This window comes from Leuciscus leuciscus (assembly GCF_965113295.1).
Source record: "Leuciscus leuciscus genome assembly, chromosome: 7".
NCBI classification, from domain to species: Eukaryota; Metazoa; Chordata; class Actinopteri; order Cypriniformes; family Leuciscidae; genus Leuciscus; species Leuciscus leuciscus.
The window spans coordinates 11363212-11651569 of NC_138731.1; the positions used below are offsets into that span (position 1 = coordinate 11363212).

The 288358-nt window shown below is 38.4% G+C and overlaps 12 protein-coding genes, 8 long non-coding RNA genes and 2 pseudogenes across 23 annotated transcripts in view; 6 read left to right on the forward strand and 16 right to left on the reverse strand.

The window, feature by feature from the left end:
* Nucleotides 1–4172, forward strand: part of LOC309502607 (integrin alpha-6-like) — a gene marked incomplete at its 5' end in the record, with an annotated part of 36907 nt that extends 32735 nt beyond the window's left edge. Inside the window, one exon of the mRNA XM_082175015.1 lies at nucleotides 3541–4172. Coding sequence (XP_082031141.1) covers nucleotides 3541–3705 — 165 coding nt within the window. The remainder of the gene's footprint in view (nucleotides 1–3540) is intronic.
* A 6570-nt stretch (nucleotides 4173–10742) lies between these two features.
* Nucleotides 10743–12937, reverse strand: LOC309503567. Its single transcript, XR_014207737.1, has 3 exons — nucleotides 12887–12937; nucleotides 12589–12730; nucleotides 10743–10903 (listed from the first exon to the last, which is right to left on the reverse strand). It is a non-coding gene; the product is annotated as an uncharacterized lncRNA (long non-coding RNA).
* A 204-nt stretch (nucleotides 12938–13141) lies between these two features.
* On the reverse strand, nucleotides 13142–14460 carry LOC309502608 (serine/threonine-protein kinase pim-3-like; the record flags this gene model as incomplete). The annotated part of the gene is made up of 4 exons (XM_082175016.1): nucleotides 14197–14460; nucleotides 13947–14041; nucleotides 13792–13842; nucleotides 13142–13549 (listed from the first exon to the last, which is right to left on the reverse strand). The coding sequence occupies exons 1-4, from the start codon at nucleotides 14420–14422 to the stop codon at nucleotides 13142–13144; spliced, it is 780 nt and encodes a 259-aa protein (XP_082031142.1). The 5' UTR covers nucleotides 14423–14460.
* A 3555-nt stretch (nucleotides 14461–18015) lies between these two features.
* LOC309503487 (uncharacterized protein) lies at nucleotides 18016–86958 on the reverse strand. Its single transcript, XM_082176329.1, has 6 exons — nucleotides 86643–86958; nucleotides 85723–85867; nucleotides 75329–75368; nucleotides 75048–75115; nucleotides 73856–73901; nucleotides 18016–18181 (listed from the first exon to the last, which is right to left on the reverse strand). The coding sequence occupies exons 1-6, from the start codon at nucleotides 86643–86645 to the stop codon at nucleotides 18115–18117; spliced, it is 369 nt and encodes a 122-aa protein (XP_082032455.1). The 5' UTR covers nucleotides 86646–86958; the 3' UTR covers nucleotides 18016–18114.
* Nucleotides 42323–60325, forward strand: LOC309502554 (integrin alpha-6-like; annotated as a pseudogene). The gene is made up of 22 exons (XR_014211807.1): nucleotides 42323–42338; nucleotides 43358–43462; nucleotides 43641–43854; nucleotides 45820–46013; nucleotides 46094–46188; nucleotides 46845–46972; nucleotides 47054–47143; nucleotides 47246–47307; nucleotides 48138–48288; nucleotides 49857–49989; nucleotides 51341–51456; nucleotides 51712–51871; nucleotides 52155–52238; nucleotides 52314–52383; nucleotides 52488–52565; nucleotides 54004–54106; nucleotides 54222–54398; nucleotides 55228–55329; nucleotides 55421–55531; nucleotides 55622–55720; nucleotides 55804–55929; nucleotides 59694–60325. The product of XR_014211807.1 is annotated as an integrin alpha-6-like (transcript).
* On the reverse strand, nucleotides 66942–68837 carry LOC309503208 (serine/threonine-protein kinase pim-2-like). 2 transcript variants are annotated; one of them, XM_082175900.1, is made up of 6 exons: nucleotides 68764–68837; nucleotides 68609–68659; nucleotides 67988–68366; nucleotides 67704–67883; nucleotides 67388–67529; nucleotides 66942–67103 (listed from the first exon to the last, which is right to left on the reverse strand). In XM_082175900.1, exons 1-5 carry the CDS (start codon nucleotides 68824–68826, stop codon nucleotides 67426–67428), a joined length of 777 nt encoding a protein of 258 aa, XP_082032026.1. In that variant the 5' UTR covers nucleotides 68827–68837; the 3' UTR covers nucleotides 66942–67103; nucleotides 67388–67425. The 2 variants fall into 2 exon arrangements, with proteins under 2 accessions (XP_082032026.1, XP_082032025.1); XM_082175899.1 differs by having other exon boundaries at nucleotides 66942–67529.
* A 1894-nt stretch (nucleotides 86959–88852) lies between the features above and the next one.
* Nucleotides 88853–105823, forward strand: LOC309502609 (integrin alpha-6-like; annotated as a pseudogene). Its single transcript, XR_014211808.1, has 18 exons — nucleotides 88853–88858; nucleotides 89548–89707; nucleotides 89812–90025; nucleotides 94198–94391; nucleotides 94472–94566; nucleotides 94895–95022; nucleotides 95104–95193; nucleotides 95288–95343; nucleotides 97083–97252; nucleotides 98787–98930; nucleotides 100482–100584; nucleotides 100697–100873; nucleotides 101643–101744; nucleotides 101836–101946; nucleotides 102037–102135; nucleotides 102219–102344; nucleotides 105264–105379; nucleotides 105683–105823. The product of XR_014211808.1 is annotated as an integrin alpha-6-like (transcript).
* Nucleotides 105824–113692: 7869 nt separating this feature from the next.
* LOC309503531 lies at nucleotides 113693–114545 on the reverse strand. Its single transcript, XR_014207698.1, has 3 exons — nucleotides 114495–114545; nucleotides 114177–114318; nucleotides 113693–113892 (listed from the first exon to the last, which is right to left on the reverse strand). It is a non-coding gene; the product is annotated as an uncharacterized lncRNA (long non-coding RNA).
* Nucleotides 114546–114567: 22 nt separating this feature from the next.
* LOC309502610 (serine/threonine-protein kinase pim-2-like) lies at nucleotides 114568–118073 on the reverse strand (the record flags this gene model as incomplete). The annotated part of the gene is made up of 9 exons (XM_082175017.1): nucleotides 117849–118073; nucleotides 117500–117610; nucleotides 116680–116757; nucleotides 116337–116483; nucleotides 115805–116143; nucleotides 115555–115649; nucleotides 115400–115450; nucleotides 114779–115157; nucleotides 114568–114674 (listed from the first exon to the last, which is right to left on the reverse strand). Coding segments are annotated over exons 1-9 (1332 nt in total), but the record flags the coding sequence as incomplete, so codon positions are not given.
* Nucleotides 118074–119878: 1805 nt separating this feature from the next.
* LOC309503479 (uncharacterized protein) lies at nucleotides 119879–123766 on the reverse strand. Its single transcript, XM_082176320.1, has 5 exons — nucleotides 123544–123766; nucleotides 123326–123440; nucleotides 121720–121759; nucleotides 121434–121501; nucleotides 119879–119901 (listed from the first exon to the last, which is right to left on the reverse strand). Exons 1-4 carry the CDS (start codon nucleotides 123752–123754, stop codon nucleotides 121439–121441), a joined length of 429 nt encoding a protein of 142 aa, XP_082032446.1. The 5' UTR covers nucleotides 123755–123766; the 3' UTR covers nucleotides 119879–119901; nucleotides 121434–121438.
* A 19919-nt stretch (nucleotides 123767–143685) lies between these two features.
* On the forward strand, nucleotides 143686–174997 carry LOC309503499 (integrin alpha-6-like). The gene is made up of 24 exons (XM_082176338.1): nucleotides 143686–143754; nucleotides 143971–144050; nucleotides 144190–144451; nucleotides 157409–157540; nucleotides 157739–157952; nucleotides 160069–160262; nucleotides 160343–160437; nucleotides 160765–160892; nucleotides 160974–161063; nucleotides 161166–161227; nucleotides 162063–162232; nucleotides 163786–163929; nucleotides 166831–166946; nucleotides 167202–167361; nucleotides 167625–167708; nucleotides 167784–167863; nucleotides 167968–168045; nucleotides 169193–169295; nucleotides 169408–169584; nucleotides 170378–170479; nucleotides 170571–170681; nucleotides 170772–170870; nucleotides 170954–171079; nucleotides 174283–174997. Exons 2-24 carry the CDS (start codon nucleotides 144006–144008, stop codon nucleotides 174445–174447), a joined length of 2937 nt encoding a protein of 978 aa, XP_082032464.1. The 5' UTR covers nucleotides 143686–143754; nucleotides 143971–144005; the 3' UTR covers nucleotides 174448–174997.
* Nucleotides 146791–153240, reverse strand: LOC309503546. The gene is made up of 2 exons (XR_014207715.1): nucleotides 152259–153240; nucleotides 146791–148241 (listed from the first exon to the last, which is right to left on the reverse strand). It is a non-coding gene; the product is annotated as an uncharacterized lncRNA (long non-coding RNA).
* Nucleotides 174998–183600: 8603 nt separating the features above from the next.
* LOC309502611 (serine/threonine-protein kinase pim-2-like) lies at nucleotides 183601–185887 on the reverse strand (the record flags this gene model as incomplete). The annotated part of the gene is made up of 7 exons (XM_082175018.1): nucleotides 183601–183763; nucleotides 184048–184189; nucleotides 184352–184531; nucleotides 184636–185014; nucleotides 185257–185307; nucleotides 185412–185506; nucleotides 185662–185887. The coding sequence occupies 6 exons, from the start codon at nucleotides 185885–185887 to the stop codon at nucleotides 184086–184088; spliced, it is 1035 nt and encodes a 344-aa protein (XP_082031144.1). The 3' UTR covers nucleotides 183601–183763; nucleotides 184048–184085.
* Nucleotides 185888–185933: 46 nt separating this feature from the next.
* LOC309503812 lies at nucleotides 185934–186951 on the reverse strand. The gene is made up of 3 exons (XR_014207878.1): nucleotides 186537–186951; nucleotides 186194–186340; nucleotides 185934–186000 (listed from the first exon to the last, which is right to left on the reverse strand). It is a non-coding gene; the product is annotated as an uncharacterized lncRNA (long non-coding RNA).
* A 2673-nt stretch (nucleotides 186952–189624) lies between these two features.
* Nucleotides 189625–195466, reverse strand: LOC309503488 (uncharacterized protein). Its single transcript, XM_082176330.1, has 6 exons — nucleotides 195367–195466; nucleotides 195149–195263; nucleotides 193132–193171; nucleotides 192851–192918; nucleotides 191642–191687; nucleotides 189625–189664 (listed from the first exon to the last, which is right to left on the reverse strand). The coding sequence occupies exons 1-4, from the start codon at nucleotides 195452–195454 to the stop codon at nucleotides 192856–192858; spliced, it is 306 nt and encodes a 101-aa protein (XP_082032456.1). The 5' UTR covers nucleotides 195455–195466; the 3' UTR covers nucleotides 189625–189664; nucleotides 191642–191687; nucleotides 192851–192855.
* Nucleotides 195467–197617: 2151 nt separating this feature from the next.
* Nucleotides 197618–201641, reverse strand: LOC309503559. The gene is made up of 3 exons (XR_014207728.1): nucleotides 201524–201641; nucleotides 200611–200755; nucleotides 197618–197755 (listed from the first exon to the last, which is right to left on the reverse strand). It is a non-coding gene; the product is annotated as an uncharacterized lncRNA (long non-coding RNA).
* An 8441-nt stretch (nucleotides 201642–210082) lies between these two features.
* On the reverse strand, nucleotides 210083–213489 carry LOC309503872. Its single transcript, XR_014207912.1, has 3 exons — nucleotides 212544–213489; nucleotides 211178–211242; nucleotides 210083–211089 (listed from the first exon to the last, which is right to left on the reverse strand). It is a non-coding gene; the product is annotated as an uncharacterized lncRNA (long non-coding RNA).
* Nucleotides 213490–215395: 1906 nt separating this feature from the next.
* On the forward strand, nucleotides 215396–239481 carry LOC309503496 (integrin alpha-6-like). Its single transcript, XM_082176336.1, has 24 exons — nucleotides 215396–215529; nucleotides 215746–215825; nucleotides 215965–216226; nucleotides 218142–218273; nucleotides 218486–218699; nucleotides 226105–226298; nucleotides 226379–226473; nucleotides 227128–227255; nucleotides 227337–227426; nucleotides 227529–227590; nucleotides 228423–228573; nucleotides 230588–230750; nucleotides 232086–232201; nucleotides 232448–232607; nucleotides 232891–232974; nucleotides 233050–233129; nucleotides 233233–233310; nucleotides 234499–234601; nucleotides 234712–234888; nucleotides 235835–235936; nucleotides 236028–236138; nucleotides 236229–236327; nucleotides 236411–236536; nucleotides 238852–239481. The coding sequence occupies exons 2-24, from the start codon at nucleotides 215781–215783 to the stop codon at nucleotides 239014–239016; spliced, it is 2937 nt and encodes a 978-aa protein (XP_082032462.1). The 5' UTR covers nucleotides 215396–215529; nucleotides 215746–215780; the 3' UTR covers nucleotides 239017–239481.
* Nucleotides 239482–246995: 7514 nt separating this feature from the next.
* Nucleotides 246996–251593, reverse strand: LOC309503376 (serine/threonine-protein kinase pim-2-like). The gene is made up of 11 exons (XM_082176181.1): nucleotides 251281–251593; nucleotides 250931–251044; nucleotides 250111–250188; nucleotides 249768–249914; nucleotides 249016–249363; nucleotides 248766–248860; nucleotides 248611–248661; nucleotides 247990–248368; nucleotides 247706–247885; nucleotides 247390–247531; nucleotides 246996–247105 (listed from the first exon to the last, which is right to left on the reverse strand). Exons 1-10 carry the CDS (start codon nucleotides 251303–251305, stop codon nucleotides 247428–247430), a joined length of 1521 nt encoding a protein of 506 aa, XP_082032307.1. The 5' UTR covers nucleotides 251306–251593; the 3' UTR covers nucleotides 246996–247105; nucleotides 247390–247427.
* Nucleotides 251594–255972: 4379 nt separating this feature from the next.
* Nucleotides 255973–257676, reverse strand: LOC309503808. Its single transcript, XR_014207876.1, has 3 exons — nucleotides 257593–257676; nucleotides 256250–256289; nucleotides 255973–256036 (listed from the first exon to the last, which is right to left on the reverse strand). It is a non-coding gene; the product is annotated as an uncharacterized lncRNA (long non-coding RNA).
* Nucleotides 257677–258436: 760 nt separating this feature from the next.
* On the reverse strand, nucleotides 258437–264034 carry LOC309503571. Its single transcript, XR_014207742.1, has 3 exons — nucleotides 263939–264034; nucleotides 263108–263252; nucleotides 258437–259044 (listed from the first exon to the last, which is right to left on the reverse strand). It is a non-coding gene; the product is annotated as an uncharacterized lncRNA (long non-coding RNA).
* Nucleotides 264035–270179: 6145 nt separating this feature from the next.
* The window catches only part of LOC309503497 (integrin alpha-6-like), a 23058-nt gene continuing 4879 nt past the window's right edge, over nucleotides 270180–288358 (forward strand). Inside the window, exons 1-17 of the mRNA XM_082176337.1 lie at nucleotides 270180–270305; nucleotides 270522–270601; nucleotides 270742–271003; nucleotides 272443–272574; nucleotides 272741–272954; nucleotides 274909–275102; nucleotides 275183–275277; nucleotides 275613–275740; nucleotides 275822–275911; nucleotides 276014–276075; nucleotides 281667–281836; nucleotides 284393–284536; nucleotides 285942–286057; nucleotides 286309–286468; nucleotides 287120–287203; nucleotides 287279–287358; nucleotides 287463–287540. Of these exons, the coding sequence (XP_082032463.1) occupies nucleotides 270557–270601; nucleotides 270742–271003; nucleotides 272443–272574; nucleotides 272741–272954; nucleotides 274909–275102; nucleotides 275183–275277; nucleotides 275613–275740; nucleotides 275822–275911; nucleotides 276014–276075; nucleotides 281667–281836; nucleotides 284393–284536; nucleotides 285942–286057; nucleotides 286309–286468; nucleotides 287120–287203; nucleotides 287279–287358; nucleotides 287463–287540 (2054 nt within the window). The 5' untranslated portion in view covers nucleotides 270180–270305; nucleotides 270522–270556. The remainder of the gene's footprint in view (nucleotides 270306–270521; nucleotides 270602–270741; nucleotides 271004–272442; nucleotides 272575–272740; nucleotides 272955–274908; nucleotides 275103–275182; nucleotides 275278–275612; nucleotides 275741–275821; nucleotides 275912–276013; nucleotides 276076–281666; nucleotides 281837–284392; nucleotides 284537–285941; nucleotides 286058–286308; nucleotides 286469–287119; nucleotides 287204–287278; nucleotides 287359–287462; nucleotides 287541–288358) is intronic.

Below are 288358 nucleotides of genomic sequence, written 5' to 3' on the forward strand. Positions count from 1 at the left end.
CTTCTTCTTCTGCTTCTTCTGTGTATTCAATGATATGCCCGTGGTTTGCTTGCAATTGGCAAAGGTGCATTATCGCCACCAACTGGGCTGGAGTGTCTATTATTCAAGCTCTCAACGGAAGAATCACGGGTGTGACGCGTTTGGCAAAATAGGTCCACAAAAGCTAAATAAACCTAAAATTCTCGGGACAGGAGCATGTGTCCAAATTTTAATCTTAACCGTTCTATTTCATCAGATACGATCTGTAAACAGGGCTTTAAGTGTAAAATACCGAACTTGTCCTTTAAGGAGTATTTCTGGTAGAAAGCTCATATTGTATGTGGACTTCTCTGTTCTGAATTTGTTTTTGTTTTCTAATAAATGTTATTTATTCTGGTATTTACTATTTTCATGGCCCTAAAAAGAATTTGGAGACTTAAGACCCGTTCACACCAAGGACGATAACTATAAAGAGAACGATAAAGATATAGTTTTAAATATTAAAGAATAGCAGAGTTCACACCACAACTATAACAATAACGGCACAGAGAAACGATATCGTCAGAATCACTTTCAGAATGATGTTACCCAGCTCATGAATTATAAAAACATTGACAGCCAATCAGAATCCATCCTGATGTAATGAGCTCGAGGATTTAAAGTGACAGTCAAGCAAACACTAATGGTGCGTTCACACCGGACGCGAATAGCGCGTCAGGCGCGAGTGATTTCAATGTTAAGTCAATGCAAAGACGCGTTACGCGCGTAAAAAATTCCTGCGGCGCGAATGAGGCGTAGAGCGCGGCGCGGTAGACGCGAATACGCCTCATTCGCGCGTCAAGTTCGCGCGAATGGCGCGAATTGAGCGTCTGGCGCGTTAAGCGCGTTACGCGCGAATGTTTTATGTAGTGCTTTTTGTGCATTCTCGTGTTTGACGCGAATTCGCGTCTGCCGCCCGAGTTGAAAAATCTGAACTTCTGCGTCAATTCGCGCCGCGTTAACCAATCAGGAGCCTGCTTGCTGCTGTCACGTGGTGAAGTGACAGTTTACAATGTTATTTTATGTTTGGCCTCAATAAATTATTTTGTAATATGACTAAAATGCACAACAAAGCAAATCTTTCACATAAAAACTCGATTTCAATATATGAGAGATACTCATTTTGTATTGAATGCTATTTATTCCATATCTATTCTAGATTATATGAAACATTATTATTCTAATGTAAAGACAACAAACACAATTTAGTGTATAAAAACAAAAATCACAGGACAGGTTTCACTTTTGGAGGCTGACTCCATTTATTATCAAAACAAAAATAAATGACAGATTAGGTGGGTGCGGGCGAGGGTGAACCTCGCGCCGGGCTGTAGAGCGCGGGCTCGTCAAGCAGCGACCACTCGAGGCCGAGGCCTTACGGCCTACGCTGTCCTCGTCAGCGTCCTCACCGTTAGGTCCACCAAACCTAGCTCCTGGAGCAAATTGTGAAACTCCTGAAACCCTCTGGAGGGTCTGGTGGACCCGAGTACAGCGACGATGTCCCCTACGCAGCTGTTTCTGCTCTCCAGAGCAAATACAGGCGGTGACTCTCTCGATTAATGCTAATGCTAATGCTCGATAAACATCTAAAAAAGATGGCCGCCAACGGGTTTCGAAACTTTCGCCTCTGACGCACGTAAATTTTGCTTCAATCTTTTGTTTTTACGCGCGTCAATTTCGCTCTTGACACGCGAATTAACACAAAGTGGTCAAGCGTCAAACTAGACGCGGCAGGCGCGAATTTGACGCGCTATTCGCGTCCGGTGTGAACGCAGCATTAGAAAACTAACAGTATTTATATAGTTTTTACCTCTTGTACACAACCATGTCCAAGTGATCTGAGGGCGCGCGCGCATCCTGCTGTGTGACGTGTGCGCGCGTTCTGGCTTAGTCTGCGCAACGTTGTCTGTTGATATATCGAAATCGTCTTCCATTGCGATTTCCTGTACGTCTAAATATGTTTAGATCTTCACAGTGAAAGGTAACACTTCCGAAATCTCTGTGTAAATAATGAGTGACGTACACGCGCGAGAGATCACTTCCGGCGCTTTCCGGCGCTTGCGCAGACTAAGCCAGAACGTGGTTGTGTACAAGAGGTAAAAACGATATAAATACTGTTAGTTTTCTCGCACAAACCGCTCGTTTTGTGTCTTAGGCCATCAATGTGTACTTACGATGGGGAATTGTTTAATTTGGACTTCTCTGTGCATGCTCTTTGAGGTGGTGACCATAGACCTGCATTATATGACTGACAGACAAGAACGGTTTGACCTAAAAATATCAAAATTGAAACTACTGCGGAAACAAAGACACCTACATCTTGGATGCCCTTGAGGTAAGCTAAAACATACCAAAATTTAATTTCAAAGTGAACTATCCATTTAATTCATGGCCTCGATATCTATCTATCTATCTATCTATCTATCTATCTATCTATCTATCTATCTATCTATCTATCTATCTATAAATATATATATATATATATAGTCATGGTCATGTTCCAAGATAGATAGATAGGTAGGAGATAGATAAAGTTTTAAATGACAAAACAATGGATATGACATTGTGACATTGATTTATCAGGTGTCCTTTGTGAAAAAGAAGTTCTTTAAAACATGACAAAAAATTATTTTAAAGTAAAAGGTTTAATTTGACATTATTAAAATGTAAGTGACCTTTTATTTAACTATTTTTGTATTATCTGCAAGTTTTTTTTACTTTTAGGATTTGAAGTACGTCACAAGTGCACATTTAAACCAATTAAATGCACTTATTTTTCACAAGGGGTTAGTTGTGGATTATGTTGATAGTTAGTTTAATTCTCTACACCTGTGTAAACTTGAGAACGATCTTCTTACATCTACTAAAAATCACAAAACCCCGATTAAAGACATGAAGGAAAAATGATGAGTGAGACGCAGATGATACTGGCTTTAATATTTTCATTCAATGACATTCACACATTTTTATTCAGGTTTTACTGCCCAAATGCTTTTTGTGGCCACTGCATATTAAATCCATGAACATTTGTGTCAGTACAAATGTAGTACAAACCTTCTCATGACATGTTTGCAATGACCCGTGAATTTGCCCCCTCTGTAGTGCGGTTTCTTCAAGCGGGCCAAGAAGGACGAGTATGATGCCGCAATTCACAAAGCTGAGATTCACACTCAGCCCTCAGACAAACTGTCCACTGAGGCCTAGCTCTCCTTACCCGGGTAAAACACGATCGCTGCAGCAGATTGGTGTCTGCATGACGTGTGGCCTAACTCACTAACTCATCCTTTGCTCTGACCAAAGCAAGGGAAAGACTCATGTTGCTCAGCGTGCTTCGCTCTTTCCGTGTGAAGCTCAGTTTTGTTTCGTATTGTGTCGATGGATGTGCTTCTACGTGTCCTGTTTTGTCAAGCATGTCCCGTCTCTCAGTGTTCTCCAAAGCATACACACTCAGAGTGATTTTTTTTTTTAAATGTACCCATTTTTAAAATGATTCTTAATGAGGTTTTCTTCTTTCTCTGTCAGTGTGGATTTTTCAAACGTTCCAAATATGAGGACAGCGTTCCGAAATATCATGCGGTGAGGATTCGTAAGGAGACGCGTCTCTTGAAAGACGGAAAGGTCATGTTAGATCCCTTTGAGAAGAAGCAATGGATGACCACATGGGATGAGAACGAGAGCTACTCATGAGACTGTCTCTGCATCTGATGTGGACAATCTGCACCATCGGGCGTCTTCGGTTGTGAAAAGTTTCAGAGGAAGTCTAACTCTATACGGTCTGTGAGCCGTGAGGCGTTTGACATGAAGATGCCTTTACACATCCGTGTGTTTCTGGTAACTAAAGGGTAAAGACTGACTGTTAACGCCTGGATATCTCTGGGCTTTTTGTTTGCAATGACACCCCTTAAAAAAAGCGTTTGTATATTTTTGGAAGATGCATGAGATGCCAAGAATGGATTGTCTTGATTTTCTTTGTAAATATTTTACAATGCAGTTTATTTATTTTGTCTTGTAATTTTGTACTAAGATGCCTACTGTGCATGAACTGCCCAAAGATCATTTTTCATGTCTTTCGGTAACTGTAAATTAGATTGAATGTTTTGAGGTGTCAGATGAATCTCAGGCGGGAAAATAAACCATTACTACTGAAAAATGTTGATGACCGAATGTATCAGTTATGCCACTGGAGCAGTTATAGATATGAGCAGACACACAAAATAAAACCCATGACAACATATCAGCATGGGACTCAACTCTAGAATGCTCACAAAACCAACCATTTTCTTGCTAATCAGCATGTTTTAGCTTTGTTGCCCCCTGCTGGTTGGCGTTAAACGTGAAAGCAGTGATGCCAACTTAGTCTGAAAAGTTGCTAAATTTAACAAAATTGCTAGCAACTTTTCAGACTATCAACTGATTTTTTAAAAAGCACCTAGCAACAAATTGAGCTACTTTTTACAATTTGTTTGACGACTTTTACCAAAAGTCAGCTTAAATGCTAAAGTGCACACATTTTCCCACCTAATGACACACACACACACACACAGGATTTTCTGTCACATTCACAACACACTCTGTATGCCTTGCTGCAAGAGTGCATTGTGAGTGATGGCTCAGCTAGCTCAATGGACTATACTTGCATAATTCAATTCACATTTATTTGTATAGCGCTTTTTACAATACACATTGTTTCAAAGCAGCTTTACGGAACATACATGAGTCCACATTCAAATTTAGAGTGATCTGTTCTCAGAGGTAATTGTCCAAGTTATGCATTTCAGAAATGTACATATACAAAATCACAGTTAGACAAAAATGTATTTATTTATCTTTCCCTAGCAGAGTCCACTCTGCCATCTCTTGAATCCCCCTAATCTCCACATGTTACCTCCCTGCGGGCAGATGTAGTCTCTGTAGCGTTCCTTTCCGCTTGGAAGAGGCAGGCTTTCCCAGTGTTATCCAATAGTCTCAGAGGAGCAGCAGTGTTCGATCTTCTATGCGTAAAGCCCCGGCCCATCTTCCCCCCCAGTAGGTGCGGGGTATCAGGTGGCTTATGCAGAGCGCTGGAAGAGGCAGCAATAGTGGCGCTTTAGTAGGGATCCCAATTTGTCAGTCGTTCTGACATAACGTCAAACGTGACTGACTGAAAGGGAACATCTAGGTTACTATTGTTACCCTCGTTCCCTGAAGGAGGGAACGGAGACATTACGTCCCGTTGCCACAATTGCTGTACCACCGCTGAACGGCCGGGACACACCGTCTCGGCTCCTCAGCGGAAAACTTGAAGTGGGATCGCAGGGCAGAGTGGGTGATGCAAATCTCGCACACCAGTGTGCATTGGCTAGATCCCAATTCATCAGTCGCTCTGACATAACATCTCCGTTCCCTCTTTCAGAAATTAGACATTTCTTCAATTGCATGCAATGGTATCGCATTTCACAGTGGCAGTTTTCCAAGCAAAAATACAAAATTAAACTTCCAAGAAAGTAAACCTGAGATTGTGATTAATAAACCACATTTTTTGTTGTTGTTACAACTGCATCTCCGTGTGTGCTTTATGGAAATGTGTATAGGGAGAGACTTCTCCGCTAACCTCAAGGGCCTTCACAGGTGTAGTGGGTTAAACCTCTGAACTGGTAAGGAGAAGGTTGCTGGTTCGATCTCCGCAGTCGCCACCACCAGTGTGTTACGGATACAGACACAGGAGAGGAAGAATGATGGTGAATAGTGAATTTATTGACAATAAAGGTGCAGGGATGAGGTGAGCAGGTAGGGAAAGTCCAAAGTGTGATCGAGGTAGATCGCTGGAGACAGGGAGATGAGTCTACATAACACAAACAAACAAGGTCGGAAAAGGAGCTGTGGTGAGGAGTGTGCCTTTACAGTGGTAAGGGTAAGGTTGGATAAGGGTGATGATGAGGTGCAGGTGTGTGTGATTGTAGATGATGTGCAGGTGGGGATCAGGAGGGATGCTGGAAAGTGTAGTGAAGAGGATGGTGGCTAGGGTGATCTGTGACACAGTGTGTCCTTGAGCAAGGCACTTTTTCTCCAGGTTGCTCCAGGAGGGTCATCAATCTAATAAGTGCATTTTGGATAAAAGCGTCTGCCAAATCCGTAAATGTAAATGTAAATGTAAATGTAAAAGTGTCTGGGAGGGGGGGCGTCCTGGAGGCTGATGAGGCCGTGGCCCATATGGAGCATGTAGCCTCCAGGGCAGTGCTGGTTCAGGCGGCATGGCGGAGCAGGACCTTCAGGCGGCCATGGCCTGCAGCCTCCTCACTGTTCTGAGCTTTATGTGGACACGCCATCCTTTTATCGCCCACATCTCCACACTCAAAACACTTCATACTTCCAGAATTTGCATACACCATGTACGCCTTTCCTTCATGCCATACTCTGAAAGAAATATCCAATTCCGGCTCATTCAAAAACATGAACGCCTGCATCCTAAATGAAGTTTTATGTAACAAAGTTCCGGAGGAGCACGTTCAGGTAATCAACCAATCAGCTCAAGAGGAAGCCGGTATAAATAAAGCTTTTCCTCACCTTCTGTCTCACGACAAGTTTCTCAGCATCCCTCCACCACCCCATCACCTCACACTCGGCTGGGTCTACCCCAGTATAGGGGGGAGTACTCTGGGTTCGGGCAAAATTCCGAGCCCTCCCCTGGACAGCAAGCCAAATACGCATAAATTCTACATTAGATTTCATGTACGTGTGAACTCGTGAAACGACATTTTATATGTGATGATTTAACACTTCCCGGTGAAGTATGTCTCTCAATGTGTTGCACGTTGTCTCTGGGCCGAACTGATGGGGCAGTGCAGGCTGTGTGTGGTGGTGTTGTGCACGCCACCTGTGTGGTGGTAGCAACATTGGAGGTGGATATATGTCCGCCCAATGTTACTATTTCCGCACAAGTCGGTGCGCGTGTGACTTCAACCACCTGTGCTGTTGAAGTGCTCTGCATTTCTGCCATGATTAAGGCTTCTGCCTGCTCGATTGCCTCCGTACTAACTTGGCTCTGAAAATTTCTACCCGCTCAACCAGCAGCGATCTCAAAGGCCTTTGGCCATTCTGTGTGATTGTTTTGCAAAGCCTCTTCTATCAGGGTTTCATAGTGCTGTTCTAGAATCAGCTGAGTGGTGAATGACCAGTTTTTGGCATTGCCTTCGAGCATCAAGCCAACCTGCTCTCCGGGGAACGCTGGCCTAACCGTGTTTGTGAGCAGCGTGAGTCTCTGGAAAGTGATTGGTTGGTTGTTGGTCACTTTTGTGGTCACTTTACTCAAATGATGCACTAATCTGATGAAATCGTAAAATGATTTGATCGTGCTTTTGAGTGCTGGTTGTGCGGGTATGTAGCCTACTCATTACTCTGTGTGATCCTACGGGAGTTGAGCCTTCCCTCGAATCTGTCTTTTCCCGAGGCAATTAGTGAGGGGTCCTGTCCCTTTTCTTCTTTTGTATTGGTGTTTCCCTGTCTATAGAGATGTCTATGTCTCTAAATCTACCCCCATGGTTTATAAAGGAAACCTTTTTGTTTCCCTGGTTGGAAAAGGAACGTGAGGGGAAACTGTACAAGGAACTCCTTTCTTGAAAGTGCTGGTTGGGCACCGAGTGCTGGGCAGTGAAGTGGTTTTGTTGTTGAGGAGGAGGACCCAACAACGTCCTCAAAAAATTCACACTCTGCGTGGTTGTGGAGATTGTGGTCAAAATAAGGAGTTCTATTGTGTTGTTTTCCCCCTCGTTTCTTCTTATTTCGTTTCCCCCTATTTTTTGTGGGAGGCCTGTATGGGCCTGCGACCACTGCACGATGGTCAAAACCACTGGAGATCTGTTTGGACCTCTGACCAGTCTGAATTAATCCTTGTGGAAAGCAGTGAGTCTATGAGAGGAGCCAGGCCTGGGCCCTTTAGATCTGCTTGTGAACTCACGCATGTCATGACCATCTCTTCGGTCATCCATGTGTGTAGCCTTGACTCTATCTCTTCTCCTTTCTCTTGAGCTCTCTTCTGGCTCTCTAGCACGGAAGTGTGCGTTTGGGTTAAAAGGTAAATAAGTATTTCTGTTGAAAACTGGAGAACTACTGGAGAGTCTGAGTCTATTTAGTGGAGTGTTTATTTGTCTCACACAGCCTCTAAAGACATCCATCCTGTAAGTGCAATGAGAAAATAATAATGTGAATGAAAAATAAATTACAAATAAAATGATCAAACAAGCCTTTTGCGACGTTTCGGTATTTATAATAGCCTACCTTCTTCAGGCAGGCTTATAAAAAGATAAAGAAAATGTAATATATATTTATTAATAAGAAGATATATGTAATATATGTAATAGTTTTATGTTTATTATATTTTTATAGTGTTTCTTTGGTTTGTAATACAGCAGAGTGATTTCCGTGTGCCAGCACATTCTCCGAAGTTAAGTGTGAGTGAGCGCGCGATCTGTGCTGTGCTTAAGTAAACTGTGCTGCAAAAATTCTCAGAAACTTTCTGTCAATTTCCCATTCATTTCTTATATGGTCGGTCATTTTTGACTGAAGAGCACAAAAGGCACAATTTTTTTTTACGACCACTTAGCATGCTCGGATCATGACCTCTAATTTTTCTCACATATCTAATGCCATAAAAGTCACCAAGTTTCGTAACATTCTGATGAAGCTGTGATTTTTAAAAATTCAAAACAGAATATTTTCGGGTCAGAAATGACGAAGAGCACCTGGAGGGTTAACCCTCTGGGCTTCTTCGTTTAGGAGTCACACTTGGCTTCTTCCCGGTCTAAAGTGACGAAGCCTTAAAATTTTACTTTTTTCCTCCCAGGAAAACCAATGTAATATATTTTTGTTCAATAATATTTTTTTAAATTATATTATAATATAATCAATAATTATTTTGAATTTTTAAAGGTTTTTATGTTACTTTGCATTAATTACAAAAATTGTATGAGCTTTTTTTCCCTTTAGAATATATATATATATAATTTTTATTTATTTTATAAATGCAACATTTCACACTAAAATAGAGTGCAGGCCTTTAAAAAAATAAATTTTCAAGTGAGAAAAGCGCCATCCAGTGGCTTTAAAAAATATAAATGTGTGTAATGTCCTGTAAGCGCCTGTAGGCTATACTACAGCTCCCTATATAAATACATATAGAGGCTTTTTGATTCCCATTGTTTTTTTTAGACATGATTTCTCTATCTCGTTTTTTTATTTAGATATATATTTAGATATTCTAAAAGACTACTTTTTGATATTTTTTTTGATCGATGCGCACGGCTAATATTGCCCACAACCCATCGCGCGTTGGACGAGGATTCAGTTAGAACTACAAACACGAGTGAAAAGTGTTAAAAAACTACAGACATGGAGGACGCGCGAGTCCGGCGTTTATGTAGAGAGGTTTAGATAAAGGGGTTTGAGGGATTAAAGATCAGTATCTAACATGACGAAAATGTATTTTTTCAATGTTGTCCACATTATATTGCATCTGCAGCGGCATTGTGAACTTTTGTAAAGATATGTTTAGCCATAACTTTTAAATGCATCATTATATTCAAATTGCAAACACACGAGGAGAGTCTCCGCATGAAAGACCCACGACTGGCAGATCAACGTGCAACTACATTTCTCTCCGAAACGATAAGAAATTAAATTAGATTGAATGGAGGATTTTAACTGTGACAAGATGATTGACAGGGCAGTTTACGGTGACAGGACGCACGCGACACAGATCTGTCCGTTAAAGATGACGAAGTAGTATGTCCCAAAGCTTGCCTACTCTTTTGCTACACACTCAAAAGTATGCACTTTTTCTTCACAAAAAGAGTACATACTTTTAGGGCGGAGTATAAGTAGGCGAATTGGGACAGGGAGGTTGCCGCTTGGTTTTTGACTTTAACATGCTATATAAATATATCTGTGGGGTATTTTGAGCTAAAACGTCACATACACACTCTGGGGACATCAGAGACTTATTTTACATCTTGTGAAAAGGCCATTATACCACGCCTTTAAGCTGTTTTCCTCATGGGGACCAAAAAATGGTTCTAGAAGGAAAAGGATTTCCGAAACTGTCATCTTTGTAGGGATATTTTGTTGAAACTAAATATAAAAAAAGTGTATAAAATATAAAAGTGAAACTCCTCCAATGCCAATCTGTGTGTGGGCACGAGTAGCCAGTTGTGTAACGCTTATTTTTATTAATATGATTCTTATCATGAACTGCACTAATGACTTAAGATAATAGTTTATTATGTGATATAATAGTGTTGTCCAGTTATGTCCTCTTCAGTATCTGTTTAGCACCAAAAACACTCATATTTCAGAGTCCTTTCCTGATTCCTCTTCTCCTCTCTGTTCCATCATTACACCAGTAGATGGCGATGAGTGAGTGAGTGAGTCAATATATCACAAGGATGGACAAATAAACCATCATAAATGTTTAACAAATGTCACAATATACATAAATGTCAGACATGTAAACAGTGTGAAAGATGTGCCATTTTTCTGCCTGTTATATTGTTTTCATTTAATTTGTATCTATTTTGTCTATTATTGTTTGTTACTGTTTTGTATTTGTTATTGTTGCATAATAATAAATCCATATTAATAATAAAAAAAAACACATCCAAATTAATAAAGGATCCCAAAACAAGTCACAACGAAAAAGCCCATTTACGATTTTCTTTAACATTTATTACAAACATACATGCAACATTTCCAATTCAAGAGATACAAATGTGAAATAAAATATTTAACAAAATAAACAAAATAAACACATTCTTGCTCAGACGTGGACAGGCTCTGAGTTTCTGTCAGGTTGGTGTTGGACTTCTGGCTTCGGGTCAAGTCTCCAGCTCAGAGCTCTCAGCAAGTGTGTTATTTCCTATCCAAAACAAAGAGTATAAGAACAAGTCAACTCATGAATGTTTTTTTAGAACTAGAACAGAATTGAATTCTGTTTGGTTTACTGATTCTGTTATTTTCCTGTTTACTACAGGGATGCGGCTTTAAAACAATCTGTATAGTATCAAGCGCTATATACAGGGTTTCTGCAGGGTTTGGTCAGTCAAATTTAAGACTTTTTAAGACCTTTTTATGACCATTATGATTGAAATTTATGACCTACACGAATTACGAAAAATCATTAAAATTCCTTTCAAAAGTTTTTTTTTTTTAATTGACTTTCTTTGAAAGTAACAAGATGTATTATTTAAATGCCTAAAGACAGCTCCAACGCCTTCTTACCCAGTGTGCAATATGCTTGATACTGATTATTTGCAACAGGCTTGAGCCAACTACTAAACACACCATCTTTGAGCCATGGCTCGTTAAATGTACACTTTCCCATTGTGATAGACCGGGAGATTTCAGTTAGGGCTGGGCAATATGGCCAAAAACAATTATCACGATAATTGTTTTATATTAGTCAATATCGATAATTATCACGATAAATGTCAAATCTTTATTTCTTTCAAGTTTAAAGGCAGACTGTTGCTTCTAAGTGAAAGTTGTAGAAACCAGAGCTTTAATTGTGGTTTTAAACTAACTTTACTCTTTATTGTCAGAAAATATAATGACAAACACTTGCTAAAACAGGTGAACATTTCACAAATCTGAGGTAGGACATTCAAACATTTGTCATTTGTCCTTAACAAAATAAATATCTTTATTGGGAAAATAATTACTTAGTTTCTGCATGTGCTAATAGGGGCCAAGTCTTGAAACAGGTTTGTGTTGCCTAACTTTGATGGCACGTATCTTCAGGAAATGTATGAAAAACAGTAGCCTAAATACATTATTAAATACTGTAAATATTCCATTAGTCCTTTAATACATTATCAGCACTAATAATATAATAAAATTCAATATGTATATCCCACATGGTGCAGTTAATATTACTAGGCTAACGTTACAGTAAATCCATGATAAATGATGGGAGATTGTAGACGGAAAAGCCTTCAGACTGTATCGTTGTGCAGAGTTTCTCCTGTTGGTCAGCGCTGTTTAATCTGCCTTTAAACTGGTTTAAATCACTGAGACAGTGTGTTCTTCGCTGAATTCAAGCACTTCTCACTGGATCTTGTGACCGAGACCGATCAGAGTAAACGCATCAGTTCTATTGAGCTTGCGCTGTGCTGCCGTTTGGACTTGGAGCCGAGCGGGTAAATGGTTCGTGTGGCGCGCGTTTCAAATGAGCGTTCCGCTTTTGGCGCATTTAACCTGTGCATTTAACATTATGCCGCCAGCGCATTTTCAGGGGGAAAAAGCAATGGTAGAACCAACGAATGAACGAGCATATCAATTTAAGACGTGGCTAAATGAAATTTATGACCTTGTATGGAAAATCCGGACGTTTTTATGACTTTTTATGGCCTAAAATTCTGATTATTAAATTTAAGACGTTTTATGACTTTTTATGACTCCGCGGAAACCCTGTATATAAATGAAGGTGATTTGACTATAACAAGAACATTACAATGAACACAAATTTGAAAATCTCACTACAAATAATCCAGAATCTAAGACAAAAGATAATAATCCTACTCTGCCTGTTACACTTCCACACACCTGAAACTGATCGTGTGAATCTCCTCAGCTTCTCCAATCTAGTGTAGATCACGATCAAACCATTGATGTTGTAACATCTGCTCTAAGCTGGGGCGTTTTGTTGGATCCCGGGATAGACACTGTCCAATCAAATCCCTGCAGTCTGTTTTAATAAGGAGAGAGCTGGTTAGTCATGACCATGTGACCTGGCATTTTCGCTATATATAAAAATTCTGACACACTTCAACCGTTAAACTTTCTATACAAATTGTTTGCTTTATGTGTGTGTTTATCAATGTTCTCATCATTATTCACTCACATTTGGAAAAGTTGCGGTTCTCAAATGTTACTTTGGCTTGTATGATTTCCGTTCTATTAAGAAAAGGAAGACATGCGTTCGACACCTCGTACATCAACACTCCTAGAGACCAGACATTTGAAGGGACGGCGTGGAATCGAGGTTCTGTCAAGACTTCAGGTGGGCAGTAATCCGGAACTCCTGTAAGAAACACATTTGCACATCGTTGAGCTTTTTTTTTTTAAGCATCATCAAATAATTAGTAAGTCACTAGCTTCAGGTTTCCACACTCCCAAAATGCTCACCCTTGTATATGTTGCTCTCGTAGCCTTCACTACTAAATAGCTGACCGCAGCCGAAGTCTATCAGCTTGAGTTCTAGCGTGTCTTTCTTCAACAGGAAATTCTGTGAATGAATGTCATTATGGAAAACACCATGATGGATGCAGTGTTGCACTGCTTGCACAGCCTGTCTCATGACGACCTGTGAGAACCTGTCATTCCAAGGATCACGAGTGATTGAGTCCAGCAATCTCTCGCAGGGCTCCGGATACTCCATAACCAGAGTGAATCCTCTAGGCTCTTCAAACCACTGGTACAGTTGTATGACGAAGGGGCTTATGGATTCTCGCCTCATCATCATCAGCAGCGCCACTTCTGTAACGAGAGGTTCGGGATTCCCAGGCTAGAGAGAAGAAGCAGACAGAAGGTTAGCTGGGTAAAAATCTGAAGAAAACATCATTTTGAAATGTACTTTTCTTTGATCTTTTTAGATGCGTTCAAAAGAGCCTTTTCAGCTCAAAGTTATTTGGTGCCTCTAGGCTTATTTGTTGATCACATTTATACCTAATGCTTCCTACGGGTGTATTAACTACAGTAATCTGCACTTAAACAACTCCATACACATTCAGGTTTTGGCCAACTTACAATATTAAGATAAAGATCGTTGTCAATCTTGCGCATCCGCTTGATGGCAACCTGCACACACAAAAAAAACATCTTATTAAACCATCTGTAAATTGTTTTAAATGTGTTTTGATGCATGCAAGAGCAAAATGTTTGTACAATTCAGTAAGATTTACCTTTTTGCCATCAAATTTGCGTGTTCCCAGGAACACCTTGCCATATCCTCCGGATCCAATCATCTTTTCCACGTTATAGAAAGACTCAAAGGACTCTGAAAAACAAACAGAAAAATGTGAGACAATTATTAGCTTGCTAGATCCATTGTTTTATTGTTATTTGTATTGTTTTAACTTGACTCAGTTATGCATGAAATAGCAAAATCTCTATCTGTAGACTTTACACTGCCCGGCCTTATTTCAGTCTCACCTATTGAGCTCTTGTTCACTGGAGAAGCCTCCACGGCACCCTGAGCAGTTCGGCACCCTGTTGGCTCGACAGGAACTTGACCCGGCAGCGGAGGACACAGAAACCCTTCGAGGCTGTCGGACCTGGACAAACCCTGTTGCTTTGGGCTCTCCGATCCATCGCCACTCCACCTCCACTCGGAGCAGTACGAGCCTCGGCTGCTCAGACTCAGCGACTCTCTACACATCCTCTCGACATGGGTCTCAGGGCGGGGTGAGGACCAGGGTGAGGTCCAAGCTGAGGATGACGTGAAGCACGGAGAAGAATCTCTGGAAGCAGTTCTCCAGGATCTGGAGTGGCCTGAGGATGGAACATTTCAGACATCAAAAACTGTTGCTAGATCCATTGTTTTATTTAAAAATTGTCAGCGCAGGTCGAGAAAATAATATTATAATGGGGGAAATCATTTTAATATTCTGTAAAAACAAGCCTTATTTTGAGTGGAAAACAAGATAATACTGTTTAAAATAATGTTGGAGAAATAATGATTTACCATTATGATCTGGAGCGGGTGATGATGGTTCAGGAACAGGATCAGCTGGAGGAATAAAAGGCTCCACAACATTCCTGGAACAGCAGCAGAAAACAGCCTTAAAAGCCTTCCAGAACCTGAGGAAACAATCAGGCCTCTTCCAACGTCCTGGTGAAATGAAGAAAAAACAAATGAAAACAACTATTAGACCCGTCTGTAGTTGCAAAGTTACTTATAGTCGACAGAATGTTCAAAAGGGACCATCAAAATAAAGTGTTACCGTTACTTTAGTTGACAAATCAGACATTGAAAATAGAAATACAAACTAAGCCATTAAACTTCTTTATTAAAAGCCTATTCTGACCTCTGCGAGTGTGTTTAGATGAAGTGGACGGACGTCCATCATCTGGGTTCCCCTTCGCCTTCGTCCCGTGAGCCTGACCTGTGGACACAGAAACAGAAAACTCAGATATCCAGGAAGATCCTGACTCTGTGTCTGGGTCGGGTCTGGCAGAGGTGGACAGTAACAAAGCACATTTATTTGAGTACTGTACTTAAGTACACTTTTTGAGCATCTGTACTTTACTTGAGTATTATTTTTTCTGGAAACATTTTACTTTAACTTCACTACACTTGAAAGTCAAGTATCGTACTTTTTACTCCACTACATTTCTGTCAAGGTCCTTGAGTAGAAAGTAGTTGGATTCTGACATCAATCTGATTTTCATTTTCAACGTTGGGTTTGGTCTTCTAAATGTCATTGTTTTGGAGCACACTAGCTTATAACAGTGGCTGACATATTCATACTAAAAGCCAAAAAAATTTAAATAGGGCACTATTTGAGGGAACAGCCCGAAACTGGGTGTCCGAAACTATTGTGGACGTTATTGAGAGCACTTATTCAATCTCTCATTCAATCCCACTACAGGAACTGTGTTCTAGAAATACATTTCATATTGATATGAGGGCAGGCAGGCATAGATTCAGAGGCATAAGGTACTGTAAGTATTACAAACAACAATAATAAAACAATGCATTGACATTTACTTTTTACTTTTGATACTTAAGTACTTTTAAAAACAAGTACTTCTGTACTTTTACTTGAGTAAAAATCAGTCTTTTCAACTTTTACTTGTAACTGAGTAATATTACTTTCACTCAAGTAAGGAAATTGTGTAACTTACTTTGTCCATCTCGGGGCAGCGGATCCTGATCACGGTCATCAGAATCGGGTCTCCAAACCTCCTGACCACCAGCCGTCTGAGGGAAAGCAGCTCTCCTGGATCTGGAGTGATCTTAGGATGGATATTTCACATATCACATAGTTAGTTATATTTTAATAATAATAATCAGTAATCAATGTCTGTGGTCAATTACAAATTTTTACTTCAGTTAAGTTACTCAAATTCAAAACTTAATTTCGCATGCAAGGAATCAGATAAATGTGATCAAATGGGTTCTTCAAATTAATGTAGTCAGTCATTGTACAACATCATACCATAAACCATAAATGAACAATTAAAGCACTCACCTCCTTCGCCCATCATGTGAGCCATCTAAGTTAACGTATATCCTCCAAACTGCAATACAACAAAACACAACACAACACAACACAACACAACACAACACAACACAACACAATACAATAGAAATCTCCTCAGAAATAAAAATTTTCACCCCTGAAAAAAATATTAAACAAACAAATAAAAATATTCTCCGAAATTATATAACGCTTTCAAAAATGTAACTCTATATAAAGGATATATCCCCCGATGTCCTTCTACAATAAAAGTCTCCTCAGAAATCCAGAAAATAGCTTTGAAAGATCAAGTTTTGTGTCAGCAAAGTCTCAGCAAAAAGTCTGTTAATTCTCCTCGTCTCTCAATCAACAGACAGCGGTCGATCGTGAAGTGCGGATACATGCAGATTGCAGAATTCATAAAATGCGTTACTATTAGCAACTAAAATTCGAATCACGCACGCGCACATCGACTCTGATTTATTAAAATTTAATGTTGACGTTTTCTTTAATATGATATTCATTCTTTCAGACCAGTTTTATTATTAAAACCCGTGGAAAAAGCCACAAGGGAGAATAAATCGGACATCATATAAATTAATTAAATTGGCCCCTTTCCGCATATATAACCATCAAGGCCAATCAGCTTTCAGTATCACTAATGCGTCATCCAACCGGTTAGTAGTAGTGGTGAAGAAATCCAAATTAATTCTCTATTAAAATTGTTCACAATTGCTACCCTGTTAAATATAAACTTACTAAATTTGCCCCCATTAAATATCAAACTAAAACGACAGATTGCATTGTGGGTTTAACCTGATGCAGCAAAAGATTTGTTGATTACAGTGAAACTTTTTTTTTCTTTGCTTACAAAAAAAAGTCTGATAATTATTAAAGCGTTGCAGTATTTCTTGACCAAAGTGCTTCTGTAATATTTAGTGTATCTATAGTGTATTAAAGGTATACATTTAATCACTTCTGTGTTTCCTGGAAATGGACCCTTCAACCTTTCCATTATTATCTCACCAGCTGAACTATAATGAGCATATATGTAATGAGCATATATAAAAACTATAATAACATATATACAATGTTATAAGACTGCAAATAATATTTCCTCCCACAATTTCTCTCATCTTAAATATATATTATAACTTTTTCTCACCCAATTGAATTTGATCAGAAGGGATGTGTAAGCACTATTATTTGAAAAACGTCTCTGTTTTGTATTATTAAAAGCATTGTTTGACTATACAAGGGTAAATATTTGATCATTCTACTATGGTATTTACCAAATGTTCTTATGCATTAATGCAGTAGTGGTTCTTCACTTTCTCTAGACTCAACTCACTGGGCCCATTTGGAGCAATCTGTGTCTATGTGCTAATATAATATACATCTAGCCTCTAGTATAGAGAGAATATGGTTGTTCATATCCATACATTTACTGAATAGACAAGTATATACAGTATATATATATTATACTGTACACACACAATGGGCTTACATTCAAAAATGACTATGTAAGACTAAAAAATGACTTCATATTTCCTGATTGCTAGTTTCCCCAGTGTTGCTGTGGGTTTCACCAGTGTCCTCCGCACATGCAGGTATAGTTAATCAGGAACTAGAGGCTATATTGTGTGTGTCATCTCTGTGACAGACTGGTCACCTGTTCAGGGGGATTTTCTACCTTTGGCCTGTGCTAGCTGGGATTAGCTCCAGCTCCTGGATATTTCAGGCATACAAATGTGGTGTTTTTTTAAAGGTCAAAAGATGTAATTGGACATAGTGAAAACACAAACCTTTATTTGTCCACTATAACAGAAACTGTGGTTCAAAAACAAACAAACAAACAAAAGACTGTCTTCATGTACCGGTAATGTACTTAACATTGAGTGAGAGTAATTTGAACATGATCTTCAGGCTGCCGGGTGTGTGGCCATGTCCTCTTACTGGGAAAAAAGTAAAAACAACAATCAATAAATGAGAAATGTACAGAGGTGAATTAAGTTGCCATGTCGGTTTACTTATTCTTACCAGGATGGACAAGACAACCAATGCACCAACACCTCTTTATGTCCCTCTGAATTAGGTAAAAATAAAGAGCCAATTACTAAAAAAATCATCATTACATTTCAATTTTTACATATCACTACATATCATTACATATCATTACTAAATTTTTAAAGCATTTAACGTAACTCATCAAAAACTTTTAACAAAGCACCACGGAAAGCCTCCATCCTCATGTGTCATTACTGTGGTCCAGCAACACCCCCAGCACAGAGACAGAGACAGGGGAAGCTGCAGGTCGAGGGATGTACGTAACGAAAGGTGGCGTGCTGAAAGGTGAATGCTACTACAACAGAAACTAACCCCTAACCTTAACAGACAGCTTTCACCACCACTTAAAAAGACCTTTCTCCACAAGCAAAGCTCCAGCATATCCGCACTACAGCAGGTTTTGTCATCAAAGCATGAAATCTGAAATTTGAATTCCAATTCATCATTTAGGATTCTTATCATCTTAACCAAAACTGACCCATAAATGCCACTCAGACTGAAGAGCAACTTCAACAACTGCTGTTAACATATTCAGAAGCAATGGAAATATACACCTGAACTCTACATGTTATATAGTTAGATTATATGTTATATTCACTGTAGTAATGTACAGAATATTTTAAATTAATATATGAATTTACAATTCTTCACCTTATTAATCATTGTTTGTGTATTGGTGTGTGATCTTCTAACCGTATGCTCTTTTGCACTGCCTGTACTCATACTGTAATCAGTAAGCAAATATGAATTCCATTCCAGATGTTTATTTTTTGCAATAAAGTACCCTACACATTAGCATACACTGAATGTGGAGTTCTTAACATTACAACAGAGCTAAATATTTTTGGGATACTGATCCATTCATAGTTTGAGCAAAAACATAAATTAATGACTTTATAATTTTTTTTGGGTGATTTTCCTTTTATTGTGACAGGACAGTAGAGAGATGACAGGAAACGAGGTGGGAGAGAGACGAGGGATGGGATCGGGAAAGGTCCACGAGCCGGGACTCCGGGCCGCCCGAGCGCAAAGGCGCTACATGTCTGCACTGACCACGAGGCCATTGGCGCCGACATTTAATAAATTATTTAAATTAATGTTCTGTACATGAAAACTTCGCCGGTATTATTAACACACAACATTAACAGATTGAAATACAGATTAATGCCAACCTTTCTCAGACGCATCTTGGGTACAAATTCCACTGGAAATACGTCCAGAGACGCATGGAATGGACATTCTGTACAAATGTAAAATCTGATTAGAAATGAATTAATTACTTAACTTGAACAGAGAATGTCTAAAAGTTAAAATGCAAAACAATTTTTAAACATCTAAAAATCTAAACAGCACTGAAACAAATATAAACATCAATATTATGAGAACTTTCCAAATGGATGACAATGTGTAATAGACTAGCAAAGAGCTAACTGTATTGTATAACATTTTATACCTGTGTCTTTCTCATTGCTGCCATGTTGACAGCTGACTTGCTGTGAAGTAAAACAAAACTTTTTTTAGCCTTAGTTCAAGTTCACATTGTTCCTTGCTCATTGTACTGGCTTTAGCCAAAGTCATTTCACTCAGTGGCCATCTTTGAAATGCCTCTTGGTAGGGCTGTAGTCAAGACCACCTTTGTCGAGTCCAAGACCAGGACTAGTCGAGTCCAAGTCAAGACCGAGTCCAAAGAGGTTCGAGCCAAATCAAGACCGAGTCCAAAGAGGTTCGAGCCAAATCAAGACCGAGTCCAAAGAGGTTCGAGTCCGAGTCAAGACCGAGTCCAAAGAGGTTCGAGTCCAAGTCAAGGCCGAGTCCAGGACAGGAAAAAAAAGTCTTATGCATGACATTATCAAGACAATCATTTTGGGTTATTATTTGTTGATCTAAAAGCAAAAACAGTGTCACAACACCCAGGATTTTTAAGTATAGAAATTCCCCTTGATATCATATAATCTTCTTATCTAAAGAAAACAGAATGATGACATATGGTGATACCTCATAATAGCAGTGTTAGAACTGATATACAAACACCAACCCACTACTGTTACCACTGCTAGGTACTAGTACTGAGCATTTGAGCAACTAAATTACAATATAGCTTCACTGCAGATGTACACAGTAGTGTAGAAAAGAAGTGTCTTCATGTGCAGTGAAGCTATATTGTGGTTGGTATATATATATATGGTTGGTTTATGCCTTCCCTGAAAAAAATATTGTATTGTATTATATTGTTATTTGGACGTGGGTTAATAGGAAAGACATTGTATTTTCAGAAAACATTAAAGTTTGGTTAAACAACAATGAACACAGTGTAATTTAAAGGACAAGTTCGGTATTTTACACTTAAAGCCCTGTTTACAGATCGTATCTGATGAAATAGAACGGTTAAGATTAAAATTTGGACACATGCTCCTGTCCCGAGAATTTTAGGTTTATTTCGCTTCCCCCCCCCACAATGGTTGTCTATATGCACTGGAAGATTCCGTCCTAAAAACACATTAAACTTTCGTTTACAAAGACGTGAAACTCACCGAGTGGTCAGGGGGTGTTCACTGATATGTTCACTCAAAAATCGCTGAAAAAGATGCATTCCAACAGGTTTTATCGTAGTTTTTGTCCAACTCCATTGACTTGCTGTGAGACCGCAGCACCTTTACGGTATTACTCCGCCGCTTCTTCTTCTGCTTCTTCTGTGTATTCAATGAAATGCCCGTGGTTTGCTTGAAATTGGCAAAGGTGCATTATCGCCACCAACTGGGCTGGAGTGTCTATTATTCAAGCTCTCAACGGAAGAATCACGGGTGTGACGCGTTTGGCAAAATAGGTCCACAAAAGCGAAATAAACCTAAAATTCTCGGGACAGGAGCATGTGTCCAAATTTTAATCTTAACCGTTCTATTTCATCAGATACGATCTGTAAACAGGGCTTTAAGTGTAAAATACCGAACTTGTCCTTTAACATATGTTCTTTTTATTTGAGGACAAACTGCAGAATTTTATCAGGTGTTTAAGAAATTCATAAGAATAATTTTTCACAGTATACTTAACTGTACAAGCATTTGTACAACGGTGTATTCTTCAAAAGCTTTTTTAACATGAACTATAACAGGAAAAACAAATCTGAGTAAATTATCGACTTTTAGAGTGTAGCATTCTGTCTGCAGGTGAGGTAAGTACAACTATTCAGTTTTACAAAAGTGTTTTGTTACACTTGAGAAATATGAGGGAAGGAGAGCATATCCGCTCCTAAACTGGCTCTATGGGGCCTCATAATGAGCCCTCCAGCACTGAACACTCTTTCAACTGGTGCTGAAGAAGCAGGTACAGAAAGCACTTTGACAGCTAGGGCATGCAAATGACGGTATTTGTCCTTGTTTTTCAACCAAAATACAAGGGCATCCTGCTCTGCCGGACAGCTCTGAATATCCTCCAGGTATGTATGTACCTCACTTTTGCCAGGAGCCGTGGACTCTTGGCGTTTGGGGGAGAATCCTGTGTTGGTTCTGTGGGTTCCTCACAGATGTCCAGGTCCACTTTCTTAGCCTGAGCGATCAAGCTGTCTGGAAAAAAAGAAAACAGAAGTAAATTTGACTCACTTCTTCTTCCACTTCAATAACCTTGCAAATACACTGTACTTTAAAGGGGGGATTTTGAAATAAATACCTGTTAGTGACTTCTGCAGTTCCTTCTTAGTATTTTGTATGGTGGTAGCACTGCCACTGGTTCTGACATCCATCTCAGCCCAGTTCATCCCGAACTGGGGGTCCAGCATCGCTCCCAGCATGTATATGTTGGTCAGTGGCCTACAGAGTCTCTTTTCACTATCCATTTCTGTTAAATGAGAATGTAGCTCGAGGACAGTAGGGACAACCATGCTGATGTAACAATTTTGTCACCCTCGGTCAATTCAGTGGCCTCAGCAAACGGTCCAAGAATTTGTGTAAGTTCTCTACACTGGGCCCATTCACGTGAGCTGAGGACAACATTCTCAAAGTCCACTGAGCACATCTGAGTTAGAGCAGTATGATCTAATTCGATGACTGCTTGTATTTGTCTGAATTGCGAATTCCACCTCGTGACATTTGAGACTGGAATGCTTTTACCACTTCCAAAAACAGCCTCAAATCGTGCCACTGTGCAGCAGACTGGCAAGTTTGGCCATTTTTGAGATTGCCTGAGACATCACTTTTACTTCTTTCATCCCATCCCCGATAACCAGTTGAAGACTGTGGGCAAAGCAGGATAGCCGTTGACGGGAACCAAGAAGAAAATCTGTATCTAACTGTTCCCCAACCATGTCCTCCTCATCCTCACTGTCATCTGAGTGGTCTGCCATAATGACTTTAAAAGCCTTCTTGGTGTTAGCTGCATTATCAGTGATGATAAAATCTACCTTATCACTGATATTGTAGTCATCTAGTATTTCATCAAATGCAGCTGAAATGTTTTCAGAGCTGTGACGCCCTTTGAATCTCCTGCAGTCCAGCAGGTAGGCGTTCAGAGAGTACCCACTGGCTGAAGAGTTGAGAACATGAGCTGTGACTCCCAGGTAAGATCTGACCATATATCAGCAGTTACAGAGATTGATTTCTGATCTACCAGACTGGACTTGATGCACTCTTTCACTCTCATCACTAGTTGAGGTATCTGTTTGCTGGTTATTGTTGTTCTGGAGATTGGGGTGTATCTTTCATCCATGGTGTGTAAAAAATGTCTGAAATGTTCATTTTCCACGATTGATATAGGTAGACAGCAGCCAATGATAAGGTCATGGATGATCGAAGCATGAAGAAGCATTGTAAACTTGAACTTGCAATGGTCGCTGCTGAAATGCATCATCAATCATTGGCTGTGAATCCCCCTGTTGAAGTCCTTGGCGATACTCCTGCAGGCTGGAGATGGAAATACAAAAGCATCTATAAGTGTTGGAACTGAATAACAGGCAGATAATAAGCTTTATTTAAAGAGAAGTGAAATCTGTATTCCCAATCATTCATTAATGTCCACTCCATATACTGAGAAAAACTAAATAAAGTTGTGTCTGGATCGTCAAACTATTAGCCTAATAAATGTCTTTCAAATGGCATTCAAAGCTGTGTCCAGACACTGACATGAAGGGAGAGCCAGAGGGATTTTGGTCAGCTCCTATCTCTCTGAATGGGGAAACATCCAATTCTCCAAAACTGTTAAATTATTACATTTAAGATAAAATTTCAGATTTGAAATCACCAATAAAATTTGACAACTACAGTCTCATAAAATGTTTCCCCTACAGTATAAAGAAAAACAAAAAACTTTTCAGACTGGAGCAGCCAATGGGCATGAGCGTCATACACACGAATCTCAGAATACTGTCTATTTCTAGAGCCACCGGAGCTTCTAACGGCAGTTGGGATGACGTGTTAACTTTTCTAATCAACACTTTGCTCTTTTATTTAGAAGATTGGATTAATTTGCCATGTTGGGCATTATTAATGAGTAATAGAAGTGAGTCTTTGCTTCAGCCCATCTTCTTCTACTCACCATTCTGGTTTTAATACGACTCCCTCTATCTCTCTTCTCTCTTCCATTTCCTTCATCTTAAGTGCACTGATCATTCTTTTCTTTACCTGTTTCTTCATCTCCTTTGCCTGTTTAGTCTTTTTTTTCACTTTCATGTCTCCTTCCTCAACAGGTCTCTCTGGTTCTTCCTCCCCACTTTCTATCTGTTGTTCTTCGATCTGCTCTTCATCCTCCAGTCTTTCCATTTCTACATTGTTTTCCAGTATAATGTCCTCTTCATCTTCTACAGTCTCTTTCAAGTCCTGCCTTTCTGCTTCATTACCTTCTGTGACCTCTTGTTCTTCTTCTGGACTTAAACCTTTAAAAAAAGTACCATTAAAGTCATATATATATATATATTTTTTTTTTTTTTTTTTCAGTACCATTGGTTTGGCTCATTTCTTGAAACAGAAATTACATTCTCAAAACTCTAAGATCATTTGGCAAAACAGTCTTACAGTTCAGCACAACACTATAGCTCACTTGAAAAAGCTCATATCTCTCCCAAAACTGTTCACTCATGCTTCAAAACTAAATTTCCTTCTCATTTAAACAGTCAGTGCCCCCAAAATGCTTCGTCCCTTTGGCATTGTGTAAGCACTGCAAGTCAAAATGTTTAGATGTTTTGTCACTATGGCAGAGGACCATTGAAATATCCCTCAGGTCCACCTTTCAGTCTTAGCCCAGTCCTTCATTGACAATGGTTACTGTACTGTTTTTTGTCTAGCTAACAGAATACAATTGTGTATAAAACTGAAAAAAATAAATAGGATTTTAGGGTAAGAGTAGCCTCCAAGGTTTGACATCACACACTGCACTCATACTGCCAAGGAAATTGTAACCATTATCATTCACACACATAAAATAACTTCCATACATCAGAGTAAAAAGAAAATGTTTACAGCATAATATACTGTAATATAAACACACAAACAAAAAATGATCTGCAGCCTACAGTGCAGTAAATAAAGCTGGAGTTTCACAACTAACAGTTCTTCAGTGGTCGCTGTCCTCACCCTCCCTCTCCTGGCCACCGTCCTCCTCACCCTCCTGGCCATCCACACGCTGCTGTCTGTCTGGCCACAGATTCTCGTCCACATCACAGCGTATATTCTCCCTTGCGATGCAACGAGGGAAGAAACAGCGTGCATGTCGCAACCATCCCCTACACTGATCTCCTGTAAGATCCTCACACGCAGCGTCCATTGCATGGAGCAGGGACCTCTGATCTTGAGCCCGATGCTCATACACTCTCCACCTCCAAGCGGAGAAATACTCCTCAATAGGATTGAGGAAAGGAGAGTAAGGTGGTAGGAACACCTTGACCATCCTTGGATGAGTAGTGAATCAGGCCCTGATGAGCGGGCCACGGTGGAAATTCACATTGTCCCATACAATGACATATTGTGGTAGGTGAGGCCCTACGAGACCTCTCTCATTTTCAGGGATCAAATCAAAATGAAGGCAGTCCAAGAAGATGAGGAGGTTCTGTGTATTGTATGGGCCAAGACTGGGGATGTGAGTGGCCACACCATTCTCAGATATGGCAGCACACATAGTTATATTGCCCCCTCGCTGGCCTGGGACATCCACCGTGGCCCGGTGGCCAATAATATTATATGGTGTATACATACATATATGATATTCATGGTATTATGTTCTTGACTAATTTTGACAACTGAACAGACTATTGTGCATGTAATGACTTATACAATGAAATGACGCTGACACGTTTTGGAGCGAACAACCATTAGACTGAGAATCAAAAATCAGTTTAGATCAACAAGATCTATTCACTTGGGAATTGTGCTAAATGTAGGCTACCTGTACTTAATCATTTGCAAAGATGTACTGAGACATTGAGACATGTACTTAGACATTTGCAATTTGATGAAATGAATGAGAAATTCAATTGTGTTGTGAACAATTGCCAAGTGGTTTGGAGGTTTGTCCATGTTATTTTGAGAATGTCATTTCTGTTTCAAGAAATTAGCCAAACCAATGGAGAAAAACTGTAAATAAAGTGTAGTTTAACATAGAAACTTGTATAGCTACAGTATTTAGGTATCAGTGCTTGCAAATACAATTTACCCTGTAAAATATACTCACAGAGGATGAGCATTTTGTCCATCACCATATGTCCCTCAGGTGGGAACTCAAAGGGACACTGGACCTCCGTTGTCCACTTATGGGCCTTCGAACATTTCCCTAGTAGAAGAAGAGGAACATATCCCAGAGCTTTCAGCTTCTCCATCTAAAATATAAGAACGTCAAACAGTACAGCTTTTAAAAATGGTTCATAATAATTCTGAAAGAAACAGTTAAAAAATATGCTAAGCATCATGTGACTCCAAGCCAACATGTGTTTTTTCTTGCTTGAACACAAAAACAGATTATTATTTATATTATACCATAAGGAAGGCTATTCAGACTGTTTAATTTCAGAAAAACAAAACAAATCAAGGTTTCTGCTAAAGTTGAGTATGACAAGCTTTCTGCTTTCAATGAACATCAGTTCTCTTGGTAGCCATATTTGCAAAGCCTCCAAGCAACTTTTTTTAGGTTATGCAAGGCTAACTGCTATTTACTTGAATGGGGAACTCCTGAAATCTCCAAACATATTGTAAAATTAGCAATAAAATCTGACACGAACTGTGTCATAAGATCAAATAGAGTTAAAACTGTAAATTTTGATTAGATTTAGTCATTGTGCATGTGCAGTAGTTCTCCTTTTACCGGGAACCAGAGCTTCTAATGGCAGCTGCAGTGATGTGTGACTTTACCAACAGCCTATTAGCTCTTTCATTTACAAGAGTTCTGTCCATTAGTGGCACATCAGTGGAAATAATATGAATTTCTTTTCTTTTTTTAACTGTCAGTTTACAGGAATTACAATTTATTCATGATCATGTAATATATTATGTTTATGTACTTGTATGTAAAACATCTTTATATTGTATAGCCTCCTCTTATATAAATGTTTTAGTTTAGAACAAAGTGTGAGGTAATGAAATTTGAATGTTGAACTTTGCTTACCATGATGGCTAAATTGTGAAGGACTTTGGATTGATTGCGTGATGCAGCTGTGGGTTTAGCCACTGATGGGCTTTGTACGGTGGCTGAGAGAGCTCAACGCGCTGCAACTGAAGAAAACACATGCAAATAGAAAAACACCTACAAATTAAGAAAACATCTTCATCAGTTTCACAACACATGTGTGCTCCAAATACTCACAACACAAACAAATACAGAAACGCGCTGCAAATAGAACAGAACACAACGGAAATGTTTCCGGGGAACCCAATAAGTGACGGACCCGGCTGGGAAATAAATTTTGATTAGATTTAGTCATTGTGCATGTGCAGTAGTTCTCCTTTTACTGGGAACCAGAGCTTCTAATGGCAGCTGCAGTAATGTGTGTTTTACCAACAGCCTATTAGCTCTTTAATTTACAAGAGTTCTGTCCATTAGTGGCACATCAGTGGAAATAATATGAATTATTTTTTTTTTTTACTGTCAGTTTACAGGAATTACAATTTATTATGTATTGTTATGGACTTGTGTGTAAAACACCTTTTGTCTCAACAGAAAAAACTGAGACAAACTAAATCCAGAAGAACTGCGGGAACGTCTCCAAGATGCTTGAAGAAGAAACCTTCCTGCAAAGCTACAGTACTGTGAAAAGTAGCCCACTGGCACTTGGGTCCGTGTAATTTTTGATCATTTCATTTCCTGTTTGGAATGGAATAACGAGAAATGAAAACCAGCTTGTTTATTCGTTTTTTAGTTTAGTTTAAAAAACGAAAAATGAGATTTTGGCTCGATTTTTCATTTTTCGTTAGTGGTTTACAAATCGTTTTTTGGGTTCGATGTTTTATTTGCACACGTGGTCGCCGCTGAAACGCCCCTTTCATCTGATTGGTCAAACCGCTCCACCTTCAGTAAGCTACGAGCTTTTCTTTCTGTCAGGCAGAATAAGAGTCAGTACGAGTGCGGCACTGACAAATGCACTTTAATAAAATAATGTCTGAAACCACCACTCACTGTTAACTACACACAATATTTGAAGCAGAAATATGTTGCTGGTCACGTAATTCGTGCTGCTGCGACTTGCAAGCGACCCCAATAATGTGAACTACAGTATATGACAGATTATATTAGCATATTTCCCATTGATAAATACAGTGCAAATAGTTCCGTCTCTTTGGATAAAAGTGAAGTGGAAATAAAAATCAATAATAGGCTGAACTGTACCATGATAATATGTCTTTAACATTTACCACTCTAGTCTTTTATTTACACCAAAAGGCAGACGGGCGTGTGTGACACAGCCTATATGGGCTATAAATAATTTTGAAAATTGAATAGAAATAAAGTTTATATTTTTTAATATAAGCATGTGTAGCCTACTCAGTTCACATGAAAAGAAAGAGACAGAAAAGAGAGAAGCCAGAATCAGTGAACGTAAATTAAATACTGACAAAATTACCAGGTTTGGGATTAATTGTTATTATTATTATGAGAAATTGACTCCGGCTAGAACTTTGATGCTTCACCAAACTCAGCTCAGACCCTCAGACTGGTCTAACTTGCTTCTAACTGGTCAGACTTACTTTCCCAAAAAATCCATCGACTTGCGTTATCTGAGCAATGAAGGCCGTAATACTTAATGCTGTCCACTAGAGGGAGCGACAGGATAATAAGTCTTTTCTACTCTCTTTCCCTGTTTGCATCAGTTTAAATGACAAATAAATGCATGAATTTCATTCATAAATAGGCCATATCTGTGTATCCACTCTCTAGTTTATTTTAAGATATTGTTATTCACACTGGTTTTTGCATTTAATGTTTGTCCATCCAGAACTTTTATTTGTCATGAGCGCTGTAGCCTACTAGAAAAAATATATGATTCAACAACACAAACTCTGTTTTTACTCGGCAAATTTGTTTTTCTTTCAAGTAAGCTATAGCCTACAAGTTATCCTGCTTTTTGCCATGGCTTGCCATACTAACCAGAATAAACAATATTTTCTCCACACGAGATGTTTAAAAACCCTGCATTTAGTTTTTTGTGAAGACGAGCGCATATCTTAAAGGTTCCAGTTCTGTTTAGGCCATTGTAGTTTGTAATGCTTCACAAAGGAAGTCCATTTGTGCGGTCGTTGGCGTTAAACGAAAAGGACATTCTGAATATGAGCCGACTGTAACATTAGGAATTGTGTAATAATCACAGATTATGAACAGATGTTTTACACAACAAGGATATATTCCCATTGGGTTGTTGTTGGGTTTTCATGTTTAATGGGAACTTTATAGACATAATGATTTTTATACTGTAGCCTACAAACTGTATTATCCCCTAATTCTAATGTAACAGTTATGGGTACGGTAGGTCATCTACGGACATCTAATGTTACGGACATATTATCATGATACAGTTCATCCTATTATTGGTTTTTATTTCCACTTCACTTTTATCCAAAGAGACGGAACTATTTGCACTGTATTTATCAATGGGAAATACATCATGCTAAAATAATCTGTCATATAGGATACTATTTTCACTGTAGGAACATTTTAATGTAAAGCAATTTCAGACCCCTCAGCTGACCCCTCTCGATGTGGAGGAGCATCCGGACCCCCGGACCCCCCTAGAGGTACCAAGCTCCACCAACAGAAAAAATGGTGGAAAACACATTAGGCTATATGATGATCTATAAAAAAAATACACATTTAATTATCTTATTATTAAAATACATTATTATGATTTTACCATCTCCGCCTCCTTTTGAGCCTGGAAAAACCCTGAAATAGGCAATAGGCTTCTTGTAAAGGTATTACTATTTACTAGTAATTAGAATGGTATTTCAGTGCACTTAACTTCTAACTTTTGGGAGTTGATCAAAACAGTTCTCTTTTGGATATATAATAACAATGAGATATTCTGTAGCCTACTGATTATCAGTTTGTCGCATGTTTAGACCTTGTATGTGTGTTGCACAACACATGTTGCACTTGGCGATCACGGTGGGGATTGATATGGTAGTGGACCATGATGGTCATAGAAGAAGTGAAGGAGCAGCCAGTACCCCCCAATTATGGTGGGGTAATTCGCACTCTGCTTAAAACAGTCAAATCCAACAATATTAATCAGCGAATTGTAAGTATATGATCAGTAACAGATGTGTAAAAGATGTTTGAGTTACTGGAAGTTTTTGTGTAAGTAGGTCACTCTCTCCTCGTGCACTGATAAAACGACGACTGGAGAGACCATGAAACAACATTTCACGAGGGAAAATGCTAATATAAAATCGATTTCTGGTTACAATTGTGAAATAGTAACTTGAACATGTACCCAGGATCGTGTTTAACAATGTTAGTGTGAGAAAAAGTGTATTTAATTTTAAATACTGTTTTAAATTTGATATGTAGCCTAGTTAAAAAAAAAAAAAAGACGTAGGCCTACTTCCCTCGAGGCGACGACATCGGATGACATCACGGCCATCGATCGTCGTGTGGAATGTTGTTTTCCGATGGAAGTGCCTCAAGAGGGAAAATTATTCTGTAAAAATAAATTACTGAGTATAAATGTATATAATCAGCCTGAATATGAAACCAAGATCGTATGTGAGTGTTATAAATCAATTATATTTTACATTTTAAAAGAATGTGTTTCCCTGGTGGGGTACGATATCGATAACGTCACGTCCATCGATCGTCGTGTGGAATGTTGTTTGAAATAGAAATATCCTGATCCTTTTTAATGAGAAATTGAAGAAATATATCATTGTGAAAGTAAGGAGCACAAACAGTTCCTTTAATCCATTACTCTAGGGCTAGGCCGTGTATTGAATGATGTGAGGTTGACATGAATATAAAATAAAATACACAATTCACTAATATATTTATCTTTTGTGCCAAAGCTCTGGGTTATGAGATACTTCATCAATAAATCATGAGTGTTAACTTAATAAAGTTTTTATGAATATTTGTTGTTAAGACCACATGTATTGGATGGTATATATGAACATATTTATGTATAATATATCTACTTATTTATTTATTTTGTGTACCAAAGCTTTGGGTTAGGCTATGATATAATTTCTATGTTAGTCCATCTATTGCACATGTCAGAAATTAACCAAATTATGTTTTATCTTTATGTCAGTCTTTTTACATTTCCAGAGTGAAAATGTAATTATGGTAATGTAAAATGTAATGTAATTATGATTTTGTATTTGTATATATATACGTACATACATACATTTGAAGGTGAGAAGGGCGTGCGCCTAGCCTGGTTAAAACCAGACCATTCTCAGTAGTAACTGAGTTATGGTCTGGCAAAGCTCCATAGACAAATCATTTCCAAAGGGGCGTCACCAACGGACGTCGCTCAAATGCCTCTCGGCTCAATTGGATAAACCTAAAACTCCAAAAACCAATCAGAGCGATCGTCATGTGTAAAGCCATATGCTGCGTCCCAATTCGCCTTGTTACACTACGCCATAAAAGTATACTCTTTTTGTGAAGAAAATTTATTTACTTTTGAATGTGTAGCAAAAAAGTAGGCAACTTTTGGACATACTACTTCGTCATCTTTATCGTACGGATCTGTCACGTGCATCCCGTCATGTAAACTGCCCTGTCAATCATCTTGTCACAGATAAAATCCTCTATTAAATCGAATTTAATTTCCTACCGTTTCGGAGAGAAATGTAGTAGCATGTTCATCTGCCAGTGGGTCTTTCTTGGAGACTGTCCTCATGTGTTTGCAATTTGAATATAATAATGCTGCATTTAAAAGTTGGTGCGCTTCACCAACGGAGTGGACGTCGCTCAAATGCCTCTGGGCACAATTGGATAGGCTAGACCTAAAACCAATCAGAGCGATCGTCATCGTGTAAAGCCCGCCTCAACGTTTCTGATTGGTGCCGCGATTTCCACGGCATGGAAATGGCCTTGAATGAGCTCTTTGCCAGACTACTTGCAGAGCAAATCTAAATTTGCCGGAAGTTGTCTGGGTTTTCCCAGGCTAGCGTGCGCCGCAACCAAAGACCGAACCGAGCCAGCCCGAAGCTCTTAGTCGGACGCACGGGCTGGTAAGGGAATAAAAAAAATCGAAAGACCATCTGTCCACTGACCACTTCGAACAGGCAAGAACCAGACCAAGGTCATGGACGCACGCCTCCCACACTCCTGAACTGTTCCTTGACCCGACCTCCTGATAACCATTTCACAAGTTCACACTTACAAATAAGTCAGATAATAAATGGTATGCATATTTGGGTGCACTTTTGTCCATCATAAAAATAATTGGATTCGCATTCAAAATGCAAGCATTTTGAGAGGTGTTTTGACAATTCAGAGCCACCGAATGACGAATACGAAAAAACGCATACAAACATTTCGGACTCAGTGTGCAAGGATCTTAAGCTGCGTAGCTTAAGGTTGCACACTGAGTCCGAAATGTTTGTATTCGTTTTTCCTCCAATCATAAATCCTCTCCTGTGGCCTCATGGGAAAGTAACGTGTCCATCGTATGTGTAGCCAGTGGCGTCAGGTACTGAGGGAACTGTATGAAACTATTATATAACGTTCGACTACGCCACCCGGTATATACCGGGAACTATCAGCCCCAAATCAGGGAGCGCACAGGTTCGTTACCAAAAGAAATGGGTAAGCAGAGAGATAGGCCAGGGAATATCAATGATGAGGCAGTTTTATTCAAATACAAAATTTAAAACCATCAATACATTAATCTATCAAGGGCTCAATATTCACATGTCAAAAAGAAAAGGAAAACAAACACCACTTTACAAAACTTCAAAATAAAGAAATAAATACAAAAATACAAATACACAAGAAAGCTTAATTAGGAGGGAGATGGCCTGCTGTGACCCTCAATTCACACAACACACTTAATATCCACACACACCCGCTCTGGTGAAGTCAGGTCACTCAAACACAGCACTCAATGTAAACCCCGTTAAACAGCAGCTATAAACCCCTCCTCAATACACTTTCTTCGTCACGTTGTTTACGAGAAAAAAAGAAAGGACACCGTCAGTTCACAAACATTAAAAATAAAAATACACAAACAAAACATATAAACTAATTAAACTTAAACAAAGAAAAATAAATTACATACAAAATACGCAAAAATGAGCACAAGACAAAAATAAAGAAATCTAAATTAAAATTCGAAACAAACCAAAAAAGACACATCAAAATAAAACAAACATGCCACGGTCGGCCGCACACACACTCAAAGAGCAGAACAAGTCAGCGAGGAAACAGCCGCGCTTCCACGTTAATTCGCACACTGCGGCGAGGAATCGTCCCAGCTCGCTGTTATGCAAGTTCAAGTTCGCTCCAACGAAAAGACGATAAAACTAAGCCCAGGCAAGACAGCAGTGCGTTACGTCAACAGACGCGCATCTCTTCCCGCAATATAGAGGTGAAACCCTTGCTCTCGTCACTCAAATCGGAAACGTTCTCAGCGCAGCACTATGCGTGTTCGCTGGCCTCAACATACCGCCGGTTGCTCGTCAATGAACTCAAAGCCCGGGGCAGACTGTGCACGGCCGCACAGAGCCGAGACAGCACTTCATACTCTCCATTCATAAATGGCGGCCTCCGTAAAGGGGCGGTACGGGTGTCGACTGTAATGTTTCTTATTTCAATGAAGAAACTGTTTGTAATTAAACTTATCTTTTAATTCACTTTCAGGTCGCCAGCAGGAACAGCAACAACACATGTGATCGTCTAACTCACTGTCTGTATATTCTGCAGGTAAGTATAATAATACTGACACCTAGTGGTTAGTTTCTGCATATACAACTATACTATCACTACATCCCCTCTCCATTAGACATAAAGAACAAGTTATTACAACTAATAACTTCTGGATTATCTAACCACTAAGTAAGCACTGTACACATTATACAGGATGTAATGTATCAAATAACAATCTCCAGAATTATTTACTTTACAATCACAGTAACAACTAGATGCGAAAGTTCGTCGAGACAAACTTTAAGTTGGCTTGAGAAAGTTTGGACCAGAAAGTTTTTTGCTAGGCGGTTGCTAGGATGTTATGGGTGGTTGCTATGGTGTTGCTAGGGTATTTTGGGAGGTTGCTAGGGTGTTCTGGGTGGTTGCTAGGTGGTTGCTAGGGTCTTTTGGGTGGTTGCTAGGGTCTTTTGGGTGGTTGCTAGGTGGTTGCTAGGGTGTTCTGGGTGGTTGCTAGGGTGTTTTGGGTGGTTGCTAGGGTATTCTGGGTGGTTGCTAGGCGGTTGCTAGGATATTTTGGGTGGTTGCTAGGGTCTTTTGGGTGGTTGCTAGGGTGTTCTGGGTGGTTGCTAGGTGGTTGCTAGGGTTTTCTGGGTGGTTGCTAGGGTGTTTTGGGTGGTTGCTAGGGTATTCTGGGTGGTTGCTAGGCGGTTGCTAGGATATTTTGGGTGGTTGCTAGGGTCTTTTGGGTGGTTGCTAGGCGGTTGCTAGGGTGTTCTGGGTGGTTGCTAGGGTGTTTTGGGTGGTTGCTAGGGTATTCTGGGTGGTTGCTATGCGGTTGCTAGGATATTTAGGGTGGTTGCTAGGGTCTTTTGGGTGGTTGCTAGGCGGTTGCTAGGGTATTTTGGGTGGTTGCTAGGATATTTTGGGTGGTTGCTAGGGTATTTTGGGTGGTTGCTAGGCTATTTTGGGTGGTTGCTAGGGTGTTTTGGGTGGTTGCTAGGGTATTCTGGGTGGTTGCTAGGCGGTTGCTAGGATATTTTGGGTGGTTGCTATGGTGTTTTGGGTGGTTGCTATGGTGTTTTGGGTGGTTGCTAGGGTGTTCTGGGTGGTTGCTAGGCGGTTGCTAGGGTGTTATGGGTGGTTACTAGGATGTTTTGTGTGGTTGCTATGGTGTTGCTAGGGTATTTTGGGTGGTTGCTAGGGTGTTTTGGGTGGTTGCTAGGGTGTTCTGGGTGGTTGCTAGGTGGTTGCTAGGGTGTTATGGGTGGTTACCAGGATGTTTTGTGTGGTTGCTATGGTGTTGCTAGGGTATTTTGGGTGGTTGCTAGGGTCTTTTGGGTGGTTGCTAGGCGGTTGCTAGGGTGTTTTGGGTGGTTGCTAGGTGGTTGCTAGGGTGTTCTGGGTGGTTGCTAGGATATTTTGGGTGGTTGCTAGGGTCTTTTGGGTGGTTGCTAGGGTGTTCTGGGTGGTTGCTAGGTGGTTGCTAGGGTGTTCTGGGTGGTTGCTATGGTATTCAGAGCAGTTGATATGGTGTTACTAGGTTGGTTGGTAGTTGTCACAGATGGTTACTATGGAGTTTTTATAGAGTTCTTACTTAACTAATCGCTATTAGCATGTAGCTATTCACTGCTAGCATGTGTAGCATGTTGAACGTGCTGTTTGCTAGCATGAGTCAAAAGAGCCAAACCTCATCTCTATACGATGTTCTGATACAGAGATATAGGTCTTGCAAAACGGTTGCTAGGGTACTCAAGTTTGGTTGCTATGGCGTTACTTTGGAGCTGGTATATTTAAATTAAGAAGTTTAAAGTGGTTTGAAGTTTAAAGTAGTTTAAAGTAGTTTGAAGTTTATGATAGATAGATAGATAGATAAGTTAGATTGATAGACAGACAGACAGACACACACACACACACTAACTCGCTCACACACTCACTCAGACACACACGCACACTCAGAGTTTATGAGTTTAGAGTTTATAAGTATAAATTGATGAGTTTATAAGTGTACGAGTTTTTGAGTTTAGAGATTATAAGTTTAAATGAGTTTACAGTTTATAAGTTTGAGTTTAAGAGTTCAGAGTTTATACATTTATGAGTTTAAGAGTTCATAAGTCTATGAATTCATGAGTTTATAAGTTAATTAGTTTATAAGTGTATGAGTTTAGAGTTTATAAGTTTAAATGAAGTAAATTTAGTAGTTTGAAGTTTAATTTAGTTTGAAGTTTAATTTAGTTTGAAGTTTAATTTAGTTTGAAGTTTAATTTAGTTTGAAGTAGATAGATGAGTGTATTAGTTTAAATGAAGTAAATTTAGTAGTTTGAAGTTTAAATTAGTTTAAAGTTTAAATTAGTTTAAAGTTTAAATTAGTTTGAAGTTTAAAGTTTAAATTAGTTTGAAGTTTAAAGTTTAAATTAGTTTGAAATTTAATTTAGTTTGAAGTTTAATTTAGTTTGAAGTTTAATTTAGTTTGAAGTAGATAGATAGATGAGTTTATTAGTTTAAATGAAGTAAATTTAGTAGTTTGAAGTTTAAATTAGTTTAAAGTTTAAATTAGTTTGAAGTTTAAAGTTTAAATTAGTTTGAAGTTTAATTTAGTTTGAAGTTTAATTTAGTTTGAAGTTTAATTTAGTTTGAAGTTTAATTTAGTTTGAAGTAGATAGATAGATGAGTTTATTAGTTTAAATGAGTCTCAATGGCTCATATAGTATATAGAACGGCAGTTTGGTTTAGTCTTCAAGGGATTTAGATTTGAATTTTTGTCGGTTGGTCAGTTTGAAAAAGTCAATGGGAGTTTTTCCGAGTTTTGATCGTCATTTTTAGGAAAACCGTAAGTCCGATCAGTTAGAAAAGATATAGCATACCGAGTCAGAATAGTCTGAAGGTCTGAGCCGAGTTTGGAGTATGTAGAGTTAAAGCTCTAGGCTGTATTAAAGTTATATTTTTTTAGTCTCAGAAGAAGAATAATAATATTAAGTTTAAGTACAATATCAGTAAGTTGGCTCTCTCAGCCAACTTAATAATCAACAGATTACATTTTCTTTTATCTTTTCTTTTATGAACATTCTAATGCTTCTGATCTGTTTAAGCAATATTCAGAGGTTCAGTCTATCAGGAGGCTTTACTGTGCGGTTGGATCTTCTCAGCACGGGTGAATGCATTTCTTTAGCTTGCTCATTGTGATGCAGTACTGGAAGTGTTTCAGATGTTGACTCTGCACAGTCAGTGTCACCTGTATGTGTATTCTCTACTGTCTCTTTTGTTTTTAGCAGACTTCTCCGGTTTCTCCTCAGGATCTGACCATCTTCTGTCCTGACAGTGTAAGACCTTGGCTTCACCTCCTCCAGGACTGTGGCTCTTTTAGTCCAGGTACTGGAATCCTCAAGTCTTACTGTGTCGTTATTGGAGAGTGGTTCTAGGCTTTTTGATGCCTTGTCATAGTTCGCTTTTTGTCTCAGTTTCAGGTGCTTTTGTTTTCTTTTCAGGTACTTTCTCTTGTTTTGTGTTGCTAAGCACGGAAGTGTGGTTTGTAATCTGCGCCCCATCAGTATTTCAGCAGGAGACACACCGTGTTCTAGTGGAGAAGCACGGTAATTCAGCAGAGCTAAATAAGGATCTGATTGACTGTCCACTGCTTTCTTGAGTAGTAGTTTCACTATGTGAACTCCTTTCTCTGCCTTTCCATTCGACTGCGGATATAATGGGCTCGATGTCACGTGTTGAAACCCATATTCCTCAGCAAACTTCTGGAAGTCCTTTCCACTGTAGCATGGCCCATTATCACTGCAAACCACCTGCGGAATGCCGTGTCTCGCAAAGATGGATTTCATGTGTGTTATCACACAAGCAGAAGATGTATTGGAAAGCAACGCAATCTCTGGGTAGTTTGACAGATAGTCTATCACCAGCAAATAGTTTCGTCCGTCCAGGAAGAATAAGTCCGTCCCAACTTTCTGCCATGGTTCATCCGGTGGATCAGTGATGATCATTGGCTCTTTTTGTTGCTTAGCATGATGCTTCAAGCACGTATCACAGGTTGACACCATCCTGTCGATGTCTGCGTTTATTCCGGGCCAGTAGATTGCAGTTCTAGCCCTTCTTTTACATTTCTCGGCCCCAAGGTGTCCCTCGTGCAGTTTTTTTAACATCTCCTGTCTCAGTGACTGAGGGATAATGATCCTGTCTTGTCTCAGCAGAAGTCCCTTAACAACACTCAACTCTGTTCTGATGTTGTAGTACTGAGCACATTTTCCTCTAGGCCAACCTTCATTCAGATTTGTGATGACCAATTGCAGACATTTATCTTTTCCAGTCTCCACTGCAATCTGTTTGAGTTTTGTGTCTGTGACTGGAAGAGCTTCAGCTACCATGTTCACATGCTGAGTCACATCAGCCTCTGTGGAACTTTCACATTTTCCACTCTGTTCCACAGCTCTGGACAGAGCATCCGCCAGAACTAGATGCTTCCCTTGAGTGTACATTAGCTCCATATCATACCTCTGCAGTCGCATCATCAGTCGCTGGATTCTTGGAGACATTTGGTTCAAGTTCTTTTTAATGATGGCAATTAATGGTTTGTGATCTGTCTCTGCCACAAATGTCGGTAAGCCGTACACATAGCCGTGAAATTTCTCCAATCCATACACTAAGCCCAGGCACTCTTTTTCAATCTGTGCATAGCGACGTTCCGTCGGAGTCATCGTTCTCGAGGCATATGCGACTGGCCTCCAATTCTCTCCATCCGCCTGCAGTAGAACTGCACCCATTCCATCTTTGGAAGCATCCGTCGAGATCTTTGTCTTCTTTGTCGGGTCAAAGAACGTCAGAACAGGCTCTGTAGTGAGGAGAGTCTTCAGTCGTCCCCATTCTTGTTCATGATCAGCTGTCCATTTGAACTCGCCTTTATCGCACAACAGTTCTCTCAAATAAACAGTTTTTGAAGACAGGTTAGGTATGAACTTCCCAACGAAATTGATCATCCCCATCACTCTCAATACAGCTTTTCTGTCTGTGGGTCTGGGCATTTTGAGTATAGCCTGTATCTTACTCTTGTCTGGTTCCACACCCCTTTCTGACAGCGTATCTCCAAGGAACGTGATTTCCTTCGCTCCAAACTGACACTTGTTCCTATTTAACTTGAGCCCATACTTCCTTACACGCTGTAGGACGTCCATGAGCCTCTTGTTGTGCTGTTCTATTGTGGATCCCCACAATACAATGTCGTCCACATAAACACGCACGCCCTCGATGCCTTCGATTACGTGTTCCATAGCCCTGTGGAATACTTCAGGAGCTGAGGAAATTCCGAACGGCATCCTCAAGAAGGAGTAACGGCCAAAGGGCGTGTTGAATGTGCAATACCTTGTGCTGTCCTCATGTAGTTTCAGCTGCCAGAAGCCCTGAGATGCATCCAGCTTCGTGAAAAACTTAGCACCTGCCATCTCACTTATAATTTCCTCCCGTGTCGGAATCTGATAATGTTCTCTCTGTATGTTTGCATTTAAGTCCTTTGGATCCATACAAATACGTAGATCACCATTGGCTTTCTTCACACACACCATCGAATTAACCCACTCCGTTGGCTCTTCCACTTTTTCTATGACTCCCATTGTTGTCATTTTATCCAGCTCTTGCCTCAGCTTTTCACGAAGTGGCGTTGGAACCCGTCTTGGTGCGTGAACTACTGGCTGTGCATCTTGTTTCAACTGTATTTTGTAGGTGAATGGTAATACTCCAAACCCTTCAAAGATGTCTGGAAACTGTTTCACGATTTGTTCCACACTGTTCTGTGTTTCTCCATTCTTTATGGTGTATATTCTTCTTACCAGACCCAGATCTTCACATGCCTTGTCTCCCAACACAGAATCATGGCCATCTGGAACAACCACAAACATGAGGTAATGTTCTTTGTTTTTAACTTTTACTCTGAGAGTACATGTTCCTTTTGTTGGAATGTTCTGGCCATTATAGGCTTTGAGTTGCACAGTTTTCTGACTTATGCGCGGCTTGATTTTCATTGCTCCGACATCATACTCTGAAATCAGATTGACTTTTGCTCCTGTGTCTAGCTTGAGTGATACTGTTACTCCATTTATTTCCAGAGCAGTCATCCACTTGTCCCGTGCAACACTATTCACATCAGCCTGTTCTGTTCTTTCTTGACTGATATCTGCCTGCTGCACCAGTCCAACGAAGAATGTGTCACTGAGAGATGTTTCTTCTACTGCATGCACACGCTCTCTTTGACTTTGTCCACCTTTCGAAAAGCATTGTTTGGCAAAATGATTCTGCCCTTTACATTTAGCACAGACTTTGCCATAAGCTGGGCACTGCTTTGGCAGGTGTCTTTTGCCACATCTCTTACAGTTAAACAGTTCTTTCTGCTGTTTCAGTTTACTCATTCCGCTTTTCTGCATCTTCTCTGTTACTGCAGCTACGGCTGAATTGTCACTCCCGCTCATCTTTGTGTGTTCACCAAAGGTTTTAGCATGCTGAATAGCTATCTCACTGGCATGACATATCCGCACTGCTTCATTCAAGGTTAGCTCCGTCTCTCTCAAAAGCCTCTCTCTCACTTTTTTATCATTGATGCCGAACACAATTTGGTCACGGACCATTGAATCTTGCAACAGTCCGAAATTGCATGTTTTAGCTTTCAACTTTAAATCAATTAAGAAACTGTCAAACGTCTCTCCTTGTTGTTGCAGACGAGAGCGAAAAACATACCTCTCAAAAGTCTCGTTTTTTCTTGGTGTGCAGTGCAAATCAAACTTTTCCATCACCACGTCATATTTGCCTTTGTCCGCGGCTTGTGCAAACACGAGTGTGTTAAACACTTCTATTGACTGAGGTCCCGCGACGGTGAGAAGCAATGCAATCTTGCGTGCATCCGACGCTTCATCCAAGCCCACTGCTTGCAAATACAGCGTGAATCTCTGTTTGAACATACGCCATTCGTGATCAATGTTTCCAGTCCAGTTTACAGCGTCAGGCGGTTTAACACTTTCCATGACGACTGTCAATGTTGGTGATTATCACCACTCCTGGTACCATGTAATGTTTCTTATTTCAATGAAGAAACTGTTTGTAATTAAACTTATCTTTTAATTCACTTTCAGGTCGCCAGCAGGAACAGCAACAACACATGTGATCGTCTAACTCACTGTCTGTATATTCTGCAGGTAAGTATAATAATACTGACACCTAGTGGTTAGTTTCTGCATATACAACTATACTATCACTACATCGACGACGCATCCCAAGTGACAAACAACCTCCCCATTTTATACCATGACACCAGACTGTTGATAGGTTCAATGGTTTCACATGACACTGGCCAATAATCAACACAGATACACTTCACCCTGCTACATATGCACACTTCAGAATCTCACTCGAAATAGTGAGAGGGCATCAGTAGGGCTGAACGATTAATTGCATTTGCGATAATATCGCGATATGATGAAATGCGATTTTTTAACCGCAAAGCTGCGATTACAGTCTGGTCACGTGACACGCGTCTGTATTGCAGATGAAGCATCAACTTGGCACGCTACGCATATAGGCCTGGCTACAGGAAATAACAGTTTGTTCAATTTATGTGATATTGTGTTATAGATTCTCTCCAACGATTCTGTATCGATTAAGATCATTTCAGATTTATGTCTGAGCTTAATAGTTTTAAACACAGATACGTGATGACGCGTGTGCTTTATAAACAACAGTATTCGGCTTGCTTCTAATTCCTCTGTCTCACACACACATACACACACACACACACGACACCACTCGAACCTTACGAGAAATAATCTTTAATAAAGTTCGGAAAAGTTGAAGCGAATTACAAGGACATTCGCGGGCTTCATTGCACAAGATATGAGAGACGCGCGGTCTGCGTGATGTTACTTTTGTAATGTGCAGTCTCGCCCGCCGGTATTTTACTTACAAATGTTCTACGAAGGCATCATATATCTTGGAATGCAGTTGGCTTATATATAAAAAATATGAAAATCACAGACAGAAGCTGCTTTCAATTTCAAATACTCACGCGCGCTTTACGAAGAGCGTTAGATCATGCGGCTGTGAGCGACTCCGTCTACGTGGTTAAATGTACTTGCATCTCAAAATGCTTTTATGATGCGAAATTAATGTGACACAGTCAGTTATTAAACAGACAGGACAAACCACATCTTATAATTTCAAAAGAGATGAAAACGTTCCGACAGCCTACTCTTAAATACTGAAAGCACTCTTTGTTTATTGCTTGTAATATTTTTTTCCCCTCCTTGTTATTTGTTTTGAAGCTATATTTGTTAAAATTATTAACAATTGTATTAATTGAGTTTTTTAATGTGTAATTATTATAAGCAGGCCTACTTATAATTATGTACCGGTAATTAAATATTTTAAGTTTTATTAATAAGATCAGTTAAAGAAAAAAAAATTGGATGGGCTCATGAGGTGCCTAAAGATTCCCTTCCCTATTTTACAATGATTTATTGCTTGTTTTTGTTGATTAATAGAAAAGATAAAGAGCTTAAAAAATAATCACTTCTGGTATAGAAGACCAGAAGTAGCCTCATACAGCCAGACTTTGTAGGCATATAGTCTGGTCAACTGTGAAACTGAAAAATAACGTGCATTCTGTCCATCAAAACGTTAAAAGGTACAGGTTATCTAACAGAAATACTCATAGAACAAAGCAGAGTACACATCAGGCGTTATTGAACAGACTGTGTGTGGTCTGGGTGTGTCGAATGAGGCTGAGAGCAGGTCAGAAGTGACTCACTGGTCATTGTTTGCATGGTCTTACTTCATGACCATGATCATATTGCTACCATTTATTTATTATGATGGAGTGATCAATAAAAATAGTCAGTGTCTTTACTTACATTTTATATGCATTTATATGTATTATGTTCTAAATGCATAGGGACCCCCACTGGTGAGGAGGAGCACTGCAACATTTCTCTTTAACTATTTTCTTAATTCACACAATTTTATTCCAAAGTAACATACTTTTTTAAAAAAGAGTTCTTATTACAGAAATAATACACTTTTAAAGAATGTACTTTAGTGCAAGATGAATGTAATGCTTTTGGACACTTAATAGCATGTTAATTGCTATTAAATGAAAATGTGTTGTAGTTTCAATTTATATTAAATGCAATTAGCTGAACTTTTGAGTGCTTTTGATACGCACAGTATATATTATAAGGTTAACTGAAATATACTTTCATGTCATTTCTATAGAAATGTATATGCTATGTATTTAAAAAATATATGTAATTGCACATTTGTAATGATGAAGTTAAAACTTAGTACATTAAAAATATGTTTTAATAAAATAGCAAATAACACCGTACAGTTACAATCAAGTATTTAACATGTTCTGTAGTGTTAGTCAACACATTGAAATAAGTGTACTTCTTTAAAGCATGACAAAATTACTTTTCAAAAATAACTTTGAAATAAAACTTTTAATTTGACATTATTACAAAGTGCACTGTTTAAAAGTGTGATAGTCATGACACTATTCTCTTTTTCAGTACACTTAAATGGCCTTTTATTTAATACATATTACAATATCCACATTACAGTTTAAAAAAAAAATATTTACTTTCAAGATTTGTATTACAAGTGCACATTCAATACAATTAACCACTTTTTTTTTCCGCAGGAATTTGCACAATTAAATACATGTTTCTTATAACCAGAACTCAAATCATTTGTTTTCCTGTGTCACATTAATCTTGTTGTTTAGCACTCACCCCATCACATCTGTTCTCTAGGTATAGTGCGCGTCGAGCAGAAGAACAACACTCTGCTGGAAATGGGCTTGTTTGATGATGGTCCTTATGAGGTCGGGGTGCCAGTACCAGCCAACAGTTACTTAGGTGTGTGTGTGTGTGTGTGTGTGTGTGTGTGTGTGTGTGTGTGTGTGTGTGTGTGTGTGTGTGTGTGTGTGTGTGTGTGTGTGTGTGTGTGTGTGTGTGTGTGTGTGTCTGTGTCTGTGAACGTGAATGTGAATGTGTGTTCATGCTTTTTATGACACTGAATCTTGCATATGCACAGGATTCTCTCTGGATTCCGGCCACAGTATCACAGAAAAAGGGAAACTCATCATCGTGTCCGGAGCGCCGAGAGCCAATCACAGCGGTGCAGTGGTGTTTCTGGGCAAGCAAGAAGAAGCCTCCACCATGCTCATGTCTGAACACATTCTGGAAGGACCAGGACTCGCGTCCTCGTTTGGATATGATGTTGCTGTGGTGGACCTAAATGGAGATGGGTGAGGGACACAAGATCTGTAGAAAATAAATGTTGTTTATTATGAAAAGGAGTGGGTAGATTGTGAGTGCCCTTGTGAAAAAGAAGTCTGCTCAATCTCAATAATTGGGTTGCACTTTATTTTACAGTATGTGTACTTACAGTGTTCTTACCTAAGAAAGAATTGAGTAATATAAGGTAATTGCATGGGTTAAGTTAAGGTTTAGGTGTAGGTTCAGGGTTAGTACCTAGTTATTACCTGGTTAGTGTCATTACTACAATGAGTACATATGTTCATGCGAAACGGGACTGTAAAATAAAATCCTACCAATAATTGTATTGAATGTGCACTTGTAGTGCTCTTCAAATCTTAAAAGTATAGTTTTAAAAATATATATGTAGTTGCAGATAATATAATATAAATCAAATAAAAGGCCACTTAAGTGTACTTATAGAGAGTACACTTTCATGACTGGGTCTCCTAACACACTTATTAAGTGCCATGTCAAATTAAAAGTTTTACATTAAAGTACATTTTAAATCATTTATTTTAACCATCTTTTGTCATGTTTTAAAGAAGTATACACTTATTTTGATGTGTTGACTAACATACAAAAGCACATGTGAAGTACTTGGATATTTAACTAGTGTGTGTTTTAATATATTTTAAATGTGCTGAATTGTAAATTCATGATTATAAATGTTTCATCTAAAATATAATTAAATACTTGACCTACAGGTTTCAAAAGAAATTAGTATGTATTTTAAACTATATCTTAGTTTACCATAAATGCTTCTCAGTACATTTGGCAGTACACTTTAATCTTTTTTCAAAGACGGAAGTAATAACAAAATTACTAAAAGATGTACTTAAATCCTACTTAAGTGGCTCAAAAGAACTCTGAAGTTCAGCTAATTGAATTTAATATACATTTAAACTATAATACATTTTCATTTAATTGTACATAACATGTACTTAAGTGTCTAAAAACATTGCACTCAGTTTGCACTTCAGTATATTCTTTAAAAAAAAAGTAATTGGATTTAAATAGGCAAGTGCTTAACAGTCTATGATTGGATCATTATTACAGTGAATATTAAGTTTCTAGCATGTTATATGTTTGGCAACAGTTCTTCTAGCCCTAATTGATGGAGTGTGTAGCTTTTCATTTCTTTAACAGCCATGTAGGAAGACACATCATGGCCATATTCCAGGATGACCATGTCAGGATTCATCAGACTCAACGTGTGAAAGAATGGTTGGGAGGAGCATGAAGAATCATTTTCACACATGACTCATTTCCTCTGAGTCCAGACCTTCCATTCATTAAAAGTTTTTGGGATGTGCTGGAGGAGACTTTACAGAGTGCTGGACTCTTACATTGTCAATACAAGATCTGACCAAAGACTGATGCACCTCTTGATGGAAATAACATCACAACATTTATTTCCATCAAGAAAAACATAAATTTTCGATCTTGTATAGACAAAGACTTTCAATGATTTTAAGGTCTGGATTCAGAGGTGCTAATTCATGTGTGAAAATGATTCTTCATGCTCCTCCCAACCATTCTTTCACTCGCACACAAAAGTCTGTATATATTTATTTTTATTCTTGAAAAGGTCCATTTATTATTACTTATTTCAAGTAAGTAGTTGAGTGGCCAGAACACATTAAAAGTTTTCTGTTTTCAGTTAAAACGGTGTTGTGTAAGCGGCCCCTAAGTTAATAACTAATGATCTTTGCAATGGAAGTGAATCAATCAGAAACTAACTTTAGCTGGACAATAACTTTATTCTAGAGCTGCTGTAAAGCCAAAACAATCTCTGTTACTTTAATTTCCTATTATCACTGTAAAGCTGCTTTATAAAAACAATCTATATTGTTAAAAGCGCTATATAAATGAAGGTGACTTGACTTGACATTTAGGGGCTCTGTACTTTTTCACAAGGGTGGGCAGCTAAATCATGTGTATTGTCCCTCCAGTTGGCAGGATGTTGTGGTTGGTGCACCCCAGTTCTACCAGAGAGACGAGGAGGTGGGTGGAGCTGTGTACGTTTACATCAATAAAGCTGGAAGGTGGAAGGACGTCACTCCGACTCGCCTGAACGGAACCAAAGACTCCATGTTTGGACTGGCTGTGGAGAACATTGGAGACATCAATCTGGATTCTTTTGAAGGTTGGATGCAGGAGTTGATTTTTTAGTTTTGGTTTGTTCAGGTTCGAGGTTGTTTAATATTCTTCCTGCTTGCTTCTCAGATATTGCAGTAGGAGCTCCATATGCAGACTCAGGGTTTGGTAGCGTGTACATCTACCACGGGTCTGCTGACGGCATCAATACCAAACCAGCTCAGGTTAGACACTCTCCAATTTCTGTCTCTCTCCGTTTTCTCTTCTGTCTGCCATTTTAATGGAACACATCAGTGAGAAATTGATTCATTTTCCAGTGTTATTCAGTTTAAAAGGTTTTCCATTTTCAGGATAAAACATTGGTGAAAAAAAATTGATACTTACATATTTTAACATCTGATTGTACTTTAGTTTTGACATTCTTCTGATGTAACTTTGTACTAACTATGTCTTTTGTGACCTTTAAAACAAAATATGGTTTTAGTCTATACATGGTGTGTTCTTTGCTGTTAAACAAATTAAATGATGTTTTATAAACAAAGTTCAGATAATCAATCCAAATCTACTTGTCATCAAACAATTACGTCGACCCTAATCAGCATGACAAGAAGTATATATATATATATCCACTCTGTCAACTCACCTAACATTCCTTGACAGTTTTCCAGCATCCCTCCACCATCCCGACTCCTCACTCTTGGCTCTTTCTTCACAGCCAGGAATACGGGGGGAGTACTCTGGGATCGGGCCGAATACCGAGCCCGGAGCCCTCTCCTCGGACAGCACGCCAAATACGCATTTATTCTATCTGACTTATTTGTAAGTGTGAACTCGTGAATAAAGACATTAAGACACTAAGACATCCAACATTATCTTGCAGATACTGGAGGGCAAACAGCACAATATTAAGATGTTTGGCTATTCTCTGGCCGGAAATATGGACCTGGATCAGAACTCTTACCCTGATCTCGCCGTTGGGTCGCTCTCTGACACAGTTTTTATTTACAGGTGCTGATAGGTCACTTCTAATAGCAAAGTTGTTACCTGAAGATTTTTGAGATGCTATAACAACATCCGTCTTGTGTTCAGGTCCAAAGCGGTTATTAGCATCAAGCAAGACATCAAGGTGACACCGAAGGAAATTGACTTGATGAAGAAAACGTGTGGCAACAGTATTTGGTGAGATACTGACAAAACAAGAACTTAGAAAGCATCGCTCATAGATGTGCTTGACATTTTGAACTCTGTTCTGTGTGAAGATAATTTTGTGTTTCTTCACAGCTTGACTGTGGAAGCTTGTTTCACATATAGAGCAAACCCTCACACCTACAACCCTAAGATCAGTAAGTCTGTTTATGCTCTTATAATGAGAAACTTTCCTTATCTATTACAGTTTTTTATTGTTTAGTCTAAAGGGCCGTTCACACCAAGGACGATAACTATAAAGTTGGAATCAGTCTACAACTATGTTTTTTTTAGCTGATGAACCATAAAAACATTGACAGTCGATCAGAAATCAAAGGGACTTTAAAGAGCTCTAGCATTTAAAGCGGTAGAGCGTGCTTATACTGTAATATATTTTTATCGTCTATTGGTGTGGACACTGATATAGTTATCATTTTCTTTATAGTTTTTGTTCGTAGTGTGAGCATGCCTCAAAGTCCCCCTGTAGTCAATCCTTTTATCCCTTAAAACTCATCTACCAAAATTACATATTTAAATGTTTTTTCCTTGAAAAAAATGTGTGGCTCTATGAATATGCAAATGAGCCCCGCCTCCACTCACTCACAGCAGCTCAGAGATCCACTCGTTGACAATCACATGTTGATCTGATTGGTTACAAGGTAGTTTGTGATGTCAGAAACACCAGCGGTTTCAAACCGTGTTTTTGTCTTTGGTTCACTGCAGGAGAAAATACTCAGCAATGGTGTTGAATTATGAATTTACACATGGTTTGTCTTAAAGCATATTAAAAACACCACATAGACATATAAACAACATTAAAAGCTTGATTTTCACCACAGGGGGACTTTAAGATTTAATCCAATTGTATTCTGTGTTAATAATGCTGTTACGGAAGACTAGATATGCTCACTGGAGTAAATAAGTGCATTTCTTTGTTCTGAGGTCTAAAGGTTCACACATTCTAAACCAGTTTTTGTTTGTTTTCCAGCCATTTCCTGTACATTGGAGGCAGAGTGGCACCGCAGGAAGCTGGGTCTCCCATCTAGAGTTGTGTTTCTGGAGAAGAACGAGATGGATCAGGACTTCCAGTCGACCGGCACTCTGGAGCTAAGAGGACAAAACAAAAAAGCTTGTTACAAGTAAATAAAGCTTTGAAGTCCTAGTGATAGACGTTTTATTCCATATTGTAAATATATTTCCATATTTATTCCATTTTATTCCATATTTTATTCCATATTTTTTGTCCATAAACAAAGAATGTGGGTATAGGGCGTTTGGTTCATCGGTTGTTGATTGGATGCTTGCAGGGGCGAGTTTAAAGAGGCCATATTATGCCCTTTTTCTAAGGTTTACACGACACCGTTTTCAACTAAAAACGTAAAACTTTTAATGTGTTTTGGCCATTCATTTACACGACAACAGCGTTTTGGGTTCTTGAAAACGCAAACTTTTGAAAACGGGTTTCAAAGTGCAAGTTTTTGAAAACGGTCTCCATGTAAACAACAAAAACGCGAATCTCTGAAGCCGATGATGTCATGCACATGCGTATTAAGTGTTCAGTCTATAGTGTTTCATCGCCATCTAATGGCCTGGCAGCAGAATTACGCGTTTTTAGTTGTTTTCACGGATTCGTATGAATGGGGATCATTTTGACAATGGTGTCGTCTGTACGAAGGAAAACTCAAAGGAAAAACTTCTCAGTTTTAAGCACACTGTATGATTTTGGCCACGATTTAGCTGTCTGAGACTAATTTATTGAATCCTAAAAGATTCTTCTGATGATCCTAGGCTAAAAATCTGAAGTCTTTGATCGCTAGTTTGACATGTTCACCGACACCCGATTAGTAACTATTGCTATCAAATTTGACCTTAATTTGATGCACAGTTTAACTCACGGCTTAGCTCAACCAGGCCTCGCTCCCTTTTTTTTTAGTATGCCTTGGGTGGGAATTATTTAAATGGGGAATATAGTGATGTGTTTGTTCTCGGAAGAAAACTCATGACAACAATCAAGACGTTTCAGGGAGTTCAACAGTGTTCACTGATATAGAGAATAACTCCCTTTGGAGTGGCTTTGTGCTTTTTAACTTTGCAGACCTTTTTATGCTCACTAAAGAAAGCTGAACTTGTAAAAAAGCATGATAGGTCCTCTTTAAGCAGACTAAATGATTGGAGAAATTCTGCATACGTCACCTGAGAGAAGTCTGACAATTTGATTGAACATTACAAGGTCAAAACACTTTCAAAAAATGAAGCATATGCGCGGATTAATCGTTCACAATATGTTATAACATGCACTTAGAAAATAGATAGGATGAATTTTAATTTTCATGCCAAATTTAAAGTAACAATTTTTCCCTAAATGTTTTATTCTGTCACTCACCCTCATGTTGTTCCAAACCCATATGACTTTCTTTCTTCAGTGGAACACAAAATGAGAAATTATAATGGATTTTGTAATGGTTGTGCTTTTCTGTGCAACTACAATGAATGTGGGACTGGATCTTTGAAGCTTCAAAAGTTACACCATAAAAGTATTGTGAAAAGATTTTAATTTCTGGATGCACTATTCCTATAATTCTCATTTTGGATTTAGGGACTTTTATTATGACATTCAGCCTCTGTCTAAGCTCTCATGAATGAAATGTTATGTCGATACACTGACTGAGTGGGATCTTCTGTGCTCTGGTTTTCAGGAAGGCATCAGGGATAAGCTCAGAGCGATTCCTATCGAGGTGTCTGTGGCCATTCAGAGTGCTAAGAGAGGCAAACGGCAGAGCTCGCTGCCACAACTAGTGCCAATACTGGACTCCACTGTGCCCAACAAGACCATCACTGAGGTATACTCACAGTTTACTGCACAGAAATCTAATGAAGAGTCAATGCATCTTTAGATCCTTCACTGTAAACATAACGGAGTGTCTATTTACTTGCCTTGTTGGCAGAGGCTTTTACACTCACTCCGCCCAGCACTGTCTAGATGAGCCTGACAAGATTACAAAAGAAACCTGTCTGATAACAGATCACTGTCGTGAAGAGTAAGGCAAGTGGCCTTAGCTTTTGGCGCAACCAACCGCAGAACAAGTACAACATGTTCCTGGATCAACCTCTTTGTTGATCCTGGAACAACATTCCAATCATCCAGTCAGATTTGAGGGACAAGTTTACAGTTTATGTCAAGTTTAGGCTTACAACCAGGGTTAGGTGCTTCTACATCAGTGTTATTAACCTATAATTTCCCTCAGTTAGGGGTAGGGATAGGGTTAGGACTACATTTTTCGGACAATAATGTTCCAGGATCAACAAAATATGTCAATCCAGGAACATGTCTTACTTGGCAAAATCACGGTGATCTCCTTGGTCAACATCTTTGTTGATCCTGGAACAACAATCCAATCAACCAATCAGGTTTGAGGGACAAGTTTATAGTTTATGTCAAGTTTAGGCTTACAACCACAGTTAGGTGCTTCTACATCAGTATTATTCACCTATCATTTCCCTCTGATTTTAGGGATAAGTTATGGGTAGGGTTAGGTTAGGTTAGTGTAGGGATAGGGTTAGGACTAAAGTTTCGGACAGGAATGTTGTTCTAGGATCAACAAAATATGTTGACCCAGGAATATCAGGACGTGGTGACCGAACCGAGCTTGAATCCACCTTTTTCCAAACTCATTCTTCCTTTTTCCCATCATAAATCAGTTCAGAGAGGTGTTGATTTTAAATAAAAATAAAGAAAATGTTCGAAAAGTGGAAGGGAATATAGTGTTTATAGGGTTTGGCACAGGGACAAATAATGTCCCAATAAAAAAGCATCCATTTTTTTTATTTTAATGGACACTGAATATGTTATTATTGCATACTGTTTTATAATGTACTACAATACAATATATCTGCCGCTATTTGCATAAATAGCTATTAATATAAATAGCATCTAACTACTATTTACACTTAGTGCAAATAAAATACTGCTATTTTCAATTAGTGTAAATCGGATCTATCACTATATTTGCACTTAGTGGCAGATATTATTTGCACCTCAGTGTATTGCAGTACCTTATAAAACATTACTTTTTATAACTTATATAATATAATACAATATAGTAAATGTAATATTATATAATCAATGTCAACAATAATTTTTGCATAGGCAAAACATTTCAAATATAATAAACCTTGTTTCCTGGCCTGTAGGTGAACTTCCTGAAGGAGGGTTGTGGCACGGACAACATCTGTCAGAGTAACCTACATCTGCAGTACAGGTTCTGCTACAGGGAGTCCAAACAAGATGTGTTCCCTCCTCTACCTCTGTGTGTACCAGCAATACATGCAACATAAACCCAACACACACAAGCTCTCTTTACATCGATATAGAAATATGAGCTGATCACAAGTGGAAATTGAGAAATCTTAATGTATCAAATAACAATACATATAATTAGATTGTTTATTACATTAAATGACTACTGGACGACTAGATTGCTTGTCATTTAAGGAACATTTATCAGTATAAAAGGTTTCTTTGTTGGTGTGCAGTGTGTTAAATGCTCAAATCCGTCTCTCAGGGAGAATGGTGTGCCGGTGATTTCTCTGAGTGATCAGAAGGACATTGCTCTGGAGGTCACAGTGAGGAACAGAAATGGAGATGATGCTCATGAAGCCAAATTGGTGGGGCAGTTTGATGAATCTCTCTCATACTCTGGATTCAGATCTCTGAGAACTACTGTAAGTGTATCACACGTCTAAAGTCTATATCTGAGTCACGTGACCTGAACCTTTCCGTTGTGGCACTCGTCTGAATTTCATTTAACTATTTTTTAAGGCTTTATTCATTATTTCACCATTGATATAAAAATATTGTTGCTATATTTCTATGAACTCTTTATCTTTCTTTCTCTCTTATTGTTGTTCAGTTGGTTCTGTCAGTAGACTAAATGCATAAACTTTACATTTCAATAATAATGCAAATTCAATCAATTACCACCGATCCATACTTTATATCCTATAGGATAAACATGTGATCTGTGCTGCCAATCAGAATGGCTCTCTGGCAGACTGTGAGCTGGGAAACCCTTTTAAACGGGATTCAGAGGTCAGTAATACTTCAATGATGACTTATTAATCTATTTCATGAATTGTCATTTTAATAAAAATGGTTGTTTTGTAGGTAAAATTCTATATTATATTGAGCACTGGCAAGACACCAAAGAAGTTGAGATCAACCTTCAGCTGGAAACGTATGAAATATTAAAACTATCAAAAACACTCTTGATTTAAGCATGTTTATATGAACTAATTGTATGATGAAAGTATATATGATGTTTATGACATCCACATACAGAACGAGTTCACAGGAGGGCCTGACCAAAGTGAAAGCCAAAGCCAAAGTGGTGATTGAACTTCTTCTTTCTGTACAAGGGTGCGTATCATCACTTTATTTCTCATCTCATGTGGGATCGTTGCATATCTAAGCACAGTTTGAGACATTTTTGAGATCTCTTTTGAATCTCGAAAGGAGATACACAAGATTTGTAGGGTCTTTTTTCAGCAGTAACAGAAGCAGATCTTTTCTGACTTCCATTGCATTTTAAAGTAATATTAAACATCAGGTTTTGTGCAGAACATGCAGAGCCTCTGGGACTCTTATGTTTAAGGGTCAAGGCTTCTGATTCAAAGGCGAAGTCTCAAGCAGGGTTTACCATGAAGCTGTAGAAATACAGAAATCAATATGTCAGCACTGTACGCTTGAGAAAAGCACTTTAACCCCAGGTTAAAAGCAGCTGCTAATAACTACTAGTGTACTGTATCTCTGCCATCATAAACTTAGTAGAATGACTCCCCTTTGAAAAAGAACACATTAGGATACTGATAAAAAGCGCACTTATTACGGAAATAATACACTTTAAAAGAATATAAAAGAAAAGTGCAAAATTTATTATAATTATGTATTCTTGTTTATATTTGTATTACATATAATTAGCTGGATTTTAGAGTGCTTGGACTTAAATATATATTTATGCAATGTCATAATTACTTTTGTGAAATACAGTATTTAATATGGTTAAAGTGTATGGCTGACAGGCATTTATGGCAAAGTATGTCCTTTCTATTGAAAGTTGTCATATTTTTATATATTTGAAAACACATCTGTAATGATGAAGTTGCAATTTAGTACATTTAAAATATATGAAGAGTTCAGATGCAAAAGCCTCTAAATGCCATCTGAAATTTTCTCATAGAATGATCATTTTTATCAAGCTTGTATATTTAAGTTCAGTAATTTCACTTAAATGACAATTAATAGGTAATCTTCATTGCCATTTAAGTGAAATTATTGAATTTAAATATACGAGCTTGATAAAAATGATCATTCTATGAGAAAATTTCAGATGGCATTTAGAGGCTTTTGCATCTGAACTCTTCATATTGACTTTAAATGTAAAATCAAATAACACACTAAGGTTAAAATTATAATCAAGTGCCTTACATGTGCTTTAGTATGTTAGTCAACCCATCAAAATAAGTGCACTTTAAAGCTTAACAAAAGATCAGTAAAACAATGATTTAAAATGCACTTTAAAATAAAACATTGAATTTGACAATATTACAAAGCACACTTTTTAAAAGTGTACTTAATTGTTAAGAAACAATCATGAAAGTGTACTCTAAGTACACTTAAGTGTCCTTTTATTTCATGCAAGTGTTTTTTTTTTAAATATACTTAAAAAATGTAAGTACACAAGTGCACATTCAACACAATTAAGCACCCTTCTTTTTCAGTCTTAGTTGTGTAACGTCCTGTCACATGTCAGCGGATATGTTTATACAGTGTCTGATTGCTGATTGTTGTGTATCAGGGTTGCCAAGCCGTCTCAGGTCTATTTTGGAGGTCGAATCAGAGGCATGAGTGCCATGAAGACAGAGGAGGAAGTCGGCAGCTTGATCGAATATGAATTCAGAGTAAATGCCAAAATAACTTTAAAGAATTATACACCTTTATAGATATCACTTCAGCCATTTTTGCAAAGCACTACTTCTAGCCTAAGATTTTTTTTTCTTTTTCTTTTTTTTGCAGGTGATTAATTTGGGAAAGCCTCTGAAGTCTTTTGGCACTGCATCCCTAAACATCCAGTGGCCTAAAGAAAGTTCTGTGGGAAAATGGCTGCTGTATCTGATGAAGATCAACACCAAGGGCCTGCAGTTAGTCACCTGTTCACCTGAGAGAGAGATAAACCCTCTCAGACTGAGTGAGGTACCAGATATATTCCTGTCTTAGTTTACATCTGACCCAGACAGCAACATAACGCATCTGGTACACATAGATTCCACATATATATTTTTTCTATTTTTTATTTTATTTTTTTATTATTTTTTTTATCTTTAAATTACTAGATTTGATCAATACATAATAAATAAATGGTAATTTAAGCATATTCCCCACATTCTTTCAACTTAAATTCAAAATAACTCACAATTTCATGCATGACCTTTTTAATTCAGCTCAAAATATCTTACATTGGGTCTTTGTCTTTGCCGACCTCTTGTGGAAAAAAAAATATATATAACACAATATTTCATGATTCTTGCCACTTGATGGCCTTATAGCTCTACATGGAGCGAATGAGCTGTTCCGCTGGGTCCTAAAGTCAGTTCCTTTCAGTATGCATTCAGATACAGACATTATGAAAAAGATTTTGGTAAAGGTTTAGCATTTTTTGTTTGAATTTTGAGCTTTTTTTTCTATGTGTTCAGAAGAATTCCTCACATTCCATTAATTCCTAAGGGGGTCAAATTGACCCACGAGGGAAGGATTTGTTACTTTTTTAAATTTCAACCACAAAACTCCTCGAATCCTTTCAAAAAATGTTTGTGTGTGTATTCATGATTCAAGTGCGACAAAAGTCCAAGGGCCTCGGACCCCTCTGATGAACACTCAATAAAAAAATTTAAAAATGGGGTCAAAATGACCCCTGATATAAAATAATGCTAGATCAAGAAAACATTTTTAAGCGTTAACCTTTCTGGCTGAGATTGATGCTGAAAACATGGACAAAAAGTAGACACATCTGTGACTCTTTTAGGAGTCGACGTCAACCAGGAGAAAGCGTGAGCTGGAGGAGAGGAGACCATCTGACGGGAGTAAAGTATCCCTCTTCACTGACAAACGCAAGCACAAGATTCTGGTAATGAGATTTAGTTATTTATATTTGTAGTGAACTTTCATTTTTAGGAATGATTGGACCAAAACAACTTGAACTTTATTATTTCTCATAGTCATGCAGTGGCGATGCCAGATGTGTGGAGATGAAGTGCCCCCTTCAGGGCTTGGACAGCACTGCAGTCATCGTTTTAAAATCCCGGCTGTGGAATTCCACTTTCCTTGAAGTGAGGACAATGACGAGGGCTTATTTTGTTCCCTTGAAATAATGCCTGAGGTTGTTAAAGCAATCTGTTTTGTTTTCCTCTCAACAACAGGATTATGCGTCCTACAATTACCTTGATATAATAGTGAAAGCCTCCATAAGTCTGGATGTCTCCGCCAATAACATTGTCCTTAAAAATGCTGAGACCCAGGTAACACAGTTTCCTAAAGTGTAACACATTTAAGTCTGTGAAATTAGAGACATTTGTTGAACACCTGTACGTCTGATGCCCAGGTGAGGCTGACCGTGTTCCCAGAGACGACAGCGACTCCGTTCGGAGGAGTTCCCTGGTGGATCATTCTTGTGGCGGTTTTAGCTGGGATTCTGATGCTGGCTCTCCTAGTTCTGTTACTCTGGAAGGTAATAAAACACTCACACACCCAAACATAAAGCTAACAAAAACCCAAGGGCATCAGCCACATGGACAAGAGTTCCTTAAGGAGTATTTCTGGTAGAAAGCTCATATTGTATGTGGACTTCTCTGTTCTGAATTTGTTTTTGTTTTCTAATACTATACTGTTATTTATTCTGGTATTTACTATTTTAATGGCCCTAAAAAGAATTTGGAGACTTAAGACCCGTTCACACCAAGGATGATAACTATAAAGAGAACGATAAAGATATAGTTCTCAATATTAAAGAATAGCTGAGTTCACAGCACAACTATAACGATAACGGCACAGAGAAACAATATCGTTGGAATCACTTTCAGAATGATGTTACCCAGCTCATGAATTATAAAAACATCATTGACAGCCAATCAGAATCCATCCTGATGTAATGAGCTCGAGGATTTAAAGTGACAGTCAAGCACACACTTAGAAAAACACAATGATATCATCACAGGTGTGGACGCTAATATAGTTATCTCTATAGTTATCGTTCTTGGTGCGAACGGGCCTGTACTGTACACTTGAATGAATGTCATTTCATTAAATAAAACTAAAATCAAATAGAATATTTTTTTTATTTTTTTTTTATTCAAGAAAGATACCTAAAAAAACGTAGCACCGCACAAGACATGCGTGAAAAAACGATGTATAAAATCGAGGGAACAACATATTGTATCGTGTGCAATATTTACTTAAAACAAGATAAATAATTCTTAATTCATGGCCTCGATATCTATCTATCTTATCTATCTACTTATATATATTTATATCTACTTATATATATAGTCATGGTCATGTTCCAAGATAGATAGGAAGGCAGGAGATAGATAAAGTTTTAAAAGACAAAACAATGGATATAAATCATATTGTGACATTGATTTATCAGGTGTCCTTTGTGAAAAAGAAGTACCACATACTTTTAAAAGAGGAGGCTACTTATTACAGAAATAATATACTTTAAAATAATATACTTTAAAAAAATGTAATGTAATGTTTTCGGACACTTAATTGCACGTTAATTGCAATTATATCAAAATGCGTTATAGTTTAAATTTATATTAGATGCAGTTAGCTGAACTTTAGAGTGCTTTTGAGCCACTTAAGTAAGACATAAAGTACATCTTTATATATTTAATACTGTCTTTGAAATATGGTAAAGTGTACTGCCAAGCATCTAAACTAAAGTAGGGGAGCGCGGGGCACAACCTAACGCGGGGCTAGTTGTAACGCGCTTGTTTTAAATACTTCCGCACATGCTTGGATGACGAAACTTTGTGTATTTACTAGTTGCCATATCAACACTATATAAAAAAAAAATTCCGCCAAATTTTTTTTTTGGGGGGGAAAGATATCCATACACATTTATTAAACCATAGCAAAAGTAAATTTCTTACTTAAGTGAATTTTTCATCTCAATTTTTTGTGTTTATTTAAAATAAGACCAATCTGATATTATTTTAATCTCCAAGATGTTATTTAACAGTTGAGATAGTTATTTAATGCTTCCACTAACTAGCAGAAGACACTAGCTGGGTTTAAACCCCAGTTGTGCAGGCGGGGGCATGTTGTAACACTGCGTTACAATGTACCCCTATTAGAAATATGCTATTATATTCTATACTTTTATTAATTTTATTGAGAAAACGTGAGAAAAAGGTGAATAAAGACTGAGAGTCAATGTTCAGAAATTACTAATTATTTATTTGTTTTGAACTATGTTGTATAGCTGTGTTTTCATGTGTTCGTACTCAAAACTCAAAAATGAGTTTATATTTAATTATTAAAAATTACAGAACTATCACAGGCTCAGCTCCCTCCTACTTTCACTCACTCCTACGAGTCTACATCCCTACCAGACACCTACGATCGGTCAACGAGCGACGTCTCGTGGTTCCATCACAGAAAGCCACAAAATCACTTTCCAGAACATTCTCATTCACAGTTCCATGCTGGTGGAACGCTCTCCCCACCCTCATCCGGAATGCAGAATCCCTGACAACGTTCAAAAGGCAGCTGAAAACCAATCTCTTCCGTGAGCACTTAACCTTATAAAAAAAAAAAAAAAAAAAAAACGTTTTCCTTTCCCTTTGTAACATCACTTATCAGGCTTATGCTACTCTGAATAATACCTGAACTTCGTACTTTGAGCACTTCTTGCGTTGTTGTTGCTTTTGCCTCTTTATGATGACTCGCTGAATTTTGTCCTAATTTGTAAGTCGCTTTGGAGAAAGGCGTCTGCTAAATGACTAAATGTAAATGTAAATGTAAATGTAAATTGCCATTATTTTATATGAAAAAGTTTTTTAATTGTATTTTATTTAGAAAATATTTTAGTTTGTTTTGTATTTTTTTTTTATTAGATCAGATAACATTTTAAGCTGTCATATGTTATGTTACAATGTGCCCCACACATGTTACAATGTACCCCACCTATGGGGCATGTTGTCACATTTCACTTCCATTCTTTCGGGGTATGTCAAGAAAAAAGTATATACTGTATTAATAAAACAAAAACACATAATTGTACTAGACATGTGGGAAATTAATGTGGGAAAAAATAAATACGGTACTCTGAACCATAAGTAGATTTACACAAACTGAGAAAGTCAAAAAGCGTTACTTTGTGCCCCGCTCTCCCCTATACTTTATTGCCAGTTGTATGTTATTTGCATGTCATACTTTAATGCCCTTTCTATTGAAACTGGTCATATTTAAATATATTTACAATTAGACATTTGCAATGTAATGTAGTACATTTGTAATATATATATATTTAACTGTAGTGTTATTTGATAATCAAGTTCCTTACATGTGCTTTAGTCAACACATCAAAATATATACTTCTTTAAAACATGACAACAAATTATTTTAAAGTAAAAGGTTTAATTTGACATTATTAAAATTTAATTTACCTTTTATTTAACTAATTTTGTATTATCTGCAAGTTTTTGTACTTTTAGGATTTGAAGTACGTCACAAGTGCACATTTAAAACAATTAAATGCACTTCTTTTTCACAAGGGGTTAGTTGTGGATCATGCTGATAGTGTGTAAACTTGAGAACGATCTTCTTACATCTATAAAAAATCACACAATTAAAGACATGAAGGAAAAATTCTGAGTGAGACGCAGATGACACTGGCTTTAATATTTTCATTCAATGACATTCACACATTTTTTATTCAGGTTTTACTGCCCAAATGCTTTTTGTGGCCACTGCATATTAAATCCATGAACATTTGTGTCAGTACAAATGTAGTACAAACCTTCTCATGACATGTTTGCAATGACCCGTGAATTTGCCCCCTCTGTAGTGCGGTTTCTTCAAGCGGGCCAAGAAGGACGAGTATGATGCCGCAATTCACAAAGCTGAGATTCACACTCAGCCCTCAGACAAACTGTCCACTGAGGCCTAGCTCTCCTTACCCGGGTAAAACACGATCGCTGCAGCAGATTGGTGTCTGCATGACGTGTGGCCTAACTCACTAACTCATCCTTTGCTCTGACCAAAGCAAGGGAAAGACTCATGTTGCTCAGCGTGCTTCGCTCTTTCCGTGTGAAGCTCAGTTTTGTTTCGTATTGTGTCGATGGATGTGCTTCTACGTGTCCTGTTTTGTCAAGCATGTCCCGTCTCTCAGTGTTCTCCAAAGCATACACACTCAGAGTGATTTTTTTTTTAAATGTACCCATTTTTTTTATTATTCTTAATGAGGTTTTCTTCTTTCTCTGTCAGTGTGGATTTTTCAAACGTTCCAAATATGAGGACAGCGTTCCGAAATATCATGCGGTGAGGATTCGTAAGGAGACGCGTCTCTTGAAAGACGGAAAGGTCATGTTAGATCCCTTTGAGAAGAAGCAATGGATGACCACATGGGATGAGAACGAGAGCTACTCATGAGACTGTCTCTGCATCTGATGTGGACAATCTGCACCATCGGGCGTCTTCGGTTGTGAAAAGTTTCAGAGGAAGTCTAACTCTATACGGTCTGTGAGCCGTGAGGCGTTTGACATGAAGATGCCTTTACACATCCGTGTGTTTCTGGTAACTAAAGGGTAAAGACTGACTGTTAACGCCTGGATATCTCTGGGCTTTTTGTTTGCAATGACACCCCTTAAAAAAAGCGTTTGTATATTTTTGGAAGATGCATGAGATGCCAAGAATGGATTGTCTTGATTTTCTTTGTAAATATTTTACAATGCAGTTTATTTATTTTGTCTTGTAATTTTGTACTAAGATGCCTACTGTGCATGAACTGCCCAAAGATAATTTTTCATGTCTTTCGGTAACTGTAAATTAGATTGAATGTTTTGAGGTGTCAGATGAATCTCAGGCGGGAAAATAAACCATTACTACTGAAAAATGTTGATGACCGAATGTATCAGTTATGCCACTGGAGCAGTTATAGATATGAGCAGACACACAAAATAAAACCCATGACAACATATCAGCATGGGATGATGACTATTATCATGTCATTTCTCAACTCTAGAATGCTCACAAAACCAACCATTTTCTTGCTAATCAGCATGTTTTAGCTTTGTTGCCCCCTGCTGGTTGGCATTAAACGTGAAAGCAGTGATGCCGACTTAGTCTGAAAAGTTGCTAAATTTAACAAAATTGCTAGCAACCTTTCAGACTATCAACTGATTTTTTAAAAAGCACCTAGCAACAAATTGAGCTACTTTTTACAATTTGTTTGACGACTTTTACCAAAAGTCAGCTTAAATGCTAAAGTGCACACATTTTCCCACCTAATGACACACACACACATACAGGATTTTCTGTCACATTCACAACACACTCTGTATGCCTTGCTGCAAGAGTGCATTGTGAGTGATGGCTCAGCTAGCTCAATGGACTATACTTGCATAATTAAATTCAATTCACATTTATTTGTATAGCGCTTTTTACAATACACATTGTTTCAAAGCAGCTTTACGGAACATACATGTGTCCACATTCAAATTTAGAGTGATCTGTTCTCAGAGGTAATTGTCCAAGTTATGTATTTCAGAAATGTACATATACAAAATCACAGTTAGACAAAAATTTATTTATTTATCTTTCCCTAGCAGAGTCCACTCTGCCATCTCTTGAATCCCCCTAATCTCCACATGTTACCTCCCTGCGGGCAGATGTAGTCTCTGTAGCGTTCCTTTCCGCTTGGAAGAGGCAGGCTTTCCCAGTGTTATCCAATAGTCTCAGAGGAGCAGCAGTGTTCGATCTTCTATGCGTAAAGCCCCGGCCCATCTTCCCCCCCAGTAGGTGCAGGGTATCAGGTGGCTTATGCAGAGCGCTGGAAGAGGCAGCAATAGTGGCGCTTTAGTAGGGATCCCAATTCGTCAGTCGTTCTGACATAACGTCAAACGTGACTGACTGAAAGGGAACATCTAGGTTACTATTGTTACCCTCGTTCCCTGAAGGAGGGAACGGAGACATTACGTCCCGTTGCCACAATTGCTGTTCCACCGCTGAACGGCCGGGACACACCGTCTCGGCTCCTCAGCAGAAAACTTGAAGTGGGATCGCAGGGCAGAGTGGGTGATGCAAATCTCGCACACCAGTGTGCATTGGCTAGATCCCAATTCATCAGTCGCTCTGACATAACGTCTCCGTTCCCTCTTTCAGAAATTAGACATTTCTTCAATTGCATGCAATGGTATCGCATTTCACAGTGGCAGTTTTCCAAGCAAAAATACAAAATTAAACTTCCAAGAATGTAAACCTGAGATTGTGATTAATAAACCACGTTTTTTGTTGTTGTTACAACTGCATCTCCGTGTGTGCTTTATGGAAATGTGTATAGGGAGAGACTTCTCCGCTAACCTCAAGGGCCTTCACAGGTGTAGTGGGTTAAACCTCTGAACTGGTGAGGAGAAGGTTGCTGGTTCGATCTCCGCAGTCGCCACCACCAGTGTGTTACGGATACAGACACAGGAGAGGAAGAATGATGGTGAATAGTGAGTTTATTGACAATAAAGGTGCAGGGATGAGGTGAGCAGGTAGGGAAAGTCCAAAGTGTGATCGAGGTAGATCGCTGGAGACAGGGAGATGAGTCCACATAACACAAACAAACAAGGTCGGAAAAGGAGCTGTGGTGAGGAGTGTGCCTTTACAGTGGGAGTGATAAGGGTGATGATGAGGTGCAGGTGTCTGTGATTGTAGATGATGTGCAGGAGGGGATCAGGAGGGATGCTGGAAAGTGTAGTGAAGAGGATGGTGGCTAGGGTGATCTGTGACACAGTGTGTCCTTGAGCAAGGCACTTTTTCTCCAGGTTGCTCCAGGAGGGTCATCAATCTAATAAGTGCATTTTGGATAAAAGCGTCTGCCAAATCCGTAAATGTAAAAGTGTCTGGGAGGAGGGGCGTCCTGGAGGCTGATGAGGTCGTGGCCCATATGGAGCATGTAGCCTCCAGGGCAGTGCTGGTTCAGGCGGCATGGCGGAGCAGGACCTTCAGGCGGCCATGGCCTGCAGCCTCCTCACTGTTCTGAGCTTTATGTGGACACGCCATCCTTTTATCGCTCACATCTCCACACTCAAAACACTTCATACTTCCAGAGTTTGCATACACCATGTACGCCTTTCCTTCATGCCATACTCTGAAAGAAATATCCAATTCCGGCTCATTCAAAAACATGAACGCCTGCATCCTAAATGAAGTTTTATGTAACAAAGTTCCGGAGGAGCACGTTCAGGTAATCAACCAATCAGCTCAAGAGGAAGCCGGTATAAATAAAGCTTTTCCTCACCTTCTGTCTCACGACAAGTTTCTCAGCATCCCTCCACCACCCCATCACCTCACACTCGGCTGGGTCTACCCCAGTATAGGGGGGAGTACTCTGGGTTCGGGCAAAATTCCGAGCTCGGAGCCCTCCCCTGGACAGCAAGCCAAATACGCATAAATACTACATTAGATTTCATGTACGTGTGAACTCGTGAAACGACATTTTATATGTGATGATTTAACACTTCCCGGTGAAGTCTGTCCCTGGGCCGAACTGATGGGGCAGTGCAGGCTGTGTGTGGTGGTGTTGTGCACGCCACCTGTGTGGTGGTAGCAACATTGGAGGTGGATATATGTCCGCCCAATGTTACTATTTCCGCACAAGTCGGTGCGCGTGTGACTTCAACCACCTGTGCTGTTGAAGTGCTCTGCATTTCTGCCATGATTAAGGCTTCTGCCTGCTCGATTGCCTCCGTACTAACTTGGCTCTGAAAATTTCTACCCGCTCAACCAGCAGCGATCTCAAAGGCCTTTGGCCATTCTGTGTGATTGTTTTGTTTGCGGATGTTCTGCAAAGCCTCTTCTATCAGGGTTTCATAGTGCTGTTCTAGAATCAGCTGAGTGGTGAATGACCAGTTTTTGGCATTGCCTTCGAGCATCAAGCCAACCTGCTCTCCGGGGAACGCTGGCCTAACCGTGTTTGTGAGCAGCGTGAGTCTCTGGAAAGTGATTGGTTGGTTGTTGGTCACTTTTGTGGTCACTTTACTCAAATGATGCACTAATCTGATGATATCGTAAAATGATTTGATCGTGCTTTTGAGTGCTGGTTGTGCGGGTATGTAGCCTACTCATTACTCTGTGTGATCCTACGGGAGTTGAGCCTTCCCTCGAATCTGTCTTTTCCCGAGGGAATTAGCGAGGGGTCCTGTCCCTTTTCTTCTTTTGTATTGGTGTTTCCCTGTCTATAGAGATGTCTATGTCTCTAAATCTACCCCCATGGTTTATAAAGGAAACCTTTTTGTTTCCCTGGTTGGAAAAGGAACGTGAGGGGAAACTGTACAAGGAACTCCTTTCTTGAAAGTGTTGGTTGGGCACCGAGTGCTGGGCAGTGAAGTGGTTTTGTTGTTGAGGAGGAGGACCCAACAACGTCCTCAAAAAATGCACACTCTGCGTGGTTGTGGAGATTGTGGTCAAAATAAGGAGTTCTATTGTGTTGTTTTCCCCCTCGTTTCTTCTTATTTCGTTGCCCCCTATTTTTTGTGGGAGGCCTGTATGGGCCTGCGACCACTGCACGATGGTCAAAACCACTGGAGATCTGTTTGGACCTCTGACCAGTCTGAATTAATCCTTGTGGAAAGCAGTGAGTCTATGAGAGGAGCCAGGCCTGGGCCCTTTAGATCTGCTTGTGAACTCACGCATGTCATGACCATCTCTTCGGTCATACATGTGTGTAGCCTTGACTCTATCTCTTCTCCTTTCTCTTGAGCTCTCTTCTGGCTCTCTAGCACGGAAGTGTGCGTTTGGGTTAAAAGGTCAATAATTATTTCTGTTGAAAACTGGAGAACTACTGGAGAGTCTGAGTCTATTTAGTGGAGTGTTTATTTGTCTCACACAGCCTCTAAAGACATCCATCCTGTAAGTGCAATGAGAAAATAATAATGTGAATGAAAAATAAATTACAAATAAAATGATCAAACAAGCCTATTGCGACGTTTCGGTATTTATAATAGCCTACCTTCTTCAGGCAGGCTTATAAAAAGATAAAGAAAATGTAATATATATTTATTAATAAGAAGATATATGTAATATATGTAATAGTTTTATGTTTATTATATTTTTATAGTGTTTCTTTGGTTTGTAATACAGCAGAGTGATTTCCGTGTGCCAGCACATTCTCCGAAGTTAAGTGTGAGTGAGCGCGCGATCTGTGCTGTGCTTAAGTAAACTGTGCTGCAAAAATTCTCAGAAACTTTCTGTCAATTTCCCATTCATTTCTTATATGGTCGGTCATTTTTGACTGAAGAGCACAAAAGGCACAATTTTTTTTTTACGACCACTTAGCATGCTCGGATCATGACCTCAAATTTTTCTCACATATCTAATGCCATAAAAGTCACCAAGTTTCGTAACATTCCGGTGAAGCTGTGATTTTTAAAAATTCAAAACAGAATATTTTCCGGTCAGAAATGACGAAGAGCACCTGAAGGGTTAACCCTCTGGGCTTCTTCGTTTAGGGGTCACACTGGCTTCTTTCCGGTCTAAAGTGACCAAAGCCTTAAAATTTTACTTTTTTCCTCCCAGGAAAACCAATGTAATATATTTTTGTTCAATAATATTTTTTCAATTATATTATAATATAATCAATAATTATTTAGAATTTTTAAAGGTTTTTATGTTACTTTGCATTAATTACAAAAATTGTATGAGCTTTTTTTCCCTTTAGAATATATATTATATATATATATATATATATATATATATATATATATATATATATATATATATATATATATTGTATTTATTTTATAAATGCAACATTTCACACTAAAATAGAGTGCAGGCCTTTAAAAAATAAATTTTCAAGTGAGAAAAGCGCCATCCAGTGGCTTTAAAAAATATAAATGTGTGTAATGTCCTGTAAGCGCCTGTGGGCTATACTACAGCTCCCTATTTAAATACATAGAGAGGCTTTTTGATTCCCATTGTTTTTTTAGACATGATTTCTCTATCTCGTTTTTTTTATTTAGATATATATTTAGATATTCTAAAAGACTACTTTTTGATATTTTTTTTGATCGATGCGCACGGCTAATATTGCCCACAACCCATCGCGCGTCGGACGAGGATTCAGTTAGAACTACAAACACGAGTGAAAAGTGTTAAAAAACTACAGACATGGAGGACGCGCGAGTCCGGCGTTTATGTAGAGAGGTTTAGATAAAGGGGTTTGAGTGATTAAAGATCAGTATCTAACCTGACGAAAATGTATTTTTTCAATGTTGTCCACATTATATTGCATCTGCAGCGGCATTGTGAACTTTTGTAAAGATATGTTTAGCCATAACTTTTAAATGCATCATTATATTCAAATTGCAAACACACGAGGAGAGTCTCCGCATGAAAGACCCACGACCGGCAGATCAACGTGCAACTACATTTCTCTCCGAAACGATAAGAAATTAAATTAGATTGAATGGAGGATTTTAACTGTGACAAGATGATTGACAGGGCAGTTTACGGTGACAGGACGCACGCGACACAGGTCTGTCCGTTAAAGATGACGAAGTAGTATGTCCCAAAGCTTGCCTACTCTTTTGCTACACACTCAAAAGTATGCACTTTTTCTTCACAAAAAGAGTACATACTTATAGGGCGGAGTATAAGTAGGCGAATTGGGACAGGGAGGTTGCCGCTTGGTTTTTGACTTTAACATGCTATATAAATATATCTGTGGGGTATTTTGAGCTAAAACGTCACATACACACTCTGGGGACATCAGAGACTTATTTTACATCTTGTGAAAAGGCCATTATACCACGCCTTTAAGCTGTTTTCCTCATGGGGACCAAAAAATGGTTCTAGAAGGAAAAGGATTTCCGAAACTGTCATCTTTGTAGGGATATTTTGTTGAAACTAAATATAAAAAAAGTGTATAAAATATAAAAGTGAAACTCCTCCAATGCCAATCTGTGTGTGGGCACGAGTAGCCAGTTGTGTAACTCTTATTTTTATTAATATGATTCTTATCATGAACTGCACTAATGACTTAAGATAATAGTTTATTATGTGATATAATAGTGTTGTCCAGTTATGTCCTCTTCAGTGTCTGTTTAGCACCAAAAACACTCATATTTCAGAGTCCTTTCCTGATTCCTCTTCTCCTCTGTTCCATCATTACACCAGTAGATGGCGATGAGTGAGTGAGTGAGTCAATATATCACAAGGATGGACAAATAAACCATCATAAATGTTTAACAAATGTCACAATATACATAAATGTCAGACATGTAAACAGTGTGAAAGATGTGCCATTTTTCTGCCTGTGATATTGTTTTCATTTAATTTGTATCTATTTTGTCTATTATTGTTTGTTACTGTTTTGTATTTGTTATTGTTGCATAATAATAAATCCATATTAATAATAAAAAAAAAACACATCCAAATGAATAAAGGATCCCAAAACAAGTCACAATGAAAAAGCCCATTTACGATTTTCTTTAACATTTATTACAAACATACATGCAACATTTCCAATTCAAGAGATACAAATGTGAAATAAAATATTTAACAAAATAAACAAAATAAACACATTCTTGCTCAGACGTGGACAGGCTCTGAGTTTCTGTCAGGTTGGTGTTGGACTTCTGGCTTCGGGTCAAGTCTCCAGCTCAGAGCTCTCAGCAAGTGTGTTATTTCCTATCCAAAACAAAGAGTATAAGAACAAGTCAACTCATGAATGTTTTTTTAGAGCTAGAACAGAATTGAATTCTGTTTGGTTTACTGATTCTGTTATTTTCCTGTTTACTACAGGGATGCGGCTTTAAAACAATCTGTATAGTATCAAGCGCTATATAAATGAAGGTGATTTGACTATAACAAGAACATTACAATGAACACAAATTTGAAAATCTCACTACAAATAATCCAGAATCTAAGACAAAAGATAATAATCCTACTCTGCCTGTTACACTTCCACACACCTGAAACTGATCGAGTGAATCTCCTCAGCTTCTCCAATCTAGTGTAGATCACGATCAAACCACTGATGTTGTAACATCTGCTCTAAGCTGGGGCGTTTTGTTGGATCCCGGGATAGACACTGTCCAATCAAATCCCTGCAGTCTGTACACATTTTAATAAGGAGAGAGCTGGTTAGTCATGACCATGTGACCTGGCATTTTCGCTATACGTTGAGCTATATATAAAAATTCTGACACACTTCAACCGTTAAACTTTCTATACAAATTGTTTGCTTTATGTGTGTGTTTATCAATGTTCTCATCATTATTCACTCACATTTGGAAAAGTTGCGGTTCTCAAATGTTACTTTGGCTTGTGTGATTTCCGTTCTATTAAGAAAAGGAAGACATCCGTTCGACACCTCGTACATCAACACTCCTAGAGACCAGACATTTGCAGGGACGGCGTGGAATCGAGGTTCTGTCAAGACTTCAGGTGGGCAGTAATCCGGAACTCCTGTAAGAAACACATTTGCACATCGTTGAGCTTTTTTTTTTTAAGCATCATCAAATAATTAGTAAGTCACTAGCTTCAGGTTTCCACACTCCCAAAATGCTCACCCTTGTATATGTTGCTCTCGTAGCCTTCACTACTAAATAGCTGACCGCAGCCGAAGTCTATCAGCTTGAGTTCTAGCGTGTCTTTCTTCAACAGGAAATTCTGTGAATGAATGTCATTATGGAAAACACCATGATGGATGCAGTGTTGCACTGCTTGCACAGCCTGTCTCATGACGACCTGTGAGAACCTGTCATTCCAAGGATCACGAGTGATTGAGTCCAGCAATCTCTCGCAGGGCTCCGGATACTCCATAACCAGAGTGAATCCTCTAGGCTCTTCAAACCACTGGTACAGTTGTATGACGAAGGGGCTTATGGATTCTCGCCTCATCATCATCAGCAGCGCCACTTCTGTAACGAGAGGTTCGGGATTCCCAGGCTAGAGAGAAGAAGCAGACAGAAGGTTAGCTGGGTAAAAATCTGAAGAAAACATCATTTTGAAATGTACTTTTCTTTGATCTTTTTAGATGCGTTCAAAAGAGCCTTTTCAGCTCAAAGTTATTTGGTGCCTCTAGGCTTATTTGTTGATCACATTTACACCTAATGCTTCCTACGGGTGTATTAACTACAGTAATCTGCACTTAAACAACTCCATACACATTCAGGTTTTGGCCAACTTACAATATTAAGATAAAGATCGTTGTCAATCTTGCGCATCCGCTTGATGGCAACCTGCACACACAAAAAAAACATCTTATTAAACCATCTGTAAATTGTTTTAAATGTGTTTTGATGCATGCAAGAGCAAAATGTTTGTACAATTCAGTAAGATTTACCTTTTTGCCATCAAATTTGCGTGTTCCCAGGAACACCTTGCCATATCCTCCGGATCCAATCATCTTTTCCACGTTATAGAAAGACTTGAAGGACTCTGAAAAACAAACAGAAAAATGTGAGACAATTATTAGCTTGCTAGATCCATTGTTTTATTGTTATTTGTATTGTTTTAACTTGACTCAGTTATGCATGAAATAGCTAAATCTCTATCTGTAGACTTTACACTGCCCGGCCTTATTTCAGTCTCACCTATTGAGCTCTTGTTCACTGGAGAAGCCTCCACGGCACCCTGAGCAGTTCGGCACCCTGTTGGCTCGACAGGAACTTGACCCGGCAGCGGAGGACACAGAAACCCTTCGAGGCTGTCGGACCTGGACAAACCCTGTTGCTTTGGGCTCTCCGATCCATCGCCACTCCACCTCCACTCGGAGCAGTACGAGCCTCGGCTGCTCAGACTCAGCGACTCTCTACACATCCTCTCGACATGGGTCTCAGGGCGGGGTGAGGACCAGGGTGAGGTCCAAGCTGAGGATGACGTGAAGCACGGAGAAGAATCTCTGGAAGCAGTTCTCCAGGATCTGGAGAGGCCTGAGGATGGAACATTTCAGACATCAAAAACTGTTGCTAGATCCATTGTTTTATTTAAAAATTGTCAGCGCAGGTCGAGAAAATAATATTATAATGGGGGAAATCATTTTAATATTCTGTAAAAACAAGCCTTATTTTGAGTGGAAAACAAGATAATACTGTTTAAAATAATGTTGGAGAAATAATGATTTACCATTATGATCTGGAGAGGGTGATGATGGTTCAGGAACAGGATCAGCTGGAGGAATAAAAGGCTCCACAACATTCCTGGAACAGCAGCAGAAAACAGCCTTAAAAGCCTTCCAGAACCTGAGGAAACAATCAGGCCTCTTCCAACGTCCTGGTGAAATGAAGAAAAAACAAATGAAAACAACTATTAGACCCGTCTGTAGTTGCAAAGTTACTTATAGTCGACAGAATGTTCAAAAGGGACCATCAAAATAAAGTGTTACCGTTACTTTAGTTGACAAATCAGACATTGAAAATAGAAATACAAACTAAGCCATTAAACTTCTTTATTAAAAGCCTATTCTGACCTCTGCGAGTGTGTTTAGATGAAGTGGACGGACGTCCATCATCTGGGTTCCCCTTCGCCTTCGTCCCGTGAGCCTGACCTGTGGACACAGAAACAGAGAACTCAGATATCCAGGAAGATCCTGACTCTGTGTCTGGGTCGGGTCTGGCAGAGGTGGACAGTAACAAAGCACATTTATTTGAGTACTGTACTTAAGTACACTTTTTGAGCATCTGTACTTTACTTGAGTATTATTTTTTCTGGAAACATTTTACTTTAACTTCACTACACTTGAAAGTCAAGTATCGTACTTTTTACTCCACTACATTTCTGTCAAGGTCCTTGAGTAGAAAGTAGTTGGATTCTGACATCAATCTGATTTTCATTTTCAACGTTGGGTTTGGTCTTCTAAATGTCATTGTTTTGGAGCACACTAGCTTATAACAGTGGCTGACATATTCATACTAAAAGCCAAAAAACTTTAAATAGGGCACTATTTGAGGGAACAGCCCGAAACTGGGTGTCCGAAACTATTGTGGACGTTATTGAGAGCACTTATTCAATCTCTCATTCAATCCCACTACAGGAACTGTGTTCTAGAAATACATTTCATATTGATATGAGGGCAGGCAGGCATAGATTCAGAGGCATAAGGTACTGTAAGTATTACAAACAACAATAATAAAACAATGCATTGACATTTACTTTTTACTTTTGATACTTAAGTACTTTTAAAAACAAGTACTTCTGTACTTTTACTTGAGTAAAAATCAGTCTTTTCAACTTTTACTTGTAACTGACTAATATTACTTTCACTCAAGTAAGGAAATTGTATAACTTACTTTGTCCATCCCGGGGCAGCGGATCCTGATCATCACGGTCATCAGAATCGGGTCTCCAAACCTCCTGACCACCAGCCGTCTGAGGGAAAGCAGCTCTCCTGGATCTGGAGTGATCTTAGGATGGATATTTCACATATCACATAGTTAGTTATATTTTAATAATAATAATCAGTAATCAATGTCTGTGGTCAATTACAAATTTTTACTTCAGTTAAGTTACTCAAATTCAAAACTTAATTTCGCATGCAAGGAATCAGATAAATGTGATCAAATGGGTTCTTCAAATTAATGTAACGTCAGTCATTGTACAACATCATACCATAAACCATAAATGAACAATTAAAGCACTCACCTCCTTCGCCCATCATGTGAGCCATCTAACGTATATCCTCCTCCAAACTGCAATACAACACAACACAACACAACACAACACAACACAACACAATAGTAATCTCCTCAGAAATAAAAAATTTCACCCCTGAAAAAAATATTAAACAAACAAATAAAAATATTCTCCGAAATTATATAACGCTTTCAAAAATGTAACTCTATATAAAGGATATATCCCCCGATGTCCTTCTACAATAAAAGTCTCCTCAGAAATCCAGAAAATAGCTTTGAAAGATCAAGTTTTGTGTCAGAAAAGTCTCAGCAAAAAGTCTGTTAATTCTCCTCGTCTCTCAATCAACAGACAGCGGTCGATCGTGAAATCCGGATACATGCAGATTGCAGAATTCATAAAATGCGTTACTATTAGCAACTAAAATTCGAATCACGCACGCGCACATCGATCGACTCTGATTTATTAAAATTTAATGTTGACGTTTTCTTTAATATGATATTCATTCTTTCAGACCAGTTTTATTATTAAAACCCGTGGAAAAAGCCACAAGGGAGAATAAATCGGACATCATATAAATTAATTAAATTGGCCCTTTTCCGCATATATAACCATCAAGGCCAATCAGCTTTCAGTATCACTAATGCGTCATCCAACCGGTTAGTAGTAGTGGTGAAGAAATCCAAATTAATTCTCTATTAAAATTGTTCACAATTGCTACCCTGTTAACTATAAACTTACTAAATTTGCCCCCATTAAATATCAAACTAAAACGACAGATTGCATTGTGGGTTTAACCTGATGCAGCAAAAGATTTGTTGATTACACAGGGTTCTTGCAGGTTTCAGCAAGTCAAATTTAAGACCTTTTTAAGACATTTTACGACCATAAAGTTTGAAATTTAAGACCTACCAAAAAAAAAATTCAAATCAAAGAATTCATTTTATTTCAATGAATTAAGTAATTGAAAAAACATTAATTTAATTTACAGATAAAACGATTAGTAACCTTCCACACCCAACAACGTGTGTCAAATTGTACTATGCATATTATACTGTAAAAAACACATAATTAGTTGATTTTAGTTGATCATAGTTGATCATAACTAGAGATGAAATGGCATGAACATTTCATTTCAATGATTATAGTGACAAAAATGACCACGGTGATCACAGAATCCTGTTCAAAAAGTACTAATACTACACAATGTCGAAAACCAGCAAATAACAAATAAAATTAGCATCAATATGCACTTTTTGTTTACATAAACATTAAAATAATACCATTAAAAATGATAGCCAGATTTTAAAAGTGTCTTGCAACATGTTATATACTAACATGTACAAGTTCAAATAAAGTTTAGACAAAAAAGTTGTTTTTATAAAAAGATAAACCTCACATATTTCAGACTTTAAATAATTTTTTATAAAAAGATAAATTACTGACATTTACAATGCACTTTAGCTTATCTTTTATTATTAATAGTAAAATTCGGTCGGATTTTCCCGTGGCGTCTGTCGTTGCAATGCAACCATGCACTGCGCTCTCCACAATGCAGGCATGAAAACAGGTCAGGGGTAAAAAAAGGTGAGAAGGATGCGGCAGCAAAAAATCCAATCCAATCAACTTATAATAACAATATATATATGAAGAGTTCAGATGCAAAAGCCTCTAAGTGCCATCTGGAATTTTCTTCTAGAATGATCATTTTTATCAAGCTCGTAGATTTAAGTTCAGTAATTTCACTTAAATGACAATTAATAGGTCATTTTCATTGCCATTTAAGTGAAATTACTGAATTTAAATATACAAGCTTGATAAAAATGATCATTCTAGAAGAAAATTTAAGATGGCACTTAGAGGCTTTTGCATCTGAACTCTTCATATATATATATATATATATATATATATATATATATATATATATATATATATATAGTGCTTTTTAAATGTTAAATTCATCAATCTGGTGCAAATTAAACAAAGAAAAATTATTTTAGTTACAGTGTCTGTCTACATTACTACTACATAATAATAGTTATAATATTAATCCCATGATAGTAATAGCCATATATTGTAAAACAAATGCACTGAAATATAAAGGAAACTTTCATAATTAGTTTTGTACTAATTTCTATACTTGAAAGAGTATATTTCTATACTTCACATTAAAGGTGTGATTGGGCTAGCCCAGTGTCAATCAAGAAAAGAACCAAATGGGCCGCTGATCTACGTGTTTCATGGGGTGTCAGAAAAAAAAAACTAACGCTGACTTTTTATTGACCAATGCATTACACACTAATTACGCACTAACCCAGCGCCGCCAATTAAGTAAAACAAAACGAATGGGCCGCCGATTTACCAGTTTTATGGGCCGTTAAGACAAAAAACGAAACAAAAAAGTATGAGATGTATCGGCCCAAAAAGCACGTCGGCCCACCGGGAATCTCCCGGTAGTTCCGATGGCATGGCATTAGCCTACATGCCTGGACACAAAACAAAATCCTACCTGTAGCCTTTCACCATCCACTTATTTAGCTGCTGTTGCATCAATTGACATGCCATCTCCTTTTCTCTCTTTCTTTTTCTATGTTTAGCCCCCGACAGCTTTTTTGCATTATCCATCTTTTTCGACGACAACTCACTACTCGTTCCTGCTCGCTCAGCGCTCACGGCGCCCGCGCCCGCTCGCGATATTATCCCGCCCACTTCTATGTCAAAATTAAAAATAATGACATTGGCAACATCGCTGTCTGTATCTGACAAGACAGTTAACATTGTTGCCATGTCGGTTTACTTATTCTTACCAGGATGGACAAGGCAACCAATGCACCAACACCTCTTTACGTCCCTCTGAATTAGGTAAAAATAAAGAGCCAATTACTAAACAAATCATCATTACATTTAAATTTTTTTACATATCTTTACATATCATTACTACATTTTTTAAAGCATTTAACGTAACTCATCAAAAACTTTTAACAAAGCACCACGGAAAGCCTCCATCCTCATGTGTCATTACTGTGGTCCAGCAACACCCCCAGCACAGAGACAGAGACAGGGGAAGCTGCAGGTCGAGGGATGTACGTAACGAAAGGTGGCGTGCTGAAAGGTGAATGCTACTACAACAGAAACTAACCCCTAACCTTAACAGACAGCTTTCACCACCACTTAAAAAGACCTTTCTCCACAAGCAAAGCTCCAGCATATCCGCACTACAGCAGGTTTTGTCATCAAAGCATGAAATCTGAAATTTGAATTCCAATTCATCATTTAGGATTCTTATCATCTTAACCAAAACTGACCCATAAATGCCACTCAGACTGAAGAGCAACTTCAACAACTGCTGTTAACATATTCAGAAGCAATGGAAATATACACCTGAACTCTACATGTTATATAGTTAGATTATATGTTATATTCACTGTAGTAATGTACAGAATATTTTAAATTAATATATGAATTTACAATTCTTCACCTTATTAATCATTGTTTGTGTATTGGTGTGTGATCTTCTAACCGTATGCTCTTTTGCACTGCCTGTACTCATACTGTAATCAGTAAGCAAATATGAATTCCATTCCAGATGTTTATTTTTTGCAATAAAGTACCCTAGACATTAGCATACACTGAATGTGGAGTTCTTAACATTACAACAGAGCTAAATATTTTTGGGATACTGATCCATTCATAGTTTGAGCAAAAACATAAATTAATGACTTTATAATTTTTTTTGGGTGATTTTCCTTTTATTGTGACAGGACAGTAGAGAGATGACAGGAAACGAGGTGGGAGAGAGACGGGGGATGGGATCGGGAAAGGTCCACGAGCCGGGACTCCGGGCCGCCCGAGCGCAAAGGCGCTACATGTCTGCACTGACCACGAGGCCATTGGCGCCGACATTTAATAAATTATTTAAATTAATGTTCTGTTCATGAAAACTTCACCGGTATTATTAACACACAACATTAACAGATTGAAATACAGATTAATGCCAACCTTTCTCAGACGCATCTTGGGTACAAATTCCACTGGAAATACGTCCAGAGACGCATGGAATGGACATTCTGTACAAATGTAAAATCTGGTTAGAAATGAATTAATTACTTAACTTGGACAGAGAATGTCTAAAAGTTAAAATGCAAAACAATTTTTAAACATCTAAAAATCTAAACAGCACTGAAACAAATATAAACATCAGTATTATGAGAACTTTCCAAATGGATGACAATGTGTAATAGACTAGCAAAGAGCTAACTGTATTGTATAACATTTTATACCTGTGTCTTTCTCTTTGCTGCCATGTTGACAGCTGACTTGCTGTGAAGTAAAACAAAACTTTTTTTAGCCTTAGTTCAAGTTCACATTGTTCCTTGCTCATTGTACTGGCTTTAGCCAAAGTCATTTCACTCAGTGGCCATCTTTGAAATGCCTCTTGGTAGGGCTGTAGTCAAGACCACCTTTGTCGAGTCCAAGACCAGGACTAGTCGAGTCCAAGACAAGATCGAGTCCAAAGAGGTTTGAGTCCAAGACAAGATCGAGTCCAAAGAGGTTCGAGTCCAAGTCAAGACCGAGTCCAAAGAGGTTCGAGTCCAAGTCAAGATCGAGTCCAAAGAGGTTCGAGTCCAAGTCAAGACCGAGTCCAGGACAGGGAAAAAAAGTCTTATGCATGACATTATCAAGACAATCATTTTGGGTTATTATTTGTTGATCTAAAAGCAAAAACAGTGTCACAACACCCAGGATTTTTAAGTATAGAAATTCCCCTTGATATCATATAATCTTCTTATCTAAAGAAAACAGAATGATGACATATGGTGATACCTCATAATAGCAGTGTTAGAACTGATATACAAACACCAACCCACTACTGTTACCACTGCTAGGTACTAGTACTGAGCATTTGAGCAACTAAATTACAATATAGCTTCACTGCAGATGTACACAGTAGTGTAGAAAAGAAGTGTCTTCATGTGCAGTGAAGCTATATTGTGGTTGGTATATATAAATATATATATATGGTTGGTTTATGCCTTCCCTGAAAAAAATATTGTATTGTATTATATTGTTATTTGGACGTGGGTTAATAGGAAAGACATTGTATTTTTTTAAACAACAATGAACACAGTGTAATTTAACATATGTTCTTTTTATTTGAGGACAAACTGCAGAATTTTAAAATAAATTCATCAGGTGTTTAAGAAATTCATAAGAATAATTTTTCACAGTATAGACCTTATGCGCCAGAGAAACGAGGACGCCGCCATCTTTAGAATATTGTCTTTTAACTTCTGTTTTTGCGGTCGCTCTGTATATTTCTATGGCATTGCTGTCCAGGAGTAATTAGCTTTTGAAGTGGATTTACTTAATGTAAAGTTAATGAAAGTTATCATGAGGATTGTAATGTTTAAAGCAGATGTCTTAACAAATGTCAGTAGACCGGGAAGATTTTAAAACGAGCCGTTCATCCATAAATACGCAATATCACTGTGAAAATACAGACCGGAAGTCAAAAGACAATGAGCGCAGCGCTGAAAAGGGGCGGGGCTACATAAGGTCTATACTTAACTGTACAAGCATTTGTACAACGGTGTATTCTTCAAAAGCTTTTTTAACATGAACTATAACAGGAAAAACAAATCTGAGTAAATTATCGACTTTTAGAGTGTAGCATTCTGTCTGCAGGTGAGGTAAGTACAACTATTCAGTTTTACAAAAGTGTTTTGTTACACTTGAGAAATATGAGGGAAGGAGAGCATTTCCGCTCCTAAACTGGCTCTATGGGGCCTCATAATGAGCCCTCCAGCACTGAACACTCTTTCAACTGGTCCTGAAGAAGCAGGTACAGAAAGCACTTTGACAGCTAGGGCATGCAAATGACGGTATTTGTCCTTGTTTTTCAACCAAAATACAAGGGCATCCTGCTCTGCCGGACAGCTCTGAATATCCTCCAGGTGTGTATTTACCTCACTGTTGACACTTGGATGATATCCATGGGTGGAATTGTTCTTTTTGTGAGTTTTATATTTTGCCAGGAGCCGTGGACTCTTGGCGTTTGGGGGAGAATCCTGGGTTGGTTCTGTGGGTTCCTCACAGATGTCCAGGTCCACTTTCTTAGCCTGAGCGATCAAGCTGTCTGGAAAAAAAGAAAACCGAAGTAAATTTGACTCACTTCTTCTTCCACTTCAATAACCTTGCAAATACACTGTACTTTAAAGGGGGGATTTTGAAATAAATACCTGTTAGTGACTTCTGCAGTTCCTTCTTAGTATTTTGTATGGTGGTAGCACTGCCACTGGTTCTGACATCCATCTCAGCCCAGTTCATCCCGAACTGGGGGTCCAGCATCGCTCCCAGCATGTATATGTTGGTCAGTGGCCTACAGAGTCTCTTTTCACTATCCATTTCTGTTAAATGAGAATGTAGCTCGAGGACAGTAGGGACAACCATGCAGATGTAACAATTTCGGTCAATTCAGTGGCCTCAGCGAACGGTCCAAGAATTTGTGTAAGTTCTCTACACTGGGCCCATTCACGTGAGCTGAGGACAACATTCTCAAAGTCCACTGAGCACATCTGAGTTAGTGCAGTATGATCTAATTCGATGACTGCTTGTATTTGTCTGAATTGCGAATTTCACCTCGTGACATTTGAGACTGGAATGCTTTTACCACTTCCAAAAACAGCCTCAAATCGTGCCACTGTGCAGCAGACTGGCAAGTTTGGCCATTTTTGAGATTGCCCGAGACATCACTTTTACTTCTTTCATCCCATCCCCGATAACCAGTTGAAGACTGTGGGCAAAGCAGGATAGCCGTTGACGGGAACCAAGAAGAAAGTCTGTATCTAACTGTTCCCCAACCATGTCCTCCTCATCCTCACTGTCATCTGAGTGGTCTGCCATAATGACTTTAAAAGCCTTCTTGGTGTTAGCTGCATTATCAGTGATGATAAAATCTACCTTATCACTGATATTGTAGTCATCTAGTATTTCATCAAATGTAGCTGAAATGTTTTCAGAGCTGTGACGCCCTTTGAATCTCCTGCAGTCCAGCAGGTAGGCGTTCAGAGTGTACCCACTGGCTGAAGAGTTGAGAACATGAGCTGTGACTCCCAGGTAAGATCTGACCATATATCAGCAGTTACAGAGATTGATTTCTGATCTACCAGACTGGATTTGATGCACTCTTTCACTCTCATCACTAGTTGAGGTATCTGTTTGCTGGTTATTGTTGTTCTGGAGATTGGGGTGTATCTTTCATCCATGGTGTGTAAAAAATGTCTGAAATGTTCATTTTCCACGATTGATATAGGTAGACAGCAGCCAATGATAAGGTCATGGATGATCGAAGCATGAAGAAGCATTGTAAACTTGAACTTGCAATGGTCGCTGCTGAAATGCATCATCAATCATTGGCTGTGAATCCCCCTGTTGAAGTCCTTGGCGATACTCCTGCAGGCTGGAGATGGAAATACAAAAGCATCTATAAGTGTTGGAACTGAATAACAGGCAGATAATAAGCTTTATTTAAAGAGAAGTGAAATCTGTATTCCCAATCATTCATTAATGTCCACTCCATATACTGAGAAAAACTAAATAAAGTTGTGTCTGGATCGTCAAACTATTAGCCTAATAAATGTCTTTCAAATGGCATTCAAAGCTGTGTCCAGACACTGACATGAAGGGAGAGCCAGAGGGATTTTGGTCATCCAAGTGCAGCTCCTATCTCTCTGAATGGGGAAACATCCAATTCTCCAAAACTGTTAAATTATTACATTTAAGATAAAATTTCAGATTTGAAATCACCAATAAAATTTGACAACTACAGTCTCATAAAATGTTTTCCCTACAGTATAAAGAAAAACAAAAAACTTTTCAGACTGGAGCAGCCAATGGGCATGAGCGTCATACACACGAATCTCAGAATACTGTCTATTTCTAGAGCCACCGGAGCTTCTAACGGCAGCTGGGATGACGTGTTAACTTTTCTAATCAACACTTTGCTCTTTTATTTAGAAGATTGGATTAATTTGCCATGTTGGGCATTATTAATGAGTAATAGAAGTGAGTCTTTGCTTCAGCCCATCTTCTTCTACTCACCATTCTGGTTTTAATACGACTCCCTCTATCTCTCTTCTCTCTTCCATTTCATTCATCTTAAGTGCACTGATCATTCTTTTCTTTACCTGTTTCTTCATCTCCTTTGCCTGTTTAGTCTTTTCTTTCACTTTCATGTCTCCTTCCTCAACAGGTCTCTCTGGTTCTCCGCCTCCACTTTCTGTCTCTTGCTCTTCAATTTGCTCTTTATCCTCCGATCTTTCCTTCATCCTCACTTCTACATTTTTCTCTGATTAAATGTCTTCATCTTCTATCTACAGCCTCTCTTAAGTCCTGACTCTCTGTCCTATCACCCTCTGTGTCCTCTTGCTCTTTTTCTGGACTTTTGAATCTCTGTTCCTCAACAGGCCTCTCTGGTTCTTCCTCCCCACTTTCTATTTGTTGTTCTTCGATCTGCTCTTCATCCTCCAGTCTTTCCATTTCTACATTGTTTTCCAGTATAATGTCCTCTTCATCTTCTACAGTCTCTTTCAAGTCCTGCCTTTCTGCTTCATTACCTTCTGTGACCTCTTGTTCTTCTTCTGGACTTAAACCTTTAAAAAAAGTACCATTAAAGTCATATATATATATATATATTTTTTTTTTTTACAGTACCATTGGTTTGGCTCATTTCTTGAAACAGAAATTACATTCTCAAAACTCTAAGATCATTTTGCAAAACAGTCTTACAGTTCAGCACAACACTATAGCTCACTTGAAAAAGCTCATATCTCTCCCAAAACTGTTCATTCATGCTTCAAAACTAAATTTCCTTCTCATTTAAACAGTCAGTGCCCCCAAAATGCTTCGTCCCTTTGGCATTGTGTAAGCACTGCAAGTCAAAATGTTTAGATGTTTTGTCACTATGGCAGAGGACCATTGAAATATCCCTCAGGTCCACCTTTCAGTCTTAGCCCAGTCCTTCATTGACAATGGTTACTGTACTGTTTTTTGTCTAGCTAACAGAATACAATTGTGTATAAAACTGAAAAAAGAAATAGGATTTTAGGGTAAGAGTAGCCTCCAAGGTTTGACATCACACACTGCACTCATACTGCCAAGGAAATTGTAGCCATTATCATTCACACACATAAAATAACTTCCATACAATAATATACTGTAATATAAACACACAAACAAAAAATTATCTGCAGCCTACAGTGCAGTAAATAAAGCTGGAGTTTCACAACTAACAGTTCTTCAGTGGTCGCTGTCCTCACCCTCCCTCTCCTGGCCACCGTCCTCCTCACCCTCCTGGCCATCCACACGCTGCTGTCTGACTGGCCACAGATTCTCGTCCACATCACAGCGTATATTCTCCCTTGCGATGCAACGAGGGAAGAAACGGCGTGCATGTCGCAACCATCCCCTACACTGATCTCCTGTAAGATCCTCACACACAGCGTCCATTGCATGGAGCAGGGACCTCTGATCTTGAGCCCGATGCTCATACACTCTCCACCTCCAAGCGGAGAAATACTCCTCAATAGGATTGAGGAAAGGAGAGTAAGGTGGTAGGAACACCTTGACCATCCTTGGATGAGTAGTGAACCAGGCCCTGATGAGCGGGCCACGGTGGAAATTCACATTGTCCCATACAATGACATATTGTGGTAGGTGAGGCCCTACGAGACCTCTATCATTTTCAGGGATCAAATCAAAATGAAGGCAGTCCAAGAAGATGAGGAGGTTCTGTGTATTACAGTTTTTCTCGATTGGTTTGGCTCATTTCTTGAAACCGAGATGACATTCTCAAAACCATAAGGTCATTTGGCCAAACAGTCTTACAGTTCTGCTCAACATTATAGCTCACTAGCAAAATCAAATATCTTTCCCCAAACTCTTCTTCCATGCTTCAAAAGCAGATTCCTTTCCCATATAAAAGGTCAGTACAGTCAAAATAGCACAGATCCTTCTCAATTGCCTTGGCACATGTGCATTCATTTAGTGCTTTTGTCAAAATAACCTGGATGGTTTAGCACAACACCATGGATCCCCTGCAAAAGCTCATATCTCTCCCAAAACAGTTTATCCATGTGTCAAAACTAAATATCCTTCTCATATAAATAGTCAATGCCCCCAAAATGCATTATACCTTTGGCATTGTTTAAGCACTGCAAGTCAAAATGCTTAGACGTTTTGTCACTGAGGCACAGGTCTAGCAACAGAATACCACTATGAATAAAACTAAAAGATTTTACAGTAAAATCAGCCTCCAATAAACCACTCATACTCAAGGAAACTGTAAACATTTTTATTCGTACAAAGAAATGTTAACATTAGAGAACATACTCTAAAAGAAAACATATACAGGATTCTGTAAATGTGAACAGTTATAAACACAAAAAAAAAAAAAAAAAACTCTAGCCTACCATACTGTAAATAAAGTTTCAGAACTATAGTACAGTAATATTTTCAGTGGTCGCCATTGTCACCCTCTCTTTCCTGGCCACCATCCTCATCCTCCTGGCCATCGACGCGCTGCTCTCTGTTAGGCCATAAATTCTCATCCACATCGCAACGGATATTTTCTCTTGCGATGCAGCGAGGGAAGAAACGGCATGAATGTCTCAACCATCTCCTACACTGATCCCCTGTGATGTCCTCACATGCAGCATCCATTGCATGCAGCAGGGCCCTCTGGTCTCGAGCCTGATGCTCATACACTCTCCACCTCCAAGCGGAGAAATACTCCTCAATAGGATTGAGGAAAGGAGAGTAAGGTGGTAGGAACACCTTGACCATCCTTGGATGAGTAGTGAACCAGGCCCTGATGAGCGGGCCACGGTGGAAATTCACATTGTCCCATACAATGACATATTGTGGTAGGTGAGGCCCTACGAGACCTCTCTCATTTTCAGGGATCAAATCAAAATGAAGGCAGTCCAAGAAGATGAGGAGGTTCTGTGTATTACAGTTTTTCTCGATTGGTTTGGCTCATTTCTTGAAACCGAGATGACATTCTCAAAACCATAAGGTCATTTGGCCAAACAGTCTTACAGTTCTGCTCAACATTATAGCTCACTAGCAAAATCAAATATCTTTCCCCAAACTCTTCTTCCATGCTTCAAAAGCAGATTCCTTTCCCTTATAAAAGGTCAGTACAGTCAAAATAGCACAGATCCTTCTCAATTGCCTTGGCACATGTGCATTCATTTAGTGCTTTTGTCAAAATAACCTGGATGGTTTAGCACAACACCATGGATCCCCTGCAAAAGCTCATATCTCTCCCAAAACAGTTTATCCATGTGTCAAAACTAAATATCCTTCTCATATAAATAGTCAATGCCCCCAAAATGCATTATACCTTTGGCATTGTTTAAGCACTGCAAGTCAAAATGCTTAGACGTTTTGTCACTGAGGCACAGGTCTAGCAACAGAATACCACTATGAATAAAACTAAAAGATTTTACAGTAAAATCAGCCTCCAATAAACCACTCATACTCAAGGAAACTGTAAACATTTTTATTCGTACAAAGAAATGTTAACATTAGAGAACATACTGTGAAAAGAAAACATATACAGGATTCTGTAAATGTGAACAGTTATAAACACAAAAAAAAAAAAAAAAAAACTCTAGCCTACCATACTGTAAATAAAGTTTCAGAACTATAGTACAGTAATATTTTCAGTGGTCGCCATTGTCACCCTCTCTTTCCTGGCCACCATCCTCATCCTCCTGGCCATCGACGCGCTGCTCTCTGTTAGGCCATAAATTCTCATCCACATCGCAACGGATATTTTCTCTTGCGATGCAGCGAGGGAAGAAACGGCGTGAATGTCTCAACCATCTCCTACATTGATCCCCTGTGATGTCCTCACATGCAGCGTCCATTGCATGCAGCAGGGCCCTCTGGTCTTGAGCCTGATGCTCATACACCCTCCACCTCCAAGCTGAAAAAAACTCCTCAATTGGATTTAGGAAAGGAGAGTAAGGTGGAAGAAACTCCATTAGCATCCGGGGATGGGTGGTGAACCAGCTTCTGATGCGTGGGCCACGGTGGAAGTTCACATTATCCCACACAATGACATAATGTGGTAGCTGAGGTCCTTCTTCACCTCTCTCATTTTCCGGGATCAGATCAGTATAAAGGTGGTCCAAAAAATTGAGGCGCTTTTGTGTATTGTAGGGCCCTAAACTGGGAATGTGTGTGGCCACACCTCTTTCTGATATAGCGGCACACATTGTTATATTTGCTCCTCGCTGGCCTGGGACATCCACAGTGGCTCGGTGGCCAATGATGTTACGGCCACGCCTTCGACCTTTGGCCAGGTTGAAGCCAGCTTCATCAACGAACACTAGGATGTGAGAGGTTTCGTTGCCTTCTAATGCCATTATTGTCTACAATAGAATAAAAATAAATCTAATCAGTCAAGTAGAGACAGATACTGCAGGGAGGATCTAAAGTACTGTAAAAAGAGGGAGTGAAAAACTGAAGACAATTTCTAGGCAAAATGCTCTAGTCACACAAAGCTGGATTCTGAAGGTAAAAAGGATAAAGCAAAACAAAAAAAAGTGGTAACCATGTCTTACTGTAATAGTGTTACAATGATAGACAACCAGTAGTTGACTTACATGCACATACTGGTAACCGCAGCTCTTTCACTCTGTCAGAGTTTCTCTCAAATGGTACCCTGTAAATCTGTTTCATGGTCATCTGATGTTTCTTCAATACCCGGTCTATTGTGGAGATGCTGATAGAGTTTATATTTTGGAACATTACATTGTCTAGAAGGATTGCATTACGAATCTGTCTCAGTGTGATGGCATTGTTCTTGTTGTTCATTTAGAAGTTTTCTTCTGCCACCCACTTGAGGCTGTCGTCCAATCCTAGACATACAAGTCAAAGGTCAACACTGTAAATTTGTTACAAAATGAGTTACCAATGTAATTGTACTGCTGTTTTATGGTACTAAAAGTGTGATGCACTGCACAGTGACTGGAATACTATTCACAGTATTTTCTCCATTTTTTTTTCTTTGTCATTTTTATAGTATCATATAACATCACATGAAGATATTACAGTACTCTAGGCCTACACACACACCAACACTGAATAGTTCAATAGAATAGTTCTGTACCTGTTTTCCCTGCGAAAGGTTTGGATGATGGAGGAGACTGTAGACCGAGGCACATTAGGCTGCACTCGGCGACCTGCCTCTGCCATTGTGAGGCGATGGTTTATAACGTGGTCAATAAGGGTGGCCCGGATTTCATCTGGGACATCATGGTGCCTCCGTGCTCCTCGGCCTCTTCCCCCTATTCCTCCACGCATTCTCACTCCTCCTCTTCCTCTTCTTCTTCCTCCTCTTCCTCGAGCAGGAAGTTGCTGTTGTACTTGGCGAGGTGCTTCCATGTTCACACTGCAAATGAAACTGGCCCCGGGCCAAGCTCTGTCTATATACTTTTGGCAGCAGTCATAATCATAGACAACACCTGTCAGGTAACTAAACAAACTGTTTGATTGGTCATCTGAGATGTGGGAAACTGCTCCTTCGTTAGTTCTAATTTCACCTGATTGATTGTCAGGTACTGTCATAAATTGATCAAATGTTCCAAGAAATTCTTTCATGGTATTATATCTTTGACTAATTTTGACAGTTGAACAGACAATTGTGTATATGATGACTTACACAATGAAACCATGCTGATATGTTTTGGAGAGAGTAACCATTTCACTGAAAAATCAACTAATCAGTTTAGATCAGCAAGATCTATTTATTTGGAAAATGTGCTAAATGTGGGCTCATTGTGCTAACTGTAGCTACTTGTACATAATCATTTGAAAAAAAGCACAGAGTCACTTGAGACATGTACTAAAGCATTTGCAATTTGATAAAACCAATGAAAAATGACATTCTGTTGTGAACAATTGCAAGGTGGTTTGGAGATTTGTCCATGTTATTTTGAGAATGTCATCTCGGTTTCAAGAAATGAGCCAAACCAATCGAGAAAAACTGTATATGGGCCAAGACTGGGGATGTGAGTGGCCACACCATTCTCAGATATGGCAGCACACATAGTTATATTGCCCCCTCGCTGGCCTGGGACATCCACCATGGCCCGGTGGCCAATAATATTATATGGTGTATATATATACATATATGATATTCATGGTATTATGTTCTTGACTAATTTTGACAACTGAACAGACTATTGTGCATGTAATGACTTATACAATGAAATGACGCTGACACGTTTTGGAGCGAACAACCATTAGACTGAGAATCAACAATCAGTTTAGATCAACAAGATCTATTCACTTGGGAATTGTGCTAAATGTAGGCTACCTGTACTTAATCATTTGCAAAGATGTACTGAGACATTGAGACATGTACTTAGACATTTGCAATTTGATGAAATGAATGAGAAATTCAATTGTGTTGTGAACAATTGCCAAGTGGTTTGGAGGTTTGTCCATGTTATTTTGAGAATGTCATTTCTGTTTCAAGAAATGAGCCAAACCAATGGAGAAAAACTGTAAATAAAGTGTAGTTTAACATAGAAACTTGTATAGCTACAGTATTTAGGTATCAGTGCTTGCAAATACAATTTACCCTGTAAAATATACTCACAGAGGATGAGCATTTTGTCCATCACCATATGTCCCTCAGGTGGGAACTCAAAGGGACACTGGACCTCCGTTGTCCACTTATGGGCCTTCGAACATTTCCCTAGTAGAAGAAGAGGAACATATCCCAGAGCTTTCAGCTTCTCCATCTAAAATATAAGAACGTCAAACACTACAGCTTTTAAAAATGGTTCATAATAATTCTGAAAGAAACAGTTAAAAAATATGCTAAGCATCATGTGACTCCAAGCCAACATGTTTTTTTCTTGCTTGAACACAAAAACAGATTATTATTTATATTATACCATAAGGAAGGCTATTCAGACTGTTTAATTTCAGAAAAACTAAACAAATCAAGGTTTCTGCTAAAGTTGAGTATGACAAGCTTTCTGCTTTCAATGAACATCAGTTCAAGCCATATTTGCAAAGCCTCCAAGCAACTTTTTTTAGGTTATGCAAGGCTAACTGCTATTTACTTGAATGGGGAACTCCTGAAATCTCCAAACATATTGTAAAATTAGCAATAAAATCTGACACGAACTGTGTCATAAGATCAAATAGAGTTAAAACTGTAAATTTTGATTAGATTTAGTCATTGTGCATGTGCAGTAGTTCTCCTTTTACTGGGAACCAGAGCTTCTAATGGCAGCTGCAGTGATGTGTGACTTTACCAACAGCCTATTAGCTCTTTCATTTACAAGAGTTCTGTCCATTAGTGGCACATCAGTGGAAATAATATGAATTTCTTTTCTTTTTTTAACTGTCAGTTTACAGGAATTACAATTGATTCATGATCATGTAATGTATTATGTTTATGTACTTGTATGTAAAACATCTTTATATTGTATAGCCTCCTCCTATATAAATGTTTTAGTTTAGAACAAAGTGTGAGGTAATGAAATTTGAATGTTGAACTTTGCTTACCATGATGGCTAAATTGTGAAGGACTTTGGATTGATTGCGTGATGCAGCTGTGGGTTTAGCCACTGATGGGCTTTGTACGGTGGCCGAGAGAGCTCAACGCGCTGCAACTGAAGAAAACACATGCAAATAGAAAAACACCTACAAATTAAGAAAACATCTTCATCAGTTTCACAACACATGTGTGCTCCAAATACTCACAACACAACCAAATACAGAAACGCGCTGCAAAAGTTCACAACACAAACAAATACAGAAACGCGCTGCAAATAGAACAGAACACAACGGAAATGTTTCCGGGGAACCCAATAAGTGACGGACCCGGCTGGGAAAATAAATTTTGATTAGATTTAGTCAGAGCCATAGAGAGAGAAATAAGTCAGATAATAAATGGTATGCATATTTGGGTGCACTTTTGTCCATCATAAAAATAATTGGATTCGCATTCAAAATGCAAGCATTTTGAGAGGTGTTTTGACAATTCAGAGCCACCGAATGACGAATACGAAAAAACGCATACAAACATTTCGGACTCAGTGTGCAAGGATCTTAAGCTGCGTAGCTTAAGGTTGCACACTGAGTCCGAAATGTTTGTATTCGTTTTTCCTCCAATCATAAATCCTCTCCTGTGGCCTCATGGGAAAGTAACGTGTCCATCGTATGCACACTTCAGAATCTCACTCGAAATAGTGAGAGGGCATCATCAGGGTACTTTTTTGCTTCTCTTTTGTGAGTATTGTGAAATCTGACATTCTTATTTTGTCACATACTGTTTTTCGCCTACTATAAAGTAGGGAAATGCGATTTCGGATGCAGCCACTGCGTCGTCGACTTTTTTGTTATTTTATGATGAGTGACAACCAGCGACATGTGCAATACCGCCACCTACTGTGTTGGAGGATCAAGTAGATAGTTACTTGTCGCTGGTTTATTTATGATATTAGAATATGTGATGTATCAGTAATTAAGTTTTAAATATCACAGTTTTTGTCAGTACCAGTATATTGCAACACCCTTAATTCCAGTAGACATATACTGTATTAGCATGATGCAATATTCTAGCAAGTGCAAAAAATGCATATCATAAATAGTCTGTTTTAATTATATTTTTATCTTTATAGTCAATATTTTTCAATAAATATATATATATTCATATATTCTTGCTTTCTTTCTTTTGTACAGATTGTTGATTGGTGCTCCCACAGCCAGGGCTTTATCCAATCAGGGAGCAAACATCACAGGTGGGTTGTACAGCTGTGACATCACCACCCATCCTGATGACTGTACTCGAGTGGACTTTGACAATGATGGTGAGCAGAAAAATCATCTTATAGCTTCAAAAAATCTGTGTACCCGAGATTGAACAATATCACATGAGAATCCAGGCGCAGTAGATGACTGCTATCGTGAATATAATTTCTTGTTTTATTGGTTTAAATGCTCATCTAGTCAGCAGTGCCAGGATTTTCTGATAGATCTTGAAATTCTAATCGTGACTTGGTTTCTGTTCACGGTGACTCTCACAGTTGATGTTCTTGTGCAATACATAAAATTGTGTTTTTGTGTGCTTTAGGAGCGATGTTGAAACACACACACACACACACACACACACACACACACACACACACACACACACACACACACACACACACACACACACACACACACACACACGTTTGATAGGATTCTGTGGTAACTTTGAGGTACAGAAGACCAGAAGTAGCCTCATACAGCCAGACTTTGTAGGCATAAAGTCTGGTCAACTGTGAAACTGAAAAATAACGTGCATTCTGTCCATCAAAACGTTAAAAGGTACAGGTTATCTAACAGAAATACTCACAGAACAAAGCAGAGTACACATCAGGCGTTATTGAACAGACTGTGTGTGGTCTGGGTGTGTCGAATGAGGCTGAGAGCAGGTCAGAAGTGACTCACTGGTCATTGTTTGCATGGTCTTACCTCATGACCATGATCATATTGCTACCATTTATTTATTATGATGGAGTGATCAATAAAAATAGTCAGTGTCTTTACTTACATTTTATATGCATTTATATGCATTATGTTCTAAATGCATAGGGACCCCCACTGGTGAGGAGGAGCACTGCAACATTTCTCTTTAACTATTTTCTTAATTCACACAGTTTTATTCCAGTGTAACTTGTTCTTATTACAGAAATAATACACTTTTAAAGAATGTACTTTAGTGCCAGATGAATGTAATGCTTTTGGACACTTAATAGCATGTTAATTGCTATTAAATGAAAATGTGTTGTAGTTTAAATTTATATTAAATGCAATTAGCTGAACTTTTGAGTGCTTTTGATACCCACAGTATATATTATAAGGTTAACTGAAATATACTTTCATGTCATTTCGATGTAATGTATATGCTATGTATTTAAAAATATATGTAATTGCACATTTGTAATGATGAAGTTAAAACTTAGTACATTAAAAATATGTTTTAATAAAATAGCAAATAACACCGTACAGTTACAATCAAGTATTTAACATGTTCTGTAGTGTTAGTCAACACATTGAAATAAGTGTACTTCTTTAAAGCATGACAAAATTACTTTTCAAAAATGACTTTGAAATAAAACTTTTAATTTGACATTATTACAAAGTGCACTGTTTAAAAGTGTGATAAGAAAAAAAAGTGTGATCAGAAACAGTCATGACACTATTCTCTTTTTCAATACACTTAAATGGCCTTTAATTTCATACATATTACAATATCCACATTACAGTTTTTAAAAATATATACTTCAAGATTTGTATTACAAGTGCACATTCAATACAATTAACCACTTTTTTTTTCCGCAGGAATTTGCACAATTAAATACATGTTTCTTATAACCAGAACTCATTTGTTTTCCTGTGTCACATTAATCTTGTTGTTTAGCACTCACCCCATCACATCTGTTCTCTAGGTATAGTGCGCGTCGAGCAGAAGAACAACACTCTGCTGGAAATGGGCTTGTTTGATGATGGTCCTTATGAGGTCGGGGATGAAAACCGCCTTGATCCAAGTCTAGTGCCAGTACCAGCCAACAGTTACTTAGGTGTGTGTGTGTGTGTGTGTGTGTGTGTGTGTGTGTGTCTGTGAATGTGAATGTGTGTTTTGATGCTCATGCTTTTTGTGACACTGAATCTTGCATATGCACAGGATTCTCTCTGGATTCCGGCCACAGTATCACAGAAAAAGGGAAACTCATCATCGTGTCCGGAGCGGCGAGAGCCAATCACAGCGGTGCAGTGGTGTTTCTGCGCAAGCAAGAAGAAGCCTCCACCATGCTCATGTCTGAACACATTCTGGAAGGACCAGGACTCGCGTCCTCGTTTGGATATGATGTTGCTGTGGTGGACCTAAATGGAGATGGGTGAGGGATACAAGATCTGTAGAAAATAAATGTTGTTTATTATGAAAAGGAGTGGGTAGATTGTGAGTGTCCTTGTGAAAACGAAGTCTGCTCAATCTCAATAATTGGGTTGCACTTTATTTTACAGTATGTGTACTTACAGTGTTCTTACCTAAGAAAGAATTGAGTAATATAAGGTAATTGCATGGGTTAAGTTAAGGTTTAGGTGTAGGTTCCGGGTTAGTACCTAGTTATTACCTGGTTAGTGTCATTACTACAATGAGTACATATGTTCATGCGAAACGGGACTGTAAAATAAAATCCTACCAATAATTGTATTGAATGTGCACTTGTAGTGCTCTTCAAATCTTAAAAGTATAGTTTTAAAAATATATATAGTTGCAGATAATATAATATTAATCAAATAAAAGGCCACTTAAGTGTACTTAAAGAGAGTACACTTTCATGACTGTGTCTCCTAACACACTTATTAAGTGCCATGTCAAATGAAAATTTTTACATTAAAGTACATTTTAAATAATTTATTTTAACCATCTTTTGTCATGTTTTAAAGAAGTATACACTTATTTTGATGTGTTGACTAACATACAAAAGCACATGTGAAGTATTTGGTTATTTAACTAGTGTGTGTTTTATATCAAATTTAAAGTTCATATATTTTAAATGTGCTGAATTGTAAATTCATGATTATAAATGTTTCATCTAAAATATAATTAAATACTTGACCTACAGGTTTCAAAAGAAATTAGTATGTATTTTAAACTATATCTTAGTTTACCATAAATGCTTCTCAGTACATTTGGCAGTACACTTTAATCTTTTTTCAGAGACTTTATTAAATTGAAATTATTAAAAGATGTACTTAAATCCTACTTAAGTGGCTCAAAAGAACTCTGCAGTTCAGCTAATTGAATTTAATATACATTTAAACTATAATACATTTTCATTTAATTGTACATAACATGTACTTAAGTGTCTAAAAACATTGCACTCAGTTTGCACTTAAGTATATTCTTTAAAAAAAATGTAATTGTTTGGATTTAAATAGGCAAGTGCTTAACAGTCTATGATTGGATCATTATTACAGTGAATATGAAGTTTCTAGCATGTTATATGTTTGGCAACTGTTCTTCTAGCCCTAATTGATGGAGTGTGTAGATTTTCATTTCTTAAACAGCCATGTAGGAAGACGCATCATGGCCATATTCCAGGATGACCATGTCAGGATTCATCAGGCTCAACGTGTGAAAGAATGGTTGGGAGGAGCATGAAGAATCATTTTCACACATGACTCATTTCCTCTGAGTCCAGACCTTCCATTCATTAAAAGTTTTTGGGATGTGCTGGAGGACACTTTACAGAGTGCTGGATTCTTGCATAGTCAATACAAGATCTTGACCAAAGACTGATGCACCTCTTGATGGAAATAACATCACAACATTTATTTCCATCAAGACAAGCATCAATTTTTGATCTTTTATAGACAAAGACTTTCAATGATTTTAAGGTCTGGATTCAGAGGTGCTAATTCATGTGTGAAAATGATTCTTCATGCTCCTCCCAACCATTCTTTCACAATTCACGGATGTTTCTCATGCGCACACAAAAGTCTGTATATATTTATTTTTATTTTTGAAAAGGTCCATTTATTATTACTTATTTCAAAGTAAGTAGTTGAGTGGCCAGAACACATTAAAAGTTTTCTGTTTTCAGTTAAAACGGTGTTGTGTAAGCGGACCCTAAGTTAATAACTAATGATCTTTGCGACGGAAGTGAATCAATCAAAAACTAACTTTAGCTGGACAATAACTTTATTCTAGAGCTGCTGTAAAGCCAAAACAATCTCTGTTACTTTAATTTCCTATTATTTTTTTTGTTTTGTTTTTTGTTTAGATTATGTTTTTATGTAGAAATGTGTGTGTACATGTGAATGAGTGTATAAGCTCTCTTTTCTACCTTTTTACAGCTAGTCCTTGCTATTGCCATGTTTCGTCTGTCGGACTGTTTGTTTACTGTCATATTAAAACTGTACTATGAACATCAGTAAAGGTATGTATATCATTCATCTGAATATTAGAAGTTTACTACCCAAAATTGACCTTTTAAGAGCCTGGCTTACTTATAATAAACCTAAAGTAATCACACTTTCCGAGACCTGGCTCAATAGTACGAGATCAGATGATGATATAAAACTTGACAATTATGTCTTATACAGAGCTGATCGTAATTCTAGAGGAGGAGGAGTGGCTACATATATTTCCTCAACTCTAGTCTTAGAACTTGTTACACCAAAGGAGAATCCCCTGTATTTTGAATTTTTATTTGTTAAAATAATTCTTCATAAAAATAAACAATTAATAATAGGCAATATTTATAGACCCCCAAAAGCTCCGGTTGAATCCACTAAAGGTATTATATCAACTATTAATTCCCTTGATGATCACACTGAAATGATACTTTTGGGTGATTTTAATAATAACTGGTTAGCTGGCTCATGCAGGTACGATCGTAATTTATTTAGTAGTTCAAATTTAACACAACTTATAACAGAACCCACCAGAAAGGATTCTAACTCATCATCCTTGCTAGACTGGATCCTAGTCACACATCCAGATAGGATTATTTCATCTGGAGTTTTGCCAGACTCATTTAGCGATCATTCTATGATCTACTGTGTCTGGAAAATAAACATACCTAGACTACCTCCAAAATTAATTAGGGCCAGACAATCAAAAAATATTAATTCTGAACACTTTATCCAGGACATGACTAACATCAACTGGGATAGATTTCAGTTAATCCCTTTTGTTGAAGATGCATGGAACTATTTTTATTTAGAAGTCACCAAAATTATTGATAAACATGCACCTTGGAAAATAATCAAAGTTAAGGGAAGACACTTGCCTTGGATAAATGGCGATTTAATAAATCTTTTCAAAGATAGAGATAGAGCTTGGAGAAAATATCGTTCAACAGGGGATTCTACAGAATGGGATACTTATAAGAAGTTGAGGAATATATGTACAACAAAAACGCGAAATGCTAAAGCAAATTATTTTAAGGATTGTCTAGCAACAAATTATAACAATCCCAAAATATTCTGGGATAGAATTAATAATTTAACAAATTTTTCATCCAAAAAACAAACTAATTTCATACGAATAAATAACGAAATTGTTGATGATTCCATTGAAATTGCCAATGCATTTAATCAATACTTTACCAAAGGTAGTCCTATACCCTCTGATTCTTCTGATTTCAATTCAAATTTTAATACTCCTAATCATATTTGTGTAAACTCCTTCTCCTTTAGACTCATCAGTCCTGTAGAAGTTCAGCAGGTTATCAACAGTTTAGACTCAGATAGCAGCGCAGGCCCAGATGGGTTGGAAATCAAGTTTCTGAAAATGGCCTCACATGTCCTGGTTGTCTGATTTATTGAATTTATCACTGACAACATGCACTACTCCATTATCTTGGAAACGTACCAGAGTTACTCCATTGTATAAAAACGGTGATCAACATGACATTAATAATTATAGACCAATCTCAATAATTAATAGCGTGGTGAAAATATTTGAAAAAATCATTTTCAATCAATTATCAAAGTATTTTAATGACTCCAATATTATATCTCCTTTTCAGTCTGGCTTCCGACCAAATTTTTCTACAACAAGCGTTCTTCTAAAAATTACCAATGATATTACATCTTCTTTCGATTCTAATAAATTAACTGGTGCCATATTTATTGATTTAACCAAAGCTTTTGATTTAGTTGATCATTATCTTCTTTTAGATAAATTGTATGATATTGGCCTTTCAAGATCTTCTTTACTTTGGTTTAATTCATATTTACACCATAGACAACAATGTGTTTTGTATCGGGGAAGTTGCCCGGCCCCTAAGTTAATAACTAATGATCTTTGCAATGGAAGTGAATCAATCAAAAACTAACTTTATCTGGACAATAACTTTATTCTAGAGCTGCTGTAAAGCCAAAACAATCTCTGTTACTTTAATTTCCTATTATCACTGTAAAGCTGCTTTATAAAAACAATCTATATTGTTAAAAGCGCTATATAAATGAAGGTGACTTGACTTGACTTGACATTTAGGGGCTCTGTACTTTTTCACAAGGGTGGGCAGCTAAATCATGTGTATTGTCCCTCCAGTTGGCAGGATGTTGTGGTTGGTGCACCCCAGTTCTACCAGAGAGACGAGGAGGTGGGTGGAGCTGTGTACGTTTACATCAATAAAGCTGGAAGGTGGAAGGACGTCACTCCGACTCGCCTGAACGGAACCAAAGACTCCATGTTTGGACTGGCTGTGGAGAACATTGGAGACATCAATCTGGATTCTTTTGAAGGTTGGATGCAGGAGTTGATTTTTTAGTTTTGGTTTGTTCAGGTTCGAGGTTGTTTAATATTCTTCCTGCTTGCTTCTCAGATATTGCAGTAGGAGCTCCATATGCAGACTCAGGGTTTGGTAGCGTGTACATCTACCACGGGTCTGCTGACGGCATCAATACCAAACCAGCTCAGGTTAGACACTCTCCAATTTCTGTCTCTCTCCGTTTTCTCTTCTGTCTGCCATTTTAATGGAACACATCAGTGAGAAATTGATTCATTTTCCAGTGTTATTCAGTTTAAAAGGTTTTCCATTTTCAGGATAAAACATTGGTGAAAAAAAATTGATACTTACATATTTTAACATCTGATTGTACTTTGGTTTTGACATTCTTCTGATGTAACTTTGTACTAACTCTGTGACCTTTAAAACAAAATATGGTTTTAGTCTATACACAGTGTGTTCAACAAATGAATAAAGCCTTTATCAACAAACACTAAGACATCCAATGTTATCTTGCAGATACTGGAGGGCAAACAGCACAATATTAAGATGTTTGGCTATTCTCTGGCTGGAAATATGGACCTGGATCAGAACTCGTATCCTGATCTCGCCGTTGGGTCGCTCTCTGACACAGTTTTTATTTACAGGTGCTGATAGGTCACTTCTAATATCAAAGTTGTTACCTGGAGATTTTTGAGATGCTATAACAACATCCGTCTTGTGTTCAGGTCCAAAGCGGTTATTAGCATCAAGCAAGACATCAAGGTGACACCGAAGGAAATTGACTTGATGAAGAAAACGTGTGGCAATAGTATTTGGTGAGATACTGACAAAACAAGAACTTAGAAAGCATCGCTCATAGATGTGCTTGACATTTTGAACATTTTGAGATAATTTTGTGTTTCTTCACAGCTTGACTGTGGAAGCTTGTTTCACATATAGAGCAAACCCTCACAACCCTAAGATCAGTAAGTCTGTTTATGCTCTTATAATGAGAAACTTTCCTTATCTATTACAGTTTTTTATTGTTTAGTCTAAAGGGCCGTTCACACCAAGGACGATAACTATAAAGTTGGAATCAGTCTACAACTATGTTTTTTTTCTAGCTGATGAACCATAAAAACATTGACAGTCGATCAGAAATCAAAGGGACTTTAAAGAGCTCTAGGATTTAAAGCGGTAGAGCGCGCTTATACTGTAATATATTTTTATCGTCTATTGGTGTGGACACTTAGCCTGGTTAAAACCAGACCCTTCTCAGTTGAAACTGAGTATAGGGTCTGGGGAAGCTATGTAGACAAATCATTTCCAAAGGGGCGTCACCAACCGACGTAGCTCAAATTCCTCTGGGCGCAATTGGATAGTCATAAAACCAGTCAGATCGATGAAGGAGATGACGTATGCTTCGAGTGTTGTTCTTTGCTCCGGTTTTAAAGGGATAGTTCACTTTTAAATTAAATTTTGGTATGTTTTAGCTTACCTCAAGGGCATCCAAGATGTAGGTGTCTTTTTTTCCGCAGTAGTTTCAATTTTGATATTTTTAGGTCAAACCGTTCTTGTCTGTCAGTCATATAATGCAGGTCTGTGGTCACTGTCTCAAAGAGCATGCACAGAGTCCAAATTAAAACAATTCCCCATCGTCCAAATTAAACAATTCCCCATCGTAAGTACACATTGATGGCCTAAGACACGAAACGAGCGGTTTGTGTGAGAAAACGAACAGTATTTATATCGTTTTTAGCTCTTATACACAGCCGCGTCCAAGTGATCTGAGGGCGCGCGCAGTCTGCGTACAAGTCACACAGCAGGATGCGCGCGCGCCCTCTATCCCTTTAACGAAAACGGTAAGTTTAAATGGCTCAAAACAGACGCGATAACTGATTCGTTTATATACTGTCTATGATTCGAACGAGTGATGTTCCACGGCGGCATCCATCTTTGTAATGAAATCTCCTTCAGCGTCGCTGCGCTGTCGTCATCATGTAAATCCCTCCCCAAACGTTTCTGATTGGTGCCGCGATTTCGGCGGCACAGAAATGAGTTTGAATGGGCTCTTCTCCAGACTATCCTGGAGAGAGAATTAAAATTCGCCGGAAGTAGTCTGGGTTTTCCCAGGCTAGTGGACACTGATATAGTTATCATTTTCTTTATAGTTTTTGTTCGTAGTGTGAACGTGCCTCAAAGTCCCCCTGTAGTCAATCATTTTATCCCTTAAAACTCATCTACCAAAATGACATATTTAAATGTTTTTTCCTTGAAAAAAATGTGTGGCTCTATGAATATGCAAATGAGCCCCGCCTCCACTCACTCACAGCAGCTCAGAGATCCACTCGTTGACGATCACACGTTGATCTGATTGGTTACAAGGTAGTTTGTGAGAAAACTCAGAAACACCAGCGGTTTCAAACCGTGTTTTTGTCTTTGGTTCACTGTAGTTTTAAGGAGAAAATACTCAGCAATGGTGTTGAATTATGAATTTACACATGGTTTGTCTTAAAGCATATTAAAAATACCACATAGACATATAAACAACATTAAAAGCTTGATTTTCACCACAGGGGGACTTTAAGATTTAATCCAATTGTATTCTGTGTTAATAATGCTGTTACAGAAGACTAGATATGCTCACTGGAGTAAATAAGTGCATTTCTTTGTTCTGAGGTCTAAAGGTTCACACATTCTAAACCAGTTTTTGTTTGTTTTCCAGCCATTTCCTGTACATTGGAGGCAGAGTGGCACCGCAGGAAGCTGGGTCTCCCATCTAGAGTTGTGTTTCTGGAGAAGAACGAGATGGATCAGGACTTCCAGTCGACCGGCACTCTGGAGCTACGAGGACAAAACAAAAAAGCTTGTTACAAGACCAAACTCAGATTACAAGTAAATAAAGCTTTGAAGTCTTAGTGATAGACGTTTTATTCCATATTGTAAATATATTTCCATATTTATTCCATTTTATTCCATATTTTATTCCATATTTTTTGTCCATAAACAACAAATGTGGGTATAGGGCGCTTGGTTCATCGGTTGTTGATTGGATGCTTGCAGGGGCGAGTTTAAAGAGGCCATATTATGCCCTTTTTCTAAGGTTTACACGACACCGTTTTCAACTAAAAACGTAAAACTTTTAATTGTTTTGGCCCTTCATTTACACGACAACAGTGTTTTGGGTTCTTGAAAACGCAAACTTTTAAAAACGGGTTTCAAAGTGCAAGTTTTTGAAAACGGTCTCCATGTGAACAACAAAAACGTGAATCTCTGAAGCCGATGATGTCATGCACATGCGTATTAAGTGTTCAGTCTATAGTGTTTCATCGCCATCTAATGGCCTGGCAGCAGAATTACTCGTTTAGTTGTTTTCACGGATTCGTATGAATGGGGATCATTTTGAAAATGGTGTCGTCTGTACGAAGGAAAAACTTTAAGCACACTGTATGATTTTGGCCACGATTTAGCTGTCTGAGACTAATTTATTGAATCCTAAAAGATTCTTCTGATGATCCTAGGCTAAAAATCTGAAGTCTTTGATCGCTAGTTTGACATGTTCACCGACACCCGATTAGTAACTATTGCTATCAAATTTGACCTTGATTTGATGCACAGTTTAACTCACGGCTTAGCTCAACCAGGCCTCGCTCCCTTTTTTTTTGAGTATACCTTGGGCGGGAATGATTTAAACTGGGAATATTGTGATGTGTTTGTTCTCGGAAGAAAACTCATGACAACAATCAAGACGTTTCAGGGAGTTCAACAGTGTTCACTGATATAGAGAATAACTCCCTTTGGAGTGGCTTTGTGCTTTTTAACTTTGCAGACCTTTTTATGCTCACTAAAGAAAGTTGAACTTGTAAAAAAGCATGATAGGTCCTCTTTAAGCAGACTAAATGATTGGAGAAATTCTGCATACGTCACCTGAGAGAAGTCTGACAAATTGATTGAACATTACAAGGTCAAAACACTTTAAAAAAATGAAACATATGCACGGATTAATCATTCACAATATGTTATAACATGCACTTAGAAAATAGATAGGATGAATTTTAATTTTCATGGCAACTTTAAAGTAACAATTTGTCCTAAATGTTTTATTCTGTCACTCACCCTCATGTTGTTCCAAACCCATATGACTTTCTTTCTTCTGTGGAACACAAAATGAGAACTTATAACGGATTTTGTAATGGTTGTGCTTTTCTGTACAACTACAATGAATGTGAGACTGGATTTTTCAAGCTTCAAAAGTTACACCATAAAAGTATTGTTAAAAGATTACAATTTCTGGACACACTATTCCTATAATTCTCCTGTTGGATTTGGGGACTTTTATTATGACATTCAGCCTCTGTCTAAGCTCTCATTAATGAAATGTTATGTCGATACACTGACTGAGTGGGATCTTCTGTGCTCTGGTTTTCAGGAAGGCATCAGGGATAAGCTCAGAGCGATTCCTATCGAGGTGTTTGTGGCCATTCAGAGTGCTAAGAGAGGCAAACGGCAGAGCTCGCTGCCACAACTAGTGCCAATACTGGACTCCACTGTACCCAACAAGACCATCACTGAGGTATACTCACAGTTTACTGCACAGAAATCTAATGAAGAGTCAATGCATTTTTAGATCCTTCACTGTAAACATAACGGAGTGTCTATTTACTTGCCTTGTTGGCAGAGGCTTTTACACTCACTCTGCACAGCACTGTCTAGATGAGCCTGACAAGATTACAAAAGAAACCTGTCTGATAACAGATCACTGTCATGAAGAGTAAGGCAAGTGGCCTTAGCTTTTGGCGCAACCAACATTTTTTAGTTAACCAAACAAGTTTATAGTTTATGTCAAGTTTAGGCTTACAACCACAGTTAGGTGCTTCTACATCAGTGTTATTCACCTATCATTTCCCTCTGATTTTAGGGATAAGTTATGGGTAGGGTTAGGTTAGTGTTGGGATAGGGTTAGGACTAAAGTTTCGGACAGGAATGTTGTTCTAGGATCAACAAAATATGTTGACCCAGGAATATCAGGACGTGGTGACCGCACCGAGCTCGAATCCACCTTTTTCCAAACTCATTCTTTTTCCTTTTCCCCATCATAAATCAGTTCAGAGAGGTGTTGATTTTAAATAAAAATAAAGAAAATGTTCAAAAAGTGGAAGGGAATAAAGTGTTTAAGGGTCAAGGCTTCTGATTCAAAGGTGAAGTCTCAAGCAGGGTTTACCATGAAGCTGTAGAAATACAGAAATCAATATGTCAGCACTGTACGCTTGAGAAAAGCACTTAACCCCAAGTTAAAAGCATCTGCTAATAACTACTAGTGTACTGTATCTCTGCCATCATAAACTTAGTAGAATGACTCCCCTTTGAAAAAGAACACATTAGGATACTGATAAAAAGCGCACTTATTACAGAAATAATATACTTTAAAAGAATATAAAAGAAAAGTGCAAAATGAATTATAATTATGTATTATAGTTTATATTTGTATTACATATAATTAGCTGGATTTTAGAGTGCTTGGACTTAAATATATATTTATGCAATTTCATAATTACTTTTGTGAAATACAGTATTTAATATGGTTAAAGTGTATGGCTGACAGGCATTGATGGCAAAGTATGTCCTTTCTATTGAAAGTTGTCATATTTTTATATATTTGAAAACACATCTGTAATGAAGTTGCAATTTAGTACATTTAAAATATATTGACTTTTAAAATGTAAAATCAAAATAACACACTAAGGTTAAAATTATAATCAAGTACCTTACATATGCTTTGTTAGTCAACTCATCAAAATAAGTGCACTTTAAAGCTTAACAAAAGATCAGTAAAACAATGATTTAAAATAAAACATTGAATTTGACAATATTACAAAGCACACTTTTTAAAAGTGTACTTAATTGTTAAGAAACAATCATGAAAGTGTACTCTAAGTACACTTAAGTGTCCTTTTATTTCAGGCAAGTGTTTTTTTTTTTTTAAATATACTTAAAAAATGTAAGTACACAAGTGCACATTCAACACAATTAAGCACCCTTCTTTTCAGTCTTAGTTGTGTAACGTCCTGTCACATGTCAGCCGATATGTTTATACAGTGTCTGATTGCTGATTGTTGTGTATCAGGGTTGCCAAGCCGTCTCAGGTCTATTTTGGAGGTCGAATCAGAGGCATGAGTGCCATGAAGACAGAGGAGGAAGTCGGCAGCTTGATCGAATATGAATTCAGAGTAAATGCCAAGATAACTTTAAAGAATTATATACCTTTATAGATATCACTTCAGCCATTTTTGCAAAGCACTACTTCTAGCCTAAGATTTTTTCTTTTTCTTTTTTTTGCAGGTGATTAATTTGGGAAAGCCTCTGAAGTCTTTTGGCACTGCATCCCTAAACATCCAGTGGCCTAAAGAAAGTTCTGTGGGAAAATGGCTGCTGTATCTGATGAAGATCAACACCAAGGGCCTGCAGTTAGTCACCTGTTCACCTGAGAGAGAGATAAACCCTCTCAGACTGAGTGAGGTACCAGATATATTCCTGTCTTAGTTTACATCTGACCCAGACAGCAACATAACGCATCTGGTACACATAGATTCCACATATTGTTTTATTTTAAAAATTTTTTTATTTACCTTTAAATTACTAGATTTGATCAATACATAATAAATAAATGGTAATTTAAGCATATTCCCCACATTCTTTCAACTTAAATTCAAAATAACTCACAATTTCATGCTTGACCTTTTTAATTCAGCTCAAAATATCTTACATTGGGTCTTTGTCTTTGCCGACCTCTTGTGGAAAAAAACATATATATAACACAATATTTCATGATTCTTGCCACTTGACGGCCTTATAGCTCTACATGGAGCGAATGAGCTGTTCCGCTGGGTCCTAAAGTCAGTTCCTTTCAGTATGCATTCAGATACAGACATTATGAAAAAGATTTTGGTAAAGATTTTTTGTTTGAATTTTGAGCTTTTTTTTCTATGTGTTCAGAAGAATTCCTCACATTCCATTAATTCCTAAGGGGGTCAAATTGACCCACGAGGGAAGGATTTGTTACTTTTTTAAATTTCAACCACAAAACTCCTCGAATCCTTTCAAAAAATTTTTGTGTGTGTATTCATGATTCAAGTGCGACAAAAGTCCTAGGGCCTCGGACCCCTCTGGTGAACACTCAATAAAAAAAAATGCTAGATCAAGAATTTTTTTTTTAGAGTTAACCTTTCTGGCAGAGATTGATGCTGAAAACATGGACAAAAAGTAGACACATCTGTGACTCTTTTAGGAGTCGACGTCAACCAGGAGAAAGCGTGAGCTGGAGGAGAGGAGACCATCTGACGGGAGTGAAGTATCCCTCTTCACTGACAAACGCAAGCACAAGATTCTGGTAATGAGATTTAGTTATTTATATTTGTAGTGAACTTTCAATTTTAGGAATGATTGGACCAAAACAACTTGAACTTTATTATTTCTCATAGTCATGCAGTGGCGATGCCAGATGTGTGGAGATGAAGTGCCCCCTTCAGGGCTTGGACAGCACTGCAGTCATCGTTTTAAAATCCCGGCTGTGGAATTCCACTTTCCTTGAAGTGAGGACAATGACGAGGGCTTATTTTGTTCCCTTGAAATAATGCCTGAGGTTGTTAAAGCAATCTGTTTTGTTTTCCTCTCAACAACAGGATTATGCGTCCTACAATTACCTTGATATAATAGTGAAAGCCTCCATAAGTCTGGATGTCTCCGCCAATAACATTGTCCTTAAAAATGCTGAGACCCAGGTAACACAGTTTCCTAAAGTGTAACACATTTAAGTCTGTGACATTAAAGACATTTGTTGAACACCTGTACGTCTGATGCCCAGGTGAGGCTGACCGTGTTCCCAGAGACGACAGCGACTCCGTTCGGAGGAGTTCCCTGGTGGATCATTCTTGTGGCGGTTTTAGCTGGGATTCTGATGCTGGCTCTCCTAGTTCTGTTACTCTGGAAGGTAATAAAACACTCACACACCCAAACATAAAGCTAACAAAAACCCAAGGGCATCAGCCACATGGACAAGAGTTGCTTAAAGGACAAGTTCGGTATTTTACACTTAAAGCCCTGTTTACAGATCGTATCTGATGAAATAGAACGGTTAATATTAAAATTTGGACACATGCTCCTGTCCCGAGAATTTTAGGTTTATTTCGCTTCCCCCCCCCCACCCCCACAATGGTTGTCTATGTGCACTGGAAGATTCCTTCCTAAAAACACATTAAACTTTCGTTTACAAAGACGTGAAACTCACCGAGTGGTCAGGGGTGTTCACTGATATGTTCACTCAAAAATCGCTGAAAAAGATGCATTCCAACAGGTTTTATCGTAGTTTTTGTCCAACTCCATTGACTTGTAGGACGTGATGTGAAACCGCAGCACCTTTACGGTATTACTCCGCCGCTTCTTCTTCTGCTTCTTCTGTGTATTCAATGAAATGCCCGTGGTTTGCTTGCAATTGGCAAAGGTGCATTATCGCCACCAACTGGGCTGGAGTGTCTATTATTCAAGCTCTCAACGGAAGAATCACGGGTGTGACGCGTTTGGCAAAATAGGTCCACAAAAGCGAAATAAACCTAAAATTCTCGGGACAGGAGCATGTGTCCAAATTTTAATCTTAACCGTTCTATTTCATCAGATACGATCTGTAAACAGGGCTTTAAGTGTAAAATACCGAACTTGTCCTTTAAGGAGTATTTCTGGTAGAAAGCTCATATTGTATGTGGACTTCTCTGTTCTGAATTTGTTTTTGTTTTCTAATAAATGTTATTTATTCTGGTATTTACTATTTTCATGGCCCTAAAAAGAATTTGGAGACTTAAGACCCGTTCACACCAAGGACGATAACTATAAAGAGAACGATAAAGATATAGTTTTAAATATTAAAGAATAGCAGAGTTCACACCACAACTATAACAATAACGGCACAGAGAAACGATATCGTCAGAATCACTTTCAGAATGATGTTACCCAGCTCATGAATTATAAAAACATTGACAGCCAATCAGAATCCATCCTGATGTAATGAGCTCGAGGATTTAAAGTGACAGTCAAGCAAACACTTAGAAAAACAGAATTATGTCATCACAGGCGTGGACGCTAATATAGTTATCTCTATAGTTATCGTTCTTGGTGCGAACAAGCCTGTACTGTACACTTGAATGAATGTCATTTCATTAAATAAAACTAAAATAAAATTTTCAAGAAAGATTCCACAAAAATACGTAGCACCGCACAAGACATGTGGGTAAAACCGATGTATAAAATTGAGGGAACAAAATATTGTATCGTGTGCAATATTTACTTAAAACGAGAAATAATTCTTAAAGGGATAGTTCACTTTGAAATTAAATTTTGGTATGTTTTAGCTTACCTCAAGGGCATCCAAGATGTAGGTGTCTTTGTTTCCACAGTAGTTTCAATTTTGATATTTTTAGGTCAAACCGTTCTTGTCTGTCAGTCATATAATGCAGGTCTATGGTCACCACCTCAAAGAGCATGCACAGAGAAGTCCAAATTAAACAATTCCCCATCGTAAGTACACATTGATGGCCTAAGACACGAAACGAGCGGTTTGTGTGAGAAAACTAACAGTATTTATATAGTTTTTACCTCTTGTACACAACCATGTCCAAGTGATCTGAGGGCGCGTGCGCATCCTGCTGTGTGACGTGTGCGCGCGTTCTGGCTTAGTCTGCGCAAGTTGTCTGTTGATATATCGAAATCGTCTTCCATTGCGATTTCCTGTACGTCTAAATATGTTTAGATCTTCACAGTGAAAGGTAACACTTCCGAAATCTCTGTGTAAACAATGAGTGACGTACACGCGCGAGAGATCACTTCCGGCGCTTTCCGGCGCTTGCGCAGACTAAGCCAGAACGTGGTTGTGTACAAGAGGTAAAAACGATATAAATACTGTTAGTTTTCTCGCACAAACCGCTCGTTTTGTGTCTTAGGCCATCAATGTGTACTTACGATGGGGAATTGTTTAATTTGGACTTCTCTGTGCATGCTCTTTGAGGTGGTGACCATAGACCTGCATTATATGACTGACAGACAAGAACGGTTTGACCTAAAAATATCAAAATTGAAACTACTGTGGAAACAAAGACACCTGCATCTTGGATGCCCTTGAGGTAAGCTACAACATACCAAAATTTTATTTCAAAGTGAACTATCCATTTAATTCATGGCCTCGATATCTATCTATCTATCTATCTATCTATCTATCTATCTATCTATCTATCTATCTATCTATCTATAAATATATATATATATATATATAGTCATGGTCATGTTCCAAGATAGATAGATAGGTAGGAGATAGATAAAGTTTTAAATGACAAAACAATGGATATGACATTGTGACATTGATTTATCAGGTGTCCTTTGTGAAAAAGAAGTTCTTTAAAACATGACAAAAAATTATTTTAAAGTAAAAGGTTTAATTTGACATTATTAAAATGTAAGTGACCTTTTATTTAACTATTTTTGTATTATCTGCAAGTTTTTTTTACTTTTAGGATTTGAAGTACGTCACAAGTGCACATTTAAAACAATTAAATGCACTTCTTTTTCACAAGGGGTTAGTTGTGGATCATGCTGATAGTGTGTAAACTTGAGAACGATCTTCTTACATCTACAAAAAATCACACAATTAAAGACATGAAGGAAAAATGATGAGTGAGACACAGATGACACTGGCTTTAATATTTTAATTTCAATGACATTCACACATTTTTATTCAGGTTTTATTGCCCAAATGCTTTTTGTGGCCACTGCATATTAAATCCATGAACATTTGTGTTAGTACAAATGTAGTACAAACCTTCTCATGACATGTTTGCAATGACCCGTGAATTTGCCCCCTCTGTAGTGCGGTTTCTTCAAGCGGGCCAAGAAGGACGAGTATGATGCCGCAATTCACAAAGCTGAGATTCACACTCAGCCCTCAGACAAACTGTCCACTGAGGCCTAGCTCTCCTTACCCGGGTAAAACACGATCGCTGCAGCAGATTGGTGTCTGCATGACGTGTGGCCTAACTCACTAACTCATCCTTTGCTCTGACCAAAGCAAGGGAAAGACTCATGTTGCTCAGCGTGCTTCGCTCTTTCCGTGTGAAGCTCAGTTTTGTTTCGTATTGTGTCGATGGATGTGCTTCTACGTGTCCTGTTTTGTCAAGCATGTCCCGTCTCTCAGTGTTCTCCAAAGCATACACACTCAGAGTGATTTTTTTTTAAATGTACCCATTTTTTATTATTATTCTTAATGAGGTTTTCTTCTTTCTCTGTCAGTGTGGATTTTTCAAACGTTCCAAATATGAGGACAGCGTTCCGAAATATCATGCGGTGAGGATTCGTAAGGAGACGCGTCTCTTGAAAGACGGAAAGGTCATGTTAGATCCCTTTGAGAAGAAGCAATGGATGACCACATGGGATGAGAACGAGAGCTACTCATGAGACTGTCTCTGCATCTGATGTGGACAATCTGCACCATCGGGCGTCTTCGGTTGTGAAAAGTTTCAGAGGAAGTCTAACTCTATACGGTCTGTGAGCCGTGAGGCGTTTGACATGAAGATGCCTTTACACATCCGTGTGTTTCTGGTAACTAAAGGGTAAAGACTGACTGTTAACGCCTGGATATCTCTGGGCTTTTTGTTTGCAATGACACCCCTTAAAAAAAGCGTTTGTATATTTTTGGAAGATGCATGAGATGCCAAGAATGGATTGTCTTGATTTTCTTTGTAAATATTTTACAATGCAGTTTATTTATTTTGTCTTGTAATTTTGTACTAAGATGCCTACTGTGCATGAACTGCCCAAAGATCATTTTTCATGTCTTTCGGTAACTGTAAATTAGATTGAATGTTTTGAGGTCTGTCAGATGAATCTCAGGCGGGAAAATAAACAATTACTACTGAAAAATATTGATGACCGAATGTATCAGTTATGCCACTGGAGCAGTTATAGATATGAGCAGACACACAAAATAAAACCCATGACAACATATCAGCATTGGATGATGACTATTATCATGTCATTTCTCAACTCTAGAATGCTCACAAAACTAACCATTTTCTTGCTAATCAGCATGTTTTAGCTTTGTTGCCCCCTGCTGGTTGGCGTTAAACGTGAAAGCAGTGATTCCAACTTAGTTCACACTGCAGGCAAAAGTGGCCCAAATCTGATTTTTTTGGGGTCAAGTGACCAGGTCAGACTTCTTCAGAGGTAGTGTGAACACTCAAATCTAGCCCAGATCTGATTTTTTCAAATCAGATTTAGACCACATACATATGTGGTACTAAATCAGACCCAGATCTGATTTTTTTCAATGCGGCCGCAGTGTGAACAACCAAGGCGGATTTGATGCGACTTTTACGTCAATCTACGTCGACATTTGTCACAATTATGCGTCGGCGATGAAGCCCTAGACACAACAGACATAGATAGTAGCCTAACATTAAAAACTTGAGAGTGAGGTGTTAGACCTAATTAGTAGCCTATATAGGGAGATACTTCAATTCAAGCTAAACTAAAAGGATCCTACCGTAACCGCTCCGTTTTTGAAAAAAATTCACACGAAATGAAAGAACGGGGACACAGGATAACGTGGCTGCAGTGTCAAACTACGCATCCACACAGACCCCTGTAGTGAATTTGCAGCCATAAACCTGCAAAAGGCAAAAATAGCCAATTTTGCTCTCTTTCTCTTCGTTCTTCTCCTCCTCAGCATCTGCTCATTAATGTTACGGCTTCCATTACACAAACATGTTTAAATAAATGTGAATATGCTTACTTCCTCCATAACCTCCCGAACTTTAGTGCAACCGCGTGCTGCGTCTGATGTCATTGTTATTGTTCTTTTGCGCATGCGGGTTAGTTTGAAACCTCAAACAGTTCACACTGCAATCAGATATAGGTCACATTTTAAAAGGTAATGTGAACAGCCAATCAAAAAATCGGATCTGAGCAAAAAATCTGAATTGAGCATTAAGACTTGCAGTGTGAACAACTAAATTTAACAAAATTGCTAGCAACTTTTCAGACTATCAACTGATTTTTTAAAAAGCACCTAGCAACAAATTGAGCTACTTTTTACAATTTGTTTGACGACTTTTACCAAAAGTCAGCTTAAATGCTAAAGTGCACACATTTTCCCACCTAATGACACACACACACACACACACACACACACACAGGATTTTCTGTCACATTCACAACACACTCTGTATGCCTTGCTGCAAGAGTGCATTGTGAGTGATGGCTCAGCTAGCTCAATGGACTATACTTGCATAATTCAATTCACATTTATTTGTATAGCGCTTTTTACAATACACATTGTTTCAAAGCAGCTTTACGGAACATACATGAGTCCACATTCAAATTTAGAGTGATCTGTTCTCAGAGGTAATTGTCCAAGTTATGCATTTCAGAAATGTACATATACAAAATCACAGTTAGACAAAAATGTATTTATTTATCTTTCCCTAGCAGAGTCCACTCTGCCATCTCTTGAATCCCCCTAATCTCCACATGTTACCTCCCTGCGGGCAGATGTAGTCTCTGTAGCGTTCCTTTCCGCTTGGAAGAGGCAGGCTTTCCCAGTGTTATCCAATAGTCTCAGAGGAGCAGCAGTGTTCAATCTTCTATGCGTAAAGCCCCGGCCCATCTTCCCCCCCAGTAGGTGTGGGGTATCAGGTGGCTTATGCAGAGCGCTGGAAGAGGCAGCAATAGTGGCGCTTTAGTAGGGATCCCAATTTGTCAGTCGTTCTGACATAACGTCAAACGTGACTGACTGAAAGGGAACATCTAGGTTACTATTGTTACCCTCGTTCCCTGAAGGAGGGAACGGAGACATTACGTCCCGTTGCCACAATTGCTGTACCACCGCTGAACGGCCGGGACACACCGTCTCGGCTCCTCAGCGGAAAACTTGAAGTGGGATCGCAGGGCAGAGTGGGTGATGCAAATCTCGCACACCAGTGTGCATTGGCTAGATCCCAATTCATCAGTCGCTCTGACATAACGTCTCCGTTCCCTCTTTCAGAAATTAGACATTTCTTCAATTGCATGCAATGGTATCGCATTTCACAGTGGCAGTTTTCCAAGCAAAAATACAAAATTAAACTTCCAAGAATGTAAACCTGAGATTGTGATTAATAAACCACGTTTTTTGTTGTTGTTACAACTGCATCTCCGTGTGTGCTTTATGGAAATGTGTATAGGGAGAGACTTCTCCGCTAACCTCAAGGGCCTTCACAGGTGTAGTGGGTTAAACCTCTGAACTGGTGAGGAGAAGGTTGCTGGTTCGATCTCCGCAGTCGCCACCACCAGTGTGTTACGGATACAGACACAGGAGAGGAAGAATGATGGTGAATAGTGAATTTATTGACAATAAAGGTGCAGGGATGAGGTGAGCAGGTAGGGAAAATCCAAAGTGTGATCGAGGTAGATCGCTGGAGACAGGGAGATGAGTCTACATAACACAAACAAACAAGGTCGGAAAAGGAGCTGTGGTGAGGAGTGTGCCTTTACAGTGGGAGTGATAAGGGTGATGATGAGGTGCAGGTGTGTGTGATTGTAGATGATGTGCAGGTGGGGATCAGGAGGGATGCTGGAAAGTGTAGTGAAGAGGATGGTGGCTAGGGTGATCTGTGACACAGTGTGTCCTTGAGCAAGGCACTTTTTCTCCAGGTTGCTCCAGGAGGGTCATCAGCCTCCTCACTGTTCTGAGCTTTATGTGGACACGCCATCCTTTTATCGCCCACATCTCCACACTCAAAACACTTCATACTTCCAGAGTTTGCATACACCATGTACGCCTTTCCTTCATGCCATACTCTGAAAGAAATATCCAATTCCGGCTCATTCAAAAACATGAACGCCTGCATCCTAAATGAAGTTTTATGTAACAAAGTTCCGGAGGAGCACGTTCAGGTAATCAACCAATCAGCTCAAGAGGAAGCCGGTATAAATAAAGCTTTTCCTCACCTTCTGTCTCACGACAAGTTTCTCAGCATCCCTCCACCACCCCATCACCTCACACTCGGCTGGGTCTACCCCAGTATAGGGGGGAGTACTCTGGGTTCGGGCAAAATTCCGAGCCCTCCCCTGGACAGCAAGCCAAATACGCATAAATACTACATTAGATTTCATGTACGTGTGAACTCGTGAAACGACATTTTATATGTGATGATTTAACACTTCCCGGTGAAGTCTGTCCCTGGGCCGAACTGATGGGGCAGTGCAGGCTGTGTGTGGTGGTGTTGTGCACGCCACCTGTGTGGTGGTAGCAACATTGGAGGTGGATATATGTCCGCCCAATGTTACTATTTCCGCACAAGTCGGTGCGCGTGTGACTTCAACCACCTGTGCTGTTGAAGTGCTCTGCATTTCTGCCATGATTAAGGCTTCTGCCTGCTCGATTGCCTCCGTACTAACTTGGCTCTGAAAATTTCTACCCGCTCAACCAGCAGCGATCTCAAAGGCCTTTGGCCATTCTGTGTGATTGTTTTGTTTGCGGATGTTCTGCAAAGCCTCTTCTATCAGGGTTTCATAGTGCTGTTCTAGAATCAGCTGAGTGGTGAATGACCAGTTTTTGGCATTGCCTTCGAGCATCAAGCCAACCTGCTCTCCGGGGAACGCTGGCCTAACCGTGTTTGTGAGCAGCGTGAGTCTCTGGAAAGTGATTGGTTGGTTGTTGGTCACTTTTGTGGTCACTTTACTCAAATGATGCACTAATCCGATGATATCGTAAAATGATTTGATCGTGCTTTTGAGTGCTGGTTGTGCGGGTATGTAGCCTAAAGTAAAGATGAAAAACCGCACTCTCAGGTTCTATTTTCATACATTTATTATTACCATGCCCTCACAGACGCGTTTCGGCCTAAGCCATCATCAGTGTGTACCAGAAATCACCGAAAAGATTGTTTTTTAAGCGGGTATGTAGCCTACTCATTACTCTGTGTGATCCTACGGGAGTTGAGCCTTCCCTCGAATCTGTCTTTTCCCGAGGCAATTAGTGAGGGGTCCTGTCCCTTTTCTTCTTTTGTATTGGTGTTTCCCTGTCTATAGAGATGTCTATGTCTCTAAATCTACCCCCATGGTTTATAAAGGAAACCTTTTTGTTTCCCTGGTTGGAAAAGGAACGTGAGGGGAAACTGTACAAGGAACTCCTTTCTTGAAAGTGTTGGTTGGGCACCGAGTGCTGGGCAGTGAAGTGGTTTTGTTGTTGAGGAGGAGGACCCAACAACGTCCTCAAAAAATTCACACTCTGCGTGGTTGTGGAGATTGTGGTCAAAATAAGGAGTTCTATTGTGTTGTTTTCCCCCTCGTTTCTTCTTATTTCGTTGCCCCCTATTTTTTTTGTGGGAGGCCTGTATGGGCCTGCGACCACTGCACGATGGTCAAAACCACTGGAGATCTGTTTGGACCTCTGACCAGTCTGAATTAATCCTTGTGGAAAGCAGTGAGTCTATGAGAGGAGCCAGGCCTGGGCCCTTTAGATCTGCTTGTGAACTCACGCATGTCATGACCATCTCTTCGGTCATCCATGTGTGTAGCCTTGACTCTATCTCTTCTCCTTTCTCTTGAGCTCTCTTCTGGCTCTCTAGCACGGAAGTGTGCGTTTGGGTTAAAAGGTCAATAATTATTTCTGTTGAAAACTGGAGAACTACTGGAGAGTCTGAGTCTATTTAGTGGAGTGTTTATTTGTCTCACACAGCCTCTAAAGACATCCATCCTGTAAGTGCAATGAGAAAATAATAATGTGAATGAAAAATAAATTACAAATAAAATGATCAAACAAGCCTTTTGCGACGTTTCGGTATTTATAATAGCCTACCTTCTTCAGGCAGGCTTATAAAAAGATAAAGAAAATGTAACATATATTTATTAATAAGAAGATATATGTAATATATGTAATAGTTTTATGTTTATTATATTTTTATAGTGTTTCTTTGGTTTGTAATACAGCAGAGTGATTTCCGTGTGCCAGCACATTCTCCGAAGTTAAGTGTGAGTGAGCGCGATCTGTGCTGTGCTTAAGTAAACTGTGCTGCAAAAATTCTCAGAAACTTTCTGTCAATTTCCCATTCATTTCTTATATGGTCGGTCATTTTTGACTGAAGAGCACAAAAGGCACAATTTTTTTTTTACGACCACTTAGCATGCTCGGATCATGACCTCTAATTTTTCTCACATATCTAATGCCATAAAAGTCACCAAGTTTCGTAACATTCCGGTGAAGCTGTGATTTTTAAAAATTCAAAACAGAATATTTTCCGGTCAGAAATGACGAAGAGCACCTGAAGGGTTAACCCTCTGGGCTTCTTCGTTTAGGAGTCACACTGGCTTCTTTCCGGTCTAAAGTGACCAAAGCCTTAAAATTTTACTTTTTTCCTCCCAGGAAAACCAATGTAATATATTTTTGTTCAATAATATTTTTTCAATTATATTATAATATAATCAATAATTATTTAGAATTTTTAAAGGTTTTTATGTTACTTTGCATTAATTACAAAAATTGTATGAGCTTTTTTTCCCTTTAGAATATATATATATATATATATATATATATATATATATATATATATATATATTGTATTTATTTTATAAATGCAACATTTCACACTAAAATAGAGTGCAGGCCTTTAAAAAATAAATTTTCAAGTGAGAAAAGCGCCATCCAGTGGCTTTAAAAAATATAAATGTGTGTAATGTCCTGTAAGCGCCTGTGGGCTATACTACAGCTCCCTATTTAAATACATAGAGAGGCTTTTTGATTCCCATTGTTTTTTTAGACATGATTTCTCTATCTCGTTTTTTTTATTTAGATATATATTTAGATATTCTAAAAGACTACTTTTTGATATTTTTTTTGATCGATGCGCACGGCTAATATTGCCCACAACCCATCGCGCGTCGGACGAGGATTCAGTTAGAACTACAAACACGAGTGAAAAGTGTTAAAAAACTACAGACATGGAGGACGCGCGAGTCCGGCGTTTATGTAGAGAGGTTTAGATAAAGGGGTTTGAGTGATTAAAGATCAGTATCTAACCTGACGAAAATGTATTTTTTCAATGTTGTCCACATTATATTGCATCTGCAGCGGCATTGTGAACTTTTGTAAAGATATGTTTAGCCATAACTTTTAAATGCATCATTATATTCAAATTGCAAACACACGAGGAGAGTCTCCGCATGAAAGACCCACGACCGGCAGATCAACGTGCAACTACATTTCTCTCCGAAACGATAAGAAATTAAATTAGATTGAATGGAGGATTTTAACTGTGACAAGATGATTGACAGGGCAGTTTACGGTGACAGGACGCACGCGACACAGGTCTGTCCGTTAAAGATGACGAAGTAGTATGTCCCAAAGCTTGCCTACTCTTTTGCTACACACTCAAAAGTATGCACTTTTTCTTCACAAAAAGAGTACATACTTTTAGGGCGGAGTATAAGTAGGCGAATTGGGACAGGGAGGTTGCCGCTTGGTTTTTGACTTTAACATGCTATATAAATATATCTGTGGGGTATTTTGAGCTAAAACGTCACATACACACTCTGGGGACATCAGAGACTTATTTTACATCTTGTGAAAAGGCCATTATACCACGCCTTTAAGCTGTTTTCCTCATGGGGACCAAAAAATGGTTCTAGAAGGAAAAGGATTTCCGAAACTGTCATCTTTGTAGGGATATTTTGTTGAAACTAAATATAAAAAAAGTGTATAAAATATAAAAGTGAAACTCCTCCAATGCCAATCTGTGTGTGGGCACGAGTAGCCAGTTGTGTAACTCTTATTTTTATTAATATGATTCTTATCATGAACTGCACTAATGACTTAAGATAATAGTTTATTATGTGATATAATAGTGTTGTCCAGTTATGTCCTCTTCAGTGTCTGTTTAGCACCAAAAACACTCATATTTCAGAGTCCTTTCCTGATTCCTCTTCTCCTCTCTGTTCCATCATTACACCAGTAGATGGCGATGAGTGAGTGAGTGAGTCAATATATCACAAGGATGGACAAATAAACCATCATAAATGTTTAACAAATGTCACAATATACATAAATGTCAGACATGTAAACAGTGTGAAAGATGTGCCATTTTTCTGCCTGTGATATTGTTTTCATTTAATTTGTATCTATTTTGTCTATTATTGTTTGTTACTGTTTTGTATTTGTTTTTGTTGCATAATAATAAATCCATATTAATAATAAAAAAAAAACACATCCAAATTAATAAAGGATCCCAAAACAAGTCACAACGAAAAAGCCCATTTACGATTTTCTTTAACATTTATTACAAACATACATGCAACATTTCCAATTCAAGAGATACAAATGTGAAATAAAATATTTAACAAAATAAACAAAATAAACACATTCTTGCTCAGACGTGGACAGGCTCTGAGTTTCTGTCAGGTTGGTGTTGGACTTCTGGCTTCGGGTCAAGTCTCCAGCTCAGAGCTCTCAGCAAGTGTGTTATTTCCTATCCAAAACAAAGATTATAAGAACAAGTCAACTCATGAATGTTTTTTTAGAACTAGAACAGAATTGAATTCTGTTTGGTTTACTGATTCTGTTATTTTCCTGTTTACTACAGGGATGCGGCTTTAAAACAATCTGTATAGTATCAAGCGCTATATAAATGAAGGTGATTTGACTATAACAAGAACATTACAATGAACACAAATTTGAAAATCTCACTACAAATAATCCAGAATCTAAGACAAAAGATAATAATCCTACTCTGCCTGTTACACTTCCACACACCTGAAACTGATCGTGTGAATCTCCTCAGCTTCTCCAATCTAGTGTAGATCACGATCAAACCACTGATGTTGTAACATCTGCTCTAAGCTGGGGCGTTTTGTTGGATCCCGGGATAGACACTGTCCAATCAAATCCCTGCAGTCTGTACACATTTTAATAAGGAGAGAGCTGGTTAGTCATGACCATGTGACCTGGCATTTTCGCTATACGTTGAGCTATATATAAAAATTCTGACACACTTCAACCGTTAAACTTTCTATACAAAAATCGTTTGCTTTATGTGTGTGTTTATCAATGTTCTCATCATTATTCACTCACATTTGGAAAAGTTGCGGTTCTCAAATGTTACTTTGGCTTGTATGATTTCCGTTCTATTAAGAAAAGGAAGACATCCGTTCGACACCTCGTACATCAACACTCCTAGAGACCAGACATTTGAAGGGACGGCGTGGAATCGAGGTTCTGTCAAGACTTCAGGTGGGCAGTAATCCGGAACTCCTGTAAGAAACACATTTGCACATCGTTGAGCTTTTTTTTTTTAAGCATCATCAAATAATTAGTAAGTCACTAGCTTCAGGTTTCCACACTCCCAAAATGCTCACCCTTGTATATGTTGCTCTCGTAGCCTTCACTACTAAATAGCTGACCGCAGCCGAAGTCTATCAGCTTGAGTTCTAGCGTGTCTTTCTTCAACAGGAAATTCTGTGAATGAATGTCATTATGGAAAACACCATGATGGATGCAGTGTTGCACTGCTTGCACAGCCTGTCTCATGACGACCTGTGAGAACCTGTCATTCCAAGGATCACGAGTGATTGAGTCCAGCAATCTCTCGCAGGGCTCCGGATACTCCATAACCAGAGTGAATCCTCTAGGCTCTTCAAACCACTGGTACAGTTGTATGACGAAGGGGCTTATGGATTCTCGCCTCATCATCATCAGCAGCGCCACTTCTGTAACGAGAGGTTCGGGATTCCCAGGCTAGAGAGAAGAAGCAGACAGAAGGTTAGCTGGGTAAAAATCTGAAGAAAACATCATTTTGAAATGTACTTTTCTTTGATCTTTTTAGATGCGTTCAAAAGAGCCTTTTCAGCTCAAAGTTATTTGGTGCCTCTAGGCTTATTTGTTGATCACATTTATACCTAATGCTTCCTACGGGTGTATTAACTACAGTAATCTGCACTTAAACAACTCCATACACATTCAGGTTTTGGCCAACTTACAATATTAAGATAAAGATCGTTGTCAATCTTGCGCATCCGCTTGATGGCAACCTGCACACACAAAAAAAACATCTTATTAAACCATCTGTAAATTGTTTTAAATGTGTTTTGATGCATGCAAGAGCAAAATGTTTGTACAATTCAGTAAGATTTACCTTTTTGCCATCAAATTTGCGTGTTCCCAGGAACACCTTGCCATATCCTCCGGATCCAATCATCTTTTCCACGTTATAGAAAGACTCAAAGGACTCTGAAAAACAAACAGAAAAATGTGAGACAATTATTAGCTTGCTAGATCCATTGTTTTATTGTTATTTGTATTGTTTTAACTTGACTCAGTTATGCATGAAATAGCAAAATCTCTATCTGTAGACTTTACACTGCCCGGCCTTATTTCAGTCTCACCTATTGAGCTCTTGTTCACTGGAGAAGCCTCCACGGCACCCTGAGCAGTTCGGCACCCTGTTGGCTCGACAGGAACTTGACCCGGCAGCGGAGGACACAGAAACCCTTCGAGGCTGTCGGACCTGGACAAACCCTGTTGCTTTGGGCTCTCCGATCCATCGCCACTCCACCTCCACTCGGAGCAGTACGAGCCTCGGCTGCTCAGACTCAGCGACTCTCTACACATCCTCTCAACATGGGTCTCAGGGCGGGGTGAGGACCAGGGTGAGGTCCAAGCTGAGGATGACGTGAAGCACGGAGAAGAATCTCTGGAAGCAGTTCTCCAGGATCTGGACCAGCCTGAGGATGGAACATTTCAGACATCAAAAACTGTTGCTAGATCCATTGTTTTATTTAAAAATTGTCAGCGCAGGTCGAGAAAATAATATTATAATGGGGGAAATCATTTTAATATTCTGTAAAAACAAGCCTTATTTTGAGTGGAAAACAAGATAATACTGTTTAAAATAATGTTGGAGAAATAATGATTTACCATTATGATCTGGAGAGGGTGATGATGGTTCAGGAACAGGATCAGCTGGAGGAATAAAAGGCTCCACAACATTCCTGGAACAGCAGCAGAAAACAGCCTTAAAAGCCTTCCAGAACCTGAGGAAACAATCAGGCCTCTTCCAACGTCCTGGTGAAATGAAGAAAAAACTAATGAAAACAACTATTAGACCCGTCTGTAGTTGCAAAGTTACTTATAGTCGACAGAATGTTCAAAAGGGACCATCAAAATAAAGTGTTACCGTTACTTTAGTTGACAAATCAGACATTGAAAATAGAAATACAAACTAAGCCATTAAACTTCTTTATTAAAAGCCTATTCTGACCTCTGCGAGTGTGTTTAGATGAAGTGGACGGACGTCCATCATCTGGGTTCTCCTTCGCCTTCGTCCCGTGAGCCTGACCTGTGGACACAGAAACAGAAAACTCAGATATCCAGGAAGATCCTGACTCTGTGTCTGGGTCGGGTCTGGCAGAGGTGGACAGTAACAAAGCACATTTATTTGAGTACTGTACTTAAGTACACTTTTTGAGCATCTGTACTTTACTTGAGTATTATTTTTTCTGGAAACATTTTACTTTAACTTCACTACACTTGAAAGTCAAGTATCGTACTTTTTACTCCACTACATTTCTGTCAAGGTCCTTGAGTAGAAAGTAGTTGGATTCTGACATCAATCTGATTTTCATTTTCAACGTTGGGTTTGGTCTTCTAAATGTCATTGTTTTGGAGCACACTAGCTTATAACAGTGGCTGACATATTCATACTAAAAGCCAAAAAAATTTAAATAGGGCACTATTTGAGGGAACAGCCCGAAACTGGGTGTCCGAAACTATTGTGGACGTTATTGAGAGCACTTATTCAATCTCTCATTCAATCCCACTACAGGAACTGTGTTCTAGAAATACATTTCATATTGATATGAGGGCAGGCAGGCATAGATTCAGAGGCATAAGGTACTGTAAGTATTACAAACAACAATAATAAAACAATGCATTGACATTTACTTTTTACTTTTGATACTTAAGTACTTTTAAAAACAAGTACTTCTGTACTTTTACTTGAGTAAAAATCAGTCTTTTCAACTTTTACTTGTAACTGAGTAATATTACTTTCACTCAAGTAAGGAAATTGTGTAACTTACTTTGTCCATCCCGGGGCAGCGGATCCTGATCACGGTCATCAGAATCGGGTCTCCAAACCTCCTGACCACCAGCCGTCTGAGGGAAAGCAGCTCTCCTGGATCTGGAGTGATCTTAGGATGGATATTTCACATATCACATAGTTAGTTATATTTTAATAATAATAATCAGTAATCAATGTCTGTGGTCAATTACAAATTTTTACTTCAGTTAAGTTACTCAAATTCAAAACTTTATTTCGCATGCAAGGAATCAGATAAATGTGATCAAATGGGTTCATCAAATTAATGTAACGTCAGTCATTGTACAACATCATACCATAAACCATAAATGAACAATTAAAGCACTCACCTCCTTCGCCCATCATGTGAGCCATCTAAGTTAACGTATATCCTCCAAACTGCAATACAACAAAACACAACACAACACAACACAACACAACACAACACAATACAATAGAAATCTCCTCAGAAATAAAAATTTTCACCCCTGAAAAAAATATTAAACAAACAAATAAAAATATTCTCCGAAATTATATAACGCTTTCAAAAATGTAACTCTATATAAAGGATATATCCCCCGATGTCCTTCTACAATAAAAGTCTCCTCAGAAATCCAGAAAATAGCTTTGAAAGATCAAGTTTTGTGTCAGCAAAGTCTCAGCAAAAAGTCTGTTAATTCTCCTCGTCTCTCAATCAACAGACAGCGGTCGATCGTGAAGTGCGGATACATGCAGATTGCAGAATTCATAAAATGCGTTACTATTAGCAACTAAAATTCGAATCACGCACGCGCACATCGACTCTGATTTATTAAAATTTAATGTTGACGTTTTCTTTAATATGATATTCATTCTTTCAGACCAGTTTTATTATTAAAACCCGTGGAAAAAGCCACAAGGGAGAATAAATCGGACATCATATAAATTAATTAAATTGGCCCCTTTCCGCATATATAACCATCAAGGCCAATCAGCTTTCAGTATCACTAATGCGTCATCCAACCGGTTAGTAGTAGTGGTGAAGAAATCCAAATTAATTCTCTATTAAAATTGTTCACAATTGCTACCCTGTTAAATATAAACTTACTAAATTTGCCCCCATTAAATATCAAACTAAAACGACAGATTGCATTGTGGGTTTAACCTGATGCAGCAAAAGATTTGTTGATTACAGTGAAACTTTTTTTTTCTTTGCTTACAAAAAAAAGTCTGATAATTATTAAAGCGTTGCAGTATTTCTTGACCAAAGTGCTTCTGTAATATTTAGTGTATCTATAGTGTATTAAAGGTATACATTTAATCACTTCTGTGTTTCCTGGAAATGGACCCTTCAATCTTTCCATTATTATCTCACCAGCTGAACTATAATGAGCATATATGTAATGAGCATATATAAAAACTATAATAACATATATACAATGTTATAAGACTGCAAATAATATTTCCTCCCACAATTTCTCTCATCTTAAATATATATTATAACTTTTTCTCACCCAATTGAATTTGATCAGAAGGGATGTGTAAGCACTATTATTTGAAAAACGTCTCTGTTTTGTATTATTAAAAGCATTGTTTGACTATACTAGGGTAAATATTTGATCATTCTACTATGGTATTTACCAAATGTTCTTATGCATTAATGCAGTAGTGGTTCTTCACTTTCTCTAGACTCAACTCACTGGGCCCATTTGGAGCAATCTGTGTCTATGTGCTAATATAATATACATCTAGCCTCTAGTCTAGAGAGAATATGGTTGTTCATATCCATACATTTACTGAATAGACAAGTATATACAGTATATATATATTATACTGTACACACACAATGGGCTTACATTCAAAAATGACTATGTAAGACTACAAATGACTTCATATTTCCTGATTGCTAGTTTCCCCAGTGTTGCTGTGGGTTTCACCAGTGTCCTCCGCACATGCAGGTATAGTTAATCAGGAACTAGAGGCTATATTGTGTGTGTCATCTCTGTGACAGACTGGTCACCTGTTCAGGGGGATTTTCTACCTTTGGCCTGTGCTAGCTGGGATTAGCTCCAGCTCCTGGATATTTCAGGCATACAAATGTGGTGTTTTTTTAAAGGTCAAAAGATGTAATTGGACATAGTGAAAACACAAACCTTTATTTGTCCACTATAACAGAAACTGTGGTTCAGAAACAAACAAACAAAAGACTGTCTTCATGTACCGGTAATGTACTTAACATTGAGTGAGAGTAATTTGAACATGATCTTCAGGCTGCCGGGTGTGTGGTCATGTCCTCTTACTGGGAAAAAAGTAAAAACAACAATCAATAAATGAGAAATGTACAGAGGTGAATTAAGTTGCCATGTACTTATTCTTACCAGGATGGACAAGGCAACCAATGCACCAACACCTCTTTACGTCCCTCTGAATTAGGTAAAAATAAAGAGCCAATTACAAAACAAATCATCATTACATTTCAATTTTTACATGTCACTACATATCATTACTACATTTTTAAAGCATTTAACGTAACTCATCAAGAACTTTTAACAAAGCACCACGGAAAGCCTCCATCCTCATGTGTCATTACTGTGGTCCAGCAACACCCCCAGCACAGAGACAGAGACAGGGGAAGCTGCAGGTCGAGGGATGTACGTAACGAAAGGTGGCGTGCTGAAAGGTGAATGCTACTACAACAGAAACTAACCCCTAACCTTAACAGACAGCTTTCACCACCACTTAAAAAGACCTTTCTCCACAAGCAAAGCTCCAGCATATCCGCACTACAGCAGGTTTTGTCATCAAAGCATGAAATCTGAAATTTGAATTCCAATTCATCATTTAGGATTCTTATCATCTTAACCAAAACTGACCCATAAATGCCACTCAGACTGAAGAGCAACTTCAACAACTGCTGTTAACATATTCAGAAGTAATGGAAATATACACCTGAACTCTACATGTTATATAGTTAGATTATATGTTATATTCACTGTAGTAATGTACAGAATATTTTACATTAAAATATGAATTTACAATTCTTCACCTTATTAATCATTGTTTGTGTATTGGTGTGTGATCTTCTAACCGTATGCTCTTTTGCACTGCCTGTACTCATACTGTAATCAGTAAGCAAACATGAATTCCATTCCAGATGTTTATTTTTTGCAATAAAGTACCCTACACATTAGCATACACTGAATGTGGAGTTCTTAACATTACAACAGAGCTAAATATTTTGGGATACTGTAAGAATTGAGAAATTAGAAAATGCCGGACAGTCTGGTTGAAGACAGGACCTTGCTGGAAATTACCATTTGAACTCACCATTTGAGACAAAAGTCTCACTTCAGAATACATCTCTTTCCCTCTTCCCCCCACCCTCTCTCTCTTATGCTAAAATCACCTGAGATTTACACACAATCTATATGGTTTAAATGTTAACAATTATCATCCAGTTTTTTATATGTTTGGCATCATTTGAAATGTCTCAGTGCGACTGGTACGAAGGTCTCATTTCCAAACAAGTAAAACAAAAGGTAATAAGGTTTTTAAGAGTTTAGGGATAGCTGGCACACGAAGGAAGGTGGTCTCTAGACAAATGGTCTCACACCCCCAAAAGGTGTCAACTCCGAATGTAAATTCCCATTGTTAGCAGATGTTTCCATGTGAAAGAAGTTTCTGTCTATATAAGGAAATGCAACGAGAAGATCGGGGCCTTTCTGTACCTCAGATTAGCCCGCGAGGGCCCGCGATTAGCCCGCATTCAATGAAAGTCTTTGCTTTGTGTTTATGCTTTGTTAAATGGACTATGTTATTGCAGTAGGTTTCCTTTAGAAAAAAGTTGTATTACTGGTTTTGGGTTTAGTTAAATCTAGAACGGTTATAACATGAAAACCTCACCGGTTTTATGGAACACACAACATTAACAGATTGAAATACAGATTAATGCCAACCTTTCTCAGACACGTCTTGGGTACAAATTCCACTGGAAATACGTCCAGAGACGCATGGAATGGACATTCTGTACAAATGTAAAATTTGGTTAGAAATGAATTAATTACTTAACTTGAACAGAGAATGTCTAAAAGTTAAAATGCAAAACAATTTTTAAACATCTAAAAATCTAAACAGCACTGAAACAAATATAAACATCAGTATTATGAGAACTTTCCAAATGGATGACAATGTGTAATAGACTAGCAATGCAAAGAGCTAACTGTATTGTATAACATTTTATACCTGTGTCTTTCTCTTTGCTGCCATGTTGACAGCTGACTTGCTGTGAAGTAAAACAAAACTTTTTTTAGCCTTAGTTCAAGTTCACATTGTTCCTTGCTCATTGTACTGGCTTTAGCCAAAGTCATTTCACTCAGCGGCCATCTTTGAAATGCCTCTTGGTAGGGCTGTAGTCAAGACCACCTTTGTCGAGTCCAAGACCAGGACTAGTCGAGTCCAAGTCAAGACCGAGTCCAAAGAGGTTCGAGTCCAAGTCAAGGCCGAGTCCAGGACAGGAAAAAAAAGTCTTATGCATGACATTATCAAGACAATCATTTTGGGTTATTATTTGTTGATCTAAAAGCAAAAACAGTGTCACAACACCCAGGATTTTTAAGTATAGAAATTCCCCTTGATATCATATAATCTTCTTATCTAAAGAAAACAGAATGATGACATATGGTGATACCTCATAATAGCAGTGTTAGAACTGATATACAAACACCAACCCACTACTGTTACCACTGCTAGGTACTAGTACTGAGCATTTGAGCAACTAAATTACAATATAGCTTCACTGCAGATGTACACAGTAGTGTAGAAAAGAAGTGTCTTCATGTGCAGTGAAGCTATATTGTGGTTGGTATATATAAATATATATATATGGTTGGTTTATGCCTTCCCTGAAAAAAATATTGTATTGTATTATATTGTTATTTGGACGTGGGTTAATAGGAAAGACATTGTATTTTCAGAAAACATTAAAGTTTGGTTAAACAACAATGAACACAGTGTAATTTAACATATGTTCTTTTTATTTGAGGACAAACTGCAGAATTTTAAAATAAATTCATCAGGTGTTTAAGAAATTCATAAGAATAATTTTTCACAGTATAGACCTTATGCGCCAGAGAAACGAGGACGCCGCCATCTTTAGAATATTGTCTTTTAACTTCTGTTTTTGCGGTCGCTCTGTATATTTCTATGGCATTGCTGTCCAGGAGTAATTAGCTTTTGAAGTGGATTTACTTAATGTAAAGTTAATGAAAGTTATCATGAGGATTGTAATGTTTAAAGCAGATGTCTTAACAAATGTCAGTAGACCGGGAAGATTTTAAAACGAGCCGTTCATCCATAAATACGCAATATCACTGTGAAAATACAGACCGGAAGTCAAAAGACAATGAGCGCAGCGCTGAAAAGGGGCGGGGCTACATAAGGTCTATACTTAACTGTACAAGCATTTGTACAACGGTGTATTCTTCAAAAGCTTTTTTAACATGAACTATAACAGGAAAAACAAATCTGAGTAAATTATCGACTTTTAGAGTGTAGCATTCTGTCTGGAGGTGAGGTAAGTACAACTATTCAGTTTTACAAAAGTGTTTTGTTACACTTGAGAAATATGAGGGAAGGAGAGCATTTCCGCTCCTAAACTGGCTCTATGGGGCCTCATAATGAGCCCTCCAGCACTGAACACTCTTTCAACTGGTGCTGAAGAAGCAGGTACAGAAAGCACTTTGACAGCTAGGGCATGCAAATGACGGTATTTGTCCTTGTTTTTCAACCAAAATACAAGGGCATCCTGCTCTGCCGGACAGCTCTGAATATCCTCCAGGTATGTATGTACCTCACTTTTGCCAGGAGCCGTGGACTCTTGGCGTTTGGGGGAGAATCCTGGGTTGGTTCTGTGGGTTCCTCACAGATGTCCAGGTCCACTTTCTTAGCCTGAGCGATCAAGCTGTCTGGAAAAAAAGAAAACAGAAGTAAATTTGACTCACTTCTTCTTCCACTTCAATAACCTTGCAAATACACTGTACTTTAAAGGGGGGATTTTGAAATAAATACCTGTTAGTGACTTCTGCAGTTCCTTCTTAGTATTTTGTATGGTGGTAGCACTGCCACTGGTTCTGACATCCATCTCAGCCCAGTTCATCCCGAACTGGGGGTCCAGCATCGCTCCCAGCATGTATATGTTGGTCAGTGGCCTACAGAGTCTCTTTTCACTATCCATTTCTGTTAAATGAGAATGTAGCTCGAGGACAGTAGGGACAACCATGCTGATGTAACAATTTTGGCACCCTCGGTCAATTCAGTGGCCTCAGCAAACGGTCCAAGAATTTGTGTAAGTTCTCTACACTGGGCCCATTCACGTGAGCTGAGGACAACATTCTCAAAGTCCACTGAGCACATCTGAGTTAGTGCAGTATGATCTAATTCGATGACTGCTTGTATTTGTCTGAATTGCGAATTCCACCTCGTGACATTTGAGACTGGAATGCTTTTACCACTTCCAAAAACAGCCTCAAATCGTGCCACTGTGCAGCAGACTGGCAAGTTTGGCCATTTTTGAGATTGCCCGAGACATCACTTTTACTTCTTTCATCCCATCCCCGATAACCAGTTGAAGACTGTGGGCAAAGCAGGATAGCCGTTGACGGGAACCAAGAAGAAAGTCCGTATCTAACTGTTCCCCAACCATGTCCTCCTCATCCTCACTGTCATCTGAGTGGTCTGCCATAATGACTTTAAAAGCCTTCTTGGTGTTAGCTGCATTATCAGTGATGATAAAATCTACTTTATCACTGATATTGTAGTCATCTAGTATTTCATCAAATGCAGCTGAAATGTTTTCAGAGCTGTGACGCCCTTTGAATCTCCTGCAGTCCAGCAGGTAGGCGTTCAGAGTGTACCCACTGGCTGAAGAGTTGAGAACATGAGCTGTGACTCCCAGGTAAGATCTGACCATATATCAGCAGTTACAGAGATTGATTTCTGATCTACCAGACTGGACTTGATGCACTCTTTCACTCTCATCACTAGTTGAGGTATCTGTTTGCTGGTTATTGTTGTTCTGGAGATTGGGGTGTATCTTTCATCCATGGTGTGTAAAAAATGTCTGAAATGTTCATTTTCCACGATTGATATAGGTAGACAGCAGCCAATGATAAGGTCATGGATGATCGAAGCAAGAAGAAGCATTGTAAACTTGAACTTGCAATGGTCGCTGCTGAAATGCATCATCAATCATTGGCTGTGAATCCCCCTGTTGAAGTCCTTGGCGATACTCCTGCAGGCTGGAGATGGAAATACAAAAGCATCTATAAGTGTTGGAACTGAATAACAGGCAGATAATAAGCTTTATTTAAAGAGAAGTGAAATCTGTATTCCCAATCATTCATTAATGTCCACTCCATATACTGAGAAAAACTAAATAAAGTTGTGTCTGGATCGTCAAACTATTAGCCTAATAAATGTCTTTCAAATGGCATTCAAAGCTGTGTCCAGACACTGACATGAAGGAAGAGCCAGAGGGATTTTGGTCAGCTCCTATCTCTCTGAATGGGGAAACATCCAATTCTCCAAAACTGTTAAATTATTACATTTAAGATAAAATTTCAGATTTGAAATCACCAATAAAATTTGACAACTACAGTCTCATAAAATGTTTCCCCTACAGTATAAAGAAAAACAAAAAACTTTTCAGACTGGAGCAGCCAATGGGCATGAGCGTCATACACACGAATCTCAGAATACTGTCTATTTCTAGAGCCACCGGAGCTTCTAACGGCAGCTGGGATGATGTGTTAACTTTTCTAATCAACACTTTGCTCTTTTATTTAGAAGGTTGGATTAATTTGCCATGTTGGGCATTATTAATGAGTAATAGAAGTGAGTCTTTGCTTCAGCCCATCTTCTTCTACTCACCATTCTGGTTTTAATACGACTCCCTCTATCTCTCTTCTCTCTTCTCTCTTCCATTTCATTCATCTTAAGTGCACTGATCATTCTTTTCTTTACCTGTTTCTTCATCTCCTTTGCCTGTTTAGTCTTTTCTTTCACTTTCATGTCTCCTTCCTCAACAGGTCTCTCTGGTTCTCCGCCTCCAGTTTCTGTCTCTTGCTCTTCAATTTGCTCTTTATCCTCCGATCTTTCCTTCATCCTCACTTCTACATTTTTCTCTGATTAAATGTCTTCATCTTCTACAGCCTCTCTTAAGTCCTGACTCTCTGTCCTATCACCCTCTGTGTCCTCTTGCTCTTTTTCTGGACTTTTGAATCTCTGTTCCTCAACAGGCCTCTCTGGTTCTTCCTCCCCACTTTGTTGTTCTTCGATCTGCTCTTCATCCTCCAGTCTTTCCATTTCTACATTGTTTTCAAGTATAATGTCCTCTTCATCTTCTACAGTCTCTTTCAAGTCCTGCCTTTCTGCTTCATTACCTTCTGTGACCTCTTGTTCTTCTTCTGGACTTAAACCTTTAAAAAAAGTACCATTAAAGTCATATATATATATATATTTTTTTTTTTTTACAGTACCATTGGTTTGGCTCATTTCTTGAAACAGAAATTACATTCTCAAAACTCTAAGATCATTTTGCAAAACAGTCTTACAGTTCAGCACAACACTATAGCTCACTTGAAAAAGCTCATATCTCTCCCAAAACTGTTCATTCATGCTTCAAAACTAAATTTCCTTCTCATTTAAACAGTCAGTGCCCCCAAAATGCTTCGTCCCTTTGGCATTGTGTAAGCACTGCAAGTCAAAATGTTTAGATGTTTTGTCACTATGGCAGAGGACCATTGAAATATCCCTCAGGTCCACCTTTCAGTCTTAGCCCAGTCCTTCATTGACAATGGTTACTGTACTGTTTTTTGTCTAGCTAACAGAATACAATTGTGTATAAAACTGAAAAAAGAAATAGGATTTTAGGGTAAGAGTAGCCTCCAAGGTTTGACATCACACACTGCACTCATACTGCCAAGGAAATTGTAACCATTATCATTCACACACATAAAATAACTTCCATACATCAGAGTAAAAAGAAAATGTTTACAGCATAATATACTGTAATATAAACACACAAACAAAAAATGATATGCAGCCTACAGTGCAGTAAATAAAGCTGGAGTTTCACAACTAACAGTTCTTCACTGGTCGCTGTCCTCACCCTCCCTCTCCTGGCCACCGTCCTCCTCACCCTCCTGGCCATCCACACACTGCTGTCTGTCTGGCCACAGATTCTCGTCCACATCACAGCGTATATTCTCCCTTGCGATGCAACGAGGGAAGAAACGGCGTGCATGTCGCAACCATCCCCTACACTGATCTCCTGTAAGATCCTCACACGCAGCGTCCATTGCATGGAGCAGGGACCTCTGATCTTGAGTCCGATGCTCATACACTCTCCACCTCCAAGCGGAGAAATACTCCTCAATAGGATTGAGGAAAGGAGAGTAAGGTGGTAGGAACACCTTGACCATCCTTGGATGAGTAGTGAACCAGGCCCTGATGAGCGGGCCACGGTGGAAATTCACATTGTCCCATACAATGACATATTGTGGTAGGTGAGGCCCTACGAGACCTCTCTCATTTTCAGGGATCAAATCAAAATGAAGGCAGTCCAAGAAGATGAGGAGGTTCTGTGTATTACAGTTTTTCTCAGTCGCTTTGGTGCATTTCTCACATCACTATTTACATTTGCACAACAGTTAGTTCAACCTCCACAACATTTAGTCATTTGTGCACATCATAGTAGCAGTTTCTCAATCCTTCCAACAAATTGCAAATGCTTTTGGACATGCATCAATTGCTTTCATACAACTCTCTGCTGTTTTATAACATTATCATTTGCTTATGTCATGACGTCAGTCAAAATGAACTATACTTGTGAATGCTGAATAGTCATTTCATATAAAACTAATAGTCCTCATTTCATTGCTTGAGTCATTACATACAAAAATGTTGAACTAGTTGTCAAAATCTGTCAAGCAAATTGTACACAATTATTTTTTTTATTTTTTTTTATTTTTTTTGTTGAAAATGTCTCCTAAATTGAACAATTTCTCTCAGGTGAATCTCAGCTTTCACTGATGAGAAGGGGTGTGTGAAGTTGCAACCAATGTTCAGTTCCAATATGTACTGCAATATTGTTTCCAGTTGTGCACAGCTCTACCCAAAGGGAGTTTATGTTTGTTGTAAATAAGGGTGTATTTTTTCTTTTGCACAATGCTGTGAACAAATTAGAATTGCAAAGAGCATATGCAGTAAAAATGTGAAACATACATATTCAGTGTCTTGTACTCAGTTACCTCACTAAATACAGTAATGTGTAACTTTACTGTATTTTTCAAATGGCTGTGCAAATAGTATATAGTGCTGTCTTGAGCATTTTCAGGTAGTGTCAATGGAAGCGTCAGCGTAAGTTCTACCAGAAAGACTCTATTGCCACGTCATTAATATGTAATTTCGCACCACCAATCACAGTTCAACATCAGATATAAAAGACTGACCTTACCTTCCCCTTTCGTTGCTGTAGGTGTCGTAGAAAAGTTATTGCTTGTACACGCATCTTTCACGCAGCTCAATATGTCCCAAATTGCAATCGTGGATTTCGATTCCTCCGATTCAGACGACAATCTAATACCACCTTCTCCTCAATCAGTGCGTAGGAGCAGCCGTATCCAAACCCGGGATTCCCCGTGGGCTCAACTGACCTCCGAGAGAATCGTTGCTCTCCTGGAAGAATGCGGGTTGCCGGTCAGTAACGATCTTTCACGTAACGACCTAATACTCTTGGCTTCAAACACTCTGGGCACCACCGCTGCCCCACCCGACGAGGATACTCCAGCCATCGCGGCTCCAGCCCCTCAACCCAAACCAACAGGCAGAAAGCGCACTGCTAAGTCTTCTCCACCAGTCCAAGCCAAAAAGGCTAAATCATCTGCACCAACGCCATTATCTTCACCTAAATCAGGATCAGAAGGTTTCAACACTCAGCTCTTAAAATCTATCCAAGGTCTTACGGAGACAGTCAAAGGATTTGAATCAAGGCTAGGAGTATTCGAAACTGCTTTTGCCTCGAAAAATACTGGTTCAACTATGCCATCAACATCTTCAGGATTATTTTCTGCTTACCCCACTTTTCCGGGCGTGGTAGATCAGCCTACGGGCCTCGCCACGTCAGCAGCTCAGGCCTCTTCCTCATCAAATCAACCGCCATTCCTGAACGCGGCCACGTCAGCATCTACACCGAGCTTCAGTCTTTCCACGGCTACTCCAGCTCAAAATTTCGGTAGGCGCTTCGTCCCTCCCGCTGCAGTCACCGTGTCTCAAAAAATGAGATCCGATATCATCTTAGGTAAGGATATTAATTTAGCCGCCTTACTGCTACCATCGCCTGCAGCTGATCGTCAAATGGTTGACTGCGGTGACGTGGCAGTCTTCCTGAAATCTTCTGATCCCAGACTGCAATGCAACCTATCATTTGGCGAATTCGTCATTGCGTTCGGCATTTTCAGAGATATCTTATGCCAAGCTTTCCCCGAACGCAGGGAAGAATTAGATCTTTACCTTGCCATGTTGGCCGATTTTAATCAAAGATACGGAGGCACGCTCTTTTACGAGTATCACAAATCCTTTTCCGCGAAATCAGCCTCTTTCACCACCCTGTTCAACACTAGACTGGACTGGTCTGTTGCCGACTCCGAACTTCTGGTTCGTCATTTCGCTGGTCAACGAGCTCTGGCTTGCGTTTTGTGCAGCTCGCACGGTCACTCGGCCGCCTTTTGCCCCAAAGGATTAGCAACAAAGGAGTCTGCCGCTGTCCATGGTGCTGATCCTGCACACGCGACTTTTGATGTAAAAGGAAGACCTATAATCGCTTTCAATGGCATTCCTCTATGCAATAACTTTAACGAATCTGTTTGTAATTATGCTAAATGTAAATTTTCGCATATTTGCAGTTTCTGCAGAGACCCACATCCAAAATCGGTCTGCCCACGACGCTTCAGACCAGCGGCCAGAGGAAGAGCGGCGGCTCAGAAAAAATTCTAAATGGTCACCCTTCTACACCTATCAACATCGCTTCACTCTCCAGCTACCTTTCTTCCCATCCCGATTACTCTTTCGTTGACTACTTAATTACTGGACTTTCTCAAGGATTTCGGGTCGGTGTTTGTTCTTCCCTCTCCACCTCCTACGTCGCAAAAAACCTTCAGTCTGCTTTAGCAGAACCTGAAACAGTTTCAAGCCTGCTAGACAAGGAGCTAAATAAAGGCTACTTAATCGGCCCTTTCAGTGCATCTCCTTTTTCCCTGTATCGTGTAAACTCTATAGGCATTGCGACACGCAAATACTCGGGGAAAAAGCGCCTGATATTCGACATGTCTTCTCCCCATTCTGATAGCCTCGCGAGCGTTAACGAATGCATTCCTTCAGAGCCTTTTTCTCTGTACTACGCTTCGATCGACGACGCTATCCATCTAATCAAAATAGCAGGGTATGGTGCTTGGCTAGCCAAAGCAGACATTACCGATGCTTTCAAGATCATGCCTATCCACCCGTCCGACTGGCATCTTTTCGGCGTCAAATGGGAATCTCTGTTCTATTTTGCTGTAAGACTCACGTTCGGCTGTAAAAGTAGTCCTAATATTTTTAATTGTTTATCCGAGGCTTTGTGTTGGATCCTGTTGAACGTTTGCAAACTTCCATTTGTATTACATTTACTCGACGATTTTTTACTAATAGATTTTCCCTCACCACACAGCTCAGCACTCGACTCGCTCAAATCATTATTCAGCGACGTAGGCGTGCCCCTTTCTATCGAGAAAACCATAGGTCCTGCTACTTCCCTCGAATTTCTGGGTATCGTTCTCGACTCAGTTCTGATGCAAGCCTCTCTTCCTAACGATAAACTTTCCAGAATAAGAGCGTTTCTGGAATCTTTTCTCGCAGCCAGCACGGTCTCTAAACGCGACATGCTCTCCCTACTCGGGCATCTCAATTTCGCCATGAGAATTATTCCCCAAGGTCGTTCCTTTATTTCTCGCCTCCTTACGCTCGCCCATTCCGTCGACCGCCTGCACGACGTAATCCTCCTAGATGACGGGTGCCGATCAGACCTTAGGTTTTGGTCCCACCTGCTTAACAATTGGAACGGCATCTCTTTTTTTTATAACGATCTTCCCGTATCATCCGTCGCACTCGAGCTATATACTGACGCAGCCCCTTCTAAAGGTTTTGGGGGATTTTTTCAAGGGCATTGGTTCTCAGAAAAATGGTCGGATGCTTTTCATTCATTTAGCGCGAATTCGTCCTCAATTGCTCTTCACGAATTATACCCCATCGTCGTAGCGTGCGTCCTCTGGGGCTCCGCTTGGTCCCGCAAACGTATAGAAATGAATTGCGACAACCAAGCCACAGTTGATATAATAAATAAAGGGCGTTCGAAATGCCCATCAATTATGTCTCTACTTCGACGCCTAACTTGGCAAGCCGTCACACACAACTTCATCCTTAAAGCCGTACATATACCAGGACAATCTAACATCATTGCTGATGCTCTCTCTCGCTCTCGTTTGCAGGCTTTCCGACGTCTCTGCCCAGCAGCAAACCAGAATCCTACACCATGTCCGGACCTAGCCGAGCTGATCCTAGACTAAACTCTCATTACGATAACCTATTAAATTCTGCCAGGTTCTATATCACCAAAGGAGTCTCATCATTAACACTTAAATCATATAATTCTGCTTGGTCCCGGTTTATCACCTTTTGTTTTTCGTTCGGCATCCCTGTTCTGCCTATCTTAATTTCGACTATATGCGCGTTTCTAGTTCATTGCTCCGATTCTCGGCATCTAAAGATTGCCACAATTCGTAAATTGCTCGCCGGCATTCAGTTCCACGCACGATTTCATAATCCCAATTTCCCCAGTCTTTTTTCTACACCCACTATCCGGCTTTTACTGAAAGGCATAGAAAGATCTAATCAAAAGACTCCAGACAAACGCCTCCCCATTACTCTACCTCTTCTGCACAAGCTCGTCTCTTCATTACGCTATGGCCTATTTTGCGAATACATTAACATCCTTTTAGAAGCTGTGTTCTTAACCGCTTTTTACGGGTTTCTACGATCAGGGGAATTTGCGTCCGACTCAAATAATTTTAATTCTGCTCGCGGCTTGGCTATTTCCGATTTACGCTTTTATCCTACGTTTTTTAATCTATTTCTTAAATTTTCGAAAACAGACTCTTCCGGATCGGGCGTTAGCATTTCTGTTTCTAAAATAAATAATTCATATTGTCCTTTTTCTTCTATGGTTAGATATCTCAAAGCACGACCGCGCCTTCCACTAAATTCCCCTTTATTCATCTTACCTAACGGGCTTCCCATGTCAAAGCCCTGGTTCAGATCTCATCTAGCTTCTGTCCTAAAGCATTGCGGACTTCCTCCACGGCTATACACTGGGCACTCCTTTCGCATCGGAGCCGCAACAACGGCAGCTGAATGCGGAGTTCCCGACTCCACAATCCAAATGCTCGGCAGATGGTCTTCCACGGCTTACAAGACATATATCAGATCCGATGTAGACGTCCTTCTTAATGCTCAACAAGCCCTCTCAACCTACATTCAAGGTAATATTATTCGCTAGCTACTGGTGGTGGTTACTGCATTCGAACATCTAGACCGAGTCCATTATAATGAACTGGACCTTTTATTAATAGCTCCTAAAAACAGTTAATCCTTGACGGAGACTCAAAGTTCATTCGTATCCACGACTGCTTGCGTTCATCGTGTCTCTCATAGCAACGCAATATTCTCTAGCCTCCGCGGCTTCTATTTCAATATCAATTAATTTAAGATATCGAAGCACTGATATTGCCCTCGATGAGCAAAATTGCCTATCATGACCCTATCGAACGAATTAATCGAACTGCAAATTCGTCCCGGCAGCAGTAAACGCAAGGTTATCACGAACCTGTTTCATCACATTCACATTGGTTCACGGCTTATCGAAGCCTTTACAGTAATGCTATCGAGATTCTGTATTTCGTTCATACACGATTATTCGGCCTATCGAGGCATTAATATTAGCGAGCGTACACGTAGTTCTATTAAGTTATACTTCACGCCGATCACGGGCACCTGTCACAAAGCAATTCTAGCTTTAAGAATATCAATATTTCATTCTCACATCTCTGCTTATCGAAGCGCCCGGGAACGTCACATTGATAGCAGATTAGTAACACTTAAACAGAAGGTTATCTCGGACCTACTTTTAACTTTCCCATCTATGGTTTAATTTTTATAGCCATACTAAGATATTAATACTCATGCTCATTCACGGCCTATCGAGGTATCGCACACGCTTGTACTCGGCCTATCGAGGCATCGCACATGCTTGTTCTCGGCCTATCGAGGCTTCGCACATGCTCGTTCTCGGCCAATCGAGGCATCGCACATGCTTGTCCTCGTCCTATTGAGGCATCGCAATCTATCGAGATTTACGATTAAGCTTAAAGTTCTGAGGCCAACCGTGGCCGCCGACGTTAAAGCATAGGCCTATCAAAGATTCATTTCTGCCTTTATTTTATTTATTTATTTATTTTTATATTTTCTTTTAATGCGCAGCTCCTCTATTTAAGCCTATCGAGGCTCAGATTAGAATCTTCACTTTCTTTTGCCAAAGTTGCTCCGGTTAGGAGTTGTAACATACCGAAGCACAGTGTGCTATTAACTGCATCTTTCACTCTCCCTATTTATTTTAAGGCTACATCATCGTTATGATCAAACGTTAGTTTCATATTAAGCCTTATCTAGATGACGTTTATCAGCTTTTCTCATGTTGTCTAATGACCCTGCATACTTTCCAGAGTCATCTTAGGTACGTAAGGAATCCATCATATATTCCTTATTTTGGGGGTTTAGGCTCCGCCCCTGTCCAGACCATCAGGCAGGACCTACCGGCTAACTCACCGACCCAGACGGAGGACAGAGCCCCCGCCAAAGAACCGAGACGGAGCTTGTCGAGCATCAATTTTATTCCGTCTGTAATCTTACACAAATAAATATATTGCATTCAATAATTCTCTCCTGAGTCTTTTTGGTAGAAATGGAAGCGTCAGCGTAAGTTCTACCAGAAAGACTCTATTGCCACGTCATTAATATGTAATTTCGCACCACCAATCACAGTTCAACATCAGATATAAAAGACTGACCTTACCTTCCCCTTTCGTTGCTGTAGGTGTCGTAGAAAAGTTATCCCCCATCCTCCCCACCACCACCAGGTATAGGCTCCTGTCCAACCGTCAGGGGGGTTTAGGCTCCGCCCCTGTCCAGACCATCAGGCAGGACCTACCGGCTAACTCACCGACCCAGACGGAGGACAGAGCCCCCGCCAAAGAACCGAGACGGAGCTTGTCGAGCATCAATTTTATTCCGTCTGTAATCTTACACAAATAAATATATTGCATTCAATAATTCTCTCCTGAGTCTTTTTGGTAGAACCAAGATCTGACTTTTTTGCATTGGAAAACATTTACAGAGTAAACTGTCATAATGAAAATGTGACAAAGCCATTTGACTATCTTGTTCATAAACAATGGTGTCAGGACTTTTCATCTTGATGACACTGACACTTTCATTGACATGAATACTTGCTTTTGAGGAATGAGCTATCTCCATTTTGAGCAAGTGACACGCTTTTGCAGGTTATCAACTAGGTTTTGCAGTTTGTACTAATTGTTTTGAGAACTGCATTAACTGTTGTGCAAATGTAAATAGTGATGTGAGAAATTCACCAAAGCGACTGAGAAAAACTGTAATACACAGAACCTCCTCATCTTCTTGGACTGCCTTCATTTTGATTTGATCCCTGAAAATGAGAGAGGTCTCGTAGGGCCTCACCTACCACAATATGTCATTGTATGGGACAATGTGAATTTCCACCGTGGCCCGCTCATCAGGGCCTGGTTCACTACTCATCCAAGGATGGTCAAGGTGTTCCTACCACCTTACTCTGCTTTCCTCAATCCTATTGAGGAGTATTTCTCCGCTTGGAGGTGGAGAGTGTATGAGCATCGGGCTCAAGATCAGAGGTCCCTGCTCCAGGCAATGGACGCTGCGTGTGAGGATCTTACAGGAGATCAGTGTAGGGGATGGTTGCGACATGCACGCCGTTTCTTCCCTCGTTGCATCGCAAGGGAGAATATACGCTGTGATGTGGACGAGAATCTGTGGCCAGACAGACAGCAGCGTGTGGATGGCCAGGAGGGTGAGGAGGACGGTGGCCAGTTGGGAATTGTGCTAAATGTAGGCTACCTGTACTTAATCATTTGCAAAGATGTACTGAGACATTGAGACATGTACTTAGACATTTGCAATTTGATGAAATTAATGAGAAATTAATGAGAAATTCAATTCTGTTGTGAACAATTGCCAAGTGGTTTGGAGGTTTGTCCATGTTGTTTTGAGAATGTCATTTCTGTTTCAAGAAATGAGCCAAACCAATGGAGAAAAACTGTAAATAAAGTGTAGTTTAACATAGAAACTTGTATAGCTACAGTATTTAGGTATAAGTGCTTGCAAATACAATTTACCCTGTAAAATATACTCACAGAGGATGAGCATTTTGTCCATCACCATATGTCCCTCAGGTGGGAACTCAAAGGGACACTGGACCTCCGTTGTCCACTTATGGGCCTTCGAACATTTCCCTAGTAGAAGAAGAGGAACATATCCCAGAGCTTTCAGCTTCTCCATCTAAAATATAAGAACGTCAAACAGTACAGCTTTTAATAATGGTTCATAATAATTCTGAAAGAAACAGTTAAAAAATATGCTAAGCATCATGTGACTCCAAGCCAACATGTGTTTTTTCTTGCTTGAACACAAAAACAGATTATTATTTATATTATACCATAAGGAAGGCTATTCAGACTGTTTAATTTCAGAAAAACTAAACAAATCAAGGTTTCTGCTAAAGTTGAGTATGACAAGCTTTCTGCTTTCAATGAACATTAGTTCACTTGGTAGCCATATTTGCAAAGCCTCCAAGCAACTTTTTTTAGGTTATGCAAGGCTAACTGCTATTTACTTGAATGGGGAACTCCTGAAATCTCCAAACATATTGTAAAATTAGCAATAAAATCTGACACGAACTGTGTCATAAGATCAAATAGAGTTAAAACTGTAAATTTTGATTAGATTTAGTCATTGTGCATGTGCAGTAGTTCTCCTTTTACTGGGAACCAGAGCTTCTAATGGCAGCTGCAGTGATGTGTGACTTTACCAACAGCCTATTAGCTCTTTAATTTACAAGAGTTCTGTCCATTAGTGGCACATCAGTGGAAATAATATTTTTAACTGTCAGTTTACAGGAATTACAATTGATTCATGCTAATGTATTGTTATGGACTTGTATGTAAAACACCTTTTGTCTCAACAGAAAAAACTGAGACAAACTAAATCCAGAAGAACTGCGGGAACGTCTCCAAGATGCTTGAAGAAGAAACCTTCCTGCAAAGCTACAGTACTGTGAAAAGTAGCCCACTGGCACTTGGGTCCGTGTAATTTTTGATCATTTCATTTCCTGTTTGGAATGGAATAACGAGAAATGAAAACCAGCTCGTTTATTCGTTTTTTAGTTTAGTTTAAATCGGTTTATGGGTTCGATGTTTTATTTGCACATGTGGTCGCCGCTGAAACGCCCCTTTCATCTGATTGGTCAAACCGCTCCACCTTCAGTAAGCTACGAGCTTTTCTTTCTGTCAGGCAGAATAAGAGTCAGTACGAGTGCGGCACTGACAAATGCACTTTAATAAAATAATGTCTGAAACCACCACTCACTGTTAACTACACACAATATTTGAAGCAGAAATATGTTGCTGGTCACGTAATTCGTGCTGCTGCGACTTGCAAGCGACCCCAATAATGTGAACTACAGTATATGACAGATTATATTAGCATATTTCCCATTGATAAATACAGTGCAAATAGTTCCGTCTCTTTGGATAAAAGTGAAGTGGAAATAAAAATCAATAATAGGCTGAACTGTACCATGATAATATGTCTTTAACATTTACCACTCTAGTCTTTTATTTACACCAAAAGGCAGACGGGTGTGTGTGACACAGCCTATATGGGCTATAAATAATTTTGAAAATTGAATAGAAATAAAGTTTATATTTTTGAATATAAGCATGTGTAGCCTACTCAGTTCACATGAAAAGAAAGAGACAGAAAAGAGAGAAGCCAGAATCAGTGAACGTAAATTAAATACTGACAAAATTACCAGGTTTGGGATTAATTGTTATTATTATTATGAGAAATTGACTCCGGCTAGAACTTTGATGCTTCACAAAACTCAGCTCAGATCCTCAGACTGGTCTAACTTGCTTCTAACTGGTCAGACTTTCCCAAAAAATCCATCGACTTGCGTTATCTGAGCAATGAAGGCCGTAATACTTAATGCTGTCCACTAGAGGGAGCGACAGGATAATAAGTGTTTTCTACTCTCTTTCCCTGTTTGCATCAGTTTAAATGACAAATAAATGCATGAATTTCATTCATAAATAGGCCATATCTGTGTATCCACTCTCTAGTTTATTTTAAGATATTGTTATTCACACTGGTTTTTGCATTTAATGTTTGTCCATCCAGAACTTTTATTTGTCATGAGCGCTGTAGCCTACTAGAAAAAATATATGATTCAACAACACAAACTCTGTTTTTACTCGGCAAATTTGTTTTTCTTTCAAGTAAGCTATAGCCTACAAGTTATCCTGCTTTTTGCCATGGCTTGCCATACTAACCAGAATAAACAATATTTTCTCCCCACGAGATGTTTAAAAACCCTGCATTTAGTTTTTTGTGAAGACGAGCACATATCTTACAAAGGTTCCAGTTCTGTTTAGGCCATTGTAGTTTGTAATGCTTCACAAAGGAAGTCCATTTGTGTGGTCGTTGGCGTTAAACGAAAAGGACATTCTGAATATGAGCCGACTGTAAAATTAGCTGGCTTAAAAATGCGGACTGATCATTGCAGAGAATAACAGACGCCTCCCGGTGCTATTCGTATTGGAATTGTGTAATAATCACAGATTATGAACAGATGTTTTACACAACAAGGATATATTCCCATTGGGTTGTTGTTGGGTTTTCATGTTTAATGGGAACTTCATAGACATAATGATTTTTATACTGTAGCCTACAAACTGTATTATCCCCTTATTCTAATGTAACAGTTATGGGTACGGTAGGTCATCTACGGACATCTAATGTTACGGACATATTATCATGATACAGTTCATCCTATTATTGGTTTTTATTTCCACTTCACTTTTATCCAAAGAGACGGAACTATTTGCACTGTATTTATCAATGGGAAATACATCATGCTAAAATAATCTGTCATATAGGATACTATTTTCACTGTAGGAACATTTTAATGTAAAGCAATTTCAGACACCCCTATTGTGGACCGTACGATTTTTAACCACCGTGGCTAGAAGCAACGGAGATAGAGAACGACAAAAATATTTAAAATAATCTAATTTAATACAGTTATAATCTTATGTAAATTATTTAATTTTATTGGTAACAGCCTAGTGTCTAATTATTTTAATTGAATATACTTATCAAATTTAAGAATTTGAAATGAAAGATGGAGCATACATTTAATAAAATTAGGGGAAAATGCCCTTTATAAAGGTACAACAAATTATTCTGAGTGTTTTCAAACAGTGATGTAATGAAACATTGACAATTTAAGCTTGAAGGGAGTAAAGCCTCTGTTTAGGCTATTAAGGAAATGTAATTTTGCCAAAAGAAGAACTTTTATTTTAAATAAATGTTCATTTTAAATCAGCCTACTTCAGTGTGATATGTTACCATATTATCATGCTTAACACTGAGAATTTGAATAATTGTAATGTGATGATCAGATGCAGATATCTAAATATAGGCGGTTTGCGGGTGGATTATTTGTTTTTAATAGTGGATTCGGGTGACTCAAAGTGCACCAGATTAATGAATTTATCTTTAAAATGTACAACATTTTCTTCCGGGGGGGCATGCCCCCAGACCCCCCTAGAGGTACCAAGCTCCACCAACAGAAAAAATGGTGGAAAACACATTAGACTATATGATGATCTACAAAAAAATACACATTTAATTATCTTATTATTAAAATACATTATTATGATTTTACCATCTCCGCCTCCTTTTGAGCCTGGAAAAACCCTGAAATAGGCAATAGGCTTCTTGTAAAGGTATTACTATTAATTAGAATGATGTTTCAGTGCACTTAACTTCTAACTTTTGGGAGTTGATCAAAACTGTTCTCTTTTGGATATATAATAACAATGAGATATTCTGTAGCCTATACTGATTATCAGTTTGTCGCATGTTTAGACCTTGTATGTGTGTTGCACAACACATGTTGCACTTGGCGATCACGGTGGGGATTGATATGGTAGTGGACCATGATGGTCATAGAAGAAGTGAAGGAGCAGCCAGTACCCCCCAATTATGGTGGGGTAATTCGCACTCTGCTTAAAACAGTCAAATCCAACTATATTAATCAGCGAATTGTAAGTATATGATCAGTAACAGATGTGTAAAAGATGTTTGATGAAAATTAATTTATGAGTTACTCGAAGTTTTTGTGTAAGTAGGTCACTCTCTCCTCGACTGGAGAGACCATGAAACAACATTTCACGAGGGAAAATGCTAATATAAAATCGATTTCTGGTTACAATTGTGAAATAGTAACTTGAACATGTACCCAGGATCGTGTTTAACAATGTTAGTGTGAGAAAAAGTGTATTTAATTTTAAATACTGTTTTGAATTTGATATGTAGCCTAGTTAAAAAAAAAAAAAAAGATGTAGGCCTACTTCCCTCGAGGCGACGACATCGGATGACGTCACGGCCATCGATCGTCGTGTGGAATGTTGTTTTCCGATGGAAGTGCCTCAAGAGGGAAAATTATGATGTAAAAATAAATTACTGGGTATAAATGTATATAATCAGCCTGAATATGAAACCAAGATCGTATGTGAGTGTTATAAATCAATTATATTTTACATTTTAAAAGAATGTGTTTCCCTGGTGGGGTACGATATCGATAACGTCACGTCCATCGATCGTCGTGTGGAATGTTGTTTGAAATAGAAATATCCTGATCCTTTTTAATGAGAAATTGAAGAAATATATCATTGTGAAAGTAAGGAGCACAAACAGTTCCTTTAATCCATTACTCTAGGGCTAGGCAGTGTATTGAATGATGTGAGGTTGACATGAATATAAAATAAAATACACAATTCATTAATATATTTATCTTTTGTGCCAAAGCTCTGGGTTATGAGATACTTCATCAATCTATCATGAGTGTTAACTTAATAAAGTTTTTATGAATATTTGTTGTTAAGACCACATGTATTGGATGGTATATATGAACATATTTATGTATAATATATCTACTTATTTATTTATTTTGTGTACCAAAGCTTTGGGTTAGGCTATGATATAATTTCTATGTTAGTCCATCTATTGCACATGTCAGAAATTAACCAAATTATGTTTTATCTTTATGTCTGTCTTTTTACATTTCCAGAGTGAAAATGTAATTATGGTAATGTAAAATGTAATGTAATTATGATTTTGTATTTGTATATATATACGTACATACATACATTTGAAGGTGAGAAGGGCGTGCGCCTAGCCTGGTTAAAACCAGACCATTCTCAGTAGTAACTGAGTTATGGTCTGGCAAAGCTCCATAGACAAATCATTTCCAAAGGGGCGTCACCAACGGACGTCGCTCAAATGCCTCTCGGCGCAATTGGATAGACCTAAAACTCCAAAAACCAATCAGAGCGATCGTCATGTGTAAAGCCATATGCTGCGTCCCAATTCGCCTTGTTACACTACGCCATAAAAGTAAACTCTTTTTGTGAAGAAAATTTATTTACTTTTGAATGTGTAGCAAAAAAGTAGGCAACTTTTGGACATACTACTTCATCATCTTTATCGGACGGATCTGTCGTGTGCATCCCGTCATGTAAACTGCCCTGTCAATCATCTTGTCACAGATAAAATCCTCTATTAAATCGAATTTAATTTCCTACCGTTTCGGAGAGAAATGTAGTAGCATGTTCATCTGCCAGTGGGTCTTTCATGGAGACTGTCCTCATGTGTTTGCAATTTGAATATAATAATGCATTTTAAAGTCGGTGCGCTTCACCAACGGAGTGGACGTCGCTCAAATGCCTCTGAGCACAATTGGATAGGCTAGACCTAAAACCAATCAGAGCGATCGTCATCGTGTAAAGTCCGCCTCAACGTTTCTGATTGGTGCCGCGATTTCCACGGCATGGAAATGGCCTTGAATGAGCTCTTTGCCAGACTACTTGCAGAGCAAATCTAAATTTGCCGGAAGTTGTCTGGGTTTTCCCAGGCTAGCGTGCGCCGCAACCAAAGACCGAACCGAGCCAGCCCGAAGCTCTTAGTCGGACGCACGGGCTGGTAAGGGAATAAAAAAATCGAAAGACCATCTGTCCACTGACCACTTCGAACAGGCAAGAACCAGACCAAGGTCACGGACGCACGCCTCCCACACTCCTGAACTTTTCCTTGACCCGACCTCCTGATAACCATTTCACAAGTTCACACTTACAAATAAGTCAGATAATAAATGGTATGCATATTTGGGTGCACTTTTGTCCATCATAAAAATAATTGGATTCGCATTCAAAATGCAAGCATTTTGAGAGGTGTTTTGACAATTCAGAGCCACCGAATGACGAATACGAAAAAACGCATACAAACATTTCGGACTCAGTGTGCAAGGATCTTAAGCTGCGTAGCTTAAGGTTGCACACTGAGTCCGAAATGTTTGTATTCGTTTTTCCTCCAATCATAAATCCTCTCCTGTGGCCTCATGGGAAAGTAACGTGTCCATCGTATGCACACTTCAGAATCTCACTCGAAATAGTGAGAGGGCATCAGTAGGGCTGAACGATTAATTGCATTTGCGATAATATCGCGATATGATGAAATGCGATTTTTTAACAGCAAAGCTGCGATTACAGTCTGGTCACGTGACACGCGTCGGTATTGCAGATGAAGCATCAACTTGGCACGCTACGCATATAGGCCTGGCTACAGGAAATAACAGTTTGTTCAATTTATGTGATATTGTGTTATAGATTCTCTCCAACGATTCTGTATCGATTAAGATAATTTCAGATTTATGTCTGAGCTTAATAGTTTTAAACACAGATACGTGATGACGCGTGTGCTTTATAAACAACCGTATTCTGCTTGCTTCTAATTCCTCTGTCTCTCTCTCTCACACACACACACACACACACACACACACGACACCACTCGAACCTTACGAGAAATAAATGATGTTTTATAAACAAAGTTCGGGAGGTGCACGTTCAGATAATCAATCCAAATCTACTTGTCATCAAACAATTACGTCGACCCTAATCAGCATGACAAGAAGTATATATATATATATATCCACTCTGTCAACTCACCTAACATTCCTTGACAGTTTTCCAGCATCCCTCCACCATCCCGACTCCTCACTCTTGGCTCTTTCTTCACAGCCAGGAATACGGGGGGAGCACTCTGGGTTCGGGCCGAATACCGAGCCCGGAGCCCTCTCCTCGGACAGCACGCCAAATACGCATTTATTCTATCTGACTTATTTGTAAGTGTGAACTCGTGAATCTTTAATAAAGTTCGGAAAAGTTGAAGCGAATTACAAGGACATTCGCGGGCTTCATTGCACAAGATATGAGAGACGCGCGGTCTGCGTGATGTTACTTTTGTAATGCGCAGTCTCGCCCGCCGGTATTTTACTTACAAATGTTCTACGAAGGCATCATATATCTTGGAATGCAGTTGGCTTAATTAAAATTTGGTTCATTAAAAAAATAAAATCACAGACAGAAGCTGCTTTCAATTTCAAATACTCACGCGCGCTTTACGAAGAGCGTTAGATCATGCGGCTGTGAGCGACTCCGTCTACGTGGTTAAATGTACTTGCATCTCAAAATGCTTTTATGATGCGAAATTAATGTGACACAGTCAGTTATTAAACAGACAGGACAAACCACATCTTATCATTTCAAAAGAGATGAAAACGTTCCGACAGCCTACTCTTAAATACTGAAAGCACTCTTTGTTTATTGCTTGTAATATTTTTTTCCCCTCCTTGTTATTTGTTTTGAAGCTATATTTGTTAAAATTATTAAGAATTGTATTAATTTAGTTTTTTAATGTGTAATTATTATAAGCAGGCCTACTTATAATTATGTAATTAAATATTTTAAGTTTTATTAATAAGATCAGTTAAAGAAAAGAAAATGTGATGGGCTCATGAGGTGCCTAAAGATTCCCTTCCCTATTTTACAATGATTTATTGCTTGTTTTTGTTGATTAATAGAAAAGATAAAGAGCTTAAAAAATAATCACATATTAAATCGCAATCGCAATATTGGTAAAACTAAATCGCAATTAGATTATTTTCCAAAATCGTTCAGCCTAGTCATCAGGGTACTTTTTTGCTTCTCTTTTGTGAGTATGGTGAAATTGGACATTCTTATTTTGTCACATACTGTTTTTCACCTACTATAAAGTAGGGAAATGCGATTTCGGATGCAGCCACTGCGTTGTCGACTTTTTTGTTATTTTATGATGAGTGACCACCAGCGACATGTGCAATACCGCCACCTACTGTGTTGGAGGATCAAGTAGATAGTTACTTGTCGCTGGTTTATTTATGATATTAGAATATGTGATGTATCAGTAATTAAGTTTTAAATATCTCAGTTTTTGTCAGTACCAGTATATTGCAACACCCTTAATTCCAGTAGACATATACTGTATTAGCATGATGCAATATTCTAGCAAGTGCAAAAAATGTATATCATAAATAGTCTGTTTTAATTATATTTTTATCTTTATAGTCAATATTTTTCAATAAATATATATATTCATATATTCTTGCTTTCTTTCTTTGCACATATTGTTGATTGGTGCTCCCACTGCCAGGGCTTTATCCAATCAGGGAGCAAACATCACAGTATGGGTCAAATTCATCAAATTCCAAGTATGGGTTACCATACTTGGCCGTCACGTGTCACTTTCACTTTCACTTTTTCACTTTCACTTTTTCACTTTCACTTTTCACAGGTGGGTTGTACAGCTGTGACATCACCACCCATCCTGATGACTGTACTCGAGTGGACTTTGACAATGATGGTGAGCAGAAAAATCATCTTATAGCTTCAAAAAATCTGTGTACCCGAGATTGAACAATATCACATGAGAATCCAGGCGCAGTAGATGACTGCTATCGTGAATATAATTTGTTGTTTTATTGGTTTAAATGCTCATCTAGTCAGCAGTGCCAGGATTTTCTGATAGATCTTGAAATTCTAATCGTGACTTGGTTTCTGTTCACGGTGACTCTCACAGTTGATGTTCTTGTGGAGAATAAGGAGAACCAGTGGATGGGTGTAACGGTTCAGAGCCAAGGACCTGGAGGCAAGATTGTGGTACGTCAAGAACAGAGTTGAATGCTAATGGACCATTAATTGACTTTCAGTTACATTGTCATCATTTTGACATTTTAGATTTATTATTTGTGTCACACAATGTCACAATGACACGTACTTATCTTTCTTTCTGTGTCAGACATGTGCCCATCGCTACCAGCGTCTGTTGTTCCCGAACACACCCCAGGAGGCGCGTGACATCACTGGACGCTGCTACATGCTCAGTCAAGACCTGAGCATCGACAGCCAATCAGACGAGGATGGGGGGAACTGGAAGTTCTGTGACGGCCACACTCGGGGTCATGAACGATTCGGCGCCTGTCAGCAAGGCTTGGCTGCCACCTTCACTAAAGACTACCATTATGACATCTTTGGAGCGCCAGGGGCGTACAACTGGAAAGGTAGGAATGACATTTGATGCAATACATAAAATTGTGTTTTTGTGTGCTTTAGGAGCGATGTTGAAACACACACACACACACACACACACACACACACACACACACACACACACACACGTTTGATAGGATTCTGTGGTAACTTTGAGGTATAGAAGACCAGAAGTAGCCTCATACAGCCAGACTTTGTAGGCATAAAGTCTGGTCAACTGTGAAACTGAAAAATAACGTGCATTCTGTCCATCAAAACGTTAAAAGGTACAGGTTATCTAACAGAAATACTCACAGAACAAAGCAGAGTACACATCAGGCGTTATTGAACAGACTGTGTGTGGTCTGGGTGTGTCGAATGAGGCTGAGAGCAGGTCAGAAGTGACTCACTGGTCATTGTTTGCATGGTCTTACTTCATGACCATGATCATATTGCTACCATTTATTTATTATGATGGAGTGATCAATAAAAATAGTCAGTGTCTTTACTTACATTTTATATGCATTTATATGCATTATGTTCTAAATGCATAGGGACCCCCACTGGTGAGGAGGAGCACTGCAACATTTCTCTTTAACTATTTTCTTAATTCACACAATTTTATTCCAGTGTAACATACTTTTTAAAAAAAGAGTTCTTATTACAGAAATAATACACTTTTAAAGAATGTACTTTAGTGCAAGATGAATGTAATGCTTTTGGACACTTAATAGCATGTTAATTGCTATTAAATGAAAATGTGTTGTAGTTTAAATTTATATTAAATGCAATTAGCTGAACTTTTGAGTGCTTTTGATACGCACAGTATATATTAAGGTTAACTGAAATATACTTTCATGTCATTTCTATAGAAATGTATATGCTATGTATTTAAAAATATATGTAATTGCACATTTGTAATGATGAAGTTAAAACTTAGTACATTAAAAATATGTTTTAATAAAATAGCAAATAACACCGTACAGTTACAATTGTAAGGCCCGCTATATTCGGCCCAATCTCCGGTTCGCCAATACACGGGGAAGGTTGTCACGTGTTCTGTCCTCACTCATGCAAAGTATTTGTTGGTTAAATTTGCAATACATTAATCATATGTATTTACTCGTTAATTCATCTGACTCCATAAATGAAAGGTTTTAATAATATCTGTGCCTTACTAAAAGTGAGCGAATGTTTGACTATTCCTTTTAACCATTAAATAAACAATGTCAAACCCAGTTGGAATAATCACATTGTAGCAATTTAATATTTCAGATATCAGAGATCAATTCCACAATCAATTCAAATATCTAGAACATGGTTATACATTGGTTACACCAAAGAATCTTACCCAGCTTGTACCTGAGATAGAGAGAGAGAGAGAGAGAGAGAGAGAGAGAGAGGGAGAGAGAGAGAGAGAGAAACCACCTATCCAATTCCACGTCCAGCCAAGAAGAAGAGACAGAGAGAGCCAGAACACCTTCCTTTATCCTCTGACCAGGTGAGAAGGGGGATGGGGTGAGACCACCCTCAAATGGCTTCTATCCCACAGAAGGGGGGTTGCCTTATCTGGCATTATCTCTAAACCAGTTTCCTATGAACTTCTATAAACCTTATTTCCTTTTATTTTATCTATCTGGATATGAGATATCTGTACCACTCACTTTGAGACATTTCAAATGACACCAAAAGCATAACAGTCAATGATAAACATTCACATTAAACCATGCTCTTGTGTGGGTTCTTTGTTGTTAGTTCGTGCTTCTGTGAGTTCAAATGTTAATTAGCCAGCCGGGCCCTTTTGTCCCATAAATCAGGCCTCAACCAGTATTTTCAGTCTTACAGTTTCCCTCCTTGATCCCGTGGGTCACATTCCGATGAACACTTACGGGGTCACAGTAAGACGTTTGTTATAATCCTTGAAGATGTAGCACAAAAATTGTCTTTGCAATGTTGGCATCTGTAGAAGCTCAGTGGGCTGTGTTCACCTGCAGAACACCTGTTCTCACCAGGTGTATAGCTTGAGTCCAGCCGGTGGATGAATGCATTCAGGTTCTCTTCCTGTAATCCTGTGACGTGAGCAAAGTTCATAGAGTCAATCTGGACCTTTTGTGACTTGTTCAGTTGACGTGTCATTCCTTCATGGAGAAACTTCCGCTTCCCTGGCACCTTCTCCACGATGATGATCTGACCCTTCTTGACCAACCCTGTCACCTCCAGCGGTACGGTTGTCTGGGCAGACCTCAGTGGATGAAGGGCTTCTCCTTTGGTCCACACGGCTTTGTGTGAGACACCTGAAAAGCATCTTAAATGTCCGCTTCACGACTGAGCACATATGAACTTACAGTCGTAAGGAAATGCATAGGAACGCATAATGCAATAAGGAAAAATCATGTCATGTTCAATGTAAAATACCATGTTCATGTCAGCAATTGTGAGTGGTACGTTTGGTCTCATTAATTACCTGATTTTTAATTACCACGTCAATAGTACTCCTATAGAGGGTCAAGGAAGGACAAAGGAAGATCTTACAAGCTCTTACCCTGTTTCTAGAAACATTTAAATAAATGGCATTCTAACAAAACAACCAGTGCTATTTTGGTGTAACCAAACATAGAGATTCAATTGAATTAATGTCCAAATACATTGTTGCAAGTAAAATGGACAATATACAAATATGCAGATAAGTTTCAGAAATGTTTTTCTGAATTACTCAAAGGAAATCAAAATAAGTTTCAGAAATTAAAATCAAAATAAGTTTCAGAAATGTTTTTCTGAATTACTCAAAGGAAATCAAAATAAGTTTCAGATATTAAAATCAAAATAAGTTTCAGAAATGTTTTTCTGAATTACTCAAAGGAAAAAATGCAGAAATCAAAATAATTTTCAGAAGTGCAGCAAGAGGTCGGTGTAAACCAATCAATGGTTTTGTGTGTGAATTTTTTAGAATGTCAGAGTGTGTTTTTGTCTGTGAGTGTTTTTGTGTGTGTGTGTGTGTGTGTGTGTGTGTGTGTGTGTGTGTGTGTGTGTGTGTGTGTGTTTGTGTGTGTGTGTGTGTGTGTGTGTGTGTGTGTGTGTGTGTGTGTGTGTGTGTGTGTCTGTGAGAGAGTGTGTTTGAGAGTGTGTGTATTGATCTGGCTAAGTCACAGTCGATGACAGAGTTGAATTGTACATTTTTGTACTTGATTGAATTGGTCTCACTTCAGATTTATCCATTTTAATTATGTTTCTGTTATTAGTGGTAAGTTGAGAAATCAGGGGCCCTCTGATCTTCCAACTCCCACCAACAATCATATAGTTTGAAATGTAATGGCAGGTCTGCCTTAGAATTTGTCTTGATTTGTGACTGTAGCCATTCAGTTGTTCATGTGTGTTACATAAGTTAGCAGTTTGTTGTGAATAGCGTATGCTATTCTCTGTGTCTCTGTTAGACCATGATCATGAGATCAGCTCCACCCTGTGTGTGTGAAGCTATCTGGATCTGTTAGTGTGAAGATGACACATCTTCGTCTGATGTGCAGTGTTCAGCCTGGATAGACCATCTACCCCAGGTGATGATGCTGTGAGGGTATAGTGATGGAGGGATGTGTTCAGTGTTCATGTCTAGGAAATGGGTGGAATCTAATCTATAACAATTGTGTTGCAAATTTCGATCCAGTTCTAAACTGGGAGGCCATATTTATGCAGTAATGTGATAGTGTGACGTGTGAAAAGGCCTTTTATAATGTCTTTTCACCCATCTCCCGAGTCTCAGGTTATGTTCGAACAATTCCGCTGTCCTGGATTTGCTCCAGGTGGGCTCCACCATTTTGCAGAAGTAGCCTAAGCCTGAGACAGAAAACAGAGGAGAGCGAACCACAGATAATTCCAATATTTCAAAAGCATTAAATTCAGACGCGTAGAATTCTTTTACTTGTTAGCAATTTTAATTCCAGATGTCACATGAAACCGAGTTTCATTGACCACGTCTGAATTGTTGCTGTTGTCTCAGTGTGTTGTGACACCTGAAGCTGCTTTTTCAGTTCAGCCTTCAGTCTGCTGCATGTGCAATGCATTCACACATTTTAATTTGTGCAGATATTTTTTGACCTGCAAAAAACTGTGGTGCTTCTGTCTGCTGTTTAGCATTTCACACCCTCCTCGTAAATTTACTTATCTTATCAGATTCAATTCAGTTGGTGCACCCCAGTCAAGGATTATTTAGCGTGCTATTACCTGTGCCACACTCCTAGCCGTGTTTTCTAACGGTGAAAAATAAAGGCATACTCCGCCCCTTTTTGGCACTGGGTAGCACACAAATGAAATTCTGTTTCAGAAATTCAATTTTAATGACGAAAGTCGCACTTCTCCAATTATTGTCCTGCTCGGCGAGTGTAATATAATGTTTATTATAATTCAAGTTATAATATAATTATATTCTTTAACAATACAAGTCAAATTATATTGTTTTCGGTCTCTGAAGAGTCTCTGGAACAACTTAACGCGTGGTCAAATCTCTACTGGTTCTCATGTCAATACATTTGAATATTAAAAGGCCTTTTGGCTCAGGGCTGATAAGATGTACATTCGCTGTTTTTCTTTTTCCCTTTGCTAGGTTTCAAGTACCTTTTCTTCTCATTTAGTCTTTTTAAATGGCCATTATAACGTTTGATTCTTCTATTTACTCTTACTTTATATTTTTCCATTTATAGATAAGGAAAACTATATCGCTTTGCAGTCCTTCCCAAGGATGCACGACACAAGTGGTCAGCCCCGAAGATCAGAAGCTGAGGCAGTTGGCTAAATATCTAGGGATTTTGCCGTACACGCGCAACAACCAAAGATATATACAATAGCCCCCTTGGATGCCCTTCAGGAACTTAATTCAACCGTTTTCCAAAACTATTAAATTAGAACAGAAGTCATCGGAAGCGTCCAAGCTAGGTTAATCAACCAGCGTAAAGCTGATCCTAGTCGGACTAACCCATCGTCTCATCCAAGTCGCCCGCACACTTCCTGATATCAGCTATTAGCCGTCCCGTCGCCAATCTCTGACACAATCTTGTGGAAACATACGAATCCGTTAATCTATTTTGGAAAAAACAAATCTCAGAGTAATTCAGAATACATTCAAACATAAAAATATTTAGTTCTCTGAAGCCTTAAATATGAGATGTGTTCGCTGTTTCTGATTTTCAAATTCATTGTGAATCACATTATAGCCATCAAATTCAGCACAGACACACGCGTTTACTTCAGTTTACACAGGACACATGGCCTAGAATACAACATCTACAACCCTTTTACCTAAGTGTTCCAAATACACCCACAGCAAAACAATAGAATACAACATCTATATCACCTTTGCCTAAGTGTTTCAACTACACTTACAGTAAAGTAATCCTGTGTTTAAAGAATAAACTTTAAATTAGCCTATGTGCATGTTGTAGCACAAACAACCAAATTGTGTTCTATGTGCACGATGTGTAGGGCACGATGCGTTAAGCACAATTTCAAATTTGAAAATGCAGACAGGTTCAATGAATTTAGATGTTAAACATTTAAGCTATTTGCTATTGGGCTGCTACCCGACTAGCAAATGACGCTAATAGCTGAAGGCCTTGAGCGTCCAAAGTTGTTAGGTCAGTAAGAGTTTTAGATGCATTTGAGCTTTGGTTACTTGCAGAGTGCTGGTTTTTGTCATTAGATTGTGATTGTCTGCGTTTTATGAAATAGGGTGGAGGTCTGCCTCTGCCCAGTGACCAACACTTTTCCTCTGTATGGCCTGTTTTGTGACAGGAATTACAAAATCTGTTCAGTTTGCCACAGTGTGGCTTTCTGAATTCTCCTGCAGATGGAGGATCTTCATGACATTCTAACACAGCTACCTCACCATGCATTTGTTTTCGTGACTCAATTCTTGTTGCCCAACTAACAATACCTTCGAATGTGTTTTGTGCTGGAGAAGCACCACACATGAGTGATTGCTGTACACGCGGCCCTGCATTTGTAAGCAGGAATTCAAGGACAATTAAGTTGTTGTGGTTAACACCCTCAATTCCAGAATACTCCTCAAAAAGTTCAAACATATTTTCTGCATATGTCTCAAACGATTCTTCAGTACTCTGTTTCCGATTGAAAATCAATTCCCATCCAACAGGACTACAACCACGCAGCTCGCGAAGGCATTGTTTTAGTCTATTCAAGATTTCGCTCTCAGGCTCATTTTGATGCATTGACTGCACAATGGTGCCTGTCATCAAAACCTGTGGTATCTTATAGTTCAGAACATCTGGAATTGAGCTGATAACAATTTGCCAAATATCTTTTGGTTCGAGCTGAAATGCATGTTTTAGACTAACAATGTGTCTCCACCATGGTTCGAATGGCCCTTTTAAAGGGAATGGTCCGATCTCTGCTTTAAACAAGCTACATTCAGTTACTGTTAAAGGACGCCGAATGAGTGACTCTGTGCCGTTTGGGTGCTGTATCACCTTAAGGGCAGAAACAGGCACTCTTTTCATAACTTTATCACATGCTTCATCTGTCTGAAAAGATACAAGATTATTAGAGCAGGCTGCCTCATCTAAGAAGTGTACATTTTTTGCCCAATCGCTGTTAAGCTTGTTGGGAGACTTGCTTTTAGCATTTAGCTTAGCCTTAAGATCCGCAATGGTGTCTTTGTGATTTTTACACTTTTTAGTCAGGGCTAACAGCTCAGCTAGTAATTTATCTAGCTGTGTTTGAAGATCTTGAATCTTTTCCTCAGACTTTTGTGCCTCTGCATTTTTAGAATGCACTTCTTCACATTTAGCATCCATAAGCGAAGATAGAAATTTTGTTAACTCATTTAGCCGTTTATGACTTATGAAGTTTAAAGCCTCAATTATTTCACCATGTTTTGATTTCTTCTGTTTACTACCCACTGTTTTCCACCAAGTGAAAATTTCATTGTCAATAGCATCCATGTTAAGACCTTTTCTACTGAGTTTGTACAGTGTAGGCTGAACCTTTTCGGCCCATAATGTAAACAAGACATGATCAGTACACATGCTTTCACAATAATGGGCTTACAGTTAATTTTCCCAGATTTTTGACTAGATAGTCTTCTTTCTAAAAAAGATCTATTTCCATCCCAGCATATCAAATACTTTAGGGGTTTACTTCTCAGAGGAACTTAAATAAGCCAAATTAAATTGAATTACTTAATTTAATTCCATCTGTGTCAAAGTTTAAGATTTTAATGGAATATAGAGTTTGTCAAGATTAGTTTAGGTTTAGTATAGGATATTAATGTTTTCAATGTGGCTTTTGGGCCTACCAGTCATCCAGTGAGACAAAACATGGTTTAAGCGTTTGGACGCAGCATGGCTTTAGCCTTTAGCATTAGCCTTGATATTTGAGTTTTAGCTTGTAAATCATATCATCCTGTTTTCTCCAAATTTTCTTTTCATAAACAATGCATCGATCTGCCTTTTTATTTATAAAATCACGTGTTTTCCGATCTTTTACAAACTTAGATTTTTCTTTCTCTGTTTTCTGTTAGTTTGCTCATTCTCTTCGAGTGTTGCTGGTTTCAACAATGGCCGGAAAACATGCGCCTGATTTTAAAACTTTTAGGCTTTACTTTTTTAGCTCTTCATCGATTATTCATTATTTGGAAGATGCTATACTTTAGGTTTCGTTTCTTGTTGCTTAGGCAAAACAAGGAGATCTTTAAAATCTAATGCACAAGGGTTTTCATTCTTCATCTAGCTACCGCATCACGTTCTAAACAAAGGGCTTTAATTCCGACCCGTAGGCTAAACAATGCAAACATTTCTTCAACACTTCTATAAAGGGCAGAAAAAGTTTACTTACCATCGCGGCGGAAGAAAGAGAAGATGTTCAAACCTCTTGTTGATTTTAAAATCCCAAATACTTGCTGAAAAGGACATTTCTCGTGAAACTGTTTTGATCTGTTTTGAGATCACGTCCGAGGTCACCATTTTGTAAGGCCCGCTATATTCGGCCCAATCTCCGGTTCGCCAATACACGGGGAAGGTTGTCACGTGTTCTGTCCTCACTCATGCAAAGTATTTGTTGGTTAAATTTGCAATACATTAATCATATGTATTTACTCGTTAATTCATCTGACTCCATAAATGAAAGGTTTTAATAATATCTGTGCCTTACTAAAAGTGAGCGAATGTTTGACTATTCCTTTTAACCATTAAATAAACAATGTCAAACCCAGTTGGAATAATCACATTGTAGCAATTTAATATTTCAGATATCAGAGATCAATTCCACAATCAATTCAAATATCTAGAACATGGTTATACATTGGTTACACCAAAGAATCTTACCCAGCTTGTACCTGAGATAGAGAGAGAGAGAGAGAGAGAGAGAGAGAGAGAGAGAGAGGGAGAGAGAGAGAGAGAGAAACCACCTATCCAATTCCACGTCCAGCCAAGAAGAAGAGACAGAGAGAGCCAGAACACCTTCCTTTATCCTCTGACCAGGTGAGAAGGGGGATGGGGTGAGACCACCCTCAAATGGCTTCTATCCCACAGAAGGGGGGTTGCCTTATCTGGCATTATCTCTAAACCAGTTTCCTATGAACTTCTATAAACCTTATTTCCTTTTATTTTATCTATCTGGATATGAGATATCTGTACCACTCACTTTGAGACATTTCAAATGACACCAAAAGCATAACAGTCAATGATAAACATTCACATTAAACCATGCTCTTGTGTGAGTTCTTTGTTGTTAGTTCGTGCTTCTGTGAGTTCAAATGTTAATTAGCCAGCCGGGCCCTTTTGTCCCATAAATCAGGCCTCAACCAGTATTTTCAGTCTTACACAATCAAGTATTTAACATGTTCTGTAGTGTTAGTCAACACATTGAAATAAGTGTACTTCTTTAAAGCATGATAAAATTACTTTTCAAAAATGACTTTGAAATAAAACTTTTAATTTGACATTATTACAAAGTGCACTGTTTACAGTTTTTCTCGATTGTTTACACACATTTTCTGGTACTTGAGACACAATGACCACAACATGTAACTCATTCACCAACCCCCTGAACCAATCCTGCTAAACTACAAGCACAATTCCTGCTTTACACTCAAATTGTACTTCTAAAACACACTTTTTTCAAAACACTACACACAATTCTCTGCTTTTGGCACAATTTTCATGCAGAAAATCTCTTGTTTTCACAAGGAACACACTGCCATTCAAATATGCACACTGACTCATCACATGGGCAAGCACCCGTCACACAGTTTTACAATTAGCAATCAGAGCTTTAGCATAAAAGGGCAACAGGTCAGCTCTTCAATGGAGCAATGGATGCCAACATTGGATTTTTTTTTTTTTTTTACTGTAACTGTATACAGTAAATTCTTCTGTTGTTTTGTATGTAGACCACTGTATGTACAACTTTGTGTTGGTTGGGATGTACACTGTGTACATTGTTTTTGTGGGAAAAATAAAATATATTTGTTACCATGTATTTGTGTGTTCTGAGTATAAAAACAATATTCTCAAATATTTTACAACACACTGTATGTACTGTCTGTAGTAAGTGTAACACTGAACAAAAAAAGGCCTAAGTCATTATGATGAATGGAGAAGAAGTGTTTTCATCATAGTGTTTTACATTGAGCACATCAGTGTTCAACTGGTTCTTATAAATGTCTATTCATATGATGGTTTGTGTGTGTCATTTGAAAACAAAATACCATTTTGAGAAGAAATAACATTGTTTTGAATGTAAAGTTTCATTTTGCAGGAGAATTGAGGGGTTTTGCCCATTGTGTGTGTTTTTTTGGATTTGTGTGTAGAGTTCTGAGAATATGAGGCATGCTTTCAGAAAATGTGTGTAAACAATCGAGAAAAACTGTAAAAGTGTGATAAGAAAAAAAAGTGTGATAAGAAACAGTCATGACACTATTCTCTTTTTCAATACACTTAAGTGGCCTTTAATTTCATACATATTATATTATCCACATTACAGTTTTTTAAAAATATATACTTTCAAGATTTGTATTACAAGTGCACATTCAATACAATTAACCACTTTTTTTTTTTCGCAGGAATTTGCACAATTAAATACATGTTTCTTATAACCAGAACTCATTTGTTTTCCTGTGTCACATTAATCTTGTTGTTTAGCACTCACCCCATCACATCTGTTCTCTAGGTATAGTGCGCGTCGAGCAGAAGAACAACACTCTGCTGGAAATGGGCTTGTTTGATGATGGTCCTTATGAGGTCGGGGATGAAAACCGCCTTGATCCAAGTCTAGTGCCAGTACCAGCCAACAGTTACTTAGGTGAGTGTGTGTGTGTGTGTGTGTGTGTGTGTGTGTGTGTGTGTGTGTGTGTGTGTGTGTGTGTGTGTGTGTGTGTGTGTGTGTGTGTGTGTGTGTGTGTGTGTGTGTGTGAGTGAATGTGTGTGTGTGTGTGTGTGTGTGTGTGTGTGTGTGTGTGTGTGTGTGTGTGTGTGTGTGTGTGTGTGTGTGTGTGTGTGTGTGTGTGTGTGTGAGAGAGATGGGTAGGTTTAGGGGCCGGGTTAGTGTGTGTGTGTGTGTGTGTGTGTGTGTGTGTGTGTGTGTGTGTGTGTGTGTGTGTGTGTGTGTGTGTGTGTGTGTGTGTGAGAGAGATGGGTAGGTTTAGGGGTCGGGTTAGTGTGTGTGTGTGTGTGTGTGTGTGAGAGAGAGATGGGTAGGTTTAGGGGTTGGGTTAGTGTGTGTGTGTGTGTGTGTGTGTGTGTGTGTGTGTGTGAGAGAGAGAGATGGGTAGGTTTAGGAGTCGGGTTAGTGTGTGTGTGTGTGAGAGAGAGATGGGTAGGTTTAGGAGTCGGGTTAGTGTGTGTGTGTGAGAGAGAGAGAGATGGGTAGGTAAATAAATAAATCAAAATTAAATCTTGTTTACAATAATCATTCCTGTGAATATGTACATGTAGTGCAGTTACTGCTCGTGTATGCAAATTAACAATTCACCATTAAATGTGTTATTTTTAAAAGTGTTTTTTTTTTTATATACTTTTGAGTTTAACTTGGAGTGAGATTTGGGGAGATTGGGGGGGGGGGGGGTTGCAAAAAAAACTTGCATCACAATAAGTGTATTGTGATTGTCAAAACATTTTAGTACTAAACTGAATTTTATTAGGTTTAGTGACAACATGTTACAATGTTTATATCATAGACTGTAAAAAATAGGTTTATATGGTACAATTTCTGGTAAGCTAGGTTTTTTTTTCCTTTTTTTTTGAAACAAATTTTACGATTTCAATTAAATTCTTGTGATTTAATGTAATATTGACTCATTTGGATAAATATTAGGTACACAAGATAGGCGTAAAATTTTCTCAAGAAAAAAAAAATACATAGGCTACATACAGACTATCAGCTGGTAGTATTATTTAAGGTTAAAAATAACTAAAATTAAATATAATGTGTTTTTTTATGATAATAACAACTTTATTTAATGATACTCAAAATACTCTCTATAGCTCTTTTTCTAGCCAACTAACGTGCCTATATTACGGTCATTAAATGGCTTTCTTGAGGAAAATGTTATGTGACATAATTGTTCTCCAGCTGTTTTATTTAACCCTTATTTTGATTGATTGATCGATATTATGTATGAAGAATATACATTTCGGTAAGCTGTACTGTTTCTTTCAATGTTGTTCATTCGTGTTTATTTACTATTAGCTAGTAGAGATGATCGGGTCACGTGCCGCTAGGGATCTGTCGCGTCACAATTACAAATGCCAAAACGGTATTTATTGTTTGAATTTCGTAATAAAATTGACAGAATCTGAGAGCTGAGATTTTTTAACTAACCTGCTCTGTCTATAGTCTGTCGGTCTCCATGTCCTCTTTGCCTCGCGAATTTTCTGTGCGTGAGAAAATGGATGTGTGGCGTGAGAGCGTGTGAAAAGTGTCAATTGCGTGAGTCTCACGGTGAATGCGTGAGAGTTGGCAGCTCTGATATTATATTTTGACTTAATTCTATTTGTTATTCAGATTTTACCTCAAATATTACCTTTGAATCGGAACAACATAATGAGAAGTAATTAGGATGTTAATGCTACAGTAGAAGTTTTCTTGATAATCTTATCATGTTTACTGTCCCTAGATAGCAACTTCAGGTATATCACACATTTCAAACTGGTTTATTTTGTACTTCAAGTGGTAATTGGGCATTTTTGGGTTTATATGATAAACAGGTTTGAAAGTGCAAAATTCCCCATGGTTTCCCTTTTTTTTCAAAATGGGCACCTTTAGCATCATTTTTCTCAAAAACTGCAAGGTTGTGTGTGGAGAACTTTTTCCTAAGGAATCTCTATATATTTCTGATGTTAAATATAAAAAAAGTAGGTAGTGCCCCACTTGGTGGAACGAAACCCTATTTCTAGGCCTCTTTTAGGCTACCGACAGCGGACTATTTCTATAGAAATGTATATGCTATGTATTTAAAAAATATATGTAATTGCACATTTGTAATGATGAAGTTAAAACTTAGTACATTAAAAATATGTATTAATAAAATAGCAAATAACACCATAAAGTTACAATCAAGTATTTAACATGTTCTGCAGTGTTAGTCAACACATTGAAATAAGTGTACTTCTTTAAAGCATGATAAAATTACATTTAAAAAAATGACTTTGAAATACAACTTTTAATTTGACATTATTACAAAGTGCACTGTTTAAAAGTGTGATAAGAAACACGTGTGATAATGACACTATTCTCTTTTTCAATACACTTAAGTGGCCTTTAATTTCATACATATTATATTATCCACATTACAGTTTTTTTTTAAATATATACTTTCAAGATTTGTATTACAAGTGCACATTCAATACAATTAACCAACATTTTTTTCCGGCAGGAATTTGCACAATTAAATACATGTTTCTTATAACCAGAACTCAAATCATTTGTTTTCCTGTGTCACATTAATCTTGTTGTTTAGCACTCACCCCATCACATCTGTTCTCTAGGTATAGTGCGCGTCGAGCAGAAGAACAACACTCTGCTGGAAATGGGCTTGTTTGATGATGGTCCTTATGAGGTCGGGGATGAAAACCGCCTTGATCCAAGTCTAGTGCCAGTACCAGCCAACAGTTACTTAGGTGTGTGTGTGTGTGTATGTGTGTGTGTGTGTGTGTGTGTGTGTGTGTGTGTGTGTGTGTGTGTGTGTGTGTGTGTGTGTGTGTGTGTGTGTGTGTGTGTGTGTGTGTGTGTGTGTGTGTGTGTGTGTCTGTGAACGTGAATGTGAATGTGAATGTGTGTTCATGCTTTTTGTGACACTGAATCTTGCATATGCACAGGATTCTCTCTGGATTCCGGCCACAGTATCACAGAAAAAGGGAAACTCATCATCGTGTCCGGAGCGCCGAGAGCCAATCACAGCGGTGCAGTGGTGTTTCTGCGCAAGCAAGAAGAAGCCTCCACCATGCTCATGTCTGAACACATTCTGGAAGGACCAGGACTCGCGTCCTCGTTTGGATATGATGTTGCTGTGGTGGACCTAAATGGAGATGGGTGAGGGATACAAGATCTGTAGAAAATAAATGTTGTTTATTATGAAAAGGAGTGGGTTGATTGTGAGTGCCCTTGTGAAAATGAAGTCTGCTCAATCTCAATAATTGGGTTGCACTTTATTTTACAGTATGTGTACTTACAGTGTTCTTACCTTAGAAAGAATTGAGTAATATAAGGTAATTACATGGGTTAAAGGGATAGTTCACTTTGAAATTAATTTTTGGTATGTTTTAGCTTACCTCAAGGGCATCCAAGATGTAGGTGTCTTTTTTTCCGCAATAGTTTCAAGGATGCCCTTGAGGTAAGCTAAAACATACCAAAAATTAATTTCAAAGTGAACTATCCCTTTAAGTTAAGGTGTAGGTGTACGTTCAGAGTTAGTACCTAGTTATTACCCGGTTAGTGTCATTACTACAATAAGTACACATGTTCATGCGAAACGTGACTGTAAAATAAAATCCTACCAATAATTGTATTGAATGTGCACTTGTAGTGCTCTTCAAATCTTAAAAGTATAGTTTTAAAAATATATATATAGTTGCAGATAATATGATGTTAATCAAATAAAAGGCCACTTAAGTGTACTTAAAGAGAGTACACTTTCATGACTGTGTCTCCTAACACACTTATTAAGTGCACCTTGCCATGTCAAATGAAAAGTTTTACATTAAAGTACATTTTAAATAATTTATTTTAACCATCTTTTGTCATGTTTTAAAGAAGTATACACTTATTTTGATGTGTTGACTAACATACAAAAGCACATGTGAAGTACTTGGTTATTTAACTAGTGTGTGTTTTAATATATTTTATATGTGCTGAATTGTAAATTCATGATTATAAATGTTTCATCTAAAATATAATTAAATACTTGACCTACAGGTTTCAAAAGAAATTAGTATGTATTTTAAACTATATCTTAGTTTACCATAAATGCTTCTCAGTACATTTGGCAGTACACTTTAATCTTTTTTCAAAGACGGAAGTAATAACGAAATTACTAAAAGATGTACTTAAATCCTACTTAAGTGGCTCAAAAGAACTCTGAAGTTCAGCTAATTGAATTGAATTTACATTTAAACTATAATACATTTTCATTTAATTGTACATAACATGTACTTAAGTGTCTAAAAATATTGCACTCAGTTTGCACTTTAGTATATTCTTTAAAAAAAAAAAGTAATTGTTTGGATTTAGTTAGTCAGTTTTATTTATCCCCTTAGGGAAAGTAATTTGCACTAGATGTAACTGATGGAGTGTGTAGCTTTTCATTTCTTAAACAGCCATGTAGGAAGACACACCATGGCCATATTCCAGGATGACCATGTCAGGATTCATCAGGCTCAACGTGTGAAAGAATGGTTGGGAGGAGCATGAAGAATCATTTTCACACATGACTCATTTCCTCTGAGTCCAGACCTTAAATTCATTAAAAGTTTTTGGGATGTGCTGGAGGAGACTTTACAGAGTGCTGGACTCTTGCATTGTCAATACAAGATCTTGACCAAAGACTGATGCACCTCTTGATGGAAATAACATCACAACATTTATTTCCATCAAGACAAGCATCAATTTTTGATCTTTTATAGACAAAGACTTTCAATGATTTTAAGGTCTGGATTCAGAGGTGCTAATTCATGTGTGAAAATGATTCTTCATGCTCCTCACAACCATTCTTTCACAATTCACGGATGTTTCTCATGCGCACACAAAAGTCTGTATATATTTATTTTTATTTTTGAAAAGGTCCATTTATTATTATTTATTTCAAAGTAAGTAGTCGAGTGGCCAGAACACATTAAAAGTTTTCTTTTTTCAGTTAAAACGGTGTTGTGTAAGCGGACCCTAAGTTAGTAACTAATGATCTTTGCAACGGAAGTGAATCAATCAAAAACTAACTTTATCTGGACAATAACTTTATTCTAGAGCTGCTGTAAAGCCAAAACAATCTCTGTTACTTTAATTTCCTATTATCACTGTAAAGCTGCTTTATAAAAACAATCTATATTGTTAAAAGCGCTATATAAATGTAGGTGACTTGACTTGACTTGACATTTAGGGGCTCTGTACTTTTTCACAAGGGTGGGCAGCTAAATCATGTGTATTGTCCCTCCAGTTGGCAGGATGTTGTGGTTGGTGCACCCCAGTTCTACCAGAGAGACGAGGAGGTGGGTGGAGCTGTGTACGTTTACATCAATAAAGCTGGAAGGTGGAAGGACGTCACTCCGACTCGCCTGAACGGAACCAAAGACTCCATGTTTGGACTGGCTGTGGAGAACATTGGAGACATCAATCTGGATTCTTTTGAAGGTTGGATGCAGGAGTTGATTTTTTAGTTTTGGTTTGTTCAGGTTCAAGGTTGTTTAATATTCTTCCTGCTTGCTTCTCAGATATTGCAGTAGGAGCTCCATATGCAGACTCAGGGTTTGGTAGTGTGTACATCTACCACGGGTCTGCTGACGGCATCAATACCAAACCAGCTCAGGTTAGACACTCTCCAATTTCTGTCTCTCTCCGTTTTCTCTTCTGTCTGCCATTTTAATGGAACACATCAGTGAGAAATTGATTCATTTTCCAGTGTTATTCAGTTTAAAAGGTTTTCCATTTTCAGGATAAAACATTGGTGAAAAAAAATTGATACTTACATATTTTAACATCTTTTAGTTTTGACATTCTTCTGATGTAACTTTGTACTAACTCTGTCTTTTGTGACCTTTAAAACAAAATATGGTTTTAGTCTATACACAGTGTGTTCTACAAATGAATAAAGCCTTTATCAACAAATACTAAGACATCCAATGTTATCTTGCAGATACTGGAGGGCAAACAGCACAATATTAAGATGTTTGGCTATTCTCTGGCTGGAAATATGGACCTGGATCAGAACTCGTACCCTGATCTCGCCGTTGGGTCGCTCTCTGACACAGTTTTTATTTACAGGTGCTGATAGGTCACTTCTAATATCAAAGTTGTTACCTGGAGATTTTTGAGATGCTATAACAACATCCGTCTTGTGTTCAGGTCCAAAGCGGTTATTAGCATCAAGCAAGACATCAAGGTGACACCGAAGGAAATTGACTTGATGAAGAAAACGTGTGGCAACAGTATTTGGTGAGATACTGACAAAACAAGAACTTAGAAAGCATCGCTCATAGATGTGCTTGACATTTTGAACTCTGTTCTGTGTGAAGATAATTTTGTGTTTCTTCACAGCTTGACTGTGGAAGCTTGTTTCACATATAGAGCAAACCCTCACACCTACAACCCTAAGATCAGTAAGTCTGTTTATGCTCTTATAATGAGAAACTTTCCTTATCTATTACAGTTTTTTATTGTTTAGTCTAAAGGGCCGTTCACACCAAGGACGATAACTATAAAGTTGGAATCAGTCTACAACTATGTTTTTTTTAGCTGATGAACCATAAAAACATTGACAGTCGATCAGAAATCAAAGGGACTTTAAAGAGCTCTAGCATTTAAAGCGGTAGAGCGCGCTTATACTGTAATAGATTTTTATCGTCTATTGGTGTGGACACTGATATAGTTATCATTTTCTTTATAGTTTTTGTTCGTAGTGTGAGCGTGCCTCAAAGTCCCCCTGTAGTCAATCATTTTATCCCTTAAAACTCATCTACCAAAATGACATATTTAAATGTTTTTTCCTTGAAAAAAATGTGTGGCTCTATGAATATGCAAATGAGCCCCGCCTCCACTCACTCACAGCAGCTCAGAGATCCACTCGTTGACGATCACACGTTGATCTGATTGGTTACAAGGTAGTTTGTGACGTCAGAAACACCAGCGGTTTCAAACCGTGTTTTTGTCTTTGGTTCACTAGTTTTAAGGAGAAAATACTCGGCAATGGTGTTGAATTATGAATTTACACATGATTTGTCTTAAAGCATATTAAAAATACCACATAGACATATAAACAACATTAAAAGCTTGATTTTCACCACAGGGGGACTTTAAGATTTAATCCAAATATATTCTGTGTTAATAATGCTGTTACAGAAGACTAGATATGCTCACTGGAGTAAATAAGTGCATTTCTTTGTTCTGAGGTCTAAAGGTTCACACATTCTAAACCAGTTTTTGTTTGTTTTCCAGCCATTTCCTGTACATTGGAGGCAGAGTGGCACCGCAGGAAGCTGGGTCTCCCATCTAGAGTTGTGTTTCTGGAGAAGAACGAGATGGATCAGGACTTCCAGTCGACCGGCACTCTGGAGCTACGAGGACAAAACAAAAAAGCTTGTTACAAGACCAAACTCAGATTACAAGTAAATAAAGCTTTGAAGTCCTAGTGATAGACGTTTTATTCCATATTGTAAATATATTTCCATATTTATTCCATTTTATTCCATATTTTATTCCATATTTTTTGTCCATAAACAAAAAATGTGGGTATAGGGCGCTTGGTTCATCGGTTGTTGATTGGATGCTTGCAGGGGCGAGTTTAAAGAGGCCATATTATGCCCTTTTTCTGAGGTTTACACGACACCGTTTTCAACTAAAAATGTTAAACTTTTAATGCATTTTGGCCATTCATTTACACGACAACAGTGTTTTGGGTTCCTGAAAACGCAAACTTTTGAAAACGGGTTTCAAAGTGCAAGTTTTTGAAAACTGTCTCCATGTGAACAACAAAAACGCGAATCTCTGAAGCCGATGATGTCATGCACATGCGTATTAAGTGTTCAGTCTATAGTGTTTCATCGCCATCTAATGGCCTGGCGGCAGAATTACTCGTTTAGTTGTTTTCACGGATTCGTATGAATGGGGATCATTTTGACAATGGTGTCGTCTGTACGCGGAAAACTCAAAGGAAAAACTTCTCAGTTTTAAGCACACTGTATGATTTTGGCCACGATTTAGCTGTCTGAGACTAATTTATTGAATCCTAAAAGATTCTTCTGATGATCCTAGGCTAAAAATCTGAAGTCTTTGATCGCTAGTTTGACATGTTCACCGACACCCGATTAGTAACTATTGCTATCAAATTTGACCTTGATTTGATGCACAGTTTAACTCACGGCTTAGCTCAACCAGGCCTCGCCCCCTTTTTTTGAGTATACCTTGGGCGGGAGTTATTTAAATGGAGAATATTGTGATGTATTTGTTCTCGGAAGAAAACTCATGACAACAATCAAGATGTTTCAGGGAGTTCAACAGTGTTCACTGATATAGAGAATAACTCCCTTTGGAGTGGCTTTGTGCTTTTTAACTTTACAGACCTTTTTATGCTCACTAAAGAAAGTTGAACTTGTAAAAAAGCATGATAGGTCCTCTTTAAGCAGACTAAATGATTATAGAAATTCTGCATACGTCACCTGAGAGAAGTCTGACAATTTGATTGAACATTACAAGGTCAAAACACTTTTAAAAAACGAAGCATATGCGCGGATTTATCGTTCACAATATGTTATAACATGCACTTAGAAAATAGATAGGATGAATTTAAATTTCCATGCCAAATTTAAAGTAACAATTTTTCCCTAAATGTTTTATTCTGTCACTCACCCTCATGTTGTTCCAAACCCATATGACTTTCTTTCTTCAGTGGAACACAAAATGAGAACTTATAACGGATTTTGTAATGGTTGTGCTTTTCTGTACAACTACAATGAATGTGAGACTGGATCTTTCAAGCTTCAAAAGTTACACCATAAAAGTATTGTGAAAAGATTTTAATTTCTGGATGCACTATTCCTATAATTCTCCTTTTGGATTTAGGGACTTTTATTATGACATTCAGCCTCTGTCTAAGCTCTCATGAATGAAATGTTATGTCGATACACTGACTGAGTGGGATCTTCTGTGCTCTGGTTTTCAGGAAGGCATCAGGGATAAGCTCAGAGCGATTCCTATCGAGGTGTCTGTGGCCATTCAGAGTGCTAAGAGAGGCAAACGGCAGAGCTCGCTGCCACAACTAGTGCCAATACTGGACTCCACTGTACCCAACAAGACCATCACTGAGGTATACTCACAGTTTACTGCACAGAAATCTAATGAAGAGTCAATGCATCTTTAGATCCTTCACTGTAAACATAACGGAGTGTCTATTTACTTGCCTTGTTGGCAGAGGCTTTTACACTCACTCTGCACAGCATTGTCTAGATGAGCCTGACAAGATTACAAAAGAAACCTGTCTGATAACAGATCACTGTCATGAAGAGTAAGGCAAGTGGCTTTAGCTTTTAGCGCAACCAACCGCAGAACAAGTACAACATGTTCCTGGATCAACCTCTTTGTTGATCCTGGAACAACATTCCAATCATCCAATCAGATTTGAGGGACAAGTTTACAGTTTATGTCAAGTTTAGGCTTACAACCAGGGTTAGGTGCTTCTACATCAGTGTCATTCGCCTATCATTCCCCTCATTAGTTATGGGTAGGTAGGGTTAGGTTAGGGGTAGGGATAGGGTTAGGACTAAATCTTTCGGACAATAATGTTGTTCCAGGATCAACAAAATATGTCAATCCAGGAACATTTCTTACTTGACAAAATCACGGTGATCTCCTTGGTCAACATCTTTGTTGATCCTGGAACAACAATCCAATCAACCAATCAGGTTTGAGGGACAAGTTTATAGTTTATGTCAAATTTAGGCTTACAACCACAGTTAGGTGCTTCTACATCAGTGTTATTCACCTGTCATTTCCCTCTGATTTTAGGGATAAGTTATGGGTAGGGTTAGGTTAGTGTTGGGATAGGGTTAGGACTAAAGTTTCGGACAGGAATGTTGTTCTAGGATCAACAAAATATGTTGACCCAGGAATATCAGGACGTGGTGACCGAACCGAGCTTGAATCCACCTTTTTCCAAACTCATTCTTCCTTTTTCCCATCATAAATCAGTTCAGAGAGGTGTTGATTTTAAATAAAAATAAAGAAAATGTTCAAAAAGTGGAAGGGAATAAAGCATTTATAGGGTTTGGCACAGGGACAAATAATGTCCCAATAAAAAAGCATACATTTTTTTATTTTAATAGACACTGAATATGTTATTATTGCATACTGTTTTATAATGTACTACAATACAATATATATTTTGTTATTTGCATAAATAGCTATTAGTACAAATAGTATAATTCGCTATTAGTATAAATAGCATCTAACTACTATTTACACAAATAAAATACTGCTATTTTCACTTAGTGTAAATCGGATCTATCACTATATTTGCACTTAGTGGCAGATATTATTTGCACCTCAGTGTATTGCAGTGGTGGAGGAAGTACTGATTCTCAGTACTTAAGTAAAAGTACAAATAACCAGAGACATATTTACTTTAGTAAAAGTAGAAGTACCACAATGAAAACCCTACTTAAGTAAAAAGTAAAAAGTACCTGATTTTAAATGTACTTTAAGTAATAAAAGTAAAAGTACTTGCATAACAATTTATTCTCTTAATGTCTATATTCTAATAATTAGGGCTGTAACAATATGCAATATGAATCCGAAATCGCTACACTCAGATCTACGAACCTGTGTCGCGGTGTGAGAAGGCAGAATCGCGACACACCCCTTTTTTGAAGTTAACATTATACAATACGTAGACCTACACCACAAAACTAGTTGAGGATAAATTATTTAATATTGGGCAATTCCATCGTTATAAACGGGACATTTGCAGTAAAAACTTGAAATATAAATTCTCAGAAAATGCATTTAATAAAAATATCAGTAGGCCTATGCGTTTTATATTTAATATGAGGGAAATAGCCTACACATGCGTTACGGGACACAAAACATCTTTAACTTTTAGGTAGCAAAATATTTTTTTGTAATTCTATGAATTACACTGCGCAAACCAAAAGTAATTTAAGTACGTTATTTTTCGTGTTCCCATTTATGAGGAAAAAACAATGTTACAGACGTGACCGCTCTGAAAGCGGCACTAAAAGACTGCTTTAAAACTTTCACTGAGACCTCAAACAGAAAGCACAAAGCCTTTTTTTTTTAAGTGAATTTCGTTTTGTATTAATTGTATCTTAATTTTAATCAATGTTTCATAAACCAATTGCCAGGATTTAATAAATATAGTAGAAAATAGATAATCACGACACGTAGGCGCCGGCGAGTGAACTGAAGCGCGTCTCATAAATGAACCGAAACTCAGCGTATAAGGTATCCTACTTGCCTGACAGACCTGATAAATATATCTTAAGACAGCTTTAAATGTGTACTTTTAAACAGAACAATTCAAAACGAAAGAAAACAGACTGCTCTCTGCTTATGTAATCCGTGAAATGCACATTTTTCTCTGGCGTGTTCACTATTGCGAAGATCGTGTATCAGTATCGTCAACCTCATCTTTGCAGCCGACACAGAAAACACTAGTTTATTAATAAACAATTAAAATGTCTCCTTGCTATATTTGACATATTCATTACTTTTGCCGGTTCTTTGTGACAGCTTTTAGGTGCTTTATTGGCAACGCCACCAACGCGTCAGCACCGAAAACATGGAGATTTTTTTCAATCCCTGTTTTGGCAGGGGGAAAACTGATCCGAAAATGTAATGAAAATGTAACGAAACGTTGTAGAAATGTAGTGGAGTAGAAAGTATAATAATTGCTGCAAAAAGTAACGAAGTAAAAGTCAAAAGTATGCACTATTGATTCTACTTAAGTAAAGTACAGATACGTGAAAAATTTACTTAAGTAAAGTAACGAAGTATTTGTACTTCGTTACATTCCACCACTGGTGTATTGTAGTACCTTATAAAACAGTACTTTTTATAACTTATATAATATAATACAATATAGTAAATGTAATATTATATAATCAATATCAACAATCATTTTTGCATAGGCGAAAATTGTAAAAGGCTGATAAATGAAGTGATATAATAAACCTTGTTTCCTGGCCTGTAGGTGAACTTCCTGAAGGAGGGTTGTGGCACGGACAACATCTGTCAGAGTAACCTACATCTGCAGTACAGGTTCTGCTACAGGGAGTCCAAACAAGATGTGTTCCCTCCTCTACCTCTGTGTGTACCAGCAATACATGCAACATAAACCCAACACACACTAGCTCTCTTTACATCGATATATATATATGAGCCGATCACAAGTGGAAATTGAGAAATCTTAATGTATCAAATAGCAATACATATAATTAGATTGTTTATTACATTAAATGACTACTGGACGACTAGATTGCTTGTCATTTAAGGAGCATATATCAGTATAAAAGGTTTCTTTGTTGGTGTGCAGTGTGTTAAATGCTCAAATCCGTCTCTCAGGGAGAATGGTGTGCCGGTGATTTCTCTGAGTGATCAGAAGGACATTGCTCTGGAGGTCACAGTGAGGAACAGAAATGGAGATGATGCTCATGAAGCCAAATTGGTGGGGCAGTTTGATGAATCTCTCTCATACTCTGGATTCAGATCTCTGAGAACTACTGTAAGTGTATCACACGTCTAAAGTCTATATCTGAGTCACGTGACCTGAACCTTTCCGTTGTGGCACTCGTCTGAATTTCATTTAACTATTTTTTAAGGTTTTATTCATTATTTCACCATTGATACAAAAATATTGTTGCTATATTTCTATGAACTCTTTATCTTTCTTTCTCTCTTATTGTTGTTCAGTTGGTTCTGTCAGTAGACTAAATGCATAAACTTTACATTTCAATAATAATGCTAATTCTACTTTATATCCTATAGGATAAACATGTGATCTGTGCTGCCAATCAGAATGGCTCTCTGGCAGACTGTGAGCTGGGAAACCCTTTTAAACGGGATTCAGAGGTCAGTAATACTTCAACAATGCCGTATTAATCTATTTCATGAATTGTCATTTTAATAAAAATGGTTGTTTTGCAGGTAAAATTCTATATTATATTGAGCACTGGCAAGATATCACTCGACACCAAAGAAGTTGAGATCAACCTTCAGCTGGAAACGTATGAAATATTAAAACTATCAAAACCACTCTTGATTTAAGCATGTTTATATGAACTAATTGTATGATTAATGTATATATGATGTTTATGACATCCACATACAGAACGAGTTCACAGGAGGGCCTGAGCAAAGTGAAAGCCAAAGCCAAAGTGGTGATTGAACTTCTTCTTTCTGTACAAGGGTGCGTATCATCACTTTATTTCTCATCTCATGTGGGATCGTTGCATATCTAAGCACAGTTTGAGACATTTTTGAGATCTCTTTTGAATCTCGAAAGGAGATACACAAGATTTGTAGGGTCTTTTTTCAGCAGTAACAGAAGCTGAGGGTGTGAGCAGAGACATTAAGGAGATCTTTTCTGACTTCCATTGCATTTTAAAGTAATATTAAACATCAGGTTTTGTGCAGAACATGCAGAGCCTCTGGGACTCTTATGTTTAAGGGTCAAGGCTTCTGATTCAAAGGCGAAGTCTCAAGCAGGGTTTACCATGAAGCTGTAGAAATACAGAAATCAATATGTCAGCACTGTACGCTTGAGAAAAGCACTTAACCCCAAGTTAAAAGCAGCTGCTAATAACTACTAGTGTACTGTATCTCTGCCATCATAAACTTAGTAGAATGACTCCCCTTTGAAAAAGAACACATTAGGATACTGATAAAAAGCGCACTTATTACGGAAATAATATACTTTAAAAGAATATAAAAGAAAAGTGCAAAATGAATTATAATTATGTATTATTGTTTATATTTGTATTACATATAATTAGCTGGATTTTAGAGTGCTTGGACTTAAATATATATTTATGCAATTTCATAATTACTTTTGTGAAATACAGTATTTAATATGGTTAAAGTGTATGGCTGACAGGCATTTATGGCAAAGTATGTCCTTTCTATTGAAAGTTGTCATATTTTTATATATTTGAAAACACATCTGTAATGAAGTTGCAATTTAGTACATTTAAAATATTGACTTTAAATGTAAAATCAAATAACACACTAAGGTTAAAATTATAATCAAGTGCCTTACATGTGCTTTAGTATGTTAGTCAACCCATCAAAATAAGTGCACTTTAAAGCTTAAATATTATTTAAAATGCACTTTAAAATAAAACATTGAATTTGACTATATATTACAAAGCACACTTGTGTCCTTTTATTTCATGCAAGTTTTTTTTAGTTTTTGTTATATACTTAAAATGTAAGTACACAAGTGCACATTCAACACAATTAAGCACCCTTCTTTTTCAGTCTTAGTTGTGTAACGTCCTGTCACATGTCAGCGGATATGTTTATACAGTGTCTGATTGCTGATTGTTGTGTATCAGGGTTGCCAAGCCGTCTCAGGTCTATTTTGGAGGTCGAATCAGAGGCATGAGTGCCATGAAGACAGAGGAGGAAGTCGGCAGCTTGATCGAATATGAATTCAGAGTAAATGCCAAGATAACTTTAAAGAATTATACACCTTTATAGATATCACTTCAGCCATTTTTGCAAAGCACTACTTCTAGCCTAAGATTTTTTCTTTTTCTTTTTTTTGCAGGTGATTAATTTGGGAAAGCCTCTGAAGTCTTTTGGCACTGCATCCCTAAACATCCAGTGGCCTAAAGAAAGTTCTGTGGGAAAATGGCTGCTGTATCTGATGAAGATCAACACCAAGGGCCTGCAGTTAGTCACCTGTTCACCTGAGAGAGAGATAAACCCTCTCAGACTGAGTGAGGTACCAGATATATTCCTGTCTTAGTTTACATCTGACCCAGACAGCAACATAACGCATCTGGTACACATAGATTCCACATATTTTTTCTATTTTTTAATGCAATTAATTTTTTTTTTATTTTTTATTTTTTTTATTTACCTTTAAATTACTAGATTTGATCAATACATAATAAATGGTAATTTAAGCATATTCCCCACATTCTTTCAACTTAAATTCAAAATAACTCACAATTTCATGCATGACCTTTTTAATTCAGCTCAAAATATCTTACATTGGGTCTTTGTCTTTGCCGACCTCTTGTGGAAAAAAACATATATATAACACAATATTTCATGATTCTTGCCACTTGACGGCCTTATAGCTCTACATGGAGCGAATGAGCTGTTCCGCTGGGTCCTAAAGTCAGTTCCTTTCAGTATGCATTCAGATACAGACATTATGAAAAAGATTTTGGTAAAGATTTTTTGTTTGAATTTTGAGCTTTTTTTTCTATGTGTTCAGAAGAATTCCTCACATTCCATTAATTCCTAAGGGGGTCAAATTGACCCACGAGGGAAGGATTTGTTACTTTTTAAAATTTCAACCACAAAACTCCTCGAATCCTTTCAAAAAATGTTTGTGTGTGTATTCATGATTCAAGTGCGACAAAAGTCCTAGGGCCTCGGACCCCTCTGATGAACACTCAATAAAAAATAATGCTAGATCAAGAAAATTTTTTTTAGAGTTAACCTTTCTGGCAGAGATTGATGCTGAAAACATGGACAAAAAGTAGACACATCTGTGACTCTTTTAGGAGTCGACGTCAACCAGGAGAAAGCGTGAGCTGGAGGAGAGGAGACCATCTGACGGGAGTAAAGTATCCCTCTTCACTGACAAACGCAAGCACAAGATTCTGGTAATGAGATTTAGTTATTTATATTTGTAGTGAACTTTCAATTTTAGGAACGATTGGACCAAAACAACTTGAACTTTATTATTTCTCATAGTCATGCAGTGGCGATGCTAGATGTGTGGAGATGAAGTGCCCCCTTCAGGGCTTGGACAGCACTGCAGTCATCGTTTTAAAATCCCGGCTGTGGAATTCCACTTTCCTTGAAGTAAGGACAATGACGAGGGCTTATTTTGTTCCCTTGAAATAATGCCTGAGGTTGTTAAAGCAATCTGTTTTGTTTTCCTCTCAACAACAGGATTATGCGTCCTACAATTACCTTGATATAATAGTGAAAGCCTCCATAAGTCTGGATGTCTCCGCCAATAACATTATCCTTAAAAATGCTGAGACCCAGGTAACACAGTTTCCTAAAGTGTAACACATTTAAGTCTGTGACATTAGAGACATTTGTTGAACACCTGTACGTCTGATGCCCAGGTGAGGCTGACCGTGTTCCCAGAGACGACAGCGACTCCGTTCGGAGGAGTTCCCTGGTGGATCATTCTTGTGGCGGTTTTAGCTGGGATTCTGATGCTGGCTCTCCTAGTTCTGTTACTCTGGAAGGTAATAAAACACTCACACACCCAAACATAAAGCTAACAAAAACCCAAGGGCATCAGCCACATGGACAAGAGTTGCTTAAAGGACAAGTTTGGTATTTTACACTTAAAGCCCTGTTTACAGATCGTATCTGATGAAATAGAACGGTTAATATTAAAATTTGGACACATGCTCCTGTCCCGAGAATTTTAGGTTTATTTCGCTTCCCCCCCCCACCCCCACAATGGTTGTCTATGTGCACTGGAAGATTCCTTCCTAAAAACACATTAAACTTTCGTTTACAAAGACGTGAAACTCACTGAGTGGTCAGGGGGTGTTCACTGATATGTTCACTCAAAAATCGCTGAAAAAGATGCATTCCAACAGGTTTTATCGTAGTTTTTGTCCAACTCCATTGACTTGCTGTGAGACCGCAGCACCTTTACGGTATTACTCCGCCGCTTCTTCTTCTGCTTCTTCTGTGTATTCAATGAAATGCCCGTGGTTTGCTTGCAATTGGCAAAGGTGCATTATCGCCACCAACTGGGCTGGAGTGTCTATTATTCAAGCTCTCAACGGAAGAATCACGGGTGTGACGCGTTTGGCAAAATAGGTCCACAAAAGCTAAATAAACCTAAAATTCTCGGGACAGGAGCATGTGTCCAAATTTTAATCTTAACCGTTCTATTTCATCAGATACGATCTGTAAACAGGGCTTTAAGTGTAAAATACCGAACTTGTCCTTTAAGGAGTATTTCTGGTAGAAAGCTCATATTGTATGTGGACTTCTCTGTTCTGAATTTGTTTTTGTTTTCTAATACTATACTGTTATTTATTCTGGTATTTACTATTTTCATGGCCCTAAAAAGAATTTGGAGACTTAAGACCCGTTCACACCAAGGACGATAACTATAAAGAGAACGATAAAGATATAGTTTTAAATATTAAAGAATAGCAGAGTTCACACCACAACTATAACAATAACGGCACAGAGAAACGATATCGTCAGAATCACTTTCAGAATGATGTTACCCAGCTCATGAATTATAAAAACATTGACAGCCAATCAGAATCCATCCTGATGTAATGAGCTCGAGGATTTAAAGTGACAGTCAAGCAAACACTTAGAAAAACAGAATTATGTCATCACAGGCGTGGACGCTAATATAGTTATCTCTATAGTTATCGTTCTTGGTGCGAACAAGCCTGTACTGTACACTTGAATGAATGTCATTTCATTAAATAAAACTAAAATCAAATTTTCAAGAAAGATTCCACAAAAATACGTAGCACCGCACAAGACATGTGGGTAAAACCGATGTATAAAATTGAGGGAACAAAATATTGTATCGTGTGCAATATTTACTTAAAACGAGAAATAATTCTTAAAGGGATAGTTCACTTTGAAATTAAATTTTGGTATGTTTTAGCTTACCTCAAGGGCATCCAAGATGTAGGTGTCTTTGTTTCCACAGTAGTTTCAATTTTGATATTTTTAGGTCAAACCGTTCTTGTCTGTCAGTCATATAATGCAGGTCTATGGTCACCACCTCAAAGAGCATGCACAGAGAAGTCCAAATTAAACAATTCCCCATCGTAAGTACACATTGATGGCCTAAGACACGAAACGAGCGGTTTGTGTGAGAAAACTAACAGTATTTATATAGTTTTTACCTCTTGTACACAACCATGTCCAAGTGATCTGAGGGCGCGTGCGCATCCTGCTGTGTGACGTGTGCGCGCGTTCTGGCTTAGTCTGCGCAACGTTGTCTGTTGATATATCGAAATCGTCTTCCATTGCGATTTCCTGTACGTCTAAATATGTTTAGATCTTCACAGTGAAAGGTAACACTTCCGAAATCTCTGTGTAAACAATGAGTGACGTACACGCGCGAGAGATCACTTCCGGCGCTTTCCGGCGCTTGCGCAGACTAAGCCAGAACGTGGTTGTGTACAAGAGGTAAAAACTATATAAATACTGTTAGTTTTCTCGCACAAACCGCTCGTTTTGTGTCTTAGGCCATCAATGTGTACTTACGATGGGGAATTGTTTAATTTGGACTTCTCTGTGCATGCTCTTTGAGGTGGTGACCATAGACCTGCATTATATGACTGACAGACAAGAACGGTTTGACCTAAAAATATCAAAATTGAAACTACTGCGGAAACAAAGACACCTGCATCTTGGATGCCCTTGAGGTAAGCTACAACATACCAAAATTTAATTTCAAAGTGAACTATCCATTTAATTCATGGCCTCGATATCTATCTATCTATCTATCTATCTATCTATCTATCTATCTATCTATCTATCTATCTATCTATCTATCTATCTATCTATCTATCTATCTATCTATCTATCTATCTATCTATCTATCTATCTATAAATATATATATATAGTCATGGTCATGTTCCAAGATAGATAGATAGGTAGGAGATAGATCAAGTTTTAAATGACAAAACAATGGATATGACATTGTGACATTGATTTATCAGGTGTCCTTTGTGAAAAAGAAGTTCTTTAAAACATGACAAAAAATTATTTTAAAGTAAAAGGTTTAATTTGACATTATTAAAATGTAAGTGACCTTTTATTTAACTATTTTTGTATTATCTGCAAGTTTTTTTTACTTTTAGGATTTGAAGTACGTCACAAGTGCACATTTAAACCAATTAAATGCACTTATTTTTCACAAGGGGTTAGTTGTGGATTATGTTGATAGTTAGTTTAATTCTCTACACCTGTGTAAACTTGAGAACGATCTTCTTACATCTACTAAAAATCATGAATTTGCCCCCTCTGTAGTGCGGTTTCTTCAAGCGGGCCAAGAAGGACGAGTATGATGCCGCAATTCACAAAGCTGAGATTCACACTCAGCCCTCAGACAAACTGTCCACTGAGGCCTAGCTCTCCTTACCCGGGTAAAACACGATCGCTGCAGCAGATTGGTGTCTGCATGACGTGTGGCCTAACTCACTAACTCATCCTTTGCTCTGACCAAAGCAAGGGAAAGACTCATGTTGCTCAGCGTGCTTCGCTCTTTCCGTGTGAAGCTCAGTTTTGTTTCGTATTGTGTCGATGGATGTGCTTCTACGTGTCCTGTTTTGTCAAGCATGTCCCGTCTCTCAGTGTTCTCCAAAGCATACACACTCAGAGTGATTTTTTTTTTTAAATGTACCCATTTTTAAAATGATTCTTAATGAGGTTTTCTTCTTTCTCTGTCAGTGTGGATTTTTCAAACGTTCCAAATATGAGGACAGCGTTCCGAAATATCATGCGGTGAGGATTCGTAAGGAGACGCGTCTCTTGAAAGACGGAAAGGTCATGTTAGATCCCTTTGAGAAGAAGCAATGGATGACCACATGGGATGAGAACGAGAGCTACTCATGAGACTGTCTCTGCATCTGATGTGGACAATCTGCACCATCGGGCGTCTTCGGTTGTGAAAAGTTTCAGAGGAAGTCTAACTCTATACGGTCTGTGAGCCGTGAGGCGTTTGACATGAAGATGCCTTTACACATCCGTGTGTTTCTGGTAACTAAAGGGTAAAGACTGACTGTTAACGCCTGGATATCTCTGGGCTTTTTGTTTGCAATGACACCCCTTAAAAAAAGCGTTTGTATATTTTTGGAAGATGCATGAGATGCCAAGAATGGATTGTCTTGATTTTCTTTGTAAATATTTTACAATGCAGTTTATTTATTTTGTCTTGTAATTTTGTACTAAGATGCCTACTGTGCATGAACTGCCCAAAGATCATTTTTCATGTCTTCCGGTAACTGTAAATTAGATTGAATGTTTTGAGGTCTGTCAGATGAATCTCAGGCGGGAAAATAAACCATTACTACTGAAAAATGTTGATGACCGAATGTATCAGTTATGCCACTGGAGCAGTTATAGATATGAGCAGACACACAAAATAAAACCCATGACAACATATCAGCATGGGACTCAACTCTAGAATGCTCACAAAACCAACCATTTTCTTGCTAATCAGCATGTTTTAGCTTTGTTGCCCCCTGCTGGTTGGCGTTAAACGTGAAAGCAGTGATGCCAACTTAGTCTGAAAAGTTGCTAAATTTAACAAAATTGCTAGCAACTTTTCAGACTATCAACTGATTTTTTAAAAAGCACCTAGCAACAAATTGAGCTACTTTTTACAATTTGTTTGACGACTTTTACCAAAAGTCAGCTTAAATGCTAAAGTGCACACATTTTCCCACCTAATGACACACACACACACATACAGGATTTTCTGTCACATTCACAACACACTCTGTATGCCTTGCTGCAAGAGTGCATTGTGAGTGATGGCTCAGCTAGCTCAATGGACTATACTTGCATAATTCAATTCACATTTATTTGTATAGCGCTTTTTACAATACACATTGTTTCAAAGCAGCTTTACGGAACATACATGAGTCCACATTCAAATTTAGAGTGATCTGTTCTCAGAGGTAATTGTCCAAGTTATGCATTTCAGAAATGTACATACAAAATCACAGTTAGACAAAAATGTATTTATTTATCTTTCCCTAGCAGAGTCCACTCTGCCATCTCTTGAATCCCCCTAATCTCCACATGTTACCTCCCTGCGGGCAGATGTAGTCTCTGTAGCGTTCCTTTCCGCTTGGAAGAGGCAGGCTTTCCCAGTGTTATCCAATAGTCTCAGAGGAGCAGCAGTGATCGATCTTCTATGCGTAAAGCCCCGGCCCATCTTCCCCCCCAGTAGGTGTGGGGTATCAGGTGGCTTATGCAGAGCGCTGGAAGAGGCAGCAATAGTGGCGCTTTAGTAGGGATCCCAATTCGTCAGTCGTTCTGACATAACGTCAAACGTGACTGACTGAAAGGGAACATCTAGGTTACTATTGTTACCCTCGTTCCCTGAAGGAGGGAACGGAGACATTACGTCCCGTTGCCACAATTGCTGTACCACCGCTGAACGGCCGGGACACACCGTCTCGGCTCCTCAGCGGAAAACTTGAAGTGGGATCGCAGGGCAGGGTGGGTGATGCAAATCTCGCACACCAGTGTGCATTGGCTAGATCCCAATTCATCAGTCGCTCTGACATAACATCTCCGTTCCCTCTTTCAGAAATTAGACATTTCTTCAATTGCATGCAATGGTATCGCATTTCACAGTGGCAGTTTTCCAAGCAAAAATACAAAATTAAACTTCCAAGAATGTAAACCTGAGATTGTGATTAATAAACCACGTTTTTTGTTGTTGTTACAACTGCATCTCCGTGTGTGCTTTATGGAAATGTGTATAGGGAGAGACTTCTCCGCTAACCTCAAGGGCCTTCACAGGTGTAGTGGGTTAAACCTCTGAACTGGTGAGGAGAAGGTTGCTGGTTCGATCTCCGCAGTCGCCACCACCAGTGTGTTACGGATACAGACACAGGAGAGGAAGAATGATGGTGAATAGTGAATTTATTGACAATAAAGGTGCAGGGATGAGGTGAGCAGGTAGGGAAAGTCCAAAGTGTGATCGAGGTAGATCGCTGGAGACAGGGAGATGAGTCTACATAACACAAACAAACAAGGTCGGAAAAGGAGCTGTGGTGAGGAGTGTGCCTTTACAGTGGGAGTGATAAGGGTGATGATGAGGTGCAGGTGTGTGTGATTGTAGATGATGTGCAGGTGGGGATCAGGAGGGATGCTGGAAAGTGTAGTGAAGAGGATGGTGGCTAGGGTGATCTGTGACACAGTGTGCAAGGCACTTTTTCTCCAGGTTGCTCCAGGAGGGTCATCAATCTAATAAGTGCATTTTGGATAAAAGCGTCTGCCAAATCCGTAAATGTAAATGTAAATGTAAATGTAAATGTAAATGTAAATGTAAATGTAAATGTAAATGTAAAAGTGTCTGGGAGGGGGGGCGTCCTGGAGGCTGATGAGGTCGTGGCCCATATGGAGCATGTAGCCTCCAGGGCAGTGCTGGTTCAGGCGGCATGGCGGAGCAGGACCTTCAGGCGGCCATGGCCTGCAGCCTCCTCACTGTTCTGAGCTTTATGTGGACACGCCATCCTTTTATCGCCCACATCTCCACACTCAAAACACTTCATACTTCCAGAGTTTGCATACACCATGTACGCCTTTCCTTCATGCCATACTCTGAAAGAAATATCCAATTCCGGCTCATTCAAAAACATGAACGCCTGCATCCTAAATGAAGTTTTATGTAACAAAGTTCCGGAGGAGCACGTTCAGGTAATCAACCAATCAGCTCAAGAGGAAGCCGGTATAAATAAAGCTTTTCCTCACCTTCTGTCTCACGACAAGTTTCTCAGCATCCCTCCACCACCCCATCACCTCACACTCGGCTGCACGTTGTCCCTGGGCCGAACTGATGGGGCAGTGCAGGCTGTGTGTGGTGGTGTTGTGCACGCCACCTGTGTGGTGGTAGCAACATTGGAGGTGGATATATGTCCGCCCAATGTTACTATTTCCGCCCAAGTCGGTGCGCGTGTAACTTCAACCACCTGTGCTGTTGAAGTGCTCTGCATTTCTGCCATGATTAAGGCTTCTGCCTGCTCGATTGCCTCCGTACTAACTTGGCTCTGAAAATTTCTACCCGCTCAACCAGCAGCGATCTCAAAGGCCTTTGGCCATTCTGTGTGATTGTTTTGCAAAGCCTCTTCTATCAGGGTTTCATAGTGCTGTTCTAGAATCAGCTGAGTGGTGAATGACCAGTTTTTGGCATTGCCTTCGAGCATCAAGCCAACCTGCTCTCCGGGGAACGCTGGCCTAACCGTGTTTGTGAGCAGCGTGAGTCTCTGGAAAGTGATTGGTTGGTTGTTGGTCACTTTTGTGGTCACTTTACTCAAATGATGCACTAATCTGATGAAATCGTAAAATGATTTGATCGTGCTTTTGAGTGCTGGTTGTGCGGGTATGTAGCCTACTCATTACTCTGTGTGATCCTACGGGAGTTGAGCCTTCCCTCGAATCTGTCTTTTCCCGAGGCAATTAGTGAGGGGTCCTGTCCCTTTTCTTCTTTTGTATTGGTGTTTCCCTGTCTATAGAGATGTCTATGTCTCTAAATCTACCCCCATGGTTTATAAAGGAAACCTTTTTGTTTCCCTGGTTGGAAAAGGAACGTGAGGGGAAACTGTACAAGGAACTCCTTTCTTGAAAGTGTTGGTTGGGCACCGAGTGCTGGGCAGTGAAGTGGTTTTGTTGTTGAGGAGGAGGACCCAACAACGTCCTCAAAAAATTCACACTCTGCGTGGTTGTGGAGATTGTGGTCAAAATAAGGAGTTCTATTGTGTTGTTTTCCCCCTCGTTTCTTCTTATTTCGTTTCCCCCTATTTTTTGTGGGAGGCCTGTATGGGCCTGCGACCACTGCACGATGGTCAAAACCACTGGAGATCTGTTTGGACCTCTGACCAGTCTGAATTAATCCTTGTGGAAAGCAGTGAGTCTATGAGAGGAGCCAGGCCTGGGCCCTTTAGATCTGCTTGTGAACTCACGCATGTCATGACCATCTCTTCGGTCATCCATGTGTGTAGCCTTGACTCTATCTCTTCTCCTTTCTCTTGAGCTCTCTTCTGGCTCTCTAGCACGGAAGTGTGCGTTTGGGTTAAAAGGTAAATAAGTATTTCTGTTGAAAACTGGAGAACTACTGGAGAGTCTGAGTCTATTTAGTGGAGTGTTTATTTGTCTCACACAGCCTCTAAAGACATCCATCCTGTAAGTGCAATGAGAAAATAATAATGTGAATGAAAAATAAATTACAAATAAAATGATCAAACAAGCCTATTGCGACGTTTCGGTATTTATAATAGCCTACCTTCTTCAGGCAGGCTTATAAAAAGATAAAGAAAATGTAATATATATTTATTAATAAGAAGATATATGTAATATATGTAATAGTTTTATGTTTATTATATTTTTATAGTGTTTCTTTGGTTTGTAATACAGCAGAGTGATTTCCGTGTGCCAGCACATTCTCAGAAGTTAAGTGTGAGTGAGCGTGCGATCTGTGCTGTGCTTAAGTAAACTGTGCTGCAAAAATTCTCAGAAACTTTCTGTCAATTTCCCATTCATTTCTTATATGGTCGGTCATTTTTGACTGAAGAGCACAAAAGGCACAATTTTTTTTTACGACCACTTAGCATGCTCGGATCATGACCTCAAATTTTTCTCACATATCTAATGCCATAAAAGTCACCAAGTTTCGTAACATTCTGATGAAGCTGTGATTTAAAAAAATTCAAAACAGAATATTTTCGGGTCAGAAATGACGAAGAGCACCTGAAGGGTTAACCCTCTGGGCTTCTTCGTTTAGGGGTCACACTTGGCTTCTTCCCGGTCTAAAGTGACGAAGCCTTAAAATTTTACTTTTTTCCTCCCAGGAAAACCAATGTAATATATTTTTGTTCAATAATATTTTTTTAAATTATATTATAATATAATCAATAATTATTTTGAATTTTTAAAGGTTTTTATGTTACTTTGCATTAATTACAAAAATTGTATGAGCTTTTTTTCCCTTTAGAATATATATATATATAATTTTTATTTATTTTATAAATGCAACATTTCACACTAAAATAGAGTGCAGGCCTTTAAAAAAATAAATTTTCAAGTGAGAAAAGCGCCATCCAGTGGCTTTAAAAAATATAAATGTGTGTAATGTCCTGTAAGCGCCTGTAGGCTATACTACAGCTCCCTGTATAAATACATAGAGAGGCTTTTTGATTCCCATTCAGTGGCGGTTCTAGACCACAGTAACTGGGGGGGCCAGGCAGGGGCCACTTGTGCTTTTAGGGGGCACACCTTTAACATTCATCTTAACCTATTTTCAGTATTATTTCAAGTCATTTTTCACCATGTCATGCATGACTGCAATCTCTAGAAAAAGCTAATAAATTATATTAGCTAAGCTAATAAAACAATTTCAATTCAAATGAATGTTTCATTATGTTTAATTGTAGTGTGATATAATGATCAATAATAACAAATTTTTAGCATCTCAGCTCATCTAGGCACTTTTTTACACCTGGGGTGGGCGATATGGCAATAATATCATATCACAATTATTTTTATTTTTTTCAGGAAAATCACGATTTTATCACGATTCTTATTTCATGTTGGTTTTACTATTTTGCATGTGATTGAGCATTGCAGCCAAACTAATTTCCCTATTTTAAAAGCAAAGCCTTATAGGTAACAAAATATAGGTAACAAAATATAAAGTAAAAAAGAATGGCAGACATTTAGGCCAAAGTGGCGAAAATAAAAATCTTTGTCACTATTTTCTTTGTTATTAAAAATTAAGAACAGAGATACATATTACACATACACAACTTAATATACAAATGAAATAAACAGTGCTTTATTTTTTCAGCTATAGGTGTATTTAACAGAAGAATTGAAGAAAGTAATTAAATGAACACATATGAAAATAAAACACAACAGACTTAAAGTTCTCAGTCAAGAGCAGTGAATGATTTCCTCTGTGTGTTTTGTTGTTTTATTAACATTAAAGGGATAGTTCTCCCCCCAAAAAGTCATAATTTACTCTCTTAAGTTGTTTTAAACCTGAATAAGTTTCTTTCTTCTGTTGAAAATAAACGTTATTTGAAAGAATGTGAGTAACCAAACAGTTGATGTACCCCTGTGACTTCCATAGTATATTTTTTTCCTACTATGTATGGAAGTCAATGGGGACCAGCAACTGTTTGGTTTTGGGTGAACTATCTCTTTAAGGACAAGCGGCAGCATGTTTATTATTAGGGCTACTGTCTCTTTAAGAACTGCACGCGACGCGTCTAATATACACGCATATGACAAGCAGATTTTAATTAATTTTCTGTTTGCTTTCACTTTAGACATAACCAACTTTGTTTATGTAAACATTGTCTGTATTTGACAGTATTAGCGCAATATAAGACTCAAAAGATAACTTAGGCTACGTTCACACTGCAGGCTGAAACGACCCAATTCCGATTTTTTTTGCCCCTATGCGACCTGTATCTGATCTTTTCATGACAGTCTGAACGACACAGATCCGATCTTTTCAAATGCGACCCAGGCCACTTGGGTATGTGGTCCCAAATCCGATACATATCCGATCTTTTGAAATGCGACTTCAGTCTGAACGGCCAGGTCGCATGTATCCGACGCGCACGTCATTGATACGCGAAAAACGTCATAATTCTGCGTTGAAGTAGTCGTCGATTTGAAACTGAAAACGGACTGCATATTCGTCGAGCTGAGGTAAATCTGCCGAACGGGTCGACCTCGACGAGCCCGTTAATAAAAAATAAATAAAAAAGCCCACGGCCATTATATATACGTTATGTTAACTTATTTGTGCTGAATCTGATATTAGATAGGTCAGCGGCTGCTGTCTGGCTCTTGTGTAACGGTCGCTGCGCGCGCGTGTGTGTGTGTGTGTGTGTGTGTGTGAGAGAGAATCACAGTTAAAGTTTAGCTACTTCCGCAAACAACAAGTGACGTCGTTGACCGTTGAGTACTCTTCTGCGCATGCGGGTCACTTCTGGGTCATTTCACGTTCACACAGGAGATCACGAAAGGTCGCATTTAATTGGAAATGTGAACGGCCTTGCAAAAAAATCTAATTTTTTCAAAAAATCGGAATTGAGCATTAAGCCCTGCAGTGTGAACGTAGCCTTAGTCCAGTAACAGGCTTTTAGTGCATGTGCGCGTCGAGTGTACGCGCTCAGTAAAGCGCATATTTGAACAGCGCATCAGCAGCGAATGACATGTTTAACTGGCAAGGCTTTAAAGCACATGCAAATAATGAACTTTAGTGAACTGCAGTGTCCCGTTCCTCTGCGTTAACATGTGAATATACGTCGTGCTGCAGTGTAGCCTATAGATGAAGGCGCCGCAACTGATAAAATGCGCAGTTGTTTGGTGTGATTTTACGATTCCAAATTTAGGGGGGCCAGAGGGGGGGCCAAGCTTGGTGACACGGGGGCACTGGCCCCCCCGGCCCCCCCTCTAGAATCGCCACTGTTCCCATTGTTTTTTTTAGACATGATTTCTCTATCTCGTTTTTTTATTTAGATATATATTTAGATATTCTAAAAGACTACTTTTTGATCTTTTTTTTGATCGATGCGCACGGCTAATATTGCCCACAACCCATCGCGCGTTGGACGAGGATTCAGTTAGAACTACAAACACGAGTGAAAAGTGTTAAAAAACTACAGACATGGAGGACGCGCGAGTCCGGCGTTTATGTAGAGAGGTTTAGATAAAGGGGTTTGAGTGATTAAAGATCAGTATCTAACATGACGAAAATGTATTTTTTCAATGTTGTCCACATTATATTGCATCTGCAGCGGCATTGTGAACTTTTGTAAAGATATGTTTAGCCATAACTTTTAAATGCATCATTATATTCAAATTGCAAACACACGAGGAGAGTCTCCGCATGAAAGACCCACGACTGGCAGATCAACGTGCAACTACATTTCTCTCCGAAACGATAAGAAATTAAATTAGATTGAATGGAGGATTTTAACTGTGACAAGATGATTGACAGGGCAGTTTACGGTGACAGGACGCACGCGACACAGGTCTGTCCGTTAAAGATGACGAAGTAGTATGTCCCAAAGCTTGCCTACTCTTTTGCTACACACTCAAAAGTATGCACTTTTTCTTCACAAAAAGAGTACATACTTTTAGGGCGGAGTATAAGTAGGCGAATTGGGACAGGGAGGTTGCCGCTTGGTTTTTGACTTTAACATGCTATATAAATATATCTGTGGGGTATTTTGAGCTAAAACGTCACATACACACTCTGGGGACATCAGAGACTTATTTTACATCTTGTGAAAAGGCCATTATACCACGCCTTTAAGCTGTTTTCCTCATGGGGACCAAAAAATGGTTCTAGAAGGAAAAGGATTTCCGAAACTGTCATCTTTGTAGGGATATTTTGTTGAAACTAAATATAAAAAAAGTGTATAAAATATAAAAGTGAAACTCCTCCAATGCCAATCTGTGTGTGGGCACGAGTAGCCAGTTGTGTAACTCTTATTTTTATTAATATGATTCTTATCATGAACTGCACTAATGACTTAAGATAATAGTTTATTATGTGATATAATAGTGTTGTCCAGTTATGTCCTCTTCAGTGTCTGTTTAGCACCAAAAACACTCATATTTCAGAGTCCTTTCCTGATTCCTCTTCTCCTCTCTGTTCCATCATTACACCAGTAGATGGCGATGAGTGAGTGAGTCAATATATCACAAGGATGGACAAATAAACCATCATAAATGTTTAACAAATGTCACAATATACATAAATGTCAGACATGTAAACAGTGTGAAAGATGTGCCATTTTTCTGCCTGTGATATTGTTTTCATTTAATTTGTATCTATTTTGTCTATTATTGTTTGTTACTGTTTTGTATTTGTTATTGTTGCATAATAATAAATCCATATTAATAATAAAAAAAAACACATCCAAATTAATAAAGGATCCCAAAACAAGTCACAACGAAAAAGCCCATTTACGATTTTCTTTAACATTTATTACAAACATACATGCAACATTTCCAATTCAAGAGATACAAATGTGAAATAAAATATTTAACAAAATAAACAAAATAAACACATTCTTGCTCAGACGTGGACAGGCTCTGAGTTTCTGTCAGGTTGGTGTTGGACTTCTGGCTTCGGGTCAAGTCTCCAGCTCAGAGCTCTCAGCAAGTGTGTTATTTCCTATCCAAAACAAAGAGTATAAGAACAAGTCAACTCATGAATGTTTTTTTAGAGCTAGAACAGAATTGAATTCTGTTTGGTTTACGGATTCTGTTATTTTCCTGTTTACTACAGGGATGCGGCTTTAAAACAATCTGTATAGTATCAAGCGCTATATAAATGAAGGTGATTTGACTATAACAAGAACATTACAATGAACACAAATTTGAAAATCTCACTACAAATAATCCAGAATCTAAGACAAAAGATAATAATCCTACTCTGCCTGTTACACTTCCACACACCTGAAACTGATCGTGTGAATCTCCTCAGCTTCTCCAGTCTAGTGTAGATCACGATCAAACCACTGATGTTGTAACATCTGCTCTAAGCTGGGGCGTTTTGTTGGATCCCGGGATAGACACTGTCCAATCAAATCCCTGCAGTCTGTACACATTTTAATAAGGAGAGAGCTGGTTAGTCATGACCATGTGACCTGGCATTTTCGCTATATATAAAAATTCTGACACACTTCAACCGTTAAACTTTCTATACAAATTGTTTGCTTTATGTGTGTGTTTATCAATGTTCTCATCATTATTCACTCACATTTGGAAAAGTTGCGGTTCTCAAATGTTACTTTGGCTTGTGTGATTTCCGTTCTATTAAGAAAAGGAAGACATCCGTTCGACACCTCGTACATCAACACTCCTAGAGACCAGACATTTGCAGGGACGGCGTGGAATCGAGGTTCTGTCAAGACTTCAGGTGGGCAGTAATCCGGAACTCCTGTAAGAAACACATTTGCACATCGTTGAGCTTTTTTTTTTTAAGCATCATCAAATAATTAGTAAGTCACTAGCTTCAGGTTTCCACACTCCCAAAATGCTCACCCTTGTATATGTTGCTCTCGTAGCCTTCACTACTAAATAGCTGACCGCAGCCAAAGTCTATCAGCTTGAGTTCTAGCGTGTCTTTCTTCAACAGGAAATTCTGTGAATGAATGTCATTATGGAAAACACCATGATGGATGCAGTGTTGCACTGCTTGCACAGCCTGTCTCATGACGACCTGTGAGAACCTGTCATTCCAAGGATCACGAGTGATTGAGTCCAGCAATCTCTCGCAGGGCTCCGGATACTCCATAACCAGAGTGAATCCTCTAGGCTCTTCAAACCACTGGTACAGTTGTATGACGAAGGGGCTTATGGATTCTCGCCTCATCATCATCAGCAGCGCCACTTCTGTAACGAGAGGTTCGGGATTCCCAGGCTAGAGAGAAGAAGCAGACAGAAGGTTAGCTGGGTAAAAATCTGAAGAAAACATCATTTTGAAATGTACTTTTCTTTGATCTTTTTAGATGCGTTCAAAAGAGCCTTTTCAGCTCAAAGTTATTTGGTGCCTCTAGGCTTATTTGTTGATCACATTTATACCTAATGCTTCCTACGGGTGTATTAACTACAGTAATCTGCACTTAAACAACTCCATACACATTCAGGTTTTGGCCAACTTACAATATTAAGATAAAGATCGTTGTCAATCTTGCGCATCCGCTTGATGGCAACCTGCACACACAAAAAAAACATCTTATTAAACCATCTGTAAATTGTTTTAAATGTGTTTTGATGCATGCAAGAGCAAAATGTTTGTACAATTCAGTAAGATTTACCTTTTTGCCATCAAATTTGCGTGTTCCCAGGAACACCTTGCCATATCCTCCGGATCCAATCATCTTTTCCACGTTATAGAAAGACTCAAAGGACTCTGAAAAACAAACAGAAAAATGTGAGACAATTATTAGCTTGCTAGATCCATTGTTTTATTGTTATTTGTATTGTTTTAACTTGACTCAGTTATGCATGAAATAGCAAAATCTCTATCTGTAGACTTTACACTGCCCGGCCTTATTTCAGTCTCACCTATTGAGCTCTTGTTCACTGGAGAAGCCTCCACGGCACCCTGAGCAGTTCGGCACCCTGTTGGCTCGACAGGAACTTGACCCGGCAGCGGAGGACACAGAAACCCTTCGAGGCTGTCGGACCTGGACAAACCCTGTTGCTTTGGGCTCTCCGATCCATCGCCACTCCACCTCCACTCGGAGCAGTACGAGCCTCGGCTGCTCAGACTCAGCGACTCTCTACACATCCTCTCAACATGGGTCTCAGGGCGGGGTGAGGACCAGGGTGAGGTCCAAGCTGAGGATGACGTGAAGCACGGAGAAGAATCTCTGGAAGCAGTTCTCCAGGATCTGGAGAGGCCTGCGGATGGAACATTTCAGACATCAAAAACTGTTGCTAGATCCATTGTTTTATTTAAAAATTGTCAGCGCAGGTCGAGAAAATAATATTATAATGGGGGAAATCATTTTAATATTCTGTAAAAACAAGCCTTATTTTGAGTGGAAAACAAGATAATACTGTTTAAAATAATGTTGGAGAAATAATGATTTACCATTATGATCTGGAGAGGGTGATGATGGTTCAGGAACAGGATCAGCTGGAGGAATAAAAGGCTCCACAACATTCCTGGAACAGCAGCAGAAAACAGCCTTAAAAGCCTTCCAGAACCTGAGGAAACAATCAGGCCTCTTCCAACGTCCTGGTGAAATGAAGAAAAAACAAATGAAAACAACTATTAGACCCGTCTGTAGTTGCAAAGTTACTTATAGTCGACAGAATGTTCAAAAGGGACCATCAAAATAAAGTGTTACCGTTACTTTAGTTGACAAATCAGACATTGAAAATAGAAATACAAACTAAGCCATTAAACTTCTTTATTAAAAGCCTATTCTGACCTCTGCGAGTGTGTTTAGATGAAGTGGACGGACGTCCATCATCTGAGTTCTCCTTCGCCTTCGTCCCGTGAGCCTGACCTGTGGACACAGAAACAGAAAACTCAGATATCCAGGAAGATCCTGACTCTGTGTCTGGGTCGGGTCTGGCAGAGGTGGACAGTAACAAAGCACATTTATTTGAGTACTGTACTTAAGTACACTTTTTGAGCATCTGTACTTTACTTGAGTATTATTTTTTCTGGAAACATTTTACTTTAACTTCACTACACTTGAAAGTCAAGTATCGTACTTTTTACTCCACTACATTTCTGTCAAGGTCCTTGAGTAGAAAGTAGTTGGATTCTGACATCAATCTGATTTTCATTTTCAACGTTGGGTTTGGTCTTCTAAATGTCATTGTTTTGGAGCACACTAGCTTATAACAGTGGCTGACATATTCATACTAAAAGCCAAAAAAATTTAAATAGGGCACTATTTGAGGGAACAGCCCGAAACTGGGTGTCCGAAACTATTGTGGACGTTATTGAGAGCACTTATTCAATCTCTCATTCAATCCCACTACAGGAACTGTGTTCTAGAAATACATTTCATATTGATATGAGGGCAGGCAGGCATAGATTCAGAGGCATAAGGTACTGTAAGTATTACAAACAACAATAATAAAACAATGCATTGACATTTACTTTTTACTTTTGATACTTAAGTACTTTTAAAAACAAGTACTTCTGTACTTTTACTTGAGTAAAAATCAGTCTTTTCAACTTTTACTTGTAACTGAGTAATATTACTTTCACTCAAGTAAGGAAATTGTGTAACTTACTTTGTCCATCTCGGGGCAGCGGATCCTGATCATCACGGTCATCAGAATCGGGTCTCCAAACCTCCTGACCACCAGCCGTCTGAGGGAAAGCAGCTCTCCTGGATCTGGAGTGATCTTAGGATGGATATTTCACATATCACATAGTTAGTTATATTTGAATAATAATAATCAGTAATCAATGTCTGTGGTCAATTACAAATTTTTACTTCAGTTAAGTTACTCAAATTCAAAACTTTATTTCGCATGCAAGGAATCAGATAAATGTGATCAAATGGGTTCTTCAAATTAATGTAGTCAGTCAGTCATTGTACAACATCATACCATAAACCATAAATGAACAATTAAAGCACTCACCTCCTTCGCCCATCATGTGAGCCATCTAAGTTAACGTATATCCTCCAAACTGCAATACAACAAAACACAACACAACACAACACAACACAACACAACACAACACAACACAACACAACACAACACAATACAATAGAAATCTCCTCAGAAATAAAAAATTTCACCCCTGAAAAAAATATTAAACAAACAAATAAAAATATTCTCCGAAATTATATAACGCTTTCAAAAATGTAACTCTATATAAAGGATATATCCCCCGATGTCCTTCTACAATAAAAGTCTCCTCAGAAATCCAGAAAATAGCTTTGAAAGATCAAGTTTTGTGTCAGCAAAGTCTCAGCAAAAAGTCTGTTAATTCTCCTCGTCTCTCAATCAACAGACAGCGGTCGATCGTGAAGTGCGGATACATGCAGATTGCAGAATTCATAAAATGCGTCACTATTAGCAACTAAAATTCGAATCACGCACGCGCACATCGACTCTGATTTATTAAAATTTAATGTTGACGTTTTCTTTAATATGATATTCATTCTTTCAGACCAGTTTTATTATTAAAACCCGTGGAAAAAGCCACAAGGGAGAATAAATCGGACATCATATAAATTAATTAAATTGGCCCCTTTCCGCATATATAACCATCAAGGCCAATCAGCTTTCAGTATCACTAATGCGTCATCCAACCGGTTAGTAGTAGTGGTGAAGAAATCCAAATTAATTCTCTATTAAAATTGTTCACAATTGCTACCCTGTTAAATATAAACTTACTAAATTTGCCCCCATTAAATATCAAACTAAAACGACAGATTGCATTGTGGGTTTAACCTGATGCAGCAAAAGATTTGTTGATTACAGTGAAACTTTTTTTTTCTTTGCTTACAAAAAAAAGTCTGATAATTATTAAAGCGTTGCAGTATTTCTTGACCAAAGTGCTTCTGTAATATTTAGTGTATCTATAGTGTATTAAAGGTATACATTTAATCACTTCTGTGTTTCCTGGAAATGGACCCTTCAACCTTTCCATTATTATCTCACCAGCTGAACTATAATGAGCATATATGTAATGAGCATATATAAAAACTATAATAACATATATACAATGTTATAAGACTGCAAATAATATTTCCTCCCACAATTTCTCTCATCTTAAATATATATTATAACTTTTTCTCACCCAATTGAATTTGATCAGAAGGGATGTGTAAGCACTATTATTTGAAAAACTTCTCTGTTTTGTATTATTAAAAGCATTGTTTGACTATACAAGGGTAAATATTTGATCATTCTACTATGGTATTTACCAAATGTTCTTATGCATTAATGCAGTAGTGGTTCTTCACTTTCTCTAGACTCAACTCACTGGGCCCATTTGGAGCAATCTGTGTCTATGTGCTAATATAATATACATCTAGCCTCTAGTCTAGAGAGAATATGGTTGTTCATATCCAGACATTTACTGAATAGACAAGTATATACAGTATATATATATTATACTGTACACACACAATGGGCTTACATTCAAAAATGACTATGTAAGACTAAAAAATGACTTCATATTTCCTGATTGCTAGTTTCCCCAGTGTTGCTGTGGGTTTCACCAGTGTCCTCCGCACATGCAGGTATAGTTCATCAGGAACTAGAGGCTATATTGTGTGTGTCATCTCTGTGACAGACTGGTCACCTGTTCAGGGGGATTTTCTACCTTTGGCCTGTGCTAGCTGGGATTAGCTCCAGCTCCTGGATATTTCAGGCATACAAATGTGGTGTTTTTTTAAAGGTCAAAAGATGTAATTGGACATAGTGAAAACACAAACCTTTATTTGTCCACTATAACAGAAACTGTGGTTCAAAAACAAACAAACAAACAAATGTCTTCATGTACCGGTAATGTACTTAACATTGAGTGAGAGTAATTTGAACATGATCTTCAGGCTGCCGGGTGTGTGGCCATGTCCTCTTACTGGGAAAAAAGTAAAAACAACAATCAATAAATGAGAAATGTACAGAGGTGAATTAAGTTGCCATGTCGGCAGAGCCGGATTAACGCAAAGGCAAACTAGGCACGTGCCTAGGGCCCGATTGGCGGGATGGGGCCCAGACAGAGGGACAAAAAAAAATAAAAAATAAAAAAATGTCCAATGTCCTATCTACAATTTATTTCAATATTTATTAATTAACTAAAAATAGTTACGATGTTTATCTTAACCATAGACTGTTACATTACTGCAGTTAAACCAATGAATGTGTCCGTTACAAAGCGGGTGCCGGCTTCTGAAAGTATATGTAACGAACGCATCCATCAGGTGCTGCGAGGCAAAAGCCTAATAAGCACACAAAGAAGCACAGCTCATAATGCAGGTGTGTGAGTTGTCGTCATCTATTTTGGAGTGATTGCAATGTATTCTAAATATAAACTTGTACTGTAGATCAGCGTCATTTCTGGAAAAATCATTCACCGCTTTATTACGAGTTTAAAAGAGCGCGAGCGTCATTAACGTGCCCAGACGCGACGCTTTGAATTTGCGCGTACAATGAATAACATCGCGTCGGGAGCTGACTAGTAAAAAAGCTACAAAATTAAAAGACAAGACGTCTGTATTACGTCAAGCCAACACACTACAACATTTTTAAATGTTTCAAATAAAGGATCTCATATCTATGGGTCTATCTTCTAAATTCTGCTGATGATTAGATTATACCCTGACATTACGCCAATAATATCAGTTTATATATTTTTTTCTGCTCAGTAGCGATCGTGTCTTTCTCTTCCACTTGATTTGTGTATAGCATATTTAAGGTAGCAATGCAATATAAAAGCACTTATGCTCATCTACTGAAGTGGGATTCTGGAACTGTGAATAAATTGAATAAAACAGCAAAATAACAACAACAACAATAACATCTTCATTAAACAAAAAAGAGATTACCTTAGATAAAGTTTGATTACATACAGTACCGGTAAAAGTCTGGACCCATTACTATTTTTAATGTTTTTGAAAGAAGTTTATTATTATGCTCTACAAGCCTGCATTTATTTGATCAAAAATACAGAAAAAAAACAGGAATATTCAGCAAGGATGTGTTAAATATATAAAAAGAGATAGTGAAGACTTTTTTAAAACAACTTTTTAATAACCAAAAATCCTGAAAAAAAGTATCACAGGTTATAAAATAAATATTAAAGGAGAAGTTCACTTTTAAAATGAAAATTCTGTCATCATTTACTCACCCTCATGTTGTTTCAAACCTGTATAAATTTCTTTCTTCTGCTGAACACAAAGGAAGATATTTAGAAGAATGTCAGTAACCAGACAGTTTTTGGGTCCCATTGACTTCCATAGTATATTTTTTTCCTACTATGGAAGTCAATGGGACCCAAAAACTGTCTGGTTACTGACATTCTTCTAAATATCTTCCTTTGTGTTCAGCAGAAGAAAGAAATTTATACAGGTTTGAAACAACATGAGGGTGAGTATATGATGACAGAATTTTAAAAGTGAACTTCTCCTTTAAGCACCATTTCTAACATTTGATAATAAATCTGAATATTATAAAGTTTTCTGAAGGATCATGTGACACTAAATTCAGCTTTGCATCACAGAAATATAAAGTATAGTAAAATAGAAAACCATTATTTTAAATTTTAATAATATTTCACTATATTATTTTTCTGTATTTTTGATCAAATAAATCCAGGCTTAATGAGCATAAGAGACTTCTTTCAAAAACATTAAAAATAGTAATGTGTCCAAACTTATGTACTGTGTAAGTAAAAATATACTGCTTTTAAAATTAAATGTTGTATAAATAAAAAGGTTAGGAATCATATTTGTTTCAAGTGTTTTTTTATTGGGGGTGGGGGGCCTCCAACATGAATTTTGCCTAGGGCCTCCTAATGTCTAGAACCGGCCCTGCATGTCGGTTTACTTATTCTTACCAGGATGGACAAGGCAACCAATGCACCAACACCTCTTTACGTCCCTCTGAATTAGGTAAAAATAAAGAGCCAATTACTAAACAAATCATCATTACATTTCAATTTTTACATATCACTACATATCATTACATATCATTACATATCATTACTACATTTTTAAAGCATTTAACGTAACTCATCAAAAACTTTTAACAAAGCACCACGGAAAGCCTCCATCCTCATGTGTCATTACTGTGGTCCAGCAACACCCCCAGCACAGAGACAGAGACAGGGGAAGCTGCAGGTCGAGGGATGTACGTAACGAAAGGTGGCGTGCTGAAAGGTGAATGCTACTACAACAGAAACTAACCCCTAACCTTAACAGACAGCTTTCACCACCACTTAAAAAGACCTTTCTCCACAAGCAAAGCTCCAGCATATCCGCACTACAGCAGGTTTTGTCATCAAAGCATGAAATCTGAAATTTGAATTCCAATTCATCATTTAGGATTCTTATCATCTTAACCAAAACTGACCCATAAATGCCACTCAGACTGAAGAGCAACTTCAACAACTGCTGTTAACATATTCAGAAGCAATGGAAATATACACCTGAACTCTACATGTTATATAGTTAGATTATATGTTATATTCACAGTAGTAATGTACAGAATATTTTATATTAAAATATGAATTTACAATTCTTCACCTTATTAATCATTGTTTGTGTATTGGTGTGTGATCTTCTAACCGTATGCTCTTTTGCACTGCCTGTACTCATACTGTAATCAGTAAGCAAATATGAATTCCATTCCAGATGTTTATTTTTTGCAATAAAGTACCCTAGACATTAGCATACACTGAATGTGGAGTTCTTAACATTACAACAGAGCTAAATATGTTTGGGATACTGATCCATTCATAGTTTGAGCAAAAACATAAATTAATGACTTTATAATTTTTTTTGGGTGATTTTCCTTTTATTGTGACAGGACAGTAGAGAGATGACAGGAAACGAGGTGGGAGAGAGACGGGGGATGGGATCAGGAAAGGTCCACGAGCCGGGACTCCGGGCCGCCCGAGCGCAAAGGCGCTACATGTCTGCACTGACCACGAGGCCATTGGCGCCGACATTTAATAAATTATTTAAATTAATGTTCTGTACATGAAAACTTCACCGGTATTATTAACACACAACATTAACAGATTGAAATATAGATTAATGCCAACCTTTCTCAGACACGTCTTGGGTACAAATTCCACTGGAAATACGTCCAGAGACGCATGGAATGGACATTCTGTACAAATGTAAAATCTGATTAGAAATGAATTAATTACTTAACTTGAACAGAGAATGTCTAAAAGTTAAAATGCAAAACAATTTTTAAACATCTAAAAATCTAAACAGCACTGAAACAAATATAAACATCAGTATTATGAGAACTTTCCAAATGGATGACAATGTGTAATAGACTAGCAAAGAGCTAACTGTATTGTATAACATTTTATACCTGTGTCTTTCTCTTTGCTGCCATGTTGACAGCTGACTTGCTGTGAAGTAAAACAAAACTTTTTTTAGCCTTAGTTCAAGTTCACATTGTTCCTTGCTCATTGTACTGGCTTTAGCCAAAGTCATTTCACTCAGTGGCCATCTTTGAAATGCCTCTTGGTAGGGCTGTAGTCAAGACCACCTTTGTCGAGTCCAAGACCAGGACTAGTCGAGTCCAAGTCAAGACCGAGTCCAAAGAGGTTCGAGCCAAATCAAGACCGAGTCCAAAGAGGTTCGAGCCAAATCAAGACCGAGTCCAAAGAGGTTCGAGTCCGAGTCAAGACCGAGTCCAAAGAGGTTCGAGTCCAAGTCAAGGCCGAGTCCAGGACAGGAAAAAAAAGTCTTATGCATGACATTATCAAGACAATCATTTTGGGTTATTATTTGTTGATCTAAAAGCAAAAACAGTGTCACAACACCCAGGATTTTTAAGTATAGACATTCCCCTTGATATCATATAATCTTCTTATCTAAAGAAAACAGAATGATGACATATGGTGATACCTCATAATAGCAGTGTTAGAACTGATATACAAACACCAACCCACTACTGTTACCACTGCTAGGTACTAGTACTGAGCATTTGAGCAACTAAATTACAATATAGCTTCACTGCAGATGTACACAGTAGTGTAGAAAAGAAGTGTCTTCATGTGCAGTGAAGCTATATTGTGGTTGGTATATATATATATGGTTGGTTTATGCCTTCCCTGAAAAAAATATTGTATTGTATTATATTGTTATTTGGACGTGGGTTAATAGGAAAGACATTGTATTTTCAGAAAACATTAAAGTTTGGTTAAACAACAATGAACACAGTGTAATTTAAAGGACAAGTTCGGTATTTTACACTTAAAGCCCTGTTTACAGATCGTATCTGATGAAATAGAACGGTTAAGATTAAAATTTGGACACATGCTCCTGTCCCGAGAATTTTAGGTTTATTTCGCTTCCCCCCCCCCCCCCCCACCCCCACCCCCACCCCCACAATGGTTGTCTATATGCACTGGAAGATTCCGTCCTAAAAACACATTAAACTTTCGTTTACAAAGACGTGAAACTCACCGAGTGGTCAGGGGGTGTTCACTGATATGTTCCATCAAAAATCGCTGAAAAAGATGCATTCCAACAGGTTTTATCGTAGTTTTTGTCCAACTCCATTGACTTGCTGTGAGACCGCAGCACCTTTACGGTATTACTCCGCCGCTTCTTCTTCTGCTTCTTCTGTGTATTCAATGAAATGCCCGTGGTTTGCTTGAAATTGGCAAAGGTGCATTATCGCCACCAACTGGGCTGGAGTGTCTATTATTCAAGCTCTCAACGGAAGAATCACGGGTGTGACGCGTTTGGCAAAATAGGTCCACAAAAGCGAAATAAACCTAAAATTCTCGGGACAGGAGCATGTGTCCAAATTTTAATCTTAACCGTTCTATTTCATCAGATACGATCTGTAAACAGGGCTTTAAGTGTAAAATACCGAACTTGTCCTTTAACATATGTTCTTTTTATTTGAGGACAAACTGCAGAATTTTATCAGGTGTTTAAGAAATTCATAAGAATCATTTTTCACAGTATACTTAACTGTACAAGCATTTGTACAACGGTGTATTCTTCAAAAGCTTTTTTAACATGAACTATAACAGGAAAAACAAATCTGAGTAAATTATCGACTTTTAGAGTGTAGCATTCTGTCTGCAGGTGAGGTAAGTACAACTATTCAGTTTTACAAAAGTGTTTTGTTACACTTGAGAAATATGAGGGAAGGAGAGCATATCCGCTCCTAAACTGGCTCTATGGGGCCTCATAATGAGCCCTCCAGCACTGAACACTCTTTCAACTGGTGCTGAAGAAGCAGGTACAGAAAGCACTTTGACAGCTAGGGCATGCAAATGACGGTATTTGTCCTTGTTTTTCAACCAAAATACAAGGGCATCCTGCTCTGCCGGACAGCTCTGAATATCCTCCAGGTATGTATGTACCTCACTTTTGCCAGGAGCCGTGGACTCTTGGCGTTTGGGGGAGAATCCTGGGTTGGTTCTGTGGGTTCCTCACAGATGTCCAGGTCCACTTTCTTAGCCTGAGCGATCAAGCTGTCTGGAAAAAAAGAAAACAGAAGTAAATTTGACTCACTTCTTCTTCCACTTCAATAACCTTGCAAATACACTGTACTTTAAAGGGGGGATTTTGAAATAAATACCTGTTAGTGACTTCTGCAGTTCCTTCTTAGTATTTTGTATGGTGGTAGCACTGCCACTGGTTCTGACATCCATCTCAGCCCAGTTCATCCCGAACTGGGGGTCCAGCATCGCTCCCAGAATGTATATGTTGGTCAGTGGCCTACAGAGTCTCTTTTCACTATCCATTTCTGTTAAATGAGAATGTAGCTCGAGGACAGTAGGGACAACCATGCTGATGTAACAATTTTGGCACCCTCGGTCAATTCAGTGGCCTCAGCAAACGGTCCAAGAATTTGTGTAAGTTCTCTACACTGGGCCCATTCACGTGAGCTGAGGACAACATTCTCAAAGTCCACTGAGCACATCTGAGTTAGTGCAGTATGATCTAATTCGATGACTGCTTGTATTTGTCTGAATTGCGAATTCCACCTCGTGACATTTGAGACTGGAATGCTTTTACCACTTCCAAAAACAGCCTCAAATCGTGCCACTGTGCAGCAGACTGGCAAGTTTGGCCATTTTTGAGATTGCCCGAGACATCACTTTTACTTCTTTCATCCCATCCCCGATAACCAGTTGAAGACTGTGGGCAAAGCAGGATAGCCGTTGACGGGAACCAAGAAGAAAGTCTGTATCTAACTGTTCCCCAACCATGTCCTCCTCATCCTCACTGTCATCTGAGTGGTCTGCCATAATGACTTTAAAAGCCTTCTTGGTGTTAGCTGCATTATCAGTGATGATAAAATCTACCTTATCACTGATATTGTAGTCATCTAGTATTTCATCAAATGCAGCTGAAATGTTTTCAGAGCTGTGACGCCCTTTGAATCTCCTGCAGTCCAGCAGGTAGGCGTTCAGAGTGTACCCACTGGCTGAAGAGTTGAGAACATGAGCTGTGACTCCCAGGTAAGATCTGACCATATATCAGCAGTTACAGAGATTGATTTCTGATCTACCAGACTGGACTTGATGCACTCTTTCACTCTCATCACTAGTTGAGGTATCTGTTTGCTGGTTATTGTTGTTCTGGAGATTGGGGTGTATCTTTCATCCATGGTGTGTAAAAAATGTCTGAAATGTTCATTTTCCACGATTGATATAGGTAGACAGCAGCCAATGATAAGGTCATGGATGATCGAAGCATGAAGAAGCATTGTAAACTTGAACTTGCAATGGTCGCTGCTGAAATGCATCATCAATCATTGGCTGTGAATCCCCCTGTTGAAGTCCTTGGCGTTACTCCTGCAGGCTGGAGATGGAAATACAAAAGCATCTATAAGTGTTGGAACTGAATAACAGGCAGATAATAAGCTTTATTTAAAGAGAAGTGAAATCTGTATTCCCAATCATTCATTAATGTCCACTCCATATACTGAGAAAAACTAAATAAAGTTGTGTCTGGATCGTCAAACTATTAGCCTAATAAATGTCTTTCAAATGGCATTCAAAGCTGTGTCCAGACACTGACATGAAGGGAAAGCCAGAGGGATTTTGGTCATCCAAGTGCAGCTCCTATCTCTCTGAATGGGGAAACATACAATTCTCCAAAACTGTTAAATGATTACATTTAAGATAAAATTTCAGATTTGAAATCACCAATAAAATTTGACAACTACAGTCTCATAAAATGTTTTCCCTTCAGTATAAAGAAAAACAAAAAACTTTTCAGACTGGAGCAGCCAATGGGCATGAGCGTCATACACACGAATCTCAGAATACTGTCTATTTCTAGAGCCACCGGAGCTTCTAACGGCAGCTGGGATGATGTGTTAACTTTTCTAATCAACACTTTGCTCTTTTATTTAGAAGATTGGATTAATTTGCCATGTTGGGCATTATTAATGAGTAATAGAAGTGAGTCTTTGCTTCAGCCCATCTTCTTCTACTCACCATTCTGGTTTTAATACGACTTCCTCTATCTCTCTTCTCTCTTCCATTTCATTCATCTTAAGTGCACTGATCATTCTTTTCTTTACCTGTTTCTTCATCTCCTTTGCCTGTTTAGTCTTTTCTTTCACTTTCATGTCTCCTTCCTCAACAGGTCTCTCTGGTTCTCCGCCTCCACTTTCTGTCTCTTGCTCTTCAATTTGCTCTTTATCCTCCGATCTTTCCTTCATCCTCACTTCTACATTTTCTCTGATTAAATGTCTTCATCTTCTACAGCCTCTCTTAAGTCCTGACTCTCTGTCCTATCACCCTCTGTGTCCTCTTGCTCTTTTTCTGGACTTTTGAATCTCTGTTCCTCAACAGGCCTCTCTGGTTCTTCGATCTGCTCTTCATCCTCCAGTCTTTCCATTTCTACATTGTTTTCCAGTATAATGTCCTCTTCATCTTCTACAGTCTCTTTCAAGTCCTGCCTTTCTGCTTCATTACCTTCTGTGACCTCTTGTTCTTCTTCTGGACTTAAACCTTTAAAAAAAGTACCATTAAAGTCATATATATATATATATATATTTTTTTTTTTTTTTTCAGTACCATTGGTTTGGCTCATTTCTTGAAACAGAAATTACATTCTCAAAACTCTAAGATCATTTTGCAAAACAGTCTTACAGTTCAGCACAACACTATAGCTCACTTGAAAAAGCTCATATCTCTCCCAAAACTGTTCATTCATGCTTCAAAACTAAATTTCCTTCTCATTTAAACAGTCAGTGCCCCCAAAATGCTTCGTCCCTTTGGCATTGTGTAAGCACTGCAAGTCAAAATGTTTAGATGTTTTGTCACTATGGCAGAGGACCATTGAAATATCCCTCAGGTCCACCTTTCAGTCTTAGCCCAGTCCTTCATTGACAATGGTTACTGTACTGTTTTTTGTCTAGCTAACAGAATACAATTGTGTATAAAACTGAAAAAAGAAATAGGATTTTAGGGTAAGAGTAGCCTCCAAGGTTTGACATCACACACTGCACTCATACTGCCAAGGAAATTGTAACCATTATCATTCACACACATAAAATAACTTCCATACATCAGAGTAAAAAGAAAATGTTTACAGCATAATATACTGTAATATAAACACACAAACAAAAAATGATATGCAGCCTACAGTGCAGTAAATAAAGCTAGAGTTTCACAACTAACAGTTCTTCAGTGGTCGCTCTCCTCACCCTCCCTCTCCTGGCCACCGTCCTCCTCACCCTCCTGGCCATCCACACACTGCTGTCTGTCTGGCCACAGATTCTCGTCCACATCACAGCGTATATTCTCCCTTGCGATGCAACGAGGGAAGAAACAGCGTGCATGTCGCAACCATCCCCTACACTGATCTCCTGTAAGATCCTCACACGCAGCGTCCATTGCATGGAGCAGGGACCTCTGATCTTGAGCCCGATGCTCATACACTCTCCACCTCCAAGCGGAGAAATACTCCTCAATAGGATTGAGGAAAGCAGAGTAAGGTGGTAGGAACACCTTGACCATCCTTGGATGAGTAGTGAACCAGGCCCTGATGAGCGGGCCACGGTGGAAATTCACATTGTCCCATACAATGACATATTGTGGTAGGTGAGGCCCTACGAGACCTCTCTCATTTTCAGGGATCAAATCAAAATGAAGGCAGTCCAAGAAGATGAGGAGGTTCTGTGTATTACAGTTTTTCTCAGTCGCTTTGGTGAATTTCTCACATCACTATTTACATTTGCACAACAGTTAATGCAGTTCTCAAAACAATTAGTACAAACTGCAAAACCTAGTTGATAACCTGCAAAAGCGTGTCACTTGCTCAAAATGGAGATAGCTCATTCCTCAAAAGCAAGTATTCATGTCAATGAAAGTGTCAGTGTCATCAAGATGAAAAGTCCTGACACCATTGTTTATGAACAAGATAGTCAAATGGCTTTGTCACATTTTCATTATGACAGTTTACTCTGTAAATGTTTTCCAATGCAAAAAAGTCAGATCTTGGAGACACTACCTGAAAATGCTCAAGACAGCACTATATACTATTTGCACAGCCATTTGAAAAATACAGTAAAGTTACACATTACTGTATTTAGTGAGGTAACTGAGTACAAGACACTGAATATGTATGTTTCACATTTTTACTGCATATGCTCTTTGCAATTCTAATTTGTTCACAGCATTGTGCAAAAGAAAAAATACACCCTTATTTACAACAAACATAAACTCCCTTTGGGTAGAGCTGTGCACAACTGGAAACAATATTGCAGTACATATTGGAACTGAACATTGGTTGCAACTTCACACACCCCTTCTCATCAGTGAAAGCTGAGATTCACCTGAGAGAAATTGTTCAATTTAGGAGACATTTAAAAAAAAAAAAAAAAAAGATTTAAAAATGTTTGTAAAATTTGCTTGACAGATTTTGACAACTAGTTCAACATTTTTGTATGTAATGACTCAAGCAATGAAATGAGGACTATTAGTTTTATATGGAATGACTATTCAGCATTCACAAGTATAGTTAATTTTGACTGACATGACATAAGCAAATGATAATGTTATAAAACAGCAGAGAGTTGTATGAAAGCAATTGATGCATGTCCAAAAGCATTTGCAATTTGTTGGAAGGATTGAGAAACTGCTACTATGATGTGCACAAATGACTAAATGTTGTGGAGGTTGAACTAACTGTTGTGCAAATGTAAATAGTGATGTGAGAAATGCACCAAAGCGACTGAGAAAAACTGTATATGGGCCAAGACTGGGGATGTGAGTGGCCACACCATTCTCAGATATGGCAGCACACATAGTTATATTGCCCCCTCGCTGGCCTGGGACATCCACCGTGGCCCGGTGGCCAATAATATTATATGGTGTATATATATATATATATGATATTCATGGTATTATGTTCTTGACTAATTTTGACAACTGAACAGACTATTGTGCATGTAATGACTTATACAATGAAATGACGCTGACACGTTTTGGAGCGAACAACCATTAGACTGAGAATCAACAATCAGTTTAGATCAACAAGATCTATTCACTTGGGAATTGTGCTAAATGTAGGCTACCTGTACTTAATCATTTGCAAAGATGTACTGAGACATTGAGACATGTACTTAGACATTTGCAATTTGATGAAATGAATGAGAAATTCAATTCTGTTGTGAACAATTGCCAAGTGGTTTGGAGGTTTGTCCATGTTATTTTGAGAATGTCATTTCTGTTTCAAGAAATTAGCCAAACCAATGGAGAAAAACTGTAAATAAAGTGTAGTTTAACATAGAAACTTGTATAGCTACAGTATTTAGGTATCAGTGCTTGCAAATACAATTTACCCTGTAAAATATACTCACAGAGGATGAGCATTTTGTCCATCACCATATGTCCCTCAGGTGGGAACTCAAAGGGACACTGGACCTCCGTTGTCCACTTATGGGCCTTCGAACATTTCCCTAGTAGAAGAAGAGGAACATATCCCAGAGCTTTCAGCTTCTCCATCTAAAATATAAGAACGTCAAACTTTTAAAAATGGTTCATAATAATTCTGAAAGAAACAGTTAAAAAATATGCTAAGCATCATGTGACTCCAAGCCAACATGTGTTTTTTCTTGCTTGAACACAAAAACAGATTATTATTTATATTATACCATAAGAAAGGCTATTCAGACTGTTTAATTTCAGAAAAACTAAACAAATCAAGGTTTCTGCTAAAGTTGAGTATGACAAGCTTTCTGCTTTCAATGAACATCAGTTCAAGCCATATTTGCAAAGCCTCCAAGCAACTTTTTTTAGGTTATGCAAGGCTAACTGCTATTTACTTGAATGGGGAACTCCTGAAATCTCCAAACATATTGTAAAATTAGCAATAAAATCTGACACGAACTGTGTCATAAGATCAAATAGAGTTAAAACTGTAAATTTTGATTAGATTTAGTCATTGTGCATGTGCAGTAGTTCTCCTTTTACTGGGAACCAGAGCTTCTAATGGCAGCTGCAGTGATGTGTGACTTTACCAACAGCCTATTAGCTCTTTAATTTACAAGAGTTCTGTCCATTAGTGGCACATCAGTGGAAATAATATGAATTTCTTTTCTTTTTTTAACTGTCAGTTTACAGGAATTACAATTTATTCATGATCATGTAATGTATTATGTTTATGTACTTGTATGTAAAACATCTTTATATTGTATAGCCTCCTCCTATATAAATGTTTTAGTTTAGAACAAAGTGTGAGGTAATGAAATTTGAATGTTGAACTTTGCTTACCATGATGGCTAAATTGTGAAGGACTTTGGATTGATTGCGTGATGCAGCTGTGGGTTTAGCCACTGATGGGCTTTGTACGGTGGCCGAGAGAGCTCAACGCGCTGCAACTGAAGAAAACACATGCAAATAGAAAAACACCTACAAATTAAGAAAACATCTTCATCAGTTTCACAACACATGTGTGCACCAAATACTCACAACACAACCAAATACAGAAACGCGCTGCAAAAGTTCACAACACAAACAAATACAGAAACGCGCTGCAAATAGAACAGAACACAACGGAAATGTTTCCGGGGAACCCAATAAGTGGGTTCCTCCAACTCCTAATGAAGTGCTTGAAATCATATTAAAGATGAAGGACACAGCTCCAGGACATGATGAAATTAGAGCTAGTCTCATAAAGAAAGTAGCTTCCTCTATTATTGAGCCTGTAACTTATGTTCTCTCTTTGTCACTCAAAACAGGCGTTGTACCAAGAGATCTTAAATTAGCTAAAGTAATTCCCTTGTTTAAGTCTGGGAATTCACATTTATTTAACAATTATCGACCTATTTCACTTTTACTTTTTTTTTCTAAAATACTCGAAAAATTTGCTTATAAAAGGATATTAAAACACTTGACAGAAAATGTGATCTTTTATGATCACCAGTATGGCTTCAGAGAGAACATGTCTACAGAAATGGCTCTTTTATAGTTTGTTGACAAAATTACAAAAAATCTGCATGAGAAAAATAACACTATTGGTATATTTTTAGACTTGTCGAAAGCATTCGACACAGTAAATCATAATATTCTTTTAGCAAAATTAGAAAATTATGGCATTAAACATATAGCCTTAACTTGGGTACAAAACTATTTGGAAGAGAGAGAGCAATTTGTTTATGTTAACAATTTGAGCTCAAGTAGGGGAAAACTTTTATGTGGGGTACCGCAGGGGTCCATTTTGGGACCTCTATTATTTCTAATTTATATCAATGATTTAAGAGTTGTTTGTAAAAATGTTATGCCACTCATGTTTGCAGACGATACATGTCTTCTATTATCTCATTCTAACATTGACACATTGATAAGAGAAGCAAATGAAGAATTACAAAATATTTCTAAATGGTTTAAAGTTAATCAACTCTCTCTTAATATACAAAAAACGAATTTTATGATTTTTAGCACAAAAAAACAAAGGAGATTGTCAGGACATAGAGGTATCAATTGATGGTTTAAAAATTTGCCAAGTGAACCAAAAAATAAACATTTTAGGTGTCATTGTCGACCAAAAATTAACCTGGAAATATCATATTCAATATGTTTGCAGAAAAATAATGAAATCTGTTGGTATACTGAGTAGAGTTCGCTCTTTAATTGATATTTCATGTATGAAAACATTATATTACAGTTTAATCTATCCCCACATTCTGTACTGTAATATTGTTTGGGGTGCAACATGCCTAACATATTTAAATAAGATTTTATTAATACAAAAGAAATTCTTAAGAATTATGACTAATTCAAATAGATTGTCATCATCTGCTCCGCTTTTCATAAAATATAACATTTTGACAATATTTAATGTTAACATCTATTGCATAAATATTTTTATGTATAAGTATGTGAATATGACAAATATTATGCCCAGAGCTTTTAATAACTTTTTCATGTATTCTTCGGATGTTCATGCCTACTCTACAAGGCACTGCAAAGATTTTTATCTTCCTTTCTGTAGAACTACAGCTAATCAATCTACACTGAAATACAGAGGGCCTTCCCTCTGGAATCATTTAGACCCTGCTTTAAAGACTAAAACCACTCTAAACTCTTTCAAAAGAGAGCTGAAAATAATGTTAACATGTAAATAAGTTTATCTTGTTAATTTGTTATATTAAAATGATTGATGTATTGATTAAATTGTCTTGCTTGATCATGTAATTTTATGTCCATTTAATGAGATTTTGGGGAGGTGGTTTTATAAGACCTTAAGGTCTTCTCACTCTCTCCCGCACAGTATTTTTGTTTTCTTCTTTTATGGATTTGTAAAGTTGTATTTTAAATGTTATATGTGCAAATAAACTTTCAACTTTCAAGTGACGGACCCGGCTGGGAAATAAATTTTGATTAGATTTAGTCATTGTGCATGAGCAGTAGTTCTCCTTTTACTGGGAACCAGAGCTTCTAATGGCAGCTGCAGTGATGTGTGACTTTACCAACAGCCTATTAGCTCTTTAATTTACAAGAGTTCTGTCCATTAGTGGCACATCAGTGGAAATAATATGAATTACTTTTTTTTTTTTTTTACTGTCAGTTTACAGGAATTACAATTTATTATGTATTGCTATGGACTTGTATGTAAAACACCTTTTGTCTCAACAGAAAAAACTGAGACAAACTAAATCCAGAAGAACTGCGGGAACGTCTCCAAGATGCTTTAAGAAGAAACCTTCCTGCAAAGCTACAGTACTGTGAAAAGTAGCCCACTGGCACTTGGGTCCGTGTACTTTTTGATCATTTCATTTCCTGTTTGGAAGGGAATAACGAGAAATGAAAACCAGCTTGTTTATTCGTTTTTTAGTTTAGTTTAAAAAACGAAAAATGAGATTTTGGCTCGATTTTTCATTTTTCGTTATGTGGTCGCCGTTGAAACGCCCCTTTCATCTGATTGGTCAAACCGCTCCACCTTCAGTAAGCTACGAGCTTTTCTTTCTGTCAGGCAGAATAAGAGTCAGTAGGCTACGAGTGCGGCACTGACAAATGCACTTTAATAAAATAATGTCTGAAACCACCACTCACTGTTAACTACACACAATATTTGAAGCAGAAATATGTTGCTGGTCACGTAATTCGTGCTGCTGCGACTTGCAAGCGACCCCAATAATGTGAACTACAGTATATGACAGATTATATTAGCATATTTCCCATTGATAAATACAGTGCAAATAGTTCCGTCTCTTTGGATAAAAGTGAAGTGGAAATAAAAATCAATAATAGGCTGAACTGTACCATGACAATATGCCCGTAACATTTACCACTCTAGTCTTTTATTTACATCAAAAGGCAGACGGGTGTGTGTGACACAGCCTATATGGGCTATAAATAATTTAGAAAATTGAATAGAAATAAAGTTTATATTTTTGAATACAAGCATGTGTAGCCTACTCAGTTCACATGAAAAGAAAGAGACAGAAAAGAGAGAAGCCAGAATCAGTGAATGTAAATTAAATACTGACAAAATTACCAGGTTTGGGATTAATTGTTATTATTATTATGAGAAATTGACTCCGGCTAGAACTTTGATGCTTCACCAAACTCAGCTCAGACCCTCAGACTGGTCTAACTTGCTTCTAACTGGTCAGACTTACTTTCCCAAAAAATCCATCGACTTGCGTTATCTGAGCAATGAAGGCCGTAATACTTAATGCTGTCCACTAGAGGGAGCGACAGGATAATAAGTGTTTTCTACTCTCTTTCCCTGTTTGCATCAGTTTAAATGACAAATAAATGCATGAATTTCATTCATAAATAGGCCATATCTGTGTATCCACTCTCTAGTTTATTTTAAGATATGGTTATTCACACTGGTTTTTGCATTTAATGTTTGTCCATCCAGAACTTTTATTTGTCATAAGCGCTGTAGCCTACTAGAAAAAATATATGATTCAACAACACAAACTCTGTTTTTACTCGGCAAATTTGTTTTTCTTTCAAGTAAGCTATAGCCTACAAGTTATCCTGCTTTTTGCCATGGCTTGCCATACTAACCAGAATAAACAATATTTTCTCCACACGAGATGTTTAAAAACCCTGCATTTAGTTTTTTGTGAAGACGAGCGCATATCTTACAAAGGTTCCAGTTCTGTTTAGGCCATTGTAGTTTGTAATGCTTCACAAAGGAAGTCCATTTGTGCGGCCGTTGGCGTTAAACGAAAAGGACATTCTGAATATGAGCCGACTGTAAAATTAGGAATTGTGTAATAATCACAGATTATGAACAGATGTTTTACACAACAAGGATATATTCCCATTGGGTTGTTGTTGGGTTTTCATGTTTAATGGGAACTTTATAGACATAATGATTTTTATACTGTAGCCTACAAACTGTATTATCCCCTAATTCTAATGTAACAGTTATGGGTACGGTAGGTCATCTACGGACATCTAATGTTACGGACATATTATCATGATACAGTTCATCCTATTATTGGTTTTTATTTCCACTTCACTTTTATCCAAAGAGACGGAACTATTTGCACTGTATTTATCAATGGAAATACATCATGCTAAAATAATCTGTCATATAGGATACTATTTTCACTGTAGGAACATTTTAATGTAAAGCAATTTCAGACCCCTCAGCTGACCCCTCTCGATGTGGAGGAGCAGCGGCTCTACTCTGAGCTCCTCCCGAGTGACCGAGCTTCTCACCCTATCTCTAAGGGATCGCCCAGCCACCCTGCCGAGAAAGCTCATTTCGGCCGCCACTTCAGTGTGATATGTTACCATATTATCATGCTTAACATTGAGAATTTGAATAATTGTAATGTGATGATCAGATGCAGATATCTAAATATAGGCGGTTTGCGGGTGGATTATTTGTTTTTAATAGTGGATTCGGGTGACTCAAAGTGCACCAGATTAATGAATTTATCTTTAAAATTTACAACATTTTCTTTACCCCCCTAGAGGTACCAAGCTCCACCAACAGAAAAAATGGTGGAAAACACATTAGGCTATATGATGATCTACAAAAAAAGACACATTTAATTATCTTATTATTAAAATACATTATTATGATTTTACCATCTCCGCCTCCTTTTGAGCCTGGAAAAACCCTGAAATAGGCAATAGGCTTCTTGTAAAGGTATTACTATTTACTAGTAATTAGAATGGTGTTTCAGTGCACTTAACTTCTAACTTTTGGGAGTTGATCAAAACAGTTCTCTTTTGGATATATAATAACAATGAGATATTCTGTAGCCTATACTGATTATCAGTTCGTCGCATGTTTAGACCTTGTATGTGTGTTGCACAACACATGTTGCACTTGGCGATCACGGTGGGGATTGATATGGTAGTGGACCATGATGGTCATAGAAGAAGTGAAGGAGAGCCAGTACCCCCCAATTATGGTGGGGTAATTCGCACTCTGCTTAAAACAGTCAAATCCAACAATATTAATCAGCGAATTGTAAGTATATGATCAGTAACAGATGTGTAAAAGATGTTTGATGAAAATTAATTTATGAGTTACTCGAAGTTTTTGTGTAAGTAGGTCACTCTCTCCTCGACTGGAGAGACCATGAAACAACATTTCACGAGGGAAAATGCTAATATAAAATCGATTTCTGGTTACAATTGTGAAATAGTAACTTGAACATGTACCCAGGATCGTGTTTAACAATGTTAGTGTGAGAAAAAGTGTATTTAATTTTAAATACTGTTTTAAATTTGATATGTAGCCTAGTTAAAAAAAAAAAAAAAATGATGTAGGCCTACTTCCCTCGAGGCGACGACATCGGATGACGTCACGGCCATCGATCGTCGTGTGGAATGTTGTTTGAAATAGAAATATCCTGATCCTTTTTAATGAGAAATTGAAGAAATATATCATTGTGAAAGTAAGGAGCACAAACAGTTCCTTTAATCCATTACTCTAGGGCTAGGCAGTGTATTGAATGATGTGAGGTTGACATGAATATAAAATAAAATACACAATTCACTAATATATTTATCTTTTGTGCCAAAGCTCTGGGTTATGAGATACTTCATCAATCTATCATGAGTGTTAACTTAATAAAGTTTTTATGAATATTTGTTGTTAAGACCACATGTATTGGATGGTATATATGAACATATTTATGTATAATATATCTACTTATTTATTTATTTTGTGTACCAAAGCTTTGGGTTAGGCTATGATATAATTTCTATGTTAGTCCATCTATTGCACATGTCAGAAATTAACCAAATTATGTTTTATCTTTATGTCTGTCTTTTTACATTTCCAGAGTGAAAATGTAATTATGGTAATGCAAAATGTAATGTAATTATGATTTTGTATTTGTATATATATACGTACATACATACATTTGAAGGTGAGAAGGGCGTGCGCCTAGCCTGGTTAAAACCAGACCATTCTCAGTAGTAACTGAGTTATGGTCTGGCAAAGCTCCATAGACAAATCATTTCCAAAGGGGCGTCACCAACGGACGTCGCTCAAATGCCTCTCGGCTCAATTGGATAAACCTAAAACTCCAAAAACCAATCAGAGCGATCGTCATGTGTAAAGCCATATTCTGCGTCCCAATTCGCCTTGTTACACTACGCCATAAAAGTATACTCTTTTTGTGAAGAAAATTTATTTACTTTTGAATGTGTAGCAAAAAAGTAGGCAACTTTTGGACATACTACTTCGTCATCTTTATCGTACGGATCTGTCGCGTGCATCCCGTCATGTAAACTGCCCTGTCAATCATCTTGTCACAGATAAAATCCTCTATTAAATCGAATTTAATTTCCTACCGTTTCGGAGAGAAATGTAGCAGCACGTTCATCTGCCAGTGGGTCTTTCATGGAGACTGTCCTCATGTGTTTGCAATTTGAATATAATAATGCATTTTAAAGTCGGTGCGCTTCACCAACGGAGTGGACGTCGCTCAAATGCCTCTGGGCACAATTGGATAGGCTAGACCTAAAACCAATCAGAGCGATCGTCATCGTGTAAAGTCCGCCTCAACGTTTCTGATTGGTGCCGCGATTTCCACGGCATGGAAATGGCCTTGAATGAGCTCTTTGCCAGACTACTTGCAGAGCAAATCTAAATTTGCCGGAAGTTGTCTGGGTTTTCCCAGGCTAGAGTGCGCCGCAACCAAAGACCGAACCAAGCCAGCCCGAAGCTCTTAGTCGGACGCACGGGCTGGTAAGGGAATAAAAAAATCGAAAGACCATCTGTCCACTGACCACTTCGAACAGGCAAGAACCAGACCAAGGTCACGGACGCACGCCTCCCACACTCCTGAACTTTTCCTTGACCCGACCTCCTGATAACCATTTCACAAGTTCACACTTACAAATAAGTCAGATAATAAATGGTATGCATATTTGGGTGCACTTTTGTCCATCATAAAAATAATTGGATTCGCATTCAAAATGCAAGCATTTTGAGAGGTGTTTTGACAATTCAGAGCCACCGAATGACGAATACGAAAAAACGCATACAAACATTTCGGACTCAGTGTGCAAGGATCTTAAGCTGCGTAGCTTAAGGTTGCACACTGAGTCCGAAATGTTTGTATTCGTTTTTCCTCCAATCATAAATCCTCTCCTGTGGCCTCATGGGAAAGTAACGTGTCCATCGTATGCACACTTCAGAATCTCACTCGAAATAGTGAGAGGGCATCAGTAGGGCTGAACGATTAATTGCATTTGCGATAATATCGCGATATGATGAAATGCGATTTTTTAACAGCAAAGCTGCGATTACAGTCTGGTCACGTGACACGCGTCGGTATTGCCATAGACAGTATATAAACTGGACACAGCGACCCCATTGGATTCAACGGAGACAAGTGAAGTCAATTAGAAGCACTAACTTCCTGATGGTCGAGCGTAATGCGCAGACTCAAACTGAGCTTGACGATGTAGATGTGACGTGAGCAACCCGTCTATCTACTAGTAGCTGTACCAAGAGAAATCTGAATCATTCCCTTCCGAAACTTGCAGAGACGGAGATCGTGAGTAGGAGGTGTCTATGAGCTAGAAGCAGGAGAAACTTTTGCTAAGTATTCTGATTAATTACTTTGTCATTTTGCCTCCACGTCCCCCCGACTGCCCGCGAGCTTCTCCTCCTGCCCATACGGTAATCTCTCTACTGTGCGACAGAGAGTCGCATGTTATGACGCAATCGTTAGCCTATTTTTACAAAAACTGCTTCTACGGGGCCATAACGTAAGATACAAGGTAATGGAGCCTTTTTATACATTTTCGTGTTTCTTTAGAAATAAATAATGGACAAATGGAGTCTTTAAACGCCTCAGATGTGAAGTTATTCGCAGTCAAAGTGACGCCAAAATGAATGGGAGTCAATGGGATGCTAACAGCAGGTGATGGTCAGCTAGCCAATGGCGGCGCCCGGGGCTACTTCAAAATAATATGAAACCCTGCCCCCCTGGGTATTGCAGATGAAGCATCAACTTGGCACGCTACGCATATAGGCCTGCCCAGCTAACACAGTTACGTTGTGAAGACGTAACCGGACCGGACCATATTCGTCGTAGCGACGTGCCACATAACGTTCCAGTGACGTAACTTTGTGATTCCCATAATCGTCGTGGCGACGTTATAGTGGTACGTCGCAAGAACGTGATGAGTACGTCTTTATGACCAAACTGGCACGTTGCGAGGACGTAACACCAAAGGACCATATTAGTCGTTGCGACGTGCCACATAACGTTCCAGCAACGTAACTTTGTGATTCCTGTATTCGTCGTGGCGACGTTATAGTGGTAGGTCGCTGGAACGTGGCAGGTACTTCCTAACGACCAAAATACCACGTCCGCATTTATTTTTAATATACTTCTCACCTTTAGTCCTGGGAATTAAGATGTGCTTGATCCATAACATTGAAATCCACATAGAACTGATAAACTCAAACATTTCATTCTCTGCTGTAAAACCTTATACATTCTAATAGGGAATTGTGTATTGTTTTCTGTTAATACGTTTAGGGATCAATACAGATATGTAATGGAAACCAATACAAACTTGTATTAAATTCTAAATAGAAAATGGCCCAAAACCACACTGCATTAATTTATTAATCAGCATTTATTCAGTGTGTTTCTTTGTACAAACTAAGCCAATAAATTTTGAACATTAACGATTTTTTAACCATGTTAACAAGTAATGAGTACAGAAATGTAACATCAATTAATTAATCAAAAAACATAATCAATGAATAATGTAACCAACTATTAAAATGTTTTATTCTTTTTACTGAAAAAAAAAAAAGTGTTTGATATTCTTATTGATACTACTCTCTATAATTTGGCGGATAAACAATAAAGACCTTTAAAAAAAGAAATGAAAAGATTCAGCATTTTCTTTATTATTAATTTTATTTGCAGAAATAGGTTCAGTTGTTTCCTGTAGTGTCCTATGAGGCTCCTGCTACAAATGTCTGGTGGTGATGTGCTTCACTACCAGTAGCTAAACCTGAACAAAATGCGACAATTACCAAAGATCTATAGCCTAGTCCTTGAGCTTCTCTGAAGCTAACAAATAAAATACAAATATTGCTCATAAAGAGTAAAGATATGTAAAAGGAACAATATAGATTTCTAGCATTTCTCCTGTATTATTTCGCCCACCAAAATATACATAAAGAGTTTTTTGTTCAAGAAAATGAGCATGATGACTGTGTCCCAGCTGTGGAAACCGCTCTTTCAGACAGTGTTGAGGAGGCAGAAGGAGATGATGGAGAGCTGTGGGAGAAGAGGAAGAGTCTCTTTCTTACCCCACCAGTGGAGGGCAGGGTCTTCTGAGGCAAGGAGAGGAGGATGGTCTCTCTCTATATATTGCTGGAAAATAAAAATAAAATGTACCATACTACTGTAGTCAGGTTTATAGTTTTTTGTTATAAAGGAATAAGAAAATTGTCTAACTTACGTATTCCTCCTCCTCCTCTTCCTTATCCCGAGCTGCACTGTCACCTCATCGTCCTTCTTAGGCAGCTAAAACAGAGGAGTACTTTATTAATGTTGCTAATATAATGCAGTTTTTCGAAAATACAGTAAAAACAGTAATATTGTGACTATCATTAAAATGTAAAATAGCTGTTTTCTATTTTAATGTATTTTAAAATATAATTTATTCCTGTGATCAAAGCTGAATTTTCAGCATCATTACTCCAGTCTTCAGTGTCACATGATCCTTCAGAAATCATTCTGATATGATGATTTGATGCTCAAGAAACATTTATGATTATTATCAGTGTTGAAAACAGTTGAGCTGCTTAAGATTTTTGTGTAAACCATGATGCCCTTTTCAGGATTCTTTGATCAATATAAAGTTCAAAGAAAAGTTTTAAAGTTAAATCTTATAACATTATAAAAGTCTTTACTGTCACTTTTTATCAATTTAATCCATTCTTGCCATTATTGTTTTCCAAAATCTTACTGACCCCTAACATTTGAATTGTGTACACAAAAACAAGAAGCAGCATAACTGTTTTCAACATATTAGATAATAATCAGAAAAAGTCATTGGGCATCAAATCATCATATTATAATGATTTCTGAAGGATCATGTGACACTGAAGACTGGATGCTGAAAATTCAGCTTTGATCACAGGAATAAATTGCATTTTACAATATATTCACATATGTTATTTTAAATGTTAATATTATTTCACAATATTATTGTTTTACTGTATTTTTAATCAAATAAATGAGTCAGTAATATAGGTAAAAATATGGTGGGGGAAAATGGATATGAAGTTATTTAATAACTTAAGCTTCCTCAGTTCTCCCTGTGTTTCCCACTTCTCTGTCAGCAACTTCCTTAAGAAATGTTGAAATCGTAGAGCTTCCCCTCTGTTGTAGAGGGGTTATTTTGTCGCTGCTAAAATAACATAACATGTATCAATATTTCTTTACCGTGAAAGATCAAAACGCATCTAAACTAGTTTCAGACAATTTTAGCTCAGTGTAAGTGACGTCATCGATTAACAGCACACAGCTGCTACATTTATGTTATATCAGTTAAATAAATTAATCAACTTCCAATCACACATTCAGGTGCACATCATAACCTCTTATCTACACAAAGATGTGATTATAAGCCCAAACTTTTGTAAATAAGAGCTTAGGTTAGCCTCTCTTCTGAAAACGGTTGAGATGCTAACGGACTTTTTCGAAGACACTAAACCATTTCTACAAAGTAGCCTAAATATTCAACAGATGTAATAACACGTAAGAAAAGTGTCAGGAACAGTTGTGTATATTATGTGTGTGATTTTAGAGACTAAACTCACCTGAAAGCAGTGAAAACAACAGCAAGAGAGGGAGCTTTCCTGATATCCGTTTTGTTGCGGCGCCGTTTCCATGGCAACTCTGCGCCGCTCCAGGGTTTGAAAGCTACTCAAATGTTCAGCCCGCACGCTCATAAAACACGTCAGTCACGCAGCATTTACATAAATAAATATGTAGAATTAACACATTACTTAAATACAAATCTCATGAATTTAAAACTCATTTTTAAGTTCTTTAAGTTTGAAGTTCAGTTTGAAGATTTTTTTAATTGTTGTTTTTACGAACACCCAACCTCCTTAATAATAATACAAATGATAATAATAATAATAATTATATACAAACGTTTATATTTATGACAAGGTTGTGAGGACGTCGTGGTAAAGTTCAATTTTTTTTGAATCTTGCCTAACGTTCCAGAAACGTTGTGGGCACGTCCTCAAAAGACGTCGCTAGTTTATCCCATGGAGAACGTTGTAAAGACGTGGTCCACTGGTCACCAGATAACTTTCCAGATAATTTCAATTATATAAATAAATGCATTACAAATATTATCCTAGTGATAATATGCCATTTGGATATTATATGGAACATTTACTTAATTCATCAAAGATTTTATTAAGTTATCTGGTGACCAGTGGACCACGTCTCTACAACGTTCTCGATGGGATAAACTAGCGACGTCTTTTGAGGACGTGCCCACAACGTTTCTGGAACGTTAGCCAAGATTCTAAAAAAATGGAACTTTACCACGACGTCCTCACAACGTTCTCCATGGGATAAACTAGCGACGTCTTTTGAGGACGTGCCCACAACGTTTCTGGAACGTTAGCTAAGATTCTAAAAAAATGGAACTTTACCACGACGTCCTCACAACGTTGTCATAAAGTAATGTCACGCTGACCAAATGACGACTAACTGACGACGTCGTCACAACGTACTGTGTTAGCTGGGTGGCTACAGGAAATAACAGTTTGTTCAATTTATGTGATATTGTGTTATAGATTCTCTCCAACGATTCTGTATCGATTAAGATAATTTCAGATTTATGTCTGAGCTTAATAGTTTTAAACACAGATACGTGATGACGCGTGTGCTTTATAAACAACCGTATTCTGCTTGCTTCTAATTCCTCTGTCTCTCTCTCTCACACACACACACACACACACACACACACACACACACACACACACACACACACGACACCACTCGAACCTTACGAGAAATAAATGATGTTTTATAAACAAAGTTCGGGAGGTGCACGTTCAGATAATCAATCCAAATCTACTTGTCATCAAACAATTACGTCGACCCTAATCAGCATGACAAGAAGTATATATATATATATCCACTCTGTCAACTCACCTAACATTCCTTGACAGTTTTCCAGCATCCCTCCACCATCCCGACTCCTCACTCTTGGCTCTTTCTTCACAGCCAGGAATACGGGGGGAGCACTCTGGGTTCGGGCCGAATACCGAGCCCGGAGCCCTCTCCTCGGACAGCACGCCAAATACGCATTTATTCTATCTGACTTATTTGTAAGTGTGAACTCGTGAATCTTTAATAAAGTTCGGAAAAGTTGAAGCGAATTACAAGGACATTCGCGGGCTTCATTGCACAAGATATGAGAGACGCGCGGTCTGCGTGATGTTACTTTTGTAATGCGCAGTCTCGCCCGCCGGTATTTTACTTACAAATGTTCTACGAAGGCATCATATATCTTGGAATGCAGTTGGCTTAATTAAAATTTGGTTTATTAAAAAAATAAAATCACAGACAGAAGCTGCTTTCAATTTCAAATACTCACGCGCGCTTTACGAAGAGCGTTAGATCATGCGGCTGTGAGCGACTCCGTCTACGTGGTTAAATGTACTTGCATCTCAAAATGCTTTTATGATGCGAAATTAATGTGACACAGTCAGTTATTAAACAGACAGGACAAACCACATCTTATAATTTCAAAAGAGATGAAAACGTTCCGACAGCCTACTCTTAAATACTGAAAGCACTCTTTGTTAATTGCTTGTAATATTTTTTTCCCCTCCTTTGTTATTTGTTTTGAAGCTATATTTGTTAAAATTATTAACAATTGTATTAATTTAGTTTTTTAATGTGTAATTATTATAAGCAGGCCTACTTATAATTATGTAATTAAATATTTTAAGTTTTATTAATAAGATCAGTTAAAGAAAAAAAAAATGTGATGGGCTCATGAGGTGCCTAAAGATTCCCTTCCCTATTTTACAATGATTTATTGCTTGTTTTTGTTGATTAATAGAAAAGATAAAGAGCTTAAAATAATCACATATTAAATCGCAATCGCAATATTGGTAAAACTAAATCGCAATTAGATTATTTTCCAAAATCGTTCAGCCCTAGTCATCAGGGTACTTTTTTGCTTCTCTTTTGTGAGTATGGTGAAATTGGACATTCTTATTTTGTCACATACTGTTTTTCGCCTACTATAAAGTAGGGAAATGCGATTTCGGATGCAGCCACTGCGTTGTCGACTTTTTTGTTATTTTATGATGAGTGACAACCAGCGACATGTGCAATACCGCCACCTACTGTGTTGGAGGATCAAGTAGATAGTTACTTGTCGCTGGTTTATTTATGATATTAGAATATGTGATGTATCAGTAATTAAGTTTTAAATATCACAGTTTTTGTCAGTACCAGTATATTGCAACACCCTTAATTCCAGTAGACATATACTGTATTAGCATGATGCAATATTCTAGCAAGTGCAAAAAATGCATATCATAAATAGTCTGTTTTAATTATATTTTTATCTTTATAGTCAATATTTTTCAATAAATATATATATATTCATATATTCTTGCTTTCTTTCTTTGCACAGATTGTTGATTGGTGCTCCCACAGCCAGGGCTTTATCCAATCAGGGAGCAAACATCACAGGTGGGTTGTACAGCTGTGACATCATCACCCATCCTGATGACTGTACTCGAGTGGACTTTGACAATGATGGTGAGCAGAAAAATCATCTTATAGCTTCAAAAAATCTGTGTACCCGAGATTGAACAATATCACATGAGAATCCAGGCGCAGTAGATGACTGCTATCGTGAATATAATGTGTTGTTTTATTGGTTTAAATGCTCATCTAGTCAGCAGTGGCAGGATTTTCTGATAGATCTTGAAATTCTAATCGTGATTTGGTTTCTGTTCACGGTGACTCTCACAGTTGATGTTCTTGTGGAGAATAAGGAGAACCAGTGGATGGGTGTAACGGTTCAGAGCCAAGGACCTGGAGGCAAGATTGTGGTACGTCAAGAACAGAGTTGAATGCTAATGGACCATTAATTGACTTCCAGTTACATTGTCATCATTTTGACATTTTAGATTTATTATTTGTGTCACACAATGTCACAATGACACGTACTTATCTTTCTTTCTGTGTCAGACATGTGCCCATCGCTACCAGCGTCTGTTGTTCCCGAACACACCCCAGGAGGCGCGTGACATCACTGGACGCTGCTACATGCTCAGTCAAGACCTGAGCATCGACAGCCAATCAGACGAGGATGGGGGGAACTGGAAGTTCTGTGATGGCCGCACTCGGGGTCATGAACGATTCGGCGCCTGTCAGCAAGGCTTGGCTGCCACCTTCACTAAAGACTACCATTATGTCATCTTTGGAGCGCCAGGGGCGTACAACTGGAAAGGTAGGAATGACATTTGATGCAATGCATAAAATTGTGTTTTTGTGTGCTTTAGGAGCGATGTTGAAACACACACACACACACACACACACACACACACACACACACACACACACACACACACACACACACACACACACACACACACACAGACAGTCATCAGTTCTCATCCAGGCTGATGCATAAAGTTTTGATAGGATTCTGTGGTAACTTTGAGGTATAGAAGACCAGAAGTAGCCTCATACAGCCAGACTTTGTAGGCATAAAGTCTGGTCAACTGTGAAACTGAAAAATAACGTGCATTCTGTCCATCAAAACGTTAAAAGGTACAGGTTATCTAACAGAAATACTCACAGAACAAAGCAGAGTACACATCAGGCGTTATTGAACAGACTGTGTGTGGTCTGGGTGTGTCGAATGAGGCTGAGAGCAGGTCAGAAGTGACTCACTGGTCATTGTTTGCATGGTCTTACTTCATGACCATGATCATATTGCTACCATTTATTTATTATGATGGAGTGATCAATAAAAATAGTCAGTGTCTTTACTTACATTTTATATGCATTTATATGCATTATGTTCTAAATGCATAGGGACCCCCACTGGTGAGGAGGAGCACTGCAACATTTCTCTTTAACTATTTTCTTAATTCACACAGTTTTATTCCAGTGTAACTTGTTCTTATTACAGAAATAATACACTTTTAAAGAATGTACTTTAGTGCAAGATGAATGTAATGCTTTTGGACACTTAATAGCATGTTAATTGCTATTAAATGAAAATGTGTTGTAGTTTAAATTTATATTAAATGCAATTAGCTGAACTTTTGAGTGCTTTTGATACACACAGTATATATTATAAGGTTAACAGTTGGTCGTGCCAAAACTTTCTTCAGTTAAACAAAGATAAAACTGAAGTCATTGCATTTGGAAACAAAGATGAAGTTCTCAAGGTGAACACATACCTTCACTCTAGGGGTCAAACAACTAAAAATCAAGTCAGGAATCTTGGTGTGACACTAGAGTCAGACCTTAGTTTCAGTAGTCATGTCAAAGCAATAACTAAATCAGCATACTATCATCTGAAAAATATTGCAAGAATTAGATGCTTTGTTTTCCAGACAAGACTTAGAGAAACTTGTGCATGCTTTCATCACCAGCAGGGTGGATTATTGTAATGGACTCCTCACTGGCCTTCCCAAAAAGACCATAAGACAGTTGCAGCTCATACAGAACGCTGCCGCCAGGATTCTGAGCAGAACCAGAAAATATGAACATATCACACCAGTCCTCAGGTCTTTACACTGGCTCCCAGTTAGATTTAGAATTGATTTTAAAGTATTATTACTGGTGGTATATAAATCATTCAATGGCCTAGGACCTCAATACATTGCAGATATGCTCACTGAATATAAACCCAACAGATCACTCAGATCATTAGGATCATATCAGCTAGAAATACCAAGGGTTCACTCTAAGCATGGTGAGTCTGCTTTTAGCTATTATGCGGGAACCAGCTTCCAGAAGAGATCAGATGTGCTCCTACAGTGGTCACATTCAAATCCAGACTCAAAACACTTCTGTTTAGCTATGCATTTACTGAATGAGCACTGTGCCGCTGTTCGTCCGACTGTACTGTATTTCATTTTATTTTTCTAAACTGTTTTAATTATTCTTATTTCTTTTTATTATTTTAATTTCTTCTATGTAAAGCACTTTGAATTGCCATTGTGTATAATAAAAATATATACTTTCAAGATTTGTATTACAAGTGCACATTCAATACAATTAACCACTTTTTTTTTTTCGCAGGAATTTGCACAATTAAATACATGTTTCTTATAACCAGAACTCATTTGTTTTCCTGTGTCACATTAATCTTGTTGTTTAGCACTCACCCCATCACATCTGTTCTCTAGGTATAGTGCGCGTCGAGCAGAAGAACAACACTCTGCTGGAAATGGGCTTGTTTGATGATGGTCCTTATGAGGTCGGGGATGAAAACCGCCTTGATCCAAGTCTAGTGCCAGTACCAGCCAACAGTTACTTAGGTGAGTGTGTGTGTGTGTGTGTGTGTGTGTGTGTGTGTGTGTGTGTGTGTGTGTGTGTGTGTGTGTGTGTGTGTGTGTGTGTGTGTGTGTGTGTGTGTGTGTGTGTGTGTGTGTGTGTGTGTGTGTGTGTGTGTGTGTGTGTGTGTGTCTGTGAACGTGAATGTGAATGTGTGTTCATGCTTTTTGTGACACTGAATCTTGCATATGCACAGGATTCTCTCTGGATTCCGGCCACAGTATCACAGAAAAAGGGAGACTCATCATCGTGTCCGGAGCGCCGAGAGCCAATCACAGCGGTGCAGTGGTGTTTCTGCGCAAGCAAGAAGAAGCCTCCACCATGCTCATGTCTGAACACATTCTGGAAGGACCAGGACTCGCGTCCTCGTTTGGATATGATGTTGCTGTGGTGGACCTAAATGGAGATGGGTGAGGGAGACAAGATCTGTAGAAAATAAATGTTGTTTATTATGAAAAGGAGTGGGTAGATTGTGAGTGCCCTTGTGAAAAAGAAGTCTGCTTAATCTCAATAATTGGGTTGCACTTTATTTTACAGTATGTGTACTTACAGTGTTCTTACCTAAGAAAGAATTGAGTAATATAAGGTAATTACATGGGTTAAAGGGATAGTTCACTTTGAAATTAATTTTTGGTATGTTTTAGCTTACCTCAAGGGCATCCAAGATGTAGGTGTCTTTTTTTCCACAGTAGTTTCAATTTTGATATTTTTAGGTCAAACCGTTCTTGTCTGTCAGTCATATAATGCAGGTTAATAGGTCATTCGTTCCAATGAACTGCCGTAGACAAGGCGACATCTAGTGTATATATCTATGCACCAGTCTGCGTACACGTCAGATCAGATCACTTCGACATGGCTGTGTATAAGAGGTAAAAACGATATAAAACTGTTCGTTTTCTCACACAAACCGCTCGTTTGTCTTAGGCCATCAATGTGTACTTACGATGGGGAATTGTTTAATTTGGACGACCGGGAATTGTTTTAATTTGGACTCTGTGCATGCTCTTTGAGACAGTGACCACAGACCTGCATTATATGACTGACAGACAAGAACGGTTTGACCTAAAAATATCAAAATTGAAACTACTGCGGAAAAAAAGACACCTACATCTTGGATGCCCTTGAGGTAAGCTAAAACATACCAAAAATTAATTTCAAAGTGAACTATCCCTTTAAGTTAAGGTGTGGGTGTAGGTTCCGGGTTAGTACCTAGTTATTACCCGGTTAGTGTCATTACTACAATGAGTACACATGTTCATGCGAAACGGGACTGTAAAATAAAATCCTACCAATAATTGTATTGAATGTGCACTTGTAGTGCTTTTCAAATCTTAAAAGTATAGTTTAAAAAAAATATATATATAGTTGCAGATAATATAATATTAATCAAATAAAAGGCCACTTAAGTGTACTTAAAGAGAGTACACTTTCATGACTGTCTCCTAACACACTTATTAAGTGCACCTTGCCATGTCAAATGAAAAGTTTTACATTAAAGTACATTTTAAATAATTTAAATCATATATTTAAATAGGCAAGTGCTTAACAGTCTATGATTGGATCATTATTACAGTGAATATTAAGTTTCTAGCATGTTATTTGTTTGGCAACAGTTCTTCTAGCCCTAATTGATGGAGTGTATAGCTTTTCATTTCTTAAACAGCCATGTAGGAAGACACATCATGGCCATATTCCAGGATGACCATGTCAGGATTCATCAGACTCAGAGTGTGTAAGAATGGTTGGGAGGAGCATGAAGAATCATTTTCACACATGACTCATTTCCTCTGAGTCCAGACCTTAAATTCATTAAAAGTTTTTGGGATGTGCTGGAGGAGACTTTACAGAGTGCTGGACTCTTACATTGTCAATACAAGATCTTGACCAAAGACTGATGCACCTCTTGATGGAAATAACATCACAACATTTATTTCCATCAAGACAAGAATCAATTTTTTATCTTGTATAGACAAAGACTTTCAATGATTTTAAGGTCTGGATTCAGAGGTGCTAATTCATGTGTGAAAATGATTCTTCATGCTCCTCCCAACCATTCTTTCACAATTCACGGATGTTTCTCATGCGCACACAAAAGTCTGTATATATTTATTTTTATTTTTGAAAAGGTCCATTTACTTCGGGTATTTTTTGAAGATGGTCCCATTGTTTATAACAGCGCAACGGAGGCGATGGAGGACCTAAAAAAGAAAGGATTGACCACAGCCAACATCAGAGAAGACACCGCCACATCAACTTCAATGGAGAAGCTGAGTAAAATTTCTTGGGAAACAGCGGGCGCGAAACCACGACGCAACCGAGATGACCATCAAGAGAGGGCACGGACAAGACTCCAGGATTTCCGCCGGGACACAGGAGAAACTGTTTGACTCTCACTCAGGGTAAATTATCAGTAAAACCGTGACGTCCGAAATCAACTAAAACAGTAGTTTAATATAACAAGGGTAACGTTAAGTTTTATACAAGAATTCTGTTATATCTGTGTATGTTCATGCTCAGAGTCTTGATTTCGGCGGTTTATTATTAGTTGAGTTGACGTTATAGCTTGAAAGACTTGTAAAAATGAATACAGCGTCTATGTCTGGGAGCTGAGGAAAAGACGTGCTCTGATTTATAGAATCAGTTTGCACGGGGAAGGCCCTTCGTTAATCGAAGTTTTTCCTTTCCAAATAGAAGTTTCTTTAAAAGGAACTTTGATTATGGAAGTTGTAGTTTCCTTTGATTGTACATTATTTTATTTTTTCACTTTTTTGTTCTGTGTTATTGTTACAATGTTAAGGTCACTTGGGATTTTTTATATGATAGTACATCAGAAGATAAATGTCTCAACAAGAATATAGAACTATTACGCTTAACGTTAATGGGTTGCAAAATCCTATCAAACGAAGTAAACTTATAGCTAAGATAAAAAGAGAGAACCAACATATTATTTTTTGGCAGGAGATTCATCTAGTACAAACTGAACATGAAAAACTGAGAAAGTTAGGATTTAGAAACACTTTTTATTCATCGTACACTAAAGGAAATGCAAGAGGTGTTGCAATACTGATATCGAATAAGGTGACTTTCCAGCTCTCCAGCCAAATAGCTGATAAAGAAGGACGTTATATTCTGGTGAAAGGAATCCTTGATTCAAAAGAAGTAACATTACTTAATGTTTACAGACCACCTGGAAAAGATAAATGACTAATTATGAAAATATTTGAGTTAATAACTTCAGAAGTATCAGGCACACTTATATGTGGAGGGGACTGGAATGTACAGCTGAATCCTACTCTAGACTCTTCAAATCCAGCAAAAAAGATAAATTCTGAATCTCTTTATGTTAAAAAAATGCTTAAGGAAACTGGCATGATTGACATATGGAGGGAACTCCACCCAAGTGTGAGACAGTTTACATCTGTCCCTCATATAGTCTACTCAAGGGTTGATTATTTTTTCATGCTCCAATCGGACAGGCATAGAATTATAGGTTGTGATATAGGAATTAGAGATGTTTCAGATCATGCAGGAGTTTATTTAAGACTCCATTTGGATGTTCAACCCAAGAATACCGTCTGGAGATTGAACACTAGCCTCTTAAATGATCCCCAATGTATAGAGTATATTAAAAAAGAAATTAAAGAGTACATTGAATTTAATAATAATGAGGAAATGTCATCAAGTGTTATATGGGATGCTGCTAAGGCAGTGTTAAGAGGAAAGCTGTTAAAGTGGTCTTCAAGGAAAAAAAAAGAAAAACAGAAGATATTGACTGATTTATCAAACTCACTAAAAACACTGGAACAAAAACATATTGAATTAAATAAACCTCAAATCTTAGAAGAAATAAAAGTTAAAAAACAACAAGTAAATAAGATACTTGATAAACAAGTAGAGATCAAACTTAAATATATCAAACAGAAGTATTATGAAAATGGACCTAGAGCTAAAAAAATGTTAGCATGGAGACTCCGTAAACAGCAAACAGAAAGGTCAGTTTTCAAAATTAGAAATCCAGAAACCAATGTAACGTGCTATAAAACAGAAGATATATTAAGATCGTTTGAAATCTACTATAAACAATTATATTCTCAACCAGAAGCAGCGGACCCTTCCATTATTGAACATTTTTTGGAATCTCTAGACTTACCATCAGTAGGACTTACACAAAACAAACTGGTAACACAAGAAATTACAGAAGCTGAAATTGATAAGGCCATATCAAATTTAAAGACAAATAAAGTACCAGGGGGGGACGGGTATCCAGCAGAGTGGTACAAAAAATTTAAGCAATTATTAAAACCTATGCTGTTAAAATGTTTTAACCATGTTCTTAAGGGGGGAGAGACGCCAATATCCTGGAAGCAAGCTATCATATCAGTAATACCAAAAGTTGGAAAAGATAAGACGGAATGTGGGTCATATAGACCTATTTCGGTTTTGAATATAGATTATAGATTATATGCTTCGATAATTTCAAAAAGACTAGAAAATATAATTCCTGAGTTGATTGATACCGACCAAACAGGATTTGTGAAAAATAGGCAGACACAAGATAATGTGAGACGGGCATTATTTTTGATTGATAGCATAAGCAAAAGTCATTCTAAATCTCTGGTAATTAGCCTCGATGCCGAAAAGGCTTTTGATTCCGTACGATGGGAGTTTTTGTACCTGGTACTGCAACGTTTTGGCTTCAATGAAAAGGTTATAGGATGTCTTAAACCACTATATCATTTACCGACAGCACAGGTTAAAATAAATGGTAGCATTTCTAATTCAATTACACTGGAACGGGGATGTCGCCAGGGATGCCCCTTAAGTCCCACACTTTTTGCACTATTCATAGAGCCACTTGCTCAAGCAATTAGAGAAGATGTAGAAATACCAGGATTCCAATTTAAAGGGAACGAACATAAAGTATGTTTATATGCAGATGATATTCTTATGACGATCTCTGACCCCGACTCCAGTTTACCTAAACTTATGTCATGCCTTGAGCAGTTTGGTTGGTACTCTGGATATAGATTAAATTTAGACAAAACTCAAACCCTCTATTTTAATTATTCACCACAGGAGAATATACGTAATAAATATAATTTTAAATGGAAAACTAATATTAAATACTTAGGAGTTATCATACCAAAGAATATGACAAAAATTGACACTATAAATTATGAACCCATAACTAAAGAACTAAAAACAGATTTGGACAGATGGATGCCCTTACCCCTTGGTTTATATAATCGAATCGATAGTATAAGAATGAATGTTTTACCACGATTACTGTTTCTATTCCAATCACTGCCTGTAGAGATTCCGAAAAAACAGTTTAATGACTGGAACCGAATGATCTCTAGATTCATATGGAAAAATCTGAAACCTAGGGTCAGACTTAAAACACTGCAATTATCAAAGGAGAGAGGAGGACTGTCTCTTCCCTGTTTGGAAGATTACTACAAAGCGGCACAGCTGAAATATCTAGTTTGTTGGTGTAATAATGAGTATGAAGCAAGATGGAAAGAATTAGAATTTAGCCAGCTGGACATTCCCCTTCCCTCCTTATTGGGGGATAAAACCACTAGGGTTAAATACTCTAATGAACTGAGTCATTGGACGACGGTTCCTCTCAATATTTGGTTCAAGGAATGTAAAAAATTTAAGCTCGAGAAACAAGCACGGTTGTTAAGATGGGTGGCCTATGACAATGATTTTAAACCTGCACAGTTAGATTCAAGGTTTAAACAATGGACGATGAAAGGCATTACATCATATTGTACAATCTCAACCAACACAGGTTTAAAGAGCTTCCAACATCTTACTGACACCTATATTTTAGAAAAACAAGATTTCTTTAGATATTTACAGCTTAGGAACCATTATAATAAAAATATTAAAAATAGTGATCAAATTGAAATGAATATGATCAATATTTTTATTGATGCGTATAAGAATGGGACTCACAAGAAACTGATATCAAGAATATATTCAAGTATACAATCTTCTAAAAATCACTCTACATTATATGTGAAAGATAAATGGGAGAAGGAAACTAACATAATTTTATCTGATGAAGAGTGGTTAAACATTTGCAAAACACAGTATACTACCACCAGTTCAGGTCATTGGAGAGAATTCTCATGGAAGAATATTATAAGATTCTTTATTACTCCCAAAAGAAAATATTTGCAGAATGGTAAACCAGAATCTGCATTCTGTTGGAGACAATGTAATACTTCTATGGCAGATTACTTTCACATATTCTGGAAATGTCCAAAGATTCAACCTTTTTGGTTAGAGATAGTCACTGAAATAAAATTGATACTGGGATTCGAGACGGTGTACAGTTTCAGTACTATATATTTAGGAAATATACCAACTAATCTTAATACTCAAGACAAATACCTACTTAATGTACTATTAGTTGCGAGCAAAAAAACAATAACTAAGAAATGGCTGCACGAGAGTCCTCCAAAAAAAGATGAGTGGATAGTGATTGTAAGTCATATATATGATATGGAACAGCTGACCTTCTCTTTACGATTAAACATGGATAAATTTTACAAGTACTGGTCAAAATGGCTAATGTATAGGAATAGGGATTGAGCATAAAGAGATATTGTGAGTGTAATGCAAATTATTATTTTTATTTTATTTATTCTTTTCTCACTTACATTTAATTGGTAAAACTATATTGAGAGACTCTCCACCCTTTTTTTTTTAGTATGTAAAATACTTGTCCAATGAAAACATTCTGTATTTGTATGTTGTATGATGGTGTAACGTGCCGGAGAAAGCAGGCGGAAGCGAGGATCTAAACGTTTTAATGAAATAGACATAGAACAAATAATAAAGAACTTCAGGGATAAAGAAACAAAACCACGAGCATGACAAGACTATAAGCAACCCTTACATGTACAACAACTGACAAAGTAACAAGTGAAACACAAGGGCTATAAATACACAGGGACCAACAAGCTAAACAAGATAACAAGGGGGTGTGGCTAATTAGAAACACCTGGGGATACTAATAAACTAGAAAAACTACAAAGGACTACAAAACATGACACAGAACAGGACATAACTAAAGTCCACACAAGACGAGGGAAACACAAGACAGGAATCATTACAGATGGGACTTTGAACCTTTTATTGACTTGAAAGGACAATTACAATTATTCTCCGGATATTATTATAAGGGAAGGAGGGGGGAGGAGAGGAAGAAAGGGAGGGAAGAGAGAAGAAAAGAAGAAGAGAAGGAAAAGTTCTTTCTCTCTCCTCTCAATACTCTGAGACTATTGGGAGAGTAACCCCGGATTTGACATTAACAGTTTATGAATAACGTAATTGTATGTTATACCCCTAGTGACCTGTTTGTTCTGTTCTTTTGTGTTCTACTAAAAAACATGTAAAACAATAAAAAAGAAGAGTAAAAAAAAAAAAAAGAAAAGGTCCATTTATTATTACTTATTTCAAGTAAGTAGTTGAGTGGCCAGAACACATTAAAAGTTTTCTGTTTTCAGTTAAAACGGTGTTGTGTAAGCGGCCCCTAAGTTAATAACTAATGATCTTTGCAATGGAAGTGAATCAATCAAAAACTAACTTTATCTGGACAATAACTTTATTCTAGAGCTGCTGTAAAGCCAAAACAATCTCTGTTACTTTAATTTCCTATTATCACTGTAAAGCTGCTTTATAAAAACAATCTATATTGTTAAAAGCGCTATATAAATGAAGGTGACTTGACTTGACATTTAGGGGCTCTGTACTTTTTCACAAGGGTGGGCAGCTAAATCATGTGTATTGTCCCTCCAGTTGGCAGGATGTTGTGGTTGGTGCACCCCAGTTCTACCAGAGAGACGAGGAGGTGGGTGGAGCTGTGTACGTTTACATCAATAAAGCTGGAAGGTGGAAGGACGTCACTCCGACTCGCCTGAATGGAACCAAAGACTCCATGTTTGGACTGGCTGTGGAGAACATTGGAGACATCAATCTGGATTCTTTTGAAGGTTGGATGCAGGAGTTGATTTTTTAGTTTTGGTTTGTTCAGGTTCAAGGTTGTTTAATATTCTTCCTGCTTGCTTCTCAGATATTGCAGTAGGAGCTCCATATGCAGACTCAGGGTTTGGTAGCGTGTACATCTACCACGGGTCTGCTGACGGCATCAATACCAAACCAGCTCAGGTTAGACACTCTCCAATTTCTGTCTCTCTCCGTTTTCTCTTCTGTCTGCCATTTTAATGGAACACATCAGTGAGAAATTGATTCATTTTCCAGTGTTATTCAGTTTAAAAGGTTTTCCATTTTCAGGATAAAACATTGGTGAAAAAAAATTGATACTTACATATTTTAACATCTGATTGTACTTTAGTTTTGACATTCTTCTGATGTAACTTTGTACTAACTCTGTCTTTTGTGACCTTTAAAACAAAATATGGTTTTAGTCTATACATGGTGTGTTCTTTGCTGTTAAACAAATTAAATGATGTTTTATAAACAAAGTTCAGATAATCAATCCCAATCTACTTGTCATCAAACAATTAAGTCGACCCTAATCAGCATGACAAGAAGTATATATATATATCCACTCTGTCAACTCACCTAACATTCCTTGACAGTTTTCCAGCATCCCTCCACCATCCCGACTCCTCACTCTTGGCTCTTTCTTCACAGCCAGGAATACGGGGGGAGTACTCTGGGATCGGGCCGAATACCGAGCCCGGAGCCCTCTCCTCGGACAGCACGCCAAATACGCATTTATTCTATCTGACTTATTTGTAAGTGTGAACTCGTGAATAAAGACATTAAGACACTAAGACATCCAATGTTATCTTGCAGATACTGGAGGGCAAACAGCACAATATTAAGATGTTTGGCTATTCTCTGGCCGGAAATATGGACCTGGATCAGAACTCGTACCCTGATCTCGCCGTTGGGTCGCTCTCTGACACAGTTTTTATTTACAGGTGCTGATAGGTCACTTCTAATATCAAAGTTGTTACCTGAAGATTTTTGAGATGCTATAACAACATCCGTCTTGTGTTCAGGTCCAAAGCGGTTATTAGCATCAAGCAAGACATCAAGGTGACACCGAAGGAAATTGACTTGATGAAGAAAACGTGTGGCAACAGTATTTGGTGAGATACTGACAAAACAAGAACTTAGAAAGCATCGCTCATAGATGTGCTTGACATTTTGAACTCTGTTCTGTGTGAAGATAATTTTGTGTTTCTTCACAGCTTGACTGTGGAAGCTTGTTTCACATATAGAGCAAACCCTCACACCTACAACCCTAAGATCAGTAAGTCTGTTTATGCTCTTATAATGAGAAACTTTCTTTATCTATTACAGTTTTTTATTGTTTAGTCTAAAGGGCCGTTCACACCAAGGACGATAACTATAAAGTTGGAATCAGTCTACAACTATGTTTTTTTTCTAGCTGATGAACCATAAAAACATTGACAGTCGATCAGAAATCAAAGGGACTTTAAAGAGCTCTAGCATTTAAAGCGGTAGAGCGCGCTTATACTGTAATATATTTTTATCGTCTATTGGTGTGGACACTGATATAGTTATCATTTTCTTTATAGTTTTTGTTCGTAGTGTGAGCGTGCCTCAAAGTCCCCCTGTATTCAATCCTTTTATCCCTTAAAACTCATCTACCAAAATTACATATTTAAATGTTTTTTCCTTGAAAAAAATGTGTGGCTCTATGAATATGCAAATGAGCCCCGCCTCCACTCACTCACAGCAGCTCAGAGATCCACTCGTTGACAATCACATGTTGATCTGATTGGTTACAAGGTAGTTTGTGATGTCAGAAACACCAGCGGTTTCAAACCGTGTTTTTGTCTTTGGTTCACTGCAGGAGAAAATACTCAGCAATGGTGTTGAATTATGAATTTACACATGGTTTGTCTTAAAGCATATTAAAAACACCACATAGACATATAAACAACATTAAAAGCTTGATTTTCACCACAGGGGGACTTTAAGATTTAATCCAATTGTATTCTGTGTTAATAATGCTGTTACAGAAGACTAGATATGCTCACTGGAGTAAATAAGTGCATTTCTTTGTTCTGAGGTCTAAAGGTTCACACATTCTAAACCAGTTTTTGTTTGTTTTCCAGCCATTTCCTGTACATTGGAGGCAGAGTGGCACCGCAGGAAGCTGGGTCTCCCATCTAGAGTTGTGTTTCTGGAGAAGAACGAGATGGATCAGGACTTCCAGTCGACCGGCACTCTGGAGCTACGAGGACAAAACAAAAAAGCTTGTTACAAGTAAATAAAGCTTTGAAGTCCTAGTGATAGACGTTTTATTCCATATTGTAAATATATTTCCATATTTATTCCATTTTATTCCATATTTTATTCCATATTTTTTGTCCATAAACAAAGAATGTGGGTATAGGGCGTTTGGTTCATCGGTTGTTGATTGGATGCTTGCAGGGGCGAGTTTAAAGAGGCCATATTATGCCCTTTTTCTAAGGTTTACACGACACCGTTTTCAACTAAAAACGTAAAACTTTTAATGTGTTTTGGCCCTTCATTTACACGACAACAGCGTTTTGGGTTCCTGAAAACGCAAACTTTTGAAAACGGGTTTCAAAGTGCAAGTTTTTGAAAACGGTCTCCATGTAAACAACAAAAACGCGAATCTCTGAAGCCGATGATGTCATGCACATGCGTATTAAGTGTTCAGTCTATAGTGTTTCATCGCCATCTAATGGCCTGGCGGCAGAATTACGCGTTTTTAGTTGTTTTCACGGATTCGTATGAATGGGGATCATTTTGACAATGGTGTCGTCTGTACGAAGGAAAACTCAAAGGAAAAACTTCTCAGTTTTAAGCACACTGTATGATTTTGGCCACGATTTAGCCGTCTGAGACTAATTTATTGAATCCTAAAAGATTCTTCTGATGATCCTAGGCCATACATGCCAACCCTCCCGATTTTTCCGGGAGACTCCCGAATTTCAAAGCCCCTCCCGAAAATCTCCCGGACCGACCTTTCTCCCGAATTTCTCCCGATTTCCACCTGGACAACAATATTGCTACACCATCCGTTAAAATGAAGTTAATTCGGCCAGCGCTCATACCTGTTTACATCCTGTTTTCGGTTGAAGTCCAAAGTAGTCGATTGTCGAGTTCACGCGCGTGATCATAGGTAACTAAACATATGCACCTTTAGTCGACAATTGACTACTTTGGACTTCAACCGAAAACAGGATGTAAACACAGGTATGAGCGCTGGCCGAATTAACTTTATTCATATCTTTCACATCTACTGCAGTCAGATTCACCCGTGTTAACTCTAAAGGAATCTCCCCCCCCCCCCCCCCCCCCGCGTCCTTTTAAATATCTCCCGAATTCTGAGGTCTCAAGGTTGGCAAGTATGTCCTAGGCTAAAAATCTGAAGTCTTTGATCGCTAGTTTGACATGTTCACCGACACCCGATTAGTAACTATTGCTATCAAATTTGACCTTAATTTGATGCACAGTTTAACTCACGGCTTAGCTCAACCAGGCCTCGCTCCCTTTTTTTTTTGAGTATGCCTTGGGTGGGAATTATTTAAATGGGGAATATAGTGATGTGTTTGTTCTCGGAAGAAAACTCATGACAACAATCAAGATGTTTCAGGGAGTTCAACAGTGTTCACTGATATAGAGAATAACTCCCTTTGGAGTGGCTTTGTGCTTTTTAACTTTGCAGACCTTTTTATGCTCACTAAAGAAAGCTGAACTTGTAAAAAAGCATGATAGGTCCTCTTTAAGCAGACTAAATGATTGGAGAAATTCTGCATACGTCACCTGAGAGAAGTCTGACAATTTGATTGAACATTACAAGGTCAAAACACTTTCAAAAAATGAAACATATGCACGGATTAATCGTTCACAATATGTTATAACATGCACTTAGAAAATAGATAGGATGAATTTTAATTTTCATGCCAAATTTAAAGTAACAATTTTTCCCTAAATGTTTTATTCTGTCACTCACCCTCATGTTGTTCCAAACCCATATGACTTTCTTTCTTCAGTGGAACACAAAATGAGAAATTATAATGGATTTTGTAATGGTTGTGCTTTTCTGTACAACTACAATGAATGTGGGACTGGATCTTTCAAGCTTCAAAAGTTACACCATAAAAGTATTGTGAAAAGATTAGAATTTCTGGATGCACTATTCCTATAATTCTCATTTTGGATTTAGGGACTTTTATTATGACATTCAGCCTCTGTCTAAGCTCTCATGAATGAAATGTTATGTCGATACACTGACTGAGTGGGATCTTCTGTGCTCTGGTTTTCAGGAAGGCATCAGGGATAAGCTCAGAGCGATTCCTATCGAGGTGTCTGTGGCCATTCAGAGTGCTAAGAGAGGCAAACGGCAGAGCTCGCTGCCACAACTAGTGCCAATACTGGACTCCACTGTACCCAACAAGACCATCACTGAGGTATACTCACAGTTTACTACACAGAAATCTAATGAAGAGCCAATGCATCTTTAGATCCTTCACTGTAAACATAACGGAGTGTCTATTTACTTGCCTTGTTGGCAGAGGCTTTTACACTCACTCTGCACAGCATTGTCTAGATGAGCCTGACAAGATTACAAAAGAAACCTGTCTGATAACAGATCACTGTCGTGAAGAGTAAGGCAAGTGGCCTTAGCTTTTGGCGCAACCAACCGCAGAACAAGTACAACATGTTCCTGGATCAACCTCTTTGTTGATCCTGGAACAACATTCCAATCATCCAGTCAGATTTGAGGGACAAGTTTACAGTTTATGTCAAGTTTAGGCTTACAACCAGGGTTAGGTGCTTCTACATCAGTGTTATTAACCTATAATTTCCCTCAGTTAGGGGTAGGGATAGGGTTAGGACTACATTTTTTGGACAATAATGTTCCAGGATCAACAAAATATGTCAATCCAGGAACATGTCTTACTTGGCAAAATCACGGTGATCTCCTTGGTCAACATCTTTGTTGATCCTGGAACAACAATCCAATCAACCAATCAGGTTTGAGGGACAAGTTTATAGTTTATGTCAAATTTAGGCTTACAACCACAGTTAGGTGCTTCTACATCAGTATTATTCACCTATCATTTCCCTCTGATTTTAGGGATAAGTTATGGGTAGGGTTAGGTTAGGTTAGTGTAGGGATAGGGTTAGGACTAGGATCAACAAAATATGTTGACCCAGGAACGCGTCTAACTCTGCAAAATCAGGATGTGCTGACCGAACCGAGCTTGAATCCACCTTTTTCCAAACTCATTCTTCCTTTTTCCCATCATAAATCAGTTCAGAGAGGTGTTGATTTTAAATAAAAATAAAGAAAATGTTCAAAAAGTGGAAGGGAATAAAGTAAATAATGTCCCAATAAAAAAGCATCCATTTTTTTATTTTAATAGACACTGAATATGTTATTATTGCATACTGTTTTATAATGTACTACAATACAATATATCTGCCACTATTTGCATAAATAGCTATTAGTATAAATAGCATCTAACTACTGTTTACACTTAGTGCAAATAAAATACTGCTATTTTCAATTAGTGTAAATCGGATCTATCACTATATTTGCACTTAGTGGCAGATATTATTTGCTCCTCAGTGTATTGTAGTACCTTATAAAACAGTACTTTTTATAACTTATATAATATAATGCAATATAGTAAATGGAATATTATATAATCAATATCAACAATTATTTTTGCATAGGCAAAAAATGTAAAAGGCTGATAAATGAAGTGATATAATAAACCTTGTTTCCTGGCCTGTAGGTGAACTTCCTGAAGGAGGGTTGTGGCACGGACAACATCTGTCAGAGTAACCTACATCTGCAGTACAGGTTCTGCTACAGGGAGTCCAAACAAGATGTGTTCCCTCCTCTACCTCTGTGTGTACCAGCAATACATGCAACATAAACCCAACACACACAAGCTCTCTTTACATCTATAAATATAGCCGATCACAAGTGGAAATTGAGAAATCTTAATGTATCAAATAGCAATACATATAATTAGATTGTTTATTACATTAAATGACTACTGACTAGATTGCTTGTCATTTAAGGAGCATATATCAGTATAAAAGGTTTCTTTGTTGGTGTGCAGTGTGTTAAATGCTCAAATCCGTCTCTCAGGGAGAATGGTGTGCCGGTGATTTCTCTGAGTGATCAGAAGGACATTGCTCTGGAGGTCACAGTGAGGAACAGAAATGGAGATGATGCTCATGAAGCCAAATTGGTGGGGCAGTTTGATGAATCTCTCTCATACTCTGGATTCAGATCTCTGAGAACTACTGTAAGTGTATCACACATCTAAAGTCTATATCTGAGTCATGTGACCTGAACCTTTCCGTTGTGGCACTCGTCTGAATTTCATTTAACTATTTTTTAAGGCTTTATTCATTATTTCACCATTGATATAAAAATATTGTTGCTATATTTCTATGAACTCTTTATCTTTCTTTCTCTCTTATTGTTGTTCAGTTGGTTCTGTCAGTAGACTAAATGCATAAACTTTACATTTCAATAATAATGCTAATTCAATCAATTACCACCGATCCATACTTTATATCCTATAGGATAAACATGTGATCTGTGCTGCCAATCAGAATGGCTCTCTGGCAGACTGTGAGCTGGGAAACCCTTTTAAACGGGATTCAGAGGTCAGTAATACTTCAATGATGCCGTATTAATCTATTTCATGAATTGTCATTTTAATAAAAATGGTTGTTTTGTAGGTAAAATTCTATATTATATTGAGCACTGGCAAGATATCACTCGACACCAAAGAAGTTGAGATCAACCTTCAGCTGGAAACGTATGAAATATTAAAACTATCAAAAACACTCTTGATTTAAGCATGTTTATATGAACTAATTGTATGATGAAAGTACATTGATGTTTATGACATCCACATACAGAACGAGTTCACAGGAGGGCCTGACCAAAGTGAAAGCCAAAGCCAAAGTGGTGATTGAACTTCTTCTTTCTGTACAAGGGTGCGTATCATCACTTTATTTCTCATCTCATGTGGGATCGTTGCATATCTAAGCACAGTTTGAGACATTTTTGAGATCTCTTTTGAATCTCGAAAGGAGATACACAAGATTTGTAGGGTCTTTTTTCAGCAGTAACAGAAGCTGAGGGTGTGAGCAGAGACATTAAGGAGATCTTTTCTGACTTCCATTGCATTTTAAAGTAATATTAAACATTCAGGTTTTGTGCAGAACATGCAGAGCCTCTGGGACTCTTATGTTTAAGGGTCAAGGCTTCTGATTCAAAGGTGAAGTCTCAAGCAGGGTTTACCATGAAGCTGTAGAAATACAGAAATCAATATGTCAGCACTGTACGCTTGAGAAAAGCACTTAACCCCAGGTTAAAAGCAGCTGCTAATAACTACTAGTGTACTGTATCTCTGCCATCATAAACTTAGTAGAATGACTCCCCTTTGAAAAAGAACACATTAGGATACTGATAAAAAGCGCACTTATTACGGAAATAATATACTTTAAAAGAATATAAAAGAAAAGTGCAAACTGAATTTATATTTGTATTACATATAATTAGCTGGATTTTAGAGTGCTTGGACTTAAATATATATTTATGTAATTTCATAATTACTTTTGTGAAATACAGTATTTAATATGGTTAAAGTGTATGGCTGACAGGCATTTATGGCAAAGTATGTCCTTTCTATTGAAAGTTGTCATATTTTTATATATTTGAAAACACATCTGTAATGATGAAATTGCAATTTAATACATTTAAAATATATTGACTTTAAATGTAAAATCAAATAACACACTAAGGTTAAAATTATAATCAAGTACCTTACATGTGCTTTAGTATGTTAGTCAACTCATCAAAATAAGTGCACTTTAAAGCTTAACAAAAGATCAGTAAAACAATGATTTAAAATGCACTTTAAAATAAAACATTGAATTTGACAATATTACAAAGCACACTTTTTAAAAGTGTACTTAATTGTTAAGAAACAATCATGAAAGTGTACACTTAAGTGTCCTTTTATTTCATGCAAGTGTTTTTTTTTTAAATATACTTAAAAAATGTAAGTGCACATTCAACACAATTAAGCACCCTTCTTTTCAGTCTTAGTTGTGTAACGTCCTGTCACATGTCAGCCGATATGTTTATACAGTGTCTGATTGCTGATTGTTGTGTATCAGGGTTGCCAAGCCGTCTCAGGTCTATTTTGGAGGTCGAATCAGAGGCATGAGTGCCATGAAGACAGAGGAGGAAGTCGGCAGCTTGATCGAATATGAATTCAGAGTAAATGCCAAAATAACTTTAAAGAATTATACACATTTATAGATATCACTTCAGCCATTTTTGCAAAGCACTACTTCTAGCCTAAGATTTTTTTATGAATTTTTTTGCAGGTGATTAATTTGGGAAAGCCTCTGAAGTCTTTTGGCACTGCATCCCTAAACATCCAGTGGCCTAAAGAAAGTTCTGTGGGAAAATGGCTGCTGTATCTGATGAAGATCAACACCAAGGGCCTGCAGTTAGTCACCTGTTCACCTGAGAGAGAGATAAACCCTCTCAGACTGAGTGAGGTACCAGATATATTCCTGTCTTAGTTTACATCTGACTTAGACACCAACATAACGTCGGCCCAGATCCGGCCCACATCTGGTACACATAGATTCCACATATTTTCTATTATTTAATGTAATTTTGTGGGAGATTTTTAATTTTTTTATTTACCTTTAAATTACTAGATTTGATCAATACATAATAAATAAATGGCAATTTAAACACATTCCCCACAATATTTCAACCTGAATTCAAAATAACTCACAATTTCATGCATGACCTTTTTAATTCAGCTCAAAATATCTTACATTGGGTCTTTGTCTTTGCCGACCTCTTGTGGAACAAAAATATATGTAACATGATATTTCATGACTCTTGCCACTATTAATGTAAAGCCGCTTTGGAACAATCTACATTGTTAAAAGAGCTATACAAATGAAGATGACTTGACTTGACGGCCTTATAGCTCTATATGGAGGGAATGAGCTGTTCCGCTGGGTCCTAAAGTCAATTTCTTCAGTATGCATTCAGATACAGATATTATACAATTATTTTTGGTAAAGTTTTAGCATTTTTAGTTTGAATTTTAAGCATTTTTTTTCTATGTGTACAGAAGCATTCCTCGCATTCCATTAATTCCTAAGGGGGTCAAATTGACCCATGGGGGAAGGATTTGTTACTTTTTTTAATTCTCCTCCGCAAAACTCCTCGAATCCATTCAATTATTATTGTCAAAAAAATATTTTTTTTTTTCTGTGTGTTTTCGTGGTTGAAGTGCGACAAAAGTCCTAAGGTCTTGGACCCCTCTCAATTTTAAACAAATGTTAAAAAATTTGTTTCGGGTCAAAATGACCCCTGATAAAAAATAATGCTAGATCAAGAAAACATTTTTAAGTGTTAACCCTTCTGGCTGAGATTGATGCTGAAAACATGGACAAAAAGTAGACACATCTGTGACTCTTTTAGGAGTCGACGTCAACCAGGAGAAAGCGTGAGCTGGAGGAGAGGAGACCATCTGACGGGAGTAAAGTATCCCTCTTCACTGACAAACGCAAGCACAAGATTCTGGTAATGAGATTTAGTTATTTATATTTGTAGTGAACTTTAATTTTTAGGAATGATTGGACCAAAACAACGTGAAGTTTATTATTTCTCATAGTCATGCAGTGGCGATGCTAGATGTGTGGAGATGAAGTGCCCCCTTCAGGGCTTGGACAGCACTGCAGTCATCGTTTTAAAATCCCGGCTGTGGAATTCCACTTTCCTTGAAGTAAGGACAATGACGAGGGCTTATTTTGTTCCCTTGAAATAATGCCTGAGGTTGTTAAAGCAATCTGTTTTGTTTTCCTCTCAACAACAGGATTATGCGTCCTACAATTACCTTGATATAATAGTGAAAGCCTCCATAAGTCTGGATGTCTCCGCCAATAACATTGTCCTTAAAAATGCTGAGACCCAGGTAACACAGTTTCCTAAAGTGTAACACATTTAAGTCTGTGACATTAAAGACATTTGTTGAACACCTGTACGTCTGATGCCCAGGTGAGGCTGACCGTGTTCCCAGAGACGACAGCGACTCCGTTCGGAGGAGTTCCCTGGTGGATCATTCTTGTGGCGGTTTTAGCTGGGATTCTGATGCTGGCTCTCCTAGTTCTGTTACTCTGGAAGGTAATAAAACACTCACACACCCAAACATAAAGCTAACAAAAACCCAAGGGCATCAGCCACATGGACAAGAGTTCCTTAAGGAGTATTTCTGGTAGAAAGCTCATATTGTATGTGGACTTCTCTGTTCTGAATTTGTTTTTGTTTTCTAATAAATGTTATTTATTCTGGTATTTACTATTTTCATGGCCCTAAAAAGAATTTGGAGACTTAAGACCCGTTCACACCAAGGATGATAACTATAAAGAGAACGATAAAGATATAGTTCTCAATATTAAAGAATAGCAGAGTTCACAGCACAACTATAACGATAACGGCAAAGAGAAACGATATCGTTGGAATCACTTTCAGAATGATGTTACCCAGCTCATGAATTATAAAAACATAATTGACAGCCAATCAGAATCCATCCTGATGTAATGAGCTCGAGCATTTAAAGTGACAGACAAGCACACACTTAGAAAAACACAATGATATCATCACAGGTGTGGACGCTAATATAGTTATCTCTATAGTTATCGTTCTTGGTGCGAACGGGCCTGTACTGTACACTTGAATGAATGTCATTTCATTAAATAAAACTAAAATCAAATAGAATATATATATATATTTATTTTTATTCAAGAAAGATACCTAAAAATACGTAGCACCGCACAAGACATGCGTGAAAAAACGATGTATAAAATCGAGGGAACAACATATTGTATCGTGTGCAATATTTACTTAAAACAAGATAAATAATTCTTAATTTATGGCCTTGATATCTATCTATCTTATCTATCTACTTATATATATATATATATATATAGTCATGGTCATGTTCCAAGATAGGTAGGAAGGTAGGAGATAGATAAAGTTTTAAAAGACAAAACAATGGATATAAATCATATTGTGACATTGATTTATCAGGTGTCCTTTGTGAAAAAGAAGTACCACATACTTTTAAAAGAGTAGGCTACTTATTACAGAAATAATATACTTTAAAAGAATATACTTAAAAAAAATGCAATGTAATGTTTTCGGACACTTAATTGCACGTTAATTGCAATTATATCAAAATGCGTTATAGTTTAAATTTATATTAGATGCAGTTAGCTGAACTTTAGACTGCTTTTGAGCCACTTAAGTAAGACATAAAGTACATCTTTATATTTGTAATACTGTCTTTGAAATATGGTAAAGTGTACTGCCAAACATCTAAACTAAAATAGGCCTATACTTTATTGCCAGTTGTATGTTATTTGCATGTCATACTTTAATGCCCTTTCTATTGAAACTGGTCATATTTAAATATATTTACAATTAGACATTTGCAATGATGATGTTGCAATGTAGTACATTTGTAATATCAAATAACACTACAGTTAAAAATATATATAATCAAGTTCCTTACATGTGCTTTAGTCAACACATCAAAATATATACTTCTTTAAAACATGACAACAAATTATTTTAAAGTAAAAGGTTTACTTTGACATTATTAAAATGTAATTGACCTTTTATTGAACTAATTTTGTATTATCTGCAAGTTTTTTTACTTTTAGGATTTGAAGTACGTCACAAGTGCACATTTAAAACAATTAAATGCACTTCTTTTTCACAAGGGGTTAGTTGTGGATCATGCTGATAGTGTGTAAACTTGAGAACGATCTTCTTACATCTACAAAAAAATCACACAATTAAAGACATGAAGGAAAAATGATGAGTGAGACGCAGATGACACTGGCTTTAATATTTTAATTTCAATGACATTCACACATTTTTATTCAGGTTTTACTGCCCAAATGCTTTTTGTGGCCACTGCATATTAAATCCATGAACATTTGTGTCAGTACAAATGTAGTACAAACCTTCTCATGACATGTTTGCAATGACCCGTGAATTTGCCCCCTCTGTAGTGCGGTTTCTTCAAGCGGGCCAAGAAGGACGAGTATGATGCCGCAATTCACAAAGCTGAGATTCACACTCAGCCCTCAGACAAACTGTCCACTGAGGCCTAGCTCTCCTTACCCGGGTAAAACACGATCGCTGCAGCAGATTGGTGTCTGCATGACGTGTGGCCTAACTCACTAACTCATCCTTTGCTCTGACCAAAGCAAGGGAAAGACTCATGTTGCTCAGCGTGCTTCGCTCTTTCCGTGTGAAGCTCAGTTTTGTTTCGTATTGTGTCGATGGATGTGCTTCTACGTGTCCTGTTTTGTCAAGCATGTCCCGTCTCTCAGTGTTCTCCAAAGCATACACACTCAGAGTGATTTTTTTTTTTAAATGTACCCATTTTTAAAATGATTCTTAATGAGGTTTTCTTCTTTCTCTGTCAGTGTGGATTTTTCAAACGTTCCAAATATGAGGACAGCGTTCCGAAATATCATGCGGTGAGGATTCGTAAGGAGACGCGTCTCTTGAAAGACGGAAAGGTCATGTTAGATCCCTTTGAGAAGAAGCAATGGATGACCACATGGGATGAGAACGAGAGCTACTCATGAGACTGTCTCTGCATCTGATGTGGACAATCTGCACCATCGGGCGTCTTCGGTTGTGAAAAGTTTCAGAGGAAGTCTAACTCTATACGGTCTGTGAGCCGTGAGGCGTTTGACATGAAGATGCCTTTACACATCCGTGTGTTTCTGGTAACTAAAGGGTAAAGACTGACTGTTAACGCCTGGATATCTCTGGGCTTTTTGTTTGCAATGACACCCCTTAAAAAAAGCGTTTGTATATTTTTGGAAGATGCATGAGATGCCAAGAATGGATTGTCTTGATTTTCTTTGTAAATATTTTACAATGCAGTTTATTTATTTTGTCTTGTAATTTTGTACTAAGATGCCTACTGTGCATGAACTGCCCAAAGATTATTTTTCATGTCTTTCGGTAACTGTAAATTAGATTGAATGTTTTGAGGTCTGTCAGATGAATCTCAGGCGGGAAAATAAATGATTACTACTGAAAAATGTTGATGACCGAATGTATCAGTTATGCCACTGGAGCAGTTATAGATATGAGCAGACACACATAATAAAACCCATGACAACATATCAGCATGGGATGATGACTATTATCATGTCATTTCTCAACTCTAGAATGCTCACAAAACCAACCATTTGCTTGCTAATCAGCATGTTTTAGCTTTGTTGCCCCCTGCTGGTTGGCGTTAAACGTGAAAGCAGTGATGCCAACTTAGTCTGAAAAGTTGCTAAATTTAACAAAATTGCTATCAACTTTTCAGACTATCAACTGATTTTTTTAAAAGCACCTAGCAACAAATTGAGCTACTTTTTACAATTTGTTTGACGACTTTTACCAAAAGTCAGCTTAAATGCTAAAGTGCACACATTTTCCCACCTAATGACACAAAGACACACACACACACACACACATACAGGATTTTCTGTCACATTCACAACACACTCTGTATGCCTTGCTGCAAGAGTGCATTGTGAGTGATGGCTCAGCTAGCTCAATGGACTATACTTGCATAATTCAATTCAATTCACATTTATTTGTATAGCGCTTTTTACAATACACATTGTTTCAAAGCAGCTTTACGGAACATACATGAGTCCACATTCAAATTTAGAGTGATCTGTTCTCAGAGGTAATTATCCAAGTTATGTATTTCAGAAATGTATTAAGGGGATAGTTCACCCAAAAATTAACATTAGCCCATAATTTACTCACCTTCAAACCATCCTAGGTGTAACATTATTTTGTTGTTGTTATTTAAAAAAAATTCTTGTTCAAAGATGAAACCTTTTGCAACGATGAAATTCACACACAGATGTATTTTACTGAACGTCCTGAAGTTCTCCCTTGAAAAAACCTTTTAAAACAAAATTGCCTGTGCTTCCCTCATAGCTGTGCTCATGTTCTGTTTCTCTGTCGGCTCTACAAACGAGAAAAAATTTAATAATTTTTATTATCCATATATTTATTTCTTTTTTTATATTTAAAATATTTATAGTAAATTAAACCATCTAACACAAACATTGATTCACAGTCATTTTTTATATTTATTAAATATGCATGTCTCACCAGTTGTCATAATTGATAAATGTATTCACAGGAACTCATAAGCAATTCTATCATCTTTTAATTATATAGTCTTCTAACATGTATATTGATAACTGATCTATATAAATGACAGGATAGCTCATGAAATCATAAAAACTGAAGCCGCCATATTGGTATTCCCCGGTTGAGGGCCGGGCGGAGAATCTTTTGTTTAGTTTTCTTTCTGTTCTCTCACTGGACCCACAGCTAGCGGTGCACAAATGTGTATTCTTCCACAGTATGGCTTCCCTGTCGGCAAGCCTGTGTCTTTCCCAGTAGGTGTGGGGGGATCAGGTGGCTTATGCAGAGCGCTGGAAGAGGCAGCAATAGTGGCGCTTTAGTAGGGATCCCAATTCGTCAGTCGTTCTGACATAACGTCAAACGTGACTGACTGAAAGGGAAAATCTAGGTTACTATTAGCCGCGTTTCCACTGTCGGGCCAGGGCCGGGCCAGGGCTTTAAACGGGCCGTGCCGGGCTGATAGCCTCGGGCTAATAGCACCGGGCCTGCGTTTCCACTGCCGGGCCAGAAGCTCCACAGCGCTTCACTAAAACACGCCCGTAACACGCCTCTCTGGAACAACGTCACACTAACCCATTCACCAACAAATGGAAGTTTTATCAGAAAACTAATCAGAAATCACTGGAAACTGCGTTGAAAACAAACATGATAAAAGCGGCCGTTTGCTGGCATTTTTGTTGTTTACTTGAATATTTAAAACCCAAGCATCGATGTTTTACCACAGATTTACAATAAAAAGTGATACACTGATCATAATGAATTAATTTATGTCAAAATTGCACATTAGTCACTCAGAAATAAATTACCGTTAGGTCTATTTCACAAAAGAAAGAGGACACACTTACTTCTTCAGTCGCGTCTGTTACTGTTTATCTGGTAGTTACAGGACATATTTACATCACATTTAGAAAGAATGATAATTTCTACAAATATATGCCACCAAAAATACGACCTGAGGAGCTTTAGCACTCTCTCGACTCCCATACAGATATTTTCCGTCAGAGAAACAGAGGAAGCTCCCGAAAAAAAAGTTGCTTTATTTTATGATAGTCCGGTATAAAGAGACGAGACGTAGGCTACTGACAGATAAAATAAAAACATGACTGTGATAGCCTTTATGATTGGTCTGATTTCTTCAAGCGTATGTTTTTTTTTACTATGCGTATCTTCAAGCGTTTACTATGTTTACCATGGTAATGGTTAGCGCGCATAGTCTTTTGCATCACAAACACAAGGCATTCAAACATGAACGCGAGTTAAATTATTTTAAAAGTCTTTAATGCTGACAGAATCATCCGGCGCTGCTGTCTCCCGACTCAGGTGAACTCTGGACTCTGTTCGTAAACCACTCCTCTAGCCCGAGCTGGCCCACTCTGGCCCAAGGTATTCGACGGGCCAGAAATCCTGGCCGCTGGCCCCGAGTAAGCCCCGATCAAGCCCCGGAAGTGACAGTGGAAACGCGACTGGCCCTGGCACGCACTAGCACGGCCCGGCCCTGGCCCGACAGTGGAAACGCGACTATTGTTACCCTCGTTCCCTGAAGGAGGGAACGGAGACATTACGTCCAGTTGCCACAATTGCTGTACCACCGCTGAACGGCCGGGACACACCGTCTCGGCTCCTCAGTGGAAAACTTGAAGTGGGATCGCAGGGCAGAGTGGGTGATGCAAATCTCGCACACCAGTGTGCATTGGCTAGATCCCAATTCATCAGTCGCTCTGACATAACGTCTCTGTTCTCTGAGAGGAAGAATGATGGTGAATAGTGAATTTATTGACAATAAAGGTGCAGGGATGAGGTGAGCAGGAAGGGAAAGTCCAAAGTGTGATCGAGGTAGATCGCTGGAGACAGGGAGATGAGTCTACATAACACAAACAAACAAGGTCGGAAAAGGAGCTGTGGTGAGGAGTGTGCCTTTACAGTGGGAGTGATAAGGGTGATGATGAGGTGCAGGTGTGTGTGATTGTAGATGATGTGCAGGAGGGGATCAGGAGGGATGCTGGAAAGTGTAGTGAAGAGGATGGTGGCTAGGGTGATCTGTGACACAGTGTGTCCTTGAGCAAGGCACTTTTTCTCCAGGTTGCTCCAGGAGGGTCATCAATCTAATAAGTGCATTTTGGATAAAAGCGTCTGCCAAATCCGTAAATGTAAAAGTGTCTGGGAGGGGGGGCGTCCTGGAGGCTGATGAGGTCGTGGCCCATATGGAGCATGTAGCCTCCAGGGCAGTGCTGGTTCAGGCGGCATGGCGGAGCAGGACCTTCAGGCGGCCATGGCCTGCAGCCTCCTCACTGTTCTGAGCTTTATGTGGACACGCCATCCTTTTATCGCTCACATCTCCACACTCAAAACACTTCATACTTCCAGAGTTTGCATACACCATGTACGCCTTTCCTTCATGCCATACTCTGAAAGAAATATCCAATTCCGGCTCATTCAAAAACATGAACGCCTGCATCCTAAATGAAGTTTTATGTAACAAAGTTCCGGAGGAGCACGTTCAGGTAATCAACCAATCAGCTCAAGAGGAAGCCGGTATAAATAAAGCTTTTCCTCACCTTCTGTCTCACGACAAGTTTCTCAGCATCCCTCCACCACCCCATCACCTCACACTCGGCTGGGTCTACCCCAGTATAGGGGGGAGTACTCTGGGTTCGGGCAAAATTATGAGCTCGGAGCCCTCCCCTGGACAGCAAGCCAAATACGCATAAATACTACATTAGATTTCATGTACGTGTGAACTCGTGAAACGACATTTTATATGTGATGATTTAACACTTCCCGGTGAAGTCTGTCTCTCAATGTGCTCTCCGGGAAACGCTGGCCTAACCGTGTTTGTGAGCAGCGTGAGTCTCTGGAAAGTGATTGGTTGGTTGTTGGTCACTTTTGTGGTCACTTTACTCAAATGATGCACTAATCTGATGATATCGTAAAATGATTTGATCGTGCTTTTGAGTGCTGGTTGTGCGGGTATGTAGCCTACTCATTACTCTGTGTGATCCTACGGGAGTTGAGCCTTCCCTCGAATCTGTCTTTTCCCGAGGGAATTAGCGAGGGGTCCTGTCCCTTTTCTTCTTTTGTATTGGTGTTTCCCTGTCTATAGAGATGTCTATGTCTCTAAATCTACCCCCATGGTTTATAAAGGAAACCTTTTTGTTTCCCTGGTTGGAAAAGGAACGTGAGGGGAAACTGTACAAGGAACTCCTTTCTTGAAAGTGTTGGTTGGGCACCGAGTGCTGGGCAGTGAAGTGGTTTTGTTGTTGAGGAGGAGGACCCAACAACGTCCTCAAAAAATTCACACTCTGCGTGGTTGTGGAGATTGTGGTCAAAATAAGGAGTTCTATTGTGTTGTTTTCCCCCTCGTTTCTTCTTATTTCGTTTCCCCCTATTTTTTGTGGGAGGCCTGTATGGGCCTGCGACCACTGCACGATGGTCAAAACCACTGGAGATCTGTTTGGACCTCTGACCAGTCTGAATTAATCCTTGTGGAAAGCAGTGAGTCTATGAGAGGAGCCAGGCCTGGGCCCTTTAGATCTGCTTGTGAACTCACGCATGTCATGACCATCTCTTCGGTCATACATGTGTGTAGCCTTGACTCTATCTCTTCTCCTTTCTCTTGAGCTCTCTTCTGGCTCTCTAGCACGGAAGTGTGCGTTTGGGTTAAAAGGTCAATAATTATTTCTGTTGAAAACTGGAGAACTACTGGAGAGTCTGAGTCTATTTAGTGGAGTGTTTATTTGTCTCACACAGCCTCTAAAGACATCCATCCTGTAAGTGCAATGAGAAAATAATAATGTGAATGAAAAATAAATTACAAATAAAATGATCAAACAAGCCTATTGCGACGTTTCGGTATTTATAATAGCCTACCTTCTTCAGGCAGGCTTATAAAAAGATAAAGAAAATGTAATATATATTTATTAATAAGAAGATATATGTAATATATGTAATAGTTTTATGTTTATTATATTTTTATAGTGTTTCTGTGGTTTGTAACAGCAGAGTGATTTCCGTGTGCCAGCACATTCTCAGAAGTTAAGTGTGAGTGAGCGCGCGATCTGTGCTGTGCTTAAGTAAACTGTGCTGCAAAAATTCTCAGAAACTTTCTGTCAATTTCCCATTCATTTCTTATATAGTCGGTCATTTTTGACTGAAGAGCACAAAAGGCACTTTTTTTTTTACGACCACTTAGCATGCTCAGATCATGACCTCAAATTTTTCTCACATATCTAATGCCATAAAAGTCACCAAGTTTCGTAACATTCTGATGAAGCTGTGATTTTTAAAAATTCAAAACAGAATATTTCCGGGTCAGAAATGACGAAGAGCACCTGAAGGGTTAACCCTCTGGGCTTCTTCGTTTAGGAGTCACACTTGGCTTCTTCCCGGTCTAAAGTGACCAAAGCCTTAAAATTTTACTTTTTTCCTCCAAGGAAAACCAATGTAATATATTTTTGTTCAATAATATTTTTTTAAATTATATTATAATATAATCAATAATTATTTTGAATTTTTAAAGGTTTTTATGTTACTTTGCATTAATTACAAAAATTGTATGAGCTTTTTTTCCCTTTAGAATATATATATATAATTTTTATTTATTTTATAAATGCAACATTTCACACTAAAATAGAGTGCAGGCCTTTAAAAAATAAATGTTCAAGTGAGAAAAGCGCCATCCAGTGGCTTTAAAAAATATAAATGTGTGTAATGTCCTGTAAGCGCCTGTAGGCTATACTACAGCTCCCAGTATAAATACATAGAGAGGCTTTTTGATCCCCATTGTTTTTTTAGACATGATTTCTCTATCTCGTTTTTTTATTTAGATATATATTTAGATATTCTAAAAGACTACTTTTTGATATTTTTTTTGATCGATGCGCACGGCTAATATTGCCCACAACCCATCGCGCGTTGGACGAGGATTCAGTTAGAACTACAAACACGAGTGAAAAGTGTTAAAAAACTACAGACATGGAGGACGCGCGAGTCCGGCGTTTATGTAGAGAGGTTTAGATAAAGGGGTTTGAGTGATTAAAGATCAGTATCTAACATGACGAAAATGTATTTTTTCAATGTTGTCCACATTATATTGCATCTGCAGCGGCATTGTGAACTTTTGTAAAGATATGTTTAGCCATAACTTTTAAATGCATCATTATATTCAAATTGCAAACACACGAGGAGAGTCTCCGCATGAAAGACCCACGACTGGCAGATCAACGTGCAACTACATTTCTCTCCGAAACGATAAGAAATTAAATTAGATTGAATGGAGGATTTTAACTGTGACAAGATGATTGACAGGGCAGTTTATGGTGACAGGACGCACGCGACACAGATCTGTCCGTTAAAGATGACGAAGTAGTATGTCCCAAAACTTGCCTACTCTTTTGCTACACACTCAAAAGTATGCACCTTTTCTTCACAAAAAGAGTACATACTTTTAGGGCGGAGTATAAGTAGGCGAAATGGGACAGGGAGGTTGCCGCTTGGTTTTTGACTTTAACATGCTATATAAATATATCTGTGGGGTATTTTGAGCTAAAACGTCACATACACACTCTGGGGACATCAGAGACTTATTTTACATCTTGTGAAAAGGCCATTATACCACGCCTTTAAGCTGTTTTCCTCATGGGGACCAAAAAATGGTTCTAGAAGGAAAAGGATTTCCGAAACTGTCATCTTTGTAGGGATATTTTGTTGAAACTAAATATAAAAAAAAGTGTATAAAATATAAAAGTGAAACTCCTCCAATGCCAATCTGTGTGTGGGCACGAGTAGCCAGTTGTGTAACTCTTATTTTTATTAATATGATTCTTATCATGAATTGCACTAATGACTTAAGATAATAGTTTATTATGTGATATAATAGTGTTGTCCAGTTATGTCCTCTTCAGTGTCTGTTTAGCACCAAAAACACTCATATTTCAGAGTCCTTTCCTGATTTCTTCTCCTCTGTTCCATCATTACACCAGTAGATGGCGATGAGTGAGTGAGTGAGTCAATATATCACTGACAACCAAGGATGGACAAATAAACCATCATAAATAGCGTTTAACAAATGTCACAATATACATAAATGTCAGACATGTAAACAGTGTGAAAGATGTGCCATTTTTCTGCCTGTGATATTGTTTTCATTTAATTTGTATCTATTTTGTCTATTATTGTTTGTTACTGTTTTGTATTTGTTATTGTTGCATAATAATAAATCCATATTAATAATAAAAAAAACACATCCAAATTAATAAAGGATCCCAAAACAAGTCACAACGAAAAAGCCCATTTACGATTTTCTTTAACATTTATTACAAACATACATGCAACATTTCCAATTCAAGAGATACAAATGTGAAATAAAATATAAACAAAATAAACAAAATAAAATAAACACATTCTTGCTCAGACGTGGACAGGCTCTGAGTTTCTGTCAGGTTGGTGTTGGACTTCTGGCTTCGGGTCAAGTCTCCAGCTCAGAGCTCTCAGCAAGTGTGTTATTTCCTATCCAAAACAAAGAGTATAAGAACAAGTCAACTCATGAATGTTTTTTTAGAGCTAGAACAGAATTGAATTCTGTTTGGTTTACTGATTCTGTTATTTTCCTGTTTACTACAGGGATGCGGCTTTAAAACAATCTGTATAGTATCAAGCGCTATATAAATGAAGGTGATTTGACTATAACAAGAACATTACAATGAACACAAATTTGAAAATCTCACTACAAATAATCCAGAATCTAAGACAAAAGATAATAATCCTACTCTGCCTGTTACACTTCCACACACCTGAAACTGATCGAGTGAATCTCCTCAGCTTCTCCAGTCTAGTGTAGATCACGATCAAACCACTGATGTTGTAACATCTGCTCTAAGCTGGGGCGTTTTGTTGGATCCCGGGATAGACACTGTCCAATCAAATCCCTGCAGTCTGTACACATTTTAATAAGGAGAGAGCTGGTTAGTCATGACCATGTGACCTGGCATTTTCGCTATACGTTGAGCTATATATAAAAATTCTGACACACTTCAACCGTTAAACTTTCTATACAAATCGTTTGCTTTATGTGTGTGTTTATCAATGTTCTCATCATTATTCACTCACATTTGGAAAAGTTGCGGTTCTCAAATGTTACTTTGGCTTGTGTGATTTCCGTTGTATTAAGAAAAGGAAGACATGCGTTCGACACCTCGTACATCAACACTCCTAGAGACCAGACATTTGCAGGGACGGCGTGGAATCGAGGTTCTGTCAAGACTTCAGGTGGGCAGTAATCCGGAACTCCTGTAAGAAACACATTTGCACATCGTTGAGCTTTTTTTTTTTAAGCATCATCAAATAATTAGTAAGTCACTAGCTTCAGGTTTCCACACTCCCAAAATGCTCACCCTTGTATATGTTGCTCTCGTAGCCTTCACTACTAAATAGCTGACCGCAGCCAAAGTCTATCAGCTTGAGTTCTAGCGTGTCTTTCTTCAACAGGAAATTCTGTGAATGAATGTCATTATGGAAAACACCATGATGGATGCAGTGTTGCACTGCTTGCACAGCCTGTCTCATGACGACCTGTGAGAACCTGTCATTCCAAGGTTCACGAGTGATTGAGTCCAGCAATCTCTCGCAGGGCTCCGGATACTCCATAACCAGAGTGAATCCTCTAGGCTCTTCAAACCACTGGTACAGTTGTATGACGAAGGGGCTTATGGATTCTCGCCTCATCATCATCAGCAGCGCCACTTCTGTAACGAGAGGTTCGGGATTCCCAGGCTAGAGAGAAGAAGCAGACAGAAGGTTAGCTGGGTAAAAATCTGAAGAAAACATCATTTTGAAATGTACTTTTCTTTGATCTTTTTAGATGCATTCAAAAGAGCCTTTTCAGCTCAAAGTTATTTGGTGCCTCTAGGCTTATTTGTTGATCACATTTATACCTAATGCTTCCTATGCGTGTATTAACTACAGTAATCTGCACTTAAACAACTCCATACACATTCAGGTTTTGGCCAACTTACAATATTAAGATAAAGATCGTTGTCAATCTTGCGCATCCGCTTGATGGCAACCTGCACACACAAAAAAAACATCTTATTAAACCATCTGTAAATTGTTTTAAATGTGTTTTGATGCATGCAAGAGCAAAATGTTTGTACAATTCAGTAAGATTTACCTTTTTGCCATCAAATTTGCGTGTTCCCAGGAACACCTTGCCATATCCTCCGGATCCAATCATCTTTTCCACGTTATAGAAAGACTCAAAGGACTCTGAAAAACAAACAGAAAAATGTGAGACAATTATTAGCTTGCTAGATCCATTGTTTTATTGTTATTTGTATTGTTTTAACTTGACTCAGTTATGCATGAAATAGCAAAATCTCTATCTGTAGACTTTACACTGCCCGGCCTTATTTCAGTCTCACCTGTTGAGCTCTTGTTCACTGGAGAAGCCTCCACGGCACCCTGAGCAGTTCGGCCAGTTGATGTCTCTGTTGGCTCGACAGGAACTTGACCCGGCAGCGGAGGACACAGAAACCCTTCGAGGCTGTCGGACCTGGACAAACCCTGTTGGTTTGGGCTCTCCGATCCATCGCCACTCCACCTCCACTCGGAGCAGTACGAGCCTCGGCTGCTCAGACTCAGCGACTCTCTACACATCCTCTCGACATGGGTCTCAGGGCGGGGTGAGGACCAGGGTGAGGACCAAGCTGAGGATGATGTGAAGCACGGAGAAGAATCTCTGGAAGCAGTTCTCCAGGATCTGGAGCGGCCTGCGGATGGAACATTTCAGACATCAAAAACTGTTTTTGTTTTATTTATTTTTTATAATATTAATTATCAATGTCAGTGGTCACATCAAATAGTTACTTTGGTTTCACTTTATTTTATTCCTTTTAAGACATTCTATAAGTCTATAAGTAACATTACACCTACATGTCTACTAACTCTACTAGTTAGGGTTAGAATAAGTTGACATGTAGTTGAAAAGTTACTTATAGTCAGTAGATATAGTAGTTGCTAGATCCATTGTTTTATTTAAAAATTGTCAGCGCAGGTCGAGAAAATAATATTATAATGGGGGAAATCATTTTAATATTCTGTAAAAACAAGCCTTATTTTGAGTGGAAAACAAGATAATACTGTTTAAAATAATGTTGGAGAAATAATGATTTACCATTATGATCTGGAGCGGGTGATGATGGTTCAGGAACAGGATCAGCTGGAGGAATAAAAGGCTCCACAACATTCCTGGAACAGCAGCAGAAAACAGCCTTAAAAGCCTTCCAGAACCTGAGGAAACAATCAGGCCTCTTCCAACGTCCTGGTGAAATGAAGAAAAAACGAATGAAAACAACTATTAGACCCGTCTGTAGTTGCAAAGTTACTTATAGTCGACAGAATGTTCAAAAGGGACCATCAAAATAAAGTGTTACCGTTACTTTAGTTGACAAATCAGACATTGAAAATAGAAATACAAACTAAGCCATTAAACTTCTTTATTAAAAGCCTATTCTGACCTCTGCGAGTGTGTTTAGATGAAGTGGACGGACGTCCATCATCTGGGTTCCCCTTCGCCTTCGTCCCGTGAGCCTGACCTGTGGACACAGAAACAGAAAACTCAGATATCCAGGAAGATCCTGACTCTGTGTCTGGGTCGGGTCTGGCAGAGGTGGACAGTAACAAAGCACATTTATTTGAGTACTGTACTTAAGTACACTTTTTGAGCATCTGTACTTTACTTGAGTATTATTTTTTCTGGAAACATTTTACTTTAACTTCACTACACTTGAAAGTCAAGTATCGTACTTTTTACTCCACTACATTTCTGTCAAGGTCCTTGAGTAGAAAGTAGTTGGATTCTGACATCAATCTGATTTTCATTTTCAACGTTGGGTTTGGTCTTCTAAATGTCATTGTTTTGGAGCACACTAGCTTATAACAGTGGCTGACATATTCATACTAAAAGCCCAAAAACTTTAAATAGGGCACTATTTGAGGGAACAGCCCGAAACTGGGTGTCCGAAACTATTGTGGACGTTATTGAGAGCACTTATTCAATCTCTCATTCAATCCCACTACAGGAACTGTGTTCTAGAAATACATTTCATATTGATATGAGGGCAGGCAGGCATAGATTCAGAGGCATAAGGTACTGTAAGTATTACAAACAACAATAATAAAACAATGCATTGACATTTACTTTTTACTTTTGATACTTAAGTACTTTTAAAAACAAGTACTTCTGTACTTTTACTTGAGTAAAAATCAGTCTTTTCAACTTTTACTTGTAACTGAGTAATATTACTTTCACTCAAGTAAGGAAATTGTGTAACTTACTTTGTCCATCCCGGGGCAGCGGATCCTGATCATCACGGTCATCAGAATCGGGTCTCCAAACCTCCTGACCACCAGCCGTCTGAGGGAAAGCAGCTCTCCTGGATCTGGAGTGATCTTAGGATGGATATTTCACATATCACATAGTTAGTTATATTTTAATAATAATAATCAGTAATCAATGTCTGTGGTCAATTACAAATTTTTACTTCAGTTAAGTTACTCAAATTCAAAACTTTATTTCGCATGCAAGGAATCAGATAAATGTGATCAAATGGGTTCTTCAAATTAATGTAGTCAGTCATTGTACAACATCATACCATAAACCATAAATGAACAATTAAAGCACTCACCTCCTTCGCCCATCATGCGAGCCATCTAAGTTAACTATATCCTCCTCCAAACTGCAATACAACACAACACAACACAACACAACACAACACAACACAACACAACACAACACAACACAACACAATACAATAGAAATCTCCTCAGAAATAAAAATTTTCACCCCTGAAAAAAATATTAAACAAACAAATAAAAATATTCTCCGAAATTATATAACGCTTTCAAAAATGTAACTCTATATAAAGGATATATCCCCCGATGTCCTTCTACAATAAAAGTCTCCTCAGAAATCCAGAAAATAGCTTTGAAAGATCAAGTTTTGTGTCAGAAAAGTCTCAGCAAAAAGTCTGTTAATTCTCCTCGTCTCTCAATCAACAGACAGCGGTCGATCGTGAAGTGCGGATACATGCAGATTGCAGAATTCATAAAATGCGTCACTATTAGCAACTAAAATTCGAATCACGCATGCGCACATCGACTCTGATTTATTAAAATGTAATGTTGACGTTTTCTTTAATATGATATTCATTCTTTCAGACCAGTTTTATTATTAAAACCCGTGGAAAAAGCCACAAGGGAGAATAAATCGGACATCATATAAATTAATTAAATTGGCCCTTTTCCGCATATATAACCATCAAGGCCAATCAGCTTTCAGTATCACTAATGCGTCATCCAACCGGTTAGTAGTAGTGGTGAAGAAATCCAAATTAATTCTCTATTAAAATTGTTCACAATTGCTACCCTGTTAACTATAAACTTACTAAATTTGCCCCCATTAAATATCAAACTAAAACGACAGATTGCATTGTGGGTTTAACCTGATGCAGCAAAAGATTTGTTGATTACAGTGAAACTTTTTTTTTCTTTGCTTACAAAAAAAAATAGTCTGATAATTATTAAAGCGTTGCAGTATTTCTTGACCAAAGTGCTTCTGTAATATTTAGTGCAGCCATTCCCAAACTGTGGTCCGCGGACCACTAGTGGTCCGTGAGGGTACTGCAGGTGGTCCGTGGAAAGGCAAAATAAAATATAAAATAATATTTTATTTACCTTCATTTTACCAGGAAATTCCCATAAAAAAATAAGTAAAAAGAATATGTAGGCCTATATTGATATAACATTTTAATTAAATTGTCAAGTTATTGTGTGATTACTAAAAGTGGGGTTCGGCCGTGACATTCAAGTTCAGTGCTGTTAGAACCACAACATTGGTTCGGTGGATAGCAACAGGTTCTCTGAAGAGAAAAGGGCAGAGGCAAATATGTTCTCATTATCACTTCACACGCATAGCCTTTAATGGTGCGTTCACACCGGACGAAATTTCGCTTCAAACTTTTGTAATTGATACAAAGTGGTCCAGCGTATCACTAGACGCGGCAGGCGCGAATTTGACAAATTATCCCTTTTTGAATTTGACGCGCTATTCGCGTCCGGTGTGAACGCACAGTTAGGCATAGGCAGTTTATATGAAACGAAATGTTTATAAATGGAATGAATAAGGCCTGTTATTATTTTAATTTCCAGTTAGTTTCTTGATCTCGCGTTTCTGAAATGTTCTGCGGATGTGCTGTTAAGTGGACAAACTCAAGCCTAGGTACTTTTTGAGGACTTGTAAAACTCTGAAGATTAATAATCCCCTAAAATCGCCAAAGGTTTTGAAATGTTGACTATATTCCAGTGTTCTGTATAGATTTCATACTCCATTGCTATGGAAATAAGCCTGTTGTTGAAATGAACCTGATTATGCCCTCGGGCGCTTGAGTAAATAAATAAATAAAATATGTGGCAGCCGTTGTGTGCAGTAAACTTTCTTTTAACAAGCCTGTTGTACTGATGTGATGACCAATGGTAGTTATAGTGCTAGTAAGCCTATTTAGAGGTGCGGATTAATTCAGGACTGCGTGTAGACATATTTTATTATGTGTATTATGAGGTGGTCCGCGAAAATTCTTGATTACAAATAGTGGTCCACACACACAAAAAGTTTGAAAACCCCTGATTTAGTGTATCTATAGTGTATTAAAGGTATACATTTAATCACTTCTGTGTTTCCTGGAAATGGACCCTTCAACCTTTCCATTATTATCTCACCAGCTGAACTATAATGAGCATATATGTAATGAGCATATATAAAAACTATAATAACATATATACAATGTTATAAGACTGCAAATAATATTTTTACAAAACAGTTATTTCCTCCCACAATTTCTCTCATCTTAAATATATATATTATAACTTTTTCTCACCCAATTGAATTTGATCAGAAGGGATGTTTAAGCACTATTATTTGAAAACTTCTCTGTTTTGTATTATTAAAAGCATTGTTTGACTATACAAGGGTAAATATTTGATCATTCTACTATGGTATTTACCAAATGTTCTTATGCATTAATGCAGTAGTGGCTCTTCACTTTCTCTAGACTCAACTCACTGGGCCCATTTGGAGCAATCTGTGTCTATGTGCTAATATAATATACATCTAGCCTCTAGTCTAGAGAGAATATGGTTGTTCATATCCATACATTTACTGAATAGACAAGTATATACAGTATATATATATTATACTGTACACACACAATGGGCTTACATTCAAAAATGACTATGTAAGACTACAAATGACTTCATATTTCCTGATTGCTAGTTTCCCCAGTGTTGCTGTGGGTTTCACCAGTGTCCTCCGCACATGCAGGTATAGTTAATCAGGAACTAGAGGCTATATTGTGTGTGTCATCTCTGTGACAGACTGGTCACCTGTTCAGGGGGATTTTCTACCTTTGGCCTGTGCTAGCTGGGATTAGCTCCAGCTCCTGGATATTTCAGGCATACAAATGTGGTGTTTTTTTAAAGGTCAAAAGATGTAATTGGACATAGTGAAAACACAAACCTTTATTTGTCCACTATAACAGAAACTGTGGTTCAGAAACAAACAAACAAACAAAAGACTGTCTTCATGTACCGGTAATGTACTTAACATTGAGTGAGAGTAATTTGAACATGATCTTCAGGCTGCCGGGTGTGTGGCCATGTTCTCTTACTGGGAAAGAAGTAAAAACAACAATCAATAAATGAGAAATGTACAGAGGTGAATTAAGTTGCCATGTACTTATTCTTACCAGGATGGACAAGGCAACCAATGCACCAACACCTCTTTACGTCCCTCTGAATTAGGTAAAAATAAAGAGCCAATTACAAAACAAATCATCATTACATTTCAATTTTTACATGTCACTACATATCATTACTACATTTTTAAAGCATTTAACGTAACTCATCAAGAACTTTTAACAAAGCACCACGGAAAGCCTCCATCCTCATGTGTCATTACTGTGGTCCAGCAACACCCCCAGCACAGAGACAGAGACAGGGGAAGCTGCAGGTCGAGGGATGTACGTAACGAAAGGTGGCGTGCTGAAAGGTGAATGCTACTACAACAGAAACTAACCCCTAACCTTAACAGACAGCTTTCACCACCACTTAAAAAGACCTTTCTCCACAAGCAAAGCTCCAGCATATCCGCACTACAGCAGGTTTTGTCATCAAAGCATGAAATCTGAAATTTGAATTCCAATTCATCATTTAGGATTCTTATCATCTTAACCAAAACTGACCCATAAATGCCACTCAGACTGAAGAGCAACTTCAACAACTGCTGTTAACATATTCAGAAGTAATGGAAATATACACCTGAACTCTACATGTTATATAGTTAGATTATATGTTATATTCACTGTAGTAATGTACAGAATATTTTATATTAAAATATGAATTTACAATTCTTCACCTTATTAATCATTGTTTGTGTATTGGTGTGTGATCTTCTAACCGTATGCTCTTTTGCACTGCCTGTACTCATACTGTAATCAGTAAGCAAACATGAATTCCATTCCAGATGTTTATTTTTTGCAATAAAGTACCCTAGACATTAGCATACACTGAATGTGGAGTTCTTAACATTACAACAGAGCTAAATATTTTGGGATACTGTAAGAATTGAGAAATTAGAAAATGCCGGACAGTCTGGTTGAAGACAGGACCTTGCTGGAAATATCTGAACTCACCATTTGAGACAAAAGTCTCACTTCAGAATACATCTCTTTCCCTCTTCCCCCCACCCTCTCTCTCTTATGCTAAAATCACCTGAGATTTACACACAATCTATATGGTTTAAATGTTAACAATTATCATCCAGTTTTTTATATGTTTGGCATCATTTGAAATGTCTCAGTGCGACTGGTACGAAGGTCTCATTTCCAAACAAGTAAAACAAAAGGTAATAAGGTTTTTAAGAGTTTAGGGATAGCTGGCACACGAAGGAAGGTGGTCTCTAGACAAATGGTCTCACACCCCCAAAAGGTGTCAACTCCGAATGTAAATTCCCATTGTTAGCAGATGTTTCCATGTGAAAGAAGTTTCTGTCTATATAAGGAAATGCAACGAGAAGATCGGGGCCTTTCTGTACCTCAGATTAGCCCGCGAGGGCCCGCGATTAGCCCGCATTCAATGAAAGTCTTTGCTTTGTGTTTATGCTTTGTTAAATGGACTATGTTATTGCAGTAGGTTTCCTTTAGAAAAAAGTTGTATTACTGGTTTTGGGTTTAGTTAAATCTAGAACGGTTATAACATGAAAACCTCACCGGTTTTATGGAACACACAACATTAACAGATTGAAATACAGATTAATGCCAACCTTTCTCAGACACGTCTTGGGTACAAATTCCACTGGAAATACGTCCAGAGACGCATGGAATGGACATTCTGTACAAATGTAAAATTTGGTTAGAAATGAATTAATTACTTAACTTGAACAGAGAATGTCTAAAAGTTAAAATGCAAAACAATTTTTAAACATCTAAAAATCTAAACAGCACTGAAACCAATATAAACATCAGTATTATGAGAACTTTCCAAATGGATGACAATGTGTAATAGACTAGCAAAGAGCTAACTGTATTGTATAACATTTTATACCTGTGTCTTTCTCTTTGCTGCCATGTTGACAGCTGACTTGCTGTGAAGTAAAACAAAACTTTTTTTAGCCTTAGTTCAAGTTCACATTGTTCCTTGCTCATTGTACTGGCTTTAGCCAAAGTCATTTCACTCAATGGCCATCTTTGAAATGCCTCTTGATAGGGCTGTAGTCAAGACCACCTTTGTCGAGTCCAAGACCAGGACTAGTCGAGTCCAAGACCAGGACTAGTCGAGTCCAAGTCAAGACCGAGTCCAAAGAGGTTCGAGTCCAAGTCAAGACCGAGTCCAAAGAGGTTCGAGTCCGAGTCAAGACCGAGTCCAAAGAGGTTCGAGTCCAAGTCAAGGCCGAGTCCAGGACAGGAAAAAAAAAGTCTTATGCATGACATTATCAAGACAATCATTTTGGGTTATTATTTGTTGATCTAAAAGCAAAAACAGTGTCACAACACCCAGGATTTTTAAGTATAGACATTCCCCTTGATATCATATAATCTTCTTATCTAAAGAAAACAGAATGATGACATATGGTGATACCTCATAATAGCAGTGTTAGAACTGATATACAAACACCAACCCACTGTTACCACTGCTAGGTACTAGTACTGAGCATTTGAGCAACTAAATTACAATATAGCTTCACTGCAGATGTACACAGTAGTGTAGAAAAGAAGTGTCTTCATGTGCAGTGAAGCTATATTGTGGTTGGTATATATATATATATGGTTGGTTTATGCCTTCCCTGAAAAAAATATTGTATTGTATTATATTGTTATTTGGACGTGGGTAATAGGAAAGACATTGTATTTTCAGAAAACATTAAAGTTTGGTTAAACAACAATGAACACAGTGTAATTTAACATATGTTCTTTTTATTTGAGGACAAACTGCAGAATTTTATCAGGTGTTTAAGAAATTCATAAGAATCATTTTTCACAGTATACTTAACTGTACAAGCATTTGTACAACGGTGTATTCTTCAAAAGCTTTTTTAACATGAACTATAACAGGAAAAACAAATCTGAGTAAATTATCGACTTTTAGAGTGTAGCATTCTGTCTGCAGGTGAGGTAAGTACAACTATTCAGTTTTACAAAAGTGTTTTGTTACACTTGAGAAATATGAGGGAAGGAGAGCATTTCCGCTCCTAAACTGGCTCTATGGGGCCTCATAATGAGCCCTCCAGCACTGAACACTCTTTCAACTGGTGCTGAAGAAGCAGGTACAGAAAGCACTTTGACAGCTAGGGCATGCAAATGACGGTTTTTGTCCTTGTTTTTCAACCAAAATACAAGGGCATCCTGCTCTGCCGGACAGCTCTGAATATCCTCCAGGTATGTATGTACCTCACTTTTGCCAGGAGCCGTGGACTCTTGGCGTTTGGGGGAGAATCCTGGGTTGGTTCTGTGGGTTCCTCACAGATGTCCAGGTCCACTTTCTTACCCTGAGCGATCAAGCTGTCTGGAAAAAAAGAAAACAGAAGTAAATTTGACTTACTTCTTCTTCCACTTCAATAACCTTGCATTGGCAATACACTGTACTTTAAAGGGGGGATTTTGAAATAAATACCTGTTAGTGACTTCTGCAGTTCCTTCTTAGTATTTTGTATGGTGGTAGCACTGCCACTGGTTCTGACATCCATCTCAGCCCAGTTCATCCCGAACTGGGGGTCCAGCATCGCTCCCAGCATGTATATGTTGGTCAGTGGCCTACAGAGTCTCTTTTCACTATCCATTTCTGTTAAATGAGAATGTAGCTCGAGGACAGTAGGGACAACCATGCTGATGTAACAATTTTGGCACCCTCGGTCAATTCAGTGGCCTCAGCGAACGGTCCAAGAATTTGTGTAAGTTCTCTACACTGGGCCCATTCACGTGAGCTGAGGACAACATTCTCAAAGTCCACTGAGCACATCTGAGTTAGAGCAGTATGATCTAATTCGATGACTGCTTGTATTTGTCTGAATTGCGAATTCCACCTCGTGACATTTGAGACTGGAATGCTTTTACCACTTCCAAAAACAGCCTCAAATCGTGCCACTGTGCAGCAGACTGGCAAGTTTGGCCATTTTTGAGATTGCCTGAGACATCACTTTTACTTCTTTCATCCCATCCCCGATAACCAGTTGAAGACTGTGGGCAAAGCAGGATAGCCGTTGACGGGAACCAAGAAGAAAATCTGTATCTAACTGTTCCCCAACCATGTCCTCCTCATCCTCACTGTCATCTGAGTGGTCTGCCATAATGACTTTAAAAGCCTTCTTGGTGTTAGCTGCATTATCAGTGATGATAAAATCTACCTTATCACTGATATTGTAGTCATCTAGTATTTCATCAAATGCAGCTGAAATGTTTTCAGAGCTGTGACGCCCTTTGAATCTCCTGCAGTCCAGCAGGTAGGCGTTCAGAGTGTACCCACTGGCTGAAGAGTTGAGAACATGAGCTGTGACTCCCAGGTAAGATCTGACCATATATCAGCAGTTACAGAGATTGATTTCTGATCTACCAGACTGGACTTGATGCACTCTTTCACTCTCATCACTAGTTGAGGTATCTGTTTGCTGGTTATTGTTGTTCTGGAGATTGGGGTGTATCTTTCATCCATGGTGTGTAAAAAATGTCTGAAATGTTCATTTTCCACGATTGATATAGGTAGACAGCAGCCAATGATAAGGTCATGGATGATCGAAGCATGAAGAAGCATTGTAAACTTGAACTTGCAATGGTCGCTGCTGAAATGCATCATCAATCATTGGCTGTGAATCCCCCAGTTGAAGTCCTTGGCGATACTCCTGCAGGCTGGAGATGGAAATACAAAAGCATCTATAAGTGTTGTAACTGAATAACAGGCAGATAATAAGCTTTATTTAAAGAGAAGTGAAATCTGTATTCCCAATCATTCATTAATGTCCACTCCATATACTGAGAAAAACTAAATAAAGTTGTGTCTGGATCGTCAAACTATTAGCCTAATAAATGTCTTTCAAATGGCATTCAAAGCTGTGTCCAGACACTGACATGAAGGGAGAGCCAGAGGGATTTTGGTCATCCAAGTGCAGCTCCTATCTCTCTGAATGGGGAAACATCCAATTCTCCAAAACTGTTAAATTATTACATTTAAGATAAAATTTCAGATTTGAAATCACCAATAAAATTTGACAACTACAGTCTCATAAAATGTTTTCCCTACAGTATAAAGAAAAACAAAAAACTTTTCAGACTGGAGCAGCCAATGGGCATGAGCGTCATACACACGAATCTCAGAATACTGTCTATTTCTAGAGCCACCGGAGCTTCTAACGGCAGCTGGGATGACGTGTTAACTTTTCTAATCAACACTTTGCTCTTTTATTTAGAAGATTGGATTAATTTGCCATGTTGGGCATTATTAATGAGTAATAGAAGTGAGTCTTTGCTTCAGCCCATCTTCTTCTACTCACCATTCTGGTTTTAATACGACTCTCTCTATCTCTCTTCTCTCTTCCAATTCATTCATCTTAAGTGCACTGATCATTCTTTTCTTTACCTGTTTCTTCATCTCCTTTGCCTGTTTAGTCTTTTCTTTCACTTTCATGTCTCCTTCCTCAACAGGTCTCTCTGGTTCTCCGCCTCCACTTTCTGTCTCTTGCTCTTAAATTTGCTCTTTATCCTCCGATCTTTCCTTCATCCTCACTTCTACATTTTTCTCTGATTAAATGTCTTCATCTTCTACAGCCTCTTTTACTGTACAGTAAGTCCTGACTCTCTGTCCTATCACCCTCTGTGTCCTCTTGCTCTTTTTCTGGACTTTTGAATCTCTGTTCCTCAACAGGCCTCTCTGGTTCTTCCTCCCCACTTTCTATCTGTTGTTCTTCGATCTGCTCTTCATCCTCCAGTCTTTCCATTTCTACATTGTTTTCAAGTATAATGTCCTCTTCATCTTCTACAGTCTCTTTCAAGTCCTGCCTTTCTGCTTCATTACCTTCTGTGACCTCTTGTTCTTCTTCTGGACTTAAACCTTTAAAAAAAGTACCATTAAAGTCATATATATATATATATATATTTTTTTTTTTTTTTTTTTTTTTTTTACAGTACCATTGGTTTGGCTCATTTCTTGAAACAGAAATTACATTCTCAAAACTCTAAGATCATTTTGCAAAACAGTCTTACAGTTCAGCACAACACTATAGCTCACTTGAAAAAGCTCATATCTCTCCCAAAACTGTTCATTCATGCTTCAAAACTAAATTTCCTTCTCATTTAAACAGTCAGTGCCCCCAAAATGCTTCGTCCCTTTGGCATTGTGTAAGCACTGCAAGTCAAAATGTTTAGATGTTTTGTCACTATGGCAGAGGACCATTGAAATATCCCTCAGGTCCACCTTTCAGTCTTAGCCCAGTCCTTCATTGACAATGGTTACTGTACTGTTTTTTGTCTAGCGAACAGAATACAATTGTGTATAAAACTGAAAAAAATAAATAGGATTTTAGGGTAAGAGTAGCCTCCAAGGTTTGACATCACACACTGCACTCATACTGCCAAGGAAATTGTAACCATTATCATTCACACACATAAAATAACTTCCATACATCAGAGTAAAAAGAAAATGTTTACAGCATAATATACTGTAATATAAACACACAGACAAAAAATGATATGCAGCCTACAGTGCAGTAAATAAAGCTGGAGTTTCACAACTAACAGTTCTTCAGTGGTCGCTCTCCTCACCCTCCCTCTCCTGGCCACCGTCCTCCTCACCCTCCTGGCCATCCACACGCTGCTGTCTGTCTGGCCACAGATTCTCGTCCACATCACAGTGTATATTCTCCCTTGCGATGCAACGAGGGAAGAAACGGCGTGCATGTCGCAACCATCCCCTACACTGATCTCCTGTAAGATCCTCACACGCAGCGTCCATTGCATGGAGCAGGGACCTCTGATCTTGAGCCCGATGCTCATACACTCTCCACCTCCAAGCGGAGAAATACTCCTCAATAGGATTGAGGAAAGGAGAGTAAGGTGGTAGGAACACCTTGACCATCCTTGGATGAGTAGTGAACCAGGCCCTGATGAGCGGGCCACGGTGGAAATTCACATTGTCCCATACAATGACATATTGTGGTAGGTGAGGCCCTACGAGACCTCTCTCATTTTCAGGGATCAAATCAAAATGAAGGCAGTCCAAGAAGATGAGGAGGTTCTGTGTATTACAGTTTTTCTCAGTCGCTTTGGTGCATTTCTCACATCACTATTTACATTTGCACAACAGTTAGTTCAACCTCCACAACATTTAGTCATTTGTGCACATCATAGTAGCAGTTTCTCATTCCTTCCAACAAATTGCAAATGCTTTTGGACATGCATCAATTGCTTTCATACAACTCTCTGCTGTTTTATAACATTATCATTTGCTTATGTCATGACGTCAGTCAAAATGAACTATACTTGTGAATGCTGAATAGTCATTTCATATAAAACTAATAGTCCTCATTTCATTGCTTGAGTCATTACATACAAAAATGTTGAACTAGTTGTCAAAATCTGTCAAGCAAATTGTACACAATTATTTTTTTTATTTTTTTTTATTTTTTTGTTGAAAATGTCTCCTAAATTGAACAATTTCTCTCACGTGAATCTCAGCTTTCACTGATGAGAAGGGGTGTGTGAAGCATTAGTTGCAACCAATGTTCACTTCCAATATGTACTGCAATAATGTGTTTACAGTTGTGCACAGCTCTACCCAAAGGAAGTTTATGTTTGTTGTAAATAAGGGTGTCTTTTTTATTTTGCACAATGCTGTGAACATGAATATGCAGTAAAAATGTGAAACATACATATTCAGTGTCTTGTACTCAGTTACCTCACTAAATACAGTAATGTGTAACTTTACTGTATTTTTCAAATGGCTGTGCAAATAGTATATAGTGCTGTCTTGAGCATTTTCAGGTAGTGTCACCAAGATCTGACTTTTTTGCATTGGAAAACATTTACAGAGTAAACTGTCATAATGAAAATGTGACAAAGCCATTTGACTATCTTGTTCATAAACAATGGTGTCAGGACTTTTCATCTTGATGACATTGACACTTTCATTGACATGAATACTTGCTTTTGAGGAATGAGCTATCTCCATTTTGAGCAAGTGACACGCTTTTGCAGGTTATCAACTAGGTTTTGCAGTTTGTACTAATTGTTTTGAGAACTGCATTAACTGTTGTGCAAATGTAAATAATGATGTGAGAAATGCACCAAAGCGACTGAGAAAAACTGTATATGGGCCAAGACTGGGGATGTGAGTGGCCACACCATTCTCAGATATGGCAGCACACATAGTTATATTGCCCCCTCGCTGGCCTGGGACATCCACCGTGGCCCGGTGGCCAATAATATTATATGGTGTATATATACATATATGATATTCATGGTATTATGTTCTTGACTAATTTTGACAACTGAACAGACTATTGTGCATGTAATGACTTATACAATGAAATGACGCTGACACGTTTTGGAGCGAACAACCATTAGACTGAGAATCAACAATCAGTTTAGATCAACAAGATCTATTCACTTGGGAATTGTGCTAAATGTAGGCTACCTGTACTTAATCATTTGCAAAGATGTACTGAGACATTGAGACATGTACTTAGACATTTGCAATTTGATGAAATGAATGAGAAATTCAATTCTGTTGTGAACAATTGCCAAGTGGTTTGGAGGTTTGTCCATGTTGTTTTGAGAATGTCATTTCTTTTTCAAGAAATTAGCCAAACCAATGGAGAAAAACTGTAAATAAAGTGTAGTTTAACATAGAAACTTGTATAGCTACAGTATTTAGGTACCAGTGCTTGCAAATACAATTTACCCTGTAAAATATACTCACAGAGGATGAGCATTTTGTCCATCACCATATGTCCCTCAGGTGGGAACTCAAAGGGACACTGGACCTCCGTTGTCCACTTATGGGCCTTCGAACATTTCCCTAGTAGAAGAAGAGGAACATATCCCAGAGCTTTCAGCTTCTCCATCTAAAATATAAGAACGTCAAACAGTACAGCTTTTAAAAATGGTTCATAATAATTCTGAAAGAAACAGTTAAAAAATATGCTAAGCATCATGTGACTCCAAGCCAACATGTGTTTTTTCTTGCTTGAACACAAAAACAGATTATTATTTATATTATACCATAAGGAAGGCTATTCAGACTGTTTAATTTCAGAAAAACTAAACAAATCAAGGTTTCTGCTAAAGTTGAGTATGACAAGCTTTCTGCTTTCAATGAACATCAGTTCTCTTGGTAGCCATATTTGCAAAGCCTCCAAGCAACTTTTTTTTAGGTTATGCAAGGCTAACTGCTATTTACTTGAATGGGGAACTCCTGAAATCTCCAAACATATTGTAAAATTAGCAATAAAATCTGACACGAACTGTGTCATAAGATCAAATAGAGTTAAAACTGTAAATTTTGATTAGATTTAGTCATTGTGCATGTGCAGTAGTTCTCCTTTTACTGGGAACCAGAGCTTCTAATGGCAGCTGCAGTGATGTGTGACTTTACCAACAGCCTATTAGCTCTTTCATTTACAAGAGTTCTGTCCATTAGTGGCACATCAGTGGAAATAATATGAATTTCTTTTCTTTTTTTAACTGTCAGTTTACAGGAATTACAATTGATTCATGCTAATGTATTGTTATGGACTTGTATGTAAAACACCTTTTGTCTCAACAGAAAAAACTGAGACAAACTAAATCCAGAAGAACTGCGGGAACGTCTCCAAGATGCTTGAAGAAGAAACCTTCCTGCAAAGCTACAGTACTGTGAAAAGTAGCCCACTGGCACTTGGGTCCGTGTACTTTTTGATCATTTCATTTCCTGTTTGGAATGGAATAACGAGAAATGAAAACCAGCTCGTTTATTCGTTTTTTAGTTTAGTTTAAAAAAAAACGAAAAATGAGATTTTGGCTCGATTTTTAATTTTCGTTAGTGGTTTAAAAATCGGTTTATGGGTTCGATGTTTTATTTGCACATGTGGTCGCCGCTGAAACGCCCCTTTCATCTGATTGGTCAAACCGCTCCACCTTCAGTAAGCTACGAGCTTTTCTTTCTGTCAGGCAGAATAAGAGTCAGTACGAGTGCGGCACTGACAAATGCACTTTAATAAAATAATGTCTGAAACCACCACTCACTGTTAACTACACACAATATTTGAAGCAGAAATATGTTGCTGGTCACGTAATTCGTGCTGCTGCGATTTGCAAGCAACCCCATTATGTGAGCCACAGTATATGACAGATTATATTAGCATATTTCCCATTGATAAATACAGTGCAAATAGTTCCGTCTCTTTGGATAAAAGTGAAGTGGAAATAAAAATCAATAATAGGCTGAACTGTACCATGATAATATGTCTTTAACATTTACCACTCTAGTCTTTTATTTACATCAAAAGGCAGACGGGTGTGTGTGACACAGCCTATATGGGCTATAAATAATTTTGAAAATTGAATAGAAATAAAGTTTATATTTTTTAATATAAGCATGTGTAGCCTACTCAGTTCACATGAAAAGAAAGAGACAGAAAAGAGAGAAGCCAGAATCAGTGAACGTAAATTAAATACTAACAAAATTACCAGGTTTGGGATTAATTGTTATTATTATTATGAGAAATTGACTCCGGCTAGAACTTTGATGCTTCACCAAACTCAGCTCAGACCCTCAGACTGGTCTAACTTGCTTCTAACTGGTCAGACTTTCCCAAAAAAATCCATCGACTTGCGTTATCTGAGCAATGAAGGCCGTAATACTTAATGCTGTCCACTAGAGGGAGCGACAGGATAATAAGTGTTTTCTACTCTCTTTCCCTGTTTGCATCAGTTTAAATGACAAATAAATGCATGAATTTCATTCATAAATAGGCCATATCTGTGTATCCACTCTCTAGTTTATTTTAAGATATTGTTTTTCACACTGGTTTTTGCATTTAATGTTTGTCCATCCAGAACTTTTATTTGTCATGAGCGCTGTAGCCTACTAGAAAAAATATATGATTCAACAACACAAACTCTGTTTTTACTCGGCAAATTTGTTTTTCTTTCAAGTAAGCTATAGCCTACAAGTTATCCTGCTTTTTGCCATGGCTTGCCATACTAACCAGAATAAACAATATTTTCTCCACACGAGATGTTTAAAAACCCTGCATTTAGTTTTTTGTGAAGACGAGCGCATATCTTACAAAGGTTCCAGTTCTGTTTAGGCCATTGTAGTTTGTAATGCTTCACAAAGGAAGTCCATTTGTGTGGTCGTTGGCGTTAAACGAAAAGGACATTCTGAATATGAGCCGACTGTAAAATTAGGAATTGTGTAATAATCACAGATTATGAACAGATGTTTTACACAACAAGGATATATTCCCAATGGGTTGTTGTTGGGTTTTCATGTTTAATGGGAACTTTATAGACATAATGATTTTTATACTGTAGCCTACAAACTGTATAATCCCCTAATTCTAATGTAACAGTTATGGGTACGGTAGGTCATCTACGGACATCTAATGTTACGGACATATTATCATGATACAGTTCATCCTATTATTGGTTTTTATTTCCACTTCACTTTTATCCAAAGAGACGGAACTATTTGCACTGTATTTATCAATGGGAAATACATCATGCTAAAATAATCTGTCATATAGGATACTATTTTCACTGTAGGAACATTTTAATGTAAAGCAATTTCAGACCCCTCAGCTGACCCCTCTCGATGTGGAGGAGCAGCGGCTCTACTCTGAGCTCCTCCCGAGTGACCGAGCTTCTCACCCTATCTCTAAGGGATCGCCCAGCCACCCTGCCGAGAAAGCTCATTTCGGCCGCCACTTCAGTGTGATATGTTACCATATTATCATGCTTAACATTGAGAATTTGAATAATTGTAATGTGATGATCAGATGCAGATATCTAAATATAGGCGGTTTGCGGGTGGATTATTTGTTTTTAATAGTGGATTCGGGTGACTCAAAGTGCACCAGATTAATGAATTTATCTTTAAAATTTACAACATTTTCTTTACCCCCCTAGAGGTACCAAGCTCCACCAACAGAAAAAATGGTGGAAAACACATTAGGCTATATGATGATCTACAAAAAAATACACATTTAATTATCTTATTATTAAAATACATTATTATGATTTTACCATCTCCGCCTCCTTTTGAGCCTGGAAAAACCCTGAAATAGGCAATAGGCTTCTTGTAAAGGTATTACTATTTACTAGTAATTAGAATGGTGTTTCAGTGCACTTAACTTCTAACTTTTGGGAGTTGATCAAAACAGTTCTCTTTTGGATATATAATAACAATGAGAGATTCTGTAGCCTATACTGATTATCAGTTCGTCGCATGTTTAGACCTTGTATGTGTGTTGCACAACACATGTTGCACTTGGCGATCACGGTGGGGATTGATATGGTAGTGGACCATGATGGTCATAGAAGAAGTGAAGGAGAGCCAGTACCCCCCAATTATGGTGGGGTAATTCGCACTCTGCTTAAAACAGTCAAATCCAACAATATTAATCAGCGAATTGTAAGTATATGATCAGTAACAGATGTGTAAAAGATGTTTGATGAAAATTAATTTATGAGTTACTCGAAGTTTTTGTGTAAGTAGGTCACTCTCTCCTCGACTGGAGAGACCATGAAACAACATTTCACGAGGGAAAATGCTAATATAAAATCGATTTCTGGTTACAATTGTGAAATAGTAACTTGAACATGTACCCAGGATCGTGTTTAACAATGTTAGTGTGAGAAAAAGTGTATTTAATTTTAAACATGAATATAAAATAAAATACACAATTCACTAATATATTTATCTTTTGTGCCAAAGCTCTGGGTTATGAGATACTTCATCAATCTATCATGAGTGTTAACTTAATAAAGTTTTTATGAATATTTGTTGTTAAGACCACATGTATTGGATGGTATATATGAACATATTTATGTATAATATATCTACTTATTTATCTGGTTAAAACCAGACCATTCTCAGTAGTAACTGAGTTATGGTCTGGCAAAGCTCCATAGACAAATCATTTCCAAAGGGGCGTCACCAACGGACGTCGCTCAAATGCCTCTCGGCGCAATTGGATAGACCTAAAACTCCAAAAACCAATCAGAGCGATCGTCATGTGTGAAGCCATATGCTGCGTCCCAATTCGCCTTGTTACACTACGCCATAAAAGTATACTCTTTTTGTGAAGAAAATGTATTTACTTTTGAATGTGTAGCAAAAAAGTAGGCAACTTTTGGACATACTACTTCATCATCTTTATCGTACGGATCTGTCGCGTGCATCCCGTCATGTAAACTGCCCTGTCAATCATCTTGTCACAGATAAAATCCTCTATTAAATCAAATAAAATTTCCTACCGTTTCGGAGAGAAATGTAGTAGCATGTTCATCTGCCAGTGGGTCTTTCATGGAGACTGTCCTCATGTGTTTGCAATTTGAATATAATAATGCTGCATTTAAAAGTTGGTGCGCTTCACCAACGGAGTGGACGTCGCTCAAATGCCTCTGGGCACAATTGGATAGGCTAGACCTAAAACCAATCAGAGCGATCGTCATCGTGTAAAGTCTGCCTCAACGTTTCTGATTGGTGCCGCGATTTCCACGGCATGGAAATGGCCTTGAATGAGCTCTTTGCCAGACTACTTGCAGAGCAAATCTAAATTTGCCGGAAGTTGTCTGGGTTTTCCCAGGCTAGCGTGCGCCGCAACCAAAGACCGAACCGAGCCAGCCCGAAGCTCTTAGTCGGACGCACGGGCTGGTAAGGGAATAAAAAAATCGAAAGACCATCTGTCCACTGACCACTTCGAACAGGCAAGAACCAGACCAAGGTCATGGACGCACGCCTCCCACACTCCTGAACTTTTCCTTGACCCGACCTCCTGATAACCATTTCACAAGTTCACACTTACAAATAAGTCAGATAATAAATGGTATGCATATTTGGGTGCACTTTTGACCATCATAAAAATAATTGGATTCGCATTCAAAATGCAAGCATTTTGAGAGGTGTTTTGACAATTCAGAGCCACCGAATGACGAATACGAAAAAACGCATACAAACATTTCGGACTCAGTGTGCAAGGATCTTAAGCTGCGTAGCTTAAGGTTGCACACTGAGTCCGAAATGTTTGTATTCGTTTTTCCTCCAATCATAAATCCTCTCCTGTGGCCTCATGGGAAAGTAACGTGTCCATCGTATGCACACTTCAGAATCTCACTCGAAATTGTGAGAGGGATTAATTGCATTTGCGATAATATCGCGATATGATGAAATGCGATTTTTTAACCGCAAAGCTGCGATTACAGTCTGGTCACGTGACACGCGTCTGTATTGCAGATGAAGCATCAACTTGGCACGCTACGCATATAGGCCTGGCTACAGGAAATAACAGTTTGTTCAATTTATGTGATATTGTGTTATAGATTCTCTCCAACGATTCTGTATCGATTAAGATAATTTCTGATTTATGTCTGAGCTTAATAGTTTTAAACACAGATACGTGATGACGCGTGTGCTTTATATTCTGCTTGCTTCTAATTCCTCTGTCTCTCTCTCTCACACACACACGACACCACTCGAACCTTACGAGAAATAATCTTTAATAAAGTTCGGAAAAGTTGAAGCGAATTACAAGGACATTCGCGGGCTTCATTGCACAAGATATGAGAGACGCGCGGTCTGCGTGATGTTACTTTTGTAATGCGCAGTCTCGCCCGCCGGTATTTTACTTACAAATGTTCTACGAAGGCATCATATATCTTGGAATGCAGTTGGCTTATATATTAAAAATATGAAAATCACAGACAGAAGCTGCTTTCTATTTCAAATACTCACGCGCGCTTTACGAAGAGCGTTAGATCATGCGGCTGTGAGCGACTCCGTCTACGTGGTTAAATGTACTTGCATCTCAAAATGCTTTTATGATGCGAAATTAATGTGACACAGTCAGTTATTAAACAGACAGGACAAACCACATCTTATCATTTCAAAAGAGATGAAAACGTTCCGACAGCCTACTCTTAAATACTGAAAGCACTCTTTGTTTATTGCTTGTAATATTTTTTTCCCCTCCTTGTTATTTGTTTTGAAGCTATATTTGTTAAAATTATTAAGAATTGTATTAATTTAGTTTTTTAATGTGTAATTATTATAAGCAGGCCTACTTATAATTATGTAATTAAATATTTTAAGTTTTATTAATAAGATCAGTTAAAGAAAAGAAAATGTGATGGGCTCATGAGGTGCCTAAAGATTCCGTTCCCTATTTTACAATGATTTATTGCTTGTTTTTGTTGATTAATAGAAAAGATAAAGAGCTTAAAAAATAATCACATATTAAATCGCAATCGCAATATTGGTAAAACTAAATCGCAATTAGATTATTTTCCAAAATCGTTCAGCCCTAGTCATCAGGGTACTTTTTTGCTTCTCTTTTGTGAGTATTGTGAAATTGGACATTCTTATTTTGTCACATACTGTTTTTCACCTACTATAAAGTAGGGAAATGCGATTTCGGATGCAGCCACTGCGTCGTCGACTTTTTTGTTATTTTATGATGAGTGACAACCAGCGACATGTGCAATACCGCCACCTACTGGGTTGGAGGATCAAGTAGATAGTTACTTGTCGCTGGTTTATTTATGATATTAGAATATGTGATGTATCAGTAATTAAGTTTTAAATATCTCAGTTTTTGTCAGTACCAGTATATTGCAACACCCTTAATTCCAGTAGACATATACTGTATTAGCATGATGCAATATTCTAGCAAGTGCAAAAAATTTATATCATAAATAGTCTGTTTTTAATTATATTTTTATCTTTATAGTCAATATTTTTCAATAAATATATATATTCATATATTCTTGCTTTCTTTCTTTGCACAGATTGTTGATTGGTGCTCCCACAGCCAGGGCTTTATCCAATCAGGGAGCAAACATCACAGGTGGGTTGTACAGCTGTGACATCACCACCCATCCTGATGACTGTACTCGAGTGGACTTTGACAATGATGGTGAGCAGAAAAATCATCTTATAGCTTCAAAAAATCTGTGTACCCGAGATTGAACAATATCACATGAGAATCCAGGCGCAGTAGATGACTGCCATCGTGAATATAATTTGTTGTTTTATTGGTTTAAATGCTCATCTAGTCAGCAGTGCCAGGATTTTCTGATAGATCTTGAAATTCTAATCGTGACTATGTTTCTGTTCACGGTGACTCTCACAGTTGATGTTCTTGTGGAGAATAAGGAGAACCAGTGGATGGGTGTAACGGTTCAGAGCCAAGGACCTGGAGGCAAGATTGTGGTACGTCAAGAACAGAGTTGAATGCTAATGGACCATTAATTGACTTCCAGTTACATTGTCATCATTTTGACATTTTAGATTTATTATTTGTGTCACACAATGTCACAATGACACGTACTTTATCTTTCTTTCTGTGTCAGACATGTGCCCATCGCTACCAGCGTCTGTTGTTCCCGAACACACCCCAGGAGGCGCGTGACATCACTGGACGCTGCTACATGCTCAGTCAAGACCTGAGCATCGACAGCCAATCAGACGAGGATGGGGGGAACTGGAAGTTCTGTGACGGCCACACTCGGGGTCATGAACGATTCGGCGCCTGTCAGCAAGGCTTGGCTGCCACCTTCACTAAAGACTACCATTATGTCATCTTTGGAGCGCCAGGGGCGTACAACTGGAAAGGTAGGAATGACATTTGATGCAATACATAAAATTGTGTTTTTGTGTGCTTTAGGAGCGATGTTGAAACACACACACACACACACACACACACACACACACACACACACACACACACACACACACACACACACACACACACACACACACACACACACACACGTTTGATAGGATTCTGTGGTAACTTTGAGGTATAGAAGACCAGAAGTAGCCTCATACAGCCAGACTTTGTAGGCATAAAGTCTGGTCAACTGTGAAACTGAAAAATAACGTGCATTCTGTCCATCAAAACGTTAAAAGGTACAGGTTATCTAACAGAAATACTCACAGAACAAAGCAGAGTACACATCAGGCGTTATTGAACAGACTGTGTGTGGTCTGGGTGTGTCGAATGAGGCTGAGAGCAGGTCAGAAGTGACTCACTGGTCATTGTTTGCATGGTCTTACTTCATGACCATGATCATATTGCTACCATTTATTTATTATGATGGAGTGATCAATAAAAATAGTCAGTGTCTTTACTTACATTTTATATGCATTTATATGTATTATGTTCTAAATGCATAGGGACCCCCACTGGTGAGGAGGAGCACTGCAACATTTCTCTTTAACTATTTTCTTAATTCACACAATTTTATTCCAAAGTAACATACTTTTTAAAAAAAGAGTTCTTATTACAGAAATAATACACTTTTAAAGAATGTACTTTAGTGCAAGATGAATGTAATGCTTTTGGACACTTAATAGCATGTTAATTGCTATTAAATGAAAATGTGTTGTAGTTTAAATTTATATTAAATGCAATTAGCTGAACTTTTGAGTGCTTTTGATACCCACAGTATATATTATAAGGTTAACTGAAATATACTTTCATGTCATTTCTATAGAAATGTATATGCTATGTATTTAAAAATATATGTAATTGCACATTTGTAATGATGAAGTTAAAACTTAGTACATTAAAAATATGTTTTAATAAAATAGCAAATAACACCGTACAGTTACAATCAAGTATTTAACATGTTCTGTAGTGTTAGTCAACACATTGAAATAAGTGTACTTCTTTAAAGCATGACAAAATTACTTTTCAAAAATGACTTTGAAATAAAACTTTTAATTTGACATTATTACAAAGTGCACTGTTTAAAAGTGTGATAAGAAAAAAAAGTGTGATAAGAAACAGTCATGACACTATTATCTTTTTCAATACACTTAAATGGCCTTTAATTTCATACATATTACATTATCTACATTACAGTTTTTAAAAATATATACTTTCAAGATTTGTATTACAAGTGCACATTCAATACAATTAACCACTTTTTTTTTTCGCAGGAATTTGCACAATTAAATACATGTTTCTTATAACCAGAACTCATTTGTTTTCCTGTGTCACATTAATCTTGTTGTTTAGCACTCACCCCATCACATCTGTTCTCTAGGTATAGTGCGCGTCGAGCAGAAGAACAACACTCTGCTGGAAATGGGCTTGTTTGATGATGGTCCTTATGAGGTCGGGGATGAAAACCGCCTTGATCCAAGTCTAGTGCCAGTACCAGCCAACAGTTACTTAGGTGAGTGTGTGTGTGTGTGTGTGTGTGTGTGTGTGTGTGTGTGTGTGTGTGTGTGTGTGTGTGTGTGTGTGTGTGTGTGTGTGTGTGTGTGTGTGTCTGTGAACGTGAATGTGAATGTGAATGTGTGTTCATGCTTTTTGTGACACTGAATCTTGCATATGCACAGGATTCTCTCTGGATTCCGGCCACAGTATCACAGAAAAAGGGAAACTCATCATCGTGTCCGGAGCGCCGAGAGCCAATCACAGCGGTGCAGTGGTGTTTCTGCGCAAGCAAGAAGAAGCCTCCACCATGCTCATGTCTGAACACATTCTGGAAGGACCAGGACTCGCGTCCTCGTTTGGATATGATGTTGCTGTGGTGGACCTAAATGGAGATGGGTGAGGGATACAAGATCTGTAGAAAATAAATGTTGTTTATTATGAAAAGGAGTGGGTAGATTGTGAGTGCCCTTGTGAAAACGAAGTCTGCTCAATCTCAATAATTGGGTTGCACTTTATTTTACAGTATGTGTACTTACAGTGTTCTTACCTAAGAAAGAATTGAGTAATATAAGGTAATTGCATGGGTTAAGTTAGGTTTAGGTGTAGGTTCCGGGTTAGTACCTAGTTATTACCCGGTTAGTGTCATTACTACAATAAGTACATATGTTCATGCGAAACGGGACTGTAAAATAAAATCCTACCAATAATTGTATTGAATGTGCACTTGTAGTGCTCTTCAAATCTTAAAAGTATAGTTTAAAAAAAAAATATATATAGTTGCAGATAATATAATATTAATCAAATAAAATGCCACTTAAGTGTACTTAAAGAGAGTACACTTTCATGACTGTCTCCTAACACACTTATTAAGTGCCATGTCAAAAGAAAAGTTTTACATTAAAGCACATTCTAAATCATTTATTTTATCAATCTTTTGTCATGTTTTAAAGAAGTACTACACTGATTTTGATGTGTTGACTAACATACTAAAGCGCATGTGAAGTGTGAAGTTAACTAGTGTGTGTTTTATATAAAATTTAAAGTTCATATATTTTAAATGTGCTAAATTGTAAATTCATGATTATAAATGTTTCATCTAAAATATAATTAAATACTTGACCTACAGGTTTCAAAAGAAATTAGTATGTATTTTAAACTATATCTTAGTTTACCATAAATGCTTCTCAGTACATTTGGCAGTCCACTTTAAGTAATAACGAAATTACTAAAAGATGTACTTAAATCCTACTTAAGTGGCTCAAAAGAACTCTGAAGTTCAGCTAACTGAATTTAATATACATTTAAACTATAATACATTTTCATTTAATTGTACATAACATGTACTTAAGTGTCTAAAAACATTGCACTCAGTTTGCACTTAAGTATATTCTTTAAAAAAAAAAGTAATTGTTTGGATTTAAATAGGCAAGTGCTTAACAGTCTATGATTGGATCATTATTACAGTGAATATTAAGTTTCTAGCATGTTATATGTTTGGCAACAGTTCTTCTAGCCCTAATTGATGGAGTGTGTAGATTTTCATTTCTTAAACAACCATGTAGGAAGACGCATCATGGCCATATTCCAGGATGACCATGTCAGGATTCATCAGGCTCAACGTGTGTAAGAATGGTTGGGAGGAGCATGAAGAATCATTTTCACACATGACTCATTTCCTCTGAGTCCAGACCTTAAATTCATTAAAAGTTTTTGGGATGTGCTGGAGGAGACTTTACAGAGTGCTGGACTCTTGCATTGTCAATACAAGATCTTGACCAAAGACTGATGCACCTCTTGATGGAAATAACATCACAACATTTATTTCCATCAAGACAAGCATAATTTTTTTATCTTTTATAGACAAAGACTTTCAATGATTTTAAGGTCTGGATTCAGAGGTGCTAATTCATGTGTGAAAATGATTCTTCATGCTCATCCCAACCATTCTTTCCCAATTCGCGAATGTTTCTCATGCGCACACAAAAGTCAGTAGTTGAGTGGCCAAAGTAAGTAGTCGAGTGGCCAGAACACATTAAAAGTTTTCTGTTTTCAGTTAAAACGGTGTTGTGTAAGCGGACCCTAATTTAGTAACTAATGATATTTGCAACGGAAGTGAATCAATCAAAAACTAACTTTAGCTGGACAATAACTTTATTCTAGAGCTGCTGTAAAGCCAAAACAATCTCTGTTACTTTAATTTCCTATTATCACTGTAAAGCTGCTTTATAAAAACAATCTATATTGTTAAAAGCGCTATATAAATGAAGGTGACTTGACTTGACTTGACATTTAGGGGCTCTGTACTTTTTCACAAGGGTGGGCAGCTAAATCATGTGTATTGTCCCTCCAGTTGGCAGGATGTTGTGGTTGGTGCACCCCAGTTCTACCAGAGAGACGAGGAGGTGGGTGGAGCTGTGTACGTTTACATCAATAAAGCTGGAAGGTGGAAGGACGTCACTCCGACTCGCCTGAATGGAACCAAAGACTCCATGTTTGGACTGGCTGTGGAGAACATTGGAGACATCAATCTGGATTCTTTTGAAGGTTGGATGCAGGAGTTGATTTTTTAGTTTTGGTTTGTTCAGGTTCGAGGTTGTTTAATATTCTTCCTGCTTGCTTCTCAGATATTGCAGTAGGAGCTCCATATGCAGACTCAGGGTTTGGTAGCGTGTACATCTACCACGGGTCTGCTGACGGCATCAATACCAAACCAGCTCAGGTTAGACACTCTCCAATTTCTGTCTCTCTCCGTTTTCTCTTCTGTCTGCCATTTTAATGGAACACATCAGTGAGAAATTGATTCATTTTCCAGTGTTATTCAGTTTAAAAGGTTTTCCATTTTCAGGATAAAACATTGGTGAAAAAAAATGTATACTTACATATTTTAACATCTGATTGTACTTTGGTTTTGACATTCTTCTGATGTAACTTTGTACTAACTCTGTCTTTTGTGACCTTTAAAACAAAATATGGTTTTAGTCTATACACAGTGTGTTCAACAAATTAATAAAGCCTTTATCAACAAACACTAAGACATCCAATGTTATCTTGCAGATACTGGAGGGCAAACAGCACAATATTAAGATGTTTGGCTATTCTCTGGCCGGAAATATGGACCTGGATCAGAACTCGTACCCTGATCTCGCCGTTGGGTCGCTCTCTGACACAGTTTTTATTTACAGGTGCTGATAGGTCACTTCTAATATCAAAGTTGTTACCTGGAGATTTTTGAGATGCTATAACAACATCCGTCTTGTGTTCAGGTCCAAAGCGGTTATTAGCATCAAGCAAGACATCAAGGTGACACCGAAGGAAATTGACTTGATGAAGAAAACGTGTGGCAACAGTATTTGGTGAGATACTGACAAAACAAGAACTTAGAAAGCATCGCTCATAGATGTGCTTGTCATTTTGAACTTTGTTCTGTGTGAAGATAATTTTGTGTTTCTTCACAGCTTGACTGTGGAAGCTTGTTTCACATATAGAGCAAACCCTCACACCTACAACCCTAAGATCAGTAAGTCTGTTTATGCTCTTATAATGAGAAACGCCTCGGTTACGACTGTAACCTCGGTTCCCTGAAGAGGGAACGAGCGTTGCGTCGAATTGACGCTATGGGGAACGCTTTGCGTGATGACGTCTTGAAGCACATGTAAAATCAGTCCAATGGTGTGGCGAAACGTCAGAGGCGGGTGACGTCACGTACCAGGAAGCTATAAAAGCCGGCCCGAAACAGAAAACGAAAGCTTCGTAGAGTCTGAAGTCGTGCTGACAGGCATGAAGGAGACATGGCAAGGTGATGCAACGCTCGTTCCCTCTTCAGGGAACCGAGGTTACAGTCGTAACCGAGGCGTTCCCTTTCAAGGGAACTCGCGTTGCGTCGAATTGACGCTATGGGGAACGTCTATACCAACGCCACCATAGCTACAAATGTCTGTCCTGTGTGAAATCAATTGCGCAGCACTAGGAAGACAATAACGAGTAGAACCTGACGAAGGTGTGCGGTGAGGACCAGCCTGCCGCATCACAAACGTCCTGTAAAGATACTCCTGATATAAGGGCCTTAGAGGCCGCCATACTCCTAGTAGAGTGCGACCGGACAGCCAAAGGAGAAGGCTGTCCAGCCGCCTCATAAGCAAGTGAGATAGCCTCAACCACCCACTTGCTCATCCTTTGCTTAGACACTGGACCTCCTTTGTTAGGGGACCCAAAGCGAACAAACAATTGATCACTCTTACGCCACAGGGCAGCTCTGTGGACATATGCGTCTAACGCCCGAACAGGGCAAAGCAAATTATTCGCCTCCTGGTCCGATTTCGAAAGGGAGGAGGACCTCCAAGTGCCACGAGGGAAACGAGATACCAAAGGGTCTTTCCCCACAGACATTCCACCCAAAGGAATGTGGTAAGCACCTATGGCCGCCACATAAACCTTTAAAGTGGACGGGGTCAGACCTGCAGTGAACCGGTCCTGCAGGAACTCCAGAACTGTACCAATTGGGCAGTTGACTGGATCCAACTGACGGTCACTACACAAAGAAGTGAATACTCTCCACTTCAGGGCATAAAGTTTCCTCGTGGAGGGAGCTCTGGACTGTAGAATGGTCTCAGCAACCTCAGTTGAGAGACCTGACTCTATGAGCTGGGCCCCCTCAGAAGCCAAGCCCACAGGTTCCACAGTTCTGGCGGGGGTGAAATATTGAGCCCCCTGCTTGGGACAAAAGGCCCCTCCTGACAGGAAGCTCCAGAGGATGCCCGTCGAGGAGGGACACAAGATCGGGAAACCATACTTTGCCCGGCCAGCGCGGGGCTATAAGAAGCAGGCAAACCCGGTCCCTGCGAACTCTCTCCAGAACTCCCGGGAGCAGAGCCACTGGGGGAAAAGCGTACAGACGTAGCCTCGGCCACGTCTGTACCATAGCATCCAGTCCCGGAGGAGCTGGATGCATGAGGGAGAACCAAAGTGGACAGTGAGACGTCTCTCGAGACGCAAACAGATCCACTTGTGCTTGGCCAAACTCCCTCCATATCAGCTCCACCACCTCGGGGTGGAGCCTCCATTCCCCGGGCCTCGGCCCCTGCCTCGACAGAGTGTCTGCTCCTATATTCTGTACCCCGGGGATGTAGGCTGCCCTGAGTGACAGCAACTTCCCCTGGGACCACAAGAGGATGTGGCGTGCCAGATTGGATAATGGGCGCGAGCGCAAACCCCCTTGGTGGTTGATATAGGCGACTACCGACATGTGGTCCTTATGTACTAACACATGGTGTCCCCTGAGACCTGTGATAAAGCTCCTCAGAGCCCGGAAGACAGCTAACATCTCTAGGCTATAGATATGCCAGGAACGATGATGGTCTTCCCACAGACCTTGAGATGAGCGACCCTCAGGATCGCTCCCCAACCCGTGAGGGAAGCATCCGTCGTTACCAGTTTGCGACGACAAGGAGCTCCCAGCACTGGGCCCTGGGGCAGGAACCAAGGTTCTTCCACATAACCAAGGCACGTAGGCATCGCCGCGTGACCTTGATTGTGCGAAATGGGTTGCCCCTCGGGGAAAACCCTCTGGTCCTGAGCCACCACTGCAGGGGCCTCATGTGCAGTAGTCCAAAAGGTATCCCGTTGGAAGCTGCTGCCATGAGACCCAACAGTCTCTGGAACTGTTTGACAGTGAGTAGCTGGCCTAGCTTTACACTTTTCACAGCTGCAAGGATGGAATCTACACGTGGCGGTGACAGGCGCGCCTGCATCGACACTGAATCCCAAACCACACCTAAAAAAGTGGTCCTCTGAAGTGGAGAAAGCACACTCTTCTTGGCGTTCAGCCGTAACCCCAGCTCTTTCATGTGGGCGAGAACAACCTCTCGATGTTGAACCGCCAACTGATGCGACTGAGCTAAAATCAACCAATCGTCGATGTAGTTCATGATGCGAATACCCTGGAGGCGCCGAGGCGCCAGAGCTGCATCCACGCATTTGGTGAAAGTGCGGGGTGATAAAGCCAGGCCGAATGGAAGAATTCGATATTGGTATGCTTTGCCCCCGAAAGCAAACCTCAGGAACTTCCAATGACAAGGACGGATGGAAATATGGAAATATGCGTCCTTGAGGTCTATCGTGACAAACCAGTCCTCGGACCTGATCTGTGACACGATTTGTCTCAATGTTAACATTTTGAACTTGAGCTGAATGAATGACTCGTTCAGAACTCGAAGATCTAAAATGGGACGCAATCCCCCGTCCTTCTTTGGAACTATGAAGTACCGGCTGTAAAACCCGGTTTCCCTGTCGGAGGGAGGTACATATTCTATGGCCCCTTTCTCTAACAGAGTGTTTACTTCCTGTTCCATAAGCAGAACCTGCTCGGGGCCCACCACTGTGGGCAGGACCCCCATAAACCGAGTTGGGCGTTTCTAGAATTGTATCTGATACCCTTTTGCCACGGTCTGCAGGACCCAACGAGAAACATTTGACAGTAGCTTCCACGCTGTCAAAGATTCTACTAGAGGTACCAGCCTCTCGAGACTGGTTTCTGGATTGTGTTGCTGTTGAGTAGTCGGTTCGTCGCCCTGTAACGGCGCACCGGCAGGGAACGACCGAACAGACTGCTCTAGCACCCTCCTCAGAGGGGGCGGGCATCCCGAGGCCACTACGTTTCCGGGTGGACCTTGAGATATGTGCTCGCCGGAGACCGCTGCGCCCTGTAACACCGGAGGCGGCAGGGTTGGCAGAACGGTCCCCTGAGGGCACCGAAGAGAGACGGGCACCGTGAAAAGAGGTGTTAACCGCTCTGCTTCGGGGGGACTACCCTCATTTGTCCTGAGCCCTCAGACATCAGGACTTTTTCCCAGCAGCCTTCTTGGCGGTAATAACGGTCCGCAGATCCGTTTTACCCCTCGAAGACTGCTGGGTTTGAGAGCGCCCTCCGTGTCCCCGAGATTTTTGTGGGGGAGCACGGGAGGAAACGCTCTGTTTCTGAGTGGCGCGGTGCTCAGCGCTCTTTTTAGAGGAGTGAGGCTGCTCCCGCTCAGCAGCCTCATAGAAAGAACGGCGGGGGAGAAGTTTCTGAAGTGCAGCTGCCTGTTTTGAAGCTTCTTGTGACTTCGCTACAGCACTATTAACTGCGTCTCCAAATAACCCTTGCGTGGATACTGGTGCATCTAAAAGAACATGTTTTTCTTTGTCCTTTATGTCACTTAAGTTGAGCCACAGATGCCTCTCAGTGGCCACCAGGGCTGCCATAGAGCGGCCGATGGATTTAGCCGTCTCCTTGGTGGCCCTGAGAGACAAATCTGTGGCTCTACGCAGTTCAGACACCGTATCAGCACTAATACCCCCGCCATCCTCAGAATCACCCAATAACTCAGCCTGGTAAGCCTGCATTATGGACATTGTATGTAAACACGCTGCAGCTTGACCGGCGGCGGCATAAGCTTTATGAACCAGGGAAGATGTAACTTTTACTGGCTTGGATGGAAGTGCAGGAGCCTTCAGAGAAGATGCCGTTGCTGGAGAGAGATAGCTCGCGAGCGTCTCTTCCACCCTCGGCATCTCCCCATAACCATGCTCTTTATAATTGTGAATGGATGAATAGTGTGATGTTTGTGCAGTATACACTCGATATGACACTGGTTTCCCCCACGATCTCGACACCTCGGTGTGGAGATCGGGGAAAAACGGAAGGCTTCTGCACTGAGGCTGTGCACGAGATGGCCACTCAATAGATAATCGCTCGACAGCTCTAGTGATAACATCAAGCAATTCTTCAAACGCATGAGACTGAGGTGGCGAATCCTCAGACTCAGCGTCAATACTAACAACGTCCAACTCCTCAGAGCTGGACAATTGCAGTATTGGTGCCTCCATCGGGGGGGAAGAAACCGCAACGCGTGCTTCCACACCCTGATGAGAGGCACTGGATCTATCAGAAGGAGGCTGAGATAAGGCAGAGCCCGTCTCAACATCCACTGATAGATCCATTTGCGAACCCCAGGTCTGTGATTGCCGCCGTGCCTCGGCAGCGGCGGGACCAGAGCCCTGGGGAACGCGATCGGGATCGGAGCGAACGCAATGGAAGCGCGTCGCACCCAAACAAACAACACAAAGAGCGTGAGTATCACCTCCCGTTAAATAACGCGGGCAGGGATGGACACACACTCTAAACTGCTGCTTGCTCGCCATACTGAATATATATATATATGATATAGACAGACAACACCAAATATACAGACAGATTTCATACAGAGCGCAACTGAAGATTCAGAAAGCTTTCGTTTTCTGTTTCGGGCCGGCTTTTATAGCTTCCTGGTACGTGACGTCACCCGCCTCTGACGTTCCGCCACACCATTGGACTGATTTTACATGTGCTTCAAGACGTCATCACGCAAAGCGTTCCCCATAGCGTCAATTCGACGCAACGCGAGTTCCCTTGAAAGGGAACTTTCCTTATCTATTACAGTTTTTTATTGTTTAGTCTAAAGGGCCGTTCACACCAAGGACGATAACTATAAAGTTGGAATCAGTCTACAACTATGTTTTATTTCTAGCTGATGAACCATAAAAACATTGACAGTCGATCAGAAATCAAAGTGACTTTAAAGAGCTCTAGCATTTAAAGCGGTAGAGCGCGCTTATACTGTAATATATTTTTTTGTCCCCCTGTAGTCAATCATTTTATCCCTTAAAACTCATCTACCAAAATGACATATTTAAATGTTTTTTCCTTGAAAAAAATGTGTGGCTCTATGAATATGCAAATGAGCCCCGCCTCCACTCACTCACAGCAGCTCAGAGATCCACTCGTTGACAATCACACGTTGATCTGATTGGTTACAAGGTAGTTTGTGATGTCAGAAACACCAGCGGTTTCAAACCGTGTTTTTGTCTTTGGTTCACTGCAGTTTTAAGGCGAAAATACTCAGCAATGGTGTTGAATTATGAATTTACACATGGTTTGTCTTAAAGCATATTAAAAATACCACATAGACATATAAACAACATTAAAAGCTTGATTTTCACCACAGGGGGACTTTAAGATTTAATCCAAATGTATTCTGTGTTCTGAGGTCTAAAGGTTCACACATTCTAAACCAGTTTTTGTTTGTTTTCCAGACATTTCCTGTACATTGGAGGCAGAGTGGCACCGCAGGAAGCTGGGTCTCCCATCTAGAGTTGTGTTTCTGGAGAAGAACGAGATGGATCAGGACTTCCAGTCGACCGGCACTCTGGAGCTACGAGGACAAAACAAAAAAGCTTGTTACAAGACCAAACTCAGATTACAAGTAAATAAAGCTTTGAAGTCCTAGTGATAGACGTTTTATTCCATATTGTAAATATATTTCCATATTTATTCCATTTTATTCCATATTTTATTCCATATTTTTTGTCCATAAACAATGGTATAGGGCGCTTGGTTCATCGGTTGTTGATTGGATGCTTGCAGGGGCGAATTTAAAGAGGCCATATTATGCCCTTTTTCTAAGGTTTACACGACACCGTTTTCAACAAAAAACGTAAAACTTTTAATGCGTTTTGGCCATTCATTTACACGACAACAGCGTTTTGGGTTCCTGAAAACGCAAACTTTTAAAAACGGGTTTCAAAGTGCAAGTTTTTGAAAACGGTCTCCATGTGAACAACAAAAACGCGAATCTCTGAAGCCGATGATGTCATGCACATGCGAATTAAGTGTCTATAGTGTTTCATCGCCATCTAATGGCCTGGCAGCAGAATTACTCGTTTAGTTGTTTTCACGGATTCGTATGAATGGGGATCATTTTGACAATGGTGTCGTCTGTACGCGGAAAACTCAAAGGAAAAACTTCTCAGTTTTAAGCACACTGTATGATTTTGGCCACGATTTAGCTGTCTGAGACTAATTTATTGAATCCTAAAAGATTCTTCTGATGATCCTAGGCTAAAAATCTGGGCCCGTATTCATAAAGAATCTTAATGCAAAGAGTAGCTCCTAGTGACAAAATTCTAAGAAAATTCTTAGAAATGTGGGCGTTTACTCTTAAAATTAAAGAAAAAATCCTAGTAAAGAAAAAAGTAATTCAGAAAGCATCTTAACCCTTAAAAGAGGTCTTAAGGTCAAAATTGTTAGGAGCACGGACAAGGACTTTTAAGAGGCTTAAGAGTTTCTTTAGCAGAGGAGAAAATCGCAGAAAGACGAAAAGGGAGAAGAAATGTGTTGCAGACAATGAATAACAGTGAGTTAATAAGACGCTATAGATTAGATCGTGCAGGGATCATGTTTGTGACTGATCTTATTAGAGACACGCTAACATCTCCGACACAGCACAGAAATGCCATAGCGCCAGAAATGAAAATAATCACTACATTACGATATTTGGCAACTGGGAAAATTCCATGTTTGATACATTAAAACCAACATTCAAACCACCACTTAAATAGACATGCCAGCAATCAGTGTAATTGGAAAGAGTGGAACAATTTTTATCATTCTAAGCCAATCAAATACCTTATAGGAAATTAACAGCATGGTAAATAAAAAAAAAAGGATTTATATACACATATATAGTGTGTGTGTGTGTGTGTGTGTGTGTGTGTGTGTGTGTGTGTGTGTGTGTGTGTGTGTGTGTGTGTGTGTGTGTGTGTGTGTGAGAACGGTCAAATAGGAAAAATGACGCATGTAATTTCAAAGTGAAGGCTTAGAATAGACCCTATACTTAAAATCACTTTTTTTTTTTCCTTCTTGGACAACCAACCAATCACAGTCTTCAAAAGATTGTGTCATACATAGCAACGGGGTCAACCCCGCCTCCTTACTAAGATGAAAGTTTTTGGCTTTTCCTTACTCAGAGTTGCTCTCAGATCGGTCCCCAATCGCTTTTAAGCTAAGACTCCTACGTAAAAGTTTTTAAGCTAAATTAAGAGTTTTCTTAGAGGATTCTTAGAATCTTTATGAATACGGGCCCTGAAGTCTTTGATCGCTAGTTTGACATGTTCACCGACACCCGATTAGTAACTATTGCTATCAAATTTGACCTTGATTTGATGCACAGTTTAACTCACGGCTTAGCTCAACCAGGCCTCGCCCCCTTTTTTTGAGTATACCTTGGGCGGGAGTTATTTAAATGGAGAATATTGTGATGTATTTGTTCTCGGAAGAAAACTCATGACAACAATCAAGATGTTTCAGGGAGTTCAACAGTGTTCACTGATATAGAGAATAACTCCCTTTGGAGTGGCTTTGTGCTTTTTAACTTTACAGACCTTTTTATGCTCACTAAAGAAAGTTGAACTTGTAAAAAAGCATGATAGGTCCTCTTTAAGCAGACTAAATTATTGGAGAAATTCTGCATACGTCACCTGAGAGAAGTCTGACAATTTGATTGAACATTACAAGGTCAAAACACTTTTAAAAAACGAAGCATATGCGCGGATTAATCGTTCACAATATGTTATAACATGCACTTAGAAAATAGATAGGATGAATTTAAATTTCCATGCCAAATTTAAAGTAACAATTTTTCCCTAAATGTTTTATTCTGTCACTCACCCTCATGTTGTTCCAAACCCATATGACTTTCTTTCTTCAGTGGAACACAAAATGAGAACTTATAACGGATTTTGTAATGGTTGTGCTTTTCTGTACAACTACAATGAATGTGAGACTGGATCTTTCAAGCTTCAAAAGTTACACCATAAAAGTATTGTGAAAAGATTTTAATTTCTGGATGCACTATTCCTATAATTCTCCTTTTGGATTTAGGGACTTTTATTATGACATTCAGCCTCTGTCTAAGCTCTCATTAATGAAATGTTATGTCGATACACTGACTGAGTGGGATCTGCTGTGCTCTGGTTTTCAGGAAGGCATCAGGGATAAGCTCAGAGCGATTCCTATCGAGGTGTCTGTGGCCATTCAGAGCGCTAAGAGAGGCAAACGGCAGAGCTCGCTGCCACAACTAGTGCCAATACTGGACTCCACTGTACCCAACAAGACCATCACTGAGGTATACTCACAGTTTACTGCACAGAAATCTAATGAAGAGCCAATGCATCTTTAGATCCTTCACTGTAAACATAACGGAGTGTCTATTTACTTGCCTTGTTGGCAGAGGCTTTTACACTCACTCTGCACAGCATTGTCTAGATGAGCCTGACAAGATTACAAAAGAAACCTGTCTGATAACAGATCACTGTCATGAAGAGTAAGGCAAGTGGCTTTAGCTTTTAGCACAACCAACCGCAGAACAAGTACAACATGTTCCTGGATCAACCTCTTTGTTGATCCTGGAACAACATTCCAATCATCCAATCAGATTTGAGGGACAAGTTTACAGTTTATGTCAAGTTTAGGCTTACAACCAGGGTTAGGTGCTTCTACATCAGTGTTATTCACCTATCATTCCCCTCATTAGTTATGGGTAGGGTTAGGTTAGGGGTAGGGATAGGGTTAGGACTAAATCTTTCGGACAATAATGTTGTTCCAGGATCAACAAAATATGTCAATCCAGGAACATGTCTTACTTGACAAAATCATGGTGATCTCCTTTGTCAACATCTTTGTTGATCCTGGAACAACAATCCAATCAACCAATCAGGTTTGAGGGACAAGTTTATAGTTTATGTCAAATTTAGGCTTACAACCACAGTTAGGTGCTTCTACATCAGTGTTATTCACCTATCATTTCCCTCTGATTTTAGGGATAAGTTATGGGTAGGGTTAGGTTAGTGTTGGGATAGGGTTAGGACTAAAGTTTCGGACAGGAATGTTGTTCTAGGATCAACAAAATATGTTGACCCAGGAATATCAGGACGTGGTGACCGAACCGAGCTTGAATCCACCTTTTTCCAAACTCATTCTTCCTTTTTCCCATCATAAATCAGTTCAGAGAGGTGTTGATTTTAAATAAAAATAAAGAAAATGTTCAAAAAGTGGAAGGGAATAAAGTGTTTATAGGGTTTGGCACAGGGACAAATAATGTCCCAATAAAAAAGCATACATTTTTTTATTTTAATAGACACTGAATATGTTATTATTGTATACTGTTTTATAATGTACTACAATACAATATATATTTTGCTATTTGCATAAATAGCTATTAGTACAAATAGTATAATTCGCTATTAGTATAAATAGCATCTAACTACTATTTACACAAATAAAATACTGCTATTTTCAATTAGTGTAAATCGGATCTATCACTATATTTGCACTTAGTGGCAGATATTATTTGCACCACTGGTGTATTGTAGTACCTTATAAAACAGTACTTTTTATAACTTATATAATATAATACAATATAGTAAATGTAATATTATATAATCAATATCAACAATAATTTTTGCATAGGCAAAAATTGTAAAAGGCTGATAAATGAAGTGATATAATAAACCTTGTTTCCTGGCCTGTAGGTGAACTTCCTGAAGGAGGGTTGTGGCACGGACAACATCTGTCAGAGTAACCTACATCTGCAGTACAGGTTCTGCTACAGGGAGTCCAAACAAGATGTGTTCCCTCCTCTACCTCTGTGTGTACCAGCAATACATGCAACATAAACCCAACACACACTAGCTCTCTTTACATCGATATAGAAATATGAGCCAATCACAAGTGGAAATTGAGAAATCTTAATGTATCAAATAGCAATACATATAATTAGATTGTTTATTACATTAAATGACTACTGACTAGATTGCTTGTCATTTAAGGAGCATATATCAGTATAAAAGGTTTCTTTGTTGGTGTGCAGTGTGTTAAATGCTCAAATCCGTCTCTCAGGGAGAATGGTGTGCCGGTGATTTCTCTGAGTGATCAGAAGGACATTGCTCTGGAGGTCACAGTGAGGAACAGAAATGGAGATGATGCTCATGAAGCCAAATTGGTGGGGCAGTTTGATGAATCTCTCTCATACTCTGGATTCAGTTCTACCAGAAAGACTCGGAAGATAAAGTGATGTAACAAAGCATATATTTATTGGCAGCCCGGCAAGCATTGTAAAGTTCTTTGGCGTAGGCCCCGTCCATAGCTCGTAATCCGAGGGTAGCGGATCTGCATCTCCTGCCTGGAGACGAAGGCAGGGGCGCAGCCGACCCCCCTAGAAGGTATGGACAGGACCATCCTGGTGGTGGTGGGGAGGATGGAGGTTGATGTCGCGTCGGCATCTGCGAACTCAAACATGAGTAAGTACCATCTTTTATACAGAAAGTATGAAGACGTGATTGGATAGAGATGAAGGTAATAAGTGACGTAGTGATTGAGTCTTCCTGGCAGAACTTAGCTAAAGCTTCCATATCTCTGAGAACTACTGTAAGTGTATCACACGTCTAAAGTCTATATCTGAGTCACGTGACCTGAACCTTTCCGTTGTGGCACTCGTCTGAATTTCATTTAACTATTTTTTAAGGTTTTATTCATTATTTCACCATTGATACAAAAATATTGTTGCTATATTTCTATGAACTCTTTATCTTTCTTTCTCTCTTATTGTTGTTCAGTTGGTTCTGTCAGTAGACTAAATGCATAAACTTTACATTTCAATAATAATGCTAATTCAATCAATTACCACCGATCCATACTTTATATCCTATAGGATAAACATGTGATCTGTGCTGCCAATCAGAATGGCTCTCTGGCAGACGGTGAGCTGGGAAACCCTTTTAAACGGGATTCAGAGGTCAGTAATACTTCAACGATGCCGTATTAATCTATTTCATGAATTGTCATTTTAATAAAAATGGTTGTTTTGCAGGTAAAATTCTATATTATATTGAGCACTGGCAAGATATCACTCGACACCAAAGAAGTTGAGATCAACCTTCAGCTGGAAACGTATGAAATATTAAAACTATCAAAAACACTCTTGATTTAAGCATGTTTATATGAACTAATTGTATGATTAATGTATATATGATGTTTATGACATCCACATACAGAACGAGTTCACAGGAGGGCCTGACCAAAGTGAAAGCCAAAGCCAAAGTGGTGATTGAACTTCTTCTTTCTGTACAAGGGTGCGTATCATCACTTTATTTCTCATCTCATGTGGGATCGTTGCATATCTAAGCACAGTTTGAGACATTTTTGAGATCTCTTTTGAATCTCGAAAGGAGATACACAAGATTTTTAGGGTCTTTTTTCAGCAGTAACAGAAGCTGAGGGTGTGAGCAGAGACATTAAGGAGATCTTTTCTGACTTCCATTGCATTTTAAAGTAATATTAAACATCAGGTTTTGTGCAGAACATGCAGAGCCTCTGGGACTCTTATGTTTAAGGGTCAAGGCTTCTGATTCAAAGGCGAAGTCTCAAGCAGGGTTTACCATGAAGCTGTAGAAATACAGAAATCAATATGTCAGCACTGTACGCTTGAGAAAAGCACTTAACCCCAAGTTAAAAGGTAATCTTCATTGCCATTTAAGTGAAATTATTGAATTTAAATATACGAGCTTGATAAAAATGATCATTCTATGAGAAAATTTCAGATGGCATTTAGAGGCTTTTGCATCTGAACTCTTCATATTGACTTTAAATGTAAAATCAAATAACACACTAAGGTTAAAATTATAATCAAGTGCCTTACATGTGCTTTAGTATGTTAGTCAACCCATCAAAATAAGTGCACTTTAAAGCTTAACAAAAGATCAGTAAAACAATGATTTAAAATGCACTTTAAAATAAAACATTGAATTTGACAATATTACAAAGCACACTTTTTAAAAGTGTACTTAATTGTTAAGAAACAATCATGAAAGTGTTTTATTTCATGCAAGTGTTTTTTTTTTAAATATACTTAAAAAATGTAAGTACACAAGTGCACATTCAACACAATTAA

Bases quoted from the DNA above. Each gene is read 5' to 3' on its own strand.
- LOC309503208 (XM_082175900.1), bottom strand. From the start codon at position 68,826: ATGATTGGATCCGGAGGATATGGCAAGGTGTTCCTGGGAACACGCAAA. The intron at 68,660-68,763 runs GTAAATCTTACT...TTGTGTGTGCAG, and splicing joins GCAAATTTGATGGCAAAAAG to GTTGCCATCAAGCGGATGCG. The intron at 68,367-68,608 runs GTAAGTTGGCCA...TCTTCTCTCTAG, and splicing joins ACGATCTTTATCTTAATATT to CCTGGGAATCCCGAACCTCT.
- LOC309503487 (XM_082176329.1), bottom strand. The intron at 75,369-85,722 runs GTGAGTATATTT...TTTACTTCACAG, and splicing joins GGACAAAATGCTCATCCTCT to CAAGTCAGCTGTCAACATGG. The intron at 18,182-73,855 runs GTAAGAATAAGT...CTTTTTTCCCAG, and splicing joins TGGTTGCCTTGTCCATCCTG to TAAGAGGACATGGCCACACA.
- LOC309503479 (XM_082176320.1), bottom strand. From the start codon at position 123,754: ATGGTTGTCCCTACTGTCCTCGAGCTACATTCTCATTTAACAGAAATG. The intron at 123,441-123,543 runs GTATTTATTTCA...CTTTTTTTCCAG, and splicing joins ACTGCAGAAGTCACTAACAG to ACAGCTTGATCGCTCAGGCT. The intron at 121,760-123,325 runs GTACATACATAC...TTTACTTCACAG, and splicing joins CGGCTCCTGGCAAAAGTGAG to CAAGTCAGCTGTCAACATGG.
- LOC309503499 (XM_082176338.1), top strand. From the start codon at position 144,006: ATGGGTGTAACGGTTCAGAGCCAAGGACCTGGAGGCAAGATTGTG. The intron at 161,228-162,062 runs GTAAGTCTGTTT...TTTGTTTTCCAG, and splicing joins CACCTACAACCCTAAGATCA to CCATTTCCTGTACATTGGAG. The intron at 163,930-166,830 runs GTATACTCACAG...CCTGGCCTGTAG, and splicing joins CCAACAAGACCATCACTGAG to GTGAACTTCCTGAAGGAGGG.
- LOC309503488 (XM_082176330.1), bottom strand. From the start codon at position 195,454: ATGAACTGGGCTGAGATGGATGTCAGAACCAGTGGCAGTGCTACCACC. The intron at 193,172-195,148 runs GTACATACATAC...TTTACTTCACAG, and splicing joins CGGCTCCTGGCAAAAGTGAG to CAAGTCAGCTGTCAACATGG. The intron at 192,919-193,131 runs GTATAAAATGTT...ACATTTGTACAG, and splicing joins CAGCAAAGAGAAAGACACAG to AATGTCCATTCCATGCGTCT.
- LOC309503496 (XM_082176336.1), top strand. From the start codon at position 215,781: ATGGGTGTAACGGTTCAGAGCCAAGGACCTGGAGGCAAGATTGTG. The intron at 232,975-233,049 runs GTCAGTAATACT...GTTGTTTTGTAG, and splicing joins CTTTTAAACGGGATTCAGAG to GTAAAATTCTATATTATATT. The intron at 234,889-235,834 runs GTACCAGATATA...TGACTCTTTTAG, and splicing joins ACCCTCTCAGACTGAGTGAG to GAGTCGACGTCAACCAGGAG.
- LOC309503376 (XM_082176181.1), bottom strand. From the start codon at position 251,305: ATGGCTCGCATGATGGGCGAAGGAG. The intron at 249,915-250,110 runs GTCAGAATAGGC...TCATTTCACCAG, and splicing joins ATCTAAACACACTCGCAGAG to GACGTTGGAAGAGGCCTGAT. The intron at 249,364-249,767 runs GTAAATCATTAT...TTCCATCCGCAG, and splicing joins ACCCGCTCCAGATCATAATG to GCCGCTCCAGATCCTGGAGA.